At 42.2% G+C, this 243793-nt stretch overlaps 2 protein-coding genes, 2 non-coding genes and 4 pseudogenes across 7 annotated transcripts; 5 read left to right on the forward strand and 3 right to left on the reverse strand.

Moving 5' to 3' along the window:
• Positions 1-8030, forward strand: part of LOC128931516 (cytosolic acyl coenzyme A thioester hydrolase pseudogene) — an 8488-nt pseudogene extending 458 nt beyond the window's left edge.
• Positions 8031-45369: 37339 nt separating this feature from the next.
• LOC128931673 (small nucleolar RNA SNORA42/SNORA80 family) lies at positions 45370-45505 on the forward strand. Its single transcript, XR_008480396.1, has one exon. It is a non-coding gene; the product is annotated as a small nucleolar RNA SNORA42/SNORA80 family (small nucleolar RNA).
• A 22497-nt stretch (positions 45506-68002) lies between these two features.
• On the reverse strand, positions 68003-206219 carry LOC144581690 (uncharacterized). Its single transcript, XM_078366075.1, has 7 exons — positions 206202-206219; positions 196570-196837; positions 195389-195433; positions 103566-103705; positions 103284-103371; positions 69098-71218; positions 68003-68627 (listed from the first exon to the last, which is right to left on the reverse strand). The coding sequence occupies exons 1-6, from the start codon at positions 206217-206219 to the stop codon at positions 69747-69749; spliced, it is 2031 nt and encodes a 676-aa protein (XP_078222201.1). The 3' UTR covers positions 68003-68627; positions 69098-69746.
• Positions 68053-68711, forward strand: LOC108590948 (interferon-induced transmembrane protein 3 pseudogene; annotated as a pseudogene). The gene has a single exon (XR_013533135.1). The product of XR_013533135.1 is annotated as an interferon-induced transmembrane protein 3 pseudogene (transcript).
• Positions 69635-227368, forward strand: PDS5A (PDS5 cohesin associated factor A). 3 transcript variants are annotated; one of them, XM_078367370.1, is made up of 33 exons: positions 69635-70080; positions 70922-71099; positions 114860-115063; positions 116157-116243; positions 116809-116906; positions 120250-120376; positions 122580-122660; positions 126483-126623; positions 129599-129714; positions 133544-133638; positions 135308-135453; positions 139001-139152; positions 140991-141104; positions 142979-143060; positions 145217-145265; positions 145512-145651; positions 153419-153534; positions 165524-165629; positions 167388-167548; positions 170129-170252; positions 171397-171555; positions 175418-175486; positions 178262-178398; positions 181425-181548; positions 181815-182019; positions 182873-182987; positions 198396-198528; positions 199057-199176; positions 202562-202624; positions 203624-203769; positions 206961-207069; positions 214374-214726; positions 224735-227368. In XM_078367370.1, the coding sequence occupies exons 2-33, from the start codon at positions 70962-70964 to the stop codon at positions 224736-224738; spliced, it is 4014 nt and encodes a 1337-aa protein (XP_078223496.1). In that variant the 5' UTR covers positions 69635-70080; positions 70922-70961; the 3' UTR covers positions 224739-227368. The 3 variants fall into 3 exon arrangements, 2 of the variants coding, with proteins under 2 accessions (XP_078223496.1, XP_078223495.1); XM_078367369.1 differs by lacking the exon at positions 224735-227368 and adding an exon at positions 223639-223838; XR_013533134.1 differs by lacking the exon at positions 203624-203769.
• LOC103792062 (polyadenylate-binding protein 2 pseudogene) lies at positions 195888-196696 on the reverse strand (annotated as a pseudogene).
• LOC118152660 (U1 spliceosomal RNA) lies at positions 206194-206349 on the forward strand. Its single transcript, XR_004741389.2, has one exon. It is a non-coding gene; the product is annotated as a U1 spliceosomal RNA (small nuclear RNA).
• Positions 227369-233827: 6459 nt separating the features above from the next.
• Positions 233828-234317, reverse strand: LOC100386501 (ubiquitin-ribosomal protein eL40 fusion protein pseudogene; annotated as a pseudogene).
• Between the last annotated feature and the right edge of the window lie 9476 nt (positions 234318-243793).

Below are 243793 nucleotides of genomic sequence, written 5' to 3' on the forward strand. Positions count from 1 at the left end.
CAGAATCTCCAAACTTGACAAGAAAGGGTGGAGGTGGGATTAGCAAAGACGGTATTAAAAAAAAAAAAATCGGGGAGGGATAGCCTGGGGAGAAACGCCAAATGTGGGTGAAGGGGTGAAAGCAAACAGAACACACTGCCATGTGTGTACCTATGCAACTATTGCATGCTCTGCACATGTACCCCAAAACCTAAAATGCAATAAAAAAAAATAAGAAAAAAAAAATCTAGATAATGCCAAGGTTAGCTTCCTCATTCCCAGGATAATCCTCCTTCTTTGAGTATGATAGCAACCACAGTTCTGTGTCTTTGTGAGAAACTTTACAGGAAGCCATACCTCTGTCTGTCTGTAAGCATGTTGTGGGAGCTCCAGCTTCATGTAACTATGCCTTTTTTTTTTTTTTTTTTGAGACGTAGTCTTGCTCTGTAGCCCAGGCTGGAGTGCAATGGCAAGATCTCGGTTCACTGCAACCTCCACCTTCCAGGTTCAGGCGATTCTCCTGCCTCAGCCTCCTGAGTAGCTGGATTACAGGCACCTGCCACTAAACCTGGCTAATTTTTGTATTTTGAGTAGAGAATAGGTTTCACCATGTTAGTCAGGCTGGTCGCAAACTCCTTACCACAGGTGATCCGCCTCAGCCTCCCAAAGTGCTGGGATTATAGGATTGAGCTACCACTCCCAGCCAAGTTTTCATGTCACTTGCCAATAAGGAAACTAGATCCGGTAACCATCCCTGCTAATGTCTTTCTGTCAGTTATATTACTCCTCTATTTGAGGTAATCATACACCTCACTGTACATCCTTTCCAGTGATGTTGAACCATTGGCTAACATAGTCATTCACTTTCATTTGTGTTTTACAACTCAATCCAAATGCCTTTTTATCCTGTAAAGTTTTCCAGATGCCCCAAATAGAACAGTTTCTTTTTTTTGAGACTCACCCAGGCTGGAATTACAAGCACGCACCACCACGCCCAGCTAATTTGGGTATTTTTAGTAAAGTTAGGGTTTCACCATACTGACCAGGCTGGTCTCGAACTCCTGACCACAAGTGATCTGCCTGCCTTGGCCTCCCAAAGTGCTGGGATTACAAGCATGAGCCACCATTCCCTGCCTCCCAAAGTGCTATGATTGCAGGTGTGACCCACTGTGCCCAACCTCATAAAAGGTTTTCTGTAAATGCTTGTTAAAAGGAAATGTAAAGTTCTTTGTAATGAAATTATTTAGGTTCTCAAAACTGGATTATACTTTTCAAAAAACCTTCCTGAGCTGAGGAAGACCAGCTCCAGAGGTGTTCTTAAAGACATTCACCCCAAGCTAAGGTGGTGTTTGCTTATGAAAAATATGAGCTGAGTCTGGTGCCAAGTAACACATTCCACCCACTAGATTTTCCTCTCAGTCCCTGCCTAAAAACTTAGACTTTTCAATGTTTGGTGATGGCCTGCCTGAAACATAAATTCTGAAAGTTGCTAATTAGGATGTAGTTTGAGGAGTGTGAGACATTTTTGTTTGGTTTGGTCTGGTTTGTATTTTGAAAGCAAAGGCATTAGGGCCAGGGCAAGAGCACCAATCCCAGGGTGAAGAGTCCTTGGCTGATAACTATTTTGGTATATTCAAATATGGGTTTCCATTCTGCCTAATTCTGCAAGACTCAAAAAAAGAAAAAAGAAAAAAATATGTTTTCAAGTTCTAGGACTACTTAACCCTTTGAGGCTAATACCTTTCCAAAGACAAAGTCCATTTCTCTGTCAGTGTTTTCAACACTATAGATAGTACTATCCTTTTACTATTTATTTATTATTAGTATCCCAGTACTGAACAGACAGAAAGTACTTAGGAAAATCTTCAAAGTCCCAGAATGGTATTCATAAAGCGACTCCTAGAGTTAAATAGCCTGCAAATGAAGTTAAATACATTTACTATATTGTGTATGAATATGGTATCATAATGTACATTCCAAATATGGCAGAATGACAGCAAAAAAAAAAAAGCTGCATGTATGTTTATGGTTTTTTTTTTTGTTTTTTTTGTTTTGAGACAGGGTCTCACTCTGTCACCCAGGCTGGAGTGCAGTGGCATGATAATAGCCTACTGCAGCCTCGAACTCCCTGGGCTCAGGTGATCCTCCTACCTCAGCCTCGCAGTAGGTGGGATCACAGGTATATGCCACCACGTTCAGCTAATAATTATGTTTTTTGTAGAAACAGGGTTTTGCCATGCTGCCTAGGCTGGTCTCAAACTCCTGAGCTCAAGCAATCCGCCTGCTGCAGCTTCCCAAAGTGTGGGGATTACAGATGTGAGCCACTGCATCTGGCCTGTTTACATATTTTTTTATGTAAGATGAATGACAAAATTGTCTCGGATATGAAATAAGTCAGAATAATTGCATTATAAATACTAAGGTTAGAAAAGCGTAATTTATTTATATCCTTGAGGTACCATTTAAAAATTAAATAACATTATTTAAATACCAGGAACCAACCATACCATTCAAGCAGTATTTCTTGAAAATTCATTAGGGATAAAAGGAGCTTTATTATAATTTATGTGAAACAAGACAGATATAAAGTATCATCACTTACTTTTACTAAGAGAAGTAGTATGGTGAATTGGAAAATAATACAGGCTTTTAAACTTTAGGTGTAGGTTCGTATTTTTAGTGCTGCCATCCCATTAATGTATGATCTCTGCAAAGTTACTTAATTGCTCCCAGCCTCAATTTCTTTAATTCTAAAGTGAGGATAAGGATACTAATTTTTTTCTCTCTTTTTTTTTTTTAGAAAGGATCTCACTGTTTTGCCCAAGCTGGAGTGCAGTGACATTATCTTGGCCCACTAAACCTCTGCCTCTCAAAGTCAAGCGATCATCCCACCTCAGCCTCCCAGGTAGCTGGGACTACGGACACATGCCACCATCCTCAGATTATTTTTGTAGTTTTGGTAGAGATGGGGTTTTGCCATGTTGCTCAGGCCTGTATCAAACTCCTGAGCTCAAGTGATCCCCCTGCCTCAGCCTCCCAAAATGCTGGGATTACAGGCGTGAGCCATCATGCCCAGCCAGGACGCTACATTTAAAGGACTAGTTTTCAGCCAGGCGTGGTGGCATGGGCCTGTAATCCCAGCTGCTCAGGAGAGTGAGGCAGGAGAATTGCTTTAACCTGGGAAGCGGAGGTTGCAGTGAGCCGAGATGGCTCCACTCTACTCCAGCCTGGGTGACAGAGTGAGAGCCTGTCTCAAAAAAAGAAAAAAGAAAAAAAAGGACTGGTTTGGTTTTGTTTCATTTTCTTTAGAGATGGCAGTCTCACTGTGTTGCCCAGGCTGGTCTATGAACTCCTGGGCTCAAGCGATCCTCCCCCATCAACCTCCCAAAATGCTGGGATTACAGGCCTGAGACACTATGCCCAGCTAGGACAGTTGAAAGAATTAAATTGCAGTATGGATCCAGACACCTAAGTAAATGCTTGATATGTGTCAGATGTTCAAAAAATAATAGTTTAGGGCTAGTCATGGTGGCTCATGCCTATAATCCCAGCACATTGGGAGGCCAAGGTGGGCAGATCCCAAGTTCAAGACATCGAGACCATCCTGGCTAACACGGTGAAACTTCAACTCTACAAAAAATATAAAAAATTAGCTAGGCATGGTGGCATGCACATGTAGTCCTAGCTACTCGGGAGGCTTAGGCTGGAGAATCGCATGAACCTGGGAGGCAGAGATTGCAGTGAGCCGAGATCACACCACTCAATGCACTCCAGCCTGAGCGACAAAGCAAGACTCCATCTCATTAAAAAAAAAAAAATAGTTTATTCCCCAACTGAATTGAAGGGATTGAATATTTTCTAACTCATTTCTTCTTATTGATAAATAATAGTTTTATTATTGGTGAATTTTAAAATTGAAGTTAGCCAAAACTTCAATCATTTTAACAACCAAAACTTTAATTTTCTCAAAACTAAAACTCAATTCTGCACCGGGCCGGCCAGACACCTGCACCCTCCTGCAGCCAGTCACCCGCCACCACCGCCGCCCCCCCCAACCTGCCAGCATGGTTGGGCCCAGACGTCAAGACACCATCCACCATCCAGATCTGCCAGATCATGCAGCCAAATGATGCCAACGTGGCCGGCAATGACCAAGGGGGGCCATCCTGAAGATGATTGAGGAGGTGGGTGCCATACTGGAACCCAGCTGTGTGGCCATACTGGCTCGGGTCGGGCACACCTACTTCCTGTCGCCCAAGTACATCAGCATGGTGGCCCATGTCAGCTCGGAGATCACCTACATACACCTCCAAGCACTCTGTGGAGTTGCAGGTCAACATGATATCCAAAAACATCCTCACAGGTGCCAAAAAGCTGGCCAATAAGGCTACCCTCTGGTATTTGCCCCTGTTACTGAAGAACATGGACAAGGTCCCCGAGGTGCCTCCTGTTGAGTATTCCCAGCAGCAGCAGGAGGAGGAGGGCTGGAAGCAGTAGGAAGCCCAGCAGCTGGAGTGCATGGAGGCCAAGTGGAGGAACGAGGACATCAGCCAGCCAGTCCTCAACCCAGAGCTGTCAGCTACAGCTTGATCCACCTGGTGGGGCCTTCAGACTGTACCCTGCACAGCTTCATGCATGGAGGCATGACCATGAAGCTCATTGATCAGGTCACCAGGATTGTGGCTGCACGCCACTGCAAGACCAACATCGTCACAGCTTCTGTGAACACCATTAATTTTCACAAGATCAGAAAAGGCTGCGTCATCACCATCTCAGGATGCATGACCTTCACAAGCAATAAGTCCATGGAGATCAAGGTCTCAGTGGATGCCGACGCTGGTGTGGACAGCTCTCAGAAGCCCTACCAGGTCGCTAGTGCCTTCACCTATGTGTCACTGAGCCAGGAGGGCAGGTTGCTGCTGTGCCCCAGCTCATGCCCAAGATCGAGGACGAGAAGGGCTTGGAGGAAGGCAAAGGGTGGTATCTGCAGATGAAAGTGAAGCAACAGGGCCACATGGAGCCTCAGCCCTAGACGCCCTCCTCCTGCTGCTGGGGCTTTGAGAAGCCATGGCAACGGGCCAGCGTCCAGTCACTTAAAAGTTACCCCCTTGGCCAAAAACCCAATTCACATTGCGAGCTGGTGTTGTCTGAAGTTTTCTATCAATGTTAACCTGTACTCTCCTACAAACCTACACACCAAAGCTTCATTTATATGATTTCAGCATCAGTGCTACACAGTGCTGTCCTGGGCTCTGGGAGGCATTCTGTGGAAACCCTTGGGAATGCTTCTGAGCACATTGCAAGGTATGGGAAGAACCCAGCACCACTAATAAAGCTGCTGCTTGGCTGGAAAAACAAAAAACTCTACTGGGTGTGGTGGCTCACGCCTGTAATCCCAGCACTTTGGGAGACTGAGGCAGGAGGATCACTTGAGGTCAGGAGTTCAAGACCAGCCTGGCCAACATGGTGAAATCTCATCTCTACTAAAAATATAAAAATTAACCAGGCATGGTGGTGGGCACCTGTAATCCCAGCTACTCAGGAGGCTGAGGGAGGAGAATTGCTTGGACCTGGGAGGCAGAGGTTGCAGTGAGCTGAAATTATCCCACTGCACTCCAGCCTGGGCAATATGAGCGAAAAAAAACTAAAACTCAAAATATCCAGGATTTTTAATCAGGTAACTAACATAGATAAGGGGTAAAAAAAAACTAAGAATATACTGATTTACCTGAAAAATGTTATTTATAATCTCAACTTCCTCTCCAAACATAATATCACATAACATTAGTGACTTTTTTTTTTTTTGAGACAGAGTTTCACTCTTTTGCTCTGGCTGGAGTGCAGTGATGACGAAATCTCGATTCACTGCAACCTCCGTCTCCAGGGTTCAAGTGATTCTCCTGCCTCAGCCTCCCAAGTAGCTGGGATTACGGGCATCTGCCACAACGACCGGCTAATTTTTTGTCTTCTTAGTACAGATAGGGTTTCACCATGTTAGGCTGGTTTCAAACTCAGGTATTCTACCTGCGTCGGCCTCCCAAAGTGCAGGAATTACAGGCGTGATAATAGGATAATGTCAGTGACTTCTCTCATTTTTCTTTTGGCAAAGTCCAAAATACAGAAGGATTTGGGCCGGGAACAGTGGCTCACACCTGTAATCCCAGTACTTTGGGAGTCCGAGACGGGCAGATCACTTGAGGTCAGGAGTTTGGACCAGTCTGGCCAACATGGCAAAACCCTGTCTCTACTAGAAATAACAAAAATTAGCTAGGTGTTGTGGCATGTATCTATAATCCTAGCTATTCTGGAGGTTGGGGCAGGAGGATTGCTTGAACCTGGGAGGCGGGGGTTGCAGTGAGCCAAGATGGCCCCGTTGCACTCCAACCTGAGTGACAGAGCAAGACTCTGTCTAAATATATATATGTGTGTGTGTGTGTGTGTGTGTATATGTGTGCATATATATATGTGTGTGCATATATATATACATATATATATATGCACACACACGCAGAGAGAGAAAGAAGGATTTTATCTGTATGGAGCATAGAAAAAGGAAGTTAAATAATGGTATTTCTGCATAAATTAGCCAGCATTGATCAGTGTAGCCTTGCTCACTACACAGATTCTCCAGTCTCCTTCAGTTTGATTCAGTAAATATATATTCCTATAGTTTATGTTGAGGTCTTGAGGGTGTCCAATAAATAACATGGCTCTTCTCTGCCCAAACTGAGAATGAAGAGTAAGCATAAGGTAAATATGAGGTCAAATATCACCTTGAGGCCAGGCACGGTGGCTCACGCCTATAATCCCAGCACTTTGGGAGGCCGAGGCGGTTGGATCACGAGGTCAAGAGATCGAGACCATCCTGGTCAACATGGTGAAACCCTGTCTCTACTAAAAATACAAAAATTAGCTGGGCATGGTGGCACGTGCCTGTAGTCCCAGCTACTTGGGAGGCTGAGGCAGGAGAATTGCTTGAACCCAGGAGGCAGAGGTTGCAGTGAGCCGAAATCGCGCCATTGCGCTCCAGCCTGGGTAATAAAAGCGAAACTCCGTCTCAAAAAAAAATCACCTTGAACTGATAAGGACTAACTGGAGAATGCAGCTCATGATAGCCAACCTGACCTGTCACCTGAACCCCAGAATGAGATACATTTACCTACCCTGTTCCACAGTCAGCACAGGCACACATTATGGCTATCATGGGGCCATAGGCACTTCTGCCTTTTTCTTGGGCTCCTCTTTTTTTCTCTTCATACAAAAAAAAAAAAGAAGAAGAAGGCTGAGCACGGGGGCTCACACTTGTAATCCCAGGACTTTGGGAGGCCAAGGCAGGCAGATTACCTGAGGTTGGGAGTTTGGGGCCTGCCTGACCAACATGGGGAACCCCATTTCTACTAAAAATACAAAAATTAGCCAAGGATGGGGGTGCATGCCTATAATCCCAGCTACTTGGGAGGATAAGGCAGGAGAGTCGCTTGAACCTGGGAGGCGGAGGTTGAGGTGAGCCAAGATCGCGTCATTGCACTGCAGCCTGGGCAACAAGAGCGAAACTCTATCTCAAAAAAACAAAATACTAAAAATTATACATTATGACATTTAAAATATGATATACATATTTTAAAACATTTTTGTTTGACCTACAAATTCATTTTTTTCTTTTTCTTTTCTTTTCCATATAGGGTCTCACTCTGTTGCCAAGGCTGGAGTGCAGTGCCAAGATCTCGGCTCACTGCAATCTAAACCTCCTGGGCTCAAGGATCCTCCCACCTCAGCCTCCCAAGTAGCTAGGACTGAAGGTGCATGGCACCATGCCCAGCCAATGTTTAAATTTTTTGTACATAGGGATATGGAGTCTCACTATATTGCCTAGGCTGGTCTCCAACTCCTGAGCTCAAGGAATCCTACAGCAGTGGCCTCCCAAAGTGCTGGGACTACAGGCCTCAGACATCATACCCAGTCTCATTTGTTTTCTTCTGATTTTATTTTATTTTATTTATTTATTTATTTTGAGATGGAGTTTCAGTGTTGTTACCCAGACTGGAGTGCAATGGCATGATCTTGGCTCACCGCAACCTCCACCTTCTGGGTTCAAGCAATTCTCCTGCCTCAGCCTCCTGAGTAGCTGGGACTACAGGCATGCACCACCATGCCCAGCTAATTTTTGTATTTTTAGTAGAGATGGGGTTTCACCTCGTTGACCAGGATGGTCTCGATCTCTTGACCTCGTGATCCACCCGCCTCGGCCTCCCAAAGTGCTGGGATTATAGGCGTGAGCCACTGTGCCCAGCCGGGGATTCTATTCTTAAGGCTAAAATCATTGCATTCAGTTATAATTAGATAACACGTCTTTTACGATTATGATCTAATTCTTCTTGCTCTAGATTCCTGTTTACCAGAAAATCTGATGATAACTAGGCTTCCATGTAGATTATCCTACAAAGAAAGAATATCTCAAGCAGGCCGGGCATGGTGTCTCATGCCTTTAATCCCAACACTTTGGGAGGCCCAGGCAGGCAGTTCACTTGAGACCAAGAGTTCAAGACCAGTGTGGGCAACATAGCAAAACCCTGTCTTTACCAAAAATACAAAACATTAGCTGGGAATGGTGGCTTCCACCTGTAGACCCAGCTACTCAGGAGGCCAAGGTGGGAGGCTGGCTTGAGCCCAGGAGGTAGAGGTTTCAGTGAGCTGAGATCATACCACTGTACTCCAGCCTGGGTGACAGAGTGAGACCCTGTCTCAAAAACAAAACGTCTGGGCACAGTGGCTCATGCCTGTAATCCCAGCACTTTGGGAGGCTAAGGCAGGCGGATCAGGAGGTCAGGAGATTGAGACCATCCTGGCTAACACAGTGAAACGCTGTCTCTACTAAAAGTACCAAAAAAATAAATGAGCTTGGTGGCACACACCTGTAGTCCCAGCTGCTTGGGAGGCTGCGGCCGGCAAATTGCTTGAACCCTGGAGGCAGAGGTTGTGGCAAGCCGAGATCACACCACTGCACTCCAGCCTAGGTGACAGAGCAAGAATCCATCCCAAAAGAAAAAAAAATCTCAAGCAGCTGATAAAATATACAATCTGAATATACAATCTGCTGTCTGGTTACATTTTTCATTGTAAGGTAGTAAATTAACATTCTGGTTTATATGTTCTCACAAGAGAGTGGTTGGCATGAGAATCCATGGATGCATTTAACTCGTTCATATAACTGACTTGACCATGTTATTAAACTGGAAAAGATGAAGTTCAAAATCTAAGCCATAATGGCTTAATCCAAGGTACTACAACCCTAGAAGACTCTAAGTGGCCAGCACGTTTGTATTAGCTGCAATTCAATTTCCCCATTTTCTAACCACAACATACCCCTTGGTTCTCACACACTTTTATAATCCTATGTCCTCAAATTAGCTGAATGAAGGGGTCAGAGGGTAAAAAAAGGAGGAAACACTCCAGGAAATGTTTTTGATTTTTTTTTTTTTTGAGACAGACTCTTGCTCTGTCACCAACGCTGGAGTACAGTGGCATGATCTCAGCTCTCTGCAACCTCCGCCTCCTGGGTTCAAGTGATTCTTCTGCCTCAGCCTCTCGAGTAACTGGACTGCAGATGCCCACCACGATGCCCAGAAAATTTTTGTATTTTTAGTACAGATGAGGTTTCACCATATTCGCCAGACTGGTCTCAAACTCCTGACCTTGTGATCTGCCCACCTCAGCTGCCCAAAGTGTTGGAATTACAGGCGTGAGCCACGGTACCGGCCCTCTAACTTTTCCTATTTTTTTTTTAATTTTCTTTCTTTTTTGGGGGACAGGGTCACTGAAGCTTAGAGCTCCAGGATTCTCGAACCTCAGCCTCCCGAGTAGTGAATGCCACCATGCCCAGCTAATTTTTTTTTTTTTTGTAGAGACAGGTTCTCACTATGTTGCCCAGACTAGTCTCAAATACCTGGTCTCAACCAATCCTCCTGCCTTCATCTCCCAAAGTGCTGGGATTACAGAAGTGAGCCACTATACCTGGACTATTTTTCAGTTTTTTGAACAATTTTTTTTTTTTTGAGATGGAGTTTCACTCTTGTCACCCAGGCTGAGTGCAATGGCATGACCTCAGCCTGGCTAATTTTTTTTTTTTTTTTTTTTTGTAGAGACAGGGTTTCACCATGTTGACCAGGCTGGTCTTGAACTCCTGGGCTCAAGCAATCCTCCCACTTGGGCCTACCAAAGTGTGGGGATTACAGGCATGAGCCACTGAGCCCAGCCCCCAGACCCTCTTAGTGAATAAAGCTAAGAAAATGTATGTTTGTTTGTTTGTTTGTTTCGAGACGGAGTTTTACTCTTGTTGCCCAGGCTGGAGTGCAATGGCGTGGTCTCAGCTCGTTACAACCTCCACCTCCCAGGTTCAAGCAATTCTCCTGCTTCAGCCTTTCAAGTAGCTGGGATTACAGGCGCCTGCCACCACACCAAGCTAATTTTTTGTATGTTTAGTAGAGACAGGGTTTCACCATGTTGGCCAGGCTAGTCTCAATGTTTTCGGGTTTTGTTTTGTCTTGAGACAGAGTTTCACTCTTATTGCCCAGGCTGGAGTACAATGGTGCGATCTTGGCTCACTGCAACCTCTGCCTCCTAGGTTCAAGCAATTCTGCCTCAGCCTCCCGAGTAGCCGGAATTACAGGCACCCACCAACACGCCTAGCTCATTTGTTGTATTTTTAGTAGAGATGGGGTTTTACCATGTTGGCCAGGCTGGTCTTAAACTCCTGACCTCAGGTGATCCACCCACCTTGGCCTCCCAAAGTACTGGGATTGCAGGTATAAACCACCATGCCTGGCTTTTTTTTTTTTTTTTTTTGGCATAAGAGTCTCACTACGTCACCCAGGTTGGAGTACAGTGGTGCCATCTCAGCTCACTGCAGCATCCACCTCCTGTGTTCAAGCAAATCTGCCTCAGCCTCCCACGTAGCTGGGACTACAGGCATGCACCACTATGCCTGGCTAATTTTCATACTTTTAGTAGAGACAGGGTTTCACCATGTTGATCAAGCTGGTCTCCAATTCCCAACCTCAGGTGATCCACCCCCGTTGGCCTCCTAAAGTGCTGGGATTACAGGCATGAGTGAGCCACCACTCCTGACCAGAAATTGTATGTATGTTAATACACACATATACATAATTGTTTCTATGTGTGTATGTATGTGTGTGTGTGTGTGTATCTGAAACCACAAGTTCATTCTGTCACCATTTATTTCAGTCCAACACAGTGCATCCTTTTCTAATATCCACTCTTGAACTCATTGCACCCTGACTTCCATCTTTACTACTCCCCTGAAATTCCTCTTACTATGATCACTACTAATCTCTATGTCACTATAATCAGCAATTTTTTGCTTTACCTCTCAAAAAAATATTTCACACTCTTGAGTTCATTCTTTGTATTAGTCAGTGTTTTCCAGAGAAATGGAACCAATAGGATGTGTATATATATAGAGAGAGATGAGAGGGCATTTATTAGCAGTTATGGAGGCTGAGAAGTCCCACATTAGGCCGTCTGCATGCCAGAGAACCAAGGAAGCTGGCAGCATGACTCAGTCCAAGTTCAAAGGTCTTACAACCAGGGGAGTTAAACCAATCATTTAGCTCTTAGACGAAGGCCAAAGGCCTGAGAACCTAGGAGGCCTCTTGTAAGAGTCCAAAGACCAGAGAACCTGCAGTTATGATGTCCGAGGGTGGGATGAGATGGGTGTTCTAGCTCCAGCAAAAAGAGAATGCAGCAGTTGGCCTTTCCTTTTGGTTACATCCAGGCCCTCAGCTGATTGGATGGTGCCCACCCACATCAGATGAAGGTGGATCTTCCTTACTCAGTCTGCTGATTCAGATGCCAATCTTGGCAGGTTTTGGTGGCTCACACCTGTAATCCCAGCACTTTGGGAGGCTGGGGTGGGAGGATCACTTGGGGCCAGGAGTTTGAGACCAGCCTGGACAACATAGGGAGACCCCCATCTCTAGTTTGTATCAACACTTACTCTTTTTGGCCAAGCACAGTGGCTCACGCCTGTAATTCCAGCACTTTGGGAGGAGGCTGAAGCAGGCAGATCACAAGATCAGGAGTTTGAGACCAGCCTGGCCAAGATGATGAAACCCCGTCTCTACTAAAAGTACAAAAATTAGCGGGGCATGGTGGCACACGCCTGTAATCCCGGCTACTCAGGAGGCTGAGGCAGGAGAATTGCTTGAACCCAGGAGGCAGAGGTTGCAGCCGAGATTACGCCAATGCACTCTAGCCTGGGCAACAGAGCAAGACTTCATCTCAAGAAAAGAAAAAATTAGGCCAGGCGTGGTGGCTCACGCCTGTAATCCAAACACTTTGGAGGCCAAGGTGGGTGGATCACCTGAGATCGGGAGTTCAAGACCAGCCTGACCAATATGGTGAAACCCCATCTTTAAAAAAAAAAAGAAAGAAAAGAAAAAATTAAATTAAATTTACTCTTTTTTAATTTAAAGAAATGCCACTCTTGCCAGTTCAAATCCCAATCTTGCCAGGCACAGTGACTGAGGCCTGTAGTCTCAACCCTTTAGGAAGCCAAGGTGGGAGGATAGCTTGAGCCCAGGAGTTAGAAACCAGCCTGTGTAACATGGCAAAACCCCATCTCTACAAAAAAATACAAAAATTAGCCCAGCGTGGTTGTATGTGCCTGTAGTCCCAGTTATTTGGGAGGCTGAGGTGGGAGGATCACCTGAGCTTGGGAAGAAAAAATAACAACAACAAATGCCGATCTCTTCCAGAAATACACTCAGACATACCCAGAAATAATGCTTTCCCATTTTCTAGGTACCTTTAATCCAGTCAAGTTAACACTGAAAATTAGTCATCACACTTGGAAACAGATGCTTGGTGCCACAGTGAAAAATCAGCACTGAAACAAAGGTTTTTTCAGCAATGCAGTTTTTACTTCCTGGACTGCAGGAAGGGTACCCTCATTAGTCATCTTGCCATGAGAGTACAATGAACAAAGGAAAGCAGACATTCCTTATGCATTTGGAGTTGTCCTTACTGCTGTGTCTGATCACCATTGGCTGGAGCCAGACCTCACGATCCAAACTGAAACCCGATTGGCTAACAAAACTTTTCTAGGCCGGGTGTGGTGGCTCACACTTGTAATCCCAACACTTTGGGAGGCCAAGACGGGTGTATCACCTGAGGTCAGGAGTTTGAGACCAACCTGGCCAACATGGTGAAACCCCATCTCTACTAAAAATACAAAAAATTAGCTAGGGGTGGTGGCGCATGCCTGTAATTTCAGCTACTGGGGAGGCTCAGGTAGGAGAATCACTTGAATCTGGGAGGCAGACGTTGCAGTGAGCTGAGATTGTACCATTGCACTCCAGCCTAGGCAACAAGAGTGAAACTCCATCTCAAAAAAAATTAAAAAATAAGGCCGGGCATGGGGGCTCATGCCTGTAATCCAAGCACTTTGGAGGCCAAGGCGGGCCGATCACCTGAGGTCAAGAGTTCAAGACCAGCCTGACCAACATGGTGAAACCCCGTCTTTACAAAAATTAAAAAATTAAACTTTTCTAAACAGGTAAAAGCAATGCAGAGCTGGGACATGCCTGTGCGCACGTCCAGCACAGATATCTTGGTTTAAGTACAAGGACATAGAATATACTTCATGCCTGTAAGCATGGCATGTATAACAGCTACATAGGATAGGGCTTAACAAAGAGTTATTAGCAAATTTATCATTTCTTATTTAACAAGAAAGGAAACTTTAAAGAGGAATTTTTTTACTTCCCACACACTCTTACCTTGACATTTATGTTATGGTTTTCTGCTACTTCTCTCGGCAATCCTTTACAGTCTTAATGTGTAAGTTTCTCTTATTCTGTAAATGTTGACACTTCTCAGATTCTTTCATCACCTTATTTCATTCTCCCAGCTCCCTGAAAAATCAAATGACCTTTAATTACCATCTATATGAAAATGACTCCAAAATCTAAAACTACAATTTAAATCTTTCCAGCAGCACCAGAATCATATGTTCAAACACCTTTTACACATCTTCGGCCTGTTGCGGTGGCTCATGCCTTTAATTCCAGCACTTTGAGAGGCCAAGGCAGGTGGATCACCTGAAGTCAGGAGTTCAAGACCAACCTAATCAACATGGAGAAACCCCCCATCTCTACTAAAATACAAAATTAGGCCGGGCGCAGTGGCTCATGCCTGTAATCCCAGCACTTTGTGAGGCAGAGCAGGTGGATCACAAGATCAGGAGTTTGAGACCAGCCTGGCCAACATAGTGAAACCCCGTCTCTACTAAACACACACACACACACACACACACACACACACACACAAATTAGCCAGGCATTGTGGCAGGCATCTGTAATCCCAGCTACTCAGGAGGCTGAGGCAGGAGAATCACTTGAACCTGGGAGGCAGAGGTTGCAGTGAACCGAGAACACACCATTGCACTCCAACCCAAGTAACAGTGCAAGCCTCTGTCTTAAAAACAATAAAAAATTAGCCAGGCATGGTGGCACATGCCTGTAATCCCAGCTAATCCAGAGTCTGAGGCAAGAGAATCGCTTGAACCCAAGAGGTGGAGATTGTGGTAAGCCAAGATCGAGCCACTGCACTCCAGCCAGGGCAACAAGAGCGAAACTCTGTCTCAAAAAAATATATTTCAATAGGAATATTGTAGGAAATTCAACTTAACAAGTTCAATTATAGTAGGGTTTGTTTGTTTATTTTGAGACAGGGTCTTACTCTGTTGCCCACGCTGGAGTGCAGTGGCATGATCTCGGCTCACTGTAACTTCTGCCTCCCAGGTGATCCTCCTACCGCAGCGTCTCAAGCAGCTGGGACTACAGGCACCACCATGCCCAGATACTTTCGTATATTTAGTAGAGACAGGTTTTACCATGTTTCCCAGGCTGGTCTCCAACTCCTGGGCTCAAGCAATCTGCCTGCCTCAGCCTCCCAAAGTGCTGGGATTACAGGAATGAGCCACTGCATCCAGCCCTATTTAGAATTTTTCCAGGAGACTCCATACTGATTTTCACAAGGTTTGTACTAACTCGCACTCCCACCCATGGTGTGCAAGGGTTTCCTTTCTTCACCTCATTGCCAACACATGTTGTTGTTCATCATTTTTATAGTAGCCATTCTAACAAGTGCGAGATGATTTCTCATTGTAATTTTAATTTGCATTATCTTTTTTTTTCTTTCTTTCTTTTTTTTTTTTGGCAGACAGCACCAGGATCTTTTTTTTTTTTTTTTTCATGCTTGCCTACATGCAGATTAATTTGCATTCTCTGATGATTAGTGATGTTGAGGACTTTTTCATATACCTCCTAGCCATTTGAGTATTTTCTTTTGAGAAATGTCTGTTCCGATCCTTTGCCTGATTTTTGTTGTTTTGTTTTGTGTTTTGAGACGAAGTCTTGCTCTGTCACCTAGGATGGGGCACAGTGGTGCAATCACAATTCACTGCAGCCTCCATTTCCTGGCTCAAACCTTCTTCCTGCCTTAGCCAATTGAATAGCCTGGACTGCAGGCACCCGCCACCACACCAGGCTAATTTTTGTATTTTTTGTACAGATGGAGTTTGGACTCCTGAGGTCAAGTGATCCACTGGCCTCAGCCTTCCAAAGTGCTGAGATTACAGACATGAGCCACCACCCCAGGCATTGCCTAGTGTTTAATCAGGTTATTTGTTTTCTTAGTATTGAATTGTTTGCGTTCTTTATATATTTTGGATAGTAACCCCTTATCAGATATATGGCTTGCAAATACTTTCTCCCCTTCTGTTTCTTTTCTCTTCATTCTGTTGATTGTTTCCTTTGCTGTGCAGAAGTTTTTTAGTTTGATGTCATCCCATTTGTCTATTTTTGCTTTTTAATGCTTGTGTCCTTTTTTTTTTTTTTTTTTTTTTTTTTTTTTGAGACAGAGTCTTGCTCTGTTGCCAGGCTGGAGTGCAGTGGCGCGATCTCGGTTCAAGTAGTTCTCTTCCTCAGCCTCCCAAGTAGCTGGGAGTACAGGTGCCCATCACCACATCCGGCTAATTTTTGTATTTTTGGTAGAGATGGGGTTCACCATCTTGCCTATGCTGGTCTTGAACTCCTGACTTCCCAAAGTGCTGGGATTACAGGCATGAGCCACCTTGCCTGGCCAAAATAATACTTTTTAAATCCATATGAATACTTTTAAAATATTTTAATATATACTTTGTTTTTTTTTTTTTTTTTTTTATGAGACAAGGTTTCACTCTGTTGCCCAGGCTGGAATGCAGTGGCATGATCATAGCTCACCTCAGCCTTGATCTCCTGGGCTCAAGTGATTTTCCCACCTGAGACCTCCAAGTAGCTAAGACTACAGTGGTGCACCACCATACCCAGCTACATTTTTAATTTTTTACTGAGATTGGGAGACGTCTCACTATGTTGCCCAGGGTGTTATTGAACTATTGGCCTCATGCAGTCCTCTTGCTTTGACCTCCCAAAATGGTGTGATTACAGGCATGAGCCACTACACATGGCCTAGTTTGGTGGGTTTTGTTTTTTTCTTTTTTCTTTTTTGAGATGGAGTTTCCCTCTTGTTGCCTGGGCTGGAGTGCAATGGTGCAATCTTGGCTCACTGCAACCTCTGCTTCCTGGATTCAAGTGATTCTCCTGCCTCAGCCTCCCGAGTAGACAGGCATGTGCCACCATGCCCAGCTAATTTTTTGTATTTTTAGTAGAGACGAGGTTTCACTATGTTGGCCAGGCTGGTCTCGAACTCTTGACCTCAGGCAATCCACCTACCTCTGCCTCCCAAAGTGCTGGGATTATAGGTATGAGCCACTGTGCCTGGACTCAAATACCAGCTAAAAAAGAAAAAATTAGCTGGGCATGGTGGCACACATCTGTAGTCTTACCTACTCAGGGGGCTGAGACAGGAGAATCACTTGAACCCAGGAGGTGGAGGTTGCAGTGAGTGGAGATCATACCACTGCACTCCTGCCTGGGTAACAGAGTGAGACTCTGTCTCAAAAAAAAAAAAAAGAAGAAGAAAAAAGAAATAGCACTTTGGGAGGCCAAGGTAGGCTGATCACTTGAGGTCAGATGTTCAAAACCAGCTTGGCCAACATGGTGAAACCTCATCTCTACTAAGAAGACAAAAAAATTAGCCAGTGTGGTGGCAGGCACCTGTAATCCCAGCTACTTGAGAGGCTGACATAGGAGAATTTTTTGAACCTGGAAGGTTGGGAGGTGGAGGTTGCCGTGATCCGAGATTGCACCACTGCACAAAAGAAAGAACAAATTATATGAGAAAAACCAAACTCCCACGTTCCTTTAATTACAGTTGCAATGTGTCCTGAAGTTGCCCAAATCAAAAATACCTAGCCTTCATTCATGATTGCTCTATCTTTTTTTTGAGACAAGCGTCTTGCTTTGTTGCCAGGCACCAGGCTGGAGTGCAGTTGCATAATCTCGGCTCACTGCAACCTCCGCCTCCTGGGTTCAAGCAATTCTCCTGCCTTAGCCTTCTGAGTAGCTGGGACTACAGGCATGTGCCACCATGCCCAGCTGATTTTTGTATTTTAATAGAGACGGGGTTTCACCATGTTGGCCAGAATGGTCTCAATCTCTTGACCTTGTGATCCACCCGCCTTGGCCCCCCAAGTGCTGGATTACAGGTGTGAGCCACCGCGCCCGTCTGATTCCTCTATCTTTATTACAATCCTTGTACTCCTTACCAATAGGCAATATATTTCCAAGTTCCAGAAATTCTAGCTCCTACTAAACCCATTTCTCTCTGTTGTTGTGTTACTGTCTACTCCGGGCCACCATTAATCGCCTCTTTGGGTCACTGCAACTGTCTACTCACTGGTTTCACTTCAGTCTTTCTCACTCCCACGCAATTCTTTCTAAAATGTAAATGTGGTTAAATCACTTTGCTTTCATGCTTCAAAGGACCCCATCAAGAAGGTAAAAAAAAGAAAAATCCAGAGGAGAAATGTTTTACAAGTTATATATCTAGTAGGACTTCAGGTATCTAGGCTATATAAAGAACTATTGCAATTCAGTAACAAAGACACAAATAACCTAATATTGAAATGAGCAAAGAATCCCACTGTGGGGTATATATCCAAAAGAAAATAAGCAGTTCAGGCCAGGTGAGGTGGCTCACGCCTGTAATGCCAGCATTTTGGGAAGCTGAGGCAGGCAGATCACCTGAGGTCAGGAGTTCAAGACCAGTCTCACCAATACAGTGAAATCCCATCTCTACTAAAAATACAAAAATTAGCCGGGTGCGGTGGCACACACCTGTAATCCCAGCTACTCAGAAGGCTGAAGCAGGAGAATTGCTTGAACCCAGGAGGCAGAGGTTGTAGTGAGCCGAGATCACCTCACTGCACTCCAGCCTGGGCCACACAGCAATACTCTGTATTAAAAAAAAAAAAAAAAAAAAGGGTTCCTATCTGAGTCACAGCACCAAAAAAAAAAAAGAAAAGAAAAAGCCAGGCACATTGGCTCACGTCTGCTTTAATCCCATCACTCCCATCACTTTAGGAGGTGGAGGTGGGCGAATCCCCTGAGGTCGAGAGTTTAAGACCAGCCTGACCAACATGAAGAAACCCCATCTCTACTAAAAATACAACAACAACAACAACAAAAATTAGCTGGGTGTGGTGGTGCGCATCTATAATCCCTGCTACTGGGAGGCTGAGGCAGGAGAATCGCTTGAAACTAGGAGACAGAGATTGCAGTAAGCCGAGATCACACCATTGCACTCCAGCCTGGGCAACAAAGGCAAAACTCCACCCCCCCCACACACAAAGATATACAAATATCGAATAAACACATGAAAAGATGCTCATGTCATTAATCATCAAGTAAATTGTATTCACTCTGTGTTTCCAATGCTTTGACATTTGAGGGCCTTGCTGACTTTGGAGTGACTGTGCCTCCTAGGATTAGCCAGTTCCCAGAGATAGTAAAGGACTTGCTTGTGAGCATACCTTTCATATGCAAACCAACCAATCCTGAAATCGTATCCCCAATTACCTGCTTCATGGGGCTCTCACACTCCAGGCCACTATTCTCCTGCCTTAATCACTCCAAGGCCAAGGACAGTCCCTAGGCCCCAGAGCCCATCAGCCAATCCTAAACCTGCTTACCCTGCCTCACCTGTTCCTCCCCACAGAAAACACAATAGAGACTCTTGCCTATATTTTTCCTTTGCCTCTTGACTGAACCTGATTGTTCCCCATGTGGCTCCCCACGATATGGTGCACCTATTCCTCTTGAGATCTATGAGGTTTTTGGTTTTGTGTTTTGTTTTGTTTTCTTTTTAATTTTGAGACAAGTTCTGGTTCTGTTGCCCAGGCTGGAGTGCAGTGGTGCAGTCATAGCTCACTGCAGCCTTGACCTCCCAGACTCAAGCCATCCTCCCACTTCAGCCTCCCAAGTAGTTGGACCTACAAGTGCCTGCCACCTTGCCCAGCTAGTTTTTTTATTTTTTGTAGAGACAGGGTCTCCTTATGTTGCCCAGGCTAGTCTCAAATTCCTTTAGTAACCCTCCTAAGCAACCCTGCCTCAGCGTCCCAAAGTGCTGGGATTACAGGCATGAGCCACTGTACCTGGCTGAGATCTATAAGTTTTAACAGCTTTCTTTTCCATGCCGATCATCTTCTGATGTGGTTGCCTTGCCCCATCTGAAATACAACAAAATCCAGTGGAATATATACAAGTGCCGTGACACACACCTGTAATCCCAGCTACTCAGAAGGCTGAGGTGGGAGGATCACTTGAGCTCAGGAGTTCAAAACCAGCCTGGGCAATGTATGGAGACCCTGTCTCTACCAAAAAAAAAAAAAAAAATTTAAATAGCAGAGCATGGTGGCACACACCTGTAGTCCTAGCTACTTGGGAAGCTGAGGCAGGAGGATCACTTTTGCCCAGCAGTTCATGATTACAGTGAGCTGTGATTGTACCACTGCACTTCAGCCTGGATGATGAAGCAAGATCCAAAATAAAAACAATAAATAATAAATATTTGAAAAAAATAAAATAAATAAAATTAGGCCAGGCGCGGTGGCTCACACCTGTAATCCCAGCACTTTGGGAGGCCGAGATGGATGGATCACCTGAGGTCAGGAGTTCGAGACCAGCCTAACCAACATGGTGACATCCCATGTCTATAAAATATATATTTTTTTTAATAAAAAAAAATTAATATGAATGGTCTTTCTCCTGTTAGTCTATTTTTTTGTTAGTTTAATTCACAGACCAGGCCAGTTTCCGTGGCTCATGACTATAATCCCAGAATTTGGGGAGGCTAAGGCAGAAGAATCGCTTAAATTCAGGAGCTCATGACTAGTCTGAGCAACATATTACCTTGTCTCTACAAAAAATAAACAAGCCACGTGCAGTGGCTCACGCCTGTAATCCCAGCACTTTGGGAGGCCGAGGTGGGTGGATCACGAGGTCAAGAGATCGAGACTATCCTGGTCAACATGGTGAAACCCCGTCTCAACTAAAAATACAAAACATTGGGCCAGGCGCAGTGGCTCACACCTGTAATCCCAGCACTTTGGGAGGCCGAGGCAGGTGGATCACGAGGTCAAGAGATCGAGACCATCCTGGTCAACATGGTGAAACCCTGTCTCTACTAAAAATACAAAAAATTATCTGGGCATGGTGGCACGTGCCTATAATCCCAGCTTCTCAGGAGGCTGAGGCAGGAGAATTGCCTGAACCCAGGAGGCGGAGATTGCAGTGAGCCGAGATCGCGCCATTGCACTCCAGCCTGGGTAACAAGAGTAAAACTCCATCTCAAAAAAATAAATAAATAAAAAATTAAAATAAAAATAAACAAAATTAGCTGGGCATGGTAACGCATGCCTGTAGTCCCATCTATATGGGAGGCCGACATGGGAGGATCGATTGAACCTGGGAGGCTGAGGCTGCAGTTAGGTGAGATCATGCCATTGTACTCCAGCCTGGGCAAAAGACCAAGACCCTCTCAAAAAAATAAATATAAATAAATCCACAGCCTCCCCCCAGCCACTGAAACTAAGACAGCAGAGAAAGTTTTCCTTCCCTATTGATAGATAAAATGTGGTGTATCTATGCAATGGCATATGATTTATCCATAAAAAAGGAATGAGGCATTGAAACATGCCACAACTCAGATAACCTGAGGTCAGGAGTTCAAGACCAGCCTGACCAACATGGAGAAACCCCATCTTTACTAAAAATACAAAACTTAGCCAGGCGTGGTGATGCATGCCTGTAATCTAAGCTACTCTGGAGGCTGAGGCAGGAAAATCGCTTGAATCCTGGAGGCAGAGGTTGCAGTGAGCTGGGATCACACCATTGCACTCCAGCCTGGGCAACAAGAGCTAAACTCCATCTCAAAAAAAAAAAGGAAAAGAAACATGCCACAACTTGGATTAACCTTGAAAATATTATGCTAAGTGAAAGCAGCCAGCCAGATGAGGTGGCTCACGCCTGTAATCCTAACATATTGGGAGGCTGAGGTGGCAGGATCATTTGAGCCTAAGAGTTGCTGAGCAACATAGCAAGATCCCATCTGTTAAACTTTTTTTTTTTAAAAAAGATTAAATTTAAAAAACGGGAGGCTGGGCGCGGTGGCTCATGACTGTAATCCCAGCACTTTGGGAGGCCGAGGCGGGCGGATCAAGAGATTGATACCATCCTGGCCAACATGGTGAAACCCAGTCTCTACTAAAAATACAAAAATTAGCTGGGCATGGTGGCACATGCCTGTAGTCCCAGCTACTCGGGAGGCTGCGGCAGGAGAATTGCTTGAACCCAGGAGGCAGAGGTTGCAGTGAGCTGAGATTGCGCCACTGCGCTCCAGCCTGACACCTGGCGACAGAGCAAGACCCTGTGTTAAAAAAAAAAAAAAATTAAAAAAAAACGGGAAGCAGAGCATGGTGGCTTACGCCTATAATCACAGCACTTTCGGAGATTGAGGCAGGTGGATCACCTGAGGTCAGGTGTTCGAGACCAGCCTGGCCAACATGATGAAACCCCATCTCTCTTTTTGTCTTTTCTTTGTGAGATAGTCTCGCTCTTGTTGCCCAGGCTGGAGTGCAATGGCACGATCTCGGCTCACTGCAACCTCCGATTCCCAGGTTCAAGTGATTCTCCTGCCTCAGCCTCCCAAGCAGCTGGAATTACAGGCATGCACCACCATGCCCTGCTAATTTTGTATTTTTAGTAGAGATGGGGTTTCTTCACATTGGTCAAGCTGGCCTCAAACTCCTGACTTCAAGTGACCCACCTGCCTCAGCCTCCCAAAGTGCTGGGATTACAGGCATAAGCCACAGCACCCAGCCGGTGAAACCCCATCTCTACTAAAAGTACAAAAATTAACTGGACGTGGTGGTGGTGGTGGGTGCCTGTAATCCCAGCTACTCAGGAGGCTGAGGCAGGAGAATCGCTTGAACCTAGGAGATGGAGGTTGCAGTAAACCGAGATTGTGCCATTATACTCCAGCCTGGACAACAGAATGAGACTCTTTCAAAACAAAACAAAACAAAGGCCAGGCGCAGTGGCTCACACCTGTAATCCCAGCACTCTGGGAGGCCAAGGGTGGGGCAGATCACAAAGTCCGGAATTCAAGACCAGCCTGACCAACATGGTGAAATCTTGTCTACTAAAAATAGAAAAATTAGCCAGGCATGGTAATTCGTGCTTGTAATCCCAGCTATTCAGGAGGCTGAGGCAGAATTGCTTGAACCAGGAAGGCGGAGATTGCAGTGAGCTGAGATCATGCAACTGTACTCCAGCCTGGGAAACAGAGCAAGACTGCATCTTAAAAAAAAAAAAGCACCGAACTCGCTAAAAGGAATACATAATCTGACTCCCACTAATTTTCCTAGTGTTGTCACTCACTAGGTTTCTCTTCATCAGTCATCAGTCTTTTCCTTCCACTCTAATTCTAGCCATGCTGAATCATTACCCTGTATGTGTGCGAGGATATATATATAGAGAGAGAGAGAGAGAGACAGAGAGAGAGAGAACCCTCCAAGGATCAAGCGATTATCGTATCTCAGCACCGTAAGTAGTTAAAACCACAGATGGGTGCCACCGAGCCCAGCTAATTTTTTATATTTTTAGTAAAGATGGGGTTTTGCCATATTGCCCAGACTGGTCTCCAACGCCTAAGCTCAGTTGATCCACCCACCTCAGCCTCCTAAAGTGTTGGGATTACAGGCCTATGCCACCATGCCCCACGATTTTAAAATATTTTTACAGGCTGAGGTGGGTGGATCACCTGAGATCAGGAATTCAAGACCAGCCTGGCCAACATAGTCAAACCTTGTCTCTACTAAAAGTACAATCATTAGTAGGCCATGGTAGCACATGCTTATAATCCCAGCTACTCTAGAGGCTGAGGCAGGAAAATTGCTTGAACTCAGGAGGGGGAGGTTGCAGTGAGCCAAGATCATGCCACTGCACTCCAGCCTGGGTGACAGAGTGAGACTCTGTCTTAAAAAAAAAAAAGAGCCGAGTGTGGTGACTCACACTTATAATCCCAGCAGTTTGGGAGGCCAAGGTGGGTGGATCACCTGAGGTCAGGAGTTCAAAACCAGCCTGGCCATCATGGTGAAACCCCATCTTTTAAAAAAAAAAAAAGACGACTAATATAATATGCCATTCATCTCTAAGCCCAACATTGCAAGATATTTGCCTAATTAACCCTCAATTATTCTCATCAGTTTCAAAATCATTTTTTCCAAGCTCCTTCTCTACAAAATATGCAATATTTACCTGGGAATGGTGGTATATGCCTGTAGTCTCTGCTACGCTATAGGCTTAGGTGGGAGGATCACCTGAGCCTGGGAGGTCTAGGCTGCACTGAGCCATGATCATGCCACTGAGCAACACAGTGAGACCCTGTCTCCAAAAAATAACTTTTTTTTTTTTTGAGACAGAGTTTCACTCGTTATCCAGGCTGGAGTGCAATGGCGCGATCTGGGCTCACCGAAACCTCCGCCTCCTGGGTTCAGGCAATTCTCCTGCCTCAGCCTCCTGAGTAGCTGGGATTACAGGCATGTGCCACCATGCCCAACTAATTTTTTGTATTTTTAGTAGAGACGGGGTTTCACCATGTTGATCAGGATGGTCTCGATCTCTTGACCTTGTGATCCACCCTCCTCGGCCTCCCAAAGTGCTGGGATTACAGGCTTGAGCCACCGCGCCCGGCCCAAAAAATAATTTTTTTTAAGATAATCATATAATTTTTTCCCCCTGTACCCCAATGCCATCTCATGCCACAAGTCCTGAAGAGTATCTAATGGACTTTCTTTTTTTTTTTTTTTTTTTGTGAGACGGAGTTTCGCTGTTATTACCCAGACTAGAGTGCAATGGCACGATCTCAGCTCACCGCAACCTCCACCTCCTGGGTTCAAGCAATTCTCCTGCCTCAGCCTCCCGAGTAGCTGGGACTACAGGCACGCGCCACCATGCCCAGCTAATTTTTGTATTTTTAGTAGAGACGGGGTTTCACCTTGTTGACCAGGATGGTCTCGATCTCTTGACCTCGTGATCCACCCACCTCGGCCTCCCAAAGTGCTGGGATTATAGGCGTGAGCCACCGCTCCCAGCATCTAATGGACTTTCAACAAAGGAGAGAGAAAAGGTTTGGTAAGCAGAATTCTAAGATGGTCCAAAGATTCCTGTTCTCTGTATCATTCCCTTAATTAGACATATCACTGATCAGTAGTTGACTTTGAGCCAACCAAAGAGTAGATTATCTTGATTGGCCTACCCTAATCCAGTAAACCCTATTTGTTTGTTTGTTTGTTTGAGACAGGGTCTGGCTCTGTTACCCAGGCTGCAGTGGAGTGGTGCAACCTCCGCTCACTACACCTCTACCTCCAGGGCTCAAGCCATCTTCCCACCTCAGCCTCCTGAAGAGCTGAGACCATAGGCAGGCGCCACCATGCCCAGCTAATTTTTGTATTTTTTTGTAGAGATAGGTTTTTGCCATGTTGCCCAGGCTCATCTTGAACTCTTGGCCTCAAGTGATCTGCCCATCTTGGCCTCCTGAAATGCTAGGATTATAGGTGTGAACCGCCATGCCTGGCCCTGTAAGCCCTTCAAAAGAATGCAAAGCAACAGAGAGACATTTTCCTACTGGCCTTGAAGATGACGTGAACCGCCATGTTATGAATGGGCTTGTAGAGATGCTGTGTGCAAGAACCTGAGGCAACTGGAGGAGCTGAGAGTAGTCCTCAGCCAACAGCTAGCAAGAAAATGGGAATGTTGCCGGGCGTGGTGGCTTATGCCTGTAATCCCAGCGCTCTGGAGGCTGAGGCAGGTGGATCACCTGAGTGAGGTCAGAAGTTCAAGACCAGCCTGGCCAACATGGTAAAACCCCATATTTATTCATTTATTTATTTATTTTAAAGATAGGGTTTCACCATGTTGATCAGGCTGGTCTTGAACTCCAGACCTCAGGTGATCCACCCACCTTTGGCCTCCAAAGTTCTTGGATTACAGGCGTGAGCCACTGCACCCGGCCTTTATTTTTATTTATTTTTTCCCCATCTTTATTAAAGAAAAAAAAAGAAAGAAAGAAAGAAAGAAAAAGAAAATGTGAACATCAGAATACAACCACCAAGAGGTGAATTTTACCAAGAACCACAGTGAGCTTTGAAAGAGGCCCTTGAGCCTCAGATAAGATCTATGGCCAAGACTTTGCTTTTGGCCTAGAGAGACCCTATGCAGAAGACCTGGCCTGGCCAGGCCAGACTCCTGACCTACCAGAAGTGGGACATAATAAATGTGTGGTTTTGAGTTTTTGGTTTTGTTTTTCGATTTTTTTTGTTTGTTCTTGTTTTTTGCTTGACAGTCTTAATATGTCTTTGAATTTCTATTTTATTTGATTAACTTTATTTTATTTCTTCTAAGACGGAGTCTCACTTTGTCACCCAGGTTTGAGTGCAATGGCATGATCTCAGCTCACTGCAACCTCTGCCTCCTGGGTTCAAGTAATTCTCCTGCCTCGGACTCCCGAGTAGCAAGGATTACAGGTGTCCACCCCCATACCAGCTAATTTTTTTGTATTTTTATTAGAGATTGGGTTTCACCATGTTGGAGATGCTGATCTTAAACTCCTGACCTCAAGCAATCCACCTGCCTTGGCCTCCCAAAGTGCTGGGATTACAGGAATGAGCCACCGTGACTGTCTTAATGCATCTTTTTAATTTTATTATTTTATTTTATTTATTGAGATAGAGCCTCACTGTGTTGCCCTGTTGCCAGGCTAGAGTACAGTGGTGTGATCTCAGCTCACTGCAACCTCCACCTCCCGGGTTCAAGTGATTCTTCTGCCTCAGCCTCTCAAGTAGCTGTGATTACAGGCATGGTCCACCACACCCAGCTAATTTTGTGTTTTTGGTAGAGACTGGCTTTCTCCATGTTTGAAAAGATGGTCTCTATCTCTTGACCTCATAATCTGACCGGACCGCGTGAACCACTGTGCCTTGGCCTGTTTTGTTTTATTTTGTTTTATTTTATTTTGAGACAGAGTATTGCTCTGTTGCCCAGGCTGGAGTGCGGTGGCACGATCTTGGCTCATTGCAACCTCTGCCTCCTGGGTTCAAGTGATTCTCCTGCATCAGCCTCCCAAGTAGGTGGGATTATAGGTGAGTACCACCAGGCCTGGCTAATTTTTGTAATTTTAGTAGAGATGGGGTTTTACCATGTTGGACAGGATGGGCTCGAACTCCTGACCTCAGGTGATTCATCTGCCTCAGCATCCCAAAGTGCTGGGAATGCAGGTGTGAGCCACAGAGCCTGGCCATTTTTTTGTAGTTTTGAAATACAGGGATTCATCATGTTGGCCAGGCTGGTCTCCAGTTCCTGGCCACAAGTGATCCTCCCACCTCAGCCTCCCAAAATGCTAAGAATACCGCCCATGAGCCATCACGCCCAGGCAGGAAGGTAAATTGATTGGAAGGGTGACTGTGAGATCTGTCCTGAAGGTGAAAGTTTGCATGGCAAGCAGGTTATTTTTACTTAGATGACACATTTCATCCTAAACTTTGTTTCAGACTTAAAGGGTCTGTAAAAAAAAAAAAAAGTAGATGAAATGTTTATTTGTAGTGGCTTGCAGGGTGGGGCATAATTAGCTGAAGAAAGTGATACATCCCAGGACCAGGATTAGGATGAAGGAAATAAGTCACTTAACTGGGATGTAAAATGTAAAAGGCGCCGAAGCACTAAGTAAGTGATAAATAGTAAGTAATATAAGTAATACAATTTTTTTGAGGGGGACGGAGTTTTGCTGTTGGCATCCAGGCTAGAGTGCAATGGCACGATCTCGGCTCACTGCAACCTCCATCTCCTGGGTTCAAGCTATTCTCCTGTCTCAGCCTCACAAGTATCTGGGATTACAGGTGGGTGCCACCACGCCCAGCTAATTTTTGCACTTTTACTAGAGGCAAGGTTTCACCATGTTGGCCACACTGGTCTTCAACTCCTGACCTCAGGTGATCCACCCACCTAGGACTCCCAAAATGCTGGGATTGCACGCATTTGCCATCACGCCTGGCCTTAAAATAATATTTTAGGGAGCCGTGGTGGCTCTGGCCAGTTGTCCTGGTGCTTGAGGAGGCAAGTCTATGAGTTCAAGGCCAACCTGAGCAACATAAGAAGCTCTCATTCATTAACAAAAAAATAATATTTTAATACAATTTTTTTTGAGACAGTTTCTCTCTTGTTGTCCAGACTGCAGTGCAATGGTGCAATCTCAGCTCACCTCAACCTCCGCCTTGTGGGTTCAAGTAATTCTCCTGCCTCAGCCTCCCGAGTAACTGTGACTACAGGTGCCTGCCACCACGCCCAGCTAATTTTTGTATTTTTTTTTATTTTTAGTTATTTTTTAATTTATTTTGGTGCCATGACTCGGATACGAACCGAGGTTGCTGCAGCCACAATAATTTTTGTATTTTTGGTAGAGATGAGGTTTCAGTATGTTAGCCCGGCTGGTCTCCTGACCTTGTGATCTGCCTGCCTCGGCCTCCCACCAAAGTGCTGAGACTAAAAGCATGAGCCACATTGCCCAATCTTTTTTTTTTTTTTTTTTGAGAAGTTTTGCTCTTGTTTCCCAGGCTGGAGTGCAATGGCATGATCCCAGTTCACCACCTCCTAGGTTGAAGCAATTCTCCTGCGTCAGCCTCCCAAATAGCTGGAATTACAGGCATGTGTCATCACACCCGGCTAATTTTTTGTATTTTTAGTAGAGACCGGATTTCTCCATGTTGGTCAGGCTGGTCTCAAACTCCCAACCTCAGGTGATCCGCCTGCCTCAGCCTCCCAAAGTGCTGGGATTACAGGCATGAGCCACCACACTGGGCCAATACCATTTTTTTTTTTTTTTTTTTTTTTGAGACAGAGTCTCTCTGTGTCACCCAGGCTGGAGTGCAGTGGCGCTATCTCGGATCTCGGCCACTCTGCTTTTTGGTAGAGATGGGGTTTCACCATGTTGGTTAGGCTGGTCTTGAACTGCTGACCTTGTGATCCGCCCACTTTGGCATCCCAAAATGCTGGGATTACAGGTATGAGCCACCGCGGCCATCCAGTGCAATGTTTTTAAAAGTCAAAATAGGTGCAGCAAAATCCCATAATGAACAAAATATTAAAATGTTAAATAAAGCTGGGTGCGGTGGCTCAAGCCTGTAATCCCAGCACTGTGGGAGGCCGAGGCGGGTGGATCACGAGGTCAAGAGATCGGGACCATCCTGGTCAACATGATGAAACCCCGTCTCTACTAAAAATACAAAAAAAAATTACCTGGGCATGGTGGCACATGCCTGTAATCCCAGCTACTTGGGAGGCTGAGGCAGGAGAATTGCCTAAACCCAGGAGGCGGAGGTTGCGGTGAGCCGAGATCGCACCATTGCACTCCAGCCTGGGTAACAAGAGCGACATTCTGTCTCAAAAAAAAAAAAAATGTTAAATAAAGATCAGATCAGTGTAACTAATTTTTTCTTTTGCCTCAGGCTCCAATATGGTTAGGCACAGCACTACTTGGCACTGCCACTGAGCAAAGAGTATGGGCAGACAGAACTGCTTTCAGAACACTCTTTGTATTTTTTTAAAAATATGTTTGGACAGAATGATGGAGGCAATTGCTAGAAGTCACCTCCACAGCTTCCAGGATTTAGACAGCTGAGCACTGACCTTTCCAGCCTTTTTTAATTTCCCCAAGCACAATCAGAACAAGAAACAGAAACACAAATGCTATCTTCAATAAAACTAGGAAACATTTATCACCCCAGACCCACAGCACATGAAGACAAAAAGCAGATGGAGGAATGGTGACTAAATTATCAGAGCAAGTGAAGGCCAAGCTTTGTTGGAGAAGACCCACAAAAAGCAAGAAAACTCAAGGACTAAAGCCTGGTACTTTGGAAGGCAGCGATAGGAACAGGACACTGAAGACAGTGAGGGGTGTCTGAAGACTGAAAAGCAGCTCTGCAAACCCTCCCCAATTCCCATCAGTCAGGTAGTCACCCCTTCCCCACTCCCACAGGTACCTTTACTGGGGAAAAGCAATCTGAGAAGGTTGGGGAGCAATAGGAAGAAAGAGAGATTGGGCTAGGATTTGGTGAAAGTCTACAGGTCGAGTGTGGTGGCTCTCGACTGTAATCCCAGCACTTTGGGAGGCTGAGGAGGGCAGATCACTTGAGGTCAGGAGTTTGAGACCAGCCAGGCCAACATAGCGAAACTGTGTATCTAGTAAAAGTACAAAAAGTTTAGCTGGGTGTACTAAACTTTTTGTTTGGTGGTGGGTGCCTGTAATCCCAGCTACTCGGGAGGCTAAGGCAAGAGAATCACTTGAACCCAAGAGGCAGAGGTTGCAATGAGCTGAAATCACCCGACTGCTCTGCAGCCTGGGCAACAGAGTGAAAATCCATCTCGAAGAAAAAATAAATCTACAATGTTCCTAGAGTACTTGCTTTTCTGTTTGTTTGTTTTGTTTAAAAAAAAAAAAAGGTCGGCTGGACTCAGTAGCTCACTCCTGTAATCCCAGCACTTTAGGAGGCTGAGGTGGGCAGATCATGAGGTCAGGAGTTCAAGGCCAGCCTGACCACCTGGTGAAACCCCATCTCTACTAAAAATACAAAAAATAAAAATAAAACTAGCCAGGCATGGTGGTGCGTGCCTGTAATCCCAGCTACTCAGGAGGCTGGGGCAGAAGAATCACTTGAACCTAGGAGGTGGAGGTTGTAGTGAACCAAGATCACGATACTTTGCTCCAGACTGAGCGACAGTACAAGAATCTGTTCAAGGCCGAGCGCGGTGGCTTAAGCCTGTAATCCCAGCACTTTGGGAGGCCGAGATGCGTGGATCACGAGATCAAGAGATCGAGACCATCCTGGTCAACATGGTGAAATCCCATCTCTACTAAAAATACAAAAAAATTAGCTGGGCATGGTGGCATGTGCCTGTAATCCCAGCTACTCAGGAGGCTGAGGCAGGAGAATTGCCTGAACCCAGGAGGTGGAGGTTGCGGTGAGCTGAGATCATGCCATTGCACTCCAGCCTGGGTAACGAGCGAAACTCTGTCTCAAAAAAAAAAGAATTTGTTCAAAAAAAAAAAAAAAGGTCTACATATTGAACTGTGAGATTCCTCAATCCAGTGCTACAGAGCCAACAGCCAGGCAGAAGATTAGTTTTTCTCCAGATAAATTGCTACAGAGAAAATACCTACACAGACTGTCATTTGGAGTATCACACACACACCTCCACAAAAAAGATGGCTGACTACCTAGGGAATCTGAAAATAAGCCCACAAGTTGACAAGACCTGCCCACTCACACAGAGCTTCCAGTCAGCTGTGCAGTGGTTCAGTTAAAAATCTGACCAAATATTTAAGGATCATCAGACCTTTGAGGAAAGCTTTCAACAGTAAAGACAGAGACCAAGGCTGGGCGCGGTAGCTTATGCCTATCCAACACTTTGGGAGACCGAGGTGGGTGGATCACCTGAGGTGAGGAGTTCAAGACCAGCCTGGCCAACATGGTGAAACCCCCAACTCTACTAAAAATACAAAAATTAGGCCAGGCGCAGTGGCTCACGCCTGTAATCCCAGCACTTTGGGAGGCCGAGATGCGTGGATCACAAGGTCAAGAGATCAAGACCATCCTGGCCAACATAGTGAAACCCCGTATCTTAAAAAAAATAAACTAAACTAAATAAATAAAATACAAAAATTAGCCGGGTGTGGTGGCAGGAGCCTGTAATCCCAGCTACTTGGGAGGCTGAGCCAGGAGAATTGCTTGAACCTGGGATATGGAGGTTGTAGTCAGGGGAGATCATGCCACTGCACTTCAGCCTGGGCGACAGAGCAAGACTCTGTTTAAATAAAAAAGAAAACAGGCCAGGCGAGGTGGCTCACACCTCTAATCCCAGCACTTTGGGAGGCCAAGGTTGGCAGATAATGAGGTCAGGAGATTGAGACCATCCTGGCCAACATGGTAAAACCCCATCTCTAGTAAAAAGACAAAAAATTAGTTGGGCTTAGTGGTGCACATCTGTAGCCCCAGCTGCTTGGGAGGCTGAGGCAGGATAATCGTTTGAACCTAGGAGGCAGAGGTTGCAGTAAGCCAAGATCACACCACTGCACTCCAGCCCAGTGACAGACCAAGACTTCATCTCAAAAAAAAAAAAAAAACAGGCCAGGTGCAGTGGCTCACGCCTGTAATCCCAGCACTTTGGGAGGCCAAGGTGGGTGGATCACCTGAAGTCAGGAGTTCAAGACCAGCCTGGCCAACATGGAGAGACCCCTCACCTCAAAAAAAAAAGGCCAGAGGAGGAAAAAAATGACTCAGTGGAAACAGAGATAATATAGAGAGTAGAAGAAACTTTCAAAAGGTAAATTAATATTCTCAGGCAGATAAGATTTTACACCATAAAATAAGACTCAATTCCTTTGAGAAAGAAAGAAGAGAGGTAGGGAGACAGGAAAGGAGGGAAGAAAGGAAGAAAAGGAGACAGGGAGAAAGGAGGAAATAAGAAAAATTAGATAATGATTCAACCTGAGGAAGCTGAGGAAAGGAAAAAGAAAAATTAGATAACGAGAGGTGTTTTTGGAAATTAACAATAGGGATAAAGTAAAAAAGGATGAGAAAATTAAAGGATCAGTCCAACAGTTTCAATATCAAATTAAAAGAGTTCCAAAAAGAAATAACAGGGTCAGCCCAGTGGCTCATGCCTATAATCCCAGCACTTTGAGAGGCCTAGGCAGGCAGATTCCTGGAGCTCAGGAGTTCAAGATCAGCTTGGACAACATGGTGAAACCCCTTCTCTATAAAGAATACAAAAATTAGGCGGGTGTGCTGTCACATACCTGTAGCTCCAGCTACTTGGTAGGTGAGGTGGGAGGTTGGTTTGAGTCTGGGAGGTGTCGGTTATAGTGAGTCAAGATCGAGCCGCTGCACTCCAGCCTGGGCAACAGAGCAAGACTCTATCTCAAAATAAATATGAAAAAAACAGAGAGAGAGAACAATGGGAACAAAATTATCCAAAAAATGGCACAAGAATATTTCTAAGAAGTGAAGGCCCAGTCTCTAGTTTAAAAGAGCATGTTGAGGCCAGGCATGATGGCTCACACCTATAGTCCCAGCACTTTGGGAGACAGAAGTGAGTGAATCACCTAAGTTCAGAAGTTCAAGACCAGCCTGGCCAACTGGTGAAATCCAGTCTCTACTAAAAATATAAACATTAGCTGGGCATAGTGGCACGCACCTGTAATCCCAGCTACTCAGGAGGCTGAGAGTAGGAAAATCCATTGATCCTGGGAGGCGAAAGTTTCGGTGAGTGGAGATGGCACCACAGCACTCCAGCCTGGAGGACAAGAGTGACCTCTGTCTCAAAAAAAAAAAAAAAAGAACATATTGAAGACCAGTGGCTCGCTCCTATAATCCCAGCACTTTGGGAGGCTGAGGCAAGTGGATTGTTTAAGCTCAGGAGTTCAAGACCATCCTGGGCAATATAGTGAAACCTCATCTCTACAAAAATTAGCCAGGTGTGGTGGTGCACGTCTGTGCTCCCAGCTACTCGGGAGGCTGAGATGAGAGGGTTGCTTGAGCCTGGAAGGTTAGAGGCTGCAGTGAGCCTAGATCGTACCATTGCATTCCAGCCTGGGAGACACAGACTCTATCTCAAAAAAAAATAAAAGTAAAGAGGCCAGGCGTGGTGGCTCACGCCTGTAATCACAACACTTTCAGAGGCCGAGGTGGACAGATCAAAAGGTCAGGAGTTCAATACCAGCCTGACCAATATGGTGAAACCCTATCTCTACTAAAAATACAAAAATTAGCTGGACATGGTGGCAGGTGCCTGTAGACTCAACTACTTGGGAGGTTGAAACAAAATAGCTTGAACCTGGAAGGCGCAGAGGTTGCAGTGAGCCAAGATCATGCCATGGCACGCCAGCCTGGGTGACAGAGCAAGACTCTGTCTAAAAAAAAAGAGTATATTGAGGCCAGTTGTGGTGACTCACACCTATAATCCCAGCACCTTGTGGGGCCAAGGTTGGAGGATCTCTTGAGGCCAGGAATTCAAGGCCAACTTAGGCAATATAGAGAGACCCATCTCTATTTTATTTATTTTTATTTTTGAGACAGGATCTCACTGTGTTGCCCATGCTGGAGAGCAGTGGTATGATCTCGGCTCACTGCAGCCTTGCCCTCCTAGGCTCAAGGAATCCTCCCACCTCAGCCTTCCAAATAGCTGGAACTACAGACATGAGCCACCACACCAGGCTAATTTTTATATTTTTTGTAGAGACAGGGTTTTGCCATGTTGCTCAGGCTGGTCTCCAACTCCTGGACTCAAGTGCCTCAGTCTCGCAAAATGCTGGGATTACAGGCATGAGCCACCTCCCTCCACTGATGAAATTTAAATTAATAACATTATGGTCTTTCTCATTTCTTTTCTTTTTTTGAGACAGAGTTTTGCCCTTGTTGTCCAGTCTGGAGTGCAATGGTGCAATCTCGGCTCACCGTAACCTCCGCCTCCTGCGTTCAAATGATTCTCCTACGTCAGCCTCCGGAGTAGCTGGGATGGCAAGCGCGCACCACCACACCCGGCTAATTTTGTATTTTTAGTGGAGATGGGATTTCTCCATGTTGGTCAGGCTGGTTGCAAACGCCCGACCTCAGGTGATCCGCCCACCTCGGCCTCACACAGTGCTGAGATTACAAGTATGAGCTATGGCATTCGGCCCTGTTTTTTGTTTTTTGGGGTGTCTGTGAGGCACGGTGTTTCTCTGTAGCACAGGAGGGAGTGCAGTGGCTCACTGCAAACTCAACCTCCCAGGCTCAAGCTATCCTCTGACCTCAGCCTCTGGAGTAGCTGGGACTAAAGGCGTGCCCCACCGTGCCTGGCTTTTTTTGTTTGTTTTGAGGTAGTTTTCTGTTGTCCAGGCTGGAGCACAGTGGCAGTCTCAGTCCACTGCAGCGTCAACCTCCTGGGCTCAAACAATCATCCCACCTCAGCCTCCCAAGTAGCTGAGATTACAGGCCGGCACCACCATGCCTGGCTAGTAGTTTTTTCTGTAGAGATGGGGTCTCACTACATTGCCCAGACTGGTCTCAACCTCCTGAGCTCAAGCAATTCTCCTACCTGGGCTAAGTGCTAAGATTATAGGCATGAGCCACCACGTCCAGCCCAATTTAGTCTGTACAAAGAAAAACAGTTTGGCAGGGTGAGGGGGCTCATGCCTGTAATTCCAAAAGGTGGGCAAATCACAAGTTCAGGAGTTCAAGAACAGCCTGGTCAATAGGGTGAAACCCTGTCTCTGCTAAAAATACAAAAATCAGAGTCGGGTGGGGTGGCTCACACCTATAATCCCAGTGCTTTGGGAGGCTGAGGCGGGTGGATCACGAGGTCAAGAGATAGAGACCATCCTGGTCAACAAGGTGAAACCCCGTCTCTACTAAAAATACAAAAATTAGCTGGGCATGGTGGTGCATGCCTGTAATCCCAGCTACTCAGGAGGCTGAGGCAGGAGAATTGCTTGAACCCAGACGGCGGAGGTTGCAGTGAGCCGAGATCGTGCCATTGCACTCCAGCCTGGGTAACAACAGCGAAACTCCGTCTTAAAAAAAAAAGCCAGGCATGGTAGTGGGCACCTGTGGTCCCAGTTACTCGGGAGGCTGAGGCAGGAGAATCACTTGAACCTGGGAGGTGGAGGTTGCAGTGAGCCAAGATTATGCCACTGCATTCCAGCCTGGGTGACAGAGCAAGACTCCATCTCAAAAAAAAAAAAAAACCCACAATGGTTTGATCGTGTGTTTTTCTGGTATTCAATAAATAAAAAACATATTAAACAATGATATAACACGACTGCATAGTAAAAAGAAATATATTATAGAAATATGTATAGCTTTGATTCACTAATCTCATTTCTTCTTCCTTAGTAATAAAATCCTGGCCAGGCTTGGTGGCTCATGCCTATAATCCCAGCACTTCGGGAGACCAAGGCGGGTGGATCACTTGAGGTCAGGAGTTTGAGACCAGCCTGGCCAACATGATGAAACCCCACCTCTACTAAAAATATTTTAAAAATTAGCCTGGTGGCTGGGCATGGTGGCTCATGCCTGTAATCCCAGCACTGTGGGAGGCTGAGGTGGGTGGATCACTTGAGGTCAGGAGTTTGAGACCAGCCAGGCCAACATGGCGAAATCTCTCCTCTACTAAAAACACAAAAATTCGCAAGGCATGGTGATGCATGCCTGTAATCCCAGCTACTAGGGAGGCTGAGGCAGGAGAATTGCTTGAACTGAAGAGACGGAGGTTGCAGTGAGCCAAGATCATGCCATTGCACTCCAGCCTGGATGACAGAGCAAGACTCCATCTCAAAAAAAAAATTAGCCTAGCATGGTGACAGGCCCCTGTAGTCCCAGCTATTTGGGAGGCTGAGGCAGGAGAATTGCTTGAACCTGGGAGGCAGAGGTCGCACTGAGCTGAGATCGTGCCACCACACTCCAGCCTGGGTGACAGAGCAAGACCCTGTCTCAAAACAAACAAACAAAAAAACCAAAAAACATACTTCTAGATTAGGTGTGGGTTTTTTAATATACTAAGTTAGGTTGCAGGTCCTTAAACAGAACTCAAAGCATGGAGATAGTGTCCGGCCATTGGCCTCTTATTTATTTAATTTAATAACTATCCCCTTTTTGCCAATCTGTCAATTGTGACAGCTTGATTAAAACCCTGGGCACTGACTCCACTTTCTGTCACCATCATAATGGACTTTGGTTTGGTTTTGGCATGCAACTCACAAGCCACAATATTATGAAATCCCTGGTTTTCATTTGGGCATGCGACCACCCAGAAGAAAGACTACATTTTCCAGCACTGCCTTGTAACTAGGTGCAGTCACCTCTAAATTCTGGACAGTGAATTGTAAGTGGAGGTAACGTGTAAAACATCCAGAAATTGTCCTTGAAGGGAGGCATAAGCATTTCTCTCCTTTGTTTTTTCTCTTGACTGGAACATGGACATGATGGAGGTCAAGCAGCTTTGCTGGTCATGAGGTGAAAAACTACATCTGAAATCTAAGTAGAATTAGTGAAGCCCTTTTATCTTAGCAGCCCTAGAATACCTGCATCCAGACTGTTTTGTTTTTGTTTTTTGAGACAGGGTCTCACTTTGTTACCCAGAAACTGCTGGAATGCAATAACACAATCTTGGTTCACTGTAGCCTCAACCTCCTGGGCTCAAGCAATCCTCCCACCTCAGCCTCCAGAGTAGCTGGGACTACAGGTGCATGCCACCACACTCAGCTAATTTTTTTTTTTTTTTAAGACAGAGTCTCGCTCTGTCACCATGCGCCAGGCTGGAGTGCAGTGGCACGAGCTTGGCTCACTGCAACCTCTGCCTCCCAGTGCTCCTGCTTCAGCCTCCTGAGTAGCAGGGATTACAGGTGCTCACCACCTGTAATTTTTGTATTTTTAGTAGAGACAGGGTTTCACCATGTTGGCCAGGATGATCTCAAACTCCTGACCTCAGGTGATCCACTCACCTCGGACTACCAAAGTGCTGGGATTACAGGTGTGGGCCACCACACCTGGCTATTTACCTGTATTTTTAAAAATCCTAGCATTCCAATACTAAGTTATGGTGGTAGAAATCAGAGCAGTGCAGGTAGGTGCAGTGATTTACACCTGTAATCTCAGCACTTTGGGAAGCTGAGATAGGAGGATTGCTTAAACCCAGGAATTCAAGATCCCATCTCTACTAAAAAAAATTTTTTTTGAAAAAATTAGCTGGACATGGTGGCATGCACCCATAGTCCCAGCTACTTCAGGGGTTGAGGCGGGAGGATTGCTCGTGAGTTTGAGGCTGCAGTGAGCTATGATCACACCACTGCACTCCAGCCTGGGTGACAAATTAAAATCCTGCCTCAAAAAAAGAAAAAAATGGCCAAGGGCTGTGGCTCATGCCTGTAATCCTAGCCCTTTGGGAGGCCGAGGTGGGCAGATCACAAGGTCAGGAGATCGAGACCATCCTGGCCAACATGGTGAAACCCCCTCTCTACTAAAAATTCAAAAAAAAAACCAAAAAAGAAAAAAGAACAGTGTTTGTCTGTGATAGACACTGAATTGGCTGAAGTACACATAAAAAAGTTTTCTGAGAATAATGAAAATGTTAATTCTTTTATGTTGTTTTAGGTAGTAATTATTTGTATGTATACAATTGTCAAAATGCATTGAATTGGCTGGGTGTGGTGGCTCATGCCTGTAATCCCAACACTTTAGGAGGCTGAGGCAGGCAGAACACCCGAGGTCAGGGGTTTGAGACCAGCCTAGCCAATATGGTGAAACTTTGTCTCTATTAAAAATACAGAAATCAGGCCAGGTGTGGTAATCCAAGCACTTTGGGAGGTTGAAGTGGGTGGATCACGAGGTCAGGAGATTGAGACCATCCTGGCCAATATGGTGAAACCCTGTCTCTACTAAAAATACAAAAATTAGCAGGACGTGATGGTGTTCGCATGTAGTCCCAGCTGCTCAGGAGGCTGAGGCAGGAGAATCGCTTGACCCAGGAGGTGGAGGTTGCAGTGAGCTGAGATCACACCACTGGAATCAGGCTGGGCACGGTGGCTCACGCCTGTAATCCCAGAACTTTAGAAGGCCGAGGCTGGAGGATCACAAGGTCAAGAGATAGAGACCATCCTGGGCAACATGGTGAAACCGTGTCTCTACTAAAAATACAAAAATTAGTTGGGCGTGGTAGCACACACCTATAGTCCCAGCTACTCGGGAGGCTGAGACAGAAGAATTGCTTGAACCTGAGAAGCAGAGGTTGTAATGAGCCGAGATTGCGCCACTGTGCTCCAGCCTGGCAACAGAGCAAGAATCCGTCTCAAAAAAAAAAAAAAAAAACAGCCGGGCATAGTGTGCAGGCCTGTAGTCCCAGCTATATGGAAGGCTGAGGCAAGAGAATCACTTGAACCCAGAGGCAGAGGTTGCAGTCAGCCAAGATTGAGCCACTGCATTTAATAAAAGAATGAAAGAGCAGGCCGGGAGCGGTGGCTCACGCCTATAATCCCAGCACTTTGGGAGGCCGAGGCGGGTGGATCACGAGGTCAAGAGATCGAGACCATCCTGGTCAACAATGGTGAAACCCTGTCTCTACTAAAAATACCAAAAATTAGCTGGGCATGGTGGCACGTGCCTGTAGTCCCAGCTACTGGGGAGGCTGAGGCAGGAGAATTGCCTGAACCCAGGACGGGGAGGTTGCAGTGAGCCAAGATCACGCCATTGTACTCTAGCCTGGGTAACAAGAGCGAAACTCCGTCTCAAAAAAAAAAAGAATGAAAGAGCAAATAATAAACAAACAAGCAAAACTTCCTCTAATCTCAGGAATTCTGATTCAGTAGCTCGGAAATGGAAACCTGCATATGTATTTTTATTTTATTTATTTATTTATATTTTTTTGAGACAGAGTTTCGCTCTTGTTACCCAGGCTGGAGTGCAATGGCACGATCTCGGCTCACCACAACCTCCGCCTCCTGGGTTCAGGCAATTCTCCTGCTTCAGCCTCCCGAGTAGCTGGGATTACAGGTACACGCTACCATGCCCAGCTAATTTTTTGTATTTTTAGTAGAGACAGGGTTTCACCATGTTGACCAGGATGGTCTCAATCTCTTGACCTCGTGATCCACCTGCCTCGGCCTCCCAAAGTGCTGGGATTACAGGCATATGTATTTTTAAAATAAACTTTCAGATGTAATTCTGAGGGCACCTCCAGTTGAGGGCGACTGTCCCAGAATGGCACGAATTTGGAGAGGGAATTAAGAAGAGTCATCTTTTTTCTTTTCTTTTTTTTTTTTTTAATACCCGAGATTACTTTTGCAAGGAAGAGTCATCTCAAAGGCTTAGAAAACTACTCATGTTATTCTATGTGCTCCCTAAGCTTATTGTGAAGATGAAGTTGGCATTATTTTTTTTTTTTAGACATTGTCTTGCTCTGTCGCCCAGACTGGAGTGCAGTGGCTGAACCTCGGCTTACTGCAACCTCCACCTCCCAGGTTCAAGCAATTCCTGTGTCTCAGCCTCCCAAGTAACTGGTATTACAGGCGCCCTCCACCACACCCGGGTAATTTTTTTTTTTCTTTGTATTTTTTGTAGAGATGAGGTTTTGCCATGTTGGCTAACTGGGTTTCGAACTCCTGGCCTCAACTGATCCGCCTACGTCAGCATCCCAAACTGCTGGGATTACAGGCATGAGCCACCGCATCCAGTCTGCATTTCTTATTTATTTTTAATTAATTAATTAATTTGTTTATTTTGAGATGGAATTTCACTCTTGTCACCCAGGCTGAAGTGCAATGGCATGATCTCGGCTCACTGCAACCTCTACCTCCCGAGTTCAAGCGATTCTCCTGCCTCAGCCTCCCTAGTAGCTGGGATTACAGGCATGTGCCACCACATTCAGCTAATTTTTTATATTTTTAGTAAAGAGTAGGTTTCTTCATGTTGGTCAGGCTGGTCTCCAACTCCCAACCTCAGGTGATTTGTCCGCCTCAGCCTCCCAAAGTGCTGGGATTTCAGGCGTGAGCCACGCTCGGCCTATTTTCTTTTTTTTTTTTTTTTTTGAGACGGAGTCTCCCTCTGTTACCCACGTTGGAATGCAGTGGCACAATCTTGGCTAACTGCAACCTCTGCCTCCTGTGTTCCAGCAATTTTCCTGCCTCAGCCTCTCAAGGCTGGGACTACAGGCGTGTGCCACCAAAATTTTGGTATTTTTAGTAGAGATGGGGTTTCATCATATTGGCCAGGCTGGTCTCAAACTCCTGACCTCATTATCCGCCCGCCTTGGCCTCCCAAAGTGCTGGGTTAAAGGCATGAGCCAACACACCTGGCCAGCATTTTTTTTTAAATAGAGATGGAGTCTTGCTAGATTGACCAGGCTGGTCTCAAACTGCTGGACTCAAGAAATTTTCCCATCTTGGCTTTCCAAAGTGCTGGGATTACAGCCATGAGCCAACACGCCCGACTATTTATTTATTTATTTTCAGAGATGGGGTTCGCTATGTTGGCCAGGATGGTCTCCATCTCTTGAACTCATGATCCGCCCTCCTCAGCCTCCCAAAGTGCTGGGATTACAGGCGTGAGCCACCACACCCAGCCTTTTTTTTTTTTTGAGACAGAGTCTCGCCAAGCTGGAGTTCAGTGTCCTGATCTTGGCTCACTGCATCTTCCGCCTCCCCAGTTCAAGCGATTCCCCTGCCTCAGCCTCCTGAGTAGCTGGGACCACAGGCGCGAGCCACCACGCACAGCTAATTTTTTTTTTTCTTTGTATTTTAGTAGGGACGGGGTTTCATCATGTTGGCCAGGACAGTCTCAATCTACTGACCTTGTGATCCACCTGCCTCGGACTCCCAAAGTGCTGGGATTACAGGCATGAACCACCATGCCCGGCCCTATTTATTTATTGAGATAGCATCTCACTCTATTGCCCAGGCTGGAGTAAGTGGTACAATCATGGCTCACTGCAACCTCTGCCTCCCAGGTTCAAGCAATTCTCCTGCCTCAGCCTCCTGAGTAGCTGGGATTACAGGCATGCGCCACCACACCTGGCTAATGTTTGTATTTTTAGTAGAGATGGGGTTTCACTATGCTGACCTCTCTCCCGCCTCAGCCTCAGCCTCTAAACGTGCTGGGATTATAGGTGTGAGCCACCATGCCCAGCCAAGGTTTTCCTTTTAATGAAAAGCAGCCCCAAATGATTTTCCTTTCTCACACAGAGCAGTCTATAAAATAGAGTTGCAGACATAGATGCCGGCAGTTGTGCCAATCATGTTCAAAATGGCGGATCCATTTTCCCTTCTCTGCTAGTCAGGTACAGTAAGGAGTGGACAAGATGGCTCCAGCCACGGGGAAAATTCCTTTGCATAATAAGATTAGGGTGGTGATGCCAGCCTTCCCTGAAAGCTATGTAAACATCATACCTGATCGAAGCAATCTGTGAGCCCTATGTAAATCAGACGCCGCCAATAAATTACCAGAAAAACCCTCAAAATGTTTTCAGAAAGTTCACGAATTTGTGTTGGGCTCCATTCAAAGCCATCTGGGGCTGCAAGTGGAACAAGACTGCCCTAGTTAATAAATGACATAAGAAGTTGGAGGAATGATGGCAGAAAAAAATTAAAAAGCTTAAGCTGGGCTATCAATTGAGGTCTTATAAGCCATGTAAAAATATTATTCATTGCCATCCATTGATTCTAGAATATTCTGAGACTTTGTCTCTTTGAATATTCCATTTCATTTTATTATCTGCTGTTAAACCACTGTTGGAAATATCTTACCACCAGGCACAGTGGCTCCCTTCTGTAACCAGCACTTAGGGAGACAGAGGTGGGCAGATAACTTAAGCCCAGTAGTTTGAGACCAACCTAGGCAATGCGGCAAAACTCCATCTCTACTAACAATCTGTAACACCTACTTTCTTGTTGATTCAGCTCTGCATTTAAAAGAATCTTTAGGCCAGGCATGGCAGCTCAGGCCTTTAATTCCAGCACTTTGGGAGGCTGAGGAGGGCAGATCACTTGAGGCCAGGAGTTTGAGACTATCCTGGGCAACATGGCCAAATCTCATCTCTACTAAAAATACAATCATTAGCTGGGCATGGTGGCACACACCTGTAATCCCAGTTACTTGGGAGGCTAAGGCAGGAGAATCGCTTGAACCCAGGAGGCTGAGGTTGCAGTGAGCTGAGATCACACCATTGCACTCCAGCCTGAGTGACAGAGGGAGACCCTATCTCAAAAAAAAAGAAAGAAAGAAATATAGCAAAAACAAAAAGAAATTAGAATACAAAAAGGCCTTAGGAATCCTCCCTCGAAAGAAAATTCCTGCAAGAAAGATGTTTCTTTTTAAAGGAAAAAAAAAAATGTTTTCAGCCTGGGCAACATGGAGAGTCCCCATTTCTACAAAAACAATGTAAAAATTAGCTGGATTTGGCCTGGATGGTGGCTCACACCTGTAATCTCTGTACTTTGAGAGGTCAATGCAGGCAGATCACCGGAGGTCAGGGGTTCGAGACCAGTCTGCCCAACATGGCGAAACTCTGTAATAAAAATACAAAAATTAGCTGAGTGTGGTGGCAGGCGTCCCATCAGGAGTCTGAGGCAGGAGAATCACTGGAACCCAGGAAGCAGAGGTTGCAATGAGCCAAGATCACACACTGTACTCTAGCCTGGGTGACAAGAGCAAAACTCCTGAAAAGAAAAAATTGACTGGGTGCAGTGGCTCACACCTATAATCTCAGCACGTTGGGAGGCCAAGGCAGGCAGATCACCTGAGGTCGATGGACACAGTGGTGCACACCTGTGGTCCCAACTAGGTGGGAAGCTGAGGTGTGAGGATCGCTTAGTGGGAGCTGGTGGCTGTAGTAAGCTGTGATCACGCCACTGCACTCCAGCCTATGCAACAGAACAAGACCTTGTCTAAAAGAAAAAGTTTAAAAATACTGTCTTGGTTTATATTCAGAGACCAATATAAAAAATTCACTGAAAACTGATACTTTTTCTTGGATATGGAGTCTTGCTCTATCACCCAGGCTGGAGTACAATGGCCCAATCTTGGCTCACTGCAACCTCTGCCTCCTGGGTTCAAGCAATTCTCCTGCCTTAGCCTCCCAAATAGCTGGGACTAAAGGCACATTCCACCCCAACCAGCTAATTTTTTGTATTTTTAGTAGGGACGGGGTTTCATCGTGTTAGCCAGGATGGTCTTGATCTCCCGGCCTCAGGCCATTTGCCCACCTCAGTCTCCCAAAGTGCTGGGATTACAGGCGTGAGCCACGGTGCCCGGAGAAGGCTGATACTCTTAATACTACCATGTTTGTACAGTGTTGTACACTTCAATTTAAAGTGACTACAGTTGAGGTCATCAGAAAGTGTTGCATGATTATGGGAGTAGCACTTGACCTTACACAGCTGACTCACTATTAGCTGTTGCAATGTAAGGACATACCTAGCTTCTGCTGAACATGCAGATATACTGAAAGTGCCATGGGTTTGCACAGTAAGGCTAGAGTTACGGATCTTTGCTTTCAGGTCAGTCCAATGGGGGAAGTAGGAAAGAGGAAGTAGGATTAAGACCATTTGGCAGCAGATAAAGAGTCTCTTCAGTAGTTAGGAATTCCTTATTAAACTTGCGGGTACAGACAAGATCAGTTCTCCACCTCCAAGCATCAGCAAGGACCCTTTTGTATCTTAGACACTTTCCATCTCAAAGTATGGCTCACATATCAAATACTGTGATATGGACTCCGGCCAGGCTGATGCTATGGCCGTGTTGAATTACTTGACCCAGCTCTTCTTACCTGCAGTTGCTAGAACTCAAATGCTTTCATGAGGTCAGTGAAAGGATCATATAGGTATTAAACTGTTCCTAGTGATTTTATTAAAACTGCTGTACAACAAAGAGCATATTCTTGCTTTTACACTACAGAGAGGTGGGAAAAACAGTGGACTAAAAATCTCACATCTCTTATACAAGAATGTTCATGTAATCCCAGCACTTTGGGAGGCTGAGGTGGGTGGATAATGAGGTCAGGAGTAAAACAATTAGCCGGGTGTGGTGGCAGGTGCCTCTAATCCCAGCTACTTGGGAGGCTGAAGCAAGGAGAATTGCTTGAACCTGGGAGGCGGAGGTTGCAGTGAGCCAAGATTGCGCCATTGCACTCCAGCCCTAGCAATAGCGCAAGACTCCGTCTCAAAACAATAAAAAAGAATGTTCACAAAAAAAAAAGAAATTTAAAAAATTAATTAATTAAAGAAGAATGTTCATAGCAGCTTTATTCACAATGGCCAACATCTGGAAATAACCCCAATGTCCATCAACTGGTGACTAGATAAATAGATCTTGGTATAGCCTCACAATAAAATAATGTTCAGGGCTGGGCACAGTGGCTAACGCCTGTTAATCCCTTGGCACTTTGAGAGGCCAAGGCAGGTAGATCACCTAAGGTCAGGAGTTCCAGACCAGCCTGGCCAACACGGTGAAAATTCATCTCTACTAAAAATACAAAAATTAGCCGAGCGTGGTGGCACATGACTTTAATTCCAGCTACTTGGGAGGCTGAGGCAAAAGAATCATTTGAACCCAGAAGGTAGAGGTTACAGTGAGCAGAGATTGCAACACTGCCCTCCGGCCTGGGCATGATGGTTCACATCTGTAATCCAGCACTTTGGGAAGCCGAGGTGGGTGGATCACCTGAGGTCTGGTGTTTGAGACCAGCTTGGCCAACATGGTAAAACGCCATCTCTACTAAAAATACAAAAAATTAGCCAGGCGTGGTGGCAGGCACCTGTAATCCCAGCTACTTGAGAGGCTAAGGCAGGAGAATCACTTGAACCCAGGGGGCAGAGGTTACGGTGAGCTGAGATTGGGCCATTGCACTCTAGCCTGGGCAACAAGAGCGAAACTCTATCTTAAAAAAAATAAATTAAATTCAATAATATTCAGGAACAAATGTCTACAAATACAACAGCATGGATGAAATCCAAAAACATAAGTTTTTTTTTTTTTTTTGGATGAAGTCTTGCTCTGTCGCCCAGGCTGGAGTGCAATGGTGTGATCTCAGCTCACTGCAACCTCCACCTCCCAGGTTGGAGCAATTCTTCTGTCTTAGCCTCCTGAGTAGCTGGGATTATAGGCAGGAATCACCACGCCCAGCTAATTGTTTTTTATTTTTTTAGAGACCGGGTTTCACCATGTTAGCCAGGCTGGTCTGGAACTCCTGACCTTAGGTGATCCCCACACGTCAGCCTCCCAAAGTGCTGGGATTACAGGTGTGAGCCACCGTACCCTGCCCACATTATGCTAAGTTTTAAAAGCCTTATGCATGGGTTTGGATTTATGACAGGCCCATCCCCCTAGGCCTGTCATAGTAACCCATGCCAGAGCAAACCATGTCCCCAAACCATTGCCTGGCCTCTGTGCCCATAGGCTGCTAGCACTGAAGTGGGTTGCACAGTGGGAAAAAAAAAAGCCTTACACAAAAGCATATATGTTATATACTCTTTAAATTTCACTTAACCAGTTGGCTCTCCTTATCCATAGGTTCCTCACCCATAGATTCAACCAACCACATGTAAAAAATATTCAAACTGACTGTGGTGGCTCACGCCAGTAATTCCAGCACTTTGGGAGGCTGAGGTGGGCGGATGGCCTGAGGTCAGGAGTTGGAGACCAGCCTGACCAACATGGAGAAACCCCATCTCTACTAAAAATACAAAACTAGCCGGGCTTGGTGGTGCATCTTTGTAATCCCAGCTACTCAGGAGGCTGAGGCAGGAGAATCTCTTGGACCCAGGAGGTGGAGGTTGCAGTGAGTCAAGATCCCACCATTGCACTGCAGCCTGGGCAACAAGAGCGAAATTCCATCTCAAAAAACACCACAAAAAGCATTCAGGAAAAAAAACAATAAAACATCTGGTCATGGTGGTTCAGGCCTGTAATCCCAGCATTTTGGGAGGCTGAGGCATGTGGATTGCTTGAGCCCAAGAGTTTCAGACCAGCCTGGGCAACATGGCAAAAACCCATCTCTGAAAAAAACAAAGAATAGCTGGACATGGTGGCCAAGACTGTGGTCCCAGCTACTGGGGAGGCTGAGGTGGTAAGATCACTGGAGCCTGGGAAGTCGAGCAAGACCCTGTCTCAAAAAATTAAAGTTGGTCAGGTGTGGTGGCTCACATCTGTAATCCCAGCACTTTGGGAGGCCAAGGCAGGTGGATCACGAGGTCAGGAGGAACATGCAACAAGAAGGAAACTCTGTCTCTAAATAAAAGTTAAGTTTCTTTCTATTTTTCTTTATTTTTAATATTTATTTATTTATTTGATACAGTCTCACCCTCTCACCCAGGCTGGAGTGCAATGGCATGATCTCTGCTCACTGAAACCTTTGCTTCCCAGGTTCAAGCAAAGGTTTTTACGAATCCTCGTATTCCTCATGGTTCAGCCTCCAGAGTAGCTGGGATCACAGGCATCTGCCACCACAACTGGCTAGCTTTTGGTTTTGCTTTGTTTTGTTTTTGTTTTTTCCTTTTTTTCCTATTGCTTTGAGCAAAAATTTTTTTTTTAATGGAGTCTCGCTCTGTCAAGTTTCTACTTTTCTTTCTTTCTTTCTTTCTTTCTTTCTTTATAAAGATGGGGTTTCGGCCGGGTGCGGTGGGTAACAACAGCGAAATTCCATCTAAAGAAAAAAAAAGATAGGGTTTCACCATGTTGGTCAGGCTGGTCTTGAATTCCTGACCCCAGGTGATCCGCCCACCTTGGCCTCCAAAGTGCTTGGATTTCAGGTGTGAGCCACTATGCCCGGCCTATTTTTCTTTATTTTAAATTTAAATTTATATTTATTTATTATCATTTTTTGAGACAGAGTCTCGCCTCTTACACAGGCTAGAGTGCAATGGCGTGATCTCGGCTCACTGCAACTTCCACCCGCCAGATTCAAGCACTCCTGCCTCAGCCTCCCAAGTAGCTTGGAATACAGGTGTGTGCCACCATACCCTGCTAATTTAATGTATTTTTAGTAGAGATGGGGTTTCACCAAGTTGGCCATGATGGTCTCGATCTTCTGACCTCGTGATCCACCCACCTCAGCCTCCTAAAGTGCTGGGATTACAGGCATGAGCCACCGTGTCCAGCTAATTTTTGTATTTTTACTAGAGACAGGGCTTCACCATCTTGGCCAGGCTGGTCTCAAACTCCTGACCTCATGATCTACCTGACTTGTCCTCCCAATGTGCTGGTATTACAGACCTGAGCCAGCCACCACGCCGGGCCTTTTTTTTTTTTTTTAGATAGAGTCTTGCTCTATTGCCCAGGCTGGAGTGCAATGGTGCGATCTCACCTCACTGCAATCTCTGCCCCCAGGTTCAAGCGATTCTCTTGCCTCAGCCCCCCCAAGTAGCTGGGATTACATGTGCCTTCTGGCCTGCCCGACTAATTTTTTTTTTTTTAGATGGAGTTTCACTTGTTACCCAGGCTGGAGTGCAATGGCGCGATCTCGGCTCATCGCAACCTCCGCCTCCTGGGTTCAAGCAATTCTCCTGCCTCAGCCTCCTGAGTAGCTGGGATTACAGGCACGCGCCACCATGCCCAGCTAATTTTTTGTATTTTTAATAGAGATGGGGTTTCACCATGTTGACCAGGATGGTCTCAATCTCTTGACCTCGTGATCCACCCTCCTCGGCCTCCCAAAGTGCTGGGATTACAGGCTTGAACCACCGTGCCCGGCCTAATTTTTTATTTTTATTTTTTTGAGACGGAGTCTTGCTCTGTTGCCAGGCTGGAGTGCAGTGGCACAATCTCAGCTCACTGCAACCTCCGCCTCCTGGGTTCAAGTTCTTCCGCCTCAGCCTCCCGAATAGCTGGGACCACAGGCATGTACCACCACGCCCAGCTAATTTTTTTGTATTTTTGGTAGAGACGGGGTTTCACCATGTTGGCCAGGATGTTCTTGATCTCTTGACCTTGTGATCCGCCTGCCTTGGACTCCCAAAGTGCTGGGATTACAGGCGTGAGCCACCGCTCCCGGCCTTTGTATTTTTAGTAGAATCGGATTTCCCCATGTTGGCCAGGCTGGCCTCAAACTCCTCATCTCATGTGATTATCCCGCTTCGGCCCCCAAAGCGCTGGGATTATATGCCTAAGCCAACACACCCAGCCAATTTTTAATCTTTTTTAAGAGATGAGATCTTGCCGGGCACGGTGGCACACGCCTGTAGTCCCAGCTACTAGCCTGAGGCTGGAGGATCGCTTGAGTCTAGAAGTTCCGGGCTGTAGTGCACTATGCCAATCGGGTGTCCGCACTAAATTCGGCATCAATATGGTGACCTCCCAGGGGCAGGGGACCACCAGGTTGCCTAAGGAGGGTGAACAGGCCCAGGTGGGAAACGGAGCAGGTCAAAACTCCCTTGCTGATCATTAGTGGGATCTCGCCTGTAAATAGCCACCACACTCCAGCCTGGGCAACATAGCGATACCCAGTCTCTAAAGAATAAATAAATAAATAAATAAATAAGTGATGAGATCTTACTATATTGCCCAGGCTGATGCCAAATTCCAAGGCTCACAAGATCCTCCTGCCTTTGCCTCCCAAAGTGCTGAGATTACAAGCATGAACCACTGCATCCTGCCCTTGAATACTTTCTTACAAAGACAGAAAACAAGTTTAGCAGGCTTATAAAATTTTCTATACTAGCCTGGCTTCTGAATTACAGCAATTTAATTAGCTCTAGTTTCTGTTTTCTTTCTTCTCTCTTTTTTTTTTTTTTTTTTTTTTTTTTTTTTTTTAGATAAAATCTCACTCTGTTGCCCAGGCTGGAACACAATGGTGCAATCTTGGCTCCCTGCAACTTATTTCCCAGGCTCAAGCAATTTTCCTGCCTTAGCCTCCCAAGTAGCTGGGACCACAGGTGCCTGCCACCACACACAGCTAATTTTTGTATTTTCAGTAGTGACCAGGTTTCACCATGTGGGCCAGGCTGGTCTGGACCTCTTGGCCTCAAGTGATCAGCCCACCTCAGCCTCCTAAAGTGTTGGGATTACAGGCATGAGCCACCACTCCCAGGCTGTTTTCTTTGTGCTAGTTTTCATTACCTTTCCAATGTAAAATAATGTACTTAACATTCCATCTTTCAGGATTTCACTATATTGGTCAGGCTGATCTCGAACTCTGAACCTCAGGTGATCCGTCCGCCTCAGCCTCCCAAAGTGCTGGGATTACAGGCATAAACCCAGCCCAACATTCCATTTTGAGAGGATGTGATATCCATGAAGTCTTTGTGTGAGAAAAGTAAGAGGGAAGTTAATCTATAATGAAGATCTACTGTGAAAGGAGAAGAGGTCTGCTCTGGCCCTTTAGTCATTTGCAATATTTTAAAAACAATGTAGATAAGAAATAAGAATAATCTATAATCAAAGAGACAAAGTCTCTAGTTGCCTAGGTAACAGCTGCCTGTCACATGAGTGAGGCCCTATAATCTCACTCCTTTAAGGCTGAAAATAATTTAGAGTTCCAACATGCTAGATTTTACATTTATTTTTACAGTAGCTATGCTAGCTTTTTTTTTTCTGATTCTTTGAAGTTAACAAGTACTTTCCCACCTCAGAGCCTTTTGTTCTGCTATTCCCCCAAAATAGGTTATTCTTTCTTCCCCTGTTAATCTGGATTACCACCCCAATTTAGATATCCTGTTTTTCAAGGAATCTTTCTAGTTAGCTCTCCAGCATCTTGCATTCTTTTTATCACAATTATACTACTTATAAATAAGCAATAATTGATGTTTACTTGTTAGGGGCATATTCAATCTTAGATGGTGAAATCCTTGATGTGCAGGACTTTATGTCTAGTGCTCTACTGGCAACCTCTAGCCACATTTTTGAAAATATAGTGGGCAGGTGAAGTGACTCACGCCTGGAATCCCAGCACTCTGGGAGGCTGAGGTGGGTGGATCACCTGAGGTCAGGAGTTCAAGACCAGCTTGGCCAACATGCTGAATCACTGTCTCTAATAAGAACACAAAAATTAGCTGGGCATGGTGGCTCACGCCTGTAATCCCAGCATTAGGAGGCCAAGGTGGGTGGATCACCTGAGGTCGGGAGTTCAAGACCAGCCTGACCAAGATGGAGAAACGCATCTCTACTAAAAATACAAAATTAGGTTGGGCGCGGTGGCTCATGCCTGTAATCCAAGCACTTTGGAAGCCAAGGCAGGCGGATCACCTGAGGTTGGGAGTTCAACACCAGCCTGACCAACATGGTGAAACCCTGTCTTAAAAAAAAAAAAAAATACAAAATTAGCGGCGTGGTGGTACATGCCTGTAATCCCAGATATTCGGGAGGCTTAGGCAGGATAATTGCTTTAACCTGGGAGGCGGAGGTTGCGGTGAGCCAAGGTTGTGCCACTGCACTCCAGCCGGGGCAACAAAAGTGAAACTCTGTCTCAAGAAAAACAAAAAAACAAAAATTAGCCAGGCGCCTGTAATCCCAGCTACTTGGGAGACTGTGGCAGGAGAATCACTTGAGCCTGGGAGGCAGAGGTTGCAGTGAGCTGAGACCACGCCAGGGGACTCCAGCCTGGGCAACAGAGCAAGACTCCATATAAAAAAAAAAAAGAAGAAAGAAAATATAGGCCCTGCAGCGGCGCAGGGCAGGGAGGGGTTCCAGCACAAGTGCGCAGCCGCCACCCCTGAGCACCAGCACGGCCCTTAAAAAAAAACATTTTAGGCCGGGCGCGGTGGCTCAAGCCTGTAATCCCAGCACTTTGGGAGGCCGAGGCGGGTGGATCACGAGGTCGAGAGATCGAGACCAACCTGGTCAACATGGTGAAACCCCGTCTCTACTAAAATACAAAAAATTAGCTGGGCATGGTGGCGCGTGCCTGTAATCCCAGCTACTCGGGAGGCTGAGGCAGGAGAATTGCCTGAACCCAGGAGGCGGAGGTTGCGGTGAGCCGAGATCGCGCCATTGCACTCCAGCCTGGGTAACAAAAGCGAAACTCCGTCTCAAAAAAAAACCATTTTAGCTGGGCGAGGTGGCTCAAGCCTGTAATCCCAGCACTTTGGGAGGCCGAGGCAGGTGGACCACAAGGTCAAGAGATCGAGACCATCCTGGTCAACATAGTGAAACCCTGTCTCTACTAAAAATACAAAAAATTGCCAGGCGCGGTGGCTTATGCCTATAATCCCAGAACTTTGGGAGGCCGAGGCAGGTCGATCATGAGGTCAAGAGATCGAGACCATCCTGGTCAACAAGGTGAAACCCCATCTCTACTAAAAATACAAAAATTAGCTAGGCATGGTGGTGCTCGCCTGTAGTCCCAGCTACTCGGGAGGCTGAGGCAGGAGAATTGCTTGAACCCAGAAGGCGGAGGTTGCGGTGAGCCGAGATCGCGCCATTGCACTCCAGTCTGGGTAACAACAGTGAAACTCTGTCTCAAAAAAAAAAAAAAAACAAAAAATTAGCTGGGCATGGTGGCGCGTGCCTGTAATCCCAGCTACTCAGGAGGCTAAGGCAGGAGAATTGCCTGAACCCAGGAGGCGGAGGTTGTGGTGAGCCGAGATCGTGCCATTGCACTCCAGCCTGGGTAACCAGAGCGAAACTCTGTCTCAAAAAAAAAAAAAATTAAAAGAAAATACAGCCGGGCGCAGTGGCTCAAGCCTGTACTCCCAGCACTTTGGGAGGCCGAGGCAGGTGGATCACGAGGTCAAGAGATCAAGACCATCCTGGTCAACATGGTGAAACCCCGTCTCTACTAAAAATACAAAAAAAAAAAAAAAAAAAGATTAGCTGGGCATGGCGGCGTGTGCCTGTAATCCCAGCTCTCAGGAGGCTGAGGCAGGAGAATTGCCTGAACCCAGGAGGCGGAGGTTGCGGTGAGCCCAGATCACGCCATTGCATTCCAGCCTGGATAACAAGAGCAAAACTCCGTCTCAAAAAAAAAAAAAAGAAAATATAGTGGGCAACTAATAAATATTTACAGTTAAGAAAACATTCAAATGAATGAATCTCTCCATGTTTCCATCTTTTCATTTTCCAAAAATTTGGTGATCTTTGGTCTTTTCATAGCGTAACAATTTTGTAATATTATTTCCATATAGAGAATGAAAGGGTAGTCTCAATTAGCCAGGCATGGTGGCACATACCTGTAGTCCCAGATACTTGGGAGGCTGAGGGAGGGGAATCACTTGAACCCAGGAGGTGGAGGTTGCAGTGAGCCAAGATTGCACCACTGCACTCCAACCTGGGCAACAGAATGAGACTCCAACACAAACAAAACAAAACAAAACAAAACAAAAAAACATATTTTTTTTGAAAGGGGGGACAACTCAAAGGGGTGGGTGGGGGGCTTCCAGGTTACAGGTAAATTTGAACATTTTCTAGTTGACAATTGGTTTAGCTTGGTGCGGTGGCTTATGCCTGTAATCCCAGCACTTTGGAAGGCTGAGGTGGGTGGATCGCCTGAGGTCAGGAGTTTCAGACCAGCCTGGTCAACATGGTGAAACCTCATCACTACTAAAAATACAAAAATTAGCCAGGCATGCTGGTGGGAGCCTGTAATCCAAGCTACTTGGGAGGCTGAGGCAAGAGAATCGCTTGAACCTGGGAGGTGGAGGTTGTGGTGAGCTGAGATTGAGCCATTGTACTCCAACACAGGCAACAAGAATGAAACTCCATCTCAAAAAAAAAAAAAGACAATTGAGTTTGATTAAAGACCTGAGATTGATAGAAAGGGAATGTTCAGGTAAAGATAAAGATTTCGGAGACCAGAGTTCTTCGGAATTCTTATAGTGGCTGCTCTTAGAGACAATAGAATAGATGACAAATATTTCCTATTCCGACGTTAGTTAATCTCTTTGGCATTGGGCGGGTCTGGAGGAAAAAGATATAGCTATGTTAATAGAGATTTTTTTTTTTTTTTTTTGAGACGGAATTTCACTCTGTTGCCCAGGCTGGAGTGCTGTGGAGTGATATTGGCTCACCACAACCTCCACCTCTCGGGTTCAAGCGATTCTCCTGCCTCAGCTTCCCAAGTAGCTAGGACTGCAGGTGTGCGCCACGATGCCTGGCTAATTTTGTATTTTTTTTTTTTTGAGACGGAGTTTTGCTCTCGTTACCCAGGCTGGAGTGCAATGGTGCCATCTCGGCTCACCGCAATCTCCGTCTTCTGGGTTCAAGAAATTCTCCTGCCTCAGCCTCCTGAGTAGCTGGGACTACAGGCACGCACCACCATGCCCAGCTAATTTTTTGTATTTTTAGGAGAGACAGGGTTTCACCTTGTTGACCAGGATGGTCTCGATCTCTTGACCTTGTGATCCACCCGCCTCAGCCTCCCAAAGTGCTGGGATTATAGATGTGAGCCACCGCGCCTGGCTATAATTTTGTATTTTTAGTAGAGATGGGTTTCACTATGTTGGCCAGGCTGGTCTAGAATTCCTGACCTCATGATCTACCCGCCTAGAACTCCCAAAGTGCTGAGATTATAGGCGTGAGCCACAGTGCCTGGCAGAGATTCTTTTTTTTTTTTAAAGACAGGGTTTCACCATGTTGGCCAGGCTGGTCTTGAACTCCTGACCTCAGGTGATCCACCCGCCTTGGCCTCCCAAAGTGCTGAGATTCCAGGCGTGAGCCACCACTCCCTGCCTGGCTGGGGGAGATTCTTTACAGATGCAAATTTCACCAACAAAGAACAGCTTTGCAGGGCCATTTTAAAGGATGGCAAAGAAACATGTTTTGGGGTAAAATACTTTGATTCCTTATCTCCTAATGTGATGCCAGAGTCAGGTTGATTCCTTATCTCCTAATGTGATGCCAGAGTCAGGTTGGAAAGTAAGTCAAGATATATAGGGTTAAATAAAACCCATCTGGCCTGGCAGGGTGGTGTCCGACCTACCCTCTGCGGGAAGACTGAGCTCATTCGGAAAAAACCGGACCGCAGGCTAGAGGAAATTCCTTAAGTTCAGGCTTTATTGAGAGGAAAGAGCCTCCGGGCGGACCAGCCGGGAGGAAGAGGAGAATGGCCGCGCTGCTCAGAGGGGCAGGGTTGTTTTATAGGGGGCTGAAGGGCTGGGGGGTGGGGAAGCCAAAAGCCGAGGTGGTGGGCAACTGTTGGTCAGTTTGAACTGCTGGGTGGGAAGCTGGGCGGCGGGAAGCTGGGCTGCGGGAGGGCTAGGACCGGTATGTAAAGTGAGAGATAAGGGAGCCTCTTTGTGGGGGGAGGGAAAGAGAGAGATTTTGCGGTAGGGGCAGAGTTTTCCAAACATTCCCGACTCCTTAAAGAAAAGAAAAAGAGGGGGTCAGGGGCGTCGGTTGTCTCTCTAGCTACTTCCTGCTGACAAGGGTCGACGGGGGGTTCTGAAGAGGTCTCTTTTCCTAAGGAGCCTGGATGTTCGGGGAGAGGTCTGTTTCTTGCACTCGTTCAGGGTAGGGTTGGAGCAGCATCTGGTGGATGGTGACTCGAGTCAGTTCTTGAAAGCGCCGCTATAGGAACATGCCGTGGCTTCAGCCGAGAACTTCTGACTCTGCAGGTTAGTTTTGAGTTTCTGGAGGCTCTCGATTCGGGTTTCTACTAGGCCGGATTCATTGATGTAGTAACAGCACTCTTCTTGTAGGAAGATACAGGTCCCTCCTCGTTCAGCAGTGAGCAGGTCCAGGGCTCTTCGGTTCTGCAAGGCAACTTGGGCAACTGAGGTGATCTGTCGTTGGAGTGATGCTAAAGACTCAGTAGAGTCATCAATAGCCGCTTGGAGTTGTGAGGTCAGTCGGGCTATGGCCAGGTGAGAGTGGACTAGTGCCCCTCCTCCTAATCCTGAGTAAAGTAGGGGAGGTAGCTGTCTAGAGGAGTAGTCTCTGGCGGTGGGGGAGTTGAAAGCAGGAAGGGGCAACCATACAGCAGCTCAAATGGGCTAAGCTGTGATGGGCCCGGGGGGCTTGCTCTTACTCTGGTGAGGGCGATAGGAAGTAAGGTTACCCAGGATTGGCGGAGCTCAAGCATGAGCTTGGTCAGATGCTCCTTTATTAGGCCATTGGCCCGTTCTACCTTACCAGAGGACTGGGGATGGTAGGCAGCATGTAGCTTCTACTGAATTCCTAGAGAGGTAGAAACGGCATTAGTGACTTTGGAGATAAAGGCTAGGCCGTTGTCTGACTGTATGGTAGCTGGGAGTCCAAAGCGTGGGATGATGTCTTGAATGAGATGAGTGGCTACTGTCCCGGCAGACTCAGAGGCTGTGGGGTAAGCTTCAATCCAGCCTGAAAAAGTGTCAACAATGGTTAGCAGATACCGGTACTGTTTGTGCTTTGGCATATAGGTGAAATCAATTTGCCAGTCTTGGCCAGGTAGGAACCCGCGTAGCTGATGAAGCTGGCGCCGGGGATGACAGGAACCCTGGGAATTAGTTTTCGCGCAGACAGTACATGAGGACTGGACTTCCTGTATGGTACTGAGGAGGCGGTGGGGGTGAAAAAGTGGGTTGAGGAACTGGTATAAGGCTTTAGGCCCAATGTGGAGTGAATTATGGATGTCTTGGATTATCTGGTACCTTTGCTTTTCAGGGAGAATGAGGAGGTTATGCTTGAAGGCCCAGTCATCCTTGAACTGTACCCCGGGGGTAGACTGGAGGGTCTGGAGTTCTGAGGCAGAGTATTGAGGGCTAGGAGAAAAAGGCTGTGTGGGCTGGCGGTGGGGAAGGTTATGACGGCCTTCAGCTTTGAAAGGATGTCTCACCCCAGAAGGGGAACTGGGCAGGTGGGGATTACTAAAAAGGAGTGGGTGAATGGAGTGGAGTTATATGAGCACATGAGTGGTGGGGTTTGATAGGGGATACTCGGGGTCCCATTGATTCCCATGACTAAGACCTGGGAAGGGGTGAGATGGCCAGAATAAGAAGGAAGTGCGGAGTAGGTAGCCCCCATGTCTTGTGACCCTAGGCTCGGCGAGGGTAACCGGAGTCGGAAAGCCAGGGCCCCGCTAGTCATCTAGCAGCCCTAGTAGACTGGGGAACGGAGCTCCCTCGGAGGTCGGTTCCTGGCAAGCAGGCTCCTCCATACTGAGGGTGACTGCCTGCTGTGTAACACCAGTGTGTCTGTTTTGAGGAACCGGCACCCTGGGGAAGCTGGGGCAGTCTGACTTCCAGTGTCCCGGGAGCCGACAGATAGGGCAAGGCTTAGTTGGTGGCCATGGTTGTGGACAGGCTCGGGACCAGTGTCCTTCCTTTCCACATTTGAAACATGCCCCTGGAGGGGCATGGGTTTCGGCCTTGGGCTTCTGGTTCCCTGCCGGCCTTAGAGCCACCACTAGGGCTTGGGTCTGGAGGGCAGCCTTCTGCTTCATGCGAGTTTGGCGGGCAGCCTCAGCCGCATCTTCCCTGGCATTGAATACTTTAAAGGCCATTTTTACCAGGTCTTGGATGGGAGTCTCTGGCCCCTCTTCTGCTTTCTTTAGTTTCTTTCTTATGTCGGGTGCTGATTGGGAGATAAAATGGGAGGCTAATACAGTGGCCCCGTTTTGGGAGGCTGGATCTAGTTGAGTGTACCGGACTAGGGCTTCTTATACTTGAGTGAGGTATTGGAATTCTTTAATATAGGTGGATGGGTTGGCTGAGAAGGATCCTAAACGTTTCTCAATTTGGGACAGGTCTTGGAGTGAGAAAGGAACATGGACCCTGATTAAACCTTCTGCGCCTGCTACTTCTCGGAGTGGGGCCAGGATAGCTGGCTGGTGGGAGCGGGTGTGGGCCGCCACCGGAGAGGCAAGAGGAAGTGCAGCCTCTGAGGGAGGGGGCTCGGAGGGAGTAGAGGGAGAGCGAGGCATGGCCTCTGAGGTAGGAGGTGCAGAGGGAGTGGGGGAAGGGCGTGCCGTTGATGGCGAGTGGTTGCTGAGATTGGCAGGAGAGGACAGATGTTCAGGCAGATCCTCCGGTGAGGAGTAGGGAGGGGGAGAGGTAGTGGAGGAAGATTTACGGGGGGGTTCGAGATAAGAGGATTTGGTAGGTGGAGCACGAAGAACATAGGTTGGGGTGGGTACGGAGGTCCCAAAAAGCCTGGACGTAAGGAATTTCATTGTCCTTGCCCGCGCGGCGACAAAAATCGTCGAGATCTCGGAGGGTGTTGAAATCAAAAGTGCCAGTCGGGGGCCAACGTGACTGGTTACTGAGTTTGTATTGGGGCCAAGCCACCTGGGACAGGAAAACAAGCTTTTTCTTTCTGAGGGTTTGGGAATATCCCAATTTGGTAAAATTTCGCAGCAAGCACCCGAGGGGGGTGCTCAGAGGTATTTTGGACTCCGAATTTCCCATGGCAGGCGCAGCTACAGACTCTCCGGCGCGGATGGGCAGATGCAACGAAAAGGCGTCCCCGTTCGTTGCAAATTCCCCGGAGTACAATTAAGTACGGAAAGGGAAGCGGTCAGAGGGGCGTCCCCCGTCTGGCGGCTGTCCCTCGGAAGGCTCCTGGAGCCGGAACGGAAGACTACCTTGGCTCGGCCGAGACTAGGCAAGGAGTCCGTGCGGAACACCGGAGAGGGAGCAACTGCACCATGCCGTAGGAAGAGGAGACGGGAAGCGGGGGAAGGCAAAGCAAGAAAAACTTGGCTTACCTTAATCGGAACGTGGAGGTGGCAGGGCCAATGTTGGGTAGGTCGGGGAGGGGGGCCGTGGCCGGGCCAACGGCCTCAGCTCCCGTCCCGGGTTTCCGGCACCATTTGTCCGACCTACCCTCTGCGGGAAGACTGAGCTCATTCGGAAAAAACCGGACCGCAGGCTAGAGGAAATTCCTTAAGTTCAGGCTTTATTGAGAGGAAAGAGCCTCCGGGCGGACCAGCCGGGAGGAAGAGGAGAATGGCCGCGCTGCTCAGAGGGGCAGGGTTGTTTTATAGGGGGCTGAAGGGCTGGGGGGTGGGGAAGCCAAAAGCCGAGGTGGTGGGCAACTGTTGGTCAGTTTGAACTGCTGGGTGGGAAGCTGGGCGGCGGGAAGCTGGGCTGCGGGAGGGCTAGGACCGGTATGTAAAGTGAGAGATAAGGGAGCCTCTTTGTGGGGGGAGGGAAAGAGAGAGATTTTGCGGTAGGGGCAGAGTTTTCCAAACAGGTGGCTCACGCCTGTAATCCTTTGGGAGGCCAAGATGGGTGGATTGCTTGACCCTAGGGGTTCTAGAACAGCCTAGGCAACATAGTAAGAATGTCTCTACCAAAAAAGAGAAACAGTTAGCTGGGTGTGATGGTGGTCACCTGTGGTCCCAAGCTACGCTGGAAGCTGAAGTGGGAGGAACACTTGAGCCCGGAAGGTCAAGGCTGCAGAGAGCTGTGATGGTGCCTGGGTGACAGAGTAAGATCTTGTCTCACAAAAACAAACAAACAAAATTCTGCTTCTCTAGAACCACTCTTGGTAACAAAATATATATCAGCAGAATTCTCCAGAGAAACAGAACAAATAGGATACATGTAGATATATGTATAAGAGAATATTTAGGCTGGGCATGGTGGCTCACACCTTAATTGCATCACTTTGGGAGGCTTAGGCTGACAAATCACCTGAGGTCAGGAATTCGAGACCAACCTGGCCATCACGGTGAAATCCTGTCTCTACTAAAAAAACAAAACTTAGCTGGGCGTGGTCTGTAATCCCAGCTACTCTGGAGGCTGAGACTGGAGAATCACTTGAAACCAGGAGGGGGAGGTCCCAGAGAGCTGAGATGGAGCCACTGCACTCCAGCCTGGGTGATAAGAATCAAACTCTGTCTCAAAAGAAAAAAAAAAGAGAGAATATTTATTATTGGAATTAGCTTACACACTTATGGAGGCTTAGAAATCTCATGATCTGCCTTTTGCTAGCTAGAGAACCAAGGATAGCCATTGGTCATTCAGTCTGAGTCTGAAAACCTGAGAAGAGGAGCCAGTGGTGTGGCTCCAAGTGGTGTGGCTCACTCAAAGACCAAAACAAAAGCCTGAGAACCGTAGGAACTACTGGTTTAAGTCCCAGAGTCTGAAGGCCTGAGAACCAGAAGCTCTGATGGCAAGAGAAAATGAATGTCTGAGTTCAAAAGACAGAGAGATTAAAAAAAAAAAAAAAAAGAGAGAGGCCAATGCTGTGGCTCACTCCTGTAATCCCAACACTTTGGGTGGTTAAGGAGGGTGGATCACTTGAGGTCAGGAGTTTGAGACCAGCCTGGCCATTATGAAATCTCGTCTCTATTAAAAATACAAAAATTAGCCAGGCATGGTGGCGTACCCCTGTAATCCCAGCTACTGGGGAGGCTGAGGCACAAGAATTGCTTGAACCCAGGAGGCAAAAGCTACAGTAAGCCAAGATCACGCCACTGTACTCCAGCCTGAGTGACAGAGCAAGACTCCATCTCAAAAAAATAAATAAATAAACAAAAGAGGGAAGGAGAATTTGCATCTCCTCCACCTTTTGTTCTATCAGGGCCTTCAAGGAATTGCATCATGCCTACCTGCATTGGTTAGAGTAGATTTTCTTTACTCAATCTACCCAATCAAATGCTCATCTCTACTAGAAATATCCTCACAGAGATACCCAGAAATAATGTTTTACCAGCTGAGTATCCCTTAGTCTGGTCAAGTTGACACATAACATTAATCATCACAAGCACAGTCTACATTTAAATTTTATTTTGTTATTTTTTTGATAGGGTCTTGCTCTGCTGCTCAGGCTGGAGTGCAGTGGCATGATGTCAGCTCACTGTAGCCTCACCTTCCTGGGCTCAAGTGATCCTCCCACCTCAGCCTCCAGAGTAGCCAGAACCACAGTCTTGTGCCACCAGGCCTGGCTAATTTTTTGTATTTTTTGTAGAGACGGCGTTTTGCCATGTTCCCTAGGCTGCATCATTATCATTGTTGTGAATATCATATACATACAGACTCTTGAGCTCAAGTGATCTGCCTGACTTGGCATCTCACAGTGCTGGGATTATAGGTGTGATCAACTGCACTCAATCTACTGGTTGATTTTCTTTTCTTTTCTTTTCTTTTTTTTTTGAGGTGGAGTCTCACTCTTTTCACAGGCTGCAGTGCAGTGGCATGATCTCGGCTCACTACGACCTCCACCTCCCAAGCTCAAGCAATCCTCCCACCTCAGCCTCCTGAGTAGTGAATAACTGGGATTACAGGTACTTGCCCCCATGTCTGGCTAATTTTTGTATTTTTGGTAGATGGGGTTTCACTATGTTGGCCAGGCTGGTCTGGAACTCCTGACCTCAAGTGATCTGCCTGCCTTGGCCTCCCAAAGTGCTGCGTTTTTAAGATTAAAAAATCCAGTCAGGTTTTTTTTTTTTTTTTGGAGACGGAGTTTCGCTCTTGTTACCCAGGCTGGAGTGCAATGGCGTGATCTCGACTCACCGCAACCTCCGCCTCCTGGGTTCAGGCAATTCTCCTGCCTCAGCCTCCTGAGTAGCTGGGATTACAGGCACGCGCCACCATGCCCAGCTAATTTTTTGTATTTTTAGTAGAGACGGGGTTTCACCATGTTGACCAGGATGGTCTCAATATCTTGACCTCGTGATCCACCTGCCCCGGCCTCCCAAAGTGCTGGGATTACAGGCTTGAGCCACGGTGTCCGGCCCAGTCAGGTTTTTAAGATTAAAAAAGGGCTGGGTACAATGGCTCATGTCTGTAATCCCAACACTTTGGGAGGCTGAGGCGGGTGGATCATCTGAGGTCAGGAGTTCCAGACCAGTCTGGCTAGTATGGTTAAACCCCGTTTCTACTAAAAATAAAAAAAAAATTAGCTGGGTGGCCAGGTGCAGTGGCTTATAGCTGTAATCCCAGCACTTTGGGAGGCCAAGGTGGGCAGATCACCTGAGGTCGGGAGTTTGAGACTAGCTCGACCAACAGGGTGAAATTCCTCCCCTACTAAAAATACACAATTAGCCGGGCGTGGTGGCACATGCCTGTAATCCCAGCTACTCTGGAGGCTGAGGCAGGAGAATCTCTTGAATCTGGGAGGCAGAGGTTGCAGTGAGCCAAGATCACGCCATTGCACTCCAGCTTGGGCAACAAGAGCAAAACTCCATCTCAAGAAAAAAAAGATTAAAAACGTCAAACTCTGAAAATTTTATTTAAATAATTAAATGTGATGCTCAGAGAGTTTTTTTTTTAACAGGTTGGTGGGTACACTGTGAATGCTGTGTGTGTGTAATATAAAGAACAACAAGTTGGTGCTACTTTAACAGAGATAAAAACTTTGGTAGAGATCTTTTGGAGGATATATCTAGTGCATAACCCAGTGATTCTTCCTTTCTCTGGAAATTGCTATTGGTTCCCCAATTCATTAATGGAGATTTGCCTCATGTTTTAGGCATGACCCTGCACACCTGGTTCCAGTTGATTAACCAGGCATGCACATCTGGAGAGGCAAACCATAAATAATCAGCAATATAAGTGGGTAAATTATTTTGTAGCCTAGATGGTAAGTTCTATGAGAAAAAGAAAGAAGAATTCCATTTATTGTCCTTGGCATTTCATATTTGGACTAAGAGATTCTAGTTTAGTCTGGGCTAATCTAAGATGTAGATGTAAACTCAGAAGATGAGAGATAGCTGGGTATGTTGGCTCACACCTGTAATCCCAGCACTTTAGGAGGATGAGGCCAGTGGATCAATTGAGGCCAGGACAACTCCTGGCCTACATGGTGAAACCCCTTCTCGACTAAAAATCCAAACAAACTAGCTGGGCGTGATAATGGGAGCCTGTAGTTCCAACTACTCTGGAGGCTGAGGTAAGAGAATCACTTGAATTTGGGAGGTGGAGGTTGAAGGGAGCCGAGATTGTGCCTCTGCACTCCAGCCTGGATGACAGACCAAGACTCTGTCTCAAAAACAAACAAACGAACAAAGAATGAGAGGTGATCCTGTACTATGTGTCATGTGGACTGAAAAGCAAAGAAGGGGCTCTTTTTTATTTTTTTTCTTGAGACGAAGTCTTGCACTGTTGCCCAGGCTGGAGTGCAACGGCACTATCTCGGCTCACTGCAATCTCTGCCTCCAAGGTTCACTCGGTTCTCCTGCCTCAGCCTCCCAAGTAGCTGGGATTATAGGCACAGACCACCACACCTGGCTAATTTTTTGTATTTTTAGTAGAGATGGTGTTTCACTATGTTGGCCAAACTGGTCTTGAACTTCCGACCTCGGCATCTGCCCGCCTTGGCCGCTCAAAGTGTTGGGATTACAGGAGTGAGCCACTGCACCCGACCAGAAGGGGCTCTTTTTTTTTTTTTTTTTTTTTTTAATAAATAAAGATGGGGTTTCACCATGATGGCCAGGCTGGTCTTGAACTCCTGACCTTGGGTGATCTACCCACCTTGGCCTCCCAAAGGGCTAGGATTACAGGCGTGAGCCACCGCGCCTGGCCTGAAGGGTCTCTTTTTAAAGAGCAAAGTATGAAGGGCTGGACATGGTGGCTTACATTTATAATCCCAACATTTTGGAAGGCCAAGGTGGGTGGATCACCTGAGTTCAGGAGTTCAAGACCAGCCTGACTAACATGGTGAAACCCCGTCTCTACTAAAAATACAAAAATTAGCTGGGCATGGTGGGGCATGCCTGTAATCTCAGCTATTTGGGAGGCTGAGGCAGGAGGATCACTTGAACCCGGTAGGCAGAGGTTGCAGTGAGCTGATATCATGCCATTGCACTCCATCCTGGGCAACAAGAGAGAAACTCTATCTCTAAAAAAAAAAGAATGAAGGAGATGTTCAGAGGGAAATTAGGAGTAGGATGTATTCCTGATATCATCTTTCAGTTCTTACTTGACCCCTTTCTTGAAGTTTAGCTGTAATTTTACTTGGGTTCTATGAGGCACCCCTGATATCATTATCATACATATGATGATGATTTTATGTATATATATATATACACACACACACACACACACACACACACATTTTTTTTTCCTTACTTAAGCTAACTTGAGTTCATTTCCTTTGCTCCTCAAAACCAAAAAGAACCAACAGCAATAATGGCAATAATATGAGTAATGCTAACAATAGTAGACAACAGTTATTAAGCACATATTATGTGCCAGGCACCGTGCTAAGCAGTTTTAGGTACTTTAACTCACTGACATTACAGGTGTGAGTCACTGTGCCCAGTCTATCCTATGCTTTCTAAAGACTGAAAAAAGAACTGATGTATTCTAGAAACACTTCCAAAATAGTGGAAAGAAAAGGAGTTTTCTGGTTAAATTCAATTTATCAAAGAATTAAATTAACAAGAAATTTCCTATATCCTAAAAATTTTGAGAAATCTCAGTTATGATTAGAAGGTGAAGTTAGTTCTTAAATTTCCTGCAGACTTGGCTTAATCAAGACAAGTCTCTGCATAACTGAACTCTAGGTAGAGTTTTTCCAAAAACTGTATTTACCTAGGTAGCCCACATTCCAAGAACTGTTCAAGGCCAGGCGCCGTGGCTCAAGCCTGTAATCCCAGTACTTTGGGAGGCTGAGGAGGGCGGATCATGAGGTCAAGAGATCAAGACCATCCTGGCCAACATGGTAAAACCCCGTCTCTACTAAAAATACAAAAATTAGCTGGACATGGTGGCGCGCGCCGGTAGTCCCAGCTACTTGGGAGGCTGAGGCAGGAGAATTGCTTGAACCCGGGAGACGGAGGTTGCAGTGAGCCAAGATTGTGCCACTGCACTCTAGCCTGGCGCCTGGTGACAGAATGAGACTCTGTCTCAAAAAAAAAGGGCCAGGTGCAGTGGCTCAGCCCTTTGGAAGGCTGAGGCGGGTGGATCACGAGGTCAAGAGATCTAGACCATCCTGGTCAACATGGTGAAACCCCATCTCTACTAAAAATACAAAAAATTAGCTGGGCATGGTGGCGCGTGCCTGTAATCCCAGCTACTCAGGAGGCTGAGGCAGGAGAATTGCCTGAACCCAGGAGGCGGAGGTTGCAGTGAGCCGAGATTGCACCATTGCACTCCAGCCTGCGTAACAAGAGCAAAACTCCATCTAAAAATAAATAAATAAATAAAAATTAAAAAAAAAAAGAACTGTTCAGTTTCTGAAATTACTTGGAAAACTTTTTTTTTTTTTTTTTTTTTGAGACGGAGTTTCACTCCTGTTATCCAGGCTGGAGTGCAATGGAGCGATCTTGGCTCACCGCAACCTCCACCTCCTGGATTTAAGCAATTCTCCTGCCTCAGCCTCCCGAGTAGCTGGGACTACAGGCACGCGCCACCATGCCCAGCTAATTTTTGTATTTTTAGTAGAGACGGGGTTTCACCATGTTGACCAGGATGGTCTCGATTTCTTGACCTCGTGATCCACCTGCCTCAGCCTCCCAGAGAGCTGGGATTATAGGTGTGAGCCACTGCACCAGGCCAGAAAACTTTTTTTTTAATCCCCACCCCTCACTTGGAAAACTTTATAAGGCAAAAGTTGCGCAAATCCTTGGCACATCTCTCAGAAAAGTCAAATACTATTGGCTACCAGTTCTAATTTGGTTACATTTCCAGTTAAACTTGTTGAATTCAAGTACTTAACAATCTGCTGGTATTATATAATGGCTTTTTTTTTTTTTTTTTTTGAGACAAAGTCTCACTCTGTAGCCCCGGCTGGAGTGCAGTGGCACGATCTCAGCTAACTGCAACTGCCGCCTCTCGGGTTCAAGTGATTCTTCTGCCTCAGCCTTCCAAGTAGCTGGGACTACAGGAATCCACCACCATGTCTGGCTAATTTTTGTATTTTAGTAGAGATGGGGCTTCACCATATTGGCCAGGCTGGTGTCAAACTCCAGACCTCGTGATCTGCCTGCCTCGGCCTCCCAAAGTTCTGGGATTACAGGCATGAGCCACCATGCCATAATGACATTTGACTGGCTATAAATAATAGAAAATGTTTCTCTTGGATGGGCTCGGTGGCTCACATCTGTAATGCCAGCACTTTGGGAAGCTGAGACAGGAGGATTGCTTGAGCCCAGGAAGGAAATCAAGGCTACAGTGAGCCCTGATTGTGCCACTGCACTCCAGCCTGGGCAGAGTGAGACCCATCCTCAAATAGAGCAAAAACAGGGGCCAGGAGGGAGCAGTGGCTCATGACTGTAATTCCAGCACCTTGGGAGGCTAGGCAGGTGGATCACCTGAGTTCAGGAGTTTGAGACTAGCCTGGGCTACATAGTGAGACCCTGCCTCTACAAAAAGTAGAAAAATAAGCCAGGTATCCAGGTGAGTGCCTGTAGTGCCAGCTATTCCAAAGGCTGATGTGGGAGGACTGCTTGAGTCCTGGAGGTCCAACCTGTGGTGAGCCCAGATCACGACACTGCACTCCAGCCTGGGTGAGAGGGAAATACTGTCTCAAAAAAACAACATAAAACAAAATGAAATAACTTCCTTGACTTTAGTCTTTTAAATTTTGCACAACCTGTTATTCATTATTTACTTCCATTCTTTTCTCTCTTTTTTTTGACATGGAGTCTCTGTCGCCTAGGCTGGAGGGCAATGGTGCAATCTTGGCTCACTGCAACCTCTGCCTACTGGGTTCAAGCGATTCTCTTTCCTCAGTCTCCTGAGTAGCTGGGATTACAGGTGTGCACCACCACACCTGGCTAATTTTTGTAATTTCAGTAGATGAGGGGTTTCACCATTCACCGTGTTGATCAGGCTGATCTCGAATTCCTGACCTCATGATCTGCCTGCCTCGGCCTCCCAAAGTGCTGGGATCACAGGTGTGAGCCACTGTGCCTGGCCTTTTTACATATTCTCTTATTCTCTAGTTCAATGTCTTACTCACTATAGGAGCTCAGTGACTGTTTAATTAACTTGTATGATAGCATGGATGTCTTTCTTTTAGCCCCTAAATCTGATCCACACACAGGGCTCACTATCTTGGATAGAGGTTCTAGTTACTCAGGCCCAAAACTTTCAGTCACCCCTGATTTCTTGTTTCTTCTTTTTTCTTCTGTTACTTTTCACCACTTCTACTGCCATGACCTCTATTAGCTATTATCCTAAGAAATGGTTCTTGTTACCATTTCTTCTTGGGATTTTAATAGTTGTCTTATACCTGGGTACCTTTCTTCCACATTTGCATATCTACGGCTATTTTCAAGCTAGCAGCTAGAATGATTCTTTTTTTTTTTTTTTTTTAGACGGAGTTTCGCTCTTGTTATGCAGACTGGAGTGCAATGGCACGATCTCGGCTCACCGCAACCTCTGCCTCCTGGGTTCAAGCAATTCTCCTGCCTCAGCCTCCCGAGTAGCTGGGATTACAGGCATGCACCAGTGCACCCAGCTAATTTTTGTATTTTTGGTAGAGAAGGGTTTTCACCCTGTTGGTCAGGCTGGTCTCAAACTCCTGACCTCAGGTGATCTACCTCGGCCTCTTAAAGTGCTGGGATTACAGGAATGAGCCACCATGCCTGGTCTAATTTTTTGTACTTTTAGTAGAGATGGGGTTTCACCATGTTAGCCAGGCTGTTTTGGAACTCCTGACCTCAAATGATCTGTTCACCTCCCCCTCCCAAAGTGCTGAGATTACAGATGTGAGGCCTCTCTTCCCTACTTTATTTTCATATACATCTATTATTGTTATTTTGATCTATCTCTCCTCAAACAAATTAAGGTCCACCAAGAGGGCATGCCTTCATTTGTGAAACAATTATTTAAAGAAGCCTACAGTATAAGGCATTGTTTCTGGCACTGAGAGAGGAAGAAAGCTAGGTGGTGGCCAGGCATGGTAGCTCACACCTGTAATCCAAGCACTTTGGAGGCCAAGGCGGGCGGATCACCTGAGGTCGGGAGTTCAAGACCAGCCTGACCAACATGGTGAAACCCCGCCTTTATTAAAAAACAAAAACAAAAGCTAGGTGGAGGCCCGGTGCAGTGACTCATGCCTGTAATTCCAGCACTTTGGGAGGCTGAGGTGGGTGAATCACCTGAGGTCAGGAGTTCAAGATCAGCCTGGCCAACATGGCGAAACCCTGTCTCTACTAAAAACACAAAAATTAGGCCAGGCGTGGTGGCTCATGCCTATAATCCCAGCACTTTGGGAGGCCACGATGGGCGGATCACATTAGGTCAGGAGTTTGAGATCAGCCTGACCAAAATGGTGATACCCTGACTCTATTAAAAAAAAAAAATTAAAAAATTAGCCAGACATAGTCGCGGGTGCCTATAATCCCAGCTACTCGGGAGGCTGAGGCGGGAGAATTGCTTGAACCCGGAAGGCAGTGGTTGTAGTGAGCCAAGATCATGCCACCACACTCCAGCCTGGGCGACAGAAGGAGACTCTGTCTCAAAAAAAAAAAAAAAAAAAAAAAAGCCGGGTATGGTGGCACACCTGTAGTCCCAGCTACTTGGGAGGCTGAGGCACAAGAATTGCTTGAGCCTGCAATGCCAAAGCTGTAGTGAACCGAGATCACAGCACCGCACTCCAGCCTTGGTGACAGTGAGACTTCATCTCAACAAATAATAAAGTAACGTAAAAAATAAATAATAAAATCTATGATATACAAAACTCCATTTAATAATAAGCAAGCTATTGCAGAGAATGAAAAATAAAATCATTGCTTTTTAGTTATTTAAACACAACACATAAGAAACATCAAAATTGATAGGGAGAGACTAAAAAGAGAGCTACTTTTTGGTCCACCTAACAGTTTGGAAGAGGACAATTTAAAATGGATTCTGCCTGGTACTGTAAATGCCCAAGAACAAAGCACTGACTTTTTGGCAAAGTTCTAGCAAATCAGAAACCGTGGAGTGTCAGATTCTCAATGACTGCTCCCTCGTGTAATACCTCAAAAACAAGTCAGTGAGCTGCAGTACCTTTACTATTTTTTTTTTTTTTTTTTGAGACGGAGTTTCGCTCTTGTTACCCAGGCTGGAGTGCAATGGCGCGATCTCGGCTCACCGCAACCTCCGCCTCCTGGGTTCAGGCAATTCTCCTGCCTCAGCCTCCCCAGTAGCTGGGATTACAGGCACGCGCCACTACCTTTACTATTTTTAAACTGACTTAAAAGATGTAAGAAAAAAATAGACCAGGAGAAGCATCCCAGCAACCCAACCACGGCCAGTCTTCCCTGGACACCATGAACCACACGGTCCAAACCTTCTTCACACCCGCCAGCACCAGCCGTCCCCGGAACTATGAGATGCTGAAGGAGGAACATGAGGTGGCTGCGCTGGGGGCGCCCCACAACCCCGCGCCCCCAACATCCACCGTGATCCACATCCGAAGCGAGACCTCTGTGCCCGACCACGTCGTCTGGTCCCTGTTCAACACCCTCTTCATGAACTCCTGCTGCCTGGGCTTCATAGCGTTCGCCTACTCCGTGAAGTCTAGGGACAGGAAGATGGTTGGCGACCTGACCGGGGCCCAGGCCTACTCCTCCACCGCCAAGTGCCTGAACATCTGGGCCCTGATTTTGGGTATCATCACGACCATTCTGCTGATCATCATCCCAATACTGATTCTGCAAGCCTATCAGATCAGAGGAATCATCCCGGCCAGGGGCTCTGCCGGTGACCTGTCTCCCATGTACTCCAGCTTCCATTCCTCGCCCTGCCCCCAGCCGACCCTGTATCAGCCTTTTAACCTCACACACTTTTCCACAGTTGTGTTCAATAAAGTGCACATGTTCCTGGAAAAAAAAAGAAAAAGAAAAAATAGACCAATGGGTATCCATCAAGAATAATTTGAATAAACAGTCAAATATCATTTTAAACTATGGTAGTGGTCAGTTTCATATTATTGTATCCTTTTCGGAAATTTTGTGTATCCTTTTAATTTTTAAAAAAAATAATTGTATGTTCTTGCGTTTGTTTCAATTATATACATTAAATTGCTTAAACACTGCTGTGTGCACTGTTTTTAACTGATAGTTGTTTTCCTTTGGATGCCAGAAAACGTTAATGCTTGGTAAGTTTAAAACACTAAAAAAAAAAAATGAGTTCTTTCTTATTGAGAAGCACCCACCTAATTAGTAAATGCTTATTTCTGCGTTCCACTCTCAGAGATCCTTTTTTTTTTTTTTTAATGTTTGAAGTTGGAGACGTACGTTTTCAGCCAGTACCCAAAGTGATTGTGAGGCCTGGTGGCCCAAAGACATACCTTGAGAACGACTCGAAGCAATGCTATTTTCATGTTTTGCAGCTTTCAAAATGCTAACTTCAGAAATCGAAGGAGGGTGGGTAACTCGAAAGACTGTCAGAATACCCGAGAGTGAGCCGCTCACGCAGTGCCGGGTTGCACAACTTTCCTTTACTTTGCAGATCTCTCCCTGGGGCGGAAATCATTTCATTTTCACCAAGCAATTAACCATCTTCCAACCAGTTCCGTCTACGTCCCTCATGATGACCCCCAAAAGTCACCAGCTCATCCCCGCGGCGGAAGATAAAGCGCTGTTTGCCCTGCGTGCCCTCGCAGGGTCGCGGGGCCGCGGGAACCTGGGTTCGCTTCCCGCCACCCGGGCTCCTCCTCTCCAGGCCCTGTCGGGTCGGGTCCTCCCCGAGGCGCCCAGCGCGGCAGGTCTTGGCGCCAACCGGGTGGCGGCGCTGTCCGCCCTGCGCGCGGCCGCTTCGGGCCCGAGGGAGGCGGATGCACGGCCGGCGGAGGAAGGGGAGGGAGCGAGGAGCGCGCACTGCTCTCGCGTGCTCTCGCGCCACTCGCGTGACCGGCCGGTGTGTGCGCGAGGCGCCGGCTCCCGGGGCACGGACTGCCGGGCGCGCGCCACTGCGAGGGGCGTCCGGGTCCGAGTCGGCTACCCGGGCCGGCGCGAGGTGCGGGCGGGCGGGCTGCGGGGGTCCCGAGCGGACACACGCACACAGGCTCCCGGAGGAGCCTTCTCGGAGGCTGCTCTTCCTCGGCCAGACGGAGAGCGGCACTGTCTCCCCGCCCAGCGCTCACTCGCCCCGCGTCTCCCCCCGCGGCGGCTGCTCCTCGGCACCGCCAGCCCCAGCGCCGCTCCCGGGCGGGCGGGTGGCGGCGGCGGGACCCGCGGAGCCGCTTTGTGTGCAACCCGACGAGGGGCGGCGGCGCAACCACCTGACAGAGGCCCGGGCGCTCGATGCACCTTCCGCCCGCATGAGGAGGAGGTAAAGGCGGCGGCGGCGGCTCGGCTCCCGCCCTCGGCTGCTGGAGGGAGGGGACGGAAGGAGAGACAGAGGGGGGGCCGTGGGTCCGAGGCCCGGTGGGGCCGCCCGGGGGTGCGGGGAAGGCCTCGGCGGTGCCGGCGGCGCCAAGCGGCAGGGAGCCAGAGAAGCCGTTGGGGTCCCTCAGCCGAAGTTGAAGGAACAAAATGTGAAGTGCGGAGCCGCGTCAGCCGCTTCCTGGCGTGGGGCTGGGGGTGGAGGGCGGCTTGTTTTCCCCTCCCGCGGGGGTGAGGGAGCGGAACCGAGGAGGGGCGGCAGCGCGGCGGGGACTGCCCGGAGTCCGAGGCTCGGCTGGGCAAGGGCGTTTTGTTCCCGGGAGCCGCCACTGCGCGTGGGTCCGCTCGGTCCCTAGTTTTGCGGCCTAAGCCGAGCCCTATAGGCCTCGCGTCTGCTTTCCTGGAGAGGACTAGTCGGGCGGGACTCGGCGCTTCCCTCCAGCCAAGTGGGGGCCTTGGGGTCCTTATCAACCTCCTGAGGCCGCCAAACTTCGGACCTTGGTGCTCGGGGGTGGATTTCATTGTGAAAGGGGGAAAGGTAAACTCCTGGCGCTGTTCGCTGTCTCCCGCGGCCGCGGCGGCTGGTACCGGGAAGCCCAGTGAGCCCCGGGCTGGCTGGGCCGGCGCTGGCGGGGTCCGAGCCCCGGGAAAAAGCGGGTGGTGGGGCCGCTGCCGGGTCCCCGGCCTCCGGGGAGAAAGAGCCTTTTCCAGATTAGAGAGATTTGAAATGAAAAAAGAGGTTAGAAAGTCGCCCCTTTCCCGCTGAACTTTGGTTTTCTGACCGATAGAGGCCGGTAGAGGACTGTGAACGAAAAGTTGTCCCCCAGGATGGACTTCACCGCGCAGCCCAAGCCTGCCACTGCCCTCTGTGGCGTCGTGAGTGCCGACGGGAAGATCGCTTACCCTCCGGGTGTAAAAGAGATCACCGACAAGATCACCACGGACGAGATGATCAAACGCCTGAAGGTAAGCGTCTGGACGGATTGTTCGCTCTCTGGATGTCTTGGTAGCAGGTGCTTTTTCCTGTGATATGGCTACTCTGCTCGGTCTGGCCTTTAGAGTTCCAAGTTTTTTAGATGTCTTACCTCCTCAGAAAGGTATTGTATCACTACTACGTCTTTGAGTAAGTTTTCTAGTGACATAACCATTGTGAGAAATTTTAAAAGAGTGTGATTTAAAAGAAAAAAGTACTGGTTTTCAAGCATAAGAATTTGTGTGTTTTTCGTTTTTTTCTGGAGATATTTAATGAGAATACTGTTCAGAGTGGCTTGCAAACCTAAATGTAGGCAGGAATTTGCCTAAGAAGTTTCCTAGTTTCAGCCTGTGAGGGGGATTGATTAAAGCACAAAGTCCTTTTTAAAAATTGGCATAATTTTCTAATATCCAGAAGCTTAAATATGTATATAGTGTGGTTAAACTTTGACAGTAGGTACAGACTTCTCAAAATTGAGGTTTAAAGTTAGATGTTTTAAATCTATACGTTCAAAGGAGTTTAAGAGTATTACGGCTCTTTTTATGAGGCGTCAGCTAATTTTGTTTAAGCATGGCAGTCCGAAGGTTAAGGTTTTAAATTTCAACCTTATGTTGGTTAGTTTTTTTGGTTTCTGTGTCACTGACATAGATCGTGGCCAGAATCTTACCAAATAAGTGATATTCTTGTAGGATCAGCTTGAAGCAGTGGTTTTCAGTCAGGGCAACTTTGACCTCCAGGAGATATTTGGCAATGGTGGAGACATTTTGGTTGTCATAATTGGTGCTAGATTGGAGTAGGGAATGATTTGAGTAAGAATAGACCAGAGGCAGTGAGTCCAGCTAGGAAACTAAACAGTAGTCTGGGTGAAAGACATTGAAATCTTTAGGCAGGGCTTTGGCATTGGTAATAGTGACTAGGAAATGATTTAACAGACTTTTCAGAGTTAGAATCAATCAGAATTGGTGGGAGGTAAGGGAAGGAATATTGTCAATGTTTCCACCTTGGGCAACTTGGCAAAATGTATTTTAGGGAATAATTTTGCCCTCTTGCTCTTGGAGCCCAGTAAATATATCTAATGTTGCATTTTAATGAGTATAGTATTTAAAATATTCCTACGGTTTAGCTTTCAAAACTAAGTTGCTTCTACAATTTGCCTTTTGGAAGGAATAAGACAACAGTTCCTTTCATTAAAACAAATATTTTTATTTTTATTTTTTAATCGAAACAGGGTTTCACCATGTTGGCCAGGCTGGTTTCTTTTCTTTTTTTTAAAGACGAGGTTTCACCATGTTGGTCAGGCTGGTCTTGAACTCCCGACCTCAGGTGATCCGCCCCCCTTGGCCTCCAAAGTGCTTGAATTACAGGCATGAGCCACCACACCCAGCCCAGTTTTTTTGTTTGTTTGTTTGTTTGTTTGTTTGTGAGGGCGGGTTGGATCTCTGTCCCTCAGGCTGGAGTGCAATGGTGTGATTTCAGCTCACTACAACCTCAGCCTCGGGATTCAAGTGATTCTCCTGCCTGAGCCTCCCAAGTAGCTGGGACTACTGGTGTATGCCACTATGCCTGGCTAATTTTTTTTTGTATTTTTTCTTTTACTTTTTTTGAGATGGAATTTTTGCTCTTGTTGCCTAGGCTGGAGTGCAGTGACGGAATCTCCACTCACTGCAACCTCCGCCTCCCAGGTTCGAGCGATTTTCCTGCGTCAGCCTCCTGAGTAGCTGGGATTACAAGCATGTGCCACCACACCTGGCTAATTTCTCCATGTTTAGTCAGTTTGGTCTTGAACCCCTGACCTCAGGTGATCTGCCTGCCTCAGCCTCCCAAAGTGCTGGGATTACTGGCATGAACCCGGCCATATATGTTTTCTTTTTAATAAGGCAGAATTTCACTGTGTCTGTCAGTTCGTTTCTAACTCCTGATCTCAAATGATCCACCTGCCTCACCTTCCAAAGTGCTGGGATTACAGGTGTGAGCTGCTGCTCCTGACCCCTTTCACTAAAATAAGTCTTGGCCTGGTGTGGTGACTTGCGCCTATAATCCCAGCACTTTGGGAGGCTAAGGTGGGCGGATCACCAGGTCAGGAGATCGAGACCAGCCTGACCAACATGGAGAAACCCTGTCTCTACTGAAAATGCAAAATTAGCCAGGCATGGTGGCACATGCCTGTAATCCCAGCTACTCGGGAGGCTGAGACAGGATAATCACTTGAAGCTGAGAGGCGAAGGTTGCGGTGAGCCGAGATCACGCCACTGCACTCCAGCCTGGCGACTCTGTCTCAAAAAAAAAAAAAAAAAAAAAAATCCTGTGCCGGGTGCATTGGCTCATGGGCAGATCACCTGAGATTGGGAGTTTGAGACCAGTCTGACTAATGTGGAGAAACCTCATCTCTACTAAAAACACCAAATTAGGTGGGTATAGTGGCACATAAATCCCAGCTACTCAGGAGGCTGAGACAGGAGAATCGCTTGAACCTGGGAGGCGGAGGTTGTGATCAGCTGAGATTGTGCCATTGCGCTCCAGCCTGGGCAACAAGAGCAAACCTCTGTCTTGAAAAAGAAAAAAAAAAAACACAAAACAAATCTTAATACTAAAGATTATACATGAATTGGGGTGCTTGATGGATGCCTCTAGAAGTTACACTAAGTTATGAAATATAAAACTTAAACAATTTGTGGATCTTTAATTTTTATCAAGTTTTCAAATTAGGAATATTGAAACCTTGAATTCTAGTGGTGGATAATCTGGTTAAAAAGTGGAAAGTTGTGGCTGGGTGCAGTGGCTCACATATGTAATTTCAGCACTTTGAGGGCTGGGGCAGGAGGATCATTTGAGCCCAGGAGGTTCAGACCTGGGCAACATAGTGAGACCCTGTCTCAGTTTTATTTTTTTAAGGTGTGGTGGGGAAGTTATGACTACTTATATACATTTTCTGTTTGAAAACATTATCAGAAGTACTGTTAACGATAAATGGACATACAATCCAATCGAGAATGATTATCCATTTGTTGAGTTCTTTTGGAAGTTAAAATTAACATTTATATCAACCAACTTTAATGTTCTGCCAAAATTTTTTCTGAAAAATTCTTTTGATTTTTTTGAAATCCTTCTGCCTTCCTATTTTGACTTTCTACTTTTAGGGATCCCTGTTGTTGTTGTTGTTGTTTTTTAATTTTTAAAATTTTATTTTTGGGGGGGTTTCCTAGGGAACCCCCTCTCCCTGGCTTACAAATGCATTGACAAGGGATTCCTGTTTAACGTACTGCATCTTATTGGAAATGTAGATTTTTAACAATACTTATTTTGAAATTTAGTTAATTTTTTATTAGAACCTTAGTTATTGGTAATTTTATAAATTCAGGAGTTTATTATAGCAACAATGTTCAAATGCTATGCACATATAAAGAGACCTTTAGCCCGGATGCAGTGGCTCATGCTTATAATCCTAGCACTTTGGGAGGCCGAGGATCGATCAGTTGAGCTCAGGAGTTCGAGACCAGCCTGGCCAACATGATGCAACCTTGTCTTTACTAAAAATACAAAAATTTAGCCAGTTGTGGTGGCACATATCTGTAATCCCAGCTACTCCTGTGCCTGAGGCATGAGAATGACTTGAACTCAGGAGGCGGATGTTGCAGTGAACCATGATTGTGCCACTGCGCTCTAGCCTGGGTGACAGAGTGAGACTCTTGTCTCATTAAAAAAAAGAACTTAAAGGCAAGTATAATCTCAGTCAAAGAAATTCAGAGGTGTGTGGGTCTCTTCTTATCAGTTTTGAAGAATGGAACAAGGCTGGGTATGGTGGCTAATGCCTGTAATCTCAATCTCAGCACTTTGGGAGGTTAAGGCAGGAGGATCCTTTGAGCCTAGGAATTTGAGATTGGCCTGGGCAACATGGCAAAACCTTGCCTCTACAAAAATACAAAAATTAGCTGGGTGTAGTGGCATGCAAATATAGTCCTTGCTACTCAGGGGGCTGGGGTGGGAGGATCACTTGAGCCCAGGAAGGTTGGGGCTGCAATGAGCTGTGATTGTACCACTGTGTTCTAGCCTGGGTGACAGAGTGAGACCCTGTCTCAAAAAAAATAAAAGAACAAACTTTTTTTTTTGAGACAGGGTCTCACTCTGTCTTCTCACTCTTACTTCACAGATAATAAAAAGTTAGGCCAAAGTGTCCAAATAACCTTTACCAAAATCAGTCACAGAGCAGGTTAGTGGGAGAGATGGGGCAATAATACCATATTTACTTTGGTTTTTATATAGCTGCTTTCTTCTAAGGAATCTAAACTAAGTAGAACTAAAAAGTTATGATTTTTATCATGTAGTTGAAGACAGTAAAGTGAACTGTGAAGAGAATCAATGAGAGGTAGTTTGGTCTTTTGTAGGGAGGAAAATAACAGCATTTTGTTGTTGTTGTTATTTTTTTTTGAGACGGAATATTGCTCTGTAGCCCAGACTGAAGTACAGTGGTGTGATTTTGGCTCATTGCAACCTCTGGATCCTGGTTCAAGCACTTCTGCCTCAGCCTCTCTAGTAGCTGCGATTACAGGAACATGCCACCCTACCCAGCTAATTTTTGTATTTTTAGTAGAGATGGGATTTCACCATGTTGGCCAGGCTGGTCTTGAACTCCTGACATCGTGATCTGCCTGCCTCAGCCTCCCAAAGTGCTGAGATTACAGGCATGAGCCACCGTGCCCAGCCTTTTTTTTTTTTTTTTTTTTTTTTTTAAAAAAAAAAGCATTTGAGAGAAACTGTTTTGAAGCTTTGAAGCGTCATTGAAAATAATGCTTAGAGTGTGTCTTTGAAAGAGCTAAGATATGCTTTCGCATACTAGAACTTTTAATTCCTGTTTCCAGGGCACTACTTTACCTATTTTTGTTATGTCAGGCACCACACTGGTCTTCTGTCGGTTCCCTGAATATGCTATGTTTATTTTGGACTAGACAGATTCCTCACATTACGTAGCCCATATGCTCATTTGTCACTCATTCATTACTTTTTAAGTGAAGTCTTTAAGATTCTACATTACATAGTCTTTAAGTCCTTCATATCACTATTACAGTTGTAATATTACATTTATTTGGTTTGTCTCTCCAGCTTCTCTGCAAAACTTTTTTTTTTTTTTTTTTTTTAAGAGTCTTGCTCTGTCACCCAGGCAGATGGCATGCCCAGTGCAGTGGCATGATCTTGGCTCACTGCAACCTCCACCTCCCAAGCAGCTGAGACTACAGGTTCATGCCACCACGCTCAGCTAATTTTTGTATTTTTAGTAGAGATGGAGTTTTTCCATGTTGGCCAGGATGGTCTTTATCTCTTGACTTCGTGATCTGCTAGCCTCGGCCTCCCAAAGTGCTGGGATTACAGATGTGTGCCACTGCACCAGGCTAACCTTTTTTTTTTTTTATGGGACGGAGTCTTACTCTGTCGCCAGGCTGGAGTGCAGTGGCACGATCTTGGCTCACTGCAGCCTCTGCCTCCCGGGTTTGAGTGACTCTTCTGCCTCAGCCTCCTGAATAGCTGGAACAGGAAGTGTGCTTCACCATGCCCAGCTAATTTTTGCTTTTTTTTTTTTTTGAGACAAGAGTTTCGCTCTTGTTACCCAGTGCAATGGCGTGATCTTGGCTCACCACAACGTCTGCCTCCTGGGTTCAGGCAATTCTCCTGCCTCAGCCTCCTGAGTAGCTGGGATTACAGGCACGCACCACCACTCCCAGCTAATTTTTTGTATTTTTAGTAGAGACTGGTTTCACCATGTTGACCAGGATGGTCTCGATCTCTTGACCTCGTGATCCACCGTGCCCGGCCAATTTTTGCATTTTTAGTAGAGATGGGGTTTCACTGTGTTGGCCAGGAAATCTCCTTTTTTGTTTTTTTGAGATGGAGTTTTGCTCTTGTTACCCAGGCTGGAGTGCAATGGCACGATCTTGGCTCACCGCAACCTCCGCCTCCTGGGTTTAGGCAATTCTCCTGCCTCAGCCTCCTGAGGAACTGGGATTACAGGCATGTGCCACCACGCCCAGCTAATTTTTTGTATTTTTAGTAGAGATGGGGTTTGACCATGTTGACCAGGATGGTCTCGATCTCTTGACCTCATGATCCACCTGCCTCGGCCTCCCAAAGTGCTGGGATTACAGGCCTGAGCCACTGTACCCCTGGCGGTCTTTATCTCTTTACCTCTTGATCCACTGCCTCTGCCTCCCAAAGTGCTAGGGTTACAGGTGTGAGCCACCATGACCAGCTCCCACCAGGCATATTTTCCTTATATTTTCTGAAATCTTTTCTGTATCAACCATTCTCATCTGGCCTATTTGATGATTTAGTAGGAATTAGGATATAGTGGGCTTGATTTAAGGTAGGGGATCCTCTTTTCCTCACAAACCTAGCTTGTTAGAAGTGCTGAATAGATAAGGGCAGGAAGGCCATAATTATTTTCCTTTCCTTTTCTCCAGGGGGACCCCAGAAATACTTGGTTTGGTTCTAATTTTTTTTTTAAAGATGGGGTTTCACCATGTTGATCAGACTGGTCTTGAACTCCCCACCTCAGGTGATCTGCCCGCCTTGGCCTCCAAAGTATTTGGATTACAGGCGTGAGCCACGACACCCGGCCTGGTTCTAATTATTTTTACTTCCATGAATGATTTTTATTTACCCTGTATTGCCATACAGTCTGATAATTTTGCATGTAATTAATTTTATAATTTCAACTCTAAATCTGTTTATATATTTTATTTTAATATTTGTATTAATGTAGAAGATTCTGCTCAGAACATTAAAATTAAATGGAGACGTAAGATCTTTTAAAATCAAGTCCTAAAATAATAGCCAATATACATTTGTAAAGGGAGGCTTAGTGTAGTATAGTTCTTATTTCAGACTTCTGTTTGTTAGAGGAACTGTTCTGGTTATCTCTTGCTCGGTAACAAACTTTTTGCCATGCGCAGTGGCTCACGCCTGTAATTCCAGCTTTTAAAGAGGCAGAGGCGGGAGAATAGCTTGAGCCCAAGAGGTCGAGACCTGCCTGGGCAATATAGCGAGACCCTGTTCTCCACAAAAAGGAAAAAAAGCCAAAAAAAATAGTGTAACAAACTTTTTAAAAGATATTTAAAAATTTTTATTATGGTAATAACATAAAATTTATGATTTTAATCATTTTAATGTATAGTTCTTTAGCATTAGGTACTATCATTGTTGTACAACCATCACCACCATTCATCTCCAGAATTTTTCATCTTCCCCAACTGAAATTCTACCAATTAAACACTAACTCCTCATTTTTTCCTTCCCCCAGGTCCTGGCAACCGCCATTCTGTTTTTTGTCTAGATGAATTTGACTTACTTTCCACTTGATCTTAGCCAGAAGGCTCAGAAGCGATTGCCTTACTCTCAAATAAGCGAAATCATACAATATTTGTCCTTTTGTGATTGGCTTATTTTAATTAACATATACCTTTAAGGCTCATCTGTATTATAGCATGTGTTAGAATTTCTTTCCCTTTTAAAGCTGAATAATATTCCATTGTATGTATGTACCACATTTTGTTTTCCTGTCAATGAACCCTTGAAATATTTTCCACCTTTTAGCTATTGTGAACAACTTTTCTTATTATCTCAGTTTTGTGGATCAGGAATTCAGGCAGGGTTTGGCTTACTCATTGGTATTTAGCTAGTGACTGGATTGGTCTAGAGGATCCACAGTAGCTTTACTTAAACACTTGATACCTTAGTGGGAACTGCTGAAAGACTGGACTCAGCTGGACTCTTTTCTCTAAGATGTAGTTTTAGGGTTTTCCACATAGTCTTTCTAGCAGACTAATTGGGCTCTGGGTTCCAAGACACCATGGAGGAGGTTGCCAGTACTTGGTCCAGAAACAGCATTATCACCTCTACCTTACTCTGCTGGTTAAAAGAAAGTACCATTGTCATAGCCCAACCCACATTCAAGGGGAGAAAAAAGATGGGCCTTACCTTTCAGTGGAAGTAGGAAAGAATTTTTAGCTCCTGTCTGCCACAGGAGCTCTTGTGACAAGTCATGTGTACACTTTTAAATTTTTTTTTTTTTTGAGACTGAGTTTCACTGTTGTTACCCAGACTGAAGGGCAGTGGCACGATCTCAGCTCACTGCAACCTCCGCCTCCTGGGTTCAAGCAATTCTCCTGCCTTAGCCTCCGAGTAGCTGGGACTACAGGCGCGCACCACCATGCCCAGCTAATTTTTGTATTTTTAGTAGAGATGGGGTTTCACCTTGGTGACCAGGATGGTCTCAATCTCTTGACCTTGTGATCCACCCGCCTCAGCCTCCCAAAGTGCTGGGAGTACAGGCTTGAGCCACTGCGCCCAGCTTTTATTATTAGTAGTAGTTTTTTTTTTTTTAAGACAGAGTCTTGCTCAGGCTGGAGTGCAGTGGTACTGTTTCTGCTCACTGTAACCTCCGCCTCCCAGGTTCAAGCAATTCTCCTGCCTTAGTCTTGAGAATAGCTGGAATTACAGGTGTGTACCACCATGCCCAGCTAATTTTTATATGTTTCACCATGTTGGTCAGGCTGGTCTCGAACTCCTGACCTCAGGTCATCTGCCCTCCTCAGCCTCCCAGGGTGCTGGGATTACAGGCATGAGCCACTGTAGTGGGCCATATTTTATTATTATTTTTTGAGATGTAGTCTTTTTTTTTTTTTTTTTTTTGAGGCGGAGTTTCGCTCTTGTTACCCAGGCTGGAGTGCAATGGCTCACTGCAACCTCCGCTTCCTGGGTTCAAGCAATTCTCCTGCCTCAGCCTCCCGAGTAGCTGGACTACAGGCGCGTGCCACCATGCCCAGCTAATTTTTTGTATTTTTAGTAGAGACGAGGTTTCACCATGTTGACCAGGATGGTCTCGATCTCTTGACCTTGTGATCCACCCACCTCGGCCTCCCAAAATGCTGGGATTACAGGCTTGATTTTTTTTTTTAATTGCGGTAAAAACATAACATAAAATTTACTCTCATTTCTTTTTTTTTTTGAGACAGTCTTGCTGTGTTGCCTGGCGCCAGACTGGAGTGCAGTGCTGCGATCTCAGCTCACTGCAACCTCCACCTCCCTGGTTCAAGCACTTCTTCTGCCTCAGCCTCCCAAGTAGCTGGGGCTATAGGCATGCGCCACCACGCCCAGCTTATTTTTGTATTTTTTAGTAGAGACGGGGTTTCACCATGTTGGCCAGGCTGGTCTTGAGCTCCTGAATTGTGATCTGCCTGTCTCGGCCTCCCAAAGTACTGGGATTACAGGCGTGAGCCACCACGGCCTGCCAAAATTTACTGTCTTAACCATTTTTTAAATATTTTTTGGTTTTTTGAGATGGAGTTTCTCTGTATCCCCCAGGCTGCAGTGCAGTACAATCTGCACTCACTGCAACCTCCGCTTCCCAGGTTCAAGCAGTTCTTCTGCCTCAGCCTCCCAAGTAGCTAGGACTACAAGCATGCACCAAGCCCAGTTAATTTTTTTTTTTTTCCTGAGACAGAATCTTGATCTGTTGCCAGGCTGCAGTGCAGTGGTGCAATCTCAGGTCACTGCAACCTCCATCTCCTGGGTTCAAGCGATTCTCATGCCTCAGCCTCCCGTGTAGTTGGGATTACAGGCATGCACCACCACACGTAGCTAATTTTTGTATTTTTAGTAGAGACTGGTTTTCACCATGTTGGCCTGGATGGTCTCGATCTCCTGACTTGGTGATCTTGGCCTCCCAAAGAGCTGGAATTACAGGCATAATTTTTGTATTTTTAGTAGAGATGGGGTTTCACCTTGTTGGCCAGGCTAGTCTCAAACATCTGACCTCAGGTGATCTGCCCACCTCAGCCTCCCAAGGTGCTAGGATTACAGGTGTAAGCCACTGTGCCTAGCCATGATTCCTTTTATTTTTAATAGAATCCAGGTGTCAGCCCAAGCTGGTCTGAAACCACAGAGTTCAAGTGATTCTCTCGCCTTGGCCTCCCAAAGTGCTGGGATTACAGCATGTGCCACTGCACCCAGCCATGTGGACATATTTTAATGTGCCAATAATCTCTGCCAAACTGTTTAACAATTAACTGTGAAAATAAAAGCCAACAAAAATAAAACTCAATGTCCCTTAAACCTATTATCTTACTGTGAGCATTTTATAGATTTCTGATACAGGACATATAAGTCATGGTATTGGCTTTCTTATATGTCAGTGTTGTTACTTACTTTATATACGGTTTTTAATAAGTCTTAACCTAATTTCTATTTAATTCAAGATCTTCAATTAAGACCTAAGTGAGGCTTGAACCTTTCAACATTATTTCTGTTATTAAAATTTTGTCCCCATTCCTTCCTACCCTCATTTCTTCAAACTAAAATGGTATCACTCAATTCCTTTTGAGCTTTTAAGGAAATATAAATAGAGTTCTTTTTTTTGTTGTTTGAGACGGAGTCTTGCTCTGTCACCAGGCTGGAGTGCAGTGGCGCAATCTCGGCTCACTGCAGCCTCCGCCTCCAGGGTTCAAGCAATTCTTCCGCCTCAGCCTCCCAAGTAGCTGGGACCACAGGCACGTGCCACCATGCCTTGCTGTTTTTTGTATTTTTAGTAGAGACGGGGTTTCACCATGTTGGCCAGGATGGTCTCGATCTCTTGACCTCATGATTTGCTCGCCTCCGCCTCTTTTGCAAAGTGCTGGGATTACAGGTGCGAGCCACTGCGCCCGGCCTAAATAGAGTTCTTAACCCCTCTGAACCTCCATATAACACTTATGTTTAATTATTCTCACATAGAACTTCTTGTTGCCAGGAAGCAATAAATTAGCTTCACTGCAAAATATTAATTTGCTTATCTGATGGCAAACTAAATTTAAATGTAGGCAGGTTGGGCATAGTGGTTCACACCTGTGTACCCAGCAATTTATGAGGCTGAGGCAGGTGGATCACTTGAGCTCAGGAGCTCGTGACCAGGCTGGCCTACATGGTGAAATCTCATCTCTACTAAAAACACAAAATGACCAGGTGTGGTGGCTCACCAGCCTAGACAAACATGGTGAAACCATGTCTGTGGTAAAAATACAAAAATTATTATAGGCATAATTTTTGTACTTTTACTTAGCACTTTGAGAGGCCGAGGCAGGTGGATCACAAAAGTCAGGAGATCAGTGACCATCCAAAAATACAAAAAAATTTGCTAGACATGGTAGTCGGTACCTCCCAGCTACCAGAGGGGCTGAGACAGGAGAATCACTTGAACCCAAGAGGTGGAGTTTGCAGTGAGCTGAGATTGCTCCATTGCACTCCAGCCCGGGCAACAGAGCAAGACTCCATCTAAAAATAAATAAATAAATAAGTAAAACGTAGAGGGAAAGAAAAGACTTCTTAAATTCGCTTTTGCAGAAAGATAAATTAATGGAGTCAGTGGGGTTTTTATGATAAATGAAATCCAAGTTCTATAGTTCATTATAATATATGAAATCCTAATAGCTTTTATTTGCTGAAGACAACAGATCAAGAAAGTTCTACCCAGGTGTGGTGGCTCACACCTGTAATCCCAATATTTTTGGAGGCCGAGATGGGTGGATCACCTGAGGTTGGAAGTTTGAGACCAACTTGACCAACATGGAGAAACCCCATCTCTACTAAAAATACAAAAAAAATTAGCTGGGCTTAGTGGTGCATGACTGTAATTCCACCTACTCAGGAGGCTGAGGTAAGAGAATCACTTTAACCTGGGAGGTGGAGGTTGCGGTGAGCTGAGATCATGCCATTGCACTCCAGCCTGGGCAACAAGAGTGAAACTCCATCTCAAAAAGAAAAAAAAAGGACTAGCTGAGCTCGGTGGTGCATGCCTATGATCCCAGCACTTTGGGAGGCGAAGGCAGACAGATAACTTGAGCTCAGGAGTTTGAGACCAGCTTGGCCAGTGTAGTGAAACCCTGTCTCTACTAAAAGTACAAAAAATTAGCTGGGCATGGTGGTGTGCACCTGTAGTTTCAGCGACTTAGGAGGCCGAGTTGGGAGGATCATCTGAGCCTGGGGAGGTTGAGGCTGCAGAGATTGTGATCGTGCCACTGGGCTCCAGCCTAGACTACAGTGAGACACTATCTCAAAAAAAAAAAAAAGACTAAAAATTTTAATTTGGGGCCGGGCGCGGGTGAAACCCCGTCTCTACTAAAAAATACAAAAAATTAGCTGGGCATGGTGGCGCACGCCTATAGTCCCAGCTACTCAGAAGACTGAGGCAGGAGAAATGCTTGAACCCAGGAGGCGGAGGTTGCGGTGAGCCGAGATCACGCCATTGCACTCCAGCCTGGGTAACAAGCGAAACTCTGTTTCAAAAAAAAAAATTTAAATTTGCAGGTGGGGAATAAAATGAAAAAAAAAAAAAAAAACAAACAAAACAAAACAAAACATTTAACACTTCCTACTTAAAGTAGAGACATTGTGATTTATTTTGGTAAAGCCAGCTCTTATTTTTTTTAATGCCCATTATTTTATTGCATTTTAGGTTTTGGGGTACATGTGAAGAACATGCAAGATTGTTGCATAGGTACACACATGGCAGTATGATTTGCTGCCTTCCTCCCCATCACCTATATCTGGCATTTCTCCCCATGTTATCCCTCCCCAACTCCTCATCCCTCACTGTCCCTCTCCTATTTCCCCCCTACAGACCCCAGTGTGTGATGCTCCCCTCCCTGTGTCCACGTGTTCTCATTTTTCAACACCAACCTATTAGTGAGAACATGCAGTGTTTGATTTTCTGTTCTTGTCCAGTTCACTGAGAATGACAGTTTCCAGGTTCATGTCCCTACAAAGGACACGAATTCATCGTTTTTTATGGCTGCATAATATTCCATGGTGTATATGTGCCACATTTTCCCTGTCCAGTCTATCATCGATGGGCATTTGGGTTGGTTCCAGGTCTTTGCTATTGTAAATGTGCTGCAATGAACAGTCGTGTGCATGTGTCCTTATAGTAGAACGATTTATAATCCTTTGGATATATACCCAGTAATGGGATTGCTGGGTCAAATGGAATTTCTCTTTCTAGGTCCTTGTGGAATCGCCACACTGTCTTCCACAATGGTTGAACTAATTTGCACTCCCACCAACAGTGTAAAAGTGTTCCTATTTCTCCACATCCTCTCCAGCATCTGTTGTCTCCAGATTTTTTTTTTTTTTTTTTTTTTTTTTTTGAGATGGAGTTTCGCTCTAGTTAACCAGGCTGGAGTGCAATGGCACGATCTCGGCTCACCACAACCTCTGCCTCCTGGGTTCAGGCAGTTCTCCTGCCTCAGCCTCCTGAATAGCTGCGATTACAGGCACGCACCACCATGCCCAGCTAATTTTTTGTATATTTAATAGAGACAGGGTTTCACCATGTTGACCAGGATGGTCTCCATCTCTTGACCTGGTGATCCACCCGCCTCGGCCTCCCAGTGCTGAGATTACAGGCGTGAGCCACCCCGCCCGGCCATCTCCAGATTTTTTAGTGATCGCCATTCTAACTGAAAGCCAGCTCTTAAATAACAGCATTAATTCAGTAAGGGAAAGTGGATTTATACTGGAAATAGCACTAGAATGGATTTCTATGTGAGATTATTATATTTTGAGATGATTGTAATTTACAATATAAATGCCAATTATATCGTCTGATTGCATCTGTTTCTTTAGATAAAAAGATCACTAAGAATTTTGGTTGTCAAGAAATGTTTTGTAGAGAAAGTGACAATTGGGCTGGGACTTGAAGGTTCAGACTTGGGTAAGCAAATGAGTGGTAAAACATTCCAGGCAGATGAATGACAGAAAGGCAGAAGCATGTTTGGTGTGTTTAAGGAAAATAAGTAAGTACAGCCGGTGTGGTGGCTCACCCTTATAATCTTGGCACTTTGGAAGGCTGAGGAGGGTGGATTACTTGAGGCCAGGAGCTTGAGACCAACCTGACCAACATGGTGAAACCGCCGTCTCTACCAAAAATACAAAAATTAGTCAGGTGTGGTGATGTGCGCCTGTAATCCCAGCTACTCAAGGGGCAAAAGAATAGCTTGAACTCACAAGGCATAGGTTGAAGTAAGCGGAGATTGTACCACCACACTCCAGCCTGGGCAAGAGTGGGACTCTGTCTCAAAAAAAAGTAATGAGTATTACAATTTTGCTAGTGCTGAGGCAACTTAGGGTTAAGTAAGGCTTAGGTAATTCCCTAACCCTACTAACCCTACTTCTTTTTTTTAGACAGAGTCTCACTCTTTTGCCCAGGCTGAAGTGTGGTGGCATGATCTTGGCTTACTGCAACCTCCATCTTCTGGTTTCAAGCAATTCTCCTGCCTCAGCCTTCCAAGTAGCTGGGATTACAGGCACCTGCCACCACACCCAGCTAATTTCTGTATTTGTAGTAGAGACGGAGTTTCACCATGTTGGCCAGGCTGGTTTTGAACTTCTGACCTTGTGATCCACCTGCATCTGCCTTCCAAAGTGCTGGGATTACAGGCATGAGCAACCCTGCTGGGCCAAACCCTACTTTTTTTGTTTTTTTGAGACGGAGTTTCACTCTTGTTACCCAGGCTGGAGTGCAGTGGCGTGATCTCGGCTCACCTCAACCTCCACCTCCTGGGTTCAGGCAATTCTCCTGCCTCAGCCTCCCAAGTAGCTGGGACTACAGGGGCGTGCCATCACGCCCAGCTAATTTTTATATTTTAGTAGAGATGGGGTTTCACCATGTTGGCCAGGATGGTCTCAATCTCTTGACCTCGTGATCCACCCGCCTCAGCCTCCCAAAGTGCTGGGATTACAGGCTTCAGCCACCGCACCCGGCCTCAAACCCTACTTCTTAAAGTACAGTTGGGAGAAAAAAAAAAGGAAGGTACCTATGAAATCCTTGAAGTCATTGAATGACAAAGAAAGGAATTTGAATAAAAAAAAATCTTAGGCCAGGCACAGTGGCTCACGCCTGTAATCTCAGCATTTTGGGAGGCCGAGGCGGGTGGATCACCAGGTCAAGAGATCGAGACCATCCTGGGCAACATGGTGAATCCCCGTCTCTACTAAAAATGCAAAAAATTAGCTGAGCGTGGTAGTGCGTGCCTGTAATCCCAGCTGCTCAGGAGGCTGAGGCAGGAGAATTGTCTGAACCCAGGAGGCAGAGGTTGCAGTGAGCCAAGATTGCGACATTGCACTCCAGCCTAGGTAACAAGAGCGAAACTCCGTCTCAAAACAAAAAACAACAACAAAAAAGAAACTGTCATTTGGACGTGAGGATAAAAAATGACTGGCCACAAAGCAAGGGAGCTATTCATGTACTTAAGAAACTGGGGCCAGGTGTAGTAGCTCACGCCTGTAATCCAAGCACTATGGAGACCAAGGCGGGTGGAGATGGGGTTTCACCATATTGACCAGGCTGATGTTGAACTCCTGACCTTGTGATCCACCTGCCTCACCCTCCCAAAGGGTTGGGATTATAGGCGTGAGCCACTGCTCCTGACCTTAAATAGCAGGAGCTATAGAAAAGTATATAGATGTTTGTTGGGGATGGTGCAGATTTGGTACCAGAACACCTCAATGAAACAAATGTAGAAATAAAGCAAACATTGCAATAAAGCAAGTCACATTAATTTTTTTGTTTCCTATTGCATAGAAAAGTTATGTTTACACTCTTCCATAGTCTATTAAATATGCAATAACTATATATATTTACTTTTTCTTTTTTCTTTCTTTTTTTTTTTTTGGAGATGGAGTCTTGCTCTGTTGCCCAGGCTGTAGTGCCGTGGTGCGACCTTGGCTCACTGCAGCCTTTGCCTCCCGGGTTCAGGTGATTGTCTTGCCTCAGCCTCCTAAGTAGCTGGGATTACAGGCATGTACCACCATGCCTGGCTAATTTTTGTATTTTTAATAGAGATGGGGTTTTGCCCTGTTGGCTAGGCTGGTTTCAAACCCCTGACATCGTGATCAGCTCACCTTGGCCTCCCAAAGTGCTGGGATTACAGGTGTGAGCCACTGCACCTGACCCAGGCTCCACTTATAATTCTAGCTCTCTTGCTCTTTCTACCACATCTACAGTTACTTCCTTTATTGACATCTTAAGTCCCTCAGAGTCATCCGTGAGACTTGGAATCGACTTTTTTTTTCCTGTTTCCACAGCTTGACTTTCTCCAAACTCCAGTTAATGTTGTTATTTTGACTTCCTCCCATGAATTATGAATGTTCTGAATAGCATCTAGAACGGTGAATTCTTTCTAGAAAATTTTTAATTTGCTTTGTCCAGATGCATCCGAGGAATCACAACCTATAGCAGTTATAGCCTTATAAATTGTCTCTTAAATAATGACACTTGAAAGTCAGAATTATTCCTTGATTCATGGGTTGCCAAATATATGTTGTGTCAGCAGGTTTGAAACCATTTCCCTTGTACATCTCTCTCAGCCCTCTTGGGTGACCAGGTGATTGCCAGTGAGCAGTGAAAGGAGGTCAGGTGCGGTGGCTCAAGCCTGTAATCCAGCACTTTGGGAGGCCGAGGCGGGTGGATCATGAGATCAAGAGATCGAGACCATCCTGGTCAACATGGTGAAACCCCATCTCTACCAAAAATAGAAAAAAATTAGCTGGGCATGTTGGCATGTGCTTGTAATCTCAGCTACTCGGGAGGCTGAGGCAGGAGAATTGCCTGAACCCAGGAGGCGGAGGTTGCGGTGAGCCGAGATCGCGCCATTGCACTCCAGCCTGGGTAACGAGCAAAACTCCGTCTCAAAAAAAAAAAGAAAAACATTTTTTGAAAGGAATTATTTTTTCTGAGTAGTAGGTCTCAACAGTGAATTTAAAATATTCAGTAAACTGCCTGGGCACTGTGGCTCATGCCTGTAATTCCAGCAGTTTGGTACACCGAGGCAGGATGATTGTTTGAAGCCAGGAATTTGAGATCAGACTGGGCGACATTGTGAAGCCCTGGCTGTACAAAAAGAAAGCTGAGTATGGTGATGCATGCCTGTAGTCCCAGATACTTGGAAAGTTGATGTGAGAATTGCTTGAGCCCAGGAGGCTGAGTGAGCTATGATTGTGCCACTTGTTCTTGAGTCTGGTCCACAGAAGGGAGACCCTGTGTATTTTAAAAATTAAAAAGAAAATAATTCAGACTGGGTGTAGTGGCTCAGGCCCGTAATCCCAGCACTTCAAGAAGCTGAGGCTGGTGGATTACCTGAGATCAGGGGGTTGAGAGCAGCCTGGCCTTGTCTCTGCTAAGAATACAGAGGTTAGTCTGGTGTGGTGGCACAGGCCTGTAGTTCCAGCTACTGAGAAGGCTGAGGCAGGAGAATTGCTTGAACTCAGGACCTGGCAGATGTTGCAGTGAGCCAAGATTGTGCACTCCAGCCTGGGCGACAGAGAAAGACTTCGTCTCAAAAAACAAAATGGAGTTCAGTAAACCATGCTGTAAACAGATGTGTTGTCATCCAGGCTTTTTTGTTCCATTGATGGGACAGAGGCAGAGTAGATTTAGCATAATTCTTAATTGCACTAGGATTTTCAGAATGACAAATGAACATTGGCTTGGACTTAAAATCACCAGCTGCATTGGGCCTTAACAGGTCATCCTGTTCTTTTTTCTTGTCTTTTTTTCCAGACAGGTTCTCAGTTTGTTACCCAGGCTAGTCACAAACTCTTGGATTTAAACAATCAATCCCCTTGCCTCAGTCTTGTGAGTAGCTGGGATTAGAGGCACATATCACTATGCCAGGCTAGCTTGTCCTTTGAAGCCAGGTATTGACTTCTTGACTGCTCTCTAGCTATGAAAGTCCTAGATGGCATCTTCCAGTAGAATTACTGTTCATTTTAGCCACCTTCATCAGCTAAATCTTTGGCTAACTTACTGAAACTTCTATGTCAGCGCTTGTTACTGGTTCACCTTGCACTGTCTGTCCTTAAACCTCATAACCCAGCCGGGCACAGTGGCTCGTGCCTGTAATCCCAGCACTTTGGGAGGCTGAGGTGGATGGATCACTTGAGGTTAGGAGTTTGAGACCAGCCTGATCAAAATACAGAAACCCTGTTTCCACTAAAAATACAAAATTAGCAGGGCGTGGTGGCACATGCCTATAATCCCAGCTACCCAGGAGGCTGAGGCAGGAGAATTGCTTGAACCTGGGAGGCGGAGGTTGCGGTGAGTCGAGATTGTGCTGTCGCACTCCAGCCTGGGCAACAAGAGTGAAACTCTGTCTCAAAAAACCAACCAACCTCAAAACCGGTCTGCTAGCTTCCAACTTTTCTTTTTTTTTTTTGGAGACAGGGTCTCATTTTGTCGCTCAGGTTGGAGTGTAGTGATGTAATCACAGCTCACTATAGCCAGCCCTGACCTACCTCCCAGGCTCAGGTGATTATCCTACCTCAGCGTCCCAAGTAGCTGGAACTAAAGGTGTGTGCCACCACACCTGACTAATTTTTGGGTTTTTTTTTAATAGAGATGGGGTTTTTCTATGTTGCCCAGGCTGACCTTCCAACTTTTCTTTTGTAGCTTCCTTACCTCTCTCAGCCTTTATAGAGGTGAAGAGAGTTAAGGCCTTGCTCTGGTAGGCTTTGTTTTTAGGGAATGTGGTGGCTGGTTGGATCTTGTATCCAAACCACTAAAACCTCCTCCATATCAGCAGTCAGGCTGTTTCTTTGTCACCATTTGTGTGTCTGGAGTAGCACTTTTTTTTTTTCTTTGAGACAGAGTCTCCATCACTAGGTGCCGGGCTGGAGTGCAGTGGCGCGACCTTGACTCATTGCAACCTCTGCCTCCCGGGTTCAAGCAGTTCTCCTGCCTGAGCCTCCCGAGTAGCTGGGACTACAGGTGTGCGCCACCATGTCCAGCTAATTTTTTTGTATTTTTAGTTGTGATGGGGTTTCACCATGTTGGCCAGGATGGTCTTGATCTCTTGACCTCATGATCCGCCTGCCTCGGCCTCCCAAAATGCTGGGATTACAGGAGTGAGCCACGGTGCTCTCAGCCTTTTTTTTTTTTTGAAAGAGAGTCTTGCTCTGTCTCCCAGGCTGGAAGTCCAGTGGCATGATCTCAGCTCACTGCAGCCTACCAGGTTCAAGCATTCTCCTGTCTCCAAGTAGCTGGGATTGCAGGCGCATGCCAACATACCCAGCAAATTTTTGTATTTTTAATAGAGATGGGGTTTCACCGTGTTGCCCAGGCTGGTCTCGATTTCCTGACCTCAGGTGATCTACCTGCCTCAGCCTCCCAAAGTGTTGGAAATACAGGCAGAGCCTCTGTGCCTGGCCATTTTAATAATAATTTCTGACTTGTTTTTTTGAGATAGAGTCTTGCTCTGTCACCCAGGCTAGAGTGCAGCGGCGCAATGTTGGCTTACTGCAACCTCCGCTTCCTGGGTTCAAGTGATTTTCCTACCTCAGCCTCATGAGTAGGTGGGATTATAGGCGTATGCTGCAGTGCTTGGCTAATTCTGTGTGTTTTTAGTAGAGATGGGGTTTTGCTTTGCTGGCCAGGCTGGTCTGGAACTCCTGACCTCAAGGGATCTACACTCGTGCCTTTGCCTCCCAAAATGCTTGGATTACAGGCATGAGCCACCGCACTCGGCCATTTCTAATTTTTTATTTAAAGTGAGAGAGGTGTGACTTTATTATTTATTATTATTATTTTTTTTTTTTGAGATGGAGTTTCGCTCGTTACCCAGGCTGGAGTGCAATGGCGCGATCTCGGCTCACCGAAACCTCCGCCTCCTGGGTTCAAGCAATTCTTCTGCCTCAGCCTCCCGAGTAGCTGGGACTACAGGCGCGTGCTGCCATGCCCAGCTAATTTTTGTATTTTTAGTAGAGACGGGGTTTCACCCTGTTGACCAGGATGGTCTTGATCTCTTGACTTTGTGATCCACCCCGCCTCGGCCTCCCAAAGTGCTGGGATTATAGGCGTGAGCCACCGCGCCCAGCTGTTTCACTTGAACACTTAGAGGACATTGTAGGCTTATTAATTGGCCAGTTTCAATATTGTTTTAGCTTAGGGAATTTGGAGGCCCAAGAAGAGGGTTCAGGAATAGCCAGTTGGTTGAACAGTCAGAGCACACACAGCATTTATTGATTAAATTTAGTTTTATGTGGGTATAGTTTATGATGCCTCCTGACACGTAAAATAGTCTTATCAAATATCACTAATGACAGATCACCATAGCAGATAGAAGAATAATGCAAAAGTTTGAAATTTTCTGAGAATCACAAAATGTGACACACAGACATGAAGTGAAGTTGGCGGTATTGGAAAAATGACAGCAATAGACTTACTTGTTCAATGCAGGATTGCCACAAACCTTCAGTTTGTTAAAAAAAAAAAAAAAAAAGCTAAAAACTAAAAAACAATTGCAGTAAAACGAGGTGTGCTTGTATTTTTGTCTCGCCTTCCCCCATTCACAGTTACGGGTTATATTCTGCATATACTGCAAGATAATGTTTATTATTTTTTCCATAGGCATTAATTTTGTGGTCTTATAATACTGTTTAATAATTCCCTGGGCCTTTTTTTTGAGGGGGAATCTTGCTCTGTCGCCTAGTCTGGAGTGCAATGACACGATTTTGTTTTGTTTTGAGACAGGGTCTTGTTCTGTTGCCCAGGCTGGAGTGCAGTGGTACAATGTACTGCAGCCTCAACCCCTGCAAGTTCAAGTGACCCTCCCACCTCAGCCTCTCGAGTAACTGGGACTACAGTTGTGCACCACTATACTCATCTAATTGTTAAATTTTATTTTTTGTAGACATGGGGTCACCATGTTGACCAGGCCAGTTTTGAACTCCTGGGCTCAAATGATCCATCCACCTGCCCCAGAACCCCAGAGGGGTTATTATAGGTGTGAGTCACTGTGACCAGCTCATAGTTTTAGAACAGTTACCATCTCAAAATGAAATCCCTGTGTCCAGTAGCTATTACCCTCACAGTCCTAAGAAATCACTAATACTTTTTGTCTATGTACATTTCCCTGATCTGGACATTTCTTTTTTTTTTTTTGAGACAAGAGTCTTGCTCTATCGCCAGGCTGGAATTCAGTGGCTCGATCCCAGCTCACTGCAACTTCTGTTTTCCGATTTCAAACAATTCTCCTGCCTCAGCCTCCTGAGTAGCTGGGACTACAGACATGCACCACCATGCCCAGCTAAATTTTTGTACTTATAGTAGAGACGGGGTTTTACCATGTTGGCCAGGATGGTCTCGATCTCTTGACCTTGTGATCCGCCTGCCTCGGCCTCCCAAAGTGCTGGGATTACAGGCGTGAGCCACCATGCCCGGCTTGGACATTTCATATAAATGGAATCATAAGCAAGTGGTCTCTTGTGGCTGGCTTATTTTACTTAGCATAACATTTCGCCCATTTAAAGCATCAGTACTTTCTTTTTTTTAATTTTTGAGATAGGTTCTCACTCTTTCACCCATGATAAAGTGTAGTGGCCTGTTCTGGGTTCACTGAAGCCTTGACGTCCCAGGTTCAAGCAATCCTCTCATCTTGGCTTCCTGAGTAGCTGGGACTATAGACATGTGCCCCCCACGCCTGGCTATTTTCTATTTTTTTTTTGTAGAGACAGGGTTTCACCATGTTGCCCAGGCTGGTCTCAAAATCCTGGGCTCATGTGATCCTTTGGCCTTGGCCTCCCAAAGTACTGTGATTATAGGTGTGAGCCACAATGCCTGGCCTTCATTACTTTTTATGGTCAGATAATACTCTAGTTTATAGGTGTACTAAATTTTGTTTATCCATTTGTTAGTTGATAAAAATTGGGGTTTCTCCAGGCATAGTGGCTCACGCCTTTTAATTCCAACAGGAGGCTGAGGTAGCCAGATTACCTGAGGTCAAGAATTTGAGACCAGCCTGGCCAACATGGTAAAACCCCATCTCCACTAACTACAAAAATTAGCTGGGCATGGTGGCATGTGCCTATAATCCCAGCTACTCAGGAGACTGAGGCAGGAGAATCGCTTGAAGCTGGGAGGCGGAGGTTGCAGTGAGCTGAGATGGTACCACTGGCACTCTAGCCTGGGCAATGGAGACTCTGTCTTAAAAAAAAATAATTGGGTTGATTTACCTTTTGGCTATTGTGAGTAATGCTGCTATAAACATTCCTTTGCAAATTTCTTTTTTCTTTCTTTCTTTTTTTATATAGGGTGTCTTGCTCTGTTGCCCAGACTGGAGTACAGTGGTACTATCAGCTCAGTGCAGCCTCCACCACCTGGGCTTAGGTAATTCTCCTGCCTCAGTCTTCCAAGTAGCTGAGACTACTCGTACATGCCACCATAACCAGCTAAATTTTTTATATTTAGTAGAGACAAAGGTCTTGAAATGTTGCCCAGGCTAGTCTTGTATTCCTGGCCTCAAGGTATCCTCCCTCCTTGTCTTTCCAGAATTCTAGGATCGTAGGAACGAGCCACCGTTCCCGGCTTACATGCAAACTTTTGTGCAGACATTGTCATGATTTTGGATATAGTTTGCTCACCAAATCTCATGCTCAAGTTTGGTTCACATTGCAGCAGTGTTGGGAATTGGGGCATACTGGGAGATGTTCTGTCATGGGGCCAGTCCCTCATGAATAGATAATGTTGTCTTCTGAGAGTGAGTTCTTACTCTTCTGGGACTGGATTAGTTACCCAAAAAGTGGGTTCTTATAAAGCAATCTTGTCCACCTCACAGCCCATGGGCCGCATGTGGCCCAGGATGGCTTTAAATATGGCCCAACACACATTTATAAACTTTCTTAAAACGTTATGAGACTATTACGTGATTTTTTTTTAAGGCTTATCAGCTATCATTAGTGTTAGTGTATTTTATGTGTGGCCCAAGACAGTTCTTCCATTGTTGCCCAGGGAAGCCAAAGGATTGGACACTCCTGTTACAAAGCAAGTTTACTCCTCATTCATGTTTCTCCTCTCTCTTTTTTTCCACCTCATTCATGTTTCCTCTCTCTCTCTTTCCATTCAGATAGTCTCTCTCTATCACCCAGACTGGAGTGGAGTGGCATGATCTCAGCTCATTGCACTCTCCACCCAGGTTCAAGTGATTTCCTTCCTCAGCCTCCCTAGTACCTGGGAGTACAGGCATGCACCACCACACCCGGCTACTTGTTTGTATTTTTAGTAGAGGCTTGGTTTCACAATGTTGGCCAGGCTGGTCTCAAGCAAGCTCTTGACCTCAAGTGATCTGCCAGCATCAGCCTCCCAAAGTGCTGTGATTACAGGCATGAACCACCATGCCTGGCCATGTTTTCTTAATTTCTTTGTTAGATTATTCATTCCAAGTATATAGAAATATGATTAATTTTTAAAAATATATTTTAATTAATTTTTTTTTTTTTTTGAGATGTAGTCTCTTATCGCCCAGGCTGGAGTGCATTGGCACGATCTTGGCTCACTTTCAACCTTTGCCGCCCAGGTTCAAGCAACACTTCTGCCTCAGCTTCCCGAGTAGCTGGGATTACAGGCACTTGCTACCGTGCCTGGCTAATTTTTGTATTTTTAATAGAGATGGGGTTTAACCACCTTGGCCAGGCTGATCTTGAACTTTGTGATCCCCCCCTTCTCCTGGCCTCCCACAGTGTTGAGATTACAGGCTTGAGCTACCATGCCTGGCCTTTTTTTAAAAAAAAACAATAGATACAGGGTCTTCCTATGTTGCCCAGGATGGTCTCGAACTCCTGGGCTTGAAGTAATTTACCTCTCCTCATCCCCTCACAGTGCTGGCATTACAGATGTGAGCCACCATATCCAGCCTATAGTAGTCCTTTATGATTGGTTTTCTTTCTTCCTCCCCTCCCCTCCGCTCTTCTTTCAAGTTGCAGTCTTGCTGCGATGTCCAGGCTGGAGTGCAATGGTGCGATCTTAGTACATGACAACCTCCACCTCCTGGGTTGAAGTGATTTTCCTGTCTCAGCTTCCCAAGTAGCTGGGATTACAGGTGCCTGCTGCCATACCTGGCTAATTTTTGTATTTTTTGTAGAGATGGGTTTTCACCATATTGGCCAGGCTGGTCTTGAACTCCTGACCTCAAGTAATCTGCTTGTCTTGGCCTCCCAAAGTCCTGGGATTACAGGCATGAGCCACCATGCCCAGCTAATCAGTTTTATTTCTGTAAGGTAATTAGTAACATGTCTATTTTCATTGTGACTCTAGTAATTTAGTCTTTTTTTTCTTGGTCAGTTTTGTTGATGTTTTCAAAGAACCAGCTTTTTGTTTCCCTTTCTCTAGCTGCCGTCAGGTTCTTCTGGGTGGTAGTATTTTTAGCAACTGATATAGGAAGACACTGCCCACTTTTACTTCTCTGTCACTGTCTACTTTTTCCCACCACCCCCTTTTCATTATGCCTTTAGGGGAATTTTCCTGTACTTACTGTTGATTTTCCTCTAACTCTCACAGCTCCTGCCATAATTAATTCCATCTGTCTTTTTCCCACATATGTACACTTGTCTGCTTGAATCTCACTTTTCCTTTTCTTTTTTTTCCTTCTTTCATGGCGGAGTCTCACTCTGTTCCCCAGGCTACAGTGCAGCAATGCGATCTCAGCTCACTGTAACCTCTGCCTCCAGGGTTGAAGCAGTTCTCCTGCCTCAACCTCCGGAATATATGGGATTATAGGCGCCTGCCACCACAGCTGGCTAATTTTTGTATTTTTAGTAGAGATGGTGTTTTGCCTTGTTAGCCAGGCTGGTCTCAAACTTCTGACCTCAGGTGATCCACTCTCCACGGCCTCCTGAAGTGCTGGGATTACAGGCATGAGCCACTGCGCCTGGCCTCCTATTTTTCTTTCAACTCTCATTTAACCTTAGAAAAACTGTGTTTTATTTCATTTCTGAGCAAAAAGACCTTAAATAAAATTAGATCATTATAAGCCTAAGACAAATGATTTATCTTTATTAAGGAAAAGGAAAGCTAGAGTACTTGAAGTTTAATGGATTAAGAGCTCTATTAAGTTGCTAGATGCTCCCATCCAAATTTTCAACTGTAGTCTTCATCTAACTAAATTGTGAGAAAGTAGGCTTTTTGAATTTGCCTGGGAACATAATTAGTAGTTATAACTAATACAGTACAGTTTTTATAGTATAATGTGTATTTCAGTACTCATTTGGGTAAGCATTGCTCTTACTATACTACATATTACATTTAAGTTTTTATGTCCTTGGACAACTTACTTAGCCTCTGTTTCCCCATCTATTAAACAGGTGTATTAATAATAGTGCTTCCCACAGGTATCATTGTATTACATATGTTAATGGTATATTTAAATTATTTGAAATGTGCCTGACACATAGCAGGAACTCAATATATGTTAGCTATTAGTACTATTACAGGTAGTTCCTATTTAAAAAAATAGGCTTTAAGAATTGAGTGTGTGTGTGTGTGTTTTGAGACAGAGTCTTTCTCTGTCGCTCAGGCTGGAGTACAGTGGCTCAATCTCAGCTCACTGCAACCTCTGCCTCCTGGGTTCAAGTGATTCTCCTGCCTCAGCCTCCCAAGTAGCTGGGACTACAGATGCATGCCACCGTGCACGGCTTAATCTTTTGTATTTTTAGTAGAGCTGGGGTTTCACAGTGTTAGCCAGGATGGTCTTGATCTCCTGACCTCATTACCTGCCCACCTTGGCCTCCCAAAGTGCTGGGATTACAGGTGTGAGCCAACGTGCCCAGTAAGAATTGAGAATTCGTAAAGAAAATAAAATAATACATGGAAACAGTTTGTGTTGTAAAGAAAATTAAAAAATAAAAAAGAATTGAGAATGTATTATCTGAGGGTCAAACTGTAGAATGATTGGCTTGTGTTGTATTGTCTTCACTCATTTTGTTCTTCCACCTTATAAATACCTGAAGATTAGAGAGCATCTGAGATTATGTTAAAGCCAAAGTCTCAAAGCCTTTGAACCTGTCATGCAAGTATCAGACTCTCAGCCTGCAAGCCTACTCATAATGTTTTAGGACCTTATGAATTCCCCTTGAGGCTAAAAATAACTTCTATGATGACTGTTTTGTTACAGTCAATATCCAGGTAATTTTTAGAATCCTATTTGTGGGTTATCTTGAAAGTAGAAATAAACCATTTTTACCTAAATTATCTTCCATAATGATTAATAGAGTATTTTGTAGTATGTGCTTGTTAAATGGCTTAGGTCTGATAGAATGGATTTCTCTCTTTTTTTTCCTTTTTTTCTTTTTTTTTTTTGAGAAGGAGTCTCTATTGTCGCTCAGGCTAGAGTGCAGTGGTGCAATCTTGGCTCACTGCAATTTCTGCCTCCCAGGATCAAGTGGTTCAAGTGATTTTCTCATGCCTCAGCCTCCTGAGTTGCTGGGATTACAGGTGAGTGCCACCACACCTGGCTAGTTTTTTTTTTTTTTTTTTGTAGAGACACGGTTTCACCATGTTGGCCAGGCTAGTCTCAAACTCCTGACCTCAAGTGATCCGCCTGCCTCAGCCTCCCAAAGTGCTGCAATTACAGGGGTGAGCCACCGCCCTTGGACAGAATGCATCTTTAAAATAGAATTGGGTTTGGAGTTCAGGAAGAAGATAGTAAAGTGTGTGGCGTCTAACTTTTCTGCACCACACTATTTAGGCCTGAAATAACCTTGTCTCATTAAGGAATGCTAGCCTTGACTAAATATATTATTAGTAGTAAATTATATGTTCATACAGTCTGTGTGCTAGTTTATTAGAAAAACAGGTTATTAAATTTTTCCCAAAAATAATTTAATTTGGTGAAATAGAAAGACGTAACTATTTTGATGCTCTGTTGTTTTTGTTGCTTTAGTAATAGTACTTAGTCTTGTGATATTTATATATATATATATCTGTACTTTATATGTATCTGTCTATCTTGAAGGTGGAACTAAATGGAGTAAACCATTTTTATGTAAATTTTAAAAAAAACTTCCATAACGAGAAAAGAAAGAAAAAGAAAAAACCTCCCATAATGATTAACAGTATATTTTGTAGTATGTGCTTGTTAAATGGTTTAGGTCTGATAGAATGAATGTCTTTTTTTTTTTTTTTTTGAGATGGAGTCTCACTCTGTCCCCAAGGCTGGAGTGCATATATATATATATTTGTGTGTGTGTGTGTGTGTGTGTGTGTGTGTGTATGAGGTTGCATCACTTTTGCCAAATGCAAATTTTGGAGGCATTTCTGTTTTCAGACTTGGTCAATTACTGAAATTTAGAACATGTAAAAATATATACTAATACATTTTATTCCTTCAGAAAATATCATGTACATATATCTTAGTATATAAGGAAGATGTGGAATATGTAAAACACATGCTCTATCCTTTAGGAGATCCTTTTGGAGTTCACTGCAGCCTTGAACTCCTGGCCTCAAACGATCCTCCCACTTAAGCCTCCCAAAGTGCTGGGATTAGTGTCTTCTTGAAAAGACATGATTTTTATACTAATGATCATAGCATTAGATGCTGTAAAATAATTGCTTCATAATTGGTACAGTGTTTCCAGTGAAAAGGAGTCAATGATCCCTTCAGAAGAGGAAGTTGGCTTGGCACAATGACTCACACCTGTAGTCCTAGCACATTGGGAGGTCTTGGCAGGCAGATCTCTTGAGCCCAGGAGTCCAAAAATAGTCTGGGCAACACGGCAAAAAATACAAAAATTAGCTGAGTGTGGTGGTGCACAACTTTAGTCCCAACTACTAGGGAGCCTGAGGTAGGCGGATCACCTGAGCCGAGGAGCTTAAAGCTGTGGGTGACCTTCGATTCATGTCACTGCACTCTAGTCTACATGAATGAGTGAGACCCCATCTCATGAAAAAATGGAATTTGGGCAAAAACATTAAGGGTGGGTAAGAATTTAGTAAGAGTGTATGTTTGGGTGGGGTAGGCATGTAATGAGGAGCAGAAGGAATTCTAGGACATATTCACATATTCGTTTAAAAAAGTGTCAGACTATGAACTTTCTTTTTTCTGTGCAAAGATATAAAGAGGCTCAAGATATTTTTGGAAGATAATGAATTAACCCAGTTTGACTAGAGTGGAGAGCTGAGATTACATAATGTTTTGTAATTATATATAAACATATACATATATATAAGTATACATGTGGAAAAGGAAAACAATTATAAAATTGATTATGATGTTTAAAATGTCATAAGGAATTAGGCAATAGGAAATCACTGAGTTGGGATAACATTAAAATAGATTAATTTAGGAGCACTGTTGGTTTTAAAATCTAAAGAGACTCAAGTTGGCTATGATGCAATAAGGTCCTAAACTAGGCATTTTGGTAATGGAATCTAAATGTTACCAACTTTATTCAGTATGAAACTAGCTCACTCTTATTGTTGCTGAGCTGGGGTCTTGCTCTGTGGCTCAGGCTGGAGCAATAGTGGTGCATTCATAGTTCACTGCAGCCTTAAACTTGAACTCTTGGCCTCAAGAGTTCCTCCCTCCTCAGCCTCCCAAAGTGCTGGAATTACAGGCATGAGCCAGAGCTCCTGCCTGTGAGATTTTCCTAAAAGGAATTTACAACTACGTGCAATGAAAAGGTGTAATAATGATGTGATAAACTTGATCAGTAAGCCACTTGAATTTTGAGCTTTAGGTCCCAAGTTGCTCTAATGTGCTAAACTCCAAAATTAGTTTGTGTGTTTTAGATAGACTTTTAATTCTAGTGACTTTGTGTATTAACTGTGCTCCTGCACCACCTGGCTTAGTTTTCACCTTAAATGTGTATTCAATAAATAAAAGGACTGTGTTACAAATAATGGTACAAAATAGGAAAGGAAGCTGCAAAGAAGCACATATTGGCAAATAGGTTGTTCATTCTCAGTCTTAGTTCATTCTCAATGTATATGCTCAATGAGTAAACTGCCATTTTTTTCTTTTTCATTTTTTTCTCATCACTTTATAAACTGCCATTTTAATACAAAAATTAGATTGCTTAATTCAGAACTCACATTATCTTCACACCTGACAGGTGGATTTTTGTTGTTGAAAGATTGATATACATGTAAAATTTTCTGGGATATTAATTTCATTAATTCAAGAAATACTGAGTACTTTGTATGAGACATGTTTTTTGTGGATTCTAGGACTACACAAATAAATATATTTTAAGTCTGTTGCTTTCATAGAACTTAAAAGTCTAGCGCAGGAAAGACAGAATAAGGAAGTAAAATATAAGAAAAATGGAGAAAAGTAAAACTAAGAAGAGAAATAGAGTGCTTTTACAACATATGAGTTAAAATGGTGTCCTTGCAAGTATTAGATTGGCAATCCTAAGATTTGGGTTTTTGTTTCAGTTCCAGACCTACCATTAATTCATTATGTTTCTTCAGTTAATACCTCTAGGCTGAGCATAGTGGCTCACACTTGTAATTCCAGAACTTTGGAAGGCCAAGACAGGCAGATTGCTTGAGCCCAGGAGTTTGACACAGCTGGGGCAACATGATGAAACCCTCTCTACAAAAACACAAACAAACAAAAAATCCCCAAAATTAGCCAGCCATAGTGGCACATGCCTGTAGCCTCAGCTACTCGGGAGGCTCAGGTCGGAGGATCACTTGAGCCCTGGAGGTGGAGGCTACAGTGAGCCCTCTTCGCACCTCTGCAATGCAGCCTGGGTGACAAAGCAAAACACTGTCTTAAAAAAAATAAAAATCTCTGGGTCTGTTTCTTCATCTCTTTCTCTCCTGTTCCTCCTCTTTCCCTTTATTTTTATGTGAAGGAATTCACATTTCTGAAGCCCCTACACTATCTAAAAAGTGATTAGATTAACTGCTTTAAAGAGAACCAGAGATTCTTACACATAATATTTTCTTAAACTTTTCTAATTTTTTTTAAATTATAAAACAATTTATTTGAAAAGTGAATGAAATAGAATAGTGAACTCTTGAAGTGAATCTTAGATTTCATTATTTCAGACTATTTCTAAAAGTTAGGATTAAAAAAATTACATTCTGATTATCACACCAAAAGAAACTATCATTAACTATTATTAATATTTATTTTCCTAAATACATATACATATTTATATGTCTAAAATGTAACATAAAAGTTGCATTAAAACAAATGCAGTTTAATAACTAACAAAGTGAATATATGAATAAAGAAATAGAATATCATCAGCACCCCAGAAGTTGTATGTTGCCCTCAATCCTAAGCTTCTTCCATCATACATAATTCCTCCCTTACCATGTTAATGCAGTCTCCTTGGTTTTCTTATATTTTTACTACGTATCTCTAAAAACAATAGGTTCATTTTTTTCTTTTCTTTTTTTTTTTTTTTCCAGACAGAGTCCTGCTCTGTCACCCAGGCTGGAGTACAATGATGCAATCTTGACTCACTGCAGCCTTTACCTCCCAGGTTCAAGAGATTCTTCCACTTCAGCCTCCCAAGTAGCTGAGATTATAGGCACCCACCACCATGCCTGGCTAATTTTGTATTTTTAGTAGAGACGGGGTTTTGCCATGTCAGCCAGGCTCATCTCAAACTCCTGACTTCAAGTGATCCTCCTGCCTCAGCCTCCCAAAGGCTGGGATTACAGGCATGAGACACCATTCCCAGCCAGTTTCATTCTTTCTAGTTTTATTTATTTTTTACTTCATTTAGACGGAGTCTCTGTTGCCCAGGCCAGAGTGTACTGGTACAACCACATCTCAATTTAAATATATCCAAATTACTATACAGTAGTTCAGTTATACCTTAATAAAGCTTTGTTTTGTTTTTTTTTTTGAGATGGAGTCTTACCCTGTCGTTCAGGCTGGAGTGCAGCGGTGCAATCTCAGCTCGTAACCTCTGCCCGCTCTGGGTTCAAGCAATTCTGCTTCAGCCTCCCAAATAGCTGGGATTTCTACAGGCATGTGCCACCACATCCAACTAATTTTTGCATTTTTAGTAGAAAAGAGGTTTCAGCATGTTGGCCAGGCTAGTCTTGAACTGAGCTCAAGTCATCTGCCTGCCTTGGCCTCCCATAGTGCTGGGATTATAGGTGTGAGCCACCATGACCGGCCCCAATAAAGCTATTAAAAAAATTTTTTTTTTAATTTTATTTTTTGAGAAAGGATCTCACTCTATTGCCCAGGCTGGACTGTAGTGGTGTAAGCTCAAAATAACAATGAAGACACAGTAACACAAGGAACCATATACAGAGCTCATTACAGCCTCAACTTCCCAGGTTCAAGTGATTCTTCTGCCTCATTCTCCTGAGTAGCTGGGACTACAGGCGCATGCCACCATGCTCAGCTAATTTTTATTTATTATTATTGGTAGAGATGAGGTCTTATTATGTTGCCCAGATTTGTCTCCAACACTTGGACTCAAACGATTTTCCTGTCTTGACCTCCCAAAGTGTTATGATTACAGGCATGAGCCACTGTACAATGTACAAATAGCTCAACCATAGCCTTGACCTCCTAGGCTCAAGCCATCATCCTCTTGCTGCCTCACCCTCATATATAGCTAGGACTATAGGCATTGACCAACATGACTGGCTTTTTTCTAGTTTTACTTTTTCAATTTTATATGGCTAAACTCACACTATATGGTTCCTTGTGTTACTGTGTCTTCAGTGTTATTTTGCTTATCTTTATTGCTATATAGTAGTATCTTATACAGTTTATTCAGTCTTCTGTTGACACTTTTCACTTGTAGTTTTTTGGCTTTTACAAACAGTGCTATTGTTAACAGAAGAACTTCAGACATATTAAATTTAACATAATTTAATCGAGCAAAGAATGATTCACAAATTGGACAGCCTCCTCCAAACTCGAGTGGTTCAGAACAATTCCAGAGCTGCCAAGTGATCGGATAATATTTATGGACAGGAAAAGGAAAGTGATATACAGAAAATGAAAGTGAGGTACAGAAATAGCTGAATTGGTTACAGCTCAGTGTTTGCCTTATTTGATCACAGTGTGAACAATTGGCCACAATTCTATGTGATTGGTAGGAGAGTTAGCTTAGTCTTTTTACAATCTGGTTAGGTACTGCTCACTATGTATGAAGAATCCTTTAGGCTGAATTTATGCAAGGAGGTAGCTTTAGGCAACGTTTAAAACTGTGTATACATACTCTAGTTGTTTTAGGCCGTCAACACAGGTGAAATTGTTGAATCATTGGGCATGCATACCTTCTTAACTGAAAGCACCAAAGTTATTGTACCAATTTACATTTCAATTAAAAAGTGAGGGGCCGGCTGGGGTTACTGGGGACGCTCAGTTCCCGCCTCAACCCGACCTATCCGAAGCCCCCACCGGAGCCAGCCCCCTCCGAGGACACATCCCCATGGGGCGCCATGTCCCATTCTGCCGCTGAGGGTCCGCAGCGAACACAGTAGGCTTCCTAGAAGTGTTAAAAGGCCAAGGTAGAAGAAATACAGACTTTAATGAAGAGACCCACAGAAACATCCAAACAGCAGAAGGAGGCCAGGATGGAAACGGCCGACTCTCCCTTTTCCACAAGGCTGAAGGAAGGGGGCCAGCTTGCTGTGGTGTGGTCACCCAGGGCCTAGGCTGGGCTGGGCCTGTAGAAGGTACTCGGGAACTGCCAGTTTTGAGTTTCTCCTCCGTGAAACTGGCAGGCATTCCGGCAAACATCTGCCTCGGGTCTCTGGTATAAAAGATAATGCTGCGTATCTCAGTTACCTCACAGGCCTGGGAGAGGGTAACACCAAGAGCTGTAAAAGAGTTTGGAAAAGTAAAAAAAAGGTGATATATAAATATAATAATTGATTATCATTGTGTGCTCAAGAATAAGCCATGGAAAACAAAATTAGGAAAGTAAGTCTACAGCCCTAAGATTTATGCATATAAAATTTCAAAAGAATGCAAAAAAAGAATAGAGTTCTTATTTGCTATGTTGGGCTTATAAAAAGTTCATTTGGCTGGATGCAGTGGCTCATGCCTGTAATCACATCACTTTGGGAAGTTGAGGTAGGAAAGTCACCTGAGGCCAAGAGTTGGAGACCAGCCTGGGCAACATAACAAGACCCCATCTCTACCAATAACATTAAATAAAAATTAGCTGTGCATGGTGGCATATACCTGTAGTCCCAGCTACTTGGGAGACTGAGGTGGAAGGATCACTTGAGCCTGGGAGGTTGAGGCTGTCTTGATCACACCACTGTAAGTCCAACCTGGGTGACAGAGTGAGACCCTGTCTCAAAAAATAAAATTGAAAAAAATTTTAATAGCTGTATTGAGGAGTAATTGAAATGCTGTGCAATAATTTGGGCATATTTAAATTATATGATATATAATAATCCATCTGGTCTTTGCTTTGATTCCTGGCACAGAGCTTCAAAAACCCTTGGAATTTCCCAGTTGAGTGTCTTTGTTAGGCTTATGAGGTAGCTCCCAGCATTGGTACTAAATAGCTTCAGGATGGTACTGGTTACCAGAAAGGCCAAGTGCTTAAATTAGAGGATTGGAACTTTCTCCCAGGAGGAGAGGGAGGCTAGAGATTGAGTTCAGTCTTGATTTTATCAGTCATGCCTGTGTAGTAAAGCCCATCGAAACCTGTGAACACTAAAGCTCAGGGGAGGTTACTGGTTGCTGAACACAGTGATATTCCAGGAGTATGACCTGTCCAGATTTCATGAGAAGAGGGCATGAAGCTCTGTGTCCCCATCCCGTCCACATGCCTCTCTTTTCCCCTAAGTCTTTGACTTATGTGTCTCTTCAATTTCACTGTTTTTGAGTTACATACTTCTTTTCCACCTTGCTATTTTCTGTTTTTTTTCTTTTTCCTTCTAGCTCACAGCACCTGCTTTTCACCAGTGGTCTACCATCCAAGTACTAAAGCAGGCTAAATCCTGTTTAGGCTTGAGAATTTCTTTTATAATATAATCTGGTTTAGGCTTAAGTATTTATTTCCTTTATAATAAAACTGTAACAACAAATATAGTACTTTCAGGTTGGGTGCAGTGGCTCACACCTATAATCCTAGCACTTTGGGAGGCCAAGGCAGGTGGATCACCTGAGGTCAGGAGTTTGAGACCAGCCTGGCCAACATGATGTAACCCTGTCTCTATTAAAAATACAAAAAATTAGCTGGTTATGGTGGGTGGTATGCAGCTGTAATCCAGCTACTAAGGTAGGCTAAGGCTTAAGAATCACTTGAACCCAGGAGGCAGAGGTTGAAGTGAGCTCAGATGGCGCCACTGCACTCCAGCTTGGGTGACAGAGTGAAACTGTGTTTCAGATAAGTAAAAATACAGTGCTTTTATTGAGTTCTGTGAGTTATTTTAGCAAATGTTTAAACCTAAGGGGACTAGAGGAAACCTGAGATTTATCGCTGCTCTGTTAGAAATGTAAGTGGTCCCTGACACTTGGGGCTGGCATCTGAAGCGGAGACAGTCTTGCGCAAAGAACTTTTGCCTTTTAACTTGTGAAATTCTGCGCTAAGGTGGTTAGTGTCAGAACTGAATTGAAATGTAGTACACCTATTTGGTGCCAGATAATTGCTGTCAGGAAATAACAGCCTGACAAGTTTGGACATATGTACACAACATTGAAACTGTCCTCGAGATAGTGAACATACCTATCACTCACATGATAAGCGCAATCTGAATGAAGAGACTACCTAAACAGGCTTTGTGTGAGTAACAAGGTTGTTTATTCACTCGGGTGCGAGTGGGCTGAGTCTGAAAAGAGTCATCAAAGGGTGGTGGGATAGGAGCTGGTTTTATAGGTTGGGGATAGGCAATTGAAATTTACATTTTAGGGCTTTTTTTTGTGTTTTTTTGGGACAGAATCTTGCTCTTTTTGCCAGGCTGGAGTGCAGTGGCACGTTCTCGGCTTACTGTAACCTCTTGTCAGATTGAAGCAATTTCCCTGCCTCAGCCTCCTGAGTAGCTGGGACTATAGGCATGGGCTAACATGCCCAGCTAATTTTTTGTATTTTTTAGTAGAGACAGGGTTTCACCATGGCCAGGATGGTCTCAATCTCCTGACCTCATGATCTGTGCACCTCAGCCTCCCAAAGTGCTGGGATTACAGCCGTGAGCCACTGCGCCTGGCTGGCTTTTTTTTGTTTGTGTGTGTGCAAGTGGTGGGGGGGGTGTCACAGGGTCCACTGCCACAAGGTTGACCTATCAGTTGAGGCAGGAACAAGGGTAGAATGTTGAACAGTTGTTAATCAGGCCACAGGGTCCAGTGTAATGAGGTTGACTCATCAGCCGAGGCAGGCACAATGGTGGAATGCCACAAGGTTGATCAGGCACTGCAGTAGCCAACTATTCTCCTTTTGCGGTTTTCTTGTTACCTCAGACTTTCTGACTCTGGGAGGCCATCTGGAGGTGTATGTGTGGGTCAGAGGGGTCACCATGGCTTGACTATGGTGTAGTCCATGGTGCAGTTAGTTCAAATAACTGCACCTCATAAGTTTCCTCCTTTTGCTTTTTAGTCCTCTCTGCTTCCCATTTGTGTCTTGCTTCTGTCAGGTTCCTTTTATTGCTAATTAGAATTCTTTTGTATGGTTATACCACAGTGGATTATCCATTTACCTTTTAAAGGACAGTTGGTTATTTCCAGTTTTGTGATACTCTGAATTAAGCTGTTAAGAACACTTATTTGTATTTGTGTGAAGTGTTTTCAGTAAATTCTTAAGAATGGAAGTTTTGACTTAAATGTTAAATGCCTCTGATTTTATGAAGAACTGCCATACAGTTATCTGAAGTGGTTGTACTATTTTATATACCTACCACCACTGTATGTTTCTCTTAAGTTTGTTTAGATCTTCATTTTTATATATTTTTATATTGAGTTGGATAAATCACATACTACCTGATTTCAAAACTTTTTATAAAGCTACAATAATTAAAGCTATGTGGTATTGGTAAAAGGAAATGGGTGATAGGAACACAGCAGAGTCCAGAAATAAGCCTACATGTTATAGCCAGTTTTTTTTCAACAAAGATGCTAAACCAATTCTATAGAAAAAGAGAAGGAATAATCTTTTTCTAGAAATGGGACTTGAACTCCTTGACCCAAAAGCTTTTTCAGTACACACAGAAATTAACTCAGAATGAATCTAGACATGAATATAGTTTAGGTAAAAACCTATAACTATGAAACTTTTACAAGAACACATTGGAAGGCCAGGCGTGGTAGCTCACACCTGTAATCCCAGCACTTTGGGAGGTTAAGGCAGGTGGATCACTTGAGATCAGTTCAAGATCTCAAGCCTGGCCAACATGGCGATATCCCATCTCTACTAGAAATACAAAAATTAGCTGGGTGGTGGTGCATGCTTGTAATCCCAGCCACTCAGTAGGCTGAGGCAGGAGAATCACTTGAACCTGGGAGGCAGAGGTTGCAGTGAGCCAAGATTGTGCCATTACACTTCAGCATGGGCAACAGAGTGAGACTCTGTCTCAAAAACAAAAAAAAAACACACATGGGAGAAAATCTTTGCAACTTTTGGTTATGTAAAGATTTCTTAAGACATGCAAAACACAAAGCATAAAAGAAAATAATTGATGTTAGATTACATTAATTAAATTCTTCATCAGTTAAATTTTTTTCTTTGTTTTTCCCAACTTGGGTTGTCACAAACATCAATTAAAAATTTTTAATTTTTATTTATTTATATTTAAAAAAATTTTTTTTAAAGATGGGGTTTCACCATGTTAGGCTGGTCTCTAACTCTTTACCTCAGGTGATCCACCCCAATTAAATTTTTTTATGCTGTTAAAGATAAGCCTTAGACTGGGAGAAAATATTTGCAAAATATGTATCTGACAAAGGATTGGTACCCAGAATATATCAAAGCTGAAAACTTATAAGGAAAAAAGAAAAAGCAAGAGATTTCAACAGGCACATCGCCAAGAAAATGTAGAATAAATAGCAAATATATAGAAAATATGCTTAATTTTGAGTTAATTTATCTCAAAAAATAAATGAAATAATATTTGTAGAATGCTGGAATATGGTAAGTATTCAGGAAATGATAATCATTATTAACACTTGGTATTGGTTTCTTTTTTATTTATTTATTTTGGTTTCTTTTTTATCAATATTATAAAAACCTAGCTGTGGGCAAAATACTTATTTTGATTTTTTTTCTACTCATTTCTTAAAACAAAAAAAAAACCTAATACTCCAATAGATAAATAGCCAGAGGGTATTAAAACATAATTTACAGGGGAAAAAAACCTCAAACATACCAAGAAATTGTTTAATTCTCATAAGTGTATAAGTTAGATGAGGTAAGAAGAGAGTGGTCTGCAAAGAAGCCGCAGACTTCTTTGGGACTATAGGCATGGACTAACATGCCCAGCTAATTTTTTGTATTTTTAGTAGAGACAAGGTTTCACCATGGCCAGGATGGTGAAACCCTGTCTCTTTTTGGTATAATTAAAATTATAGGCCCAAATGGCACAGGGGATTCTGACATGTTTAAGGATCTGAGAGAAAATCAGAGTCATGTTTCAACCACCAGTCCAGCTTTAGTTATGCTCTTTTAAGCAGACAGGGAACTTGAAATTTAAAAAGTGATTTGGAATTGCTGGAAGAGCACCCTCAATTCAGGCTTAGAAGACTGGACTCCTGGAACACTTCATATACCTGGCCCACAAGGAGAGCTACATCCTGTGCTCTAATCAGAAAGGTGGGGAAATCAGGAAGCCACACTGTAGCTCTTCAGTAGGGGCACACTTTTAGCTGTGATGCAGTGATTAAGAAAGCACCACTGGTATAATTTGCTACGGAGCCTCACACAGTTTTAATAGATTAGTACCAGCACAAAATGGATGGGTCTTCCCTCTATCTTCACAATACTAGCAGCCAGTCAGTAGAAAGCTACCGTGTATGTGCATGCCCACACACACAACACCTCACTCCATACTTGCCAGCTAACAGCAGAAGCTACAGTACCACCTCTTCTGACCTTTCACCTTCCAAATCTTGAATAAGTGCCTCTGACTGGTTATTCCAGAATTATGACATCAACTCCATTGCAAGGGAATCCAGGAAATGTAGTTTTTAGCTTTCCTACCTCAGTACAGCACATTAAAAATGTGTACAGAACGATATATTTTAAAAAGGGAAGAATGGGCCGGGTGCAGTGGCTGACAACTGTAATCCCAGCACTTTCGGAGGTTGAGGCGGGCGGATGACAAGGTCAAGAGATTGAGACCATCCTGGCCAACATGGCGAAACCCAGTCTCTACTAAAAATATAAAAATTAGCTGGGCGCGGTGACACATGCCAGTAGCCTCAGCTATTCGGGTTGCTGAAGCAGGAGAATCACTTGAACCCGGGAAGCCAAGGTTGTAGTGAGCCTAGATCACGCCACTGCACTCCAGCCTCGTGACAGAGCAAGACTCCATTTCAAAAAAAGGGAAGAATAAATGCAGTTTCATTTGTGTTCCTGTGTGGTAAAGCAAAATCTAGTGGCTTAAAATGAATAGTTATTTCTAACAATTCTGTGAAGACTTTGTAGTCCTTCTTTTCCATGTGGTGCCTTTCAGGGTCACTCTAAAAAAGAAAAACAGTTTATTATAATTTACAGTCTGGTAAGTCTGCATCAATCAGCCGTTCCAGTGCAATATCAAGTGCAATTGGGAATTCAGAAATCTCGGTGGAACCGTTAGTGTAGTGAACCTTGTAGGTAAAATATACCTATGCTTTAACAGTTATTTAGTTTTCTAGAGGCAGCATTTTGTTCTGTCACCAGGCTGGAGTGCATTGTCATGATCATAGCTCACTGTAGCCTAGAACTTCCTGGGCTCAAGCAGTCATCCTGTCTCAGCCTTCCAAGTAGCTGAGATTATAAGTGCAAGCCACCATTCTTGACGATACATAAGTTTTTTTTGTTTGTTTTCGTGAGACTGAGTTTTGCTCTTGTCACCCAGGCTGGAGTGCAATGACCCTATCTTGGCTCACTGCAACCTCTGCCTCCTGGATTCAAGCGATTCTCCTGCCTCAGCCTCCCAAATAGCTGGTACTACAGGTGCCTGCCACCATACCCAGCTAATTTTTGTATTCTTGGTAGAGACAGGGTTTCACCAGGTTGGCCAGGCTGGTCTCAAACTCCTGACCTCAGGTGATCCACCTGCTTCAGCCTCCCAAAGTGCTGGGATTACAGGCATGAGCCACTGCGCCTGGCTTCAACATGGCTTTTGATTGTTCCTCATGTTAGTGCATGTTCTCTTTTTACAATAAATCCATGACCATCGAAAGATAATCAGTTTGACATACATGGCATCAGGACCTTCACAGCCACCACAGGTTTTCTCCCCTTCATTATGTGTATTTATGAAGTTCTACTTTGCTTCTACTGGGTCACTCTTGTGGCTAAATTTAAATGGCAGCTCAATTAGGGCACCTTAGTTCTCTTCCATGTGGTCTGTGTAATATACACGGCCTCTCTTTTGAATTATCTGGTATTCCTAACAGCATGGTGGCTACATTTCCATAGAGAACATTGCAATCTCAATGGGCTGCTCTTGTGTCTTGATGTCTCTTTGGTCACAATAAGTCACATGACGCAGAGACTCACACCTATAATCTCAGCATTCTGGGAGGCTGATGCAGGTGGATCACCTGAGGTTGGGAGTTCAAGACCAGCCTGACCAACATGGTGAAACCCCATCTCTACTAAAAATACAAAAATTAGCCAGACGTGGTGGCGGGCACCTGTAGTCCCAGCTACTCAGGACGCTGAGGCAGGAGAATCGCTTGAATCTGGGAGGCAGAGATTGCAGTGAGCCAAGATTGTGCCATTGCACTTCAGGCTGGACGACAGAGTGAGAGTCCATATCAAAAAAAAAAAAGCCACATGGCCAAATTCAGAGTCATCGTGGGAGAACACTATACAAAGTATACATATGAGAAGGCATTGTATCGTAGTCAGCCTCCAAGATAGCCCTGAATGAGCCTTATTTCCTTGTATAGTATTTACTCCCTTGTATAGTCCCCTGCAAAACTGAACCGGGCTGACCTGAGTGATGAATAGGCTATGGTAGAAGTAACGGTGTATTTTTAAGGTTAGGTCATACAAGACTGTCACTTCAGACTTGTTCTCTTAGATCTCGCACTGGGGGAAAACTAACTGCCTTTTCACTGGAGACATCTGGAAAGGCTCATGTAGTGAGGAACTGAGGACTTTAATAAACAACAGCCAGTGTCAACCTAGAACCGTAAGAATGAGTTACCTTCAGAACACATCCTGCACGCCCAGTCAAGCCCTCAGATGACTGCAGCCTTGACCAAGTATAGCCTCTTGAGAAATTCCAGGCCCACATGACTTAGCTAAGTTCTTGAACCACATATGATTAAATACATGTTATTGTTTTAAGGCACTGAGTTTTGGGGTATTTTGTTATATGGCAGTAGTTAAAAAATACATTCTAGCCTGGGCAACATACGGCAAAATGTCATGTCTACAAAAAAAGTACAAAAATTAGCTAGGTGTGGTGTAATACCAGGTGTTCAGGAGGCTGAAGTGAAAGGATTGCTTCAGTCTGGGAGGTGGAGGTTGCAGTGAGCTGAGATTGCGCCTCTGCACTCCAGCCCGGGTAACAGAGCCAGACCCTGGTTTTGAATTCCTGGGCTCAAGTGATCCTCCTGACTTGGCCTCCCAAAGTGCTGGGATTACAGGTGTGATCCACCATGCCCAGCCCTTCTCTATCTTTTGCTTCACAAACCCCAATTCTAGCTTCTTTGGATTTATCAAATTTCTCAAGATGGAAATATAGATCATTCTTTCTTTTGTAAAATACACATTTAAGATTATAAATTTCTACAGGTGCTCACACCTGTAATCCCAACACTTTGGGAAGCCGAGGTGGGTGAATCATGAGGTCAGGAGATTGAGACCAGCCTGACCAATCTGGTGAAACCCCGCCTCTACTAAAAATATAAAAATCAGCTGGATGTGGTGGTGGGCGCCTGTAATTCCAGCTAATCAGGAGGTTGAGGCAGGAGAATTGTTAGAACCCAGAAGGGGGAGATTGCAACGAGCCAAGATTGCGCTATTGCACTCCAGCCTGGGTGACAGGGTGAGTCTCTGTCTCAAAAAAGAAAAAGATTATAAATTTCCTTTAAGTACAGCTGTAAGTGCATCCCACAAGTTTTGGTAGTTCATATTTTCATTATAATTCAGTTCAAAATATTTTCTCATTTTCATTATGATTCCTTCTTTTATCAGTTATACTTTCCTAAATATTTAAGGAAGAAATAAAATCAGTCTTACTATCAAATTTTCAATATACTCTGATAGAAAAAAGAGGGATCACTGCTTATTTTGTTTCAAGCCCGTATAATTTAGTACTAAAACATGATACAGTTGTCTTAAGAAATTATAAGCCAGATTTTAAAAATATGATTACAAAAATAGAGGAAAAAATATAATAGCAAATAAAATATACATTAAAGTATTATGACCAAGTTGTCTTTATTTTAGCAATGCAGACTTGGATTAAATTTAGAAAATCAGCTATTGGGATTTACTATATTAACAGAATTAGGGAGAAAATGTGATTATTTCAATAGGTGTCAAAAAATACACAATAGGCTCATGTATGGTGGCTCATGCCTGTAATCCCAACACTTTGGGAGGCTGAGGCAGACAGATTGATTGAGCCCAGGAGTTCAAGACTAGACTGGGCAATGTGGCAGAACTCTGTTGCTTCAAAGAATATTTTTAAAAATTAGCCAGGTATAGTGACACATGCTTGTAGTCCCAGCTACTTGGGAGGCTGAGGTTGGAGGACCACTTGAGTCTGGGAGGCAGAGGTTGCACTGGCTGAGATCGCTCCACTGCACTCCAGCCTAGGCAACAAAGCAAGACTTTGTCTCAAAATAATAATAAAATGTAACACGATAAAAAAAATCTTGGCAAAAGAAAAGTATAGCTTCAATATTTGACAATGGCAACAGATTGTATCAGTCCTGGTTCTCTTAGAGGGACGGAAGGAATAGGAATATATGCACACACACAGAGCTAATAGGAATACGCACATACACACCCTCTTTCTCCCCAGTAGGATACTAATAGGATATATATATGGGGCACATGCTACCATGCCCAGCTAATATTTTTGTAGAGATATGGTCTTACCATGTTCACACACACACACACACACGCTCGCCCCCCCCCCCGGGAAGTTTATTAAATATTAACTTACATGATCACAAGGTTCCACAATAGGCTGTCTGCAAGCTAAGGAGCAAGGAGAACCAGAACTTGGAGTCAGATGTTTGAGGGCAGGAAGCATCCATCCAGCATGGGGGAAAGATGTAGGCTGTGAGGCTAGTCCAGTCTGCCCTTTTCACGTTTTTCCACTTACTTTATATTCACTGAAAGCTGATTAGATTGTGCCCACCAGATTAAGTGTGGATCTGCCTTCCCCAGTCCACTGAGTCAAAAGTTAATCTCTTGGCAGCACGGACACAGACATACCCAGGATTAATGCTTTTCATCCTTCAGTCCAATCAAGTTGACACTCAGTATTAACCATCACACAGATTAAGTAAACTATGATTTATAATTAGAGAATAATTTTTAAGGTCTGAGGAAATTATTGTGATTTGATACATAAATAAAGAATTATAGTTATTTGCATAATTACAGAGAAAACAGACTAGCATAAAGTACACATAAATGTGAATAGTAGTTTCTGGAGTTGAGAAATTAATGGCTTTTTCTTTTATTTATTGTTTTCATTCTTTGCATTTTATAATGATTCTAAAGTGTGCATTGGTTAATTTTATAACCATAAATAACAACAGGTTAATTATAATTAAATCTTTTAATCAGAAATACAACTGCATTAAAATAATTTTAAAATGCCATTTTTTTTTTTAAAAGACAGTGCCTCACTCTGTTGCCTAGTCTGAAGTGCAGTGGTGTGATCTTGGCGCATTGCAACCTCCACCTCCGGGGCTCAAGGGATCCGACCATCTCAGCCTCCCAAGCAGCTGGGACTACAGGCATATGCCACTATACCCAGCTAATTTTTTGTATTTTTTGTAGAGACAGGGTCTTGTCATGTTGTCCAGCCTGAAAAATGACTTTTTATTGCGAAGTGTAAAATTCATTAAAGCATAAAATAGCAATTTTAAGGAGCCTAAACAAGTAACTCTTTGTGTGTGTGTGTGTGTGTGTGTGTGTGAGAGAGAGAGAGAGAGAGAGAGAGAGAGAGACGGAGTTTCGCTCTTGTCACCCACTCTGGAGTGCAATGGTGCGATCTCGGCTCACCACAACCCCCACCTCCTGGGTTCAGGCAATTCTCCTCTCTCAGCCTCCTGAGTAGCTGGGACTACAGGCGCGCGCCACCATGCCCAGCTAATTTTTTGTATTTTTAGTAGAGACGGGGTTTCACCATGTTGATCAGGATGGTCTCAATCTCTTGACCTCGTGATCCACCCACCTCGGCCTCCCAAAGTGCTGGGATTACAGGCTTGAGCCACTGTGCCCGGCCAGCACTCTTAATAATAAAATATAAAAGAAACATAATCAATGATGTTGCCAAATACCAAATGAATTTTCTTTTCCATATGGGGCCAGGAAGTACCTGGGCTAGATATATATAAAATGAGTAATAAGAGTCTTAAGTTCTTCATAAATGAAGTGCTAGTGTAGATAATGTGTATACAAGTAATTGAGAAAGTGATACTTACGAGTTTTTTAGACTAGCCATTTCATGCTTGTGATCTTCTCTGAAATTCTTAAATGAAGATTTATAAAAAGTTAACTGTGAACCGTCTGGTGGCCACTGGTTGCTAATGGAGATGGTTTTCTTTTCTATTTTTTTAAATTACATCCTCCACTGATTTCTAAATACCAGGAGTTGATTATTTTGTGTTTTTGAACATTTTTACAGATGGTAGTGAAAACCTTTATGGATATGGATCAGGACTCAGAAGATGAAAAACAGCAGTATCTCCCACTAGCCTTGCATCTTGCATCTGAATTCTTCCTCAGGAACCCCAATAAAGATGTGCGTCTCCTTGTAGCATGTTGTTTGGCTGATATCTTTCGTATCTATGCCCCAGAAGCTCCATATACTTCCCATGATAAACTTAAGGTAAATACAGCCTTTACAAAATCATTTTCTTGTATTTTTCATTCACAGCTGATCAGAAGGTATACTTTTATTTTTATACATTACCTTTATGAATATAAGTTTCGTATTAGTCTCTTCATCTTAAGAGTATATCATATGTTGCAAAATTATTCAGTCACTATTTTCACATACGACTGAGTTGTTTGTTTGTTTTGAGGCATAGAAAGATGTAGTTCAAAACTGGTTTCTATATGCTGAAATCCAATTTTCTGGCTAATTCATCACAAAAGCCCATATGGCTATGTTCCAGGGACAAATAGCTGATTAATGATACTTTTTAAAACAATAACATACCAGAATTTACATAGTCATCTGACTATTTTCTCCTGTAAGTTATTCGGCATGCAAAACTATATGCTTATCTTGGTCATTCTGCCTTTGTTCAAATGATTGTGGAACTCTCACATTGATCACTTGAGCAGATTTTGCATTTTGAATAATTTCATTCTTGGCAAATTTTAATCCTTTAGACTGCTTTCTTTAAAAATAGTCCCCCAAATCATTTTGTATTATATTGATACTACTGTGAGTTGAAACTTCTAAAGAAAACTTAATAAGAAATGAAAGACTATCATCATGAAACATAGAACCGTTGGACTAGTGTGTTGCCTTTTTTCACACAGAACTTCATAGTCATACATCAACATCAAAAGTGTTAGCTAAAAATTACTATTTACGTGTAGGAAATAGTAATGAAAAGACTCATATCCAACTCCTTAACATGAAGATAGTTTTTGCCACAATGTAAAGTAGAGATAGTAAAGTGAAAGCCCGATAGTAGAAGGAAAGATAATGAGATACAGAGCCTGTGGTCCTCCTGAATACAAAAGCCTAAAGATTTGTAGACGTAACTATCTTTATTGTTGCTTCTAGAGAGTATAATTTTATTTGATTGGATATTTTGAATAATGGACTAGGCCAGTCCCAAGACATTCATCTAAAGGAGAATTTTCTTTATTGTAGTTTGTACACAGATAATATATTTACATACTGTTAGTGTGTTTTGAAAGAAAAGTATTCGTGTCTAAATTAATATATTTTATTTTTTTAACAGGACATATTTTTGTTTATTACCAGACAATTAAAAGGTTTGGAGGATACAAAGAGTCCACAGTTTAATAGATACTTTTATTTATTAGAGGTAAAATAATTTATTTAATAATTTATTTAATAACTATTACATTATTTCACATGATAGCAAATTCTTCATGTTAACTTTGTAATGTAAAATGAGTCTTTGTGTTTTATTCAAAGCCTATGATAAAATGTCTTTTACATTTCATAAGGAAAATATCATTTTATTTTTATTCCTATCCTGAATAGATAAAGTATATTCTCATGGAAAAACTAGATTATTTGAAACTATACCTTTTGTTTGAAACAGAGAGAAACTCTCTCTGTTTTTACTGTTTTCTAATCTAAAAATAGATTTTCACTGTTCCTTAAATTTTGCGTGTACATCTATCTACCAACCCAAAAATATTGAGTATTTTCAGTTTGAGAAAATTGATGCCATCAGGTATATATCTTTTTCAAGGTCAGAGTATGTGATTAATTTAACACTTAAAATTTGATATGTTGAGTCTTTATAGACTTTAATATGTTCTAATTCTAAAAATTAATTTATGCTGAACTTTTTATTATATAACTATTCTCTGTGTGTGTATGTATATATATACTTCAATAATTATTTTTGTTTATTTAAGAATTTAGCTTGGGTTAAATCATATAACATCTGCTTTGAATTGGAAGATTGCAATGAAATTTTTATTCAGCTTTTTAGGACTCTCTTCTCAGTGATCAAGTAAGTTATTTTTTTAAGCATTTCTGTTTCTTTTGTTTATTTATATATTCAGATGTGTATTCTATGTACACTAAGGTACTTCAGAGTTAGAAGGAATCGTTTTCATTGGAAGACTTAACATGAAGGGAAAAGTAAAAATCCTGTTTTCCGAACGCTGCCTTTGTCTTTATACTACCATTTTTAAATTATGGCATCAATTTATTGGTTGACTCTTCAGTGCCCCAGTCTGTTCTGGAGGCTGTGGACTAGTAGAGAAGTATAAAGTGGTGCTCTTGTTTTGGAGAAACTTACTGTCTAATAGAGGCAGCCACATATGTTTATAAAGCAAATCATCTGAAACCTTTTATTAATATAATGAAACATTAAATTATGAGGTAGAAATTATGCATATTGTATGTACCGTTAGTGCTGGGAGACATAATACCTCAGTTTTTAAGCTCACTAACTTTGACTACTTCTTATTCTAGATTTAGGAAAAAAACCTTAAACATTTCCTAAGTTGGCCTTCTCTTTATAGAAGTAGGGAGACTAGTCCAGAGCCAGGAAGTATAGTGGCTTGCCCAAGGACCAGTTGCTGGGCAGGAGGATCAAACTCTGATTTTAGCCCAAGTTTTTTGTTTTGTTTTGTTGTTGTTTTGGTGTGTGGGGTTTTTGGTTTTGTTTTGTTTTTGAGACAGCATCTTGCTCTGTCACCCATGCTGGAGTGCAGTGGTGCCATCTTGGCTCACTGCAGCTTCTGCCTCCCAGGTTCAAGCAATTGTCCTGCCTCAGCCTCCTGAGTAGCTAGAACTACAGGTGTGTGCCACCATGCCTGGCTAATTTTTGTATTTTCAGTAGAGATGGCGTTTCACCATGTTGGCCAGGCTGGTCTCAAACTTATGATCTCAAATGATCCACCCATCTCAGCCTCACGTAATGCTGGGATTACAGGTTTGAGCTACCATGCCCAGCCTGGTTTGTTTTTTTGTGTAGTAAATCAAGCACTGCTGTGAGATGTATTCTAGAGAATTACATTATATACAAACATATCTCACAAAAGTTTTCTAGTAGCCACATTAATAGGAAAGTAAAAACAAGTGAAATTCATTTTGATAGTGTATTTTATTTATTCCACTGTATCAAAAAGTATTTTCTTTTTTTGAGATGGAGTTTCGCTCTTGTTACCCAGGCTGGAGTGCAATGGCACGATCTTGGCTCACCACAGCCTCCACCTCCTGGGTTCAGGCAATTCTCCTGCCTCAGCCTCCTGAGTAGCTGGGATTCCAGGCGCGCGCCACCATGCCCAGCTAATTTTTTGTATTTTCAGTAGAGATGGGGGTTTCACCTTGTTGACCAGGATGGTCTCGATCTCTTGACCTCATGATCCACCCGCCTCGGCCTCCCAAAGTGCTGGGATTACAGGCTTGAGCCACTGCGCCCGGCCATCAAAAAGTATTTTCATTTCAACATGTGACACTCTTCATACTTTACATATTTACCAGCCACATGTGGCTAATGGCATGCATATTGAACAGCACATTTCCAGAGCTTTCTGCAGATTTTTATGAATGCTATATTATATTTTCCTTTTCCTTAGATGAAATGGTAGGATTAGACATTAACCTGAAACAAACAGGAAAGGATGACTCCAGCTTGGCATAAGGATAGAAGCTTGTAGAAAGACTGCATGAGAAAAAGCTTCCAGAGGCATTTGACTAGCAGTAAGCCCTTAAGTAAATGATAGAACATATAAACGTTACCTTTGTGTTTGTTAGGTTTTGCTGCATCACAAAATAACCTAAAACTTGATAGTTTAAGACAGCCACCATTTTATTTAGCTGGTGATTCTGCTTGGCAGTTGATTTTATTTGGAGCGGATTTGCACCTGTGTTTGTAGTCAGTTGGCAGGATACCTGGCTTTTGGCTGAGGTGGACTGAAGTGATAGAACTGGGTCGCATGTCTCATCCATTCAGGAGGCCAGCCCAGGCCCTTTCATATGCTGACTAAGTTCAAAAGTAGCGAGAAAGGGCAGGCCTCACTGAAAGCACTTGAAACTGACTTTTGGCCTTATATTTTATACTTCATTGATTTTTCATTTGTCCATTTGAAATTCTTTGAGAGGTACTAGGATGACATTTTCAGAAAAACCTTCTAGTTCTGGAAAGCATTTTAGGTGAAACTTTTGATTTTTAGTATTGGTGAATTAAACCTTCTAGTGGCAAGGATAAAGCAAGAATTGCTTATGTTGGCTTATACGTTTGGTGGTGTTTAAACAGGTTTCTATCTTAGTGTGAGGAATTTATTAAGACCTAAGGTGTGGGAGCTGAAAAAAATGTCTGCTTTTATTATCATATACTTTTTTTGTTGTTTCCTTAAAATTTTATCACCTTTAAAAACCTGGGCATGTAAGCAGAAGTGTCCTTTCTTTAAAGTGGACCTTTTTGTTTATGTGTTTTTTGAGACAGGGTCTTGGTCTGTCACCCAGGCTGGAGTGCAGTGGCACGATCATGGCTCACTGATGTCTTGACCTTCTGGGCTCAAGTGATCCTCCCATATCAGTCTTCTGAGAAGCTGGATCTATAGGGACACACCACCACATCTGGCTATTTTTAATTTTTTTGTAGGGACAGGGTTGTGTCATGTTGCCTAGGCCAAACTTGACATTTTTATTAGGTAGAATTTAATTTACTCTTGGAATCCTAGTTGTATAGAGACTTAATTTATTTTAAAGGTCTTTTTTTATTTTTTATTTATTTATTTTTATGAAGTGGAGTCTCACTCTGTCGCCCAGTCTGGAATGCAGTGGCACGAACTTCACTCACTACAACCTCTGCTTCCTGGGTTCAAACAGTTCTTCCACCTCAGCCTTCTCTGCAGCTGGGATTACAGGCACCTGCCCCCACACCCCGCTAATTTTTGTATTTTTGTAGAGGTGGAGTTTGACCATGTTGGTTGGCCAGGCTGGTCTTGGACTCTTGCCACAGGTGAGTCACCTGCCTCAGCCTCCCAAAGTGCTGGGATTACAGGCATTAGCCACTGTGCCTGGCCTTTTTTTTTTTTGCTTTTTAAAAAAAATGTGAATTGAAGAAAATGTAGTTTATTAGAAGTTAGGTTGGTCTTGTTTATATAAAATACAAACATACCTTACAACTGTTGTAATTAATAGTCAACAAAAGGAGAAAGCAAATAGAGCAGCCAAAATTCCTCTGCCATTATTGGTACTGTCCCTCTAGTGTAAACCCTTTGAACATGAGATTGTTGTTTTAAACTAGGAAGTTTAATTTTCTGTTTGGAAACTTGAATTCTCTTCTTCTTTTCCTCCTCCTCCTCCTACTACTGCTTCTTTCTTTTTTTTTTTTATAGCAATAGCCACAATAAGAAGGTACAAATGCACATGCTAGATTTGATGAGTTCTATCATCATGGAAGGTGATGGAGTTACTCAAGAATTGTTGGACTCCATTCTTATTAACCTCATTCCTGCACATAAGGTCTGTAAAGTATGAATATATTAAAGGTTAATATTTAACAGTCATGCTACACATAAGAATGAACAGTTGTTTTATGGCCATTTGCAATCCCATGTAAATGTTCTCATGATCATTCTCCACCTCAAATAAAATAGATTAACATACATTAGTCTTGTGGCTATTATTTTTACGAAACATTGATTAACGTATGTAAGATTTTTATTCATTTAGGTGTTGTTTTCTGGAAACTGAAAATATTTTGTATTCATAACACATGGTCTGGGAATTATAAGGGGTTAGGGATGTCTTTTTGGTTAATTTTGTTTGGAAAAGAAATGTATTTCCTCCTTTTTAACATAGATGTGAAGCATAGGAATTTGGATTTCTTTTCAGAATCTGTATCGTGCCTTTTTCTTAGGTACTCTAAGAAAAAGATTTGGGCAGAAGCAGAAGCTATATAATTAATGTTAAGAAGGAAAGGATGGGATGATTCAGAGGTGCATCATTCCTCTCCATTTCCTTTATGTATTTCTCTCCACCAGGTCCTCCTAAGAAACTGAAGGACTTGGCTGCTCTCGAGCTCCACCACTGGGCTCTACTCAAGCCTACCCAATGTTGATATTTGCCCTTCTGTTCTTTTTCTCTAATGATTCAGTAACCTGTTGTCAGACATTAGAGGAAAAATCTGTCTAATTATACTTATTCACAGAAAGATATAATTAATTTGAAATTCTTCTCTTGACTCTAAGTATTTGTATTTTATGCAGATGAATTTGTAGTTTATAAAAATTCTGAGTCTATGGCAAAGGAGAGCATATTTTGGCAGGTTAAGACAGTGTATTTGGTTTTTATATACTAGGTAAGTAGGTCTGTGGTATTTTTTTTTTGAGACAGGGTCTTGCTCTGTCACCTAGGCTACTAGAGCGCAGTGGCACAATCTTGGTTTATTGCAACCTTTGTTCCTGGGCTGAAACGATCCTCCCATCCCAGCCTTCCAAGTAGCTGGCAATATAGGCATGTGCCACCATACCTGGCTAATTTTTTTAAAAGTTATTTTTAGAAACAGGGTTTTGCTATGCTGCCTGGGCTGTTTTCAAACTCCTGGGCTCAAGTGATCTGCCTGCCTCAGCCTCCCAGAGTGCTGAGGTTACAGGAATGAGCGACCACAGCTGGCTTGAGAGCATTTTTGTTAGTAGTAGGAAATGATTTCTTTTAAGAAATAGAAATGTTAACTTAATTTTAAGCAAATCTTATCCTTTGCCAATGAAATAAAAGTATAGAGCAGGGGTCAAGAGGCTGTAGCTTGTTGATCAAATTTGGACCATTGCTTTTTTATGTAAGTAAGATTTTATTGGAATACAGCCATGTTCATTCGTTTTCATTTTGTTTATATCTGCTTTCATGCTACAACAGCAGTGTTGTGTAGCGTAGCAGTGATTTGTATGACTCATAAGACCTAAAATATTTACGATATGACCCTTCATAGAAAAAGTTTGCTGAACCCTTGCCTAGAGTTTAGGGTTTCCTAGCCCCCTTCTGGAAGAGGTGTGAGATGATGGTAAATTAATCTGTTTGATCTAAAACTTCAAAATATATAGCAATGTTAATAGGCATTATTCAAAACAAGAATTCCCTTTTCAGGCATTTTAAAAAAATTAAATATGTATTTTCTACAGTTTTTCTCAGATCTTTTCATTTATTTGAGTATGTTGGGGCTCTTTAAGAGGGAGCATAGTATTCAGCATTCCAAAAATATAATTGACCAAGACCCCCTTTTTTGGAACACTTACCAGGTCTACTCTTCTTCAGAGCACACATTGATTAAACAATGAAATAATTGAGCATGTTATGTTAGATTGGGGAGTGTATGTGTTTAGGATACATGGTGTAGTTGTCGGTTTACATTGGTTAACAGACAAAACCAAAAAGCATTAGGTCTGTTTTGAGTTTACTAAAACTTAATATGGGGTTGTGCTTTTGCTACCTAATCCCTTTTAGTTATTGATTAGTAAATAAATTCAGTTTGCAACTTCTGCAATGAAGACCACTTGACTAGAGGATATTTGGCAAAACCTTGAAGAGAATTCAGTTATTTTTATTTTTGTTTCATATTTTAGTGAAGGGAAATTCTTTTTTTATTATAGATTTGAAGACTACAGTGTTCTATTGTTACCATCTCATAAATTAATCGTCATTTGTAACTTTTCATGTTTTTATTTTTCAGAACTTAAATAAACAGTCCTTTGACCTTGCAAAAGTGCTGTTGAAAAGAACAGTCCAGACTATTGAGGCATGCATTGCCAATGTATGTATTTCTATGTATTTTTTAATTCTTAATCCATTGTACTAATTTATTAGAACCTCTTACCGACAAGTTTATTTAGCTTAAAGATTTTTTTTCCAAATGTGACCAAGGTTAGAGAAATGCAGCATAAGCTTCATGATGTTGTTTTTATTTATTTTTGTTTGTTTGTTTTGTTTTTTGAGATAGAGTTTCGCTCTTGTTACCCAGGCTGTAGTGCAGTGGCACGATCTTGGCTCACCGCAACCTCCGCCTCCTGGGTTCAGGCAATTCTCCTGCCTCAGCCTCCTGAGTAGCTGGGATTCCAGGCACGCGCCACCATGCCCAGCTAATTTTTTGTATTTTTAGTAGAGACGGGGTTTCATCATGTTGACCAGGATGGTCTCGATCTCTTGTCCTCGGGATCCACCCGCCTCGGCCTCCAAAGTGCTGGGATTACAGGCGTGAGCCACCATGCCTGGCGATGTTGTTTTTAAAGGGCACAAGATGGTGGATGTTATTTTAAGAATACTTGTCTACAACTCCCATCCCGTGATCTGCGTCTGTATTTATGTTTATTTCATCGTCTCCCCAATATGCTGATCTCTTTATTTTTGTTTTTTGAAGTGAAGTTTCACTCTTGTTGCCCAGGCTGGATTGCAATGGCACTATCTCAGCTCACTGCAACCTCTGCCTCCCGGGTTCAAGTGTTTCTCCTCCGTCAGCCTCCTGAGTTGCTGGGATTATAGGCATGTACCACCATGCCTGGTTAATTTTGTATTTAGAGTAGAGACAGGGTTTCACTGTGTAGGTCAGGCTGATCTTGAACTCCCGACCTCAGGTGATCCACTGTCCTCAGCCTCCCAAAGTACTGCCATGAGCCACCGCGCCCGGCCTCTCTACATCTTTATCTTTGGGTCTCTCTGTCTCTTTTATATATTTTCCTCTTTGTCTCTTCTGGGTCATTCTTCAAAGTCTTACTGTTTATTCCTCTTTAATAGTTGCTATATAGTAATAGTTTAAAAAAAGCTTTATTGAGGAATTTGTTCGGGATATTTTTGTTGTCCTTACTAAAAAAAAAATCAATGATTTGGAATAAAATATTTGTAATTTCACTACCTTATAGCAGTTAATTCCATTGTACATTTACTCATATTTATACCTATTTTTACACATACTTTATGAAAATTTTTGTCTTATTTGTATTTACATATTTTGACATTCTTTTTAAATATATAAGAATGACTATAAATATTTCTTGATATATATTTTCTGATTGTCATGCATTTAGGTCTTTTCAGTGTTTTTTTTCTTTCCTAATCATCTTTGTGAATCTAACATTTATGTATTGTTGAATTATTTCCCATGGATAAAAATCCAAATGAAGTTTTGTTTTTTCTGAGATGGAGTCTTGCCCTTATGCCCAAGCTGAAGTGCAATGGTGCAATTTTAGCTCACTGCAGCCCCTGCCTCTTAGGCTCAAGCAGTTCTCCTGCGTCAGCCTCCTGAGTGGCTGGACTACAGTTGTGTGTCACCACGCCCTGCTAATTTTTGCATTTTTAGTAGAGACGGAGTTTTACCATGTGGCTATGCTGGTCTCAAACTCCTGACCTTAGGTGATCCACCCACCTTGGCCTCCCAAAGTGCTGGGATTACAGGCGTGAGCCATCATACCTGGCCAAGAATGAATATTTTCTAACTCTTAATATATGCTGCTTTTCAGATTATGATACTAGCAGAAATACATGCTTTTTTTTTTTTTTTTTAAGACTGGGTTTCACCATGTTGGTCAGGCTGGTCTTGAACTCCGAACCTCAGGTGATCTGCCTGCCTTGGCCTCCAAAGTGCTTGGATTATAGGCGTGAGCCACCACACCCAGCCAGAAATACATGCTTGTATCAGTGGCATACAATTGCCCCTTTAGCTTTTTTTTTTTTTTTTTGACACAAAGTCTCACTCTGTCACCCAGGCGGGAGTGCAGTGGCATGATCTCAACCTTCACTCACTGTGACCTCTGCCTCCCACGTTCAAGAAATTCTGTGCCTCAGCTTCCCGAGTAGCTGGGATTATAGGTGCCCACCCCCACGCCTGGCTCATTTTTGTGTTTTTAGTAGAGATGGGGTTTCACCATCTTTGCCAGCCTGGTCTTGAACTCCTGGACCTTCCACTCTCCTCAGCCTACCAAAGTGCTGGGATTATAGGCATGAGCCACCATGCCTGGCCCCTTTAACATATTTAAAATTTAATTCTTTTGCGTGTATGGGGGTATTGGTGTAGAGTGCTGGTATCTTTTAATTTGTGCTCTTGGCCTTGTGTACTCTATTTCTCCTATTAGCATTTTAAAAAAACAATCAGCTGTTGTTTCACCACCTTTTTCTTCTTAAACGTATTTGACTTTTTCTGAGTATTAAAAGAACCAACCCAACAACAACAAAAACCTCCTTCACCTTTAAATACTTTTTATTACTAAACTCATAGAAAAATTATAATGATTTTTGTTTTTTTGAGACAGGGTCTTGTTCTGTCACCCTGGCTGGAGGAGTGCAGTGGCATGATTATAACTCACTGCAACCTCGACTACCTGGGGTTAAATGATCCTCCTGCCGTGGCCTCCTGAGTAGCTGGGGCTGCAGACATGCACTATCATGCCCAGATGATTTTTTAATTTTTTTTTTTTTTAATAGAGATGAGGGTCCAATTCCTGTACGCAAGATTGTCATGACTCAGCCTCCCAAAGTGTTGGGATTACAGGCATATGCCACTGTGCCTTTGATTTTTTAAAAATCAAAGATTGGCTGGGTGTAGTGGTTTACCCACCCACTTTGCCTGTAATCTCAGCAATTTGGGAGGCTGAGATTGGAACATCACCTGAGGTTGGAAGCTCAATACCAGCCTGACCAACATGGAGAAACCTGTCTCTGCTAAAAAACACAATTAGCTGGGTGTGGTGGCACATGCTGTAATCCCAGCTATTCGGGAGGCTGAGGCAGGAGAATCACTTGAAACTGGGAGGCGAAGGTTGCAGTGAACTGAGATAGTGCCATTGCACTCCAGCCTGGGTGAGAAAGAGCGAAACTCCGTCTCAAAAAAAAAAAAAATAGATTGAGGCTGGGCACGGTGGCTCAGATGCTGAGGTCAGCCAATCACCTGATGTCAGGAGTTTGAGACCAGCCTAACCAACATAGTAAGACCTTGTCTCTACTAAAGATACAAAAATTAGCTGGGCGTGGCGGCAGGTTTCTGTAATCCCAGCTGCTAGAGAGGCTGAGGCAGGAGAATGGCTTGAACCTGGGAGGCAGAGGTTGCAGTGAGCCAAGACTGTGCCACACTGCACTGCAGCCTGGTCAATGAGTCAGACTCTATCTCAAAAAAAGAAATAAATAAAAGATTTAGACTTTGTAATTTTTCTCTGCTACATGGAAATTTCTCTATGAAATCCTTTGTAATGAACTACACAAACTAATTGTTTTAATGAAAAGATTCCTAGAAATGTCCATATTTGAAATACAGCCAACAAACCATTCTTTTTTTTGCTTCTCTCTTTGTAACGTTTATGATTTGATATTATTAGGAAATTATTTCTTCTGCTGTTCAGATGACTATCCTATTATATATTAGTAACTCACACCTATTTGTATGACCTTCGATTGTTTTTTAAAAAAAAAAAACAGGAATATGCCACTGTGCCTGTGTGAATTACTAAAATTCACGTTTATAAAAAATATATCCATGTTTTAAAATATATATATATATATATCCATGTTTCAAAACTGCACGTTTATAAAAATATATCCATGTTTTAAAATGAACTGGATATTTTATTTTTGTTTTTAATATCTCCTATAGTTTTTCAATCAAGTCCTGGTGCTGGGAAGATCATCAGTAAGTGATTTGTCAGAACATGTATTTGATCTGATTCAGGAACTTTTTGCTATAGATCCTCATTTATTATTATCTGTCATGCCACAGCTTGAATTCAAACTTAAGGTAAGATTGACATTTTTTTTTTTAATTTTCTTTATTTCTAGAGCAGGTACAATGTAAAATTGACCAATTTTCAAGCCCTTTAAACTTTCCAGGAAAAAAAAATTGTGGAATTTTTAACCGTAGAAGAATGAAGTGTGACTTGAGTTTTTCTTTTTATATTTAGTTGAGGTTTATATTTTGAATCACTTGAATAAAACAGTATCTGTTACCTGGGTGATAGAATTTAATTGCAAAATTATAATCTAATGGTTAAATATCTACTGGTAATCACAGTGGCACAAGCAATAGATAGGAAAAATGACATTATCCTAGAAATTTGTAGTACACATTGGTTTTTTTGTTTCTTTCTTTCTTTCTTTTTTTTTTTTTTTTTTTTTTAAGATGGGGTCTCGCTCTGTCTCCAGGCTGGAGTGCAGTGGCACAATCTTGGCTCACTGCGACCTCCGCCTCGTGGGTTCAAGCAATTCTCCTGCCTCAACCTCCTGAGTAGCTGGGACTATAGGCACATGCCACCACGCCCAGCTAATTTTTGTATTTTTAGTAGAGTCTGGCTTCACCACGCTGGCTGGGATGGTCTCGATCTCTTGACCTGGTGATCCACCCGCCTCAACCTCCCAAAGTGCTGAGATTACAGGCGTGAGCCACCGCACCTGGCCTACAGATTGGTATTAAACGGTATTTATTATTAGTTAGATATGTTTTAGAACATCAAAATATTTTAAATGGAATCCTCATATGGTATTGATTATAACTTTAGGACTTTTTCATGGTACAGATTAACGACAGAAATTTTACTGTCCTAAAAATAGTGTATCTATTTTTTATTGACAACTGAGCAAGGAATTCATGATTCTCACCCCTCTGCCATTTGTAAAAGTTTACTACTGCCTTGAACTCTTGGGCTCAAATGATCCTGCCATCTGAGTCTCTCTCTCTCTTTCTCTCTCTCTCTCTCTCTCTTTTTTTTGTGGGGGGGGTTGAGAGGGATTCTCACTATGTTGCCCAGCTGGTCTCAAATTCCTGGCCTCATGCAATTCTCTTGCCTTGGCCTCACAAATTACTGAGATTATAGGCATGAGCCACTGAGCCAGTCAAGGAATATATTTTGACTTTCATAAATAGCAGAAGGGAGAGTTTTCAGTTAGTTTTATTTCTGTAGTTTATAGATGTGAAATGTCACCTCGTTTGACATAATCACTGATCTAGTAAAATATTTCCTTGCAATTAGAATAAAATTTCCATGTATTTTGTTGTTTCATATTTAGGGGATAGATTACTTTTTCTTTAAGAAATAAGTCATGTTGGCTAACAAATTGAACTTATTAGAAGATTGTGCTACTCTGCATTATTGTCACTTTGCTTGAGAAAAATTTTGTCAAAGAAAATCAGGCTGGGCCAAGTGCAGTGGCTCATACCAGTAATCTCAGCATTTTGGGAGGCATAGATAAGCAGATCTCTTGAGCCCAGTAGTTTGAGACCAGCTTGGGCAATATGATGACATCCCTTCACTACAAAAATCACAGAAATTAGCTGAGTATAGTGGCACACGCCTGTAGTCTCAGCTACTGGGGAGGCTGAGGTGGGAGGGTGGCTTGAGCCTGGAAGTTGGAGGTTATGGTGAACCAAGATTATACCACTGTACTCTAACCTGGGTGATTGAGCCAGACCTTGTCTCACACACACAAAAAAGGAGAGAAAATCAGGCCGGGTGTGATACCTCATGCCCATATAACCCCAGCATTTTGGGAAACTGACGTGAAAGACTTGCTTGAGGCCAGGAGTTCAAGACCAATCTGGCGAGAATCTGTTTCTACAGAAAAATGAAAAATTAGCCAGGTGTGGTAATGCACACCTGTGTGCCCAACTACTTAGGAGACTATGGTGGGAGGATCACTTGAGCCCAGGTGTTCAAGGCTGCAGTGAGCCATGATCATGCCACTGCATTCCAGCCTGGGCAATAGAGCAAGACTCTGCCTCTTTAACAGACAATGATTTTTGTCATTTATAATTAAAATAGTTAATACTTGATGTAATTTTCATTTTTACATTAGTTAAGTGTGCCTGTTTTCCCCACAAAACCCCTGTTGATAATTAAAACATTCATAAAGAAAATATTTTATCCCATGGCCTTTATTTTTCTATTTTTACTTCTGTTTCCCAAATGGATTTGTTTACTGGATATCTGGTATTGCTTTTGCCACACATTGTATTTGAACACCTAAAAAAATTAGCAGTTGCTTTTAGATTCTGTGTTTATTTTCCTAGTGAATATAATTTTTGAAAAGAAGTTTTACACACCATATGGTTTCAGACTAACTTATTTTATATAAAACATGGCATCATTACTGAAACTGGAACAGAATTTTTATTGCATATGCTATTTCAGGATAAGAAAATAAGAGAATCTTACTAGAAAACAATGAAGTTTTACTCTCTTATAGTGTTTAATTCAGCTGACCTTCAGATTGTGTTATAATTCTTGTGCTGCTCTTAAAATGAATTTTCATGAGTCATGAAATTCTGTAGTGTTCTCCAGTCAGTAGGGGATACTTCATTAAAGTTTTGTATATCAAAACCTTACGTTGGAACTTAAATTGCAGATTTCCTATAAAGTAAGCTTATTAGAGTGGTAATTGTTTGTAGCTTTGTCCTTCATAGAAGTTTTTATAGGTTTCTTAATGTTAGAAGTGAATGATATATTTGTACAATGTCTATAACCAGTGTGTAGAATGCAATTAATCAGTGAAGAAGGCATAAATTAGCAGTTGGCAGGGTGTGAAACAAGAGCAAAAACCCAGATGATCTAACATGAAATCAAATCAATTTCTGCATACTAAATGAGAACACATGATATTTTAAACTTCTCACAGTTATAAGCAGAAATATGAAATTGTATCTTCTTGAGAATGTTTCAATATATTTTCTGTAATCTGATTACTAAGGCTCAGGCTTCACTTTCTGTTTTCTCTTCTTAGAGCAATGATGGAGAAGAGCGATTAGCTGTTGTTCGGCTTCTAGCTAAATTGTTTGGTTCCAAAGATTCTGATTTGGCGACACAGAATCGTCCTCTTTGGCAATGTTTTCTTGGACGGTAAGAGAACATACATTAATGAAGTTTATATTTTGGAGAATAGTCAGTAGGGTGTAGTCCATTTGATTAAAACTGTACATATCAAAACTTTCTTTGATACATATTTGGTTTCATTGTTGCCATCCTTATAGAATAAATTTTAGGAAAAATTTTTTATGAACAAAGCTTAATATTTTATCTGCATAACACTGTGTTAAAATCATGTCATGGCCAGGTGTGGTTGCTCACACCTGTAATCCCAGCCCTTTGGGAAGCTGAAGCAGACGGATCACTTGAGGTCAGGAGTTCAGGAAACTAGCCCAGCCATCATGGTGTCTCTACTAAAAATACAAAAATTAACCAGGTGTGGTGATGAGCGCCTGTAACTGCAGCTACTCTGGAGGCTGAGGCAGGAGAATCCTTGAACCTGAGAGGCAGAGGTTGCAGTGAGTCGATATCAAGCCATTGCACTCCAGCCTGTGTGACAGAGTGAGACTCTCTCAAAAAAAAAGAAAGTAATTAGAATAAATAGCATTGCTGGATATTCTAAGTCTTTTTTTTTTTTTTTTTTTTTTTTTTTTGAGACAGAGTCTTGCTCTGTCGCCAGGCGCCAGGCTGGAGTGCAGTGGTGCAATCTCAGCTCACTGCAATCTCTGCTTCCTGGGTTCAAGCAATTCTCCTGCCTCAGCCTCCCGAGTAGCTGGGACTACAGGTGCGTGCCACCACGCCCAGCTAATTTTTATATTTTTTAGTAGAGAGGAGGTTTCACCATGTTGGCTAGGATGGTCTCGGATCTCTTGATCTCATGATCCACCCACCTTGGCCTCCCAAAGTGCTGGGATTACAGGCATGAGCCACTAGGCCCAGCCGATAGTCTAAGTCTTAAGATTTTTAAATCATGAAACTGAATACATACTGATCGAATTTTAAGAACCTATGCCATTTGTCAGCTTACCAACTTTTCCATTTACTCATGCTTGTCTTTTGGGTCTGTAACTTAACCTGCACACATTGTATGATGTGTTTTAACTAGTTTGGTATAATTTTATGATTTTTAAATGGAAAATGTTGCCCTTAGATAGTTTTTTTGTTTTTTGTTGTTGTTGGTTGTTGTTGTTTTTGAACCAGAGTGTCGCTCTGTAACCCAGGCTGTAGTGCACTGGCTCAATCTCAGCTCACTGCAACCTCTGCCTCCTGGGTTCAAGCAATTCTCCTGCCTCAGCCTCCCAAGTAGCTGGGACTGCAGGTACCTACCACCACCACTTGACTAATTTTTGTATTTTTAGTAGAGACGGGGTTTCGCCATGTTGGCCAGGCTGGTCTCCAACTCCTGACCTCAGGTGATCCACCCACCTCGGCCTCCCAGAGTGCTGGGATAACAAGTGTGAGCCACCACGCCCAGCCAACTCAGGTAGTTTTTAATGTTTCTTCTCAAGAGCTTAGAGTGACTGAATTCTATTTGGCTTAATTGTAGTGTTGACAAATTTATGAAATGTATTAAATTCCTCCTCGCATTCTATTTACGTGTTATGTTTCAAAAGCTGATTGTAAAGTAGATATTTACTATTAATATTCTGGAGATATTTCAGATTCCCCATTGTTTAGTTCAACTGATTTAGAAGTTGGTGCCAGAATTTTTCTTGAAGTAAATTCACCATAATAGTTCTCTTACTAATCCTAAGTTCTGAGAAATCTCTGACAATGCTATAATGCTATCTTAGCAGTTACTTGTCCAGAACATGCCATTTTGAAGGTCTTAGTAGAATAAATGCTGAATATTTGAATAATTAAATGTGACTCTGTGAGAATTTTGAATGGTGGGAATAGTGAGAATTTTGAATGGTGGGAATCATTTTGCTTAAATTATTTACAATAAATATTTGATATTCATCCTGGTATAGGGAGTTCCCAGGATGGACATCAAATATTACTTATAAAAATGAAATCACCCATAAGAGGTTTCTGACAGTTGTTATTTTACATTCACTGCTAACTTGTAGTAATGTCTCTGCAGCATTATTTTCTGTAATTACAGCATTAAGTGTTTTGATACTTTGTAATTACTTGATCATTAATAATGTATAATTTTTCTCTATCAGCTAGAGAACTATAAATTCTAAATTCAAGATTTTATTAATGCATGAAAATTATATCTGCGTAACAATGTAGGAGCTCATAGATATTAAGACATTTACTTAAAAACTTTTGTTTACTTGGTTATTTTTTGAGATTATTTCAAAAATAAAAATATTTTCAGCTATTTCAGATCACATTATCCATCAGTCTATTTTAAATTTGAGAGTTCCTTACCTTATCCTTAACATGTGCAGCTTTGAGTTTATGTATTGTGTTTCATGTTAATTGAACTCTTATAGTATACTAAACCTTTAAAAGAGCATTGTAAGCTGGGTGCAGTGGCTTATGTCTGTAATCTTAGCACTTTGGGAGGCCGAGGTGGGTAGATTGCTTGAAGCCAGGAGTTTGAGACTAGCCTGGCCAACATGGTGAAACCCTATCTCTACTAAAAATACAATAATTAGCAGGGCATGTTGGTGTGTACCTATAATCCCAGCTTCATGGGAGGCTGAGGCTTGAGAATTGCTTGAACCTGGGAGGCGGAGGTTGCAGTGAGCAGAGATCACATCATTACACTCCAAGCCTGGGTGACAGAGCAAGGCTCTGGATCCAAAAAAAAAAACAAAAACAAAAAAGCAAGCATTATAATACTAGCTGGTGCTGGCTGAAGAAACGTGTGGTAAGGCAGTGTAACACAGTTTTGGGGTTTTTTTTTTGGGGGGGTTTTTTTGAGATGAAGTCTCGCTCTGTCACCCAGGCTGGAGTACAGTGGCGTTCTCTCTCCTCGTTGTAACCTCTGCCTCCTGGGTTCAAGCGATTCTCCTGCCTCAGGCTCCCAAGTATTTGGGATTACAGGTACCCGCCACCACGCCCAGCTAGTAACCCACATTTTCTGCACTCATCTTTGAACTTCTGGATCTGCTTTTTATATATGGTTTGCTTTTTACCTCAAGTTCCCCAGTGTTTGTCTCATATAAATCTTTTGTCTTGTTTTGTTTTGAGACAGGGTCTGCTACCCAGGTTGGAGTGCAGTGGCACAGTTATGGCTCATTGCAGCCTTGACCTCCTGTGCTCATGGAGTCCTTTCACCTCAACCTCCCAAGTAGCTGAGACTTCAGGGGAATGCCTCCACCCCCAGCTAATTTTTGTGTTTTTTGTAGAGGCAGGGCTTTGCTATTGTTTTCAAGACTGATCTTGAACTCCTGAGCACAAGCAATTCACTCACCTCAGCTTCTTGAGTAGTAGCCGGGACTACAGGGGCATGCCACGATGGCTGCCTAATTTTTGTATTTTTTGTAGAGGCAAGGTTTTACCATGTTTCCAAGACTGGTCTTGAACTCCTGGGTGCAAGCAGTCCACCTGTCGCCGCCTCCCAAAGTGCTGTGATTACAGGCGTCAGCCACCAGGCCTGGAATCTCCTATAAACTTATTCTTCAAGCAGATTTTGTGTGCTTTGAATATTTTTTATTTTGTAGCATAATATTAAGTTCTCAGATTTTTAGCTCCATAAAGCATGTAGTTTGGGTTGAGGTATGTGTTTGTTTATACTGTTTGTTTTAGCATGGTAAAGAAATTCTGTTTGGTAAAATATATTAATGAAATTGTGTCTTTTCACCTTATAGTGTACTTTATATTCTTTCTTCAGAATACCTTAACTCATAACAAATTTCTAATCAGTAACTGTTGCTGTTTGTAAGCATCTTCATGTTAGATACACCTCCTTTGAGAATTATTTTGCCTTACAATTAATATTTAGCAATCTTTTTCTATGTAGATTTAATGACATTCATGTTCCTGTGAGATTAGAAAGTGTGAAATTTGCCAGTCATTGCTTAATGAATCACCCAGATTTAGCAAAGGATCTCACAGGTAAGCTAGCTTGTTTATTACACATATTAGCATAATCACACAACTGTATTGTAGATGTCGCTTGTGACCTAACTTCACTTTCCAAATAGGTTTTTACTCTGGTATGGTCTCAGGTTTTTATTTGTTGTGTACTAAGAAATGATTTCATGTTCATATAATAAAATTACATTTAAAATCTTTTTATTTATTTATTTTAAGAGACAGACTCTCACTCCTGGGCTCAAGTGATCTCTCACTTTGGCCTCCTGAGTATTACAGGCGGATGCCACAATGAATGCCTAGCTTAAAATCTTCATATTTTAATCCTTTGAGATTTTTTGAGAAACATAATTCAAGGAAGTAACATATTTCCCAAGACATTGGATTTGGGTAGAAATCATTATGTCTATATAATTAAATATAGTAGCATTTAATAATAAGTGAGAATGTGATTATCTTCTGCCCTAGACTAGAATTTTTTGCTGTTTTGAACCTAGAGCATTTAAATCTACCTATTTGGAAGCAACACATAAGTGATTTCTATCAATTGGCTGTTATTTACCAAAAAGAACAGGGGAAATAACATTTTCTTTGTTTAGGTTTAGTTTGTATTAAAAATTACTTAAGAATTTTTAAAGAGTCTCTAAAATATTCCAGATTTTATATTGTATAATTTGCTGGTATATGCCTATTACCTAAATTACCGTAAACATTTTCACTGTTTTTCTTTTAAGCCTTTTAATTTGTAACTGAAATTCAAACTGATATAGATACTGCATTGTCAGTTGACTTTTTTAGGATAACTGATGAAAATACATTATTAAATGTAACTATGGGCATGGTGGCTTACGACAGTAATCCCTGAACATTAGGAGGCCAAAGTGGGTGGATCACTTGAGGCCAGGAGTTCAAGACCAGCCTGGCCAACATGGTGAAACCCGTCTCCACTAAAAATATAAAAATTAACCAGGCATGGTGGCAGATGCCTGTAATCTCGACTACTCTGGAGGCTGAAGCATGAGAATTGCTTGAAACCCTGGGTGGCAGAGGTTGTAGTGCACCGAGGTCACTCTGATGTACTCCAACCTGGGTGACTCTGTTTCAAAAAAGAAAAAAGATGTAACTATGAAGTTTTTATTTTATTGTTTCTTTTTTAATGAAAAAGCACCTGCGGAGAAATTATTCTTTTATTTGTTTTTTGATACAGGGCCTCACTCTGTTACTGAGACTAGAGTGTGGTGGTGTGATAATCGGCTTACTGCAGCCTTGCCTTCTGGGCTCAAGTGATCCTCCTTAGCACCCCAAGTAGCTGGCACAACAGGGGCGGGCCACCACACCTCTGGCTGATGAGTTTTGTTTCTTAATTTTGATAGAGATGGGGTTTCGCCATGTTGAATAAGCTGGTCTGAACTCTTGAGCTTGTGTAATCTGCCTGCCTCAGCCTCCCAAAGTGCTGGTATTACTGTTGTGAGCCACCATACCTGGCCAACTTTAGAGTTTTAAGTGCAGTTTTGTGATTATAGTAGAATACTGTTGCTATAAAAATAACGTAATTTAATTTCGTGCGATATTTACCAACATTGCTTCAGTATGGACAAAAACTTCATGTATTTCTGTTCTGTTCTGCTGTTCTGAATCATGACAAATTACATAGCTAACATTCGGCCTAAGTTTTTTTCTGTTATTACAGAATATTTAAAGGTTAGATCACATGATCCAGAAGAAGCTATTCGTCATGATGTCATTGTTACTATTATAACAGCGGCCAAGAGAGACCTGGCCTTAGTAAATGATCAGCTGCTTGGCTTTGTAAGGGAAAGAACACTGGATAAACGGGTAAAATCTGAGGCATTTTATTCTTATGTAATTTACTGTGTTTAAATTGCTAAATACAATTCGTGTCATTTTCTGTTAAATTTAATGTCTTTCTGTGTGAAAATCAAATTAACAGTGATAAAGAGCTCATAATTTGTATGTCTCCTGTATATCTTTTAATTATCCTTATGAATTGATACATTGGATTTTATAGCTTTTGAGATCTTAAGCATGGGTTTTTTTTCTAGCATACCTTTATAAGAGAACCACTAAGTTAATCAAAATTTTACCTTTTCACTTACCTGATGAGTTTCAGAAGAATAGCAATGGATTGTCTACTCTTATAGTTAACATTTGCAAATATGATTTTCTTATATAACTTAGCTAGGTCTGTTATTCATTGTACTAAAGAATATCACTTCCTTAGAAAGTAATGTTTACATATTAATAACCCAAGCTAAGGACAGTAGTGATGGTTATGTGTTTAGTTATATTTCCTGTGATTTTTCTGCATTTGAGGCAGTTAAAAACATAGATTGATAAGGAAAAATAGTGCTAAGACACTACTTAGGAATAGGGTCAGCTATAAACAAGAGAAAGAAGTGTAAGGCAGGCTGATTAGGTATCTTTCTAACATGTTTCATGATTGCCTTGCAACATGCTATTATTTTATTAGAGTTGTAGTTGGAAATTACTTTCCTCTGCAACCGAGTATTATAATTTCAGGGTAGAAAAGTAATATTGGTTGTGGTTTTACAATATAGCAAGAGGTATTCTTTAATTTTTAACTTTTAAAATTTTATATTATGTAAACGTTTAAAAAAAGGTGGATACCTTTTTAACTTTTTCAACAGTGTTAGTAATTCTGACTTTGAAGATTTTTTTCCCCTTGGCTTTAGTTTAAATGAAATTACTCTCCCCCTAGTGGTTATTTGGCATTCTTCCTTTCCCCCTTTAAAAAAAAAATTACTACTATTAAAGTTTTTTCATAGTTTCAGAAAGTTGAATAAATGAATCTACCTAACTGAAACTGTACAATATTTTCTGACCTGGATTTTAGTTTAATAAGTTAGATGACCTTCTTTATAGCCTTTCTGGAAAAAAAATTATTTTTTCTCTAGAAATTTGAGAACAGGATTTACTCTTAAGATTTTATTCATTTTTTTTTTAAATTTCATGTAAGAAATGTCAAAAGACTTTTGCTAACCTGTTATATAGGAACAAAGTTTATTCCATCTAATAAGTGGCCTAAAAATGAGAAAATGTTACAAAAAATTACAAAGAACTATTGACTTAAATATACCAAAGATAATATACTCCCACCCACCCCTCTTTTTTAGAGGTGGCATGTTACTGTGTTACCCAGGCTGAACTTGAACTCTTGGATTTGAGTGATCTTCTTGCTTCATTCTCCTGAATAGCTGGTACTACAGGCACCCACCACCACACTCACCTTCTTTTTTCTTTTTTTTTAACACAGATATCTTTTTTCACTATTATTTTTCTTACATCTTCTGATGGTCCTCATTCTAAGTTTTCATGGTCTCTTTTCTTGTCTCTTCTCTCACAACCTTTCTTTCCTACCCTATTAAACCTTCCCAACCTCTAAAAGTCTCACAGAGTCTTCGGCTAACTAGATAAATCATTTGCCTTTTAGGTTTGCAATGTAAGGAAATTCATTTATGGTGATCACTAAGGTCCTTTTTTTTGAGACAGGGTCTCACTTTGTTGCCTAGGCTGGAGTACAGTGGAGTAATCTCGGCTCACTGCAACCTCCTCTTCCCAGGCTCAAGTGATCATCCCACCTCAGTCTCCCAGGTAGCTGGGATTGCAAGTGTGCCCCACTACACTTGGTTAATTTTTGTATTTTTTGTAGAGATGGGGTTTCACCATGTTGCCCAAGCTGGTCTTGAACTCCTGGTCTCAAGGAATCTGCCTGCCTCCACCTCCTCACTCCCAGAGTGCTGGGATTACAGGCTTGAGCCTGTTCTCTCTTTTGGGAGCTCTTTAATTTGATGTTGAAATTCTTGGACTGATAGTTTCATTTTTTAACCTTTTTTTTGTTTTGTTTTACTTCATCTACATTTTTAATTTCTGGAAGCACCTCTCATTATCTAATTTTTCTTCATTTTTTTTCTTTTTAAATCAGTTTCCTCAGGTTGAATCATTAATTTTTCTATATTACTTTCTTTCTGCCTCCTTTCCCTTTTTTCTTCCCTCCTTTACTTCCTTTTCTTCTTCGTTGCTTCTTTCTTCTCTCCTTTCTTCCCTGCCTCTCTCCCTATCTTCCTTCCTTTCTTCCTCAAAGGAACTGGGTCTTATTTTATGGTGTAAAATCTTATCTCCCTGAGAATATTTGAAAGTTTCTTCTATTGCCTGTATTATCTCTGTTTGCACTGAGTCCTGTTTTCCTCCTCTGGCCTGTTTGTTTTGGTCCCTTTCTTTACTGTTGAAACCTTTCCACAAAGGTCTGATGATGCTTTAATTTTTTTTTTTTTTTTTTTTTTTTTTTTTTTTTTTGAGGTAGAGTGTCACTCTGTGGCCCAGGCTGGAGTGCAATGGTGCGATCTCTGCTCACTGCAACCTCCACCTCCTGGGTTCAAGCGATTCTCCTGCCTCATCCTCCTGAGTAGGTGGAATTACAGACTCATGCCACCATGCTCAGCTAATTTGTAGAGATGAGGTTTCAGCATGTTGACCAGGCTTGAACTCATGACCTCAGGTGATCCACCTGCCTTGGCCTCTCAAGGTACTAGGATTACAGGTGTGAGCCACTGCCCCCGCCCTTGGTCAGATTTTTGACTGAATCACTGCACAGCCGATTGGAAGCTCTGTGTGAGTGGGCAGGTCTTGTCAGCTTGGTGAGCTTATTTTTAGATTCACTGGGTAGTCAGCCAGCTCAACTCTTAGATTCACTACAATTTTAGATTCACTAGAATTTTAGATTCACTGGGTAGTCAGTTCCCCAACTCCTGAGCTCAAGCGATCCACCTGCCTTAGCCTCCCACAGTGCTGGGATTGCAGGCGTGAGCCACCGTACCCTGCCCAGAATTCTTGATAGTCAACTTTGTTCTTATCCTAAGTTAATATCTAAAGCATGTAACTGGCAATTAAAACATTCCAGATAATAGGGCTTTTGTTTGCAAGGGGAATTATAATCACTTCTAAAACTTGGTGAATTTTCTTTCAGTATCAAATGAAATCTCCCTTAAGATTATTACTGAGTTTCAAGGGAAATAAAAAATCAGTAACCCATCACTCTAGCTACTCAGGATGCTAAGGCAGGAGGATCACTTTAGCCCAGAAATTTGAGACCAGCCTAGGCAACATAACCAAACCTCATTTGTTTAAAAAGAAAAAGGTAGATCATTTAGCAATATTTGCATTGGAAAATTTCTAAATAGGAACAGATTCAAAATTGTTTTTAAACCCTCTTCTGAGAAGAAATAGTTTGCCTGTCTATAAAGATACACATAAGACTGTACAACCTAATGAAGTCAGGGCAATCTTTAGAGATTAGTACAAAGTTTTGGTATCTTGCTCTTCTAATTAATTTTATGCTTTTTAGTGGCGAGTAAGAAAAGAAGCTATGATGGGTCTGGCTCAGCTTTATAAGAAATACTGTCTTCATGGTGAAGCAGGAAAGGAAGCTGCAGAGAAAGTCAGCTGGATAAAGGACAAACTTTTGCATATTTATTATCAGAACAGCATTGACGACAAGTGAGTTTAATATGTTCATAAGAATGGTTGAGTATTAAACTACTTTTAAAAATGTCTTTAATATTTTAGTAACTTATTTTTATGTTTTTACTTCATAAAATAAACTTAATTCAACTTGATTAATAATTCACAAGTTTAGAGATAACTTTTTACATTTTTTTTATCCTATGTTTAAACAAGACTCTCGACAATTATAAGGTAGCCTTATAATAGTGAAATAGGCATGGTCTTTGAAGTCAGAACTGAGACCAAATGTTCACTCTGCTCTTTTTTAGATGTGTACTCTTAAACAGGTTCATTAACTTCTTCTGCACTTCAGTTTTATATAAAAAGCAAAAAGAATGCCTTTCCTACAGATCGTCATATAGATTAAATTAAATAATGAACGTAAAGCATCCTAGCCCAATGTGTGGCAATAGAGCACTGTTCAATTAACTGCTACTTTCCTTTTTACACCACCACCAATAGAGGAATTACTAAGTTGTTTTCATTTTCTGAATATTACTTAAAATTTTTTATTGGAGGCCAGGTGTGGTGGCTCACGTCTGTAATCCTAGCACTTTGGGAGGCTGAGGCGGGCGGATCACAAGGTCAGGAGATCGAGACCAGCCTGGCCAATGTGGTGAACCCGGTCTCTACTAAAAATACAAAAAAATTAGCTGGGTATGTAGGCGCCTGCCTATAATCCCAGCTACTCGGGAGGCTGAGGTAGGAGAATCGCTTGAACCCAGGAGGCGGAGGTTGCAGTGAGTCAAGATCTTGCCATTGCACTCTAGCCTGGATGACAGAGCGAGACCCAATCTCAAAAAATAATAATTCTATATTGGATCATATTAATAATACTTGGTTTGTGCAAAATAGTTTCCAATGTTTTGTTTAATTAGACTGACTTCTTTAGCATCACTGGATATGTATTTGTTAGTGAAGAGACCTCATATATTCTTAATCCAGTAATACTGAATGATAGATACAAGCAATAGATACTAGCAAGAAGGATATCCCAATATTGGTAAGGAATTTAGATTGTGGAGAGAAGAAAGACGAAATGTACACAGGAAAATCTTTATTTTCAGGAAGTGTTATAAAGGAAGATTCCCGTTTTTAATTATGTGACAACATGGGAAATGGACCAAATGGTAATCAGAGGAAATTAATGAGTTTCTTAATAATTAGCTGTACTGCAGATCATAGCTTTATTTGTTGCATTAATGAGTTTGCTGTTGCTCTAGACTGCTAAAGAACAGGCAGAACAGCCTATCACCATGTGTTTAGGAATAGAATTTAACTTTTCTGGAACAAATGTTTTATACTGACAAATTATAAAGCCACATATAGTAACCGTGTCTCTAAAGTTAAATTGTACTGAAAGTTTTCCAAGGAAGGAACTCATTATAAACTGATATCTTCCATTGTATGTACACACATAGCTACTATCTTGATATGGTATCTTGGCACAAGATGTTTAAAACTTTAAATATTGCCTGGGCAAGGTGCCTCATGCCCATAATCTTAGCACTTTGGGATGCTAAGGTGGGTGGATTGCCTGAGCTCAGAAGTTCCAGATTAGCCTTGGCAACATAGGTACACTTTGTCTCTACAAAAATTATAAAAATTAGCCGGGCATGGTCACACCCGCCTGTCGTCCTAGCTACTGGTAAGTCTGAGGTGGGAGAATCATTTGAACATGCGAGACAGAGGTTGCAGTGAGCTGAGATGACACCAGTGTACTCTAGCCTGGGCAACAGAGCAAGACCCTATTAAAAAAAATATATATTGCTTTTTAAAAATAAAATAATTGTGTTACTTAGTTTTTTGTTGTTGTTGTTGTTGTTCCATAGACTGTTGGTAGAGAAAATCTTTGCTCAGTATCTTGTCCCCCACAACCTGGAAACAGAAGAGAGAATGAAATGCTTGTATTACTTATATGCTAGTTTGGATCCAAATGCTGTAAAGTAAGTTACTTTTCAAATAACTGCTGGATTTCCAAAAGATTTCATAAAATAACTTTATCTTATCTAATTGTTATTGGTTGGATTGTTGCTACTTCTATATTTGAATCAAGAACCTCAGGTAAATATTTATAGACAAAATATTATGATTTATAAAATAGTTCAGTTAACACCAAAACTATTCTTACTCTTATATGTATAGGCATATTTGGCAGCTGGAACAATAGTAGGATGGTTTCAGGTATTCAAATAAATGACCATGTCAGAATACCTGTGACTAGTGTCTAAAACTACTGGTGCTTTATCCTATCCTTCCAAACTAAATATGAAGCCTAATAACTGAATACTGGTTCTTTGTTGGGTAAATACATTCAGATCTTCTCTTTGTAGGATGGCCATGTGATTGATTATTCAACTAGATTATTTTCAGACTACAAGGGATCACTGTTGATATTTTTGCCCAGATAACCAGCATAATCAAACTGTCCCAGGCCAACCAGGATGTGTGGGCATTTCACTTTAATAGATTTTTTTTAAGTAAATATTACAGTATATACATCTATATCATGTTGTACGTCATAGTATATGTAATTTTTCTCAAAAATACACAGTGTAAATGAGTCATGTCATTAAGAATTGTGATCTCAAGATGGAAGGATCACTTGAGCCTAGAAGCTCTACCAGCCTAGGCAACATAGTGAGACTCTGTCTTAAAAAAGAGAGAAAATTCTGGGTTAGGATTTTGATTGTTTGCCATTGTGGCTTCTTACATGTTCCTGCTTGGTAGATTAAGACTGCATTTTTAGGCTGGACACAGTGGCTCACCCCTGTAATCCCAGCACTTTGGGAGTCTGAGGTGGGCAGATCATTTGAGGTCAGCAATTCCAGACCAGCCTGCTCAACATGGTAAAAACCCCTTCTCTACTAAAAATACAAAAAAAATTGGCTGAGCGTGGTGGGACACGCCTGTAATCCCTGCTATTAGGGAGGCTAAGGCAGGATAATTGCTTGAATCCAAGAAGTAGACATCGCAATGAGCTGAGATCATGAGCCTGGGCAACAGAGTGAGACTCTGTTTCAAAAAAAAAAAAAAGGTAGACTGCCAGTTTTGCAGAAATTCTGTAAGATAGTGTTGTACCATTATTAATGCCTTTCCTGGCTTAAGGTTTTGATGTTTGTTTATATTTCAAAATAACTGACAGAGTACTTGGAGATTAGTAATTTCTCAGAGGTCATTTGGGCACGTGGAAACATGGAGGAATTTGTGATTCCCTGTGTTCCTGGAGAGAGAAAAGTCTAGAATAAGCACAATAATGTAAATTCGGCATCTTGAATCTGTGTTATTCCTAAGATACTACATTTCTCAAAATAGTCTGTAGTGCTTCATGTATACTCCGTGTAGCCTGTGTAATAGGCCTTCATTTTTTGATCTGTGTCTGTGGGATGCTCCAGGTTCCTTGTGCTCCACAGACACATATGCCCTGTGCTTCAAGCATATGTGTGTGTGTGTGTGTGTGTGTGTGTGTGTGTGTATATACACGTTTTTCACATTGCTATATGTCCCTTGCACTTTGACATTTTATCTTTCCTTGTACCAGAACTTTCTGGCTACTTGTATTTAAAACATCTTTCAATCTCTTTATTGCCTATTGATCTTTCTAAACCCCTCATATTTTCTCTCATAAGAAGGCTTATATTTGCCATTTGTACTAAATTGTTTTAAATCGTAATAGATATATTTTGTGGTGCTTAAACTTTTAGGTAGATGTAGAAGAATGGTGTGTATACACCATGCCGCAAAAAAAGTTGTAAAACTGAATATGAATAATTTCCAGTATTGTTATATAATGTATTTTTTCATAATCCTGACTCTCCAGAGCTCTCAATGAAATGTGGAAGTGTCAGAACATGCTTCGGAGTCATGTACGCGAACTATTGGATTTGCACAAGCAGCCTACAGTAGGTTCACTATTTGTTTAAATTCATATTTTATTACAGTCATTTTCAGATTTTCTGTAGTTCTATCTAGTGAAGCAAAGAAATGTATTTCAGTCGTTTTATTTTCCAAATGTCAGTTAAACATAATTTCTGTAGTTGTCTAAGCTAAATTTCCATTTAAAATGAATATAACAAACTCTTATTTTTCAGTTTGAGCAAAGAAATGGTGTTTTCTAGTTTACATAAAGTTTTCAGACACTAACAGTTTATATATAGTTCATCAATTTTCAAATAATTAGAATTAAATTTCAAGATGAAATTGTATTAGATGTCGTATTTCTTTTTCACTGCATGAATCATGGTCTCTCAGTATAGAGTGAATATCAGATATCAATCCTATAAATATGCCAATGGCCAGCTAAGAAGGAAACTTTACATTTTTAAGTGTATTCACTAGAATAGGTGTTCTTAACCAGGGGATCATATATACAGACCTCTCAGGGACACATGGGTAATGGAAGAGGAGCTGGTATACTTTTTTTTTTTTTTACACAGGATCTTACTCTGTTGCCCAGGCTATCACACCGTGGCATGATCACAGCTCACTGCAGCCTCAATGTCACTGGGCTGAGGTGATCCTCCCACCTTAGCCTTCTGAGTAGCTGGGACTACAGGTGTGCTCCACCATACCCAGCTAGGTTTTGTATTTTTTTGTAGAGGTGTGTTTTCACCATGTGGCCCAGACTGATCTCAAAATCTTGTGCTCACACAGTCTGCCTGCCTAGGCCTCTCAGAGTGCTAGGATTATTGGTTTGAGACACTGCACCCAGCCTGACAAACTTTTAAAATAAATCAACAGAGGCCGGGTATGGTGGCTTGCACCTATAATCCCAGCACTTTGGGAGGTCGATGCAGGCGGATCACCTGAGGTCAGGAGTTGGAGACCAGCCTGACCCAACATGGAGATACCTCACCTCTCTACTAAAGATACAAAATTAGCCAGGCGTAGTGGCACATGCCTATAGTCCCAGCTACTCAGGAGGTTGAGGCAGGAGAATCATTTGAACCCGGGAGGTGGAGGTTGCAGTGAGCCGAGATCACACCATTGCAATCCAGCCTGGACAACAAGAGTGAAACTCTGTCTAAAAAAAAATTAGGAGGCCAGGCGTGAGCACTTTGGGAGGCCGAGGCGGGTGGATCATGAGGTCGAGAGATCGAGACCATCCCAGTCAACATGGTGAAACCCCGTCTCTACTAAAAACACAAAAAATTGGCTGGGCACGGTGGTGTGTGCCTGTAGTTCCAGCTACTTGGGAGGCTGAGGCAGGAGAATTGCCTGAACCAAGGAGGCAGAGGTTGCGGTGAGCCGAGATTGCGCCATTGCACTCCAGCCTGGGTAACAAGAGTGAAACTCCGTCTCAAAAATAATAATAATAATAATTAATAGATACCAAAAACATATATTTTGCGAGGCATAGAGTCTCTGATCAGGTATTCAATCCTGCCTTTGCAAAATTAGTCATAGATGATACGTAAAGGAATGGATATGACGGTATTCCATCAAAACTATCAACAAAAACAGCCCATGGGGGCATGGTCTTCTAACTTTTAAACTAAATTATTTCAATTTAATATAAATTAAAACTAATAATAAAGTAATGCTATATGGGATAGAGGAAAGGGGAATAATTTTAGAAAGAAAGTTTTCTTGAAGGTATTTAAGTAATGGGCCACAAAATAGCTAACAAAACTCTATTCCAGAAGACAAAATTTCTACCCTTTATATTTTTACTTTTTTGTGGCTTGTAGTTTCACAGTAATTCTGATATGATAATTTTATATGTTAATTGCTTCATTGATCTTTTTTCAGTCTTCTGGCAATTTAACTTTCACATGAAAGTTGTATAGTTGTGATTTTTTTTTTTTAGTTGTGATTTTTAAAATACCTTCCTCCTAACATCTTTTTTCCTTCTATTTGTCTTAATAGTTGCTACTTTATAATTCCTTGTTGTTAATTTAGTGTATACATGTGATAAAACCATTTTCCCATTGAGCAGATTGTGATGAACGTTTTTTTAACTTCATGAAAAATGTACAGTAATGAGTATTGATTTTTGTTACAGAAATTTGTTAACATATATAACTAGTTGTTCTTTTGTTTCTGTTTTAAATTTCAGTCAGAGGCTAACTGTTCTGCCATGTTTGGAAAACTGATGACCATAGCAAGTGAGTATGTTTATTTACTCACTAAACATGTAATAAACGTCATTACAGACAAATTATTTACCTAATGGGACTATTGATTTAATGCTAAGTAAAACAAAAGAGCCTTCATCTTAATTTTATTTCTAAGAATCAGGCTGATTTTCTTTTAATGGCTCCACAATATTTTTATGACACCTGTTTTTCACTTAGTAGAATAGTATTTTTTCTTCTTCTACTCTAATACTGATTTCTCTTTTAATTTTATAGAGAATTTGCCTGACCCTGGGAAAGCACAAGATTTTGTGAAGAAATTTAACCAAGTTCTCGGAGACGATGAGAAACTTCGGTCTCAATTGGAGTTATTAATCAGCCCAACCTGTTCTTGCAAACAGGCAGATATTTGTGTGGTTAGTAAATCATACTTTACACTTTTTCTCTAGCTTTACTTACAGAAATATGTATTTCATTAAAGCCTGTTGTACACAGAGTGATTTGTGTAAATTTAACTGAGAGTGATTATTGTTAAATTTACACAAATTTAATTGAGAGTAATTACTCTCAGTTACTCTGTTGTCAAGTTAATTCTCTATCTGCCATTCACTCTCCAGCCACATTCCAGGAAAATGCTAGAGAACTAAGCCAGGGAGATTCGTCTTAGGAATTTTACAAGATAAAGTACTTTGTACTTAGTAGACATTCATTGAGTAACTGTTAAGCATTTTCTGAATACTTGTGTGCACATGCATTTCCTTCTTTCATGTATTAGAATGGAAACAATCCTTGTCAATAAATTAGCAGCAGTAACATTGCCATATATCTGTTTTCATTTACAGATAAAGTAAATTCCTATCTAGACTTTTGTCTTCATTCTACTCTTGAACTCATTTCATATAAAACAGTATTCTTGAAGCTATCAGGAGGGAAATCTTCATTTATTCAGCTTTTTTTTTTTTGTTTCCTGAGATAGTCTTGCTTTGTCATCCAGGCTAGAGTGGAGTGTCACAGTCATAGTTCACTGTAGCCTTAAACTCCTGTGCTCAAGTGATCCTGTACCTCAGCCTTCCACATAGCTAGATACTGGCACATGCATCCACATCCGACTACGTTTTTAAATTTTTTATAGGCCTGGCATGGTGGCTTGCACCTGTAATCCCAGCACTTTGGGAGGCTGAGGTGGGTGGATCACCTGAGGTTGGGAGTTCAAGACCAGCCTAGCCAACATGGTGAAACCCTGTCGCTACTAACAATATAAAAATTTACGGGGTGTGGTGGTACATGCCAGCTACTCTGGAGGCTGAGGCAGGATAATCCCTTGAACCCAGGAGGCAGAGGTTGCAGTGAGCTGAGATCGTGCCACTGCACACCAGCCTGGTGACAGAGTGAAACTGTTTTAAAAAAATACTTTTTTCCTTTTGTGGAGATGGGGGTTTCTATGTTTCCCAGGGTGATCTCAAACTCTCGGCTTCAAGTGATCTTCTCACCTCAGCCTCCTGAAACACTGGGATTACAATTGTGAGCCAGTGTACCCAACCTCATTTATTCAGCATATTATGAGAGAGTCATAGGTTTCCACCATACCATTTATTACCAATGTGATCTTTAGTAAGTAATTCAATATATTTATTTGAGCCCTGTTTTGCTCATCTGTAGACTTTAATCAACCTCATAGGGTTGCTAAAAGATTCTTTTTTTTTCTTCTCTTTTTTTCGAAATAGAGGCTATCGCTGAGGCCAGAATGCAGTGATGTGATCTCAGCTCACTGCAACCTCCACCTCCCGGGTTCAAGTGATTCTCATCCCTCAGCCTCCCAGGTAGCTGAGATTATAGGCATGCACCACCCCACATGGCTAATTTTCTGTATTTTTAGTAGAGACAGGGTTTCACTGTGTTGGCCAGGCTGGTCTTGAACTCCCGACCTCAGGTGATCCACCTGCCTTGGCCTCCCAAAGTGATGGGATTACAGATGTGATCCACACAACCTCCTGCATTCAAGTGATCCTTCCACTTCAGTCTCCTGAGTAGCTGGGACTACAAGCACATGCCACCATGCCCAGCTAATTTTTGTACTTTTTGTAGAGACAGGGAACTCCTGAGCTCAAGAAATCTGCCCTCCTTGGCCCTGCAAAGTGTTGGGATTATAGGTGTGAGCCACCACTCTCAGCCAAGAAAATCTTTAATAGGAAAAAGCTAATAGAATAAAAATGTTTAATAGGAAGAAGTTAATAATAATAAGCTAATAGAATAAAAATGTTTAATAGGAAGAAGTTAATAAGCTAATAGATATAAGGAAAGAAAATATTTTGTGTACACCTTTAAAATGTGTGTTTTAAGCTAAGTTTTATTACAAAAGAGTCAAAAAACTAAAAAAAAAAAAAAAAGAAAGGAAAAAAAACAGTACATTGGCTTGCATCTGTAATCCCAGCACTTTGGGATGCCTAGGCAGGGGGATCACTTGAAGCCAGGAGTTTGAGACCAACCTGGGCAATATATCGAGACCCTGCCTCTACAGAACACTAAAAAAACTAGCTGCACGCGGTGGTGCACGCCTATAGTCCTGCCTCCTCCAGAGGCTGAGATGGGAGTATCACTGTATCACTTGAGCCTAGGAATTTAAGTCTACAGTGACCAAGGAAGGTCACACCACTGCATTTCAGCCTGGGTGACAGAGCAAGATCCTGCCTCCAAAAGAAATTTATTTTTTTCGCCCTCTCAACCCAGCTTTTCCCAATTCCAGGAAGAACCGGGAAGAGAAGGCCCAAAAAATTTTTTAAAAACTAAAAAAACCTTGACGTTTATTAAGTAAAAATATTACAAAAAGCTAAGGCCAATTTATCTTTGAAGAAAGAAAAAATGTTTAAGTAAGTTTAGTGCTGCCTAAGCGTACAGTGTTTATAGAGTCTACAGTAGTTTCTAAAGTGTACAGTAATGTCCTCTTCCTTCACATTGACTCACCACTTACTCATTGGCTTACCCAGAACAACTTCTAGTCTTGTAAGCTTTGTTTATGGTAAGTGCTCTATATGTAGGTGTACTGTTTTTTATCTTTTATATAGCATTTTCATTATATGGTTTATGTTGTGTTTTCATCTTTTTATGTTTTTACCCTTTCTATGTTTAAATAATGTTTAAATCCACAAATACTGTGTTACAGTTCCCTGAAGTATTCAGCATAGTAACATGCTGTACAGTTTTGTAGCATAGAAGTAGTAAGCTATACCATTTAGGTTTGTGTGCATGCATTCTATGATGTTCACATGATGAAATTGCCTTAACAGCACATTTCTCAAAATGTGTCTCTACCATTGAGTGATGCATAATTCTTTGTGTGTGGGGTAGGGGTATGTATTTCTCCATATATAGGGCTCTGCACTGCCCTATTGGATTTAAATAAATAATCCTTCTTACAATGTTACATATAAACATCAAGTACTATGCTTGGGACCAGACTTACAGAGATAAATAAAAGAAACCTAATTTCAATTTATATATGTCTAACTTTGTTCTAGAAAGGATTGGAGTTGATTAGTTTTAAAATAACTTATAAAGGATAAAGACTATAGTAGATATATATACAAAGAGGTCTAGCTCTGTGGAACAAGTATCATTTATTCAGCATAGAGATCTGTAAATACCGATAATTAGGAGGACATGGGGAGGAAACCAATTTAGGTTAGAGAAAAGTGGGCTCGTCTCTCAGGGCTTGGAATGTGGACATGCCAAATGCCCGGACTACCTCAACCTTTGTACTTCTTTTTAAAATTTTATTTACTTGGTTATATTTTTCTTGTTTTGAGACAGGGTCTTTCTCTGTCACTCAGGCTAGAGTACAATGACACAATCTCAGCTCACTGTAACCTCTGCATCTCAGGCTCAAACGATGATCCTGCCTCAGCCTCCCTGGTAGCTGGGTCAACAGGCATGCACCATGATGCCTGAGTAATTTTTGTATTTTTAGTAGAAACAGGGTTTCCCATGTTGCCCAGGCTGGTCTCAAACTCCTGGACTCAGGTGATCCCAGCCACCCTGCCCAACAACCTTTGCACTTCTGAGCTGAGTAATTTGCTGAAAACGCTTAAAAGTTTCATTGACTTCTTTGGCATTTAGAAGTCTAGTTCCAGAGTCCTGTGTCCTGCGGAGAATCTAATATTATAATTCGATCATACAATGAAATAGCTTAAAAAGGCCAGGCACGGTGGCTCACTCCTGTAGTCCCAGTACTTTGGGAAGCTGAGGTGGGCAGATCACTTGAGGTCAGGAACCAACACTGTATAAATGAAGACCATACAGTGTTAAGAGCATGGGCTCATGATACCCCTAACTCTTACATTAGCATGTGTGATTGAGCATGTTATTTAACTATATGTTCTCATATGTAAAGTGAGTCTTAGAATACTCTTTAGACACAAGAAACGACCTCTGTTAGAGTACCTCTTTGAGTTTGTCCTTTTCCCCCCGGGCTACTGAATATTATTTATGTATTTTCGATGATAACGCCATTCCTGTTCTGATATAAAAGAATAAAGAAAAATATGCAGTCATAAAATTTAGTTTCTCTCATTCTGTGTAGCTTTCACTCCATCCGTGAGAGTTCCTTCTCTGTACCCTAATGTGTATTTATCACTACCTCTTTATTTTCGTAAATTACAATCATATCTCCCTTCTCAAGAGGTAGCTATTACTTGGTAAGAGAGTTAGTAGACATATATATCTAATATTTTCCTTCCTTTGTCCAAGTTCCATTTCTGAAAAATCTTAGCAAAAGTACTTTGAGCAAAGATTATCAACAGTGACATGTGTATTTGTATGTGGGGTGGGGGATGTAATAAAAGAGAGCAGTGGAATTGAAATGTGATATATGGATATGTTTTCCTTTTAGAATTCAAGTTTTAGGTTTCTACACCTTGACGCTAGAGAGGGACCACATATTTACCATAGCTTCAGCTGTGCCTCCTAGTTTATGCTTCATTGCCCGCCTATGACAGTGGTCCCCCAACTTTAATATTTTCCAGGAAGCTTGCTTATTCAGCATTTTATGAAACAGTCCTCAGTTTGAATATCAGCTATACCGATGTGACCTTTAGTAAGTTACTCAGTATTTTCAAGCCTCTTTATTTATTTTCTTCACCTATAAATATTATCACCCTCATAGGATTTTTAAAAGAATAAAGTAAAATGAAATTTTATATATGGCTTAATACAGGGCCTCCCTGCACTGCCTGCAGGGTTTCAATAAATGGTTCGTTCTTTTAGGTCTTACACTGCAAAGAGTAAGGATCTTTAAAATAGGTGTAATGTAGGATCATGAATCCATCTTTTAACCAAATCTCAACATGAGTAATTTATGGACTACACTTATAAAATCCCTCCTCTACCTAATTACCTGGATATTCATTGTATCTTCAGAAGTCCAAATATTATTTTCTTTTTTGATCAAGCACACACTGTTATAATTCACTGCATGATTTAATACATTTTATAATACACGGAATCTCATGAAGCTTGCAGAATAAGTGACAGAGGCCAACAAATATTTTTATAGAATTGTGTTCTTTGGCAAAATACAGGAGCATTACTCATCCCAAGCAGGGATGGAAATAGGGCCAAGAATCACTTCTTCTAGAATAAGTGACTCCTAAATTGAATCTTAAAGGATGAATAGGAATTAGACCATTGTGTTAAGAATGACTGCTTTATTTCTAGATTGGCTGACCTGGATATCGGGAGATGATTTAGGGAAGAAGACAGCATCTTAGCAGTTATGTTCAGAAGTGTTGAGATTCAAGTCTGGTTCTGTATATTAGTACAGTTATATCGCTTGGAGAAAGTACAGAAGAAATCGGAGACAAATCTGAGAACCCCCCCCCCGCACGTGTGTGTGTGTGTGTGTGTGTGTGTGTGTGTATGCATGTGTGTGTTTTGAGACAGCGTCTCATTGTGTTGCCCAGTCTGTGGCGTGCAGTAATGTGATGATAGCTCATTATATCTTCAACCGCCTAGGCTCAAGTGATCCTCCTACCTTAACCTCTCAAGAAGCTGGGGCTACAGGTGTGTGCTACCATGTCCAGCTAATTTTTTGATTTTTTGTGGAGATAAGATCTCACTATGTTACCCAGGCTGGTGTCAAACTCCTGAGCTCAAGTGATCCCCCTGCCTCAGCCCCGTTTTCATTTAGTTACTTTTTTTTATAATTCAATGAGTATAATGCACATCTCACTTGAATATGAAAGTTAAAACTTTGGAAGTTCCTTCTTATAAGAAACTGCTATATCCTTTTCTAGATTACTGATTCCAGCTGCAACAAATATTGATAATGTTAAACTCCCTTCTAATTTATTTTTAGTAGCCATAACAGTAATTTTGCAACAAGGATAAGTGTGCACATGAAAGAATACCTTTTTAAAAGAAGATTTTTTTTCTTTTCCTTTTTTTCGAGATGGTGTCTTGCTCTGTCACCCAGGCTGGATTACAGTCGTGCGATCTCAGCTCACTGCGACCTCTGCCTCCCAGGTTCAAGTGATTCTTGTGCCTCCGCCTCTTAAGTAGCTGGGATTATAAGCATGCATCACCATACTCTGCTAATTTTTGTATTTTTGGTAGAGACGGGGTTTCACCGTGTTGGTCAGGCTGGTCTCAAACTCCTGACCTCAAATGATCTGCCCGTCCCCCTTGGCCTCCCAAAATGCTGGGATTACAGGCATGAGCCACTGCACCGGGCCTAATACCGTAGTCTTTGAGTTTAAATGGGTAGTTACTGTTTTTGTTGTTGTTTTTTGAGACAGGGTCTATGCAGCCGTGCAATATCAGGTGGTCACTGCAACCTCCACCTAGCAGGCTCAAGTGATCCCCCCACCTTAGCCTCCTGAGTAGCTGGGAGCACAGGCAAGTGCCATCACACCTGGCTAATTTTTTGTATTCTTTGGTAGGAACAGGGTTTTGCCATGTTTCCCAAACTGGTCTTAAACTCTTGAGCTCAGATAATCCACCTGCCTTAGCCTCCCAAAGTGCTTTGATTACAGGTGTGAGCTACGGTGCCTGGCCTGAGAGTTACTTTTATTTTTGGGGTCATCTATCAGCCTTTCATAATTACATGTCTAAATTATAATTAGGGTTCTACAGGGTTCTCATGTATCCTTCACCTGTGTTCTTTCAGAACTGAAAACTTTTGCAAGTATTTATATATGTATGAATATCTATTTTTTAAAAACAAATTAACTGGCCAGGTGTGGTGGCTTTATGCCTGTAATCCCAGCACTTTGGGAGGCCAAGGCTGGTAGATCATCTGAGATTCAGGAGTTCAAGACCAGCCTGGCCAACATGGCGAAACTTCATGTCTACTAACAGTACAAAAAATAGCCAGGTGTGGTGGCACATACCTGTAATCCCAGCTACTATGGAGACTGAGGCAGGAGAGTTGCTTGAACCCAAGAGGCAGAAGTTGCAGTGAGCCAAGATTGCGCTGTTGCACTCCAGCCTGGGTGACAGCAAGACTCCATCTCTAAAAAAAAAAGTTAACTGAAACAAAACACAATATTCTGTCAAATTATGAAACAAAACCAAAAAAGCATGCCCATAAAAGTACAAATCATTTATATTCTAAATTAGAGCATTAAAAAGGTTGCGATATGCTGGGCATGGTGGTTTACACCTGTAATCCCAACAGTTTGGGAGGCCGAGGCAGGGGGATCACTTGAGGCTAGGAGTTCAAGATTAGCCTGGCCAATGTGGTGAAACCCTGTCTACAAAAATTAGCTGGGCATGGTGGCACCTACCTGTAATCCCAGCTACTCAGGAGACTGAGGCAGGAGAATCACTTGAACCCAGGAGATGGAGGCTGCAGTGAGCCAAGATTACACCACTGCACTCTAGCCTGGTGACAGAGTGAAGCTCTGGCTCCAGAAAAAAAAAGGTTGCTATATTAAACAATAATTTCATTGAAGAACTGTGAGGCAAGACTGCGTTCACTCAGAAACAACATCATCCACTTTTTTTCTCCATTGTCCAGATTTTGCAGTGATTGCTTGGTGGGTGTAAAAATTTAAGTTAGGATGTAGAGCAGAAAATTCTCACTTTTGTTGATTTTGAATATTTCAGTTCCTTTTCTTAGCCTACAGTTATTTTCATTTTGAAAAATGTGAAAACAAATCACACTTGGTAAAACTCTTTTCTTTCTATAGAGAGAAATAGCCCGGAAACTTGCAAATCCTAAGCAACCAACAAATCCTTTTCTAGAGATGGTCAAATTTCTGTTGGAAAGAATCGCACCTGTGCACATTGATTCAGAAGCCATAAGGTAAGCTAGGAAGTATATTCACTCAAAAATAGATAATCTGAAACTTCAGTGTTGTTAATTTAAATTCTGGGCCTCTGAAGATATCTAAAGACCTCTGTATGTCTCTTTTTAATCACAGGAGTGTTACATCATTCAAGTTGAAGGGAAGGCCTGCTTATTTTATGATCTTCGGCTTTATTTAATGCTTTTGGTTTTTAAAGGGTTTTTATGTTTATTTTTAGCATACATATTCTCATTAAAGAAAACTTAGAAAAAAGAGAAAGATAGAGAAAGGAATGTTCTAGATCTGTGTGGCTGTTGACCAACCTCTGAGTTTTCTTAAGCATTTTAATGGCCCCATAATATTCTGTAGTATATATTACTACAGAATAGTGTAGTATAGTGGTAACTGTTCATTTGATGTGTGGGAACAGAGTGGTTTATTGGAAGGAGGACAGGATTGTCTTGAGACAAATTTGGTTTCAAAACATAAGTCTACTTTGTGGCTTTGTAAAAAGTCTTTGAATTTTTATTTATTTTCAACTTTAATATGGGCATAAAATCTTGTTGGATGATTGTGTTAATTCAAGATAATATATAAAAGGTAAGAAGCCTGGCATTATAGATATTAGCTATTGATTTTTTATTACGTATTCTCATGACTTCAGACTTTTCTGTTGGTTTTAATGATTTTCTATTGCAAACTTCTGGTAATGCTTTATCTTGCATTAATCATTTTTCCAGTAGATAGGTTATGTATCTTTCCACATTGGGTTACTATGCAGCACTTGTTGGTTCTTTTTCCAAACAGCCTAGAATTCAGAGATCAGTTACAGTGCCCAAGTTTTACTGTTTATTTCACCTTAGGTGAATCGCTGATGTGGCTGTATTAAAATGCTGATTGTATTCATTTGCTAGGGCTTTCATAATAAAATATCCCAAAGTGGCTGGCCTAAACAAAAGAAATTTATTTTCTCACAATTCTGGAGGTGTAAGCCTGAGATCCAAGGTATCAGCAATTTTTAATTTTTTTCCTGAAGCCTCTCACCTTTGTTCACAGATGGTTTCCTTCTCACTGTGTCCTCTTGTGGTCTTTTCTCTGTGCACCCAGCATATTTATGTCCTAATCTGTTATAAGAACAATAGTCATATTGGATTAGGCTCCACCCATTCAGTCTTATTTTACCTTGATTGTCGCTTTAAAGGCCCTATCACTAAATGCAATCACATTCTGAGATACTGGGGATTAGAATTCATATTAATTTGGGAGAAACACATGTCAGCCCATAACATAATTAATATACACTTATTCAGCCTATATCTAATAATTTAATACATTCATATAATTTGTGAAGATCAGATCAGTGTAATGGGGATATACATCACCTTAAATATTCATCTTTATGCTAGAAACATTGAAATTCTCTTCTAGCTAGTAAACTATAGACACTCTACCAATCTCTAAAACACTATTATATCTATTAATTAACCTCTCTTCGTTCCCCCTTTCCCAGCTTCTTGTAACCACCAGTATACTCTGTCATCATGAGGCCCACATTTTTAGCTTCCACCTAAGACTGAGAATATGCAATTATTTGTTTTTTTTTGTTCTTGGCTTATTTCATTTAACATAATAAGCTCCATTTCCATATGTGTTGCTGCGAATGGCAGGATTTCATTCTTTTTTGTGGCTCACTGATTCTTCATTGTACATATATACCTCATTTTATTTCTTCATTTATTGATGGGCACTTAGGTTGATTCCATATTTGGCTTTTGTGAATAGTGACACAGTAAACATAGGAGTGCAGATATCTCTTCCATATATTAATTTCCTTTATAAAAAATAATTACCCAGTAGTGGAATCGCTAGATCATATGGCAGATCTGTTTTTAGTTTTTTGAGGAACCTCCATGCAGTTTTCCATAGTAGCTATGCTAATTTACATTCCCACCAACAGTGTACAAGGGTTCACTTTTCTCCACATCCTTGGTGGCATTCATTATTCCCTGTCTTGTTGATAAAAAGCCATTTTAACTGAGGTAATGTTTCTCCTTTTGGTTTTCATTTGCATTTCTCTAATGATTGATGTTAAACATTTCTTCATATACCCGTTGGCTACTTTTATGTCTTCTTTTGAGAAATGTCTGTTCAGATATTTTCCCATTTTTAAATTGCATTGTATTGTGTGTGTGTGTGGTTTTGATTTTTTGTTTGGTGTTTTTTATTTTGTCATTTTGCTTTTGAGTTATTTGAACTCCTTATATATTCTGGTTATTAATCCCTTGACAGATGGATAATTTGCAAATATTTTCTCATTCTGTGTGTTGTCTCTTCACTATTTTTATTGTTCCCTTAGCTGTGCAGAACCATTTTAGCTTGATGTATTCCTATTTTTCTGTTTCTGCTTTGGTTGCCTGTACTTTTGGGATCTTGACACAAACAAATTTGGGTCAGACCAATGTCTTTAAGCATTATCCCAGCATTTTCTGCTAGTAGTTTTATCCACTAGGTCTTCATCCATTTCGATTTGATTTTTTTTAGAGGGTGAGGGATAGGGACCTATCACTGATGAAAATAGATGCAAAAATCCTCATAAACACTAGCAAACCTGTTTCAATAACACATTAAAAATACCATTCATCATGATTCATCCCAGGGATGCAAGGATGGTTCACATATATCAGTCAATAACCATGATTCATATTAATAGAACCAAGAATGAAAACCATATAGTCATTTTAACAGATGCTGAAAATACCCTCAACAAAATAGGTATAGAAGGAACATACCTCAGTAATAGAGGCCATAGGTGACAAACCCACACCAATCATTGTGTTGAATGGAGGAAATTGAAAGGCTTTTCTATAATAATTGGAGTAAGATACCAAAGCCACTTTTACCACTTTTATTCAACAAAATCCTGGAAGTCCTGGCCAGAGCAATTAGGCAAGAGAAAGAAAGGCCATTCAAATTTGGAAAGAAAGAAGTCAAATTAGCCTTGTTTGCAGTTGACATTATCACAGAAAGACTCCACCAAAAAACTGTTAGAACAGATAAATGAATTCATTATAGTTGCAGGATACAAAATCAACATACAAAATTCAGTAGCATTTATATATGCCAACAGCAAACAAAATCAAGAAAGCAATCTTATTTATAGCAGCCACAAAGAATATCAAATACCTAAGAATCAACTTAACCAAAGAAGTGAAAAATCTATTACGAGGAATACTTTAAAACACTGATGGAAGAAATTAAAGATGACACACAAAAAACAGGAAAATATTCCATGCTCATGAAATGGGAAAATTAATATTGTTAAAATGATGATACAACTCAAAGTAATTTACAGATTAAATGCGATTTCTATCAAAATACAAATGACATTCTTCACAGAAATAGAGAAAACAATCCTAACATATACGTGGAACCAGCAAAGACTCAAATAGCTTAAGCATTATATGGAAAAAGAACAAAAGCTGGAGGCATCACACTGCCTTTCAAATATCCTACAAAACTATAGTAACCAAATGAACATGATGGCATAAAAACTAGTTATATAATCCAAACGATCAGAATTGAGAACCCAGCTACAAATTTGTGCTTTTTTAGCCAGCTCATTTCCAATAGAAGTGTCAAGAACATAGTCTCTACAGTAAATTGTGCTGGGAAAACTGACTAGCAGAAGAATAAAACTAGACCCCTATCTCTCATCTCTCACTATATAAAATCAACAAAATATACTTTTGTTTATCTTCATTTTTTTTTTTTTTAAGACAAGGTCTTGCTGTGTCTCCCAGGCTTGAGTACAGTGGCATGATCATAGCTCACTGTAGCCTCAACCTCCTGGGCTCAGGTGATCCTCCTCCCTCAGCCTCCTAAGTATCTGGGACCACAGGCACATGGTACCACACCTGGCTAATTTTGTGGCTGTGTTTTTTTGTTTGTTTGTTTTGGTAGAGACAACGTTTTGCCATGTTCTCTGGGCTGGTCTCAAACTCCTGGACCCAAGCGATCCTCCCACTTCGGCCACTTCGGCCTCCAAAAGTGCTGGGATTACAGGCATTAGCCACCACACCCAGCCCTTTTTTGTAAGATTTTCTTTTCTGACCGGGCGTGGTGGCTCATCCCTTTAGTCCCAGCACTTTGGGAGGCCGACGCAGGCAGATCACAAGGTCAGGAGTTGGAGAACAACCTGGCCAATATGGTAAAACCCCATCTCTACTAGAAAAAATTAGCCAGGCATGGTAGTGCATGCCTGTAATCTTAGCCTGGGAGGCAGAGTTTGCAGTGAGCTGAGATCACACTGCTGCACTCTGGGTAACAGAGTGAGACTCCATCTGAAAAAAAAAAAAAAGATTTTCTTTTCTTTTTTGGGTACAGGATCTTACTCTGTTGCCCGGGCTGAAGTGCTGTGGCATGATCTTGGCTCACTGTAGTAGGCTCAAACAGTCTCAGACCTCAGCCTCTTGAGTAGGTAGAACTATAGGCACATCACCATGCTTAGCTAATCTTTTTAGAGTTCTTTTGTAGAGAAGGAGTTTTACCATGTTGACTAGGCTGGTCTTGAGCTCCTGCCTGGGAAGCTCACCTCAGCTTCCCAAAGCACTGGGATTACAGGCGTGAGCCACCATACCTGGCCTGATTTTCTCATCCTCTAATTTTCTCATTTGCAAATAAGTAAGGAACTTTTAAGACTTTGAGGGACTAATTGTTTTGTCCACATTGTAGTAGTTCATAAACAGTAAGTTAAATCTGCCTATGTTATTTTGCATGTTAATGTCCTTTGCTCTGTACCATTTGACTTTAACGGGATAGATAATGTATATAACGTAGTAGAAATGGCCACTCTTGCTTAAGCATATTAACTTTGAAAGAGACATATAATCCTGTCAGAAAATCAAAGCCTCCATGAAGCCTCACAAGGGTTTTGCTACTTCAGCAAATTATAGCATAATATTTGATCTCCAGTGTTAAAAGACCAAAAACTCAAGTTTTTCAGTATCATCATTAGTTGTTTGGGCTCAGAGAAGTGAACTAATAGTTAGAATTTCTAATGGACTAATTTTATGTAATTTTTTAATTTTAGTGATAAATGTGTCTTACAGTCCTTCTATATAACCAAATCTTAAATATTAAATGACAAATAGAGGGCTTACTTATTGATTTAACATATACTTAAAAGAGTGATTTGTAAAGTACATTCCATAACTGGGGGGGAGATAGCTATGTAATCCAAATTGTGTGAGATGAGTTTGTTGTAAAGGAACCTCCTGAAATAAGTGGCACATATGATGGATAGTGAAAGATAAGACTTACAGGGATGAGCCAGGTGAAGACTGCAGGGGAAGTACAGTCCAGGTGACCAGCCATGCCCTTGAGTAGATTACTTAAGCTGCTCTGAGCTTCAGTTTACTCATCTTTGAAAATAAGGACAATAGGCTGAGGCAGGTGAATCACCTGAGGTCAAGAGTTCAGACCAGCCTGGACAACATGGCTAAATCCCATCTCTACTAAAAATACGAAAATAAGGACAATGATAATCACTATTCACTATAATGTTTAAGATAATTAATATATGAATATGTAAAACATTTAGCATAATAGCTCACACATATTAAGTGCTGAATGAATATTTTAGTACCTATTCTAGAAAGAAAAAATAGCAGATAGCAAAGGCAAGAGGAATCAAGAAATACTTATAAAATATTTCTTGGTATGCACTTCAGTGATAATCTAGAATTTTTTTTTTTCTTTTTTGAGGTGGAGTCTCACTCTGTGCTATCTCGGCTCACTGCAGCCTCTACCTCCGGGTTCCAGTGATTCTCCTGCCTCAGCCTCCTGAGTAGCTGGGATTACAGGCACACGTCACCATGCCAGACTGATTTTTGTATTTTTAGTATAGATGGGGTTTCACCATATTGGTCGGGCTGGTCTCAAACTCCTTACCTCAAGTCATCCACCTGCGTTGGCCTCCAAAAGTGCTGGGAATACAGGCGTGAACCACCGCCCCCAGTCTAGAATTTTGAAAGAAAGGATTGGAGTTAATAGAAAATCATTCTAAATATAATCCATTTTCCCCCCTATGCATATGTTCATACAGCTTGACATATGCATGCTACAGTTTGTTAATGGTCTATAGTTAGTAGATGAAAATGAAGTAGTCATTGTAATGATGGCAGAAACCCAGGAGAAAGAGTAAAATTTTAAAAAGGAAAAGGATTGAGGACTGAATCCTGAGAAAAACTAGCAATTAAGAGGTTGGCAGAAGATCATGGACTTGGTTAAATTTTTTTTTAAGTTTTGAGCAAGCGGGGCGCGGTGGCTCACGCTTGTAATCCCAGCACTTTGAGATGCCGAGGCAGATGGATCACGATGTCAGGAGTTAGAGACCAGCTGGTCCAATATGGTGAAACCCTGTTTCTAGTAAAAAAAAAATACAAAAATTACTGGGCATGGTGGCGCACATCTATAGTCCCAGCTACTCGGGAGGCTGAGGCAGGAGAATCGCTTGAACCCGGGAGTTGGAGGTTATGGTGAGACAAGATGATACCACTGCACTCCAGCCTGGGTGACAGAGTGACTCCAGCCTAAAAAAAGAAACATTTTGAGCAGATATAGTCAAAAGCAGAAAAAACCAAAGAGGGGTTAAAATCTGGAGGGGTCAGATGCTATCCAGAAGTCAATTAAATACTAAGAATCATCAACTAGATAGGAAATGGGAAGAAATCACAATGGCCAGAGTGGTTTCTGTGGAGCAACAAGAACAAAGCCAGAATGTCATGGATTCAGAAAGGCATACGACAGTCCTTTCCAATATCTACATTGTGGTACACAGAGAAAAAATGATCAGTGATACTTATGCAGAGAAGACTGCTGAAGTCTGTTTACTGGCCCAGCTCAGCAGAAAGCCAGTAGGTACCACTTGGCTACCCTGAGGCTTAAGCATATTAAAGGGATACTAACCTTATCACCCTTCTAAAACCCTGCTTAGGAGATAAATTGACAGCACCAGTGGAGACAATCAATCAGTGTAGGCAGCACCAACTTTATATAAAAAGCAAAGGACAAGGCTGGGTGTGGTGACTCATGCCTGTAGTCCCAGCAGTTTGGGAGGCAGAGGTGGGTAAATCACTTGAGTCCAGGAGTTCAAAACTAGCCTAGGCAATATGGCAAAACCCCATCTATACAAAAATTAGCTGGACAGCATGGCATGGGTCTGCAGTCCCAGGAATGTGGGAGACTGAGGTAGAAGAATGAGCCCAAGAAGTGGAGGTTGCAGCGAGCTGAGATTGTGGCACTTCACTCTGTCCTTGGCAACAGAATGAGACTGTGTCTCAAAAAAAGACCAAGAAAAAAAAGGACTAAAATCAGAGTTTGAGCCTCAACCAAAAAGTAACAGACAAATGAGATGATGGAAAGGGAGTAAGCTTGAAGAAGAATCTTCTGCTATAGTTTTTGACTAGATTATTTTGAATATTTAAATACCTTGAAAAGGTACTAGGTGAAAAGAAGACAGATTGCAGATAAGGAAGGGGGAATATAGATGAGCAACATTCCTAAGGAAGCAGAGCAGTAAGAAGTACATCTTAGCCTATGACATGGTAAAATAATAGACACAAATTAGAGGAGATTCGAAGATTATGTATGGAAAATTAGAGAAGAGTTTTCACTTAAGGCTTCCATTACTATTCTGTCTTCTGTTAAAGATGAAGTTGTTCAGTGGGAAGATTTAGAGTTCAGATAGATGGTGAAGATTTGTAACATTGATTGTATAGCATAGACTTCATAAGCAGTTTTCAAGAGGCAATTGGATTGGTAATCGTCTTTTGCATCATGATAGCCCTGTGAAGTATATATTATTTATCTAATTTATAAAAGTGGAAAAATACTTTATAAGAGGAAGGATTATGATCCTGGCTTTAAGACTTTGGTCTTTCGCTTATGGCTCCTTGACTCATACTGGTGATTACCAACATTACAATGATAGAAGAGATTATGTCTCATTTTACAATGTATTTCTCAGGTAAATTGTAAGACTTGGCACATGACAGTTAGTTAATACTCATTAATTATATACATGGAACGTATCACAAGTATTTATATACATTTATAAATTTTTTGAAACACACTTGTAATTTTGTTACATTCATGCAATGTTTACTGGGATTTCTTAATAAAATGCTTAATTTGGAATGATTTTCTCAAATTGGATGAATCTTAAAAATACAGTGTCAGATCTAAAATTTCCAGAAAACACATAAGGTTGGCAAAGATTTCTTAGAGAGAACATGAAAGTCACAAGCTGGGAGAAAATACTTCAAAAGCCTGTATTTGGTGAAGGATTATATCAGGATATATAAAGAACTCTGCCTACTGAATAATAATAAGACAAATGACTCAGTTTTAAATGGGCAGATTTGAACAGGTGCTAGATAAGATGGTAAATAAGCACAGGATTGACCACAGAAGAGGTATGGAGCAGTATTTTGTGGAGATGAGAATGTTTTATATGTGCACGTATCTCCTCAAGGAGATACCACTTCACATCCACTGAGATGGCTGTAAGTAAGAAGACAGATATGTTGGTGAGGATGTAGAAAAACTGGATCCTCCTATATTTCTGGTGGGAATAGGAAATGGCAACTCTGTTTTGGGAAACAGTTTGGGAGTTCCTCAAAAAGTTAAATATAGAGTTACCATATGACCCAATAGTTCCATTCAAGTATATACTCAAGAAAAATGTTTATAGCAACATTATTCATAATATCCCAAAAAGCTGGAGTTAAGCTAAATGTCCATCAACTGATGAATGGATAAATAAATTTTCTTGGCCAGGCACAGTCGCTCATGCCTGTAATTTCAGCACTTTGGGAGGCCAAGGCAGACATATCACCTGAGGTCAGGAGTTCGAGACCAGCCTGGACAACTTAGCAAAACCCCGTCTCTCCTACAGATACAAAACTTAGCCAAGTGTGGTGGTGGGTACCTGTAGTCCCAGCTAGTCGGGAGGCTGAGGCAGGAGAATGGCTTGAACGCGGGAGGCAGAGGTTGCAGTGACCCAAGATGGCACCACTGCACTCCAACCTGGGTGACAGAGCAAGACTGTCCCCCCCCCCGCCAAAATAAAATAAAATTAAAAATTGTTTTTCTTAAATCCATATACTGGAATATTATTTGGAAATTTATTTAAATTATACTACACCGATTAATGCTACAGTATGGATGGATGTTAAGAAAATTATGCTAATTGAGAGGAGGCAGTCACAAAGGATAACAGTTGTGTATTAGTCTGTTCTAACGCTGCTAATAAAGACATACCGGAGACTGGGTAATTTATAAAGGAAAGAGGTTTAATGAACTCGCAGTTCCACATGGTTGGGGCGGCCTCACAATCATGGCAGAAGATGAAGAAAGAGCAAAGGGACATCTTACGTGGTGACAGCCAAGAGAATATTTGCAGGGGAACTCCCCTTTATAAAACCTTCAGATCTCCTGAGATTTATTCAGTACCAGGAGAACAATATTGGAGGAAACTGCCCCCATGTTCAGTTATCTCTGCCTGGCCCCACCCTTGGCATGTGGAGCTTATTACAGTTAAAACTGAGATTTGGGTGGTTTGGACATAGCCAAACCATTTATATCAAATTGTATGATTCCGTTAATATTAAATGTTCAGAATAGGCAAGTGTATACAGGCAGAAAATAGATTAGTTAATGCCTAGGGCTGGAGGGAGTAATGGTGAATGAGTTCCTGTTAACAGGTAAGGGGTTTGACTTAGGATAGTGGTGGGATGTTCTGCGATTAGGTAGGACATCTCTGTGAATATAGTAAATACCATTGAGTTGTACATTTAATTCGGTGAATTGTGTGGCATATAAATCATACTTTAGGTTAACATTGGTGCACATAAACACCAGTTTTTTAATGTTATCAGATTAACTGAAGATAATGATGGATTTTAAAATAATTTTCTTGGTGTAATTGGGGAAATGAAAGTAAGTGCTAAACCTCATTTAAACTTCAACATCTGTAAATTAGTATAGCCATTATGGAGCACAGTATGGAGGATCCTCAAAAAACTAAAAAATATAACTACCATATGATTCAGCAATCCCACTACTAGGCATACATCCAAAAGAAATAAAATGAAATAAGTATCAAAAAGATACCTGTACACCCATCGTTATTGCAGCATTATTGACAGTAGCCAAGATTTGGAATCTCTCTGTGTCCACCAAGGAATGAATAGGTAAAGAAAATATGGTACATAGGTAAATGGAATACTATTTGGCCATAAAAAAGAATGAAGGGCTCTTATTTGCAAAAATATGAATGGCATTGGATGACATTATGTTAAGTGAAATAAGCCAAGAACAGGAAGTTTAATACATGTTCTTACTGGCAGGTGGAAGCTAAACACAAAAAAAAGTAGATCTCACAGAAACAAAAAATAGAGCAGAGGAGACTAGAGGCTGGAAAAGGTAGTGGGAAGGGAAGGTTATGGAGAGATACAAAATTACAAAAAGGGATATAAGACTACAGCTAGATGGAAGGGATGAATTCTAGTGTTCCATAGCACAGTAGGATGACTATAGTTAACAATAACATAGTTTCAAATAGCTGGAAGGAGAGTATTGAATGTTCCCAACACAAAGAAATTATAAGTGTTTAAGATGATGGATATGCTGATTATCCTGATCTGATCACTATGAATTATATGTCTGGAAACATCACTGTGTACCCCATGAATATTTATAATTTTTATTTGTTAATTTTTTGTAAGTGAAAAGAATTTCAGCATTTGCATTCTACGTATATATTTGGTACTTAACTTTTTAAAATGAACAATTTGACATATACGTAACACCAAAGGAAAAAAATTTAACCAAACTATTATTTTGAACATTTGCAATAATAATTGAGTGTTCTCATAATAGGGTAATATCTTCTTCAATTTACTGATGAGTAAAGAATCTCAAAACCAGAAATCACATTTGTTTTTACTTAAAATAGTACCATGTTGCTACATAGTCTGATTTTTTATTGACCAGATAATATTCTATTTCTTGGAGGTGATTATTTTGAAAAACTAATTCCTTAATTTTTGATAATTACATTGTTTCTATTTAATGAATCTTTATAAATATAGCATGATGCTTCTAAGGACTTGCTTCTTTGCTATAAATTTATAGAAATAAAATTACTGATTCAGTATATTAATTACCTGTGATTAATTCATTTGTCCATGTATGTTTATTATTTGTATTTTTTGAGTCAGTTGTCATTGCCTATTTAGCAACTACTATATTATTATTGTTCTTAAAACTGAAAATCATCTCAATATATATAGAAATGAATATTAAATTGCTTATGTAAATATATTACCAGTATGTATTGTGTCATTTAATTTTAGTTTTTTTATTTTTTAGAAGAGTTTTTTGGTTTTTTTGGTTGTTTTTTGTTGTTGTTGTTGTTGTTGTTGTTGTTGTTGTTGTTGTTTTGAGATGGAGTCTCACTCTGTCACCCAGGCTGGAGTACAGTACAGTGGTACGATCTTGGCTCACTGCAACCACCCAGGTTCAAGTGATTTTCCTGCCTCAGCATCTCGAGTAGCTGGGATTACAGGCACCTGCCCTAGTGCCTAGCTAATGTAGTTTTTAATAGAGATGGAGTTTAACCTTCGTGGCCAGGCTGTCTTGAAATCCTGACCTCATGATCCACCTGCCTTGGCCTCCCAAAGTGCTAGGATTACAGGCATGAGCTACCTCGCCCAACCAAGAAGAGTTATTCTTATACATTAAGTTTCTTAGGGGGATATACTATGTAGAAATTTAGTTATCAAGTAAAGGACAAAGTTGAACTCCCCCCCCCTACACACACACACAAACATAGAAATTTCTTTGAATTTGATCTTTTAAGGCTCTGTATATGTCCTGTCACAGTGTGATGAGGATATAGTTACTACTTTAGGGTAACTGATTTATATTTTCTTCTTTTAATAGTGCACTAGTGAAATTGATGAATAAGTCGATAGAGGGGACTGCAGATGATGAAGAGGAGGGTGTAAGTCCAGATACAGCGATTCGTTCAGGACTTGAACTTCTTAAGGTATTTTTGAAACAGTTTTGTTGCCATGTATTTCCGTAGGGTCATAATTTGCCTTCTTTTCAGGATATGCAAGTGTCAGACTTTATAGGAAGCTGTTTGAAAGATTAAAACTTGTGTTGGAAGTCAGATTATGTAAAAGTAACGTTTTTACATCATAACACAATGTATTATTTTAGATCATAAATCAATAGTTGTTTGTTTCACTGTTTATCATTTCCATACCTGCTATGCTTGTTAGTGATTGCTGTACAATTCAGTCTTAACTAAGTCATAGCAAGGTGTAGCTTAAAACTTTGTGGACAGGATATGTGACTAAATCTAGGGGGGTGGAATATCATCAAAGTGAGCAGTTTTTGGCGTATTTGTGGGATTCTTGGGAGACTAGCCTGACTAGATAAAAGCGGTGCTTTGGGGAATAATGGGAGACAAGGTTCCAGATTGTTGAGTGCCACTGGGTAAGCAAGGTACTGTCACCAGTTTTTAACCTGGCTTTCAACCAGCTGCAGCCCTTGATAGAGCTTTCATCAGATTAAATAAAAAGAGGAGTAGAAATTGAAGGCAAAGAGACATTGATACCACTGTGACATAAGGGAGACGAGACAACCAAGTACAGCGATGTTAGATAGAAAAAGAATGATGGGATCGGATTGTATTCTGAGAGTCTTAAATATCATTGCATTGAAAGAATTGATATGATGCCTCATTAATAAGATTTTAATTATATTTTTAATAATTGAGTTGTATTTTCAATTCGTTTTAAAAGTGAAGCCACCTTTAAGGCAATATATTTTAATGGATTGCTTTTTATTAGGTTTTTCTAATTTAATTCTCCAATTTTTTGTAAATAAAACCACATAACTAGATATTATTGCTCCAAATCTTGCCAAATGAGACAATATCTGCACTTACCATTAAATAAGTGCTTATTGAATTAATGGAGACCACCTCCTCGATTTCTCTTTCTCCTTTCTTCTATTTTCAGCCCTAATGTTGATACTACATTAACTGAATTGTTTCAACTTTATGGAAGGTTAACTCTTTAGACATGTATCTAAGTTGTTAAAAATTACTTAAGGGCATGTTTGTGCTGGTGTCATAAGGGAATAATTATATATTGTAATCATAATTAAAAGTTCACAATAGTGGCTTCTTTGTTGATAGTTATGATGAGTGATAGATTTCACTTGAAATATTTCCTTGGCTGGATACAATGGTTTTCACCTGTAATCCCAGCCAAGGCAGGAGGATTTCTTGAGCACAGGAATTGGAGACAAGCCTGGGTAACATAGCTAGACCTCAACTCTATAAAAAGAACAAAAGAATTTAGCCAGGCATGTGGTGCACCTGTAGTCTCAGGTCAGGGGGCTAAGGTGGGAGGTTGAGACCACAGTGAGCTGTGATGTTCCACCACATTCCAGCCTAGGTAACAGTGAGATCCTGTCTCAAAAAAGAAAAGAAAAAATTTCTCATAGATTATCTTTTTGCTAGTCAAAGGAAGCTCTGAGTTAGCATTTTGTTTACATTACACAAAGATTGAGTCATTAAGATGGAGGTTTTATTTCAAGTAAGCATTTCTTCACTTAAATACAATGTATTTATAAACTGGTAAGAGTTATTAATACTGTCAATCACATTCAATGAAAACAGAGCCATGTGTTTTGTGTTCCAAGTAGCAGAATAGACTAAGAGGTAAGGAAGAAAATAGGACAAAGGCTGTATGTCAATTGTGTACTTCTAAAGCTATATCTGTTTTTTCAGGTTCTGTCTTTCACACATCCTACCTCGTTCCACTCTGCAGAGACATATGAGTCCTTGTTACAGTGCCTAAGAATGGAGGATGACAAGGTAGCAGAAGCTGCTATACAAATTTTTAGAAATACAGGTCACAAAATAGAAACAGATCTTCCCCAAATACGATCGTGAGTACACTTTTTCTCCCATGGTAAATACAAAAGTTTCTAAGTATGGGAACCATAGAATAATTGTTTTCCTTCTGTGTAGGAAGATAGGAGAGAGGAAAGACAATTTTGATTTAGAAGCTACCTTTCCGTGTCCTCCTCTGTTTTCTCTCCCTTGCCTTACACACCTCTCCCATCATTAGAACAAAATTATTTTAAGATATTAAGAATCAAAAGTTATCACAGAATTTCGTGTTTTATTATATTTATGATTCATGTCTTTCTGATCCAGGTGTATTCATCTTTTTTCTGTAAATGGGTTATAAATTCAATAACTGTCACTTTACTATCACACCAAAAAATGGGGCAAATAGTTCACTTTGGCATCTTAAAAGGTTAAGGTGAAACTTCTGCTGAGATCTTATATTTAGACAAAGAAATTGCAGAAGACATCTTTTAGAGGGAAAAACACATTGCAAATAGCTGTTGAACCATATGTTCAGGGTATATGCAAGTAGTTCAGGGTATATTCAACTACATACCATTTTCCTCATATGGTAATCATAGGGCAAACAATCTCCTGAAGTTTTTATTAAATTTGTGAGCTAATAGTTTAACTTGTGAAATAATTCAGTGTTCATTGTATGTTCTCTTCATTCTCAGCATTATTCTGGCTGATTAAAAAAAAAGTTACCACAATCAGTCCCTGCCCTCAAGGAGTTTATAGACTAGAGATAATAAACTTTATATGTGTACAGCATAAAAAAAGATCATTGACACAATAGGATAAAGTTTTTGATGAGTTTTTCAGGGGAGGAAAACCTATACATTTTTTAAAGACAAAGAATCTATTCTTAGAGGAATTCTACCTCAAAGGAAGCAATTGAAAATGAGTATAGATGGAAGAGTTAACTTTGGACATGAGGAATAAAACACCTTATTCATAAGACTAATGGAGAAGAAAGGAAATAATCACTGGAACCCAGAAAAGCCCAATACTAAAGACCTCAATAACAACCCTGATGGCATCACTGGATTATAGCGCTCTAGAAAAAACAAGAAGAAATGTTAAAGTTGACTTCTGTATTATTTTATTTAGCTAAGAATAATTAGTAATACATTTAACAACAGTTTCATCAAAACTGTCTTCGTCATTCACTAGTGTTATTTTATAAGAGATGTGACTTTGGTAAACGGTATGGTGAAAGACTAAACAGATAGGAGAGAGGAAAGACGTCTTCCGTTTAGAAGCATAGTCATGACTCAGTCAAGGAAGTCTGTTAGGGCATGGACATTCCTATCTCATAATTCTAAAGTCCGTAGAGGGAAGCTTCAGGTGTATTTATAAACATCAAATTAGACTTATACCAACTAGCATATGTTCCCATTTTTGGTTAAGGTGCATGGCTTGGAGCCTGCAGTATAGCTTTTCATGTCTAGCCTCCCATTATCGTAAGATGGCATTGTCACCCTTGCATTTGATACCACTACCTTTATAATTTATAAAATAGGATCTTATAACATTAAATATATGACGTGTGTATGTGTGTATAAAACATTAAATATCTTTCTTTAAATATTTATTTGACTTTATCAATTTTCTTCTGATTATAAAAATACTTATATTCATTGTAGCAAACTGAAAACTAGAAAAAATATAGTGAAATAGTCACCGGTAATATTTTCTATGTATATTTTTTAATGAATGTTCATCTACTAGATGTTTGTCTATTTTTGTAGGTTCATATAAGCACACTATTTTCTTCATACTACCTAATGATTTTTTTCTATCATCAGCATTTAATTTTTGAAGACTGTTACATGTTTTTTCATCTTATCCTAACAGAAGACTGTTTTAGTTTACTTTTCATTGTCAATGTAGAAGTTAAGTGTATGGATTTTGAAAGAAATGCTAATTTTCAAATCCCAACTCTCAGTTTCCTAGCTTCATCATCTCAGGAGGCTTAAATAACATCTTTGTGCTTTAGTTTTCTCATCTGTGTAATGACTATAATAGTCTTCTTTGGGTGGATGCAAACATTCGTTGAATTAATCCGTATGTCAATACCTAGAATTATGTCTGGCACATAATAGTTAGATATTTTTATTGCCATTCTGCTGATATATATGTATCTGTATCTTTGCATACTTTATTTCACTAGTATCATTTCAGCTGTTTAATACAGCTTGGCCTCTTGCTACTCTTTTTCCATAGCTACTTTGAAATAACTGAAGGGGATTATAAAAGGGAATTGAAAAATCAGCAATATCCTACTTAGAAGGTAAATGTAAAAACATGTCATGGGGTAAGCTTTAGATTATGGATTCAGGGTTGCTTGTTGTTTTGAATATTTGTGAAATAGCTTTAAAATAAAAATTGTCTCCTGAAGTAGGCTTTTTCTTGAGGCATTGTAGTTCTTGGTTGTACTTGAGGGTAGAGAGAGAGCTTTTTTAAGTCTTTCTTTAGCTCAGATAATTTTTTAAGAGAGGCTTCTCTGCCAGCATCCATCTATATAGGGGAAGTGGAAGTCAACCAAAGGAATACTTGTTGTTTTATGGCTTTAAGAAAAAAAAAAAAAAAAACTATATTATTTTTTGCAGGACCTTAATTCCCATTTTACATCAAAAAGCAAAGAGGGGTACTCCACACCAAGCAAAACAGGCTGTGCACTGTATACACGCCATATTCACAAATAAAGAAGTCCAGCTTGCACAGATTTTTGAGGTATATCTAATACATAGGTTGTGTTTATGTTGGTCTTTATTTTTTAAGCTCTGTAGTTTGATGAAGATGGAAGCTAGATTTTTTTAAGCTGTTTATATGTAGACCCCTAGAATATAAATTCCTTGGGAGCAGGAATTCTTTCTATTTTATATGGTACCGAATTCCCAGCCTTTAGATTAGATTATATGTTCTTGTACTTCATATTGAAGGATGTTTTGTGGTTTTTGTTATTTAGTTTCTTTTTGAGACAAGGTCTGACTTTGTCACCAGTGCTGGAGTACAGTGGTGCACTCTGCTCACTGCAGCCTTGAACTCCTAGGTTCAAGCAGTCCTCCTGCCTCAGCCTCCCAAGTAGCTGAGAGTACAGACACATGCCATCATGCCCAACTAATTTTTGTATTGTTTATAGAGATGAGGTTTGCCATGTTGCCCAGGCTGTTCTCAAACTCCTGGACTGAAGTGATTCACCCAAAGCCTTAGCCTTCCAAAGTACTAGGATTACATACGTGAGCCAACACACCTGGCTTTATGTGTTTATATTAGAACATTTTACTTAATTTTAGCCTTGTTGGCTCAGTGGTGCATTTATTCTCAGAAAGTATTAGTAGATAATTTTGAACAATCCAGTTTGAAGTACCAAATAACCCTATCTGAAAATTAATCCTGTTTCCCTTTCTTTACATATGATGATTGGCCTCATTTTACAATTAGAAATGTATTTCTAAAAATAAAACAAAAATAAAGCAAAAAATATAAATGTATTTCTATTATAAGTTGGAGATAGTGTGACCAAAACCCAGTGAACTTTTACTTTATATGATTTAAGATGATTTAATAAAATGTTCCCACAGGGTGAGAACTCCACCAATATAGCAAATCCATTGTTGTAGATTAATAAAAAATAATGCTGATTTGGTGAAGCAAAAAATGTTTTCTTTTACTTGGGTTTATTTTTTTCTTTTGTCTTTTTCTACATTTTTTAAATCTTGCTAAAATTTAGTAGGTGAATTAAGAACCAAGTGTCTAACGTGGTTGAAGTGGTTATGATCATATTAGAGCAGGTTGGTTTGGGCATGATAAATTCAGTAGAATGTCTAGATATTTATAAAACAAATTGGTAATTTTGTCTGTTTTATTTTTATAGCCACTCAGTAGGAGTCTGAATGCTGATGTGCCAGAACAACTTATAACTCCATTAGTTTCATTGGGCCACATTTCTATGTTAGCTCCAGATCAGTTTGCTTCCCCAATGAAATCTGTAGTGGCAAATTTTATTGTGAAAGATCTGCTAATGAATGACAGGGTAAGTTTCTCATTTAATTAAATTGAGAATCATGAGGTTAAGACTATTTATATCTTTGTCACAGAAACACTTCTGATTCTATGTACTTTTCTTTTTCTTTTAAATTATTCTATATTGGTTCTATTTATTTATTACTTACTTATTTAAGTTCCAAACTACTTCCTGATTTGATAGTAGCTATTACTACTAGAATTTCACACTTAACAAATAAAAATCAGAACATGGGATTTGGGAATCATGAAAGTTAAATATAACTAAAAGCTATTGTCCTGACCTTCAAAAGACAGCTTATAATTTTCTGGAATGCTAGAATTGGTTTTTTTGTTTTGTTTTGCTTATTTGTTTTAGAGACAGTCTCGCTCTGTGCTCCAGATTGGAGTCCAGTGGTGTGATCTCGGCTTACTGCAACCTCTGCTTCCTGGGTTCAAGTGATTCTCCTTCCTTAGCCTCCTGAGTAGCTGGGATTACAGGCACTTGCCACCACACCTGGCTAATTTTTGTATTTTTTAATAGAGATGGAGTTTTGACATGTTGGCCAGGCTGATATTGAACTTCTGACCTCAGGTGACCCACCTACCTTGGCCTTCCAAAGTGCTGGGATTACAGTCCTGAGCCACCATACCATGCCTGGCTAGAAGCTGTTTTATCAAACATTGTTAGAAATGTAAATGTAAGTGGATTAGCCAGGTGTGATGGCAGTCACTTGTAATCCTAACTACTTGGGAGGCTGAGGCAGGAGAATTACTTGAACCCGGTAAGCAGAGGTCACATTGAGCCAAGATCACACCATTGCACTCCAGCCTGGACAACAAGAGGGAAACTCTGTCTCAAAAAAAAAAAAAAATTAAGTGGACTTGAATTTGACTAATTTTTAAGATATTACACTGTACTTTTAGCATGAGATTTATTGATGTCTCTGTGCTCTGATTTATTACCTCTGGGTTGGAATGTATAGACTGAAAAGACTTCCCAAATGATTTTGGAAACACACCTTGATTAAGAAGCACTGCTGGCCCGGTGTGGTGGCTCACACCTGTAATGTCATCACTTTGGGAGGCCAAAGAGGGTGGATCACCTGAGATCAGGAGTTCGAGACCAGCCCGGCTACATGGTGAAACCCCATCTCCACTAAAAATACAAAAAATTATCCAGGAGTGGTGGCAGGTGCCAGTAATCCCAGCTACTTATGAGAGGCTGAGGCAGGAGAATTGCTTAAATCTAGGAGGCAGAGGTTGCAGTGATCCAAGATGGTACCACTGCACTCCAGCCTGGACAAAAAGAGCAAGACTCTGGTCTCAAAAAAAAAAAAAAAGAATCACTGTCTTAACAAATGGATCTAAATTAAATCATTTGTTATTCTGTAAGATACAAACCATTCTTTACATGCTGGATCATTGTGGATGACTTATAATTAAGTACTAATTTGCCACAAAACCAGTTTATCTAAAGTTTATAACTTTCTCATATGGTTTGATAGGCTTGAGGCCTCAATATCAAGAACTTAAAGATACCTGCTCATACACCTTTCGTATTTGTACCACCTCCCACTTTTGAAGGCAGCAGACAAGAGGAGAGCAACGTGGCCTAAGTCTCATTTCCCACCCCAAATATTCTTGCAGTTTTTACTCTTGATAGATGTGGTTGTCAATAAATGTGAAATTTAACATACCTCCTAAATGATAATTGTTGATAGATTATGTTTTCAGATGGTCTTTTTTTAGTGATAAAATATACATAATATCTAATATGCCATTTTTAAGTGTAAAATTCACTAACATTATAAACAGCCACATTGTCATCTAATCACCACCACCCCATCCATCTCCAGAATTTTTTCATCATCCCAAACAAAGCAACAATTCTCTATTCTACTTTCTGACTCGAAGACTACCTATTCTACATATCTCTTATCCATGTTGTAGTATGTGTCAGAATGTTGTTCCTTTTGTGGCTAGTGTTTTATTGTATGTATATATCCCATAGTTTCTTTGTCTGTTGATGGACACTTGGGTTGCCAGTAGGTAGCTGTTAGCTATTGTGAATAACGCTGATAGGAACATTTTTGTTACTGTTCTCTTATCTCTTGGGTATGTATCTAGGAATAACATTATTGGGTTACAGTTTCCTTTTAAAAAAATAGCCATACTAGTGGATATGAAGTGGTATCTCATTGTAGTTTTGATTCGCATTTTCCTAATAAATAATAACGTCAAGGATATTTTTTGCGTGCTTATTACTATCTGTAATATCTTCTTTGGAGAGCTGTCTATTAAATTCTGTCACCTACTTCTTTTTTTAAAAAAAAGACATGGTCTGATTCTGTCACCCAGGCTGGGGTGCAGTAGCACAATTTTGGCATACTGCAACCTCTGCCTCCCAGGCTCAAGCAATACCTCCTGCCTCAGCCTCCCGAGTAGCTGGGACTACAAGCACATGCCAACGTGCCTGGCTAATTTTCATATTTTTAGTAGAGACAGGGTTTCATCATGTCGTCCAGGATGGTCTTGATCTCTTGACCTTGTGATCCACCCTCCTCGGCCTCCCAAAGTGCTGGGATTACCGGTGTGAGTTACCTGCGCCCAGCTAATTTTTGTATTTTTTTAAAGACGGGGTTTTGCCATGTTGCCCAGGATGCCTTTGTCCACTTTTAGTTAGGTTGCTTCTTGTTGAGTTTTAAGAGTTATTTACATTTTCTGTATATTAAAACTTTTGTCAGATATTTACCATATCCCAGATCATGAAGATTTCCCTATGTGTCATCTTTTTCAGAGTTTCAGTTTTAGCTCTTGTTCTTTTGTTTGTTTGTTTTTTAAGACAGAGTCTAGCTCTGTGGCCCAAGCTGGAGTTCAGTGGCTCGATCTTGGCTCTCTGCAACCTCTGCCTTCTGGGTTCAAGCGATTCTCCTGCCTCAGCCTCTGTAGCTGGGATACAGGTGCATGCCACCATGCCTGACTAATGTTTTGTATTTTTAGTAGAGATGGGGTTTCACCATGTTGGCCAGGATGGTCTTGATCTCCTGACCTTGTGATCCTCCCACCTTGGCCTCCCAAAGTGCTGGGATTACAGGTGTGAGCCACCATGCCTGGCTGGTTTCACCTCTTAAATTGAGATCTTTGATTCATTCTGAGTTAATTTTTATATATATTAACATCTATTTTTTTTTTTGTCTGTTTGGTTTTTTTCTTACGGATATCCAGGGTGGTGGTGGTGTTTTGAGACAGAGTCTCACTCTGTAGCCCAACTTGGAGTGCAGTGGCACAATCTCAGCTCACTGCAATCTCTGCCTCCCAGGTTCAAGCATTTCTCCAGCTTCTGCCTTCCGAGTACCTGAAACTAGAGCCATACTCCTCCATGCCCAGCTAATTTTTTTTTGTAGTTTTAGTAGAGGCGGGATTTCCCCATGTTGGCCAGGCTGGTCTCAAACTCCTGACCTCAAGTGATCCACTTGCCTCAGCCCCCCATAGTGCTGGGATTACAAGTGTGAGCCTTTGCCCCTGATCAGATACCCAGGTTTTCTAGCACCATTTTTTGAAAAGACTTTTCTTTTCCTAAAGATTGGTCTTGGCACCCATGTTTAAAATGAATTACCATATATGCAAGGGTTTTCTGGGTTCTCTATTCCATTGATCAATATGTCTATCTTTGCCGGTACCAGCCCACACTCTTGATTACTGTAGGTTTCATAGTAAGTTTCAAAATTGAGAAGTATGAGGCTTCTAACTTTGTTCTTTTCCAAGTTCTGATTGGTGATCAACATGAAAACTTAACACAGAGAATGTGTTGATCGACATGAAAAACTGAATCAGCAAAAGCTTAAATTTTTGTTTCATGCTGGAAGCTAAATTTATTCAATTGTCTATAGTCAACAGGTGAAAAGAATGGAAAACTGTGGTCTCCAGATGAAGAGGTTTCACCTGAAGTACTAGCAAAGGTAAATGTGTGTAGGTCTTGGTAATCTTCGCATTTTAAAAAGACGCATTTGTAGGTATCCTCCTCACCTTTTTAAAATTTAGTAAATACAGATGGTATCTTGCTGTGTTGCTCAGTTCAGTCTTGAACTCCCCAGCTCAGCTGATCCTTGTACTTCTGCCTCCCAAAGTGCTGAGATTATGGGCTTGAGCCATTGTACCTAGCCAGTAGCCTTTTTTTTTTTTTTTAATTAAATGTAATGGTTAATAAGCATTTGTTAAGAAGGTGCTTTATTTTAAAATCCATTGTAAAAATTGTTTCTTGAAGACACTGTAGTTTTCATTGTTTATTATATGTCATTGTCTTCTGCCTGCTAAAACAATCTCAATGAGGCTGTTTTATAGAGAGATTGTTTATAGAATGACGGTGCTCAGAAGCGTCTTAAAGCCAGCACCACCACCGCTATCTACAAGCATATGAATATTAACTTGGCAAAGATTGATATTTGTCAAGCTGCGCACTGTGACTCACACCTATAATCCCCGCACTTTGGGAGGCAGAGGCAGGAGGATCACTTGATCCCAGGAGTTGGAGACCAGCCTGGGCAGTGTCTCTACAAAAAAATAAAAATAATTTAGTTGGACTGGGCACGGTGGCTCACATTGGTAATCCTAGCTCTTTGGGAGGCCAAGGCGGGCAGATCACTTAAGGTCAGGAGTTTGAGACCAGCCTGGCCAACATGGTGAAACTCCTTCTCTACTAAAAATGCAAAAATTAGCCAGGCGTGGTAATACATGTCTGTAATCCCAGCTACTTTGGAGGCTGAGGCAGCACAGTTGCTTGAACCTGGGAGGTAGAGGTTGCAGTGAGCCAACATTGCACCACTGCCCTCTAGTCTGGGCAACAGTGAAACTCCGTCTAAAATAACAAAAATAATTTTGCTGGGTGTGTTGGTGCACGCCTGTATTTCACCTACTCAGGAAACTGAGAGGCAGGAAGATCGCTTGAGCCCAGGAGGTCAAGGCTACAGTGAGTTGTGATTGTGCCAGCCTGGGCGACAGAACAAGACCGTCTAAACAAAACAAAATCAAAAAAATGTAGATGATTGTTACTAAATTTGGGACATTTAATAGATATAAAGTAAAGCTCAGTTTAACAGTGGCAGGTTTGGGGTTTTAAATAAGCTTGTATCATCATCTTTGATAATCTGTTTTACTTTGTGTTGCTTCATAGTCATCGTATATTCTATCAATTCATTTTTCCAGGTTGTCAATCAATAAATTTAATGAATAATACTTTGATTTTTTGGTTAGCACTTTTTTTTTTTTAAACGGAGTCTTATTTTGTCACCCAGGCTCTGGAGTGCAGTGGCACAATCTCAGCTCATTGCAACCTCCACCTCCTGTGTTCAAGCAATTCTCCTGCCTCAGCCTCCCAAGTAGCTGGGACTACAGGCATCTGCCACCATGCCTGGCTAATTTCTGTATTTTTAGTAGAAAATTCTCATGCCTCAGTATTTTTAGTAGAAAAGGGGGTTTACCATGTTGGCCAGGCTAATCTCCAACTTCTTACCTCAGGTGATTCACCCACCTCGGCCTCCCAAAGTGCTGGGATTACAGGCATGAGCCACTGCACCCAGCCTTTGGCTAGCTCTTTCACATATATTGCTAACAGTCTTTTGACTAGACATCTCCAACTAGCTATGACTACCAATGATTATAGAAACTCCCATTTTTTGGTCAGAATGTTAAATGAGACTGAATCAGAATTGATGGTTTCTTTAAAGTAGTTTTTCAATGCTACAAAACTGTAAAACTCTGAAGTTATTTTCAGTTACTGCAGTCAGTACAGTGTTGTTGTTTTTGTTTTGGTTTGGGGTTTGTTTTTTTTTTTTTGAGATGAAGTTTTGCTCTCTCACCCAGGCTGGAATGCAGTGATACACAGTCTCAACTCACTGCAACCTCTGCCTCCTAGGTTCAGGCAATTCTCATGCCTCAGCCTCCTGAGTAGCTGGGACTACTGGTATGTGCCACCATGCCCAGCTAGGATTTTGTTTTGTTTTGTTTTGTTTTTAGTAGAGACGGGGTTTTTTATTCTAGACAGTGTTTCACGATGTCGGCTAGGCTGGTCTCTAATGCCTGACCTCCAGTGATCCACCTGCCTTGGCCTTCCAAAGTGCTGGGATTATAGGCATGAGTCACCAGGCCTGGCCTGTATAGATTAAGTTGTTGTTTTCTAAGTGTGTATTTTCAAATAGTTTCAAAATCTTGGACAAGCATCTAAGTATGAAAACCTAGGCCGGGCACGGAGGCTCACACCTATAATCCCAGCACTTTGGGAGGCTGAGGTGGGTGAATCACCTGAGGTCAGGAGTTCAAGACCAGCCTGGCCATCATGGTAAAACCCCATCTCAAAAAAAAAAAAAGGAAAGAAAGGAAAGGAAAGGAGAAAGGAAAAAAAATAATAAAACCTAAATTCTGAAACCAGACTTTTGAGCAAGTTAACTATCATAGCAGTGTCTCAATTGCCTTATTGGTTGGGAAAAAATAATAATCTTCCTCATAAGACTTTTTTGGGAGATTAAATAAGTTAATACATGTACAGCTCTAAGAAAAGTGCCTGGCACTGGTTAAGCACAGAGTAAATATTAGTTCTTACTGTTATTGATATTATCCCCTTATTTAATAAAATTTCTGCTGATGGAGATAAGTAATTTCATTGATCTAATATAAATTAATTTTCCCTTTAATTGGAATTTTAAGTTGCTTTCTTTTTTTAGCATGTTAATATTTTATAGGTGCAGGCAATTAAACTTCTGGTAAGGTGGCTGTTGGGTATGAAAAACAACCAGTCTAAATCTGCCAATTCAACTCTTCGGTTATTATCAGCGATGTTGGTTAGTGAGGGTGACCTGACAGAGCAAAAGAGGATCAGGTGAGATTTTTCTTTCTTTCCAGTTTTCTTAATGCTGAAATTTTGGTATAAATTATGTAAGAATTATTTACCTAATGAATACTGAATGGTGTAATTACACCTAGTTCTTCTGGATCAAATCTTCTGTACTCATTTAGGGTTTTTCTGTCTAATAGTATTGTTATTTTAATAGTGCCACTATAGTTTTCTTCATATGATTACAAATATGTAATCATAGTCACTATATTGTAATATTACAGTTAGCATCAACATTTGGTTCAATTAAGCAAGTATTTGTTAAATTTCTACTGCATAAAACACCGTGAAAAGCATTGCAGCAAAAATAGGAAAAGTCCCTGCCTTCAAAGAGCTTCTCTGTATTAAAATGATTAAATAAGTGGAGTGACTTGAGTGCCATGAAAGTAATAAAAATTTCAGCGGCAAGTCAAAGAAGGGAGAGCTGAAGTCTTCTTGTTCTACAAAGTCGGGTGTGTGCACATGTATGTGCACACGCACAGATGGTTTACATTGTTACACATTTTCATTTTTAAGATGAAAATGAAAGCTCAATTTTTTTACAATCCTGGTTTCTTTCAAATTCTTGATTTGGTAGGGGCCGAGAGTACCAGCATAGATAACTAAAGAATTCTATGTATGATGCATTCCTTTTTTAAAATTTGTGGTAGAGGACAGCGGTTTAATCATTCCTTTATGAGGTTGAGCACAGTGGCTCATGCCTGTAATCCTAGCACTTTGGTTGCCAGGGCAGGTGGATCAATTGAAGTCATGTTGAAACCCTGTCTCTACTAAAGATACAAAAATTAGCTGGGTGTGGTAGCACAAGCCTATAATCCCACCTACTGGTGAGGCTGAGGCATGAAAATCGCTTGAACCCAGGAGGTCGAGGTTGCAGTGCGCCAAGATCATGCCACTGCACTCCAACCTGGGCTAGATATGTGGTACTGGTATGCAATTAATTTTTTAAAAAAGGATTTGAATTAGAAATGGGATCTCACTGTGTAGCTCAGGCTAGCTGGGCTCAAGCAATCCTTCTGCCTCAGCCTCCTGAATAGTAGGACTATAGGTGTGCACCACCACGCCCTATTTTTATCATCAAATAAGTGAAGGGCAGCCTTTTATAACACACTGATTACAGCTGAGTTAGGGATAATGAAAACTTTAAATTGGGGTAATTATGTACTATATGGCAAACAATGAGCTCTTACAAGTCAGTGATACCTAGGCAGAATATAGGTATAATAATGAGGCATAATAATGAGCTCTTAAAACTCAATGATACATAGGCAGGACCCCCAGTAGAGATGAAGACTAGCTATTATCAGTTTACTTTTAAAAGTTTAACATCACTAAAAGCAGTCAATACAATTTAAACTTAAGCAATGCCTCTTTTGCCTTACAAATCAGAAAGAAAAAAAAAATTTTAAGCAGTCATTCCTCAGTGTGATCAGGGAAATGGGTGTCTTCATTACCTCTGTGAATATAAATTGGCTTGACTCTGGCATTTTCCATCTAGACCCTCAAAAATGTTATCACGGCCGGGCGCGGTGGCTCAAGCCTGTAATCCCAGCACTTTGGGAGGCCGAGCTGGGTGGATCACGAGGCCAAGAGATCGAGACCACCCTGGTCAACATGGTGAAACCCTGTCTCTACTAAAAATACAAAAAATTAGCTGGGCATGGTGGCACGTGCCTGTAATCCCAGCTACTCAGGAAGCTGAGGCGGGAGAATTGCCTGAACCCAGGAGGCGGAGGTTGCCATGAGCTGAGATCACGCCATTGCACTCCAGCCTGGGAAACGAGCGAAACTCTGTCTCAAAAAAAAAATGTTATCCTTGACTCTTTATTGTTACACTCGTAATTCATGTGTGGAAAAGAACCATATGAAAGCATATACATAGAAGCATGTTCCTCCAGCATTATTTTCCATCACAAAAAATAGGGGAATGGTTAACCATGGAATGAACACCCATTAGATCCTAATTGGATATCATATAATATTACCCTTTCTAAGCCTCAATTTCTTCATCTTATGGAGTGAAAATGAATTGAGATAAAGCCTATAAACTCTTACCTGGCACAGAGTAAGCACTCTAATCGCTGTTACTTTCATTCCTGAATGAGTGTCATAGAAGCTATCTGAGGCTCCCTCATTGTTAACCAGTACTCATGTTAACAATCCTGTTGTCCAAGAATACCAGGTTTTATCCTCTGTATGCTTAGCAGTAAGCCCAGTGGGTTCAGGCTAGCTTTCTGCATTTCATAAAGCTGTCACAATAAATATGAAAGCCATGCTGTGTTCCACATAGAAGTCAAAGTAGACTCCCCTGCCACCCCATTTATTACCACATTTTATCACATAAATAGTAAGAATACACAGTGTGGGGGTGTGAATGCCAAGGCCTCATAGGTTCCATTTTGAAAACTTGATTCTGCAAAAGGAGGTCAGCACCAGGAACTAGTACCTAAGACAGACACTGGCTCTTATATTTCATATCCTTTACTTCAGGTATTTGTCTGATACTTCCCTCTTAACTGCAGCCCTGCCATTTCAGCAGACATTAAGCCAAATTCCTATTATGTGTGTATATTCAGGACATAGATTTTAAATGGTTATAGGTGATTTTTTTTTATTTTTTTAAATCAAGTTTTCTACAATCAACATGTATTCCTCTTAAAATGAGGGTTACAGCCCCTGATGTAAGAGTTCTTCCTATCCTTGCAATTACTGTGGTTGCATGAATAAGCAGAGTTGTTTGGTTGTGATGAAGTATCTAAGCTCGAGCTTGTCTAGAAATGAAGGCAGGTAAATTTGTAATCAAAAAGTCACAATGATTTGGTTTGATTGTGGAAGTCACAATCCCCTGTGTTCACGGTTCGTGGACTCAAAATAGCTTCCTATAGGTGTACGTTATGTCATTTTAAGCATAAATTATCCTCTAAGGACCTTACATTCAAAAAGGGACGAAAGCATCTTTATGAATGATAATGGTTATAGGAAATGTTTATTTCTTTTTTGTTTGTTTATAGTAAATCTGATATGTCTCGCTTGCGATTAGCTGCTGGTAGTGCCATAATGAAGCTTGCTCAGGAACCTTGTTACCATGAAATTATTACCCCAGAACAGTTTCAGCTCTGTGCACTTGTTATTAATGTAAGTAACAGTCTTATTTTTGTCAATTACTTGTCTTCAAAGTTGAATACATTTACTTTCTGTGGATACAAATTCATTTCTTATGTGAATATATGTACAAAAGGAACTGCTATTATTACCTGTTTAACTGTCTTTAAATTATTACATTATTTATTCCCCCCATGTAATTATTTTTTTTAATTGGAGAAGACATTAAAAATACTTAAACTGCTGGAGTTTTTTTAAAATAAATGTTTGCCAATTTAAGTATTTTTGTGCTGCTGTAGGATGAGTGTTACCAAGTAAGGCAGATATTTGCTCAGAAGCTGCATAAGGCACTTGTGAAGTTACTGCTCCCATTGGAGTATATGGCGATCTTTGCCTTGTGTGCCAAAGATCCTGTGAAGGAGAGAAGAGCACATGCACGACAGTGTTTGCTAAAAAATATCAGTATACGCAGGGAGTACATTAAACAGAACCCTATGGCTACTGGTAAGCAACTGAAAGTTCTCTGTATGCAAAATATTTTGTCAATGTATCCATTTTTTGGGGTTTTTTTTTCTGTTATGTGTTTCTATTATAGTTTATAATACAACTGGGAGTTTTATAGAATGCTGTCATTGTAGTTATGATGTACTTAAAAAGTGAACTCCTCATGAGTCCTATTTATATACTGCATTAACTCCTGGTTAACTGCATTTTTTCTATGGGATCAGCAGTGTGGTTTGATTTGAACATATTGCTCAGCAGTCAGACTATAATTTTTTCCTAGCTTTCTCAGGGACCTATTGGTTTTTTGGTTTTTGGGTTTTGTTTGTTTATTTGTTGCCCAGACTAGAGTGCCGTGGTGCGGTCTCGACTCACTGCAACCTCCGCCTCCCGGGTTCAAGTGATTCTCCTGCCTCAGCCTCCTGAGTAGCTGGGATTACAGACACCTGCCACCACGCCCGACTACATTCTTGTATTTTCAGTAGAGACGGGGCTTCAACATGTTGGCCAGGCTGGCCTCAAACTCCTGACCTCATGATCTGTCCTCAGCCTCCCAAAGTGCTGGGATTACAGGCATGAGGCACCACACCTGGCCAGGACCTATTGTTCAGTGGGTTTAATACCTGATACCTTTGACTTTAATATCTTTCAAAAGTGAAATATAACTGCATACCAAGTACCAGAGAAAGAAATTAAAAAGAAAAGTGAAGTGTAAAGTAGTTTAGTATCCAGCTATCATGTTGTGCCTAATTTAGAAATAACTGAGGGACAAAATGGAAACTTAAGTAGTTAAACTCAATCCACCAAGCCATTTCATAAAGGTTGTTTTTAATATTAAATAATGTTTTCACTTCAGAGAAATTATTATCACTGTTGCCTGAATATGTAGTTCCATACATGATTCACCTGCTAGCCCATGATCCAGATTTTACAAGATCACAAGATGTTGATCAGCTTCGTGATATCAAAGAGTAAGTCTTGTTTTTCAAGAATTCTAAAAATGATCTTTAGTTTTCAAAAAATGGTAAATTTTTTTACTGTTATTTCCATTGGAATTAGAATCTCCTTATGGTTTTTTTCATTTATTATAAATTGCCAGTTTTATCTTTCAAAAATTTTTCCATCTACGAGCTTTTGGTTGTTTGTTTTCTGTTTGTTTGTAGCTAGTTAAGCTATCTAAGTCTTTGAAATAGGTTATTTTGGTTATCTTAGTTATTATATTTGATTTTTACTGTTTATATTGAGATGAGTTATAAGAAGGGAAGAGCACTGAAATGTAAAATAATTGGAGTTGGAACTGAAAACATTGGAACATTTTTCATTCTTTGTTCTGTCTAGCATGCAATACATTTGAGCATCTTTAAAAGTTTATTGATACATAACTGTACACATTTGTGAGGTACACATATTTTGGTACATACATACAATGTGTAATGAGAAAATCAGAGTAATTAATATAACCATCCCCTCTTGAGCCCAGGCATTGGAGCTGCAGTGACCTATGATCAAGCCACTGCACTTCAGCCTGGGTGACAGAGCAAGACCCTATCACTAAAAAATTATTACAGTAAAATTTTTTAAATACACATAAATTATTGTTAACTATAGTACTATCATGTCAGAATTGATTCCTTCTATCAATTTTTGTACTTATTTTAGCGCTACTGTGCTATCAAATGTCAGAATTTATTACTTCTATTTTTGTACTTACCAGTCTGGGTATTTTTTTTTTTTTGAGACAGAATCTTGTTCTGTTGCCCAAGCTCGGAGGTTGCTTGTCTCACTGCATCCTCTGCCTTCTGGGTTCAAGTGATCTCCTACCTCAGCCTCCCAAGTAGCTGGGCAACAGGTGCCCGCCACTATGCCTGGCTAATTTTTTTTTTTTTTTTTGTATTTTTGGTAGAGATGGGGTTCCACCATGTTGACCGGGCTGGTCTCCTGACCTCGTGATTTGCCTGCCTTGGCCTCCCAGAGTGCTGGGATTACAGCAATGAACCATTGCACCCGACCAACCAGTCTCTCTTTATCCTCTCTTCCCTTCTATGCTTGACAGTCTCTCGTAGCCACCCATCTACTCTCTGCCTGTATAAGATCTGCCTTTTAATTTTTTTAAATGAGACAAGGTCTTATTCTATAACTCAGACTGGAGTGCATTGGTGTGATCAGGGCTTATTGTACCTCAACCTCCTGGGATAAAGCAATCTCCCACCTCAGCTTCCTGAGTAGAAGGGACTACAGGCATGTGCTACCATGCCCAGCTAATTTTTATATTTTTTGTAGAGCTGATATCTCACTGTGTTGCCCAGGCTGATCTCAAACTCCTGGACTCAAGCGACCCTCCTGCCTCAGCCTCCCAAAATGCTACGATTATAGGCATGAGCCACTGCCTGGCCTTCACTCTTACAGTGCCCACGTAGGAATGAGGTCATGTGATATTTGTCTCTGTGCTTGACTTATTTCACTGAACCTGAGATGACTTCAAGGTCTGTTCATGTTGCTGAAAATGACAGAATTTCATTGTTTTGGGGAGGGGAGTCGGGGGGTGGAGTCTCCCCTGTCACCTGGGCTGGAGTGCAATGGCGTAATCTTGGCTCACTGCAACCTCCAACTCCTGGGTTCACACGATTCTCCTGCCTCAGTCTCCCGAGTAGCTGAGATTACAGGCGCAAAGCGCACACCAGCACACCTAGCTAATTATTTGTAATTTTAGTAGAGACAAGGTTTCACTGTGTTGTCCAGATTGGTCTCAAACTCCTCACCTTATGATTTACCCACCTTGGCCTCCCAAAGTGGTGGGATTAGGTGTGAGCCACCATTCCCAGCCGAATTTCATTCTTTTTTATGGATGAATAATTTTTCATTGTGTGTATGTAGTCAGCATTTTCCTAATTAATTTATCTGTTAAGGGACACTTAGGTTGATTCCAGTATCTTGGCTCTTGTGAATAGTGCTGCAGTAAACATGGAAATGCATCTATCTCTTAGATGTACTAATTTTCTTTCTTTTTTTTTTTCCTCTCTATGTTTTTGAGAGAGAGTCTTACTGTGTCACCAGACTGGAATACAGTGGTGTTATCTCAGCTCACTGTAACCTCTGCCTCCCCACTTCAAACAATTCTCATGCCTCAGCCTCCCAAGTAGTTGGAGCTACAGGCGCGTACCACCACGTCCAGCTAATTTTTGTATTTTTAGTAGAGACTGGTTTTTGCCATGTTAGCCAGGCTGGTCTCTAACTCCTGGCCTCTAGCAATCTACCCGCCTGGGTCTCCCAAAGTGCTGGGATTACAGGCATGAGCCACCATGCTGGCAAGATGTACTGAATTCCTTTATTTTGGATATGTATCCAGCAGTGGGATTGCTGGAATATATGGTAGATCTGGTTTTGGTTTTGTTTTATGTTGGTTTTTTTTTTTTTTTTTGAGGAACTTCTTTTTTTTTTTTTTTTTTTTTTTTTTTGAGACGGAGTTTCGCTGTTGTTACCCAGACTGGAGTGCAATGGCACGATCTTGGCTCACCGCAACCTCCACCTTCTGGATTCAAGCAGTTCTCCTGCCTCAGCCTCCCGAGTAGCTGGGACTACAGGCGCTCACCATGCCCAGCTAATTTTTGTATTTTTAGTAGAGACGGGTTTCACCATGTTGACCAGGATGGTCTCGATCTCTTGACCTCGTGATTCACCCACCTCGGCCTCCCAAAGTGCTGGGATTATAGGCATGAGCCACCGCGCCCGGCTCTTTTTTTTTTTTTTTTCCCAATAGAGATAGGGTCTTGTTGTGTTGCCCAAGCTGGTCTTGAACTCCAGGGGTTAACCAGTCCTCCGACCTTGGTCTCCCAAACTGCTAGGATCACAGCAATGAGCCACTACACCCAGCCTGAGGAACCATCATACTGTTTTCCATAGTAGCTTCCCCACTGACTGGAGCACTGAGCAATCACCAAAATCCAACCACAATCCATGTCCTGCTCTTTTCATCCCAGGTAGTTCAGCCCATCTAGCACTCTCAGTGGTTCTCCTGGGACAGGACTGGAGTGTGCTGCCCAGACCTGTGGAGAGCTCAGAGTTCCACCGCCAGTTCCCTCCTCTCATCTCAGAAACAACCAGTCTAGGGAAATTGTGTGCAAGTGGTGTTCTGACAGTTTAGGAGACCAGGGTGGTGCAGCCTGAAATTGAACTGTTTCTCTTACCAGTGGTGGCTTTGCTCAGTTCTTTTCCCCCTACTTCTGATGCATTAAAGATGGTATTCTTGTCTTAAATATTTTCTAGATGTTCTCCCATCTTGCTGAAATCATTTCCACTTTTGTATATCTTTAAACATCATTTTTAAATTACCTTGTAAATTGAAGTTCCAAATAATGTTTTTCATGGTGGCTCTCACCTGGTAATCCCAACTACTTGGAAGGCTGAGATGGAGGGATTGCTGGAGCCCAGGAGTTGAAGGCTGCAGTGAGCTGTAATTTGGCTACTGCATTCCAGCCTGGGTGACAGAGGAAACCCAGTTTGTTTTTTTGTTTGTTTGTTTAAATTTTTCAAAATGTAGTTACATGACTTTATGAAAATTAGGAAGTTACTGTGTCAGAAACAATTTTTTTGTTAATTGTGGTAAATATATATAGCAAAACTTGTAGTTTTTTTTTTAACCACTTTTAATCATACAGTTAAGTGGAGAAATGTCTAGTGACTTTGCCTTTTTATTAATTGGGGTTTTTTTTTGTTATTGAGTTGTAAGAATTCTTTATACATTTGGTTGCTTGTCTCTTTATCAAGTGTATAATTTAAATTTTTGATAGTATCCTTTGATGCATGAAAGTTTTGTTTTTGTTATTTCTCCAGTCTGAAGTTCAATTCAGGTATAAGAAAGGTTTTACTTTAATGAAGCCCAGTGTATTTTTTCTTTTGTTGCCTATACAGGACTTTTGTTGTCATAATTAAGGAACCAAATCAAGTTCATAAAATTTTTTTACTGTATTTTTGGCCAGGCATAGTGGCTCATGCATGTAATCCCAGCACTTTGGGAGGCTGAGGCAGGTGGATCAGCTGAGGTCAGGAGTTCGAGACCAGCCTGCCCAACATGGCGAAATCCCATCTCTTACTAAAAATACAAAAAATTAGCCTGGCATGGTGACAGGCACCTGTAGTCCCAGCTATTTGGGAGGCTGAGTCAGGAGAATAGCTTGAACCTGGAAGGCCAAGGTTGTGCCACTGCACTTTAGCCTGGGCAATAAGAGAAAAACTCTGTCTTTGAAAAAGAAAATTTTACTGCATTTTCTTCCAAGACATAATTAATATGTTTAGCTCTATATTTAAGATCTTTGATCCATTGTAATTGTTGCATGTGGTATAAGGTAAACATGCAGATTTATTATTTTGCTTGTGAATATCAAAGTTTTCCAGTACCATTTGTTGAAGAGACTGTTCTTTCCCCAAAGATTAGTTTTGGCACCCTTGTCTGATATCAACTGACTATATATGCAAGGGCTTACTTCTGGACTCTCAATCTTATTTAGTTTTTCTATATGTCTAGCCTTATACCATGTAACTCTTTCATTATGATAACTTTATAATAAGTTTCAGAATTGGGAAGTCTGATTCCTGTTCTTTTTCAAGATTGTTTTGGCTTTTGATATTTCCTATGAATTTTAGCTTGCATCTTTCTTTCTTTCCTTCCTCCCTCCCTCCCTCCCTCCCTCCCTCCCTCCCTCCCTCTCTCTTTCTTTCTTTCTGACAGAGTCTCACACTGTTGCCCAGGCTGTAGTGCAGTGGCGCAATCTCAGCTCACTGCAATCTCTGCCTCCTGGGTTCAAACAATTCTCCTGCCTCCACCTCCCATGTAGCTTGGCCTACAGGTGTGCACCACCACACCCGGCTAATTTTTTTGTATTTTTAGTAGAGACGGGGTTTCACCATATTGGCCAGAATGGTCTCGATCTCCTGATCTGGTGATCCGCCTGCCTTGGCTTTCCAAAGTGCTGGGATAACACATGTGAGCCACTGTGCCCAACCGCATTTATCTATAGTTCTAAAAAATTAAATTATAATTTTGATAAGGATGGCATTAAATCTGTTTATTGCCTTGGGTGGTATTGTTATCTTACCAGTATTAATTCTTCTACTCCATTAGCACAGGATGTCTTTGCATTTATTTAGGCCTTTAATTTTTTTTTCTACACTGTTCACTAGTTTTCTGGGTACAGGTCTTTGTCTTCCTTGGTTAAATTTATTTCTAAACATTTTATTCTTGGCGAGGCTTGGTGGCTTACACCTATAATCCCAGCCGCTTTGGGAGGCCAGGGCAGGAGGATCGCTTTGGCTTAGGAACTTGAGAACAGCCTTGCAGCATAGTGAGACTCTGTCTCTATTTTTTAAAATTAAAAAGAAAATGGGTTATTGTTGCCTCCAAGTATTATTAAGGCACTCTCTATTTCTCCCTTCAGTTCTGTCCATTTTTGCTTCATAGATTTGGGGATTTTGTTTGTTTTGTATATATTTATTATAGTCATATTTTCTTGCTGGATTGGCCTTTTATCAGTATAGTCCTTGTGGTCTCTTGTAACCTTTTTGACTTTAAATATGTTTATCTAACAGCCATTCATCTCTCTTTGGGTTACTGTTAAATGAACTATCTTATGTCCTTTTACATTAAAAGTAGTTACTGATAAGGAGTTCGATTTGGTAAATAGCTGTATGTTTTCTGCATGTCTTGTTTTTTGTGGAATTCTTCCCATTTTTTCTCTTTCTTTTGTATTTGGTTGGCTTTTTTGTGGCAGACCTTTTGATTTCTTCTTTTTTGTAAAATTTTTAGATCTTTCATTAAGTTTTAGATCACAGCTGACATCTCACACTTATAACAACCCAGTTTAAATAATAGCAAATTTGTTTCAATAGCATATGGACGCATTGCTCTTCTGTATCTGTATTTTTTCTCCCTTTATTTTTTATTTTCACAAATCACATCTTTATAGACTATTTTCCCATTTACTTAGATTTACAGTTACTGTTTTATGCATTTTCCTTTTAAATCATGTATGAAAAAATGAGTTATGAGCCAAAGTACAGTAATACTGGCTTTTAAATGTACTTATATAGTTACTTTTACCAGATTTTATTTCTTCTTATGGCTTTAAATTACTATCTAGTGTCCTTTCATTTCAGCCTGATGGACTCACTTTAGCATTTCTCGTAAGACAGGTCTATTAATGACAAACTTCCTTTGCTCTTGTTTATTTGGAAATGTTTTAATTTTGTCTTTATTCTTGGACAAAAGCAAATCTTAAATAGGATATAAGATTCTTGGTTGACCAGTTGTTGGGGTTTTTTTTTGTTTGCTGTGTTTTTAGAACTTGAAGATATCATCCACTGCCTCTTGACCATAATGGTTTCTGACGAGAAATCAGCTGTTATTCTTCTTAAGGATCCTTTTACATGAGTCACTTCCTTGGCTGCTTTCAAGAGACCTTTATCTCCTCATCAGATGTTCCACCATTTGACCCTAATGTGTCCCAGTGTGGGTCTCAGATTTCATCCTGCTTGGAGATCATTGATTTTCTTGGATGTATAAATTCACATCTTTTATAAAATCTGCAAGTTTTTGACCATTATTTCTTCAAATATTTTTTCTGCCACTTTCTGTCTTTCTGTTTGGGAATTCCATGATATATATGTTAGTATTTCTGATTGTGTCTTGCAGGTTCATTAGATTCGGTTTTTCTTCATTCTCTTTTCTTTCTATTCAGACTGAGTGTTTCCAATTGCCTTATCTATAGGTTTGCTGAATCTTTTTTCTGCCTCCTGTAACCTGCCATTGAATCCCCCTAGAGTGAATGTTAAATTTCAGTTGTTACACTTTTCTGTCCTGGAATTCCTGCTTGGTTCCTTTTAATTATTTCTCTTTATCAGTATTCTCTACTTGTTCATATATATAATTATCTTTATTTCTTATATCTCATAGAGCATATTTAAGACAGTTGATTTAATGTCTTTGACAAGTAACTCTAAAAATCTGGGCTTTCTCAGGGTTGATTTCTAATTCTTTTTCTCCCCTGTGAATTAGTCATATTTTCCTGATTCTTTATGTGATTTGTAGTTTTTTGTTAGGAACTGGACATTTTAAGTACTATAATGTGATAACTAAAAATCTGATTTTTCCTCTCTTTCTAAATTCTTGTAGGATGCAGTCTACCATTCTGACTTTTCCAAACTACTTTCACAAATCTATATTGCTTGTTTCGTGTAGGCCTTGAAGTTATGGTTCTGTTATCTTCGGGTCAGCCTGTGACCTAACATAGATTCTCTTCACTGTTGAGATTTATTTCCTCTCCCTCGTCAAATCAGGTGTTTACTCCCTCGTTGCTGGGTCTCATGAGGGTTCAGAGTTCTGCACAGGTGATTATGACTGGTTTTTTCCAGCTTAATAGTTGTTTATTGCTGCAGTTGATCTCTGAAATTTCTTACTCTGCCATTTTTCTGACAGTAATAATTTATTTGAATTTGAAAAATTTTATTTAAATGTAAGTACGATTAATACTTTAATGTTTAATAATTACCTTTCTCCTTTGATAGTAAGAAAAAATTAAAAATGAATTTGTTAAGAAGAAAATAATTATTCATAACTATACCCCCTAAAAGCCCTTCATTGCTATTAACAGTTTGGTCTGTATCTTTCAATACTTCTTATTCTTCACATGTTCATACCTCCTTAACCAATATTTATATTTGTTAAGGTGTGCCACGTGTGCTAGGTTCTTGGGCTGTGAGGTTATATAATATGAATATCATATATATTCCCTTAAGGTTCACAATATAATGGAAGACGAAGAAAGGTAAAGAGGTGGTTACAATATGGCATGTGATATGTGCTCTGCTATTGTGGAAGTACCTAGAATAGGCATGTAACTCACACTTGGAAGGAGTCAGAAGTTAAAAAGAGAAGGAAGAAAAAAATAATCTGTAGAGCAGAACTTCTCTTTTTTTTTTGAGACGGAGTTTCGCTCTTGTTTACCCAGGCTGGAGTGCAATGGCGCAATCTCGGCTCACCGCAACCTCCACCTCCTGAGTAGCTGGGATTACAGGCATGTGCCACCGTGCCCAGCTAATTTTTTTGTATTTTTAGTAGAGACGGGGTTTCACCATGCTGACCGGTATGGTCTCGATCTCTTGACCTCGTGATCCACCCGCCTCGGCCTCCCAAAGTGCTGGGATTACAGGCATGAGCCACCGCGCCCGGCAGAGCAGAACTTCTAATAGTGTAGACTTTAGACATATCACTACTGGAAAGAACAGAGAATCGAAAAACAACCTAGAGGAAGAAAATGGGAGGTCAAAGGAATAGCAGTTTGGAAAATGTGTTAAGGACAGAGGAATGGTCAGGACCCAGCTAACATTCATTGGCTTTTTTATATGTTAAGTGTACTGGAAGTATTACCTCATTTATTCTTCAGAACAATTCTTGGGATAATTACTGTTGTTCCCATTTTGTTTTTGTTTTTGTTTTTGAGATGGGGTCTTGCTCTGTCACCCAGTTTGGTGTGCAGTGGTGTGATCTCAGCTGATTGCAGCCTTCAACTCCCAGGTTCAAGCAATTCTCCTGCCTCAGCCTCCTGAGTGGCTGGGACTACAGGCATGTACCACCTTACCCGGCTAATTTGTTTTTTGGGGGCAGGGGGTGGAGTCTTGCTCTTTTGCCCAGGCTGCAGTACAGTGGCGCCATCTCGGCTCACTGCATCCTCTGTCTCCCAGGTTCAAGCCATTCTTCTGCCTCAGCCTTCAGAGTAGCTCGGCTTACAGACATGCACCACCACACCTGATTAAGTTTTATATATTTTATCAGCAATGGGGTGTTTCGCCATGTTGGCCAGGCTGGTCTCAAACTCCTGGCCTCAGGTGATCCACCCGCTTCGACCTCCCAAAGTGCTGGGATTACAGGTATGAGCCACCATGCCCGACTTGTTCCCATTTTACAAATGAAGATCCCGGCAAGGGACACTAATAAGTGTCCTTTGAATTTAACATCAAACTGTATTTATTTACTCATTGGAAAATAAATAATTTTTTTAAATGTGTTTAGCAACAAAACACTCACTAATAACCTTGGCAGGGTCAGCTGCAGTAAAGCAATGCAGGCGAAAGCCAAATTGCCGAAAGATAAGGAATACATATCATTTAGACAAATCTTTTTTAAAAATTGGCTATGATTTGGGTAGAAAGAAGGCAATAGGAAGTATTTAAGGAGCCAGGGAATAAAGTGTGGTTGTAGGTAAAAAAGCAATTATGGTAGTAAACTGAGAGGTGAGGTCTTCAAAAAGAAGAATTGGTGAGGAGGTGCAATCCTAAGGATAGATAAAGGGAGATCCAGGGAATAAAATAATTTTCCAGGACTGCTGTTAAGTAGTTGAGGAAGTCTCATCTGATTATTTAGGTTTCTAAATGATATAGGAGCAAAATTTGCTCGTAGGTGAGAGTGGTAGAATTAGAGATGAGTAAAGATTGGTAATAGCTGCTGTGAAGAAGTAGCTAAAAATCCTGCTAACACATAGGATAGCTGGCTAGCATTGAGTACTAAGTTGAAAATCTTAAATTTATAATTATATCAAGCTTCTCAGCTACATGGCCTTTTTCTAGCATTAAACAATTCTAAATATAGTTGCCAAGAAGCCAAAGACTTGGATTGTTCTTGAGTTTTTAAAAGTAAGTGTACCAGAAGGAAAATGGGTAAGAGAGTTGAGACTATTTTCTATTTTTCTTTTTCTTTTTTGAAGCATGCTGAGACTTAGAGACTATTTTCAAAAAAAAAGTGATTAAAATATTGAGAGGCCAAGACAAGAGGATTATTTGAGTCCAGGATTTCAGGACCAGCCTGAGCAACATAGCAGAACCCTATCTCTACAAATAATTTTTTTAATTGGCTTGGTGTTATATAGCATGTACCTGTAGTCCCAGCTACTCAGGAAGCTAAGGCAGGAGAGTCACTTGAGCCTGGGAGGCAGGCTGAAGTAAATTTCTAATTTCACAGGTGAACAAGTTCTAAAGATTAACAAAGCCTAGGAATGTCTGAGGGAGTGAAATGTCTTAAGCAAAGATAAAATTTACCAGGATTGGAGCAGCCAGGAATTAGGAAATCATGCTAAATAGGTAGCTCAAAAATTGGCAGGACTTAAAGATGGAGTTGAGGAAAATTGTTATCCAGAAACTAAATGAATGCAAGGAACATAGGAAGTTGATAGATACCATTGACAAGGAGAGGATGGTAGAAGCAGCCAAATGGCATAAGCTTCCTATGAGTAATTTTATATAAACATGGAAGAATAGCTGGAATCAGCACTGGGGATGATAGAAGCTAAACCCACTCTGTTCCAAAGTATGCAACATCTAGTAGAATGAGAGACTGTAACTTCAGGGGAATGCAAGGCAAGCATTCTTGGGGTGGTGGTATGGTTTCAGTTATGACAAAAGGGTAAAGTGAGCATTCATTGAAGTTTCTTTTGCGGGAGGCAAGGGGGGGTATATTCGAAAGAGCTCAGTGAAAAGATGTGAGATGGAGAGGAATTAGCTCCCTTGGATAAGGCAAGAAGAAGCAAAGGATTATGGGAATCTGTACTTTATAGGATGGATAAACATTAGTGATTACATTTCTTGGGCAGTATTGAGGATGCAGAAGTGAGACACAGCCCCAGGGTTTTCAACATATTCTAATTTCTCAAAATGCCATCTTAATGTCTATTATATATTGTTTTGTAATACACATATGTATTGTTTTGTATCCTGTTATTTTAAGTGTAACTGTACTGAACAACTTCCAAGTACCAAAATTTATTGAGTCAATTGGTTCATGTTAGCACATTAGTCTTAGCATATTTGCATAAAATTAAGATGGAATTGACATTCTTATCACAGGACAATCATACTTTTTTTCAGTTACTTTAAGGAATAAAGTCTCCTATGTTGATGCACATTTAAGTATTTTATATGTATGCTAATGTTTAAAACTTTACCACAAGATATTTTTATTATAACTTTTTAAGGAAACCCTGCATAAGAATGCTTCCTCAGGCCGGGTGCGGTGGCTCAAGCCTGTAATCCCAGCACTTTGGGAGGCCGAGGTGGGTGGATCACAAGGTCAAGAGATTGAGACCATCTTAGTCAACATGGTGAAACCCCGTCTGTACTAAAAATACAAAAAATTAGCTGGGCATGGTGGCGCGTGCCTGTAATCCCAGGTGCTCAGGAGGCTGAGGCAGGAGAATTGCCTGAACCCAGGAGGTGGAGCTTGCGGTGAGCCGAGATCGCGCCATTGCACTCCAGCCTGGGTAACAAGAGCGAAACTCCGTCTCAAAAAAAGAATGCTTCCTCACCTTACCCCTAAAACTGAGAGTAATCTTGACCCTATACTTCTGTGGAAAGAGATCAAACAAATCTTCAAGTTAATAGAAACGCAACAGAATTCTGAACCCAGGGAATTAATCAAATGATTTCAGTGTTTATATAAACAAATAGAATCCTGAAACCTGTAGAACTGATGTGTTCAGTGTTGTAACCTTTATCTAGTACATACTTGCTCAGATAGTTTATTATATTTATTTTTTTATATTTGTTTTGTATAGTTTTGTTAAAAATATAAAATCAGACCTGGTTCTAATTCTAGCTCCATCTTCTTATCTCTGTGACCCTAAACAGGTTATTTAATGTCTTTTTTAAAAAAAATTAGGTAGCCAGGCGTGGTAGCTTATGCCTACAATCACAACACCTTGGGAGACCAAGGCAGGTTGATCTCTTGAGCCTAGGAGTTCAAGACCAGCCTGGGTAACATGGCAAAACCCCACCTCTACAAAAATTAGCCAAACGTGGTGGCACACACCTTTAGTCCCAGCTACTAAGGAAGCTGAGGTAGGAGGGTAGCATGAGCCCAGGACACCATGACTGCCACTGTGATCACGCCATTGCACTCCAGCCTGAGTGACAAGCAAGGCCCTTTCTCAAAAGACACACAAAAAAGATAACATTCTATATCTGTATAATGGTGATGATTTTTCATATGCTTTATAGAGTTATGAGAATTATATGAAGGTACTTAGCCTAATGCCTAGTAGATAGCAAGCACTCATTAAGTATTTGCTAATTTTTATTGTTTGTTATTCTTTTTTTTTTTCCAAAAACAACTTTATTCATGACACATATTTAAAAAAAAATTCCCACCCCTGGAAATGAGGTAAAAAAATAAACAAAATCCATCTCCCACCTCCCTGTTCCCACTTCCTCCATTCCCTCCAAATAAAAGGGAAAAAAGGCAAAGGAAAACAAAACCAAAAAAACTGGAAAACAAAAACACCCTAAACCCCTCAAAACAAGTTAGTGCATTTCCCCAGGGGGAAGAGGAATTTACACTGGAGCCGCTGGGAGCGCAACGGAGATCTTCTGCTACAGAAACCTGCAAAGAAAGACACTCAAAACAGAAAATGAAACACCAAAGGAAACAAAACAGATCACCAGGCAACCTGGAGAGACAGGGAGCCGGAGAAGAGGGGTGGGGTGGGTGGTAGACCTGGCTGGACAGGAGCAGGCAGGAGGGGACTGTGAAAGGCAAGAAGATGGAGGGAAGGTAACAAGCAGAACAGTTTGGTGTCCTTCCAGAGCCCTGGGTAAAAAAAAATAAAACCTCATACCACCCACGCCCACCTACCCTTGAGTAGCCCCCAAGGGGGTGAAGTGGGGCAGGGAAACATGGGGAGCAGCTTGCACAGTTGAGACGTGTCCCTGGCGAACCCTCAGAGTGAATAAGCAGCCCCCGCCGCACTCCCTGGGCCTTCCCCTACTCCCCAAAGCAGGTCTCTCAGCAGTTAGTTATGGAATTCATCCCACTTCCACATTATATCTTTTTATTAAAAAATGTTTTTTTTCTATCAAGGTCACCTTCTGGTTTTTTTTTTGGGGGGGGGTGTTTATCCTTTTTTTTTTTTTCCTTCTTTCCTCTTTTTTTCCTCTGTCTCCTCATAATACACATTTTTTTTAGTAAGGGGAGTACCACGATGTCGCTCTAGCCCGGCCCCTGTAGACACGACCCCGGGGCCTGCTGTTAAAACCGCTGTAGAATCGAGAGCGGGAGCTGTTGTAGTTGGTGGTCCCTGCGCAGTAGCGGGCTTGTGGAAAACCCTAGTCTGTTGTGCTGATGCCTGTTCTGTTGGTTCGTTTTGGGATCACCTTGATTTGCCTTCCTCTAAATAGGGACTTATCTAAGGCCAAGGAAGTCCTCACTGACTCTGTCTGAGAACTCTATATATGCAAACCCTTTGGGATGACCACTAAATTTGTCACAGAGTATGGTACCACCGTTGACTGAACCACAGCCATGAAAGTGAGCTTCCAGCTCTTCTGCTATTGCACCAAGTCCACATTGCCAATATAGATGGAATGGGCATCAGTCTCCATCTTCTCAATGGACATGATCACTGGGCCAGCATTGCCTGGAGGTGGACTCATATTCATCTGCTTCTCTACCTCGTTCTGTAGTTCCTTTAGCTTTTCAGCTTCTTGCTCCAGGTCCTCAATGGCGCCGTCCCCCATCACCCTCCACCAGTCCCGGCTCCTCCTCCTCTTGACTGCCGGGGGCTCCCAAACCCTGCCCAGGGCCTGGAGCTCCCAGGGGGGCGCGGGACCAGGGTGGCTCCTCTTTAGGCTCGGGCCCCAGCAACAGCTCCTCAGGCTCTAGTTCCTCAGACTCCAGGCTGTTCCCATAGTCACCTGCGCCCCCCGGGGTCCCCTCCCCGGCATCCCCACCTACCCGGGCAGAGGATGGCGCTGGAGCCCCAACGGCCCCCAGCCCCCGCTGCTGCTGCTGCGGCCGACGCCACCATCACCACCTGTTATTCTTTATACTGCTCCGTTCTTTGATCAGGATTCTAGCAGTTAACTAGTATCTAACTAGAATTGGTAACTCTGCCAAAGTTAATAAATATTACAGAAACTACCAACTATCATTTAAGCTATTAACCTAAAAAACGAACGCATGCTACAATAGTTCCTTAAAACATTTACATAGAATATAGGCAAAGAAGCTTTTACAGAGTATCATCAAATAATTTCTCCCCTGTTGATGCAATAATACTGTAGTCCTGTCACTACCTGAAAATCCCAGTATCTTTGTAAAAACAGGTCCCATTCTCACATTTGTCTGAGTTCTCCAAGCAATTCTAATGTACAGCCTAATGTACGGCCTGATTTGGGGTTCACTTTTACTTGAAATTAAGATGTTCCCTTCAGGCACAATGTGTTAAATTAGTATACAGTGACAAGTGTAGAACAGCAAAAATGGTTTAAGATTGTGACTCCTTAACAGTAGCTGGGTACCACACACATCAGCTTCATAGTAAATTAAATACAGTTTTGACCTGTTTCTCAGCAGAACTGCATACCAGTTGTAGAACTTCTGCTGAGCTTACAAATAATCAAAATGCCAAGATTGCTGTGTGTTTATTTGCTCATCATTGCTGGGTGTTAAGATACATCAGATTTTCTAAACTTACCTAGGGTGAATCTGTTTTCTTTTGAGAGGGTATCACTTTTTTGCCCAGGCTGGAATGCAGTGGTGTGATCATGGCTCACTGCAACCTCTGCATCCATGGGACAAGCGATCCTCTAACCTCAGCCCACAAGTAGCGGGAATACAGGCACCCACTACCATGCCCAGCTAATTTTTTTTTTTTTAAGAGATGGAGTATCGGGCCAGGCGCGGTGGCTCAAGCCTGTAATCCCAGCACTTTGGGAGGCCAACGTGGGTGGATCACGAGGTCAAGAGATCGAGACCATCCTGGTCAACATGGTGAAACTCCGTCTCTACTAAAAATACAAAAAATTAGCTGGGCATGGTGGCGCGTGCCTGTAATCCCAGCTACTCAGGAGGCTGAGGCAGGAAAATTGCCTGAACCCAGGGGGCAGAGGTTGCGGTGAGCCGAATCGCGCCATTGCACTCCAGCCTGGGTAACGAGCGAAACTCCGTCTCAAAAAAAAAAAAAAAGAGAGAGAGAGAGAGAGAGAGATGGAGTATCACTATGTTGCCCAGGCTGGTCTCGAATTTCTGGGTTCAGGCAATCCACCCACCTCAGCCTCCCAAAGTGCTGAGATCGTAGGTATCCACTGCCTCCAGCCAGGGTGAATCATTATATGCTTCATGAAACTGTCAGAATTTCTCATATTAAGCTATGTTTTCATTTTTTTAACATGTTGCTTTATGCTTGAAATTTGAATAGAGTATGATTAATATGATAATACATATATTAGTAATTAAGGTTGGTCATTTTATTTTATTCAGACAACAGAAATCCCTAGTAACATATTTATTGCTTTAAGATAAAGCATCTGTCTACATCTAGTCTCTTTAATATGTTTACATTTAGGTGCCTGTGGTTCATGCTTGAAGTTTTAATGACAAAGAATGAAAACAATAGCCATGCCTTTATGAAGAAGATGGCAGAGAACATCAAGTTAACCAGAGATGCCCAGTCTCCAGATGAATCCAAGACAAATGAAGTAAGATGAGTGTTGGGCCAGTGGGTGTTAAGATGTAATAGAAAAATATATTGTCCCTCTTGGGGGTTTTTTTTGGCCATACATAAGAATTTAAATTTTAGAATGTTTATAAATTTGTAGTCAGTTTTTATTGCACTTCATTACAAGCGAATTTTATTATTTCAGGAATCTTTAGTACTCTGAAAAGACTTTATAACCTTAGAGAACAGGAGGATAAGAATTAAATATACAACTATGCTATCTTACAAACTTACAGTAAAAGTTACAGACAAATGCTTATTGTTCTTGTGTGATTTCTTTGGGTTGGTTCATTTGTTTGTTATTTTCTGTGCGTATTGGCATTCGTGTTAAATTCAGATAGAGGGATTTTTATTTTCCAGGAGGATACATAAACAATGCTGAACAGAAATACAGAATGTTCAAGGAATAATTTACACATTTTATGTTTAATTTACGCATTTGATGGAATTGGTAATGGTGATTATTTTGCAATACTAAAAGTTATATGTGATTCCTTTTTCTCCCTAGAAATTGTATACAGTATGTGATGTGGCTCTCTGTGTTATAAATAGTAAAAGTGCTTTGTGCAATGCAGATTCACCAAAGGACCCAGTCCTCCCAATGAAATTTTTTACACAACCTGAAAAGGTAATTTTCTTCCTCTCATTTTTCCTACCACACTAAACTGATTTAAATTTCTGTTATCATCAGCCATTGTGGCAAAGAGTGAATTTTCTTGACCACAGAGTAAAAAAATACCTCTGAGTTTATCAAAGAATGGGAGGTTATCTTACACAGACCTGAACATGATTCTGACTTGAATAGATGACTACAAATATTGTTGTTCTTATGTTTGTTCTAGGAATTTCTAGTGTTAAAAGGAGTCAGATTTTTAAAATTATTTTAATCTCATTTTATTGAAACATGATTAGTACTTTTGCAGACAAGAAAAATTTTAAATTTGGCACAGTATAAGCAGAGACGCTTTCCCTCTAAGCCTCAGTTTCTTCATCTTTATGATGCAGATGTTAATAACACACATGGACAAAATTACTGATATCTAGGTTTATATGCAGATTTTATCATATAAAAGCATTCAATAAAGGGTATTATTAATATACAGTGCATCTATTGTGCTTTCAGCAAATTGTTTCCCGTGTAGGTAAATTTTCCAGGTAACCCAGGTTCTGTAAGTTTTTCCAGCTAATTTTGATTTTTAAAAGCTTTTATTTTCTGCTTTATGTGGTATTTTAAACTTGCTTAACTTTCTCCTGAAAACACATACATATGCCTCAGTAATGACCCCCTTAGAGCAAGTGGTTCCCCACCTTTTTGACACATAGGACCAGTTTCGTGGAAGACAATTTTTCCACAGAGAAATTGAGGTGGGGAGATGGTTTAAGGATTAAACTGTCACCTCAGATGATCAGGCAGTTAGATTCTCATAAGGAACATGCAACCTAGATCCCTCGCATGCATAGTTCACAATATGGTTTGTGCTTCTATGAAAACCTAATGCTGCCACTCATCCTACAGGAGGCAGAGCTCAGGTAGTAATGCTTGCTCACCAGCCACTCATTACCTGCTATGCATCCCAGTTCCTAGCAGACCACAGACCCATATCGGTCTGTGGCTTGTGGATTGGAGACCCCGCCCTGGCTTAGAGGATTCTCCAAATGCACATTCCAAGACATAAATGAAGCTTCCTACTTTGAATGCCATTCTTTAATAAAAGTTTGCTAAAATGTAGTCTGATTTTTATTATTGATTTAGTATTGAACACTTAACACTGCCTTGCTTATGATAGAAATAATGAGAATTGCAAAAGTATGTCCTCTCTAAATTTTTTGAGTCTCACTTCATCACTCAGGCTGGAGTACAATGGCTTGATATCAGCCTATTGCAGCCTCCACCTCCCTGGCTCAGGCAGTCCTCCTACCTCAGCCTCTCAAGTAACTGTGACTACAGGCATATGCTACCACACCTGGCTAATTTTTTAATTTTTTGTAGAGACATGGTTTTGTCATGTTGGCCAGGCCTCAAACTCCTGGGCTCAAGCGATCCACCTACCTCCGGCATCTCAAAGTGCTAGGATTACAGGCATGAGCCACCATGCCCAGCCTGTAAAATATTCTTAAGTGAGCTGTTGAATTTAAATTTATCCTGTTGTTGACCCAGGACCATCGTGAATAGAATACTACCAGAATAGAATCTTCATAACAGTGGTGATACCACAATCAAGAATTAAATTGCTACTTGTTACAACACCTATCTGGCCTCATAGATACCAATTTTTGGTTTTTTTTTTCTTTTAATATCTACAGTGTTACAGTATTTTAGTCTTCTTAATAGTAACTTAGGTTTTTCTTTTATCAGTATGGAACATTCCTCATTTATCTAATTTTAATATGCTTTTAATATGTTATTCATAAACACTAGAATACTAGGTTTATGAAGTTAGTGAACCTAGCGAAGCTATACTATATCTTTGTGAATGAAGTGAATGAACTTTGGTGTACAGGCTTCTTTATGTTTATTTTAGCTGCATAGAAGACTTTGTTCAAAAGAAATGATACAGTTTTGCCTAGCACACATAACAAAACTGTGATTTCCTCACAGGCACACTTTATTCTTTCCTACTTGTGTGAAGGTAAATTTAATAAAATAAAAAATACATTTTTTAATGGGATTACTTAAAACTTAATGAATTTCCTGAGTTTAATAGCCAGTTTTACTTCACTGATACATCATTGTGGTTTGTTTGCCATTTTCAGATATTAAGTAGGAAGAGGCATCAAGAGATCAAGTTTGAACTCCTAAGTTATATATAGATAAAACAAGTGCTATCATTGTCTACATTTGGTTTAAATGATATATTTACTCTTTAATATCACAGCTATCAAAGAGCATAATTCACTTAAGGTGTTTGTTTGAGACAGAGTCTCGCTCTGTCACCCAGGCTGGAATGCAGTGGTGCAATCTTGGCTCACTGCAACCTCCGCCTTTCGGGTTCAAGCGATTCTTCTGCCTCAGCCTCCTGAGTAGCTGGGATTACAGGCATGCACCACTACACCCGGCTAATTTTTGTATTTTTAGTAGAGACGGGGTTTCACCATGTTGGTCAGGCTGGTCTTGAACTGACCTCGTGATCCTCCTACCTAAGCCTCCCAAAGTGCTGAGATTACAGGTGTGAGCCACCACACCCAGCCCAGAAACAGCCTTTTTTTGAGATGGAGTTTTGCTCTTGTCGCCGAAGCTGGAGTGCAATAGCACAATCTAGGCTTGTTGCAACCTCTGCCTCCTGGGTCCAAGCGATTCTTCTGCCTCAGCCTCCTGAGTAGCTGGGATTACAGACGTGTGCCACCTGGCCCAGCTAATGTTGTATTTTTAGTAGAAACTGAGTTTCACCATGTTGGCCAGGCGAGTCTCGAACACCTGACCTAGTGATTTGCCCGCCTCAGCCTCCCAAAGTGCTGGGGTTACAGGTGTGAGCCACCTTGCCTGGCCCAAGTTTATGATGTAGTGGTGGAAGAAAAGACCAGTGAATAAATTTAATGAATAAACTGCATTGAACCATATGAAAACATAGGTGTGCTTTATTTGTGGTATGATTTAAGAAATTTACCTTTGATGTTTGCCTAAGTCTATGTACCATCACTTCAATTTGAAGCTAGACTTACAGTATGGCTCATCAAATGTTTTGGTTGTAAACCAGGTGTGGTGGCTCATGCCTGTAATCCTAGCACTTTGGGAGGCCGAGGTGGGCAGATCACAAGGTCAGCAGTCGAGACTGTCCTGGCCAACGTGGTGAAGCCCTGTCTCTACTAAAAATACAAAACATTAGCCAGGCCATGGTGGCAAAACAAAACAAAAACAAAAGCAAAACCAAAAAAAGTTTTGATTGTTTGATGAATTGATACATGTATTAGCACAAGTGTATTTATTATTGCAAGGCACAATACCTAAAAAGGCTTATTGGAACAATTAAAATACGCATGTTCCCTTTAATTGATATTTCTTTTTTTTTTAATAGGACTTCTGTAACGATAAGAGTTATATTTCAGAAGAGACAAGAGTACTTCTGTTAACAGGAAAGGTATTATATACTTTAATAATTTCAAGATCTTTGTTTCATGTGTATATTGCTTCTGCTATTCCTAGAAATACCTCGAAATGACCACTAGATTGTACAGTTCCTGATTCTTAGGGATCACATTGTGGATTTATAGCATCTAAAGCAGCCATGCTTTTAGACTTTTTCTGCCAGGAACCACTCTTCTGAATTGCCACTGTGTGTTCTCATCAGTAATGTTAAGCACAGTTTATTTACAATTCACAAAGCAGATTTTCCTGGGAAATGCTATAATCAAGTTAGGTATATAAGACAAAAGAAGTAATTTTATACTACTAATCAATTAGGCAATTTATTTTCTATATAAGTAATATGGTGACACCTAAAACAGCAAAAGGAAATTTAGTTTTTTTGTAAATAGTTCCTAAATTATTACTAGGTATATATCCAATGGTTTATAGAAAATTTATTATATATTTTGCTGTGTTTTAGGGGAACTTTTTATTTTGATTGAATAATAAAGGATAAATTAATATTATCTAGTTATTAAGTAGAGATATGTTTATGGCTTTTAATTGTATTAAGGCAGTCAAACACAATTTTACAGAATGAACTTTTTTTTTTTTTTTGAGACAATCTCATTCTGTTGCCCAGCCTGGAGTACAGTGGTGCAATCTCAGCTCACTGCAATCTCTGCCTCCTAGGTTCAAGCAATTCTCATGCCTCAGCCTGCCAAGTAGCTGGGACTACAGGCTTATACCGCCATATCTGGCTAATTTTTGTATTTTTGGTAGATGTTGGAATTCACTATGTTGGCCAGACTGGTCTCCAACTTCTGGCTTCAAGTGATCCACTTCCCAAAGTGCTGGGATTTATAGGCAAGAGCCACTGTTCCTGGGCCACAATTAACATTTGTAATAAATTTAACTAATTAGCACTTAATATCTCTTATTTGTGTCTAAATTTACATGTATACATGGTAAGGTATGTGTGTGTGTATTTTTTTTTTTTTTTTTTTTTTAGCCAAAGCCTGCTGGTGTACTAGGTGCAGTAAACAAGCCTTTATCAGCAACAGGAAGGAAACCCTATGTTAGAAGCACTGGCACTGAGACTGGAAGCAATATTAATGTAAATTCAGAGCTGAACCCTTCAACCGGAAATCGATCAAGGCAACTTTCCTCTCCAATTATTTTGTTACTAGCACTCACTGCTTGGTTTATCTTTTATTCCTAAAGCACTGTCTCATAAAACAGTCTTCTGTTGTTAGAGATGTTTTTGTACAAAATAATACTGATGAATTTTTAGTGCTTTTTTTTTTAACTTTATGTAATTATTTTTTTTTTAAGAGACCAGGGTCTCATTTTGTCACTTAGGCTGGAGGGCAGTGGCAGGATCATAGCTCACTGCAGCCTCAGACTCCTGGGCTCTAAGGATCTTCTCACTTCAGCCTCCCAAGTAGCTGGGACTACAGACTTGTGCCACCAACCCCCAGTCGATTTTTTTTTTTTTTTTTTTTTTGTAAATATGGAGTTTTGCCATCTTCCCCAGGTCAGGCTCCCTCTCCTGGTCTCAAATGATCCACCCACTTCAGCCTCCCAACGTGCTGGGATTATAGGCACAAACCACTGCACCTAGGCACATTTTAGTATTTTCAGTGATGAAATCAAGAGTGTACTGCACACTTTGAAACTATTAATATAGCATTGTAAGTGTGTAGAAAAGTTAACAGAAAAAAATATAAAAATTAGTAATATAATTTACATCAAAATGCTTATTTTAAATTTTTTTGAGACAGTCTCACTCCATCTCTCAGGCTGGAGTGCAGTGACGTGATGTCAACTCATAGCAACCTCTACCTCCTGGTTTCATTCGATTCTCGCACCTCAGCTTCCTGAGTAACTGGGTTTACAGGCAGACACCACCACACCCAGGTAATTTCTGTATTTTTAGTAGAGATGGGGTGTCACCATGTTTGCCAGGCTGGTCTCTGCCCATCTTGTATTCCCGAAGTGCTGAGATTACAGTCATGAACCGTCACACCTGGCCCAAAATGTTTATTTTTTATAAGAAAATTCAACCCTTAGGAAAAATATGAAAGCATTACTTTTAAATAAATTGAAACACTTTTTAATCTTTTTTTTCCAAGACGGAGTCTTGCTTGCTCTGTTGCCCAGGCTAGAGTGTAGTGGCCTGATCTCAGCTCACCACAACCTCTGCCTTCGGGGTTCAGGGATTCTCCTGCCTCAGCCTCCCAAGCAGCTGGTATTACAGGTGCGCGCTACTATGTCCAGCTAATTTTTTTGTAGTTTTGGTAGAAATGGTGTTTCACCATGTTGGCCAGGCTGGTCTCGAACTCCTGGGCTTGTTATCCACCTGCCTCAGCCTCCCAAAGTGCTGGGATTACAGGCATGAGCCACCGCACCCAGACAATTTTTAATTTTTAACTCAAATTAGTATAACAGGGCTGGGTGCAGTCCCTTACAGCTGTGATCCCAGCGCTTTAGGAGGCCAAGGCAGGATTATCGCTTGAGGCCAGAACTTCAAGGCTAAAGTGAGCTATGATGGCCCCGCTACACTCCAGCCTGGGTGACAAAGCAAGATCCTGTCTCTTAAAAAAAAAGAAAAAAGAAAGAAAAGGCCAAGTATGATGGGTCATACTTGTAATCCCAGCATTTTGAGAGGCCAGGGCAGGACAATCACTGGAGCCCAGGAGTTCTAGACCAGCCTGGACAACATGGTGGCACACCCACCTACAGTCCCAGCTCCTTGGGAGCTCAGAAGGCAGAGGCAGGAGGATCACATGAGCGCAGGAGTTCTGGGCTGTATCAGCTATGATTATATAATTTCACTCCTACCTGAGTGACAGAATGAGACCCTGTTTATATTTATTTATATATATATATATATATATATATGTAGGTATGTATGTATATGTACATGTACATATGAAGACATTCTCCTGCTCTATTCCCTGTGAAAATAAAGGGAAAAAAAAAGTATGGGATAAGTTAACATTGTTCTAACATTGTCCATTTATAAAAATATTTCATGTTTAGGGCACTTGGTGGCTCATGCCTGTAATCCTATCACTTTGGGAGGCCAGGGTGAGCAGATCACCTGAGGTCAGGAGTTCGAGACCAGCCTGGCTAACATGGTGAAACCTCATTTCTACTAAAAATACAAAAAAATTAGCCAGGCATGGTGGCACTCACACCTGTAATCCCACATACTCTGGAGACTGAGGCACGAGAATTGCTTGACCCTGGGAGGTAGAGGTTACAATGAGCCAAGATCACACTATTGCACTCCAGCTTAGGCAACAAGAGTGAAACTCTGTCTCAAAGAAAAAAAATTTTCATGTTTATTTTAACATATTAAGTATTCAGTACATTAGCTACTGCATAAATGTTTATACCTGCAGTTTTTTTATAAAAATAATTATTTTGATACATAATAATTGTACATATTTATGGGGTACATGGGATAGTTTGGTACATGCCTACCATGTACAGTGATCAAATCAAGGTAATTAGGATATCCATCACATCAAACCTTCATCATTTCTGACCCTACTCTTAAGAACACTAAATATTATACTTACCTGGCGGGGAGATACCATGATCATGAAGGTGGTTTTCCCAGGGTGAGGCTTATCCATTGCACTCCGGATGTGCCGACCCCTGCGATTTCCCCAAATGTGGGAAACTCGACTGCATCATTTGCGGAAGAACACTAAATATTGTGGTTTTTGAAGATACTATTCTTACACATGATATCTTAAGAATAAACTCAACCCAGTGATATTTTAAACCATTTTTACCAAAAATGAAGCCCAAGATATAAATTCAGTTAATGTTTTTTTTTTCCTTTTCTTTTCTTTTTTTTCCCAACAGGCTCGTGTGGGTTTTAATATCTGTTTTAAAGACTAGTGGCCTCAAATACCTACCGAATAGCCTCTTTTGACAGCCCCCTTTTTTGTAGAACACGATGGAAATGACTGTACTATACTATGGTCTGTAGTTTTATTTTTGTTTTAGGATTTTCTATTCCCAAAAGATAAAGCTTACACTAGTTGTGGCATTTTGTTTCTTGACAGTCCTTTTGTAGAGTGGTGTTAGGCAGTCATTTCTGTCTTAATGTTATTAAGGCAAAATAGAAATTGATACCACTTGATCAAAGCTAAATGGAAAATGGTATTTTTAAAGCAGTAGTGTATAACTACAGAGTATCTGACTCTTGCTATCATTGCCTCATTTGGCAAGGTTTCAAAACCAGCCTTAGCCTGTTTTTATTGGTACTGTGAGATAGTGAACTTTCTCTTCATGGAAATATGAAGTCTTGGTTTACTTGTCTTAAACAGGGAACAGAGTTCAGAGGCAACAGAAACTGGAGTTAGTGAAAATGAAGAGAACCCTGTGAGGATTATTTCGGTCACACCTGTAAAGAATATTGACCAAGTAAAAAATAAGGTAAATTTTAAAATTTAACAAGTGGATTTTTTCCATGGAGATTATTACATTTTTTTGGTAAGGGTAAGAAATATACAGCCAACACATTAACAGACATGCTACATTTTAAACTTGTGTGTATTACCATCCCCTGCAATACTTTGTTTCACTTTCCATAAATCATTCTGCCTGCCTCTACCTACTTTGTTTTATAAGAATTTATGTGGTCTGGCTGGGCACAGTGGCTCACACCTATAATCCGAGCACTTTGGGAGACCAAGGCAGGCAAGTCACCTGAGGTCGGGAATTCAACACCAGCCTGGCCAACATGTGAAACTCCATCTCTACTAAAAATAAAAAAAAAATTAGCATCAGTGCCTATAATCCCAGCTACTCTGGAGGCTGAGGCAGGAGAATTGCTTGAGCCTGGCAGTGAGCCAACATTGCACCATTGCACTCCAGCTTGGATGACAGAGTGAGAATCTGCCTCAAAAAAAAAAAACTGTGGGCTGGGCATGGTGGCTCATGCCTGTAATCCCTGCACTTTGGGAGGCCAAGGCAGGTGGATCACGAGGTCAAGAGATTGAGACCATCCTGGGCAACATGGTGAAACCCTGTCTCTACTAAAAATACAAAAAATTAGCTGGGCATGGTGGCGCGTGCCTGTAATCCCAGCTACTCAGGAAGCTGAAGCAGGAGAATTGCCTGAACCCAGGAGGCAGAAGTTGCAGTGAGCCGAGATCGTGCCATTGTACTCCAGCCTGGGTAACTAGAGCAAAACTCTGTCTCAAAAAAAAAAAAAAAAATGTATGTCATCACCCATAATGGTATCCTTTTCCTATACTACCTGTTTCAACTCTTTAAAGAATAGGAATTGAGAGTTTTTTGAAATCTTTCAAAAGTTTGTTGATTCCCACCAGAGGTCAGCACTTTGCTTTGTTTCTGTTGCATTTTAAAAAGTTCATCTTGGCTGGGCACAGTAGCTCATGCCTATAATCAGCACTTTGGGAGGCTGAGGCAGGTGGATCACTTGAGGTCAGGAGTTCAAGACCAGCCTGGCCAATATGGTGAAACCCCGCTAATTTTTTTGTATTATTTAGTAGAGACCCCCATCTACTAAAAATACAGAAAAAACTAGCTGGGTGTGGTGGCACATGCCTGTAGTTCCAGCTACTCAGGAGGCTGAGGCAGGAGAATTGCTTGAACCCAGAAGGCAGAGATTGCAGTGGGCCGAGATCACTCCACTGCATTACAGCCTGGGTGACAGTTCAAGACTCCGTCTCAAGAAAAAAATTAAATAAATACAAAAAATTAGCCAGGCATAGTAGCACACACCGGCAATCCCAGCTACTGAGGAGGCTGAGACAGGAAAATTGCTTGAAGCTTCCAGGTGGAGATTGTAGTGAGCCAACATCACACCATTGCACTCCAGGCCCGACAACAGAGCGAGATTTGGACCAGCTGAGGTCAGGAGTTTAGACCAGCCTGGCCAACATGGTGAAACCCTGTCTCTACTAAAAATACAAAAAATTAGCTGAAGGTTGTGGCGCATGCATGCAGTCCCAGCTACTTGGGAAGCTAAGGCACCAGAATCCTTTGAACCCAGAAGGCAAAGGTTTGCAGTAAACCGAGGTCGCACCACTGCTCTCCAACCTGGGCAACAGAGTGACACCCTGTCCCCCCCCAAAAAAAAAAAAACCAATATTGTGAAACCCTGTCTCTACTAAAAATAGAAAAATTAGCCAGACATGGTGGTATGTGCCTGTAATCCCAGCTACTCAGGAGGATGAGACAGGAGAATTGCCTGAACACAGGAGACAGAGGTTGTAGTGAGCCAAGATTGCGCCATTGCACTCCAGCCTGGGTGATAGAGTGAGACTCTGTCTCAAAAAGTTAATATTTTATGATTTAGCTTTTTGATACGTGTGTGAGTTTTTATTTAACAGCTGTATTCTTCATTGTCAATTTTTTTTTCTTTTTTTTTGAGATGAAGTTTCGCCCTGTCACCCAGGCTGGAGTGCCTTGACGCAATCTTGGTTTACTGCACCAGGGTTGTTCGAGTGATTCCGCCTCCTGGGTTGTCCAAGTGATTCTCCGGCCTCAGCCTCCTAAGTAGCTGAGATTATAGGCATAGGCCACCACAATAAGCGAATTTTTCTATTTTTAGTAGAGATGGGATTTTCCCACATTGGCCAGGCTGGTTTTGCATGCCTGACCTCAGATGATCCACCCATCTCAGCCTCCCAAAGTGCTGGGATTAAGGCATGAGCCACCTCGTCCGTCTTAATGGTTGATCTTTAAACTACCCGATTTTGTTTTGTTTTCAAATAGGATCTCACCATGCCCAACCCAGTTTTCTTAACAATTTTTAGCAGGAGAGAAATGAATGTTGCATAACTAAGAGGAGCATGACACAGACCTGACTTTTGCCACTTGGCTCTGCCACACACTGACTATGTGTTGACTTGAGTGGGTTGTTTGACTTTTCTGGTCTTCTGTTCAACTGTTAAATTAAATTGATAATTTATCTCAGTAGGAATGGCTTGAAGATAACTATTATTTTTTTCCCCACATAATCATATTCTTGAAATGCTTATCTTTTAATTTATGGTGGTCATCAAATAGATTTAGATATTACGCTCGGGTACATGAAATATACTAGGATTGTGCAGTTACACCACAGTAGCCTAACTTTTCCTAGCCAAACTCTCATTTTCTGAACTCAGCTGAATGAGGGTTTTTTTTAGATCAGTCTCTTGCTTATCTAAACTCTTTCTGCTTGGTGTTTGAAACACACCATCTCAGTGGATTTAGGTTACACTTTACTACTTGTTATCAAAACTCTTGGAATCCAGGAATCAATAGATTAGAATATTGTGGGATCCTTGTGTAGAAGTCAGCAGTCTTGACTTAAACAAACTTAGGTACAAAAATGCATATTGCCATAGACATTCACTTACATTATATACTTAACAATGCTTACTAAAGGGTGGTACATTTGCAAAGGCATAAGTGTTTAGTATAACCAGCATCTGTTACTCTTACGGCCTTTTCCTAAAAGTATATATAATTTTGAAATTGGAAATTGAAATTTTAATTTCTGTTTTATCCAGACCTTACTTTCAGCTTGATTTGTAATATAATATTGCTCCAGACCCTTATTTCAACTTTTTTTTTTTTTTTTGAGACAGTCTCACTCTGTGTCCCAGGCTGGAGTACCGTGGCATGTTCTGAGCTCACTGCAGCCTCCACCTCCCAGATTCAAGCAGTTCTCCTGCCTCAGCCTCCTGAGTAGCTGGGATTACAGGCACCCATCACCACACTAATTTTTATATTTTTAGTAGAGACAAGGTTTCACCACGTTGGCCAGGCTAGTCTCAAGCTCTCCTAACCTCAGGTGATCTGCCTGCCTCAGTCTCCTAAAGTGCTGGGATTACAGGCATGAGCCACTGCACCCAGCCCTCTTTTTTTCTTTTTAAACAGTTTAATCTTATTTTCACATTTGTATACATCTATATTTTCTGCTATTATGGTGTCGAAGTAACTAATATTTATAAATTTATTGTGTGTCAAATAATATATATACAAGGACACTTACTGGTACTTTTCTTTCTGTGGGTTGAGTTTCTCAGAGTAGGATTAATAGATAAAAGGATACATGCATTAGAGCTTTTAGATATTTCTATATTGGTTTCATGAGAGAGTCCAACACCTGACATTTCTAATAGCAGGGTATGAGAGCACTTTCTTCTCTACATACCAACAACAGCATGTTTTACAGTTCATTTGAATTTTTTTCTGTCTCCGCTTACCAAATCTAATGCCTATTTTAATTTGCATTTCTGTGACTGCCAGTACGTTTGTTGACCATTTAGATGTAAATTTACCATCTTCTGTAAATTTCCTATTCATATTTTGCCCTTCAAACTTCTTATCTTCGTCACATCTAACTCAGCTTTTTTTTTTTTTTTTGAGACGGAGTTTCGATCGTTACCCAGGCTGGAGTGCAATGGCGCGATCTCGGCTCAACACAACCTCCATCTCCTGGGTTCAGGCAATTCTCCTGCCTCAGCCTCCTGAGTAGCTGGGATTACAGGCGTGCGCCACCATGCCCAGCTAATTTTTTGTATTTTGGTAGAGACAGGGTTTCACCATGTTAACCAGGATGGTCTCCATCTCTTGACCTCATGATCCACCCCCCTCAGCCTCCCAAAGTGATGGGATTACAGGCGTGAGCCACCGCGCCCAGCACTTTTTTTTTCTTTTGAGACAGATTTTTGGATCTGTCATCCAGGCAGGAGTGCAGTGGTACAATCTTGACCCACTGCAACCTCCGTCTCCCAGGTTCAAGTGATTCTTCTGCCTCAGCCTCCCAAATAGCTGGGATTATAGGTGCCTGCCACCATGCCCGGGTACTTGTGTGTGTGTGTGTGTGTGTGTGTGTTTAGTATAGATGGGGTTTCACCATGTTGGCCAGGCTGGTCTTGAACACTTCACCTCAGGTGATCTGCCCACCACAGCTTCCCAAAGTGCTGGGATTACAGGCGTGAGCCACCATGCCAAGCTAGTGTTTACTTTTTAAAAAATCAGTTACCAGCCAGGCGTGGTGGCTTACACCTATAGTCTCAGCACTTTGGGAGGCCAGTGTGGATGCATCACCTGAGGTCAGGAGTTCAAGACCAGCCTGGCCAGCATGGCAAAACCCTGTCCCTACTAAATACAAAAATTAGCTGGGCATGGGGTGGTATGTTCCTGTAATCCTAGCTCCTGGCAGGGCTGAGACAGGATGGTTGCTTGAACCTGGGAGGCAGAGGTCTCAGTGAGTCGAGATCGTGCCACTGCACTCCAGACTGAGCAACATAGCAAGATTCCATCTCAAAAAATAAAATAAAAAAGATCAGTTACCTACATGCTAACCTATGTGAGGAGCCTCATGTAGGTTAGTTTTGTTCCTCAATCTATGCCTAAGAACCACTACACCTATTAAACATTCAGTTGAACAAGTGGTTCCTACTCCAGGTTTTAATACTTGGTCATGTTGTTGATCCATCCTGATAGGTCCAGTAGTCGCCCTCATTGCCCAAGATGACTTTGCATATTTCTTTTCTGATTCCTTGTGTATTGTTTTCACTGTTCGGTTCCTGCAGGCCATCTTACACTTGCTCTATCATAGATTATCTGTTCTCTGAAGTGAGGCTTAACATTAAAGTAGACTCCACAGCTAGGCATGGTGACTCACGCCTGTAATCTCAGCACTTTGGGAGGCCAAGGTGGGCGGATCATCTGAGGTCAGGAGTTCGAGACCATCCTGACCAACATGGTGAAACCCCATCTCTACTAAAAGTACAAAATTAGCCAGGTGTGTGGCTTATGTCTATAATCCCAGCTACTCAGGACGCTAAGGCTAGAGAATTGCTTGAACCCAGGTGGCGGAAGTTGCAGTGAGCCGAGATTGTGCCACTACACTCCAGCCTGGGGGACAGAGCAAGACTTCATCTCAAAAAAAAAAAAAATAAAGGTAGACTCTACGATGGTAATGGTAGCTCATGCCTATAATCCTAACACACTGCAAAGGCTGAGGCAGGTGGATTGCTTGAATCCAGGTGTTTCAGAACAACCTGGGCAACATGGTGAAACCCTGACTCTACAAAAAATACAAAACTTTGCTGAGCATGGTGGTTTATGCCTATAGTCCCAGCTGCTCGAGAGGCCAAGGTGGGAGAATGACCTTAGCTGCAGTGAGCTGAGATCGTGCCACTGCACTTCGGACACCAGAGTGAGGTCCTGTCTCAAAAAAAAAAATTGTTTTTAAAGTAAAACACTGACGTTTGGGTTTTTTCACTTAAATTGCTACTCCTGGAAACTTGAACTAAATTTTCTTGAGACATGAAGATTTGAAATTTATTTTTCCTCATCTTTCTGGGAATATTTTCTGGGGAAAATGAAAATTAATTTAAAAGATGTAGTCTTTTTTTTTTATGGAAACAGTCTTGCTCTGTTGCCAGGCTGGAGCACAGTGGCACAATCTTGGCTCACTGCAACCTCTGCCTCCCGGGTTCAAGCAATTCTTCCGCCTCAGCCTCCCACGTAGCTGGGACTAGAGGTGCCTGCCAAACACCCAGCTAATTTTGTGTATTTTTTAGTAGAGACGGGGTTTCACCATGTTGGCCAGGATGGTCTCAATCTCTTGACCTTGTGATCCGCCCGTCTCGGCCTCCCAAAGTGCTGGGATTACAGGCATGAGCCACCGCGCCTGACCAACTCTAATTTTTTTGATGATTGTATTTCTCTTTAATTGGTTAGAATTATGTCAGTAAAAGCACCAGCAGAAAGACAGTAAAAGATGTAATTTCTGTAGGGTTTTTGTTGTTGTTGTTGTTGTTGTTTTGAAATAGAGTCTTGCTCTGTCACCCAGGCTGGAGTACAATAGCATGTTCTCAGCTCACTGCAGCTAAGAATGGGATGACAAGTTAAAGAACTTCATGTTCCAGAACTACAAAGATTATTATACTTAGATATGCTCATTAATAGCATATAGAATTCTGAAAATACTCTTTAGAGCATACCATCAATAAAACAAACCTTTCATTTGGATGGAGTATAACAGCAAAACCAAGTAGATTTTCTTTATTTTACAAGTACTACTTGTGCTTTATGTTTTTATTATTGCAATTTTTTTTTGAGACGGAATTTCACTCTTGTGGCCTGTTCTAGAATACAATGTTGTGATATCAGTTCACTGTAACCTCCACCTACCAGGTTCAAGTGATTCTCCTGCCTCAGACTCCCAAGCAGCTGGGATTAGAGGCATGCGCCACCACGCCCAACTAATTTAATATTTTTAGTAGAGATGGGGTTTCTCCATGTTGGTCAGGCTGCTCTTGAAGTTTCAACCTCAGGTGATTCCCCCGCCTCCTTGGCCTCCCAAAGTGTTGGGATTACAGGCATGAGCCACTGCACCCAGCCTGCAATTACTACTTTGAGATAAGATCTCCCTCTGTCACCCAGGCTGAAGTGCAGTGGCATCATCTCTGCTCATTGCAGCCTCAACCTCCCAGGGTTAAGCAGTCCTCCCACTTCAGCCTCCCAAGTAGCTGGGACTACAGGCATGAGCCACCATGCTCAGCTAATTTTTTAAATTATTTGTAGAGATGGGGTCTCACTATGTTGACAGGGATGGTGTGAAACTCCTGGGCTCAAGCAAGGCTCCCACTTATGTCCTCGAATCCAGACTCCCTTAAAATACTTTAAAAACATTCTTCTCTAATAGAGTTCATTAATATTTAAGGAATTTGTGTTTATAGAATTGTTTTGTGCATTTTTAGGAAATTAATTCTGATCAGGCTACCCAGGGCAACATCAGCAGTGACCGAGGAAAGAAAAGAACAGTAACAGCAGCTGGTACAGAAAATATCCAACAAACAACAGATGAGAAAGTAGACGAATCGGGACCGCCTGCCCCTTCCAAACCCAGGAGAGGACGTCGACCCAAGTCAGAATCTCAGGGCAATGCAACCAAAAATGATGATCTAAATAAACCTATTAACAAGGGAAGGAAAAGAGCTGCAGTGGGTCAGGAGAGCCCTGGGGGTTTGGAAGCAGGTAATGCCAAAGCACCCAAACTGCAAGATGTAGCCAAAAAGGCAGCACCAGCAGAAAGACAGATTGACTTACAAAGGTAATGTATGCAATTCTTCCTGAAGTATGAATTTAGACATTGTGTTTTATTCTTAGTATATTTTTAGTGCCAGTTACCCCAACACCTAAGCATTTCAGAGTGAAACCTGCATTTTCTTTTTCTGGGTAAGTTTATAATAGTATCTGTTTATTATCTCATAACCTCCACTTTTAAGGCAGGAATTTGAAGAAAGATCTTTTTTTCTTTGTGTAATTTTTATTTAGAATATCGTATTTTTATATTTTTATTAACAAGACAGATATTAATCTTTTGCTTAGTGCCTTTCAAGTGGTTGCAGAATTTTACATAAAATAAGGGCTACCTTTTGGATATAGGCAGGGTCTCATAATGGAGAAAACAGTCACAAAATGTGAATTGCTAATAAGTCCCACTCTTTAATTCTTCGTGTTATAGTTAATTCTAACACAGGTCGGCCAGGCGCGGTGGCTCACGCCTGTAATCCCAGCACTTTGGGAGGCCGAGGCGGGTGGATCACGAGGTCAAGAGATCGAGACCATCCTGGTCAACATGGTGAAACACTGTTTCTACTAAAAATACAAAAAAAAAAAAATTAGCTGAGCATGGTGGCACGTGCCTGTAATCCCAGCTACTCAGGAGGCTGAGGCAGGAGAATTGCCTGAACCCAGGAGGCGGAGGTTGCAGTGAGCCAAGATCGTGCCATTGCACTCCAGCCTGGGTAATGAGCAAAACTCTGTCTCAAAAAAAAAAAAAAAAAAAAAAAAATTCTGACACAGGTCAACAACTTACATCTTCCCCACCCTGCCCAGAGAAAAACAGCTTACCAGCTAGCTGTTTATCTTTGATCATTCTTGGGCTGAGATTTCAGACTTTTCCTGCTGGAAATCTAGAAGGTGGCTTCTTTCACCTTGGCCTTAAAACTTAACTCGTTCTCCTTTTTCCTTACATAGCTAACTAATTTACCCCTCAATTAGACTGTAGGCATTTGAGTTCCTTCTAGGAAAGCATCCCAGCTTTGATCAGCTCAGGATGCCCCACTATCCTGCTTCAGTATTTTTATAAAATGCAATGTCCAGCCAGGCACAGTGGCTCATGCCTGTAATCCCAGCACTTTGGGAGGCCGAGATAGGTGGATCATCTAAATTCCTGAGTTTGAGACCAGCCTGGCCAACATGGTGGGTGACACCCCATCTCTACTAAAAACACAAAAATTAGCCAGTTGTGGGGTGGGCACTTGTAATCATAGCTACTCAGGAGGCTGAGATAGGAGAATCACTTGAGCCCAGGAGTCAGAGGTTACAGTGAGCAGAGACTGCACCATTACACACTGCATCCTTGGCAACAGGGTTAGACTCTACCTCTTCAAAAAAGAAAAAAACCAAAAAAATTAACATTATTTATGATATTCTGAAATTTGGGCATATTAAATTTCCATATATTCTAAGGGCCCTCTGGATACCTTTCATAATCTATCATAGCATCTGATCCAGAAGGCTCAAACCTGATCTGAGTACTACTAGCATGTTACTCCTACTCACTTCTACTTTTATTAACTAATAAGTGTAGTAATGAAAGCTAGTATTAGGGGCAAATTTTGCATGACTTTCTTCTCAAACCTGGACCTTTATTGAGCCTCTGCCTCCTTTATTCATTAGTATGACAGTATGTATCTTAAAGGGTTAGTCTAAGAATTAAATGGATCAGTAAATATAAAGAAAGCACCTAGCCAAGTGCCTAGTACAAATAAATGCCCAGCTGTTATTGTTAGTATTGTTTTGAATTATAGTTTTCTTACCCCTTTACATACATTTTCAGTCATACAAAAGTTGAATGTTTCCCTGGAGATTGCGAAAGTTCTCTAAACGGTTTTAAGAGATCTATTGTTGTCTTCACCTACATAAAAAAGTACTAATCATCACACACAGGCTACCTAAGCCACCTGATCATGCCTCCCATCAGCTGTCCCTTTACCATCTAACTAAAATATACAGATACGGCTGGTCCGAAGGTAGTGAGTCATCTCAATTGCTTGTTCACGGTCAGTTAGATTGAACTACTTGTTCTACTCTTTTCCCCCTTTCACTATTGCACTTGACTAGTCTTAAAAAAATAAAAACAAAAAAATACAGATACATACTTAAACCCTGAAAACATTTTCAGTAGCAGTTGGACCTTCTCTCATTTACAGCATTGTAAAATTCATTGCTTTGCTTTTAGCTACACTGTGTGCCCCAGTATCATCACACAGTACAGACAACAGACATATGCCGGAGTAAAAATGGCATTTGGCCTTCTCTTTCCAGAGTGAAAAGGCACATTTGAGATCATCCATATGTTAATTTTGAGATCAATGGGCAGTATGTTATTCAGAATACAGAATTCTGTGATGATTTTTTAGTCTCAGTGACAATAGGTGGTTACATTAAATTATGGCTGGATGTGGTGGCTTACACCTATAATCTCAGCATTTTGAGAGGCCAAGGTGGGTGGATGGATCATTGAAGGTCAGAAGATCAGCCTGACCAACATGGTGAAATCCTGTCTCTACTAAAAATACAAAAAATTAGCCGCCTTTGGTGGCGCACACCTGTAATCTCAGCTACCCAGGAGGTGGAGGTTGCAGTAGCAGAGATTGTGCCACTGCACTCCAGTCTGGATGACAGAGAGAGACTCCTTCCCAAAAATAAAAATAAAAAATGAAATACGAAATTAGCCAGGCATAATGTTGTGTGCCTGTACTCAGGGTGCTGAGGTGGGAGGATTGCTTGAGCCTGGGGCTGAGGGTAGCGGGAATAGACTTTAATGAATATGGAGTTTCAGTTTGGGAAGGTGAAAAAGTTCTAGAGATGGATGGTGGTAATGATTGTACACAATACAAATAATTGGGCACTTCAAAAAGGTTATGGAAAGCTGGAGTTAAAAGATAAAAATATAGGCCAGGTGTGGTGGCTCATACCTGTAATCCCAGCACTTAGGGAGGCCAAGGCGAGCGGATCACTTGAGGTCAACAGTTCAAGACCAACCTGACCAACATGGAGAAACCCCGTCTCTACTAAAAATACAAAAATTGGCCGGGTATGGTGGCACATGTAATCTCAGCTACTTGGCAGGCAAATCACTGGAACCCAGGAAATGAAGGTTGCAGTGACCCAAGGTCACGCCATTGCACTCCAGCCTGGGCAATAAGAGCAAGACTTTGGGGGTAAAAAAAGATATAAACTTTATCTCTCAACATAAAGTCCATCAACCTCAAGACACTTTTATAAGCAAGGATAGAAGCCATTTAGCCCATCCCTAAAGAACAGGGTTTTGGGAATTTATTACATTATTGACCAAAGAAAAACTGGCACTCTTTAAAGATTTTTTAAGATTAAGAAACAAAAAGAGGCCAGGCGTGGGGGCTCACGCCTGTAATTTCAACACTTTGGGATGCCAAGGCGGGTAGATCACCTGAGGTCAGGCGTTCAAGACCAGCCTGGCCAACGTGGTGAAACCCTGTCTTTATTAAAGAAAAAAAAAGAAAGAAACAAAAAAGTCAGAAGGAGCCAAACCAGTACTATAAGGTGGATGCCTAATGATTTCCCATGGAAACTCTTGCAGAATTACCCTTGTCTGATGAGACAAATGAGCAAGAGCATTGTCATGGTAGAGGAAGACTCTCTAGTGAAGCTTTCCCAGGCATTTTTCTGCTAAAGCTCTGACTTTGTGAGAACACTCATAAGCAGACATTATCATTTGTTGGCTTTCCAGAAACTCAACAAGCAAAAATACCTTGAGCATCCCAAAAAGCCGTTGGCATGATCTTTACCCTTGACCTTTAACTGGACCACTTGACCACTTTCACCTCTTAGTACCCTTTTTTCAGGGGTGTGAGGAGACAATATCTGCTCTGTCACCCAGGCTAGAGTGCATCAGCAAAGTCTTGGCCTCACTGCAGCCTCAACCTCCCTAGAAGCAGGGACTATAGCCACACACCACCATGCCCAGCTAAATTACTTGGACTGTATTTTTGTCTTCAGGATTGGACTGGTAAAGCCGTGTTTCAGTTCCCATTACAATTCTTTGAAACAAGTGCTTCAGGACCTTGATCCCACTTGTTTAGACTTGCCATCAAAAGCTCTGCTCTTGTCTGCTGCTGATCTGGGTGCAAAGGTTTTGACACCCATTGAGTGGAAAGTTTGCTCAACTTTAATTTTTCAGTCACAATTTTGTAACCGAGGCTAGAGTGCATCAGCACAGTCTTGGCCTCACTGCAGCCTCAACCTCCGTAGAAGCTGGGACTACAGGCACACATCACCATGCCCAGCTAAATTACTTGGATTGTATTTTGTCTTCAGGATTGGACTGGTAAAGCCGTGTTTATTTGAAATAATCACAATTTAAATGAGACCAGATCATCTTTTTCACCTCTTTTGGTAGTACATGCAAACAAAATCCTTGCATTTTAGGGATAAAGAGGAAAACCGAGACAGATCAGATGTTCTTGAAAGTGGCATACTTGAAGTGAATGTAACACCCAATGCCAAGAACAAGACTGGGGTGAAAATTAGTTCACATGGGCTGGCACTGTGGCTCATGCCTGTAATCCCACCACTTTGGGAGGCCTTGGTGAGCAGATCACTTGAGGTCAGGAGTTTGAGGCCAGCCTGGCCAATGTGGTGAAATGCTGTTTCTACTAAAAATACAAAAATCAGCTGGGCGTGGTGGCACACACCTGTAATTTCAGCTACTCAAGAGGCTGAGGCAGGAGAACCACTTAAACCTGGGAGGCAGAGGTTGCAGTGAGCCAAGATCAGGCCAGTACACTCCAGCCTGGGCAACAGAGTGAGACTATGTCTCAAAATAATAAAAATAACAAATATTAGTTCAAATATGTGGTACCACAGCAAGACCCTGTCTCTAACCCAAAAATGTAAAAAGAAATTAGCCAAGCATGGTGTATTCATCTGTGGTCTCAGCTACTTGGGAGACTGGGGGAGGATTGTTTGAGCCTCAGTGTTGATAGTTCTAGTGGGCTATGATGGTGCCACTGTACTCCAGCCTGAGTGATGGGTGTCTGGCATCTGTATTAGTAGTAATACTAGAAAATGTTTTATGAGCAGATATCTGACCTGCCAACATCCATTATGAAGCAAGTACCACACTGTATTGACAGTAAGGAAAAGAAGACCTGGAAGGACCTTTCTCAGGTTACTTGGCTAGTACTATGCAGGGCATGGCTTAAGATCCCAGCCTGTCACTTATTATCTGCCTCATGATAGTGCTCACAGTGGCAGTTGCAGCTATGTTTCTCCTCTAATTTATTAATTTATGTAGTATTTTGAATTTTTTTTTTCTTTTTGAGACAAGAGTCTCACTCTGTCACCCAGGCTGGAGTGTAGTGGTGTGATCTTGGCTCACTGCATCCTCCTCCTCCTCCTGCAGATTCAAGTCATTTTTCTGCCTCAGACTCCAGAGTAGCTGGAACTACAGGTGTGTGCCACTACACCCAGCCAATTGTATTTTTAGTAGAGACGGGGTTTCACCATGTTGCCTAGGCTGGTCTCGAACTCCTGAGCTCAGGCAATCCACCCATCTGGGCCTCCCAAAGTGCTGAGAATACAGCATGAACCCCACCACGCTCAGCCTGAAACACTTTTAAACTGTGACCATTTCGAACTCTTTTTCTTAATGTGTAAGAGGAGACATGTTAGTGTGTATTTACTGCTAAAATACAAAATAAACACATTAAAACAGAAGTTTATTGATAGTAATTCAGCCGATGTTTTGACTGTCCTTCAGTTGAATGGTCAGAATCCTGAAAGTACTGTTTGTATTTCATGTGGAACTGTAGCTTCCACCTTGCTACAAGATTCTAAACATAGCTCTCATTAACTGTAAGTATTCCCTATGAGTGATTTGACATTCCACCTGCATTTTCCAGAGACCTGATTGACAATCATCCTGTTAAGGTTATATCATTACAGTTTCAACCAACTAACTGGTAAGAGAAGACAGAGAAGTGCCAAACCTGAGAGCAATCAAACACATCGCTGAGCTACAGATGAACCCAGAGTGATAGAATCAGCTCTCCTTAGAGGTTACATTGTGGAGCCTTACCTGGATTGCTGCACTAAGTTCAGCCCTGGGTTTTATTTAATAAATAAGGCCTGGCACCCTTGTGCTTCTCTGTGGCCCTGCATTCTAACTTCAGATGCCCAATTTATCAGTCTTTTCTGTTACCTTGCATGATTCTCCACACCTTTCACTTGCTTGAGGCCCTAGTATATGCCAACTACAGTTTACACTTTGGGTTCATTACTTCATTTCATCTTCAGCTCTTTTGGATAGATTTCTGATGTTTTAAGCTTCTAGAGCCTTTTTTTTTTTTTTTTTTTTTTTTGGAGACAGAGTCTTACTCTGTTACCTAGGCTGGAATGTAGTGGTGCAATCCCAGCTCACTGCAACCCCTGCCTCCTGGATTCAAGCAATTCTTCTTCCTCAGCCTCCCAAATAGCTGGGATTACAGTCACATGCCACCACACCTGGATAATTTTTGTGTTTTTCATAGAGACAGGTTTACTATGTTGGCCTGGCTGGTCTCGAACTCCTGACCTCGTGATCTGCCCACCTCGGCCTCCCAAAATGCTGAGATTACAGGTGTGAGCCACCACGCCCAGCCGTTTTTTTTCCTTTTGAGACAGAGTTTCACTGTTATGCCCAGGCTGGTGTGTAATGGTGAGATCTCAGCTCACTGCAACCTCCATCTCCTGGGTTCAAGCAATTCTCCTGCCTCAGCCTCCAGAGTAGCTGGGACTACAGGCACACATCACCATACCCAGCTAATTTTGTATTTTTAGTAGAGATGGGGTTTCTCCATGTTGTTCAGGTTGGTCTCGAACTCCTGACCTCAGGTGATCCGCCTGCCTTGGCCTCCCAAAGTGCTGGAATTACAGGCATGAGCCACCACACCTGACCTCTAGAGCCATTTTAATACCACAGACATAACTTCTAACGTGGGGCCAGTGCTAACCCTTGCAGAATTCCTTTTACTAGGTTTTTACTCATAAGATTAGGTCAATAATGATTAGTTTTACCTTGATTTCTACCCAAATGGTGTATTATTGGTTCGGGGATATTTTCTTCCACCAAAACAGAGAGGATATGCAAAAAGCTACTGGCCTCAGTTTTATCTGGGAGTTGATGCTGGGGATTTTAACTTGTAAAGTTAACATTAGAATTTTTAGATCCCTTTGGATTTTTGTGGTAAATACATTCCCTCAGCTACTTGCATTTATGTTGGTTTCACTGAGTATTCCTGTTTATGTTTTGGGCTCCATTTGGACTTACTCCTTTTGAGAAAATTCCTTCAGTTCACCCAATAAAATCAATAAAAAGCGATTTGCACTGTGGTCAGGAGACAGTATTAGATGGACATTAGTATCAGCTCTCTGAGTTTGGGATGAAGGAATGATCATCATTTTAGTAGTTTAGTTCACTTGTTTTGCTTCTTTGTGTTAAGGCTGTCATTCAAAGGGAAAACAGTTCCCAATGTTTTGAATTGAAAATATGTTCTTAGGGCCAGGTGCGGTGGCTCACGCCTATAATCCCAGCACTTTGGGAGGCCGAGGTGGGTGGATCACGAGGTCAGGAGATTGAGACCATCCTGGTCAACATTGTGAAACCCTGTCTCTACTAAAAATACAAAAATTCGCTGGGCATGGTGGTGCACACCTGTAGTCCCAGCTACTCAGGAGGCAGGAGAATTGCTTAAACTCAGGAGGCGGAGGTTGCAGTGAGCCAAGATCGCACCATTGCACTCCAGCCTGGGTAACAAGAGCAAAACTCCGTCTCAAAAGAAAATATGTTCTTAGTAGATTTGCTGATTCGTCAGTATGTTTTGCTTACACTTAAGGCCAAATTTTTCCTTGAAGATGAGTTTGTTAATAAACATCAATGGAAAAACAGCCTCAACTTTGAGACTTCCGAAGAATCTGATTTTTTTTTTTTTTGAGACTGAGTTTCGCTGTTGTTACCCAGACTGGAGTGCAATGGCACGATCTCGGCTCACCACAACCTCCGCCTCCTGGGTTCAAGCAATTCTCCTGCCTCAGCCTCCCGAGTAGCTGGGACTACAGGTGCACACCACTGTGCCCAGCTAATTTTTGTATTTTTAGTAGAGACGGGGTTTCATCTTGTTGACCAGGATGGTCTCGATCTCTTGACCTTGTGATCCACCCACCTCGGCCTCCCAAAGTGCTGGGATTATAGGCGTGAGCCACCATGCTCGGCCAAGAATCTGAATTTAAAGAGAGTATCTGTAGGATAGCAGACTATGAGTTTCTAGTTTTCGGATTAACATGGTTTGTTTAGCATGCTTAGTGTGGGAGTGTTCAAGGATCTTAGAATTTGTTTTTCTTAAGCAAAGAAGTTACGGAGTTTTTGTCTCATTTGTATATTGAGGTTTCCTCCCAGGTGGGTTCATATCTTAAAATTAAAGTAACCCTTAAGCATATATCCTCTGTGTATCTTCATGTGTTAAAACAGCTACATTTTAGTTTAATATGAATGTTTTTTTCAGTAACAAGTGAATTTTTCTCAAAATAACATGAAATTTTTCAGAATCCAAGTGCTTGCAGTGATGGCAGTTCATCTTGGTACATAGAATCAAGTCCAGGAGATTCTTCCAGTGACCTGGGTCTTTCAAAAGTCTGAGAGAGCAGCCCAGGAGATACAGAGGACTCAGGGCTGGGAAAGGGAAGCTTCCTGAAGGTGTAGCAGCAGCTTGTAAAGAATTCTTCAATAGCATATTGTTAAAATTGCTTCAAATAGTATAACTAATTAATAGTCCCTGTAAGAACTGTAATAATCACTTAGATTTTTTGGCATTGTTACCTTCATAGAATGTGTATGTAGTAGAGGAGTTTGGAAATATATCTTTCTTTCTCTTCCAGATGTAAAATTGTTGAAAAGGAGACAGTCTTACTACTAATCAGGCTGATTAAAAGTGTAGAGTGAATTAGGCAAGTTGGGCTGCTAAGGCAACCTTGCCTCTGAATTGAACAGCCACAGACAAACCAGAATGCCCCTCTCAGGGCAAAGGAACAAATCTAAATGAAGCCAAACCCAACATGCTCCTTTATTTTCCCCATTTCATCTGTGAGATGAGTTCCTCCTCCTCCCAAAGAGGAGTAGGTGAGAGGAGGTGAGAAAGAGGTCCTGTCCCATGCTCCCAGGGATGAGAATTTTCCTTCCTTTTAGGGAAATGGGATGAATGGAGAATTCCTCCTTATCTCTTTAAAAAAAAAAAAAAAGCTAATTTTTCCTCCTGGTTTTATTGGGGCTTACTTAGTATGCTAAAATGTATATGTTTATCCAGTTCAGGAGTTGAAAGTTGTTTTCCTGCTTACAAATTCATTTTGCCATAGTGTCCTGTAATTTTTCTTCCATAATATTTTTTTAAATATTAATTAAAAGCTATAGTTATTTCAAATAAATAGTAAATAGGGCATTGGATAGCAGTACTAAATCATTGAAAACAAAAACTTTATTGGTGTTTTGTTTTTATATACTTTAGGGAAAGGCTTTTTAAACCAAATTTTAGGAGAAAAAAAAATGAAAAATCTTTTTTTAAGATTTTAGATGACATGCCAGGCACAGTGACTCACACCTATAATCCCAGTGACTCTGGGAAGCAAAGGCGGGAGAATCACTTGAGCTCAGGAGTTCAGGATCAACCCGGGCAACATAATGAGACCCTGTCAGTACAAAGAATTTAAAAATTAGCCAAGCATGGTGGTGTGTGCCTACAGTCCTGGCTGTTTGGGAGGCTGAGGCTGGAGGACCACTTGAACCCAGGAGTTGGGGCTGCAGTGAGCCATGATTATGCCACTGAACTACAGCCTGAGTGACAGATTGAGACCCTGATGCTTAAGGTTTTTTTTTTTTTTAATAAAGATTTTAAATAACAGGTATAGAAATGAAATCATTTCAGTTTGGTTTGTATCTTCTCCACATCTTTTCTAACTTCATTCTATTCTTATTCCTAAGGTAAAAAGGCATTTGCAAAGGGAGAAAATGAAGGCCAAACAGAAGCAGGCTCCAGCTTCTGCAAAAACTTGGATTCACAAATGTCCCTGAACAGAAAATGAAGCTCACTTCAGAACACACACTCTCTGCCTTGAAAACTAAAGAAACTATTCCTTTTCACATGACCACAAGTCCTCTGATGGAAATGTACAGCAGAAACTCTTGAGAGAGAGGCTAAAAGCAACTCTGTTCTCCCCCTTCCCCTAGACTTTTCTTACGAAAAGTCAATAATTAAGCAAATTGCTTAACACTTGGTTCCAGTTCCTGCCTATCTGGAGTTTAAATGCATCATACACCATTAATTTCACGCTGCAGTTTTTATTTTAAAGTAACAAGATGTCTTTACACTGACACTGAAAATTCATCGATTTTAGAGCCAGGAATTCCCATGTTACACAGGAAGAAATAGAAGTCTACTGAATTAATTTTTTAAAAGAAAAGAGATCAAATATTTCTTTGTTTTTCCTTTTGGAAACTTTTATGTATAATTCTTTCTGCCTGCCTACTTTTCTGCAAAAATGAGATGTACAGATTTCGGTTCCCTGCTATGAAAAGTGATGTGGTGGCAATTTTATAAATGTTGCTTTCTGATTTTTATCAGAGTGAGAAAATAATTAAAATTATATTGATTTGCAAGTAGTAAACAGTTCATATTTTGACTTCCCCTCATTTTAGTTTAATATAATTTGCAATAAATGTACATATTGTTGTTTGTTTCATAAAGCATATCACTTTAAAATGGTTTTTACTCCTGTGATTATGTTGGAATATTTGGAATTTTAAAGGAGTAAAGACTGTCCAGCATTTGGTTTTATAATGTTTGTCACCAGATTTTTATTAATAATGTAAAAAAAAGTCAATTTTTAAAAAATAGTTGGACTTCGGCAGCTTTGTAAGGAAAGCTGGAGGTGTTTTAGGATTGCTGTCAATTTTCAGCATTGTGCTATTGGGAAATAAGTGTTTTGCTTTGGTCTGATGGTCTGGGCTCATTTTTATGTTTATTTTAGAAAACTGTTGCATCAATATGTTATGTTTCTTGGCGTTGTTCAGCATAGGTGATGTGTGCACTTTTTGTGTACACATAATCATATTTAAGTTTTTTGCATAAAATAAATGCTTCTAGATGTCATATGGCAGTCTTTTTAATCTTTTTATCATATGCTTGTGAATTTTTTCATGTTAAAGAGCTGAAGTCATAACATGATTACAGTCAACTCTCCATTATCTATATAAAATAGTGACTATGCCTCAGGTTTTTAATTTTTTGGTAATCATAAACTTAGAAAATAAAGAAGGCATATAAAACCTGATTCCGGAGGAACTTGAAATTTGTCTTTTCTCATGACCAGAGTTCGGTCCTCCCCCATTGTCCACTATAGGGTCATCCCCAAAGCCCTGGCAGAATGTGCTGACTTCATTTTCTTACTCATCCCTAGCATGGGTTAAAGGAACAAACAACATTTGTGTTATGACTTGGTCTTGATAGGCTGTAGTTCGTTTACATGGGATATAGAAGAAACAATGAAGCGCCTCAAAGGTGGATGATTCTGTAGAGTGAAGTTTGAGAGTAAATGTCACTTACGTTCTCATAGATAATCAAGAGTTGGCTGTGTACTGCTTGACTGAAAAATGGGTAGTTATTTTAAATATGCATATACACACACATTCAGGTATTCAGAAGATGTTTAGGGAACAATGGATACCAATGATAGAAAACGATACCTTTGCAGGGGCAGAAAAAGCCCTACTCTTCCTTATTGCCTCTTCAGAACCCTTTAGAAAGTATAAAATGTTGCCTCCAACATGCTGAAAAAAGAGTATCTATGCATAAGTATCAGAGAAGTCCCTCAAGCAAGCAGTAGGTGTGTTACATTTAGAAAGAGTTTAAAGTTCTCTTAGCATCAGACAACTTGATTCCTAAGGTTTCCATCGTGTCACCAACAAAAAGTGCATTGATAGGGGCCTTTGGCTCTTCCTCCCTTTGATTAATTGCCCAACATCACAGTTTAATTACCAAGTGTGACATCATATTAAAACGTAGCAGAACTATCTGCATCAGTATATTCCTGTTTAGATTTTTGCAAGAGACGAGTTACTTGATGGTCCTTGTGTGATGTAAATGGCCCACCCCGATTTTGTAACGTGATGCAAGTGTCTGGCGCTAAGGGAAGCAAGGGTAGGACTGCAGAGAGATCAAGCTCATGGGGAGGGACTTGTTTACGGGAAATGTTTTAGTTTTCCTTTTTGAAGGAAAACAAAAATCCCTTAGGAATTTGGTATTCACATCTCAGAGAACTACAACACAAAAGTGCAGACTTATATTTGAGAATTAATATTAACCCTTTGTGTCTAGTTTGAAGCTTCTTGTATTTGTCTAAAACTACAAGCCAGAATTTTGTATCTCCTTTGATAAAAAGTGTGTATAATGTAAAGTAGTTTTGCATATTCTTGTGCTGCACATGGGCTGAATTTTTAAATTTTTTTTAAAAACTTGAAGCAGAACCTTGTAATTTGTGTAAATGACAAGTGTAAAATCCTACCATAAAATGCTAAAGATATGCACTGTTTCAAATAAAACCAAGAAATGCAGCATTACGTAGTAGTGTGGAGCCCTGAATATTCATGTATCCCTGGTATGTCGCAAGTTGGTAAAATGTCTCTGCATATATTCTGTTGAGATGCTGGAGTCTGAATATTCTAATTAGAAATCAAAAGCCACATTTATTTATTTATTTAGAGACGGAGTTTTGCTCTTGTTACCCAGGCTGGAGTGCAATGACATGATGCTCACCGCAACCTCCGCCTCCTGGGTTCAGGCAATTCTCCTGCCTCAGCCTCCCGAGTAGCTGGGATTACAGGCACGCGCCACCGTGCCCAGCTAATTTTTTGTATTTTTAGTAGAGACGGGGTTTCACCATGTTGACCAGGATGGTCTCAATCTCTTGACCTCGTGATCCACCCGCCTCGGCCTCCCAAAATGCTGGGATTACAGGCTTGAGCCACCGCGCCTGGCCTAAAAGCCACCTTTAAACTTCCTGGCTGCGTACTCTGATGCAGTTCACAGTGACTAAGGAAGAACATAGTGTAATAATAAATTTTGAGGGACATTTGGAATTTCCAAACAAGATGTTGGTTTTGGGGGGGTGGCTTTTTTTTTAATGAAATCTTACTCTGTTGCCCAGGATGGAGTGCAACGGCATGATCATGGCTCACTGCAGCAGTCCTGCCCCAGGTTCCTAAAAAAGTGCTGGAATTACAGGTATGAGCCACCAGCCCTGGCCAAAAGGTTACTTTTTTAACCTAAGAACTTAAAAGCAGGCCGGGTGCAGTGGCTCATGCCTGTAATCCAAGCACTTTGGGAGACCGAGGTGGGTGGATCACCTAAGGTCAGGAGTTCAAGACCAGCCTGGCCATCATGGTGAAACCCCATCTTAAAAAAAAAAAAAAAAGCAGCCTTTTATTCATATTGGCCTATGGTTCATCTATTCATTGCAAATTTTGAAACTTACACATTTTATTATGAAACTCATATATAGTGTTATAACAAATTCAAGAGAGCAAGCGGATTACATAAATGTATCTGGGATAAGGTGACCAGAATGAGAGGTAAAAAAAGCTATCACGCCCGGGCATGGTGACTCACACCTGTAATCCCAGCACTTTGGGAGGGCAGCCGAGGCAGGTAGATCACTTGAGCTTGAGTTCAAGACCAGCTTGGGCAACATGGTGAACCCCATCCCTATCAAAAATACAAAAGTCAGCTGGGTGTGGTGTTGCAGTTACTCGGGACACTGAGGTAGGAGAATCACTTAAGCCTGAGAGTCGGAGGTTGCAGAGCCAAGATTGAACCACTGCACTCTAGCCTGGGCAACAGCAAAACTCCATTTCAAAAATAAATAGCCCAGGTGCAGTGGCTCACACCTGTAATCCCAGCACTTTGGGAGGCCGAAGTGGGTGGATCACTTGACATCAGGAGTTTGAAACCAGCCTGGCCAACATGGTGAAACCCGTCTCTACTAAAAATACAAAATATTAGCCAGGTGTGATGGCACACGCCTGTAGTCCCAGCTACTCGGAGGGCTGAGGCAGGAGAATCACTTGAACCAGGGAGGCAGAGGTTGCCATGAGCTGAAATTGTGCCACTGCACTCCAGCCTGGGCAACAAAGCCAGACTCCCATCTCATAAAGCCCTGAAACGTGTCCATTTGTACCACTGCACTCCAGCCTGAGTGACAGGGTAAGACCCTGTCTCAAAGGAAAAGCTATCATGACTAGTTTTGTATTTTACCAATAAGGGGTTGTCTTTCCACCCCCAGTACTTCCATTGACAAGACTTTTTTTGTCTTTGCTACTCACATAAACTGTCCTGCTCTGACGAGCAGCTCTGTAGCCTGCTTAGGTAATGGTGACAGCATTTCCTACAAGGAGTTGGCTATAAGCCAGCAAGGCAGGGAAGATGGAAATGAGAGTACAGAATCAAGGACCTTTCTACTGAAAGAAACCACACCTTCAACTTTTCACTCCCATGAGGATAATAACCTTCACTTATTTCGCTATTACATGTATCTTATTTCAAAGTCAGCAAGGCAACATAGAACCCATCTCTACCAGAAATTTTAAAAAATAAGCCAGACGTGGTGGTGCGTGACTGTTTTGCCAGCTTTTCAGGAGGCTGAGATGGGACAATTGCTTAAGCCCAGCAGGCAGAGGCTGCAGTGAGCTGAGATCGCACCACTCCACTCCACCCTGGGTGACAGAGACCTTGTCTCAAAGAAAAAAAGTCTTAACAGAAACACATACAAGGTCTCATTTTTAAGGAGCCTGGGCCAGACTGCTGATTAGTACTTCAGTTTTGGGGTGATTCTCAAACATTTCTTCATCAATACTGATTGCTAACTTAAAGCACCTTTCTCCCCTCATTCTCAGGTTACTTCTGTTGTTCTTGAGCAAGGACCATGTCATTTGGAATAAATCCTGTTTTTTGTATGTGTTTTTCTTTTTTATTTATTTATTTATTTTTTTTATAAAGATGGGGTTTCACCATGTTGGTCAGGCTGGTCTTGAACTCCCGACCTCAGGTGATTTGCCCGCCTTGGGCTCCAAAGTGCTTGGATTACAGGTGTGAGCCACCACGCCCGGCCTAAATCTTGTTATTTTTAGTAAACAGCCCTACATTCTTCCGGCAGACGCTTGAATGGTGACATGGTTTGGCTCTTTGTCCTCACTCAAATCTCATCTCTTGCATTGGAACCAAATCATTAAAAATAAATAAAAATCTCAAATTGTAATACTCACATGTTGAGGGAGGGGCCTAGTGTGAGGTGACTGCATGGGGCAGTTTCCCCCATGCTGTTCTCTAGATAGTGGAGTTCTCATGAGATCTGATGGTTTAAAAGTGTGGCCCCTCCTGGCTCTCACTCTCCCCTGTTTCCGTGTAAGATGTGCCTTGCTTCCCTTTCCCCTTCAACCATGATTAACTTTCCTGAGGCCTCCCCAGCCATGTGGAAATGTGAATCAGTTAAACCCCTTTCCAGTCTCAGGCAGGTTTTTTTGTTTTTTTGGGTTTTTGTTTTGTTTAGACTGAATTTCACTCTTGTCCAGGCTGGAGGGCAGTGGTGCAACCTCGGCTCACTGCCACCTCTGCCTACTGGATTCAAGTGATTCTCCTGCCTCAGTCTCCTGAGTAGTATTTTTAATAGAGACAGGGTTTCACCATACTGGTCATGCTGGTCTTGAACTCCCGACCTCAGGTGATTCACCTGTCTCAACCTCCCAAAGTGCTGGGATTACAGGCATGAGCCACTGCGCCCAGGTGCAGGCAGTTCTTTGCAGCAGCTTGAGAATGGACTAATACAAAAAAACAACTAGAAGTCAGTAAGACATGTAAGGAGCACCGTAGTGCTGAGTCCGATCTGCAAAAGCCAACTAGAAAATGGGAAGTCGCCATTTTTCATCATTGCGGGCATTTATGTAATCCGTAGAGACTAGGCACGAGGCCAGGGGCAGACATTAAAAACACCAAGATGGGGTGCCTTTCGAGGTAACACAGGCAGCAGGTAACACAGGGAGCTGCAACTGTTCAGGTGACACAGACTTCAGAGTCCTGATGGATGCCGTAGAAGCAGGAAATCCCCACCTTTTCTACACAGTAAAGGCCAATTCTGAGAACTGTTATGCGCAAGGAGGTGCCTAAAGAAGTGACTGGGCCAGGTGCAGTGGTTCACGCCTGTCAAGGTGGGAGCATCACCTGAGGTCAGGAGTTCAAGACCATCCTGACCAACATAGAGAAACCCTGTCTCTACTAAAAATACAAAATTAGCTGGGTGTGGTGGCGCATGCCTATAATCCCAGCTACTCGGGAGGCTGAGGCAGGAGAATAGCTTGAACCCGGGAAGTAAAGGTTGCAATGTGCTGAGATCGTGCCATTGCACTCAAGCCTGGGCAACAGGAGCTGGAAACTCTCAAAAAAAGAAGAGACTGGCCTGAGCAAACCGCCCTGCCTCAGGGGATGAGGAGCTGGACCTAAAGCTGGAGGCGGCTCTCCAGGCTGAGGGCTGGGGAAAGGCCACCGTTTCGGTGACGACCAACACTCCTAACCTCCCTGCACCCTGTTGCTCTGCGGAAGAGCTGGCCCCAGCCCTCGTACCTCTCCGTCCACAGTAGTCCAGAGGGTCAAGCCCCACTCGAAGCACAAATTCTGGTGTGTCAGTAATTCCCGTGGCTTCTTTGGACAAACTGTGCAACCTTATGAGTTTAGTGAACTCCTCCAAAGCAAGGCAGCATCCCCAGGAAGAGCCCATTTCTCAGAGCCTGTTTGTTTTGTTTTTTTTTTTGAGACAGAGTCTTCCTCTGTAGCCCAGGCTGGAGTGCAGTGGCACAATCTTGGCTCACTGCAACCTCTGCCTCCTGGGTCCCGGTTCAAGCGATTCTCCTGCCTTAGCCTCCTGAGTAGCTGGGATTATAGGCACATGCCACCATGCATAGCTGATTTTGGTATTTTTAGTAGAGACAGGGTTTCATCATGTTGGCCAGGCTGGTCTTGAACTCCTGACCTTGTGATCCACCTGCCTCAGCCTCCCAAAGTGCTGGGATTACAGGCACGAGTCACCACACCTGGTCTTTCAGAGCCTTTTTGAAGAGATACACCCTGGTGGCCCCCCCACCCCTAATCCAAAAAACCCTGACAGTTTTTCCTTGTGGATGTATCTGGAGGAAAGTCTCCTCTAAGAGGAAAGTCAACTGCAGGGACTGAAAGAGAAGCTGTCTGTCCCTTTGCAACCCGCCTCAGGCTAACAGCTGAAAAGCAAAATACTGGTTACCCCAAAACTTTACCTGACTTTCAGATGTAGGCCAGACCTAGGAGGCCATGGTCTCTGCATTTTTTTGCCCATTTGGCAGCTTGGCCTGCCCATGAGAACTTATAATGAGCAGCAGGGTGTGTCTTTTTAGAAGCAGTGACTCACTGGGGATATTAAAAGTAGACAGGTCTTCATTTCCTTCTCGCCACACATACACAACTCGGAAGTTCTCTTAATGACAAGGCATCCACACAACATAGTAGTCAAACGTTTCTCAATCTCCACAGCTGATTCAGAGGAAAACATTCACAAAGACTGCATAAAAGCTGGCGAGGTGCTAAATTTTCCCTAGTTTCCTTGCCTGTAAAATGGGGACTGTCAGATTAAGTAGGCTGGTCACAGTGACTCATGCATGTAATTCCAGCACTCTGGTAGTCCAAGGCGGGAGAACTGCTTGAGTCCAGGAGTTCAAGACCAGCCTGAGCAACGTGGTGAGACTCCAACTCTTTAAAAAAAAAAATGTACATGGGCATGGTGGCAGGCGTGCACCTGTAGTGCCAGTTTTTTGGGAGGCTGAGGTGGGAGGATCACCTGAGCCCAGGAGCGAGAGGCTAGAGGGAGCCATGATCATACCACTGGCTGACAGAGGGAGATTGCCTAAAAAAATTTTTGTAAACTCAAATATTGTAAACTGAAATCTCATGGTAATTCTACCTTTTCATGGAAATGGCAAGGACGTGTTTGTTGTCTGAAGAACTTTTTTTTTCCAGATGGAATCTTGCTCTGTTGCCCAGGCTGGAGTGCAGTGGCGCCATTTCGGCTCACTGTACCCTCTGTCTCCCAAGTTTAAGCAATTCTCTTGCATTAGCCTCCCGAGTAACTGGGATTAAATTCCTAAGCAGGAAAATATTTTGGCCTCCTCCACAGTCAACCGGTTCTACACCAACGAAGGCTGGTCCAGGGTGGACACTGCCTCTCCCTCCAGTGTGGATCCTCTTCGCAGCTCTGGAGCTCCCTGACTGGTGACTCAGGGCATGTCCCTTCCTGGTTACTAGGGTAGGTGGGAGGGCCTCCTTTTATTTATTTATTTATGAGACAGTCTCATGAATTACAGGCATGTGAGACCATGCCCAGCTAGTTTTGTATTCTCAGGAGAGACCGGGTTTCTCCATGTTGGTCAGGCTGGTCTCGAATTCCAGACCTTGGGTGATCCACCCACCTCGGCCTCCCAAAGTGCTGGGATTACAGGCGTGAGCCAACACGTCCAGGTTTCATGTCCATTACTTTTTTTTTTTTTTTTAAGATGGAATTTTGCTTTTGTCGCCCAGGCTGGAGTGCAGTGGTGCTATCTTGGCTCACTGCAACCTCCGCCTCCCGGGTTCAAGTGAGTCTAGTGTCTCAGTCTCCTGAGTAGCTGGGACTTCTGGCGTCCACCACCACACCCAGCTAATTTTTGTATTTTTAGTAGAGACAAGATTTTGCCATGTTGGCTAGGCTGGTCTTGAACTCCTGACTTCAGGTGATCTACCCGCCTTGGCCTCCCAAAGTGCTAGGATTACAGGCGTGAACCACCATGCCTGGCCCATTTCACACATCACGGAGGCTCACAGAAGTTAAATATTAAGCCTAAAGCAACCCAGCAAGAATGAGGCAGAATAGGCTTGAAACCCAGGCAGTGTGAAGCGCTTCCTGCTTCAGAGGTTATGGAGAGGCTCACAGTCTCTCTGAACATTTTTTATTTTTTTGTCTTTTTTTTTTTTGCTGCTCCAGTCAACCAAAGGGACACTTTATTGAGGCTCCAGGGCCATGGGGCCTGGGCAGGAGGCTGCCCTTCCAGGAAGGAAGAAGCTTATTTGACCTTCTTGAGGCGCAGGTTGTTGGTGTGGCCACACTTCCTCTTGCGGCAGTTGACGGCACGGGGGGTGCAGGCGAGCATGGCACTTGCAGCAGATCTTGTCGCAGTTGTATTTCTGGGCGAGCTGGCGGAGGGAAGGCTCAATAATGCCACCTCGCAGGCGCAGCACCAGGTGCAGGGTGGACTCTTTCTGGATGTTGTAGTCTGAGAGCGTGCGGCCATCCTCTAGCTGTTTGCCGGCAAATATCAGATGCTGCTGGTCAGGTGGGATACCCTCCTTGTCTTGAATTTTAGCTTTGACATTCTCAATGGTGTCACTGGGCTCCACCTCAAGGGTGATGGTCTTGGCCGTGAGGGTCTTCACAAAGATCTGCATCTCTGCATCTGCCACACGACGGCCGCCACCTGTCTTTTTTTTTTTTTTTAACTAAAAGGCCTACAGCAGGAGTCTCTCTGAACCTTGATGGTTGATGGACTGTGGGAGAAGAAATGGATAACCCTAAGATAGCAGGAGGACGTTGTGATGATGCCACCTATTGGTTACTGCTCCCTGCATGTATGCATTCAGCAAACAAAGTCCTAAGGAAATCAAGAAAATAAAATGGGCCGATCTTTTTTTTTTTGAGATGGAGTCTCACTCTGTCACTCAGGCTGGAGTGCAATGGCTCAATCTCAGCTCACTGAACCTCTGTCTCCTGGATTCAAGTGAATCTCCTGCCTCCACCTTCTGAGTAGCTGGGATTACAGGCGCCCGCCACCATGTCCGGCTAATTTTTGTATTTTTAGTAGAGACAGAGTTTCGCTGTGTTGACCAGGCTCGTCTCAAACTCCTGACCTCAAGTGATAACCCAACTTAACACCCCAAAGTGCTGGGATTACAGGCGTGAGCCACCGGGTCCGCCTGGCTATAAAGATCTTGAAATAGTTTCCTCCACACACTCATGGTCACAGGACTGCCCTTAAAATAAGGCAAAGGCACAAAAAAACTGTGTAACCAGAGGCCCACGTGTTCATGACAACCAGTCCGCTTCTTGCTCTCTGTTTGGGAAGTCTCTATGGGCAGCTGAGTTCGACTGAGCTCTGGGAAGATAAGGACTGTCAGCCAGAGCTTCCTCATGGTCCGCCTCTACTCACCTGCTCTGCTCGCAGCCTCAGCCGCAGCCGCTGCAACTGCTCAAGCAGAATGGGTGTCCCCAGCAGGGACAGCCTCAGGCAGCAGACGCCACTGTTCCTGGTCAGTGCAGCATCGGTGCTCCAGGCTCTGTGCCTGCATCAGGCTTTCTTGAGCCATGGTTAGTTTCCAGTTTCTAGTTACATTCCCACAGAGCTCAGCCTCCAAGAGGCCACATGGACAGAAAACTTTCTCATCTTTCCTTGCCCAGCCAATACCTGAACCCCTGTTTTGTATTTGGGGAACCCTCCCCACAACTGCTACCTCTTGAGGCAGGCTCCGTTTTTCTCTGTGGAAACAAAATGCAACACACTCACTTTCCAGCCTCGCTTGCAGTAGGGCTCAGATACAACCTGGGCACCACCAACCAGACACCCACATCCACAATCACACACCCACAACCACCCACAATCACCATACCCACCCCCTTCACACACAATCACAACCACACCCACACCCACACAATCACACCTACACTCACACCCACAACCACCCACACCGTCACCACACTCACACCTACACACACCCACAACCACCCACAATCACAACCACTCACACCTAATCACACCCACACCCACAACCACCCACAATCACAACCACTCACACCCAATCACACCCACAACCACCCACACCCCCCCACACTCACCCCCTCCACACAACCACACACACAATCACACCTACACTCACACCCACAACCACCCACAATCACACCCACACAACCACTCACACCCAATCACACCCACACCCACAATCATTCCTACACTCACACCCACAATCACCCACACCCACACATCACACAATCTCCACTCACCCACAAACACCCATACCCATAGTCACACCTACACTCACACCCACAACTGCCTACACACAATCACACCTACACCCACCCACACTCACCACACCCACACACAATCACAACCACATTCACACCCACAATCACACCTTCACTCACCCACAACCACCCACAATGACAACCATACCCACACACACCACAATCACAACCACATACACCCATACCCACAATCACACCTACAAACACCCACAACCACCCACACCCATACCTGCACACAATCACAACCACATACCCACACCCACAATCACACCCACACACAATCACAACCACCCACACCAACACACACCCGCAATCACACCTACACTTACAGCCACAACCACCCACACCCACACACCACACCCACACACAATCACAACCACACCCACAATCATACCACTCACCCACACATACCACACACACAATCACCACACACACCCAATCATATCTACATTCACACCCACAACCACCCACACCCACACACAATCACAACCACTTACCGATATTGATACATCCATGATCACACCTACACTCACACCCACAACCACCTATACCCACACACCACACACACAATTACAACCACACTCACCCACACCCACAATCACACCTACACTCACAACCACTCACACCCACACACCACAATCACACCTACACACACACACAATCACAACCACACCCACAATCACCATACACCCACACCCACAATTACCCACACACACCACACACCTGTGACTACACACAAACCACTCACCACAGCCACACCTACTCACATTCACAAATCACACCCACATACACCCACACACACACACACCTAACACATCCACACCCACTCATATCCATACCCACACCCATACACACAATCACATCCACACCCACCCAACCCATACAATCACAACCACACCCACAATTACACCACACTGACACCCATAATCACCCATATACCATAATCACAATCTCACCTACACCCACACCCACAATCACACCTACACTCACACCTACAACCACCCACACACATCACACAATCACGCACTCCCACCCACACCCAGATACACCACACACCCACACCCCTACATACACCCACCCCACACAGCCATACACACACCCACGCCCACACCTACATTTGCCACACACACCCACACCCGCAAATTACACCTACACCCACACACACCCAATCATAACCACACCCACACACACCCACATATACACTGACACCCCATGCATACACCCACTCACACACACCCATACATCCACATCCACACACCTACCCTCACACCACACCCACTCACACCCACACCCACACCTAAACCTACACCTGTACAACCACACCCACACTACACCCACACACCTACACAACACCCACAATCACATCTACACTCACAATCACACCCACACCCACAATCATACCCACACCCACACTCACAAGGCTTCCCCTTGGCCTTCCGCCATGATTGTAAGTTTCCTGAGGGCTCACTAACCATGCAGCACTGTGAGTCAATTCAACCTCTTTTCTTTATAAATTACCCTGTCTCCAGTAGTTCATTATAACAGTGTGAAAACAGACCAATACATCAAGGTATAACTAAAAAGAATCATGGGAAGGCAGTGGAGTAGAAACAGTTTCCATTCAAAATAAAATACAGGGCCATTCCAAACAGAGCCGTTTTACACTCAATTCACTCTCCTTTTTCCCAACTCATTTCTCAGAATAGCCTTTCACTTCTCTTTCAGAGACCTCGGATCTGATTACTAAGACCTACAGTTACTATCTGTAGGTGAGCTCACCGTAACCTCAGCTCACTGCAACCTCTGCCTCCCAGGTTCAGGCAATCCTCCTGCCTCAGCCTCCAGAGTAGCTGCGATTACAGATATGTACCACCAGGCACAGCTAATTTTTGTATTTTTAATAGAGATGGGGTTTCACCATGTTGGTCAGGTTGCTCTCAATCTCCTGACCTCATAATCCACCTGCCTCGCCCTCCCAAAGTGTTGGGATTACAGGTGTGAGCCACCATGCCCGGCCACCAGCCCTTCTTTTAAGAGACAGTGTTGCTCTGTCTCCCCAGCAAGGAAGCCTGGGAATACAGTGTCACTATCCTAGCTCACTGCAGTCTGTCTCCTGGGTTTATTTCTTGCTCCATTTTTTTTTGAGACGGAGTTTCGTTCTTGTTACCCAGACTGGAGTGCAATGGCACAATCTCGGCTCACCGCAACCTCCGCCTTCTGGGTTCAAGCAATTCTCCTGCCTCAGCCTCCCAAGTAGCTGGGACTACAGACGCGCATCACCATGCCCAGCTAATTTTTGGTATTTTTAGTAGAGACGGGGTTTCACCTTGTTGACCAGGATGGTCTTGATCTCTTGACCTTGTGATCCACCCGCCTCGGCCTCCCAAAGTGCTGGGATTACAGGCGTGAGCCACTGCACCCGGCCCCTTATTTATTTATTTTTTAGTGAGTGTCTCACTCTACTGCCCAGGCTGGAGTGCAGTGGCATGATCATAGCTCACTGCAACCTTACTGGTCTCAAGTGATCCTCCTGCTTCAGCCTCCAGAATAGCTGGGACTACAGGTGTACGTCATTGCACATAGCTAATTTAAAAAATTTTTTTTGTAGCAACAGGGTCTCATTGTGATGCCCAGGCTGATCTCTAACTCCTGGCCTCAAGTGATCCTTCTACATCAGCATCCTAAAGTTCTGGAATTACAGGTGTGAACCACCATGCCTAGCCCTGAATCTTAGAATGCAAAAAAACGATTGCATCTGGTGGCATGGTGGCTCACGCCCGTAATCCCAGTACTTTGGGAGGTTGAGGTGGGTGGATCACTTGAAGTCAGGAGTTCCAGACTAGCCCGGCCAAATGGTGAAACTGTGTCTCTACCAAAAATACAAAAATCAGCCAGGCCTAGTGGCACATGCCTGTAATCTCAGCTACTTGGGAGGCGGAGACAGGAAAATCGCTTGAACCCAGGAGGCAGAGGTTGCAGTAAGCTGAGATCGTGCCATTGCACTCTAGCCTGGTGAACAGAGTGAGGCTCTGTCTCAAAACAAAGGATTGCATCCTAATAAATGACTTACAGTTTGGATGAAAATTTAGATTGAAAATAAAACCATTTGGCTGGGCACAGTGCCTCACCCCTCTAATCCCAGCACTTTGGGAGGCCGAGGTGGGTGGATCACAAGATCAAGAGATCGAGACCATCCTGGCCAACCTGGTGAAACCCCGTCTATACTAAAAAAAAAAAGAAAAGAAAGTAAAAAAAAGAAAACCATTGAGTGGGTGCAGTGACTCACGCTTGTAATCCCAGTACTTTGGGAAGCCAACGGGGATGGATCACTTGAGTTCAGGAGTTCAAGATAAGCCTGACCAACATGGCAAAACCCCATCTCTATTAAAAATGCAAAATTAGTTGTGCACGGTGGCACATGCCTATAATCCCAGCTACTCGGGAGAGAAGGCATGAGAATTGCTTGAAGCTGGGAGATGGAGGTTGCAGTGAGCCGAGATTGCACCACTGCACTCCAGCCTGGGAAACAAGAGCAAAACTCCATCTCAAAAAAAAATTAAACAAAAAATAAAATAAAACCATTTCACTGTCTTCAAGAATATAGTGTATTGCCAGTTTATTTATTATTTATTTATTTGTTTGTTTTTTGTTTTTTTGTTTTGTTTTGTTTTTTGAGACAGAGTTTCATTCTTGTTACCCAGGCTGGAGTGCAATGGCACGATCTCAGCTCACCGCAACCTCCACCTCCTGGGTTCAAGCAATTCTCCTGCCTCAGCCTCCCGAGTAGCTGGGACTACACACACGCGCCACCATGCCCAGCTAATTTTTGTATTTTTAGTAGAGACGTGGTTTCACCTTGTTGACCAGGATGGTCTCGATCTCTTGACCTCATGATCCACCCGCCTCAGCCTCCCAAAGTGCTGGGATTATAGGCATGAGCCACCGAGCCCAGCCTATTAATAAATATTTTTAAGGTGGAGTTTCACCGTGATGGCCACGCTGGTCTTGAACTCCTGACCTCAGCTGATCCACCAACCTCAACCTCCCAAAGTGCTAGGATTACAGGTGTGAGCCACCGCGCCCAGCCTTTATTGCTAGTTTATAAGAAATCTGATCGGTGCATCAGATTTTTTGTTTTTTTGTTTTGTTTTGAACCCCTCCTGGGTTTAAGCAATTCTCCTGTCTCAGCCTCCTGAGTAGCTGGGATTATAGGCTTGTGCTACCACAAACAGCTAATTTTTTATTTTTAGTAGAGACTGAGTTTCACCATGTTGGCCAGGCTGGTCTCAAAACTCCTGATCTCAGGAGATCTGCCCACCTCAGCCACCCAAAGTGCTGGGATTACAGGCATGAGCCACTACATCTGGCCTTTTTAAAATTTTTTGAGACGGAGTTTTGCTCTATGGTCCAGGCTGGAGTGCAGTGAGGTGATCTTGGCTCACTGCAACCTCTGACTCCTGGGTTCAAGCGATTCTCCTGCCTCAGCCTCCTGAGTAACTGGGACTGCAGGCATCCACCACCACACCTGGCTAATTTTTTGTATTTTTAGTAGAAATGGGGGTTTCACTATGTTGATCAGGCTGGTCTCAAACTCCTGACCTCAGGTGATCCACCCACCTCCAAAGTGTTGGGATTACAGGCATAAGCCACCATGCCCTTTTTCCTTTTTTTAGACAGGGTCTCACTCTGTCACTCAGGCTGGAGTGCAATGGCGCAATTCTGGCTCACCACAGCCTCAACCTCCCAGGCTCAGGTGATCCTCCCACTTCAGCCTCTTCAGTAGCTGGGACTACAGGTGCCTGCCACGACTTCCGGCCAATTTTTGTATTTTTTGTAGAGACTGAGTTTCACCATATTACCCAGGCTGGTCTCAAACTCTTGGGTTCAAGCGATCCACCTGCCTCAGTCTCCCAAAGTGCTAAGATTATAGGCATCGGCCACTGCACCCGGCCTGGAATTTGTTTCTAAGACATAAGTTTGAAATGCCCCAACAGAGTCGTTAAAAGCATGGATTCTGGGCCAGGCGTGGTGGCTCACGCCTGTAATCCAAGCATTTTGGAGGCCAAGGCGGGCGGATCACCTGAGGTCGGGAGTTCGAGACCAGCCTGACCAACATGGTGAAACTCCGTCTTTTAAAAAAAAAAAAAAAAAAAAGCATGGGTTCTGGAGGAAGACAGCGTTAGATTAAATTCTAGACTGGATAGGTCATGAACTGTACAAAAATTTCTTTTCTCTCTTTAAAGTGGAGATATTATAGCATGCTTGTATGCTAAAGCAAAAAGAAAGAAATAAATACTGGAGAAAAAGAAGGATTGGCCAGGCGCAGTGGCTCATGTCTGTAATCCCAGCACTTTGGGAGGCCGAGGCAGGTGAATTACAAGGTCAGGAGTTCAAGACCAGCCTGGTAAATATGGTAAAACACTGTCTCTACTAAAAATACAAAAATTAGCTGGGCATGGTGGCGCACTCCTGTAGTCCCAGCTACTCAGGAGGTTGAGGCAGGAGAATCACTTGAACTTGGGGGGCAGATTGCAGTGAGCCGAGATCACACCACAGCCCACCAACCTGGGCAACAGAGTGAGACTCTGTGAAGAAGGATTAATTATAGCAGTGACGCCCTTGTGATGAGAGTGAAGGCAGAGCATATGACCACTGTGCAGACAGGGTGCATTTGATGATGTGATGCATGACTATTTGCTTCAATTTATTAGTAATATAAGAAATTGGTTTATGCACTGGAAGGGATTCAAAGAAGCTGTTGGAGATTCAAGCAAGAGAAATTGTGAAATAGTCACCTCGGAGAGCGGAGGAATGAAATGATCAGGGAGACATACAATTCTGCTACTTAGGCGTAGGAGTTGACTCGGCAAAGAACTGAGATTTTGCAAGGTCGGTCAGGAAGCAAGGGAAAATAAAATTATTACAGTGATGGCCTATGGAATCTAAGCTGGGCAAAAGAGGTAAATGACAAGGACTATATCCATCTCACCTTCAAGAATGTGGGGCATGCAATCAAAAACAGTTACTAGGGACTGGGTTCAGTGACTCACGCCTGTAATCTCAGCACTTTGGGAGGTGGATGCAGGCAGATCACTTGAGGTCAGGAGTTCAAGAACAGCCTGGCCAATATGGTGAAACCCTGTGTCTACTAAAATTACAGTAAAAATTAGCCAGCCATGGTGGCACGTGCCTGTTACTTAGGAGGCTGAGGCAGGAGAATCACTTGACTCCAGGAGGCAGAGGTTGCAGTGAGCTGCGATTAAGTCACTGCACTGCAGCCTGGGCGACACACAGGGTAAGACTCTGGAAAACAAAAAAAAGCTACCAATTTTTTTTCGTTGTTGTTGCTGTTTTTGGAGATAGGGTCTTACTCTGTCGCCCAGGTTGGAGTGTGGTGGTGCCATCACAGTTCACTGCAGCCTCAAACTCTTGGTTTCAAGCAGTCCTCCTGCCTCAGCCCCCAAGTAGCTGAAACTACGGGCGCACGCCACCATGCCCAGCTAATTTTTTATTTTTCGTAGAGAAAGGGTTTCACCATGTTGCCCAGGCTGGCTACTAAAGATTTTAAATCAACCATATGAAAAAACACATTACATGGAAACGGCCTAAACACTTCAGTTCAAACAGAGCTTGTCAGACTGGATTAAAAAGCAAGGCTCAGCCGGGCGCGGTGGCTCACACCTATAATCCCAGCACTTTGGGAGGCCGAGGCGGGCGGATCACGAGGTTAAGAGATCGAGACCATCCTGGTCAACATGGTGAAACCTCGTCTCTACTAAAAATACAAAAAATTAGCTGGGCATGGTGGCACGTGCCTGTAGTCCCAGCTACTCAGGAGGCTGAAGTAAGAGAATTGCCTGAACCCAGGAGGTGGAGGTTGCGGTGAGCTGAGATCACGCCATTGCACTCCAGAGTGGGTAACAAGAGCGAAACTCCGTCTCAAAAAAAAAAAAAAAAGCAAGGCTCACTGCATGCTAATTACAAGAAACCCTCTTTTTTTTTTTTGAGACGGAGTTTCGCTCTTGTTACCCAGGCTGGAGTGCAATGGCGCGATCTCGGCTCACTGCAACCTCCACCTCCTGGGTTCAGGCAATTCTCCTGCCTCAGCCTCCTGAGTAGCTGGGATTACAGGCACGCGCTACCATGCCCAGCTAATTTTTTGCATTTTTAGTAGAGACGGAGTTTCACCAAATTGACCAGAATGGTCTCGATCTCTTGACCTCGTGATCCACCCACCTCGGCCTCCCAAAGTGCTGGGATTACAGGCTTGAGCCACCATGCCCGGCCCCAGAAACCCTCTTTAAGTGTAAAGACATGTAGGTATGTCGAAAGGATGGAGAAAGATATACTATGCAAACACTAGCCAGAAGAAAGCTAGAGTATTTATACTAATTTCAGATAAAGTAGACTTCAGAAATAGGAATACTATCAGAGATAAAGAGGGATTAGGAAATAACAGAGGGCTGGGCACAGTGTCTCACGCCTGTAATCCCAGCACTTTGGGAGGCCAGGGCAGGCAGATCACCTGAGGTCAGGAGTTTGAAACCAGCCTGACCAACATGGTAAAACCCCTTCTCTACTAAAAATACAAAAATTAGCCTGGCATGGTGGTGAATGCCTGTAGTCCCAGCTACCTGGGACACTGAGGCAGGAGAATCACTTGAACCCAGGAGGTGGAGGTTGCAGTGAGCCAAGGTCATACCACTACACTTCAGCCTGGGTGACAGAGTGAAACTCCACCTCAAAAAAAAAAAACTAGCCACGCGAGGTGGCGTGCACCGATAGTCCCAGCTACTTGGGAGGCTGAAGTGGGAGGATCACCTGAGCCTAGGAGGTCGAGGCTGTTACTGAGGTGAGATCGCCT

Source organism: Callithrix jacchus, chromosome 3, assembly GCF_049354715.1.
Source record: "Callithrix jacchus isolate 240 chromosome 3, calJac240_pri, whole genome shotgun sequence".
NCBI lineage: Eukaryota > Metazoa > Chordata > Mammalia > Primates > Cebidae > Callithrix > Callithrix jacchus.

Coding starts and splice junctions, on each gene's coding strand:
- PDS5A (XM_078367369.1), top strand. CDS start 70,962: ATGGACTTCACCGCGCAGCCCAAGCCTGCCACTGCCCTCTGTGGCGTC. Junction 122,661..126,482: donor TTGAGGCATGCATTGCCAAT/GTATGTATTTCT, acceptor TATCTCCTATAG/TTTTTCAATCAAGTCCTGGT. Junction 214,727..223,638: donor AGACAGATTGACTTACAAAG/GTAATGTATGCA, acceptor TTTCTCTTCCAG/ATGTAAAATTGTTGAAAAGG.
- LOC144581690 (XM_078366075.1), bottom strand. Junction 103,706..195,388: donor GCGCTCCCAGCGGCTCCAGT/GTAAATTCCTCT, acceptor ACTCTTTTACAG/CTCTTGGTGTTACCCTCTCC. Junction 71,219..103,283: donor CTCGGAGGGGGCTGGCTCCG/GTGGGGGCTTCG, acceptor CTTTCTGAGGAG/GTAAGACATCTAAAAAACTT.